General features: G+C 37.0%; 2 pseudogenes; one reads left to right on the top strand and one right to left on the bottom strand.

Moving 5' to 3' along the window:
• Positions 1 to 150,015: 150,015 nt before the first annotated feature.
• LOC149196484 (uncharacterized) lies at positions 150,016 to 154,990 on the top strand (annotated as a pseudogene).
• A 124,901-nt stretch (positions 154,991 to 279,891) lies between these two features.
• Positions 279,892 to 288,358, bottom strand: part of LOC149196483 (kinesin-like protein KIN-14R) — a 133,604-nt pseudogene continuing 125,137 nt past the window's right edge.

The raw sequence follows: 288,358 nt of genomic DNA, 5'->3' as shown, positions 1-288,358 counted from the left end.
CTGAGGTAGGCATTCCCATACTCAGATTCAAAACTTTAACTAATGGACTAACTATTCTGATACAGGAATGATCTTGCAGTACATCATTTTAATAGACTTTTGTAGACACAGTATGGACGCAGCCATCTGTTTATGATTAGTCTACATAGATAATGAATACAAAACTCCTCACAGCCTGGATGGTAGAAACTAGATCCAGGGTCTTCACTTCTACTTCCCGAATTGGTACGATTCTAGCCATGTGATTAAATGATTTGATGTCGAACATGTTAGAAACCACTTGATTACCAGTCAATGATGTAAACTGTTAACAAGCGTGAGAGAAACCACCAGTAATGTCAATGGTTCTCAAAGTACCAAGCACAACCCGTGAAATGTGAATAGATGTTTTGATGTCGAACACTTCACGGAATCCTCTGATCGAAAGTCAATGATGTAAACTGACGTCAAAGGCGAGAAACCTGCCATTGATGCATGCAGACTTCAAGGTACTGTCGATTCATAAGTCATCTTTCTAGATAATGTGTCGATGTCGATAGAAAGTGACCCGTTGCAGGCAAGCCCGCAACACGAAATCATTGTTCAAGTTGAAGAAATGTTGCTGTAAGGACTGACTCAGGGATGGTCAAATGGATGACAAGTATTTTGCAGATGAAAGTTTTTGCTTGCAGACCTCTTGAACACATAACGACACAACAGATGGCTTGGTGACGTATAACTCAAAGTTAACCCCTGGAACCCGGTTAAAGACTTTCAAAGTGATTTGGTCAACTGTGAGGTAAAAGATTTCCCAACCCAGGTGAATGAAAAGTGTCGTGTTCAAGAGTGGTAATAAAGTTTCTTTTGAGACAAAAGGTGACAAACAGGTTCATTCTTCTCTCTTTTCCCCCACCATTTCTGGCAAGTACCTCTTTATTTTTAACAAGCTTGAGGAGGATAACATATGCTTGATTATAAGCTCATCCTTCGGACGAGTCCAACCTAGTTTAAATTCGAACCCTAGGAAGGAGTGGTTCGTTCCTGTTTGTAATTGAACAGGTCCTCTACTGTAAAAGTTTAACGAGCCCAGTATAGGAGAAACTCGGCGTTTTTCAATTTTAGAGAGTCTGAAAAAACTAAAGGAGACTCCACGTTGAACTTTTTCGTATATTTGTGTCCCTCAAGCCCGAAAAAGTATAAAATAATACCTGGGGGAACCGCTTGATCTTGCGACCAAGGAGTACTTTCATATTAGTGTCGTTAACCTGAAAAGTAAAAAGCGATCAAGGACACGTCGTTTTATTTCCTTATCGAGTTCGAAACGACAAAAACCCGGCAATCTTTTCCTGATTTTGCGGTCAGAAAAGAGCTAAAAGGGGACCGTCTTTTAATTCCGTTTTAACGAGTGAAAAAGAAACACTCGGCGATCTTTTCATGTTTTAGGAGTCAGAAAAGGGCTTAAAAGATGACTCTGATATTTTTGTTTGTGAAAAATTACAATTTCCCTCGAAATCCCTTTGTCCTGCACAAAAGCGACACATTACTCATACCTGTTTAAAATAGGCAAAAATACATTCAAAAACATCTTTTCATGGTAAAAAATGAACTAATTCATCCAAAAAACCTATAAAAAGACCTTTTACCATGTCATTTTTACCGTTTCACTGTTGAGGTTGAAAAAGGAGCTTTTGACAAGAAACTTCCCGTGGTCGCTGCGGAAAATCTGACCGTTGGAATCGAACGCCGTCTCATCCAGGTATTTTACACATCCTACTCTGCATTTCTATCCGTTTAGAATCAATTTTTAGGTTTTAGTTTCATTTTTTGGGGGGGTTTTGGTTTTGGAATGCGCCTCTCGGCGGACGCAGGTGCCCTTCGGGTGACCTGCGTCCCCCGACTTTTTCTCATACGGGAAAACGGTCGGAAGACGCAGCCCACCTTCAGGCCAGCTGCGTCCGGGCGCCCTGTGCTACAAAGCCGGGGTGCGTCCTCCGAGAAACGCGCATTTCAAAACCCCAACTCTCTCAAAAAACCACCAAAAATTCCCAAATTAATTTCTAATTGCTATTTTTGATATGCAGGGCATTAATCATGTTAGACTGGAGAGAAAGAGAGCATGTAGAGGAAGATGAAGCTGCAATAAATCATCAACCTTCCCTGGATGCCCTAAGAGCATGCGGATTATACAAATATTGGACCATACCGGGCATGAGGGGCCAGGTAAGATTCTTGGAATGGCTGGTTGAGCGATGGAACGTACAAGAACAATGCTTTTACATAGGAGGGCACCAGCTCGAGATAGAGCCCTCGGATGTATACTTTCTCACTGGCTTGCCAAACAGAGGTGAGCAACTCAGTCTTGCGGGGACTAGGCCGGGTGGCCAATCCCTTGATAGTCTCCGCGAGGATTGGTGCACACCTGGGGCTCACCATTCAAAAGGCATAGAGATAAAACACATCACTCTACCGGAACTCAAAGTCATAGCATTCACGGTTACCAGAATTTGCGGCGCGGCCGCTTTACACATTGCTTCCGGATCCCAAATGCGGATGGCAATTGACTGTTACCAAGGCACCATTTTCAACTGGTGTGAAGCTGTGTCGGCTCATATGAAGAGCCAACTGACCAAGGCAAAGAACGGACGACTAAAGACTTTTGGATATGGGCCTATAGTCGTGAGCTTTGCCTTGGAGAGAATTCCAATGCTGATCCCTCAGCAACTCACTGTTGATATCTTGGGTCCTCAGCAGCCAAAGCTGATACGATGGGTTGCGGTGATGGCCCGGCATCCTGACGAGGGCGCGACAGTAGTTCGATTCTCAGATAGTTATTTTGACTGGTTAGAGGGCCAGCTTTTTGTGATACAGGACTTTCCGTATGCCGGAATGGATTTCAGAGGTGATCCGGACATGGTTCTTCCACAGGGAGAACAATGGGACGACAGAGGTACTTTTTATTTTCACAAGTTTTCTAGTTATGTATTTTTTGTATTTTTTATATATATCGTCTCAAAACTAATAGTAAATCTTTCAAAATGCAGATGTTGGTCCACAGCGTCCAGCCAACCTCCGGCCTTATGATAGACTACATCCAGCTGCACCGGTACCGGCCCCACAGGACGCGACAGCAGAAGTACTAGCTGAGTTGGAGCATGATCTAGAGCGTCTCACGGCAGATATACCTGAGACTACTATGGACGACATTCCTATCAGGCTTCAGCGCTTCGTAGTCGCGGTCCCTGGACCGTTTAGGAGATTTTTGCGTAAGGTAGCCCGCGCAGTGGTGTCGTACAGAGAGCACCACCAGTGATTGACTAGTCACTTTTGTAGTCACATGTGACATTTTTGACTTTTTGTACTATCATTTTGCCGATCATAAGGTGTTTTAAACCTATGATCGAAGACGATGTATATATTTTTTGACACACTTCTATCTATATATATCACTATTACCGGCTTATCTTGTTTAACATATGTGATGAAATGTTTTTAAATTTACTTGCATGATTATCGTAAATGTCTGTCCAACATTCGAGAAGCAATTGCATCTGCTAATGTATTCAAAGACCTTGGAATATGTTGATATTCAATGTAATCAAATTCACGTTCCAAGAGACGCACTCTCAAAAACAACCTTAATAACACAGGATTTCTAATGGCATAAACTCTATTAAGCTGTAATACAACAAGTTCAGAATCTAACCTCACTATCAAACGTCGAATTCCAAATGAAATAGATTCGGATAATAATTCAACCACTGCACTGTATTCTGCAATGTTATTCGTTGTTTGACCGAGGCTTACCCCATGCATAGAAACTAACTCGTCAGAGGGCGAATAGATAACCCAAGCTGCGGAAGAGATATTCCGTGTATTACGACAAGCACCATCAGCAAATCCAATGTATGTTTGGAGAGGCGTCGACATCTACAATATCAAGAGTAAAACCAAGATAAGCCAGAATAATGACGAAAAACCACACTCGCTAAGCTAAGCACACTGACTAAACTAACACACTTGCTAGCTAGAAAGGAAATCTAACCTATCTAAAAATTTCTCCATACCCATCATTTTAAGCATAATACCTCTTTAGGTAAAGTCCATTTCTGGGTTTACCCAAAGAGTCCCCATCAAAATCAACTAACTCATAAGCCCCTTTTGCTAGCTTTCGCTTTACAATGTAGGGCCCATGCCACATGGGAACGAATTTTCCGGCACCTAGCTTATCGTTAGCTTGATCATATAATAGTACTAGGTCTCCTTCCGAAAAACTTCGAGGGGTTACATTTTTATCGTACTGAGCTTTCATTCGTTTCGCGTGAGTCTCGATAGCTAAAGTAGCGTCACGTCGAGTCTCATCTAATTTAGCCAAGTATAATAACCGTTTCTCCTCTTCGGAAGTAGCTGGAAGTAATTCGACAGCCATTTGAAGTGATGGGATTTCGCATTCAATAGGTAACACAGCTTCTAAGCCATAAACTAGCTGGAAAGGGGTGAAACCTGTTGAATTTTTCACTGAAGTTCGATATGCCCATAGCGCCGAAAATAACATGTTATGCCAATTCGTTCGATGGATACCAATGATCCGTCGAATCATGATGACTAGAACTTTGTTGATTGACTCAACCAAACCGTTGGCTTGCGGATAATAAGGAGTAGAGCTATCGTGGCGCAAACCAAGCTGGCTTGTAAGCTCAGTCATCATGACGTTTCGAAAATGGCTCCCATGGTCAGTAATGATTGCTTGTGGGACACCAAACCTAGTTATGATATGATTGAATACGAAAACTGCAGCTGTCTTGCCGCTTGCGTCGAATGTAGGCATCGCCTCGGCCCATTTTGTAAAATAATCAACCGCGAGGATGATATACGCATGCCCCCCGGCCGAGTGAGGGTTACAAGTAATAAAGTCAATGCCCCATTTGGCGAATGGACCAGCGGCAATTATAGGGTGGAGAGGAGCAGGTGGAGCGCGCATCTTTCGATCAAACACTTGACAGTTGTGGCATGTTCTGACAGCAAGGATACAATCTTTAAACATAGACGGCCAGAAATAGCCAGCGCGCAACACCTTCTGAGCTGTGGCATACCCAGACATATGACCGCCACATGCTCCAGAGTGACAATCATTCAAAACTCTCTCAGCCTCTTCGTGAGTTAAACAACGTCGAAAAACTAAGTCTGCCCCCCGGCGATAAAGTGTATCTCCAATAATTCTGTATTGCTGGGATCGAAACCGAATTTTTCGACGGTCTTCCTTGGAAGCTTCAGGCCGAAAGGTTTGGGTTTGGAGATAGATGATTATATCCCCATACCACGGATCTAAAGTGCTAATAAGAAACAAAGATTCGTCCACAATGGACTCCTCTGCCACAGTCTCTGTGTCAGCACTCGGGAAATCACACATCAATTCCGCAAAAACTAAAGATTTCTTAGACTTGGACTTCTCGAACTCCAAGTCGAACTCTTGCAGGATAACAATCCATTTAGAGTACTTGCCCCCTAGCAGTTGTTTTGTCAAAATATAAATCATAGGGTTGCAATCCGAAATAACCGTAGTTTTGCGAAGAAGAATGTAGTGACGAAAACGCTGGACAGCTTGAACGGCTGCCAGGGCCAATTTCTCCACATGCGAATATTTTAACTCAGTGGGATTTAAGGTTCTACTAAGATAATATATCACATGCTCTGCTTTGAATTCATCTTCTTGAACTAACACCATTCCAATGGTGGAATGCGAAGCTGCGAGGTATAAGAAGTAGTCCTGGTTGTAGTTGGGAGGATGCAATAACGGTGCATGGGTCAACGCGTGTTTTAATGCATCAAAAGATTGTTGGGCAATCTCGTCCCAAAAGAATTGTGCGTTCTGTTTCAACAACCGTGTAAAACCTTTAGTGACCTCGGCGTAGTTTGGGATGAATCGGCGTAAAAAGTTCGCTTTCCCTTGCAAACTTTGGAGTTGGCGCAAACTCGAAGGAGGAGGCAATTTGATGATAGCCTCGACTTTCGAGGGATCGACGCGAATGCCGGCTTTTGAAACAACAAATCCCAGCAATCGACCTGTTTCTATACAGAAAACACACTTGTGGGGATTCAACCGAATCCGATAATGCCTACACCTCATAAAGATTGCTCGTAGGTGGACAAGGTGATCAGCTCGACGTAAAGAATGAGCAGGCAAATCATCGAGATAGGGTTGCACAATGTGCTTGATGTCATGAAATGCATAAGACATCACCCGTTGAAAAGTAGCGCCGGCGTTCTTAAGCCCAAAAGGTAATTTGCAATAAGCAAATGTCCCCCATGGACAAATGAATGCCGTTTTTGGTTGATCGGCAGGTAGAATATTGATTTGATTATAGCCTGAGAAACCATCCATGAAGGAAAACATCTCACTTCCGGCACAATCATCAATGATTTGATCGATATAAGGCGTAGGATAGTTGTCTTTTGGACAAGCTCGATTGATATCCCTATAGTCGATACAGATTCTTATTGTTCCTTGTTTTTTATTGACGGAAACAATATTCGATACCCAATCCGTTAACGGGATCGGATAAATGAAACCTGCTTTCAACAGCTTTTCGACTTCTGCTTTAATCGCAGCCGCTTTTCGAGGGTGAATCTGACGCAACCGTTGCCGAATGGGTTTAGCATCCGGGTAGGTTTTGATTTCATGAACAACAATGGCAGGATCAATTCCCGGCATTTCCTCGTAAGACCAGGCAAACACGTCGCGGAATTCTTGGAATAGGGCCTTGTAAGTTTGGATTTCTGCTTCAGTACATGCGGCACCTATATGAATGTTCTCCTCGATTCCGGGCTTTACTGAAATATCAATGGGAATAGTACGAGAAATATTCCCTAAATTCAGCTCTGAATCAGAATGTTTCGTTGGATCCTGAGCGTCTTTGACATATTCAGCGGTAAAGATAGATGAAAAATCATTTTCAAATGCATCATCCTTAGGTAAAAACGAAGATCTGTGATGGAGATCTTCCCATGGTAGATCGTCTACACTTAGGATTTCGCGAAGTTGTTCGTCAGATGACACTTCTTCGGGAAACGTTATTCGTTCTAAGGGTGAGGTGAAAAGTGACTCTTCACTGACCACATTCATTTGGTCGGTTTCGGTTGAATGAAAGTCGGTAAAAGACATAAGAGCTTCATAAGCAATCTCATACGGACTCAACGGCATAACATCACCGAGTGAGTCTAGCTCAGAGTCAGAGGGAACATACCAAGGATCATCATAAATAATGTTTTCTGACGTGATCATATGAATCGTTGCAAACGAAGGGTCTGCATTGAGTGGAGGGAGAGGAAAAGTTCCCAGTAAACCGGAATCCTTAACTAAACCTACACCAATGTCCCTATAAGGGATTGTCGTTTTACCAACATGCTGGATAGTTTCTAAAGAGGTTGGGTCGGATGAAAAGTATGTCAGCTGATCAATAGTCACGATCTTACCGTTATGTGGAAACTTAATGACTCTGAAGACCAATGAAACGACCGCTGTCATAGCATATGACCAACTTCGACCCAAAAGAAGGTTGTAGTCTAGAGGGGCATCAACCACTTCCACATCCAGACTAACGGTTTTACCTTCGACCCCTATAGGCAATTCTTGTAGAATACCAAACGGACGGAACCCACGGCCATCAAAGGCCTTAAGGATGGTGGGGGATTGGTTCAACGAAGGAGAACCAAGCGATCTCCAACATTGAATCGACATAATACACGTAGAAGCTCCCTCATCAATCACAGTCCGATGAATAGGCCTGTTTTTGACTATCACTGGAATTTGGAAAGCCATTTGATGGGGGAGACGCGGTGTACTATTTTCTAGATCAAAGATCATTAGGTTCGGGTCCTAAACATCGACAGCTCCGATAGCCGACAAAAGCAATTTTCGTTGCGCTGGACATGATTGCAGCACTTCGAGTGCCGACATTGCTGAAGGTGAAACAGCTAAGTCTTCAACAATGTTGTAATTCTGGGCTGCTCTCGCATGTGGATTGAAAGCAGACCTTCGAAGTACACCCTTGGCGGGCGGCTTAATCACTAAGTCTAGGTTAGGTTTTTCGATCTGTAGTGGATCGGAACCAGGAGCTGAGGTTGATGGGTTAGAGTGAGAAGATTCTGCTTCGTTACCATCAACAGGAGCCTTACTACCATAATCTTGCGATCGAGTCGCAATCCTGACATGAGACATCATCAAAATGGGTTCTTCACTGGCATTCGAAGAAGAACCTATCATCTTATTCTCCTGCTCTGGAAATGGATTTTTTAACACAGCAGGAGTGGGAGAACCTTTGACTATTTTCACTACCTCGGCCCGATGAGGGCAGTCTCTCGTAAAATGATCTTCTTCACAAATAAGACAAGGATATCGAGGTTTGCGCTTTTCGTCATTGGTTTCCGACTTTTCCATTTTCTCCTTTGGAGCCTTATCTGCTTTAGCCTTCTTCTTTCCTTTCTTCTTTCCACCGTTTTTTGATTTGGCCGTAGATGACTCTACAGCGTGAATGTCGGCGGTAAGTTCAGGAGGAGAAGACTCTCCTGTCGGAGAATCAGGCAAAGTGATAATTGGAGTATTAGAGGCCTTGGAAGACTTCTTCTTACTCTTCGTAGTCACGATACCAATCATACCATCAGCGGCATGAGATCCCGAAGGAGCAGCAGCGATTTGGTTTGACTTTGGAAGATCCGGAATTTTCTCATGTAACGTACCCGACTGAGTGTAAACTAAGTCAAGGTATTGTGCCTGAGCAATGACTTGCTCCTCAGTAACTACTCCGGCCTTAGCTACATCTTCAGTAATTCTTGGTAATAATGATTTGACAAACCATTCAGCTAAGATTTGGTCCGGGATAAAAACTTTCACTAATCTTCTTCGACGTCTCCACTCATGGATGTGATCAGAAATGTACGTGGATGTCGATTATTTTAGCGAAGTTAATAACTCTGTACCATTATCGTATCTGACTGGTAACTGAAAATGAGTCGCCAATTTGTCACACGGAATCTGTCAAGGGTGCGGACACGACTGACCTTCCTAGAAGTCTAAGACGTTCTAATGACAAACAAGACAAAATGGAGTGATCTTTCTCTAAATACACCTTTTACAACATGAAAACTACAAGTGTTTAGGCTTACCTTATTCCAAAACGCTGTTGTTGAAGTCCGTTCTTGACGATCCGGATGAGCTCCTCCTTCAAGTCAATTCCTGCAACCACAAACAATCAAACAATTACCAAGCACTTGCATTTCATATAATAAAACATATATTCAACATGCAGACCAAGGAACACATGAAATAACTCATTAACACAAGCTATTGAGAAAAATAAACCAGTTTGTATTAATAACGAAACAAAGAAACTCTTACAACCTGGTCTTGGTGTTGTGCAAGTTCCTCCCAGGGTCCATCAAGGGTTTTCCTCTACTTTGACAAAGCTCACCCTCTCCCAAGTAGAATCAAGTGAAGACAATCTCTCCTCACAAAGGCTCTAATGGAAGACCTAAATCCTGCAGCATTTACCCAAAGAAAATGTATAGCTCCAACCTCTTCTCCTTCTGGCTCAATGCCTTTATTTATAGTGCTGTAAAGAGGTTATTCAGGTCCACTATCAATGGGATCATCCCCCTCTTTGGGTGGGATAGCTCCCTTATTGATGGGATAAGTTCCCCCTTAATAGAGATACATGAACCAACTGGAGGCGTATCCATTTCATCAAACCGACCTCTAGAATGTTCTAGAAGTAACCACAAGTAACTTTTTAAAGATAAAACTCGCGCATTTTGCCTTTTACAGAGGGACGCACCTGTCCCTTAACATACAGAGCGTCCATGGACGCAGATTTTGTAAACATGGTCAGCGTCCCCGCAGGTAAGGCTAGAGAGAACCTGCGACCCCAGAGATAAACATAGTTTTTACAAGGCTTTCTCTCTTCTTTGAGTTTGAGATGGATAACAGAGGCATGAGACTTGCCTAAGAGGGTAGCATGACTGTTGATTTGAGCCATACTAACTGTAAGTAGTCAAGGTGACATTTTTTAGTGTAACAAATTTATATCATTTTCCCAAGATATCATATGCACTCTTTAAAACTAAAAACGTATAGAGAAACTAACTATTATATTCTAAAAAGAACATTATTTGTATATGATGTTGAAAAATGTAACTAGGTTCGGTCTTCATAAATTCTATTTGTCAAAAGAATTTTCACTATATTGTTCACTAAAATAACCTTTGTTGGTACTATATTCTTCCAACCTTTTTAGTCAGGGCTCATCCAATTTTATTTCCTCTTGCCCCAACTTAGATACATATGTGTCAAGTTTTCTTGTGATATTTCAATTATGAGATGAAGTAATAAGCATAAATACTTTTGAAAGCTTGGCAATTTACTGCATTTTGAAACTTTTTACGTTGCAATTGTGATCGAACAATGTTGTGACCAAAATTTATATCATTTTCCCAATATATCATATGCACTATTGAAAACAAAAAATCTATAGAGAAACTAAGTATTGTATTCTAAAAAGCACTATATTCGTGTATGGTGTTAAAAAACGTAACTAGGTTCAGTCTTCATAAAATCTATTTGTCAAAATAGTTTTTATTATTGTTACAATGACTTATTAAAGCATGGGTTTCATGCTTGGGTCATCATTTTATTAGCCAAATTCCCCATTGCGGACTTATAGGATTAATAAAGAGTCATTGTATATTTTATGAGACCCTTCTTGGGCTTTCAAACAATGTAAAAGGAATGATTTTTGAGTCAAAAATAAATTATGTAACCTCCACACCATGTCAGCCTCAAGGAAGGGAATTCAACCTCATTGGAAGGATATATATACACAAGGAAGTTTGAATTCATCTGGAGCATCTCATCTCTCTCACATATATTAGTTTGATGTTAGGCCCCTATACTACTAGTGTAACCCCTTATTCTTATTAGTACAAGCCCCTTATTATATTGTTGTACCCATGTAGTCCCCATATTGTTATTATTGTGCCCCATAGAAGCCCACTATTATTATTATTGTGCCCTTACATTATTATTTTTATGTCGTCTCTAATTATATTATGACTCCTTAGACTCCTATATATAGAAAGGAGGTCTTATCATTTGTATCATCTAAGAATTGTTCATTTTTACAATGTAAAGGAGGTTGCCCCCTTGAAGAGGCTTATTTCTAAGGTGTTGATCTATCTTTTCTATCTTTTTGTGAGCTGGTTTCATAACATTTGGTATCAGAGCTTTGGATTATAGGGTTTTGCTGCTCCAAACAAGTCATAGTGGCATTTGCACTATAACTTTGTTTTTGCAATGTTTCAGATGCTAAAAACAAAACCCATTTGGGATGAAAGCGTTCTAAACCTTGGGTTTGAATTTCAGATCTTTTCATGCTATATTTGAGGAGATATGATATGAGCAAGTTGGACATTTTGCAGACTCCTAAATTACATTCCAAACAGGTAACTAAGGGAAAATCATCATAACTTTTGTTCTGAGCATCAGATTGAAATTTCATAGAAGTTGTAGAAATATGACGGACTGTAGTTTTCTTTTTATATTTTTCCGATCTCAAGGTCAAAACAGTGACACATGGCACTTCATACGCATTCACTCTTCTGAAAGGGTATATAATCATGTCATCTTAGGAGATTGTACATAACTCTTCCTTGAAGAATCCAAATTTGATCAGACTGGTGGTATTGGAAAAAGGACACTGAGGGTTACCGCAGGACACACTTTTAGATCTTTTCTCATTATATTTTTGTATATAGGAACTGAGGAAGTTAGGGTTTTCGCAGACTCCCGAATTACATATTAAACAGGTGACCTTGGGAAAATCATCATAACTTTCTCTCTGAGCATCAAATTGAAATTACGTAAGAAGTTACAAAAAGAGGATGCACTTTAGTTTTCTGTTATATTTTTTAGATTTGAAGGTCAAAACAGTGACACGTGGCACTTCATACAAGTTCAATTTTATGAAAAGGTATATAATCAAGTCATCTTGGTAGGTTGTGCATAACTCTTTCTTGGAGAATCCAATTTAGATCAGACTGGTGGCATTGGAAAGAGGACACAGGGAGTTATAACACGAAGAAATTTCAGAACTTGGAGATCTAAAATTACAGAGTTACAGACATTTCAAGATGGAGCTTCTGAAATCAGGAAAAAATGAGATGAGGAAGTTTGATGGCAAGGATATGGTAAATTGGTTACTACAGATGGAGAAATATTTTGGTCTACATCTTGTACCACTGTTACAAAAGGTATGTATTGCATCTTCATATTTAGAACAAGATCAATTTTTATGGTATGAAGGTCATTGTTCTTGTAAACCACTTGTTACATGGTCAATTTTCATGGAGGAAATTATAGCACATTATGAGGATACAAAGAAAAAAAACTTCTTTAGAGCAACACCACAATAGTTGGAAGAAAAAAGAGCAAAAGGGCTTTGTTACAAAGTGGAAAGAAAAATTATGGAAACAAGGAAGTCTACCCCTCACAACTATAAAGATGGAAGTGTTGTTTTTCGTAGCCTTCCACAACCTACAAGGGTTACACCACAACAATTGGAAGAAAAAAGAGAAAAAGGGCTTTGTTACAATTGTGATAAAAAATACATTAAAGGTCATAAGTGTGCTGAGAAGAAATTATTTTACATTTATTATGGAGAGGAGGAAGAAAAGGATCAAGAAACATCAAAAGAAGAGTATAGACACGAAGAACGAATCCCAGAGAAGGAAGAAATCAATCCAACCACATCTTGTAAACCAATGGAAATAATTACTATTCCTCAAACTCTTAAGATAGAAGGACATATCAAGAAGAAAAAGGTTCAGGAAGTGAAAGATCACATTGATCATCAAGAAATAAATCCGACCATATCTTGTAATGTATTGGAAGAAATTGTCACTCCTCAAACTGTAAAGATAGAAGGACGTATCAAGAAGAAAAATGTTCAAGAAGTGAAACATCAAATCAAGCATCAAGAAATGAATCCAGTGATATCTTGTAATGCATTGGAAGAAATTACCACTCCTCAAACTCTCAAGATAGAAGGACATATCAAGAAGAAAAAGGTAATAGTGTTGATTGATTCGGGTAGTACCCATACTTTTATTAATTCTAAGATAATCAAGGAATTGAATTGCTTCGTATATCCAACACCAAAGTGTCAAGTGACGGTTGTAAGTGGAGGAACCATAAATTGCTCTACAAAGTTCCATAATATCAAACTATCCATGGGAGAATATGTATTGAATAGCCCAATGCTTTCCGTTCCAATGGGTGGTACTAATGTTGTAATAGGAGTCTAATGGCTACAATCCTTGGGTACAATAGATTTTAATTTTCAAGAAATTTTTATGAAATTTTCTTTGGAAGGAAAGGAAGTTGAATTAAAAGGTATCATAGGTAAATTAGGAAAGATAATTAGCTTTGACGGAATGACAAAGATTCTAAAGAAAGAAAAATGAGATGGAATTGCACAATTATGTTCACTAATGGTTCCCACATCGAAATCATGTATTTCTCAAGATCTCCAAAGAGCCTTGGACAATAATTCCAAGGTATTTGACACTCCCAAAGGTATCCCATGTATTCGTGATCATGATCATGCTATTCATTTTATTCTAGGAAGTGTTCCTCCAAATGTCACGCCTTATAGATATCCATATGCTCAAAGGAGTGAAATTGAACATATGGTTGTAGAAATGGTAGAGGTTTGTATAATTATCCAACCAAATTTGATAAAAAAATCAAGGGATGAATGGAAGAATGGAGAAGCAGGATGGGAACTCATTCAAAATTTTCCGAAGATCCAAGTTCCAGCAATATGGCCAGAACTTGACAAGGAAGCAAAAATCGTATTCGAACCTAAAGCATTCACAGAACCGAGAAGTTGATAGCTACGAAATCGATCAATTTCAAAGAATCTGATCAAGTGGAAGAACTCACCCGCTAAAGATTCCAAATGGAAGGATGAGAATTTTATACAGAAGCATCAATAACTACTCAAGCATTGAGGACAACACTTTTTGAAGGAGAGGGGCATGTTAGGCCCCTATACTACTAGTGTAACCCCTTATTATTATTAGCACAAACCCCTTATTATATTGTTGTACCCATGTAGTCCCCATATTATTATTATTGTGCCCCATAGAATACCACTATTGTTATTATAGTGCCCTTACATTATTATTGTTATCTCGGCTCTGATTATATTATGACCCCTTAGACTCCTATATATAGAAAGGAGGTCTTCTCATTTGTATCATCTAAGAATTGTTCATTTTTGTAATGTAAAGGAGGTTTCCCCCTCAAAGAGGCTTATTTCTAAGGCGTTGATCTATATTTTCTAACTTTTTGTGAGCTGGTTTCATAACATTTGATATCTGAAGCTAGAAGCTAGAAGTTGGGAGCTGGGAAAAGTGTGAAGGTGAAGAAGGAGGCTAAATGGAGTGTGAGTTTGGTTAAGGAGGAAGGGAAGAACATAATAAAAATTTTGTTCTCTCTCTCTCTCTCGTGTGGGCTATTTTAGGAGATCAAAGTCTCCTCGTCAAAGTCAAAGTTGTTGTTGTTTTTCGAAGCTGTAGAGTCGAAGTTGATAGGGTCGAAGTGTTGTTGTTGCTAGGTTGAAGTTTGGATTTAAGAAGGACAGGTTAGCTTGGTGTGGAGGAAGTATGTGTCTATGTTTAAGAGTCTCAAGAATAACTATTGAAGGAAGATATTTTTTACTAGGTTTTCCCCTAACAGAGTGCCTACATTTTGTGAGTTGTGTTTTTTTCATATTCATGAACACATAATTTTGTAATTGATCGATGAAAGATAACATAAAAAATAAGTAAAATAAGCCAACATAACTCACAAGTAATTATCAAGAAAGATAAATCTAACCCTAATCCTACTAGCATTGATTTCTCAACATGGTTTCAGAGCTAAGGTTGAAGAAGATTATATATCAATTCATTGGATTAAAGGAAATGATTACTCCCTCTATGATAAGAATGGGATTAAATTATACATGAATATGGATCAGGAAGATTGTCTACTACTTATTCAACAAGGGAAAAAGTCAAGGGTTCTCAGCTGCACTTACAGGGTCACTGAATGATGATAATGCATGGATCATTGGTAGTGGAGCATCGAGTCATATGATAGAAGAAAGAGAAAAACCATAAAATATATAAAAGGAAACATCTTCTCATGTAGTGGAATTGGGAGATAACAAAATATATGTTGTTAGAGGCCTAGGATCAACATATTTGAAGCTGGAGAATGGAGAAAAACTACATCTCAACAACATACTATATGTTCCAGGTTTGAAAAATAATTTTCTTTCAATTTATTACGTAGAAGATAAAGGGGATAGAGTTTCGTTTATCAATGGAAATGTCTTAGTTTGGGGAATAGATTCAAGTATATATAAATATAGGGTTATTGGAGTTCATGAAGGAAGTTTGTATAGAGTCATTACACCACCTCCGCAAGCTCTAGTGCATATGGAAATATTTGCTATTGAGCTATGGCATAGAAGATATGGTCATATTCACTACAAGGTCATTCGCACTCTTAAACATATAGTTTATGTCATCCTCAATATAAAATAAGATTGTGAAGGAGTTTTCAAGGGATGCTCTTTGGAAAAATTTACAAGAAAACCATTTTTCAAATAGTGAAACAAGGTCTAAAGAAAAAGGATGAAGTATTTGAGAAATTCAAGGAGTTTAGATGTGTGGAAACCCTAATTGAAAGAAAGAAAAAAACTTTGAGATTTGATAGTGGTGGGGAATACACTTCTAAATAATTGATTGCATATTATAAAGAAGCAGTAATAAAGAGGGAGCTTATTGTTCCCTACTATCTCGAAAAAAATGGAATGGTCGAAAGAAATAATATGACAATTGAAGAAGGTGTACGAACAATGCTACTTGATCAATACTTGCCAAAGTTTCTATGGGGAGAAGAAACGGTGACAGTCATATATATTCAAAATAGAATTCCTCATAGAATTCTCGATAATATGACACCCAAGGAAGTATTCACAAGAAAGAATCCAAGTGTGGACCATCTCTGAATCTTTGGGAGTCTTGCCTATATCTATGTTCCAAAGGACAAATGAAAGAATCTATATTCTACAAGCATAAAAGGTATCTTCGTTGGCTATAGTCTCTCCTCAAAGGCATATAGAAACTATATCAAGGAAGGAGGACACATTGAAGTAATCAATGACGTTATATTGATGAAAATCAAGCCTACAAAAGATCTAAGAATATTCCTATTCATTCTGATGATGAAGATCTACCCATATTTGAAGAAGAATAAGTACAACCTGAAAACCCTTCTACAATTTAGGAGGAGGAAGAAGGACCAAATGATCCTATTCAACTTGTGATCATACAAAGCACAAGGAAAAGGCCAAATTAGTTAAAATTCACTCTTGAAGGTGTTGGAGGGCATGGAGCTATGAAGGGAACCTTTAGGGAAAGCAAAAGGCTGAAGATATATTCTGGATATGTTACATATATGACAAGATTAATTGAAGCATAACCGTCTACATTTGAAGCAGTTGTTCATCAAGAATTATGGAAGAAATCTATGTAGGAAGAATCTCAATCCATCATGAACAATGGGTTTGGGAAATTGTTCCTAAACCTAGCAACAAATTGGTTTTCACCTCAAAATGGATCTACAAAGATCAAACACGTTGTTGATGGAAGCATAGATAAATACAAGGGTAGATTTGTTGCAAGGGGTTTTTCTCAAAAGGAAATCATAGATTATGAAGAAACCTTTGCACTCACTGAAAGGTATAATACCATTAGATCTTTGGTTTCATTGGTTGCTACAATGGGATGGAACATCAATGAAATGGACATGAAGACACCATTTCTAAATGGGACCATTGATGAGGAAGTATACTTCGAGAAACCCAAAGGATTTGAGGTAAATTGTAGGGATACTCATGTTTGTAGACTCAAGAAGGGCCTACATAGTTCTAAGCAAGCTCCTAGGGAATTTTATGCAAGAATGGATTCATAGCTTCTAATATTTGCATTCGTGAAGAGTTTCATTGATCCTACTCTCTAGATGAAGGTTGTGAATAATGAGACAAACATTATTCTATTATATGTGGATAATCTATTCATGACAAGTGTGGAGAGAAGAATACAAGAATGCAAGAAAATGCTGACAGATGAATTTGAGATTAAGGATCTAGGACTGATGCACTATTACATAGGTTTAGAAGTATGCAAACATCCCGGGGAGATATACTTGAGCCAAGGAAAGTGCATCATCAAGTTGCTGCAGAAAATTAGGATGATGGATTCCAAGCCCATGACTACTCCTATGATCACCAATCTGAAGAAGTCAAGGATCTCTAGCTCAAGTCTCATGGATCCTACCTTCTATCATTAGTTGGTAGGTTCTCTGATGTATCTGGTAAATACAAGGTCATATATGCATTGATATGAACATCCTTATTTAGTTTCATTTGGATCCTTGCCATGATCACTAGATAACTGCCAAGCATATATTGAGATATCTTCATGGTACGATACATCACTGCCTAAAGTACAATAGCAAGGAAGTTAAGTTGATTGGCTTCACAGATTCTGATTGGGGTGACAGTGAGGCCAGTGGAAGAAGCACTATTGGAGGATGCTTTTGATTGAGATCTCCCATGATCTCATGGATGAGTAGAAAGTAAGATCCTTTTTCTTTGAGTAGTGTGGAAGCAGAGTACGTGGTTGCATGTGAAGTAGGAAAGGAGGTTGTATGTTTGAGGAAGCTTCTGACATATTTGTTCGAGAATCCTCTACATCCTATTGTCACTAATTATGATAATCAAAGTTTTATCAAGATGTTTAGAGATATTAGAAATATTTTCAGAAGAAATCACATCAGAAGATTTAGGATCATAGAAGCTTAAATTCAAATATCTCTGGAGATCTCATGTTTCATGCTAGGATGAAGCATATCAACAATAAGTTCCACTAAATTAGGAACATGGTGTAGGATGGGATCGTGAAGCTACAGTATGTGTCAATAGGCGATCAGCTAGTTAATATACTAACAAAGTCTCTTCCTAATAAGAAGTTTGAATATCTTAGAAGCATTTTTGTTTTAGTTGACATTGCTGATTTTGTTGATGATGATAAAATTTTGGAAGAAATTTTATGAGGCCTTATATGTGAGACACATTTCCTGGGAGAACATCTTACTGACACTAAGTGTTGATGTCTGGTTCCTAAAGTAGGGAGGGTGGAATTGGTCATGGAGCTCTGACCTCAGACATGCACCTAGATCCCTGGGTTGATGGTTAACAAGTAAGCTTGATGCAACCTAGAGAGAGTAAAAGATTTAGTCCATATTAGTCCCACTTGGATAGATTTCCCTAGTCAAGAATGTAGTCCATAGCATTGCGGTGCCTAAACTGTTGAGGGACCTTCGATAGATTGCCTTTTTCAAGAATCTAGTCAGTGGAATTATAGTTTTTAAACTCTTCATAGTTCATATAGTTTGAAATATTACGTATGATATAGTTTGAACATCTTTATGCTCATTGTAAAACTCCCTACTTGCATAATTAAATGTCCATACCCAAACTTGATTAAGTAAGAGAGTATGACTGTGAAATAAAAGATTGGTTCACATGAAAGTATATGAAAGAAGGGTTTGGCCTCTTCTCCTCTAGCACGAAGCCTGAATCCTGCTTGTCTGAGTCCATGTCCATTTCCTTCGCATACGATTCCTTTTCTTTGGGACTCTCAAAAGCTTGGGTCCAGGCTTCCTGTTATCCAGAGTCTTTCCTGTAACCCAATTCCATAAAGAATTGAATGGATCTCCCAAAAGATTGAGCTGTGTTTATACAATGCTTCATGTATTTTGAGTAAAACACTAAGATCCATATGGAAAAGGTATTTGTTATATGTTTCTTATGAATGCATAGATAAGGTTGGTGTATTTCATATATTCTCATTACAATACTGAATGTTGAATCTAGCTCTTCAATGATCCATGGATTGAGTTTTAACTTGTTGAGATCTCTGTTTGTATGGAATTGAGCTCAATAGAAGTATAACAATTCTAAGTTCTATTATTCATCATGTTCTGTACCTATGAAATTGTAATTGGTTTAAGTAGCTACATAACAACTTTAAGTTCTCTTCCAAGTGTCGGTACTTTCCTTTGATTTCTAGCACATAGGAAAGCCTTGAAAGTGTGAGAATATGCAAGAATAATCTCATGGGAGAAATAACCATTTCACTCGACGGCCTCTACGTGTCAACAAAAATTTCTTTCATAAGTGGAGTACTCTCCCATGACAACCCAAAACATTGGTGGAGAGAAGAAACAAAATGAACTAGATGAATTAGGAACTTCCAGGTTTGGTGTCAAAACTAAATCCATTCCATATCCCTACTAGAGTAGGCTATTTCGTAAGATATAAGATGGGTTGAATGTGTGCCATATATAAAGGGATGGATAAAGACACATGATCAAGAAATTCCATGGTGTTACCTTAGTTGGCTGATGTACCAACCAAAATCCGGCAGACTGTCCAGTTAAATACCATAATGAAGTACCTATTTCAATGTAATTGATATGTGGAGTAGGGGTCTATGTGTCTTTACTGATATTTTTTGTTTATTTTAAAAAATGGAGGCCATGAACTTAACCTAATTTATTGGTAGGTGAATACTTTTAAAACATTTTCCTTAAAAATTGTTAACATGATGAGTTTTGTTAGAATTTGCCTTATGAGGAAATAAATTGTGTGAATTTCATGACCAATGTTTTGGCTGAGAGAGCTCCTACGAGAAAAATATTAATGAGACAACAACACTTAAGGAAAGATTAGTGGACTAGTTACTAGAACAACAACAATATGCTAATCAAAATCAGTATTGTGAGAGCTTACTTGGATATATTTGACATTAATATTAATTAATAGGAAATTGTGAAAGGAGGTGACGTGGTGATTGCACACATGTTGAATTTACTGTAGTAAAAAGTCAATGATACTCATTGAAAAGATAAAACTTCATAGATTTTTCATAGTATAAATTTATTGAAGACAAACATGAGAATTATTCTACAAGATTCAGAGTGATCTCAGGTGAATTGTACAGGTTCTGTAGATGTGCTTGATGGAAACATCTCATGCCTGAATGTGCAATCACCATACTTGATTTTAGTTCACCTATACATTTTCCATTCATCTTACACTCCCAATACAAAGTTGAGTGCATGCTAGACAAAGGCAACTTTGACAAAGGTCCACTTGTTCAACATATTTCTTAGCAAACCATTTTCAATAAAACATATCACATAATTTCAAGGTTGGTTTGTGACTACAAAAAATAAGATACCCTGGACACTTCAAAATGAAAGTGGAAACACAAAGACAGGAAGCAAAAAGAAAGGAATAGGGATTTATATGTTGTAGACGACTTTTAAATCCTTAGATTTTTTGTGTAGAGAACCATACAAAATTAGACATGGGACCTATAGTATGTAAGAAATTTCTAGGTTAACATGTCTACAACACTTATCATATTGTGGTGTGATCAATGCTCTCGCTTTTACAAGCAATCCTGCTAAGGTACAACAAACAGGAACAATAACTTGGATGGAAGCTTTTCAAAAATATAAAATCTCTATTATGTTCCGGATACATAACACTTTATCAAATTTTCCATGAACATAGTGGGTTACTCTACAATGTATGATACCAAACCTCTAAATCTATATGTTCTTGGTGGAGTACTTGGAATTTGGAAATGACCATAATAGACTATAGATATTTTAGAAAATACAAAAGAAATGTCATTTCACTACACAAAACTACAAAATCTTAAATCCAATATAGAAACTTTTTTAAAATATTGCCACTGAACCAAAACATTTTTTCTTGATGCCAAGCATCAAACATAATGATTGCATTTAACAAACAATCAAAGAAAAATCATATAGCGACCACTTCTTTTTAGCAACTATAGTTTTGTTTGTTGTAACTGATGCGATGTGAGCATGTTTTTGTAAGGTATCAATAATTATGAATAATTATATGTTCCTTTATATGTTATTGGAATCATTGAGGAATTTCATAAAGTTGTTTTTTTTCAAAACTTTGTTGGGGCTTTGCATGATGTGGATTTCCTTAGATATTTTTTGTACTTATATTTCTATTTCATGTACTATTATCTTATGTACTTATTTTTCTATTTCAAGTTGGGTGAAATAGCATGGGATCCCTATAAATATCACAAAAGTCTCTCAAGTTCTTTCTTTACATCTATTGGAGGAGCCTAGCCAATTGGGTTTTACATTGAAGAAAACACCTTCCTTCATAGAGCTTATTTATATGAATATTTCTCAAAGGGATTTGATACTTCCATTAGTTGTAGATAATTCAAGCCCAAAGGTGGGCATAACAAAAGATTAAAAATGTGTGGTAGGACCATCTATTGTTGACAAGCACAGAGCCTCTAATTTCCTAGCCTCATTTTTTATAACTGGTTCTTGGGAGGTAATGTACAAGAATTAACTATCAAGTTGCATATAAATTCATCAATTTTTTATACCCACATATGGAAATTGTAAAATTGTATGAAGTAAATCATATTTAATGAATTTTCATTAAGTAAAATGACTACGATGCTAGCACATTTCAAGATACAAATATGATTTGGTGAAAAAATGCTATTATGCAAAACATAAGCTTGTTTGGGAAGTATTCAAGAATGGTTTGAAGAGAAAGATAGAGGTTCAATGGTAAGATATAACCTCTTTGAGGGCCAATTTTCCAAGCAATGAACCTGACACCTTAGAGATTGAAGTAAGTATCCGGGTTGTTTGTTTTTTGTGTCTAAAGTGATGAGGTGCTAAAGCGTAGGTATATCTGAAGCAGTATATTTTCTTCTATCTCATCCAGGTATCCAGGCCTTCACTTTTATTTAGGCATACATATCCTCAGCTAAGAAAGAATATTGTTTGGAAGGTTTCTTTTGGCATTATAGGAGGCCACACATGTATATGCAGGTCATCAACTCATTTCATAATATATGTTGATTCAATAAGGTACTCATTTCCTAAGGATTAAACATTGTAGACATTTATTTGAATGGAATTTTCATCATGTTCTGATAATGTAAATTAATAATTCCATATCTTTAGCCAATGAGAAGAGAAGTTTCTTACTTGGATTGAAATGATAGGAGTTCCACCTTTTCAGCGACCCCAATGAGGAAATGCAACTAGAATTGAAAGCTCTTTGTTTAATGAGCTTCTCGCATTTAAAAATGTTCTATATTTAAAATATCAACACAAAGTTTGCTAATGGTAGACTTTACAAGTATTATGCCAATAGCAAGTTGTGGCCATAATTTAATGTTGTTGAGAATTTAATGTTACACAACCTCTGAAATTAGGAAATTAGTCAAATCATTATTCAATTCTTGGAATGTAATCCCATTTGCATAAAATGTGAATCCACCACGATAGGAGTTGAATATCCTCATGCAGGTCTATTGAAATTGAACATTAGACATATGTAACTTCTTTTACACGTTTCAATCTAGTATCTCAGCTTCCACTTAACTATCTCTATAGGCTATGGCTTATGACGATGTGTCAATCCTTAACTAGCTAAGGGACATGAGGTATTTTCCAATTTGATAGTATGCCTTATCCTATAACATATGTACAAAGAAAATTATGCATTTATTAGTATTAATTTTACTCCATGTAATTACTTTGTGTGGCGCTGAATATGTTAGAGATGTTGTAACGTAATGTAATGTCCCATAAATATAAATATAAATAGAAATAGAAATTAAAAAAAATATTAATGTGATGGAATGTAAACATTTTAACTCAGTCAAAATAAAATAAAATTTATAAAAATAAAAATAATGAAAATAAACCTACAAAAATAAAATAATAATAAAAACAAAAATGACCCACAGTATTGCGATCCCATGGTTTTGATGTGGAATATAGTCTATTTAAAGGGGGAAATCAAATTATCCTAGTTCCATCTTAACTCTGGATCTACCAAGCACCAAGAGGGATCAAATCTCTTGAGATGAAAACTTCTTTTAGACTAAAAATAGATTTGATCCCTCTCGGTGCTTGCTAGATTTGGAGTTAAGATGGATAGATGAAAACTTCTTTTTAGACTGAAAAGAGATTTGATCCCTCTTGGTGCTTGCTAGATTTGGAATTAAGATAGATCTAGGTTGGTTATAGATTAATTATGGATTAAAACTGTATGACATGAAACCCTAGGTGTTTCATCATAGGATACATATCTCTCACATGTTGCATACATATGTAATAGGAGTCTTCCCAACATTTTTGGTCATGACTGTTATTTTTTTGTATGATTTTTACAACTAGAGGAGAGTGAATTGTCATAACCTCTACACAATTTTGTTGGATGAGATTTGATTTTGTAGGTTCCATTTTATTTAAAGCCAAAAAAAATTGCATTTGTATGTTTTGGAGAATACATTTGTTGCAGTTTTCTTAAGGAATACTTGATAGGAATTATGAAAAATTTCTACAATGTTATCATCGATTAAACCTTCTAAGTAATGAAGGCATCATGGGTCAAAATTCCCCATATTTTGATTCTAGTGGCACACTATTTCAAGAACATAATGAACATACTTGTTATGGTGCAACACATAAGCATAAATCTTATTTGCTTCCACATTTTGATCATTCGAAAGATAACTATATGCTTCCTTTCTCAAATATTTCATATACAAGAACAGTTAGAGTTTCAGCACTGGTCAAAGAAATGAACCTCTTGAGTTTGATGGCCATGTTTTAGACTATGTACCGCAAGGCACACCTTCTCCCTCCTTGGGTGTAAAGATAATTTTTTGTTTTCCATTTGCATTTCATTTATGGGCTTGTTAAGTTTTCTTTCAAATTTCAACTACCCTAAAGTTTTCAAAAGTTTTTGTAGAAGTATGTTATGACTTTTTGAGTGTGAATATGCATTACATCTATTATATATCCAGAGTACCCAAAGTGTTTTACTCACAACGATGCTCATGGAAGTGAAAAATATTACTATAGGTACCCGCCAGAGGAGGGGTAACTAGTCCCATAAGCATTCATGATCTTTCTATAGACTTCAGCAGGAACCACAAACATTAAAACTACGAAACCTTTTTGACATCCTTTACACTCTCCACTTCTTTGTTTCTACCACTAAAAGTGTATTGGTTTACTGTGTGTTGATCGTCCTGAAACTATGTTAGAAAGAATGTGCATGAATCAGTTGATTTGATTTTCAAGAGCATGCTAATGAGCTTAAAATTTAAATAAATGTGTATAATTTAAATTTTGAAGCAACAAACAATTTTACCCTAGAATGTTGCTGGTTATAAAATTTTATTTTATGTTTATTTATGGAATTGACCTAAAATATTATTTCTTACGATTGTTTGAATAATGATTTTCTAGAAAATAAAATTGAATAAGCATTTTCAAAGGTTTATGCTTAAATTTTCATCCCTTATTTCTTGTCATAATGTTGACTATTATGCTTACAGAGGAAGCTGGGTTGTTTCCTTAATTTGATATCTTGGATATATACCCAAAGTTGCATCCAAACTGTACATTGTATTAAGTTCTGGTAAGCTTAGTTATATAACATTACTTATAAAAATGTACATGTACACATGGTGTTCCCTTGGAAGTAAATTGCAAACGTTGAAGTTGGTTTAATAGATCTTGTTTTTCTCGTTGCATTATAGACATCATAACCTATGGAATGTATCTTAACAAGTGGTTGTTAAGACACCAGGAGACATAGGATATATGTAATAGACCATGACAAATTGCGTGGAAACCTAAAGTACTTAAAAAGGTGATTTTTAGGGTGTAAATTGGAATACAACACAAGTACACAAACCAGGGTTTCTAAGAATGGAAAATAATGACATAAGTTGGCATCCACTGTTGGCAGGAAAACCCTTCAAACTGTTATAACTTATGTTGTCTCTAGGAACAATATCTCAAAGACAACCATAGGATGCAAATTTCATGTAGATATATTGAATCCCATATAACTATATGTAAGAGTCCAAGTCATATATTGATAGCTTTAAGTAGGTTATTCCTTAGAACTAAAAGAAATCTTTGCATCCCTAAATTTTGTGAAGATTTTCTACTGACATTGTTGGTTGAAAAATAAATTGCTCCTAATGATTCACCTATGTTTTCATTGAGATCAAGATATTATTATTTGAAAGACCCACAAGGCTTGCTACCTAATTTTCATTGGAATTAGCCAATATTTCCCATTTGACATAATTTACATAAATAGATTATGTTGACAATTAGGTGATGCCTATGGTATTGATACATATATTTTCCAAGTGGGCTTTAATTGATCTTGTGGCAAGTTGATCCTACCATACTCCATCATGGTATATTTAGGGTGAGGGTCCATGATTCCATGCATATGTTGTTTCACAAAACGTGATTCCAATGAAGTCCACATTCAACTTGTGACTAGTTTGCCAATACATGTGACCATGTTTCTCAACCTTGCCAAGTTCCTTGCACCAACTTGTTGCCATCATGATAGTTAATTTAATGATTTGTTGAATCCCAACAATATCATCAATTCATTGGATTATAAAGGTTAATTGAATGAGCATCCAACCTTGTTATTTGACTGGGAATTCTAGTGAGTACTTCATTATTCACTAAGAGTCAACTTTCCCTCAAATAATTACTGTAATTGTGTGGAAACTTGAGAACATTTTCATTGGTTACAGTCATCCACATTGGGATATAACTCATTGTTTTGTTTCTTGGTGTAATTCCGTCACACTTCCAGTGTTTCATCCATTAGTGGTATGCTGGTTATGGTATATTGATCCAAGTAATTTCTGTAAACTATATTACGACACTAAAATCATTTGGATGGTTTGTTGACTACTACAAACATCATTTTAGTGATCTTCTACTTATAAATTTGCTTAAATGTTAAATGTACAACTCATACATATTCTTGTGGGATTTACTATTGTGGGAAAATATCATACATATTCCCAAGCTAATAATCAGTTGTGGGAAAATCTTGTGCTCTGTTTCCCAAGATAATAATCAGTTGTGGGAAAAGCTTGTGCTCTATTTCCCAAGCTAATAATCAGTTTACTATGTTTCCCAAGCTAATAATCAGTGCACCATTGTGTACTTTTGGCATCAAATACCAAGGCATGTGCATGGGAACTCATGAACAACCATTCATATTTGAATCTATGGAGCTAAATTCGTAAATTGTCATGGTTCTTTGTGTTGTCACAATAGATTTTGGGAGCTACAAATTCGTAAACAGAGGCCTATTTATCTAGTTGGGATTGTAAGCACTCAAATCTTGAACCCAAATTGGAAGGTAGATTTCTAATGAAATTGTCATATGGAGTTAGAGTGCATTGGTGTTGGTTGTTAGCATTGGTCTTGGCTTTCCACAGTAAGGAAAAAAACCTTGAAAACAATAGCAGAACATTCAAAAGAATCATAAAAACTTAAGCTATGATGTTGAGATTTATGATTCTTTGGCATAAGTTTTAGTTGTGGTGTTTACTTTTCTTACAAAACTTTGTTAGTTCTTTTTTAATTGGGAAATTATGTTCAAACCTTATGATGCTTCTTAGTTGTGTGTTTGGGAAAAATAATCTGCACTAGAAGTATATCCTTTCCACATTTAAGTTGATACAATGATAGGTGCTTTGCCATATGAGTTGTCTCATACTTGGTGTTTCTGTTTTTTTTCAGGCCATTACATGGGACTCAGTTTTGATAAGATCTGAGAAGGCCAAGCATGATTTGGATCATAGTTTGAGGTGTTTTGAGTCCATAGTGCCACAAATATTAGGGAAACAGGTGGGTAGTTGACATGCCACCTTTTAAAAAAAAATTGTTTTTAACTTTATACATGCCTCTAGGAAATTTGTCACTATGAAATTGAGTATTCAAGAGAATGGAGAAGTCATATAATTTTTCCTTGTTTTTTGTGTGTGAGGAAGTGAGGATCTATTATATTTAAATAAAAAAATGTATGTTTCAGCTCTATTTGACTTAAGATTATCCAACAGAATTGAACCAAGGGGGGCCTAATTTTAGCTTGATTGGTTTGTTATGGCATGACTAGAAGTGAGCCCTTGAGGCATGACCTTATATTTGAAATGGTTGATATTGTTGTGTTTCACTTGCAATTATCTGTACAAATATTCTACCATAATGGACCTGGTTTGAGTTTTCGAGCCCAATTTGAACCTTGTCAATGGCCTGACCAATATTCTAGTTGTGAAAACTATCATGTGATAGTAGGGCATATATTTATGACAACATGAAATCAAATTTAGTGATAGAGGGATCTTACTCATGCTACACTATTGCTAAAAGGAGTTTATTCCTTTTCCTACCATATTGTAGCATGTGCAAAATGAGGGTGCTACTTGAAATTAGTGATCCATTGAAAACACCTTAAAACTTCATCAATACAATGCTTTCTTCCCTTATGCTTAGTTATTAGGCAAAATAAGGAAGCATCAAAATTCCAACATTCATAGGCTATGTTTTCTATCACTAATGGGACGAACAAGAATTTTGGTATCTCCAAATTAGTAGTACCTTCGAAGTTCAAACACATGTAGGTGTTGACATATGCTAGTGAGAGGATTTGTCCATGCAATATTGAATAGGATTGTAATAATTGTTGCCCATTAACTTTGAAAATTGTCCTTTCTACCACTTGGGAGCACATAATGCCGTTATTTTTTGTCCCTCATGAATCATTGGATCCACTATGTATTCATTGTTTTTACAGAGCTAGAAGCTTCTTGAAAACAATTCTCACGAATACCATCTTTTCTAAGTAACAACTACATACCAGGACTATTACTTCTAGTAGATAGTTCTATCCTTGCCTTCAAGAATTTATAACCAATTTCCTTCACGTTGAGGACATTACTCCAATATAAGTCTATTTTAAGCATATATATTTCACTAGCCAAGATCATGAAAAGGGCATCCAATATGTAAATAGTGGATATTTGAAACTTCCAAACTGTCATTTCACTAGGATACTGACATTGTTTTAGATTGTATGAAAAATAAATTCCTTGAATGCCACAGAATTGGTAGCACCTGCCTCTTGCAATCATCAAGACAAAAAATCAACATGGAATCGAACCTTATGATCTTTTCCATACACAGATTCTTAGGATTAAGGTTGAGAAAAGGCTTAATGACTAATGAACTTTCAAATGTTTATCCCACTATTTCAGAGAAATGATCAGAAATAGATGCTAGTATCACTTGTACTAGTTCTATATTAAACTAAACATCTAGGTCTATAGTGCCATCATTTTTATCTTTTATAGATGCAGAGACAAACAACCATTTCAATTTTTTATTCAAAGGATGTCATGCCTACAACATATTGTTAGTGTCAATTGAGCAAGGTCTCATGTGCATATGTTGAGGTCATGTTGCTTGCAAAAGGAGGTGAATTAGATGCATTAGTTACAAGCTTGTCATGAACCATATATTGATTCCTAGAGGCCAGGAGTATTATGGATATAGTATATCATATAGGATGTATATAAAACATTCTAAAAGTTTGCTATATCATTCTACCTCGCTCTACTGCGTTGAATATTATAATATTTTCTTTATTTAACTATCAAGGCCAATTATTATTGTTTACATTATTTGTCTTTTATCCATAAAATTTTATGAGAATTTGAGATCCATTATTCAGAGTTACTTCTTATGAGAACAATTTATTTATGTTATTTTTCTCAATAAATAATTAGGATCTGGCATTTTTCTAATTATTGAGGGATTGTTCGTCTCACTCCTTAAGGAGTCAATTCCCATGTCTAGAAATCAAATTGTTATTTCTCATGACATAGCCACTATTATATTTGTATATGAATTGGAATTGAAGTATCATCTTAACAGTGATATCAGATAACCTCAATGTTGTATTACTAGGCACTAGAATTTGGCCCATGGAGGGTTTGACCATGTTTAGTTACCTTTGTACTAAGGATGCCTAGTGATCCGAAACCCTATAGAGGGAAATTATTTATTTTATATGGAACTAGACATAAAATAATAATGGTGGCTTATTGTAATTCCATTGAGACATGTAATAGAAATGACTCATTATAAATATGCCTTGGTGATTACTTGTATAGGTACTATTTCTATGGTCGAAGTTCCCAAGTAAGTAATCTATACCCTCTTCAAGGATTGCATAGATATTACAAGACTCTGTTATCACTGGTATCTATTTCTTTCATTATTCAACAAAAGTTTTGTAGGTAGACTATGACTACCAAGTACTCAAGCTAATTATCTACAACCAGGAGAACATAGTTGCAAGACTACAAGTGGCAAGAAATCCCAAGTATGGTTTGTACAACCTAGGGTAAATATTGTATAAATACTTACTGTTCATGAGAAATATTTTAACCTTGACCCATGCTTCTAGTCAAGGAGAAATAATAATCTTTCTAAATGCCATTTTACTTCTATCCCATGTTATGCTCTTCATTTTGGATTGAACGAAGATATGAGATGCCATTTTACTTCTTTCCCATGTTATGCTCTTCATTTTGGATTGAACGAAGAGATGAGGATCGAGCTCAGAGATCCCAAAACCAATATGTTTCAAAATTCAAACCCACTTACCAATTGATATTGCTGCTTTATAGTTTCAGTCTTCAATTTGTGTTTTTCACTGCAAAATAAAAGTAAAATCAGCGCACAGTTTTAGTCAATAAGAAACATCCAATGCAAAATAACTAATGGAAAGAGATATTGTAGTAGTTTTCACTTGAAATTGATTGCTTGATATGATCGAAATTCATATATTGTATTTTTTTTAGGAGTCAAACACTTAATATTCAGATTACAGTAGAGAGGGTTGTAGAAAAGACAAACAATGTTCCATTGTTATACTGTTTGCAATATATATATATATATATATATAGAGATATAGATATATATATTGTTTGCAGCCATGTTTTTTAAATGCATAATGCAAACAAGTTGTAACATTGCATTCTATTAGTTGCAAGTCAGGATCCTAATGATGAGAACCAGACTCTGGAATGCCTTCAAAATATGCGAGAACTCTCAGATAGATTGTAGTTGTACTACAGATGAATACAAGCTGAGAAATGATCCATATTGTGACATTAAGGCATAGATGGAGGGCATTGTACATTTCATCCTCTCCCCATAAAGAGTCGCTTGGGACTATGCTAGTGATAACTCACCAGAGCATTGGATCTATACTAGTTGTATTATCAAAAGACAGGACAAGAAACAATAAACATAAGCCTTTTACACTCCCAAATGTAATAACAGGTTCCAAGCATGTGCAACATTGCCTCTAGGTTCTCTAATATAAGCCTAATTAAGAGAACAATAGAGTGTTATTTCACCCTTGCTTTTGTTGATAAAACTCTTCTTTAAGTATTGATATAAACGATGATAATATCATTTTTTCCATATACAACTTCCTTGGGGAAACCCTCCAACAGTTTCTTCACATTTTGTGAATGGTGCTCTATTGTTGGTAGACATGTGCCAACCCTCAAGTGACTCAAGCGGATTATATCTTGGGATATTTTTGGTTATTATGACTTTGGCATGGCATGAAAAATCACTTGAACTAACTATTGGGGCTACAAAATAATGTTATCTATCTACCTACCTACCTATCCACTTATATAGATATATATACACATATTTGCTTTGTTTAAACCTCATGAGTATTTTTTTCTTAGGAGAACACCTTGTGGAAAATCTTTGAAGTACTTTTCCAAGATCCATGGATGGTAAATTCGATAAAGTAGTGGCCCTAATTCGTGTACTTAACTTCTAGGGGATCATGAGAGCTGAATCAGTAACCTCCATAGCTTTGGGTGAGAGCTCTCACATTTGGCTCATGACAGAATTTCATACATGGCTTACATATTAGTGAGCTAATTAAAAACAAAAAATGGTTGTTGAATTAAAAGGACATATATTAGACCTTTCAAAAGCAGGCTCTGGAAGCTGTGGATTATCACAGAACTTGTGAGCTATATCAACAATAGAAAACAAACTTTTCATGGCTTGAAAAAACAAAAATACATCAGTGTAGAATTCAAAGTATCTGTCTGTAGAGAATTTTATAGCTAATTTTCATGAATGAAATCATTTGTATGCCCATCCTGAGAAACTGAAATGGTTCAAACACCCTACTCTAGCCCCAATTCCTTTTTGAAAGGCCATTAACTATGTTGTTCCTATGCCTATATATGTGAGACAAAGAAGTGTGTGGTAAGGTTGTCATTTACCATTGTATAGAACCATGCAATGGCTATAAAATGAAATTTCTGAGTGTTGATTCCTTTTTCTCGAAAGGGATGCCCCATTTTGATCTTTACAACCTTTTTGAATCTTAGGGGAAACAGAGAAGGCACTTCTATTTATACATAATGCTTGCTAGAGTTGTTGTTTCATGGAATAAAACAACAGTGGGATGCAAGCTGAATGGTCATGGAAAGGAAGCCCTGAAACTATTTGGTCAGATGCAGCTTTTCATATAAAGTCTAGACATTGTAGAGTGTGAATAGGTGTTCCGTTTGGGGATTTTTGTAGTATGTATTTTCTTCATTTTATATCCTATTTACACTTCTTTTTAATCAATCTCTTCACTCTTAGAAGATTTTTGTCATCTTTTACTTAAAACTAGTTTATTTTAAGGCTTTTGGGAATAGTTAGGATTTAGAAAAATTTCCATAATGTGACTTTTTGACATGTATTATTGAAGTATATTATGGTATGTTTCCTTTTGGGTTTCGGGTTTGAGATAATTCTGAAGTTGGGTTCCAGAAATATTCCCAAACTTGAAGTAGGTTGTTATTTTGTAGGCTCTTGCTTAACGTTGACTGATTATTAGCTGCATATTGTTATGCTGGGATGTGCATGGTGATGCATGCATACAATGTTATTTTTATAAGTATGACTTGCCACACTTAATTTCATGCTTCATAGTATCAATATTTCAATTATTGAAGAGATTGCTTCAAGTTATCAACATTTGAATCATTGTTGACATTTCTTTAAGGTTTTTCAACTAAATACTAACGTGCGAAGAAATGAAACAATAATAGAATTTAGCTCTTTGGCTCTTTGGGGTGAGGGTTATGCTGATTGTTGGGACCGGATTATTTTGTTGTTTATATCTTACCAAAAATTGTCTACAATATATTGTTTTCATATACATCAAAGTGGATATATTTTTTTTACAATTCATTTACTTTTCGTCATCTGTGTTTTATTAGTCCTGTTTGTAGCATCTATATATCATTGTTGAACTGATAAATTACAAACTTTCTTAGGTATTTACTTGGGGTTCTGTAAATTTCAAAGCCAAAATTTGTTTCTCCATATTGCATGCAATAATAGCTTTTTGACACATACCATGTATCTGGATGATAATAAAAAAATGCAACAACAGGTCGGGCCTATGACAATAGAACCGAAGCATAATTTAAAAGGGTATCCTACTGAAGCTGAAGGTATGTTTTACTGGGAAAAAATAACATCAACCTTGGTAATGGTAAAATTAATAAATTGCTTCTGCTCTATGATAGATAACAAGTTATCCGGGATTTTGATCAGAGTGTCAAAGGCACCATAGCCATTGGGTGATCATATGCAGAGTCTAGATTTATGAATATAGGTATGTTTAGTGAAGCTTCTGTTGTGTGTCAGATGTTCTAGCTAGAATAAAAAATTCTATTGTTGAACATTAATTGAAAGTATGATTCCTTCAAAGTACAGGCTATGAAGGTGTCTGACCATATGGAGCTTGCACAATCAAGGAATACTGAAACAGATTGTACTGACATTTCTTTGAAGGGATGCTTAATTGGGGAAGAGCTGGATGAATTAATGGAAAGATATATTGCTAGTTCAAATTTAGTAGGAGATCAAGCATAACATTGTAACGAGGATGGTGTACCAATAGAGACTAGTATGAAGTAAGAAAGCACTCATGCTTAAATTATAATTGAGTTTGCTGGAGATTTTGTAGCTTCCTGTTACATCATCATCAATTATTATTGTTCTATATTTTAATGTAAATGTAAGTCTTTGGTATTTTTTCCCACTGATTCATGGAGAACAAGAGATTGCTTCAGAGACACTGAAATTTCTATCACCAAAATGCAGATGTGGCAAGGAGGCACCCAAGTTCCTTGTGCATCCCTACATACAGAGGAGATATTGAAACTTCAAAAGGGTTTGGTCCTTTCAAAAGGAGACCAAAGAACGCACTGCACTGGTAGAGTGTGCATTTCTTTCTCCTGCTATTTCATTTTTTTTGAACAATATCATGTTTTACATGTTTTCTTACTGAATTTTTCTATCTCAACTTTTTTGGAGCAGAACAACCAGGAGATGGAGTAACCAAAGAAAATTGCATTTGTGGAATACCAGATGCCAAGCAAGAAACTGTTTCTTCTATCTTGTCCAATACTGAAATGATGTCAAAAAATTCTCAATGGAAGCAGCTTTTTGAGGCGGGGAATACAAAAGTTTTAGATATGGCACCAGAAGATGAATTAGAAGGAGAAATTCTATTCTTGCAAAACAACCTACTTGAAAATGCAAGGGAAAATCACTCTCATTCTAGTTGGACCCTTCACATCCATTCTTTTCTAGATCAATGAATATCTTGATTTAATATCTCTTTCCCTGTCTGTTTTGATAATAATATTTCCATGAATATCTTTGTAGAGAATTTAATTCTCAGGGTGATAATGAATTTGTCTAAAGAGAAACAGGAATTGTGGAAGCAAAGATGTGATGCATTGATGATGAGGAAAGAGAAGCTAAGAAGCGGGGTAAGAAAGAGAGAAGACATAAGGAGGCACAAGATATCTTGGCTACAGCCATGGAAATAGCTGCAGCTTCTCCTAGGATTAGTTCATCCAAGAAGGATGGAATTGGAGATGCAATTGACGAGCATAGTCTATGTCAAGTTAGCTTTTGTAGCAATTGTTCACACTTGGATGATTGGAACAATGTGAAATGTTATTTTTCTGGAATATTTTCTACATCACAGCTAATGAAAGTATCAACGTAGAAACATCTAAAAGGGAACATTACTACTGGATGCCCAAGCTCTTCTTCTCAAAGAATGTTGTGGGCTAAAGAGACAATGTCCTGCCTCGTTGTTGCAAAATTTCCATTGGAAAGGCATTTTTATTATTACCAGGTGTCATCTAGCTCACCAAGAGAAGAATCTCTTTTGTACGATATTTGTAGATTACCAGAATCTACTCACCAAAAGAAGATCTGTTTTTGTAATTACTTTAGGGTAGTCTAGCTATTCCTTTCTCTATTTTATTTTTATTTTGTCTATTTACTGCAGTATTGTTACAGTGGATTATACTGGGTATCTTAAAATTTTCATGTCAACATTATATTGCAGATAGCATTTCAGCAAGATTTCTATGGTATTTTAAGGAATTCTTTTGGAGGATGGTACTGTCAGCCATGTGAAGCTTTAAAATGGTAATACCAACTTCAAGGCATGAGGCATCCAACTATAGCTAGCCGTGGTATGCCTGGTTGTGGTATGAGATGTGCTCTATGTGGTGGTTTGAATGTTGCTTTAAAGAGGATTACTGATGGCCAGTGGTATCATGTGTTTTGTGCTGAGGTAAAAATATCAGATTCTATGTTGTTCACTTCAGAAGAATGCAAGAAGTTAATTATCAAAAATCTTATTGTGGATTTTATCTTATGTGTTAATGATTTGGTGGGGATAAATATATTTTCTCCCTTACAATATCTTCATTTCCTTTGGGAAGCTTTAGTGGCTATTGGAGAATAGGTTCAAAAGGGGTCAAATGGAGCTTGTTGAAGGGATGGTATGTTTAAATTGAGATGCTTATTCACTACCAGTAATGTATATAAGTTTGAGCATGCTGAACTCTTTTATTTTATTTGTTCTCTGCATGATTGTTACATCTAGATTCTATCTAGTGGGATGTTGTTAGAGGCCTCTATTAGCTTCTCACTGAATGGTTTGGTCATTAATATATTGATGAAGGTGGATCTGTGCAATGTTAAAATTAATGATTGGTATGTTATAAAATTCAGGAAATACGTTTTAGAGAATGATATATGTTTCCATGCAGTGTTTGTCATTTAATGTTTGAAGGTTAGGATTCAGTGTATATGAAAGTTTGAAACTTGTAATAACACTTGTTGGATTAGTAGATTGTTCTATCCTTGGTAATTCTCACATAATCTATAATTTTTTTTGTCCTAACTGACATAAATATTTTGTGGTTTCACAGTGCAATTTTGGCCACTGCCAAAGTACTTTTCATCCCTTATGTGCAAGAGACTCTATGTTTTACATGACTGTGAGTACTCATGGTGGAAGAGTTCAACATAAAGGTACGCAGAGCAAAAGATAAAGGTACATGTAACATCATATATATTCCAATGAATTTCCATAGTGTTAATTCGATATAATAATTTTCTTTCTTCACTTGTCTCTATTGAGTGAAAGATACATGCTGAAGCATGACGATGCAGAGGAATTGGGGAGTTGAAGAAAATAAAACAAATGCGGGTGAGCATATGTAGCAATTTTGTGCAAGACTTTTTGCATTCTAAAATGGTTCGTAGAAATCAGATGGAATTTTATTGCATACAATCCCAGAGACTTTATGTAGTCACATGTTAGCTCCCGCATTTAAAGGATGCAATCCAAAATTATGACTTTCACATGGATTCATTTATGACCTTCTTGCCTATCCTCATCATCATTCATTTTCAGATGGATTCGTTCATGAGCTTCTTAGTTATCCTTGTTATTGCTTGGATTGTGCTTATGCCTAGACCCACTCTCATTTCCCCTCATTCCACACCATTCGTACAAGTGAATTTCATTCTAGGCCCCCCTCCAGGTTGACTTGTTGTGTGTGGGTTCTATTTTATCAATCTTTTGATGATTTTGAACATTATAGGGTGTTCTATGTTACTAGCATTAATTCACTACTCCATCACGTCATCAGACATTTGATATTGTACCATCTATTTTTCTCGACTGTCAACATCACAACACAGACAACTAAAGTTTGCTTCAGTCAGATTATCCAACACACAATCTTAGGTCATTGTTACCATACCTTATAGCCATGTCGCAGGAAACATGCGACATTAGGAAGACGGTGAAATTTAATGATGCTGAAGTTTTAATAAATAAAATGTTGTTTGAACCAAATGGTTTGGTATGGTAGACCTTGTTGTCTTCCTCTAGAATCCATGGAAATGTGGATTTAGGGAAACAAGAAACAAAACATGTTCTCAAGTTGGAACCACAAGATTCTCCAGCATATGTGATTTTGTTCAATCTATATGTTGCAGCTAGCAGGTGGGATTGTCTCGCAAATGTGAGGAAAAATATGACAGAGAAAGGATTGAAAAAAGTAACCAAGAGTCTGCTGGATTGAGGCCAAAGGGAGGGTGCATAGTTTCACTGTCAAAGAAAGAAGAATCTACAAATAAAAGTGATCTATGAGAATTTGGAGGAATTAACCAAGTTGATGAATTAGGGAAGGTATGTGCCCAATACAAACTTTGTTTTGCACAATGTAGAGGATGAGTGGAAAGAATAATTTTTATCCTATCACAGTGAGAAAATGATGATTTTGTTTGGGCTTATTAGTATCTGTGGGATAATACCTATTCGAATCATCAAGAATCTTTGCATTTTTGGTGATTGTCATACTGCTTCCGAACTCATTTCTAAAATTGGAGGGGGAGAACTTATTGTGAGGGATGCTAGTAGGTATCAAAATTTCAAGGATGGAATGTGTTCTTGTGAGGATTTCTGGCAATACTAAAACAAGAGACAATTATATGTATGTGATTCCTCTTACAAGGAAAATTGATTGATTCCTAATCTCTACCCTCTTTCATTGACAATGTATACTCCAAGCATTGGAATATGATCAACACTAAATTAGCAAAAAGTTTATCCTTGACCTTGCAAGATTTAGGATCAAATCCCAACCAGTCTTTCTAAGAAGACACGGGTAGCGTAAAATTGTATTTTGTTGGTAGCTCTAGCCTTGTTTTTGGCAAGCACTATTGTGATCTAGTTTCATGCCCCAATGTTCTCTTTTATTTCTAGTATCTTGTTACCTGGAGCTGGAGGACATAATTACCATTACAGAAGATAGTTTTTCCCAAATTTTGTTTCTTTGCTTCTGTTTGTCGAACACAAAAGAAAAGAGAAACAAGATTTGTTGTATCTAGATACAATCTTAGGGAAGGTATTTAGCTTTTGCAAGATTGGATACCTGCTTGAAGAAAGATCACAAAATGGTGCTATATGTTGATGGGATGCAGGGAATGGATTGAGTGTTAGGTGAAGCCTTTCACACCCTTGTAAGATCACCAGGCTAGTCCAAGAATTTGTCCACTAGAAAGAGCTCCTAAAAGCTGGCCACTTTTACTATGTACAAAACATGCATTGATATATAGACCATTTCAGTGGTTGGAATGAGTGATGAACCCCAATTTAAAGGTAACTTGCAATATCCACCTCATTATTTGAATATTAGATATTCTTTGGAAAAAATATGGAAGTATTATTACCTGTAGGTTTTAACCCCGTACAGAAATTACCTGCATACGAATTCTAAAACACAGAAAATAAACAATCCGAGAGCATAACACATAAAGAACATATACACAGAGATTTCCCCTGGATCCCAAAATTGGGGCTACTAGCTTGATTTTTCATTATTATCCTTTCAATGTTATAATACATATTTATACATGCTGAAGCATCCAATACCATGGACCGAAAACCATTGTATCCAAAAAAACATGTGTGAAAATCATGCACAAAGCCATAGGTGGGTCTAGCCAACCTAACATAGGGTCCAAAACCAAAATTTTCTGGGGCGCTGCCCCAGACCCCATAAAGTGGGGTTATGGGTACACCTCAAACCCCCTGTGAACCCCCCCCCGCTACAGAGTCGGCGCAACGAAGGGGGGCTCTGCCACCCCTCTAATCCCCCAGTTAACTACATGGGCTAGTCGTGGAAAGAATATAACACAACCCAACATTCTCCCACTTGTTGTTTTCTTTCCACTAGGGGCCACAAGAGAGCTTAGTCATTTTTCCAGCCCTGAAATGCCAATTGTCTATCTACACGAAGAGAACTTCTCAGAGCTCACAGACTTTGTCAATGCATCTGTAGTATTCTTCAAATTGTCTGCCTTTACCAGCAACACCTTTTTGTCTTCTATCATATCCCTCACAAAGTGATACTGAACATCAATGTGATTTGTCTTTGAATGATATGCGGGGTTCCTTGCCAAGAAAATTGTACTTTGGATGTCACAGTCTATCCTTAAAGTTCCCTGTACTAACCCCATACTTGAACACAATCTTTGCAACCAAACTGCTTCCTTGCTTGCATGAGTGGTTGCCATGTATTCTACCTCCATAGTTGATAGTGCCACTATAGGTTGTTTCTTACTCATCCAACTGACAACACCTCCAAATAGGTTAAACACATACCCACTTGTAGATCTTCTCTGATCCAAATCTCCAGCCCAGTCTACATCAACAAAGACATGAATATCCAACATTCTATCCAATCCTAATCTTCCTTGGTAGCACAAACCATAATCACCACGCAAATACCTGAAAACCCGCTTCACTGTTGTCCAATGCTCCTTCACTGTTTTTGACATAAAGCTACTCAATATTCCCACTGCATGTGCAATGTCTGGTCTACAGTACAAACCATTGCATACAATAGGCTACTAACTACACTTGCATATGGAACATGGGACATGTACTCTTCCTCTTCTTGTGTCTTGGGAGACTATTCAGCAGATAACCTCACACCTACAGGACTATGAACCTTCACCGGTTTACTATCCTGCATATTAAACCTCTTTAGTATTGTTTCAACATACCTCCCATGGTTTAACCAGAGCTTCCTATTTGCCTGATCTCTTTTAATTTCCATGCCCAAAATATAGTTCGCAGCACCAAGATCTTTGATGTCGAATTTGGAGGACAATTGGGTCCTCAAATCCTGGATAATTTCTTTGTCATTTCCAACTAGCAACATATCATCCACATACAAGACCAAATATATAACATGGTCACCAATTAATTTAAAATACACATAGTGATCTGCTTTGCTTCTGGTGAAGCCAAGTCCCTGTATATATGTATCAAATTTTTTATGCCACATCCTTGGTAACTATTTTAACCTATACAAAGACTTCTTTAACTTGCATACCAGTTCTTTCTTACCCTTCACCGAAAACACTTCAGGTTTCTTCATGTACATTTCCTCTTCCAAATCCCTGTGAGGAAATGATATCTTCACATCCATCTGTTTTACCTCAAAATAAAAAGCAACAGAAACCGATAAAAGTAATCTAATAGAAGTTACCTTGGCAACAGAAGAAAAAATATCACCAAAATCAATTCCCGACACCTAGGAATAACCTTTTGCTACCAACCAAGCTTTGTAATTTTCCACTTTTCCTTTTGCATTTGTCTTCTTTCTGAACACCCATTTGCTACCAATGGGTTTCCTTCCATCCGACAACTCCACCAGATCCCAAGCCTCATTTTTGTGCAAAGATGCCATTTCATCAACCATGGCCTCTTTCCATAGTTTTCCATCCTATGAATCCACTACTTCCTTCACAGTTCTGGGATCATCATCAGTAATAGACAAAGCAAAATTTGAACAAAAAGCATATGGACTATACCTTTCTAGCTGCCTTCTTTCTCGAACTGATCTTCTCACACCTCGAGTTTGTGGCTCTTCATCTTCTGATTCCTCCTCTACTATAGAGTCTGATTCTTCCTACTTTAGCTCAAACTCTATCTTCTCAAGTTCCTTTGGTTGGACTTCATGTTTAATAAAATCTTTCACCTCTCTGAACACCACATCTCGGTTGTACACAACCTTCCTTGTTACTGGGTTCCAAAGCATATAACCCTTTAAACCATTCTTATACCCAATAAAGATGCACTTTTCACATTTACTATCCAACTTGGTTTTTTAATCCTTTGGAACATGTACATATGCATCACATCCAAATACCCTCAAATGTGAAAGAGAGGGTTTCTTACCAGTCCATACCTCTTGTGGAGCCTTATCCTCCAATGTTGATGAAGGTGATCTATTGATCAGGTAACATGTTGTCTCCACCGCCTCTACCCAAAATTCCTGTCCTAACCCAACACCACTGAGCATGCTCCTTGCCCTTTCCATCAATGTCTTGTTCATTCTTTTTACAACTCCATTTTGTTGAGGTGTATATGGAATAGTCCTCTACCATGCTATACCACATTTCTTACAGAATTCCTCAAATTACTTACTGCAAAACTCTCCACTGTTATCTATCCTCAGCACCTTTATCTTCTTCTCTCTCTGGTTATCCACCAAAGCCTTGAATTCTTTAAACCTATCAAAGACTTCATATTTCTTCTTAAGGAAATATATCCATGTATTCCTTGAGAAGTCATCTATAAATGATACATAGTACATAGACTTACCTAGTGATGGAACCTTCACAAGTCCAAACACATCACTGTGCACAAGCTCTAATATCTGTTTTGCCCTCTTACTACCAGAGGGGAAACTCACCCAATTCTGCTTCCCATATACACAATTTTCATAGAAATCAAAATCCAGAGAGCTATTACTCATACCTTCTACCATACCTACACCATGAAGTATTAAAAGGCCCTTCTCTCCAATATGTCCAAGCCTTTGATGCCATAGCATGGTCTTTTCTCCAGAGACCATTAGATTTTATGCTCCACTTTCAGGAACCACAGAACTGTTGCACCCATCAATAACAGTGCTACCTTGTATCTTTTGCAGAGTTCCAATCCAAACTCCCCGCATCAATACCAGTGCTCCCCAAACCATCTTGCAAGTATCCTTCTCGAACACTGTTCTTACACCTGCATCATCTAGCTTGCTTATAGAAATCAGATTTCTGGCCAATGCAGGAATATGTAGAACACTTGGAAGTGTTCTAACCCTTCCACCTTTCAACTTCAACTTTAATTTTCCACGACCAACGATTCTAGCCTTCCTTTCATCCTCCAAGAAGACATCACCACCATCATATTTCTCATACTCGCAGAACCACTCTCTATGCGGAATGAAGTGAAAGGATGCACCTGAGTCAATCAACCATGGCTCATGATCTACATGTGTACTTGAAGAAGCCAAGTACACATCCCCACCTTCATTTGAGGTGGCTTTCCCCTCTGTAGAAGGAGAACCATCAAATCCCTTTCCTTTATTAGGAGCTTTAGATTTACAATCCCTTTTGTAGTGCTCTTTATTTCCATATTTCCAGCACAGCACATTTACACCCTTTCTTGGAGATTTAGATCTCCCTCTAGATTTAGATCTGCCACTCGATGACTTATTTTTTTTATGTTCTGGGACTGTCCTCGTACATACAAGGCATCACCATTCTGGATCTCCATATTTTTTTCGTCTCATCTCCTCCGTCAGCAAGAATGAGACTATTTCATCAAACTACAAGGCAGTTGCATTGCTACTTATTGTAATAACTAGAATATCCCACGAATCTGGTAGAGAACACAACAAATTGATGCACTTATTTTCATCTGAAATTTTAATATCAACAGATGCTAACTGAATTACCATAGTATTAAATGCGTTTAGATGCTCTATCACCGAGTCCCCATCTTTCATCCTTAGGTTATACAACTCTTTTCGCAGGAACAGTTTATTCACCAGAGACTTAGATTCGTACAAAGTCCCTAACTTGTCCCACAAAGCCTTCGCCGTAACTTCCCTTGATACATTCAACAATACTGAATATGGGACACACAATCATATTGTGCTCTTTGCCTTCCAATCCAATTGCTTCCATTCTTCATCAGACACTCTCGTTGGTTTAGTACCCGAATCTACTACGATCCACTAATCTTTATCTACCAACAGATCCTCCATCTTGAGTTTCCAAAACTCAAAACTCTGACCATTAAATTTATCGATCTCTATCTTTCCATTACTTGCCATCTTCTTTCACCAACAGAATCGATCTCGCAGATCTCCCATTGAGTAGGGTCTACCAGAGGCCTGAGCGAAAACCCTCAGCAACAAAGGCATCCCCTTGAAGCCAAAACAACTCTGATAACAAATGTAGGTTTTAACCCCGTACAGAAATTACCTGCATACAAATTCTAAAACACAGAAAATAAAAAAATGCGAGAGCGTAACACATAAAGCACATATACACAGAGATTTCCCCTGGATCCTAAAACCGGGACTACCAGCTTGATTTTTCATTATGTTCCTTTCAATGTTATAATAAATATTTATACATGTCGAAGCATCCAATACCATGGACCGAAAACCATCGCGTCCAATACCATGGACCAAAAACCATCGCCTCCAAAAAAAACATGTGCAAAAATCATGTGAAAACCATAGGTGGGTCCATCCAACCTAACATAGGGTCCAAAACCAAACTTTTCTGAGCCACTGCCCCAGACCCTATAAAGTGGGGTTACGAGTATGCCTCAAACCCCCTATGAACCGCCCCCGCTACACAATCGACGCAACGAAGGGGGGCTCTGCCCCCCCTCTAATCCCCTCGTTAACTACGTGGGCTAGTCGTGGAAAGAATATAACGCAACCAAACATTACCTCTAATAAACGTGTTGAAGAATTGACATTCAACCATGGAAAATTCACTTGTAAAATATTTTCATTATTTCTCTTATGTTAGTTATCCATATAATATCAAATTTCAGGATATGTAATGTAATATATCCAAATTTCTACTTTGCAGATGGCTCAAATTTAACACATTCGTTGATTCAATAGTTTATGCAGGGTACTAATTTTTTATCGAACATTTTTGAAAAAGGCGTAAGAGTAGTTGTTAGAAAGGAAAAAACAGGGTTTCGTTTTGGCGAAGATGAATCCCCTACTTCGATGAATCATAAATGAAAGCTTATGAATCTTGGGGAGACTATTTCTTATTTGGGTAGGTCCTTTGGTAAAGAGTTTTTTAGTTATTGATTATTGGAGATGGATAATAGCCTAGATTTAAAAAAAGAAAGTTCAATATTGGAGTAATATTGACCCCCTGCCTTCCAACGAGATTGCATTTGTTGATAAATTTGTAGTAGCAGGTCACGTTGGTTTTTGTGTCTTTTTTTTCTTCTCAAGTGGCCTATAAGATGCTAGAACAAGTACTCAAGAACTTTTATTGGGCAAGCAAGGTGGCTTAAAATGATTGATATGGTGTATTTGAGTTTTTTGTAATTAAAATTTCCATATGTTTCACTTTCTTATTGGCTTCCACATTCCCACTTCTATCGACGTTCCTTTGCACCTCTCGGTGCAATTGCTAGTTTTAAAATCAATTCCTATATATGCAACTTCAAGGACTACCATAATTCTCACATAATTCTTTAAAGGGTGCTAGCTCAATGGTAGAGAACCTACTTTATAAACATGAGGTTGGTGGTTCAATTCCACTATGTCCTAATTGAATTAATCAATGATATTGTAGTTTATTTTTATTTAAATACTTTTAATATTGGTTTATTTCAATGGTGAGATATTTTTCTAGATTCATTATTTTATATTCTCTAAAGAGACAAAAGTATTTGAATGTAATTTTTATTGTTTCTCAAGAGGCAATAGTTAGGATCAAATATATTTTCTCTTTAAAGAAAATGTGTCTTTAATCCTAACTATTGTCTCTAGATATACATAAATGAAATTTTCTCTCCAGAGACAAAAATGAAACTGTCTCTAGAAAGACAAAAATGGAATTGTCTCTTGAGAGACAAAAATTCTTGTGTTATATGTTGTCGTGATAGAGACAATATTTTAAGACAATTTAATTTGAGACACCTTCTTAAAGAAAATATTTAAGACAATACATAAGTTTTCTTTTGTCTCAAGTTAAGACAATTTACCTGAAAATTGTCTTAAATGTTGTTTTAAAGCCCCCCTTTGTGTTGTAGTGATAATAGAAATCCTAGTATGTGGTGTCTATGTGGGTTGTTTGTTTATCAACAACAACTATCCAAAATCATAATGTTTTGTTATGCAATGTAAATGAATAGGTGGTCAAGGAAGAGGACACTTAGTTGTAGGACATCCTGGTAACATTAGTAGGAATTCCATGTTGAGAGGAATGAAGTTGAAAGCATAGCCATAAAAAATTTCATGTTTTCTTCAATCTCTTACAATTCAATCTTATCAAAAATCCAACACTGAGACACATACCTACATTGCTACTAAGGCTTTCTCCATTAGTGATTTTTATAGCAAGGTTGAAGTTGTTTGGTCTTCTGTATCTACTTTATACATGATGTTAGTCAACATGTATCCATTCATAGATTAAGATGACCATAAATACTTTAATAAGTTCATATAGGTGGGTATCAAGAACACACTTTCATTCTTAATTTTCTAGTGTCCATTTTCTTCTCCATGAATGCTATCGTGCCACTTCAAAGTTCCCTTAGTAGAAACATGCACACATCCATAAGAGCATGCATGCACTACTATGTTTTTTTTTAAAGGCCTTAATTGGTCAATTTCTTTGATAGATGATATCACATGCTTCTGTCAACATTAGGAAACTTCAAAGTGAATTAGGGGTGAATTGAGAGACATAATCTAGGATGGGTTGACCAACTTTTCCCTGTTTTGATTCTAGGAAGGAATCTTAGTTCATTTTATTTCTTTTGATTTAATAATTATTTAAAAATGTTAAAGGTTAACATAAATTTAATTTTACTTAGTAAATTGCAACGTAGATAATTAATACAGAGCCTAGACAAAACCAAAACCAAACATTTTCAACAAATGACACTCCAAACAATCGACAAGCAAGAGACATTAACATGGGGTCGATCTTAGTTTGAGATTTATTAAAAGCATTGTATAATAATTATGAAATAGCAAAGATACTATAGGTCTCACTAACGACTTCCACAAACATAACTGTATCATCCATTCCAAATTCCTATGGCCATCATCAATCACCAAAGGCATGCATTTATATGGATTGATTCACCTACCAACCATTCATAGACCATTCGATTAATATTTGGTTTGCAGTGTTTGAAAAACCACATTAAAATAATGGGTAGTTGCCTCTATATTTTGTTAGAAAATTATAGGCAAATATTATGTTGAGGAAACATACTAACTATATTGACATAAGTGAATTACAAGGGGTGGGTGGCGCGTCCATATAAGAGAGATAAAATGACCCATTGTTAATTCCTCATCCTCCTAGGTGATGGCTCTTAGGATACTGGTTTTATCCCTTAGGTTGATTTCATCCCTTGTGTAACTCATTAATGCTTATTGTCACCCCACCCCCACCACCTTTGCTCATATATTTTAGTAACAAACAAATAATGCATGCAAATATATATGAAGCAAAGAAAATAGGGATTTCATACTCAGGAAACCCCAAAATATCCGCTTTGATAATAGTAAGTGACTATAATAACTATATCATAATTTGTATATTTAGTTCAACCATATTCATTATTATTTCCTTAAATATTTATTTGAAACTTTAAACTAATCATCATCCTTATCTTCTTTCTTCTTTTCTCACTTTTTTGTTCTTTTATAGACTTCTACATTTGGTTTATATTATTATAATTTCATAATATGATTTAGACATTATCATTTATTCATAATTAGGATATAATTCTTCATAGTCCCCCTTAATAAGTGTTTTCATGTAACACCCTCCTCTCACATCTACCCAAGTAACCATGCCAACTAGGTAAACATGTGACGAGAGGCTACTATGATTGGATTCAACCTCCTATGTGAGATAATAGGGACAGAAATATCATAAACATATCAGCCATAGAATCCACATATACATTGGTACATTTACACTTGAAAATAAAGGGAATGAATTTCTTATTAATGAATGCAATAAACCAACTCGAGATGGGACTACCATGTTCCACTTGACCATAGATTGGATGAGCTCAGTCTCTCTTCAGCCAATCATGCCCATGCCATATTCCAAGAATGAATGTGGAACACATAGAACACACCAAAAAAAAACACCAAAAAGCATGGATGCCATTGAAGATCTCTGCCTACACCATGAGGAATTTGAGTGCCTCCTAGTCTCTTAGTCTTTACCGCAATCCATAGTCTGATCCAGGGATCACTAGGCCCTACACCAAGACACACTCTAGGCTTTACCGTACATCCCATCTTGGGACTACTAGGGCCAACTGAGAGAAATCCAACTCTTGTATTTACCGTATATTTTGTCATTCACTGACAAGGATTCCTAGGTACATCGAGGCAAACAATCTGGCTTTATGATCCAGGTGGATATTGGTGGCCACTCACCTATTTGTAGCACAATTTACTATTTTTGGTAGTTTTTCGAGTCCTAAACTTCTGAAGCCGTTTTGAGGCCCTAAATGATTTTTTTTGGGAAAACCAAGAGCAACATGGGTCATAAGAATATCTTTCTCACTCAAAAGTCGTATTCCTCAGATAGATCTTTCTAACGAGGTATTATGTGTGTCAAAAGGAGATTGTGTGCCAAAGTTACGACCCCGGGAAGTTAATGTACCAATTTACCCAAACGGGGCCGATAGTTTGCTGCTTCATCTCCTAGGGTTAGGTTTCTGGATGTTTATGGTTTTCCATTATTTCTCAACAATAAATAGGCCATTGAGCCTCATTGTAATAGAATTCAAAGGAATTTAGCCACCACATCTCTTCTCAGAGGTAAGCTACCATCGCCCTAGCTAGTCTTATTTCCACTCTGTTTGTAATGATATTTCAGTATTTGATATTAATGAAATGAAGTGTTATTTCTACTGCATATTTCTATTCATGGTTATATCTATAATTTGTTGCATTCATGTTTAAATCTAGATCAGTGATATCAGAGCGATCTGCTCTTTCTCTTTTCTTCTTTGCATGTCCCAAACGAGGTTGGTATATAAGGAGTTAGGGCTTGAACTGATCGAACTGTTGCAAGACCAGCCTCACAAATCCTGACGGCCTCCCATGGTGGATGAAAAGAAAGATGAAGGGGTTGGAGATCCTACCAAAATCTTGCTCGAAGAAGCCCTCGAGCGACAAAGGAACATGATGATGGACAACTTTCCCTATATCCTTCAGCAGCTACCAAAGGGCACTGGATCTACTTACGGCAGCTATTCTGGAAGTACACACCCTTTAAGGTACAAGTTAAATTTGACATTCCCATATTTGAGGGTCAAATAGATGTAGACATTGTAGATAAATGGTTAAATTTGCTAGAAGGATATTTTTCCATTCATGATTTTTCCAACCAGGAAAACATCACTTTTGCACTTCTCAAGGTAGCCCCCCACATCAAGGACTGGTGGGAAACCTACTGTGAGCAAAATGATGAAATTACAAACTCACTGTTTTTAGCCACACCCACTCGTAACTCGTTCTGGGATTCCATCAAGGAGCAGTATTACCCTGTCAGGAGCTATGAGGATAAATACATAACGTGGACAATGCTGCGTCAGGTAAGGGACCAAGATGTGCCAGAGTTTACCAATGTTTTTCATTCACATGAATTTTGGTATCATGGATTCTGAGAAGCATTTGGTTCTCAAGTACTATGGCTACCTACATAGGTACATCCAAGAAGAGATGGATTTCCTAGACATCCCCTCACTTGGCATCGCATATTGTTATGCTATCAATATTGAGCAAATGTTTAAATAGAAGAAGAGAGACTTTGGATTTGTGCATACGAAGAAAGGGAACGGTGACCCCAAACCTCAGAAAAGAGGACAAATCCAAGGCAGGCTAGCTCAGGACAACACACCATAGCCGCAAGCAAAGAACAATACCATGAAGCCAATAAAGGACATGGGAAAGTGGTGTGAGTTCCATAAGAGCTCCACTCACGACACAAGTGAGTTTCGGGCCAAGGAGACACTAGTGGCCAAGCTAAAGGCTTTAGAATCAGATGCATGTTATTACTCTGAGTTAGAACCCAACAAGGGGAATGACAAAGGGAAGCAAATAATCAATGTGGAGCCCAATGCCAATGTTGCCACCATGAAGATCTAGAAGGAGGAACCCAAATATCTAGAGAAGGAGGAGCACCTCTTCCACTCCCAAATGTGGGTAAAGGGTTCCCCACTACAGTTCATTGTCAACAGTGGGAGACAAAAGAACCTTATTTCGGTAGAAGTCATGAAGCGGTTGGGCTTACCGACGATAGCACATCCACAACCACACACCGTCAGCTGGCTTCACCAAGGACAAGACCTTGGCATGACCCAGTAGCGCTGCTTTCCATACAACATCAAGCCCTTCATGGATGAGGTATTATGTGACGTTGCTCCCCTTGATGTTTGTGATGTATTATTAAGCCAACCATACTTATGGAAGTGACATGTTGTGTATGAGTAAAGGCCTTGTGCTATTAATGTTACATTGGGAAATACGTTGTATAGGATATCAGAGGTAGCACCGCCTACTGCCATCTCTTTGGTTACGCAAAACAATGCAGTCAGCTCATTTCCAAAACCGAGAAATTTGTTTTCCAAATGATATGCCCTCAGGGAGAGAAGAAGGCGTTGGCCAAGACCTCCAGACAAGGTCCCTCCGCACAACAACAACAGATGGACAAGGTCACGGAGGAGTACAAGGACATCTTCACGTCCTCTGCAGGGGTGCCTCTATACTGTTAGGTCAAGCACTCCATCAATTTGACCCTAGGTGCGCCATTGCCCAATTGATCCAGATTTAAACAGGAACACAACAAATTATAGAAATAACCATAAATACAAAGTGTTGGAGATAATACTAAGCGGGGGGTGAATCAGTATTATTAGATCTATAATTTTATTTCCCAAATATATTCATATATGCTACTTCAGTGAAGTGAACTAGCATGTACACGTGACTGTACTTAAAGTAACCAGTGTGTATGAAGAGAACTTTTGATTTAGATAATTTATCTTATATTGAGCTTAAACCAGTATATAAGAGATCTATTAAACAGTGTAATAAAAGCAGAATAAAGCATCACACATAAGAAACACACATGAACACCAAGATATAAGGTGGAAACCCAATGTGGGTAAAAACCACCTGATGTTGTCTTCTTTATATTCTTTTAATAATAAAAAAACTGTTTTCAATCTTGTACTAGTGCAAACTCATACCAATATGCAAGCACCCCCGTACAGAAGGCTACAACCTTCTCTCCTTCTCCATCTACTACTGGAAGGGAGCTACAACCCCCTAGCTCTTGTGCTAGTCAATATGTTTACTAGTACGTAGGTGCCAGCCTACAGAAAACTCCACTCTTCTACCAGGGACCACGTTTCATGAATTTTCAGACTGGATACTCCTAGAACACAACACCACAATCTGAAAACCACGTTTCATCCAATTTTCATACTAGACCCATCAACAACATTTAAACTCATAAAATCATAACTGCAATACAACCATCAAATACATCTGCATCAACTAATCATTGAAACTCAATCATCACTTTCTAAATCAACCACAACTGAATCAATTAATCACTGACAACCCATCATCACTGAAGCAAATCACAACCAATCAATTTGATCATTCATAACACTGTCACAGGAATACAGTCACCAAAACAAAAAGCAGAACCCAGAACTCTACAACAGCAAGTAGAAATAACTGAAACTTTAAACATCATACTTCATAAGGTATACACTACTTCCATGTGTCGAACTAGCATGTATACACACTTTTACCAAAGGGAACTAGCGTACAGATCTACAAATTCTAATTTATGATGTATATGCTACTTTGATATGTTGAACCAGTGTGTATATGCTCTTTTACTAAAGCAAACCTCCGTACAGATCTGTAAATGCTAACTTAAAACATCACAACTATTCTAGACTTCAGTCATACCCAGATCATCACATTTACAGAATAAAACATGCACCAATATTCAGATCTATATTGTTGAAGATTAAACCACATAATGATAATACTTTCAAGCCTTTGTGATCCCGGTGCATCAACCTTCATCAGCCATATAGGTGCACCCTTCAATCAGATCAAGAAAACCATCAAAAGATCATTAATTTGCATATATGATCCAATAGTTCATAAGATATTCAAATCCCTTGCACACCCTAGCCTAATAATCTTCTCCTCCTTATATAGTTTTATTATATCATTGACCAAAACTACTTAGGATCAATACCTTGGACCAAATACCTTGGACCAATTACCTTGGGTCAAATAACTTAGACCAAGAAATACCTTGGACCAAAAACTTTGGTTTTCCAAGATATACACGCTTTTCCTTTTGTGAAAGTGCGTGTGTACGTCTACGCTCCTTTTGTTTAATAAACCTACGTGTATATGCAACTTGGACAAGGTGAAACTGAATATACCTCTCTTTCTTCATTCTTTGGAGTCTGATTTGTAATTCTTTGTTGTTGACCTACTACACTATGATCTTTCATCTGAGAGAGTTTCCATCAAGGACAACGCCTGTATCATAATGCCAACAATCTCCCCCTTTGGAATTGATGGAAACAATAACACCAAGTCACTCTCCCCCTTTGACATCAAGGGCAAAGGGTGGACAAAGATATTCTCCTCTTTTGATATACGTTATGCTGTTCATGCTCCCCCTAAGCATATACAGAGTCTGCAAAAATATTTTTCAAAAGAATAACATGACTCTATAAATCAACTAAGTGAGTATGACCTTCCTATCACGAATGACTCATGCATACATCAATCTCCCAACCACGTGGGGATATACAAAATTTGACTCATCCCCCCAACCAAGTGGGGATATACCAGTTGTTTATACATGACATAAATATAATTACATTGTCCTTCCCATGCAAAGTGGGGATACAAACTACATCATTTGTCCAATAGGACTCATTCAAATATATGAGAAGAAATATCACACCCTATATTTTTTTAATGGCATAAGCAACAAAAATGTATAAGTATCTGTACCCATAGCTAGATTCAGCAACCATAATGCCAACAATGCAGAATGCAAGTGAAGGCTAATTCTCCCCCTGAACCTGTGCTACTTGTGCATTGCTAATAAGTCAATGACCAAGGCATCTTTTTCATTCAAATAAAAATTAATGAACAGGGCATATCGATAGGTTGTAATCATCAACATTAGATAGAGCACCCATATCAAATCTTGTCCCACTATTTTTCTTGTCTGAAAAATATATATTCTTCTCGACCCACAGAAACCCATGTGTGTACGCAACTATACTTCATGAAACATACGTATAATAACCTTTCTCTAAAGAATTGGATTTAACAATAGGATGATGCAGCAATTACTCCCAGCTTTTGTCTGAGATATTCAAATGTGTCTCTCGGCAGTGGTTTAGTGAATATATTAGCAACCTGTTCATTGGAGGGAACATACTCCAATTTCACCTTTTGTTCAAGCACTTGTTCACGTAAAAAATGGTAATTGATGGGTATGTGCTTGGTCTTGGAGTGCATGATTGGATTCTTTGAAATACTAATGGCACTTGTATTATCACATAGAATGGAGCTAGGTGGAGTACATGTGATCTAAATGTCTTGCAAGGTTTGCATCATCCAAAGTAGTTGTGTGCAGCAAGATGCAACAACCACATATTCTACTTCAGCTGTAGATAAAGAAATTGAACTTTGTTTCTTGCTAAACCAAGACACTAACGTAGAACCCATATAGAATGCACCACCACTAGTGCTTTTTCTGTCATCAACACTTCTTGCCCAATCTGCATCTGTACATGCATGAAGAGTAAGATCTATATCTCTAGGATACCATAAACCAAAGTCCTGAGTTCCTTCAAGATATTTTAAAATTCTTTTGACTACCTGAAGGTGTGATTCCTTTGGATTTGGTTAGAATCTTCCAACTATTCCTACTGCATGCATGATGTCAGGTCGGGTACTTGTTAGATAAAGCAGATTGCCAATCATGGATCTATAAGTTGGTTGATGTACTATTGCTGATCCATCATTTGAGCTGAGACTGCATCCTATTACCATTGGAGTACATACAGGTTTAGAATCTTCCATTCTGTACCTTTTCAAGATCTGTTTGAGATATTTGGTTTGTGAAAGAAAAATACCATGTTTATTTTGTTGAACTTGTAGACCAAGAAAATAGGTAAGTTCACCAAGTAGGGACATTTCAAATTCTTGCTGCATTACTGAAGAAAAATTCTGACTCATGGATTCTTCATTGCTACCAAAAATGATATCATCAACATAAACAACAATAATTAGCAATTTATAAGTTTCAATCTTTGTATATAGATTGTTATCTGCTGAACCTTTTGTAAAACCTTGTTGGTGTAGATATTTGTCAAGGTGGTAATACCAAGCCCTTGGAGCTTGTTTCAGACCATAGAGAGCCTTTTCAAGTCTGCATACAAGTTTTGCATCATTTACAAGAATGAATCATTCTGGCTGTTCAATATAAAATTCTTCTTCTAAATCTCCATTAAGGAAAGCAGATTTTACATGCATTTGGTATACTTTGAATTTCTGAATGCTAGAAAGAGCAAAAAACATCCTTATGGCTTCACATCTAGCAACAGGTGCAAAAGTTTCTTCAAAATCTATACCTTCTTGTTGAGCATACCCTTTACAAACAAGTCTGGCCTTGTTTCTAATGACTTCTCCATTTTCATTCAGCTTGTTTTTGAATATACATTTAGTCCCTATAATATTTTTATCATGAGATCTAGGAACTAATTCCCAAGTATTATTCTTTTCAATTTGCTTAAGTTCTTCATTCATGGCCTTCACCCAACATTCATATTTGCATGCTTCATTTACATTTTGAGGTTCAATGGAGGATAGTAATCCTATATAGATTGAGGTCTCTGTAATAGTTCTTCTTGTCTGTACACATGCCTCTTTTTCCCCTAAAATTTGAGTTTCTGGATGATTTTTTTGAACATACCTGGACGAAGTCTTTTCTTCTACTATTATCTCTTCTTTTGGTGCTTCATTGGTTTCTTCTTCAATACCATTTTGATTTGATGTGGGAAAATAATCCCCATCTTATTCATTGTTATAATCTTTTGTTTTTATTTGTTTTGGACTTCTGCATGCTTCATCGAATACAACATCAATACTTTTAAAAAAAATTCTGAGTCTTTTATTATAACATTTATATCCTTTACTTCTAGAGGAATAACCAAGAAGAATACCTTCATCTACTCTGGGCTCAAACTTACCAAGTTTTTCATCAGTCCTTTTGATATAACATTTGCTTCCAAAAACTTTAAAGTATTTTATAGTAGGAGTATTACCATACCAAAGTTCATGTGGAATTTGAGTGCTATTTACTCGAACATTTTCTTGGTTTAGAATAGTTACAACAGCGAATGCAACTTCACCCCAGAAGGTTGCAAGAGTTTCAGATTCATCTAGCATATCTCGAGCCATTTGTTGAATAGTTCTGTTCATTCTTTCTACAACTCCATTTTGCTGGGGAGTCCTTGCAGTGGAGAATTTCCTTTTTATTCCATGTTGTTCACAAAAGTCAAAGAATTCATTCGAGGGAAATTCCCCTCCTCAATCAGATCTGAGGCATTTGATTTTTCGATCTGATTCATTTTCAACCAAAGCTTTTAAGGCTTGGAACATTTCAAATGCTTCATGTTTATGCTTTAGAAGACCTATCCAACACATTCTAGAAAAATCATCAATGAGCAAAATAAAGTATTCTTTTCCATGACGTGAACTTTTCCTTGATGGTCCACATAAATCAGTATGGACAAGTTTGAGAGGATTACTAGCTGACCCTTCTTTTTCATTGAAGTGAGCTCTAGTTTTCTTACCGATTTGACATGGTTTGCATATTGTATTTTCAGGGATGTTGATATCTAGAAGATCACAAACAACCTTGAATATGCATGTTTCTCTTATTTGAGAAAAGCTTAGATGTCCCAATCTTCTATGTCACAACCAGTTTTCATCATTTTTGCTTAGATAGCACTGTTGTTGTCCTCCCTTGACTATGTATAAGTTGTTTGAAGTTTTGTACCTTTGATCACTGTCTCTCCTATATCAAGTTCACGAACAACACATCTGTTTGATCGAAACACCAATTCATTTCCTTGATCACACATTTGACTGACACTCAAGAGCTTATGCTTTAAACTGTCTACATACATAACATTTACAGCTTTAACCTTTTCTTTGAAGAAAACAGAACCTTTACCTTTTATGACAGCAGGAGTGTCATTTTCAAATGAGACATTATTTTCCCTTTTCTAAGGCATTATATGAGTGAAGTTTTTCTTTGTCACCTGTCATGTGTTTGGAGCATCCACTGTCGATGTACCATTGGTTTTCTTGTCCTTCTGCACACAAGGCTACATAACACATCCTTCTGTTTGAGATTCTTTCCGTCTCCATATCTTTGGATTTAATTGTGTTTTCTTCTTTTGAGATGTTTGCCGTATTTTTCTCCTACATTCAGATTCTTCGTGACCAAAGTTGTTACAGATTGAGCATTCCATTACATTTTCTAGAGGATAAAAGTTATTATAGGAACTTCTCTTGATCTCTATTACATTCCTGTGATTTCATGCTTCTCTAGTCATGATGGTTTTGTAAGCAACGCATTGAGCAACTTTGTGCCCAAAATTATGACATGAAAAACATTTCCCATTAAAGAAGTTCCTGCGACTATCGAATATATTAACCTGGTGATTGTAGTTTCTATTGATATTCATATTTGGAGAAAATTGAGTATGGTTTTCCTGCGGTTGGTTGTGGCTTCTATTCATCCTTGGAGTGAAGTGAGTATGATTTACCTGGTGATCAAATTTATGCCTTTGCTGACGATTGTCATGCTGTTCACTGGTCTTTGCTGCATCAAGATATCCTTAAGTGGAGGTTGACGACATCTGTGATTGAGATGCTTCTTTAGTATATCCAAGAACTGTCTTTATCAGAGGATAACACTGCACTTTGATAATTTCATTTAAAGTTTCTAATCCTTTAGCAAATTTAAGATTGAGATATTTCGTTTTCTCAAGATCCTTTCTTAGACCCACAATTTCATATTCTAGTTTTTCATTGTGTTTTTATTTTTCAGCAAGTTGGCATGTGAAGGTATCTATAATCATATTCTTTTCTTCTAAACAGATTTTGGGTTTAGAGATTTATTCATGAAGGTCATCCTCTTCTAAAGCATCCCAAAAATTATCATCGTCATAAGCCATTAGAAGTCTATAATCATTACTATTTTCATCTTCATCACTATTTGATAAACCATCGCTATCTTCATGAGTATAGTAATTCCTTTTATTTACAACGTGTTTTCTATTCCATTTTGCATATCCGTTTCCTTTTTCATATTTACCTTTATGAGGACATTTGGCAACGTAATGACCAACTCTGCCACAAGCAAAGCATTTGAAGGGTAGCTTACCTCTAAATCTTCCAGAACCCCGTTAAAGCTTCTTGATAAAGTTTACCTCATCTTCTTCTTCTGAAATATGTCCTGATTCATTGTGTTCTTCCTTTCCTTTTACTGAAGCTTTAAATGCAGCGTGTCTCATATCTAATGGTCCTCCTTTTCTCATATCAAAGGAAATTAAGATTCCATGAAGCTGTTTCATAGTGATAGTCTGCAGATCCTATTTTTCTTCTATTGCAGACACTTTTGATTCAAATTTAGAAAACAAGGATCTCAAAACTTTGTCAACTAAGGTAACTTCCTTTATTTCTTCACCTAGCTTCTTCATACAATTAACAACCTCATCTATACGTAAGAAGTAACTAGCTATACTTTCATCACTATCCATCTTCAGACTTTCATACTGAATTCTGAGAGTTTGAAGCTTGGCATTTTTTAGCTGAGAGTCTCCTTCGTAGCTCAGAATGATTTTCTCCCATATTTCTTTGGCCGATTTGAGCTACATGATTTTGACAAACTCTGATTGTGACAGACTTCCCAATAATGTATTAACAACTTTGGCATTGGTTTCATATTTCTTTTTACCTGTCGTATCTATAGGAATTGTTGTTGGAAATGTATATCCTCCTTCCACAATTTCCCAAACATATGTTCCAAGTGATTGTAGATAGGCTGTGGTTATTATTTTCCAATAAACAAAGTTGCTCCCATCAAAGGTTGGTGATCTAATGGATCCCACGTTTTCTTGATTATTCATGTTGATGGATCTCCCTTCAAGCAATCAAGCTTCTTCTAAAGGGCCTTCTTTGATACCAATTGTTGGAAATAATACTGAGAGGGGGTTGAATCAGTGTTATTAGATCTATAATTTTATTTCCCAAACAGATTTATATATGCTAATTTAGGGAAGTGAACTAGCTTGTACACGCCACTGTAATTAAAGAAACTGGCATATATGAAGAGAACTTTTGATTTAGACAATTTATCCTGTATTGAGCTTAAACTGGTATATCTGAGATTTATTAGATAGTGCTGTAAAAGTAGAATAAAGCATCACACATAAGCAACACAAATGAACACCAAGATATAAGGTGGAAAACCAATGTGGGTAAAAACCACCTGCTGCTGTCGTCTCTTTCTTCTTTTAATAATAAGAAAATCTATTTACAATCTTGTACTAGTGCAGATTCATACTAGTACACAGGAACCCACTTGCAGAAGGCTACAACCTTCTCTCATTCTCCAGCTACTACTGGAAGGCAGCTACAAACCCCTATCTCTTGTACTAGCCGATATGTTTACTAGTACGTAGGTGTCAACCTACAGAAAACTCCACTCTTCTACCAGGGACCACATTTCATGAATTTTCAGACTGGATGCTCCTAGAACACAACACCACAATATGAAGGCCACGTTTCATCCAATTTTCATACTGGACCCATCAACAACATTGAAACTCAAAAAATAATAACTACAATATAGCCATCAAATACATCTACATCATCTAATCACTAAAACTCAATCATCACTTTCTGAATCAACCACAACTGAATTAATCAATCACTGACAACCCATCATCACTGAAGCAAATCACAATCAATCAATCTAATCATTCAGAACACTATCAACAAAATATAGTCAATAGAACACAAATTAGAACCTAGAACTCTGCAATAGAAAACAGAAACAATTGAAACTTTAAACATCATACTTCATAAGTGATACACTACTTCCATGTGTTGAACCAATGTGTATATGCACTTTTATCAAAGGGAACCAATGTACAGATCTGCAAATTCCAATTTATGATGTATACGCTACTTTGATATGCTGAACCAGCATGTATACGCTCTTTTACTAAAGCGAACCTATGTACAAATCTATAAATGCTAACTTAAAACATCACAACTATTCTAGACTTCAGTCATACCCAAATCATTACATTTATAGAATAAAACATGCACCAGTATTAATATCTAGATTGTTCAAGATCAAACCACATAATGATAATACTTTTAAGCCTTTGTGATCTCGGTCCATCAACCTTCATCCTTCGATCAAATCAAGAATGCCATCAAAACATCATTAACCTTCATATATGATTCAACACTTCATAAGATATTCAAATCCCTTGCACACCCTGGCCTAATGATCTTCTCCTCCTTATATAGTTTTAGGCATTTCTCAATAACATGGATAAAAACTATTTAGGATCAATACCTTGGACCAAAAGCTTTGGTTTTCCAAGATATACAATCTTTTCCTTTTGTGAAAGTGTGTGCGTACATATACGCTCCTTTTGTTTAGTAAACCTGCATATACCTCTCTTTCTTCATTCTTTGGAGTCTGATCTGTAATTCTTTGTTGTTGACCTATTGCACTGTGATCTTTCATATGAGTGAGTTACCATCAAGGACAACACCTATATCATAATTCCAACACAAATATGTGGCAGAAATAATACTTCATTTCATTAATGTAAAATATTGAAATATTCTTACAAACATAAATGGAAATAAACTAGCTAAGGCGATGGTAGCTTATCTATGAGAAGATATGTGGCAGCTACATGCATCTAAATTGTCTTACAATGAGGCTCGAAGGCATATTTATTGTTGATAAACAATGGAAGGCCCTAAAAATCTGAAAGCCTAATCCTAGGAGATGAAGCGCCAAACTATGGGCCCCATTTTCAGTAAATTGGTACATCAACTTCCCATGGTCATAACTTTGGCATATGATCTCAGTTTAACATGCACAATACTTTGTTAGAAATTTCTATTCGAGGCATACACCTTAGGGATGAGCAACATCGATCCACAGACCCATTTTTCTCCCATTTTTCCCAAAAAACATTGTTTAGGGCCTCAAAACGACTCTGGAAGTTCGGGACCTGAAAAATTGGCAAAAATAGTAAATTGTGGTACAAATAAAGAAACTGAAAAACTAAAAGAGATAGTTATGGGGGTCCAATTGGGATAGGCGGGTGGCCACCAACATCCACTTGGATCATTCCTTTCCCCTTAGGAAGTAATGGTCCCCATTGCGTTGAGTTCCTCCATGAGATGAGGAAACTTCTACTGAACTTGGTCCCTAGTGAGTTGTTCTGCAACATTTGATGTGTCTAGTAATGGTGTGAAGCATGGTCCAAGGCGGTCCACATTGAACACTCAGTGCAAGCGAAGGAATGGGGGAATCCCATGCTCCAAAGCATTGTTTCCCACAACCTTGGTAATGGTGTAAGGACCATATTAGAGTGTTCTGAGCTTTTGATGGGCTCATGTAAGGTGTTCTTTTTATAGTTCCAACTAGACTTTGTCACCCACCTAAAACTTGTGTGGTACCTGATGTTGATCATGTCCATTCTTGTACTTGGTATTTTCTAGAATGTAGTGGCGATATATCGACCCTTCGGTAAAGGTTATCTAAGAGTCAGATCAAATGAATGCTTGACTTGAGAGTGCAACGATACCCCTGTGGGGCGACGAGAAGAGGCTCGTATATTCTTTCATGACCATATCCATATTATGTTGTTGCTGCGTGGAGGAACCCAGCGTGTGGGTCATGGATGTGGCAACAATATTCCCCTTACTTTAGGAGTGAACCAGATAGAAAATGAATTTCCTAGTCTGGGATATGCTCTTCCTGCATTTCTTAGCAGAGATCAAAGAGGTGGCGGTAGGTGGGGATACCTCCAGTGTCTTGTATAATGTATTACACAAAGAAATAATAAAAATGTGAGTCCTTGACTCATACACAACATGTCGCCTCCACAAGTATGGTTGCCCTAATAATACATCACAAACATAAAGAGGTGCAACATCACACAATACCTCATTTGTGAAGGGCTTGATGTTGTAGGGAGGGTGACACTATTGGCAGACTCGGAGATCTCATCCTTGGTGAAGCCACCCGATGCTGTGCAGTTGTGCATGTGGTGTGGTCAGTAGGCCCAGCCGCTTCACGACCTCTACTGAAATGAGGGTCTTTTGGCACCCACTTTCAACAATGAATTGCAGTGGCAAACCCTACACCCACATCTGTGAGTGGAAATGACGCTCCCCCTCCTCTGGATCTTCAGGCTCATTCTTTAGGACCTTGAGAGTGGCAATAGTGGCACTAGGCTCCACATCAATGATTTGCTTCCATTTTTCATTCCCCTTGTTGGGTTCTAAATCAAGGTTGGAACATGTATATGATTCTGAAGCCTTCAACTCTGCTACCCACGACTACTTGGTCTGACACCCACTTGTGTTTTGAGTGGTGATCTTATGGAACTCACCACTTTCCTATGTAATTATTTGGCTTCGTGGTTTTGTTATTTTCTTGCAGCTTTGACTAGTTGTCTTGGGCCACCCCGCCTTAGCTTCATTCTTTGTTCTTCGGATTCACAGATCCAAAGTCTCACTTCTTTTATTTAAACTTCTGCTAAATCTTGATAGTGTATTGGTATACCATGCCGAGCGAGGAGATGTTCAGGAACTCCATCTCACCCTGGATGTACCTATGTAGGCAACCATGGTATTTGAGTACCAAATTTTGCTCAAAATCTTTGATACCTAACTTTGTGTGAAGGGTATGAAAAATATTGGTGAACTCTGGCACATCTTGGTCCCTTCCCTATTGCAGCATGGTCCACTTTACGTATTTATCCTCATAGATTTGGATAGGGTAGTACTTCTCCTTTATGGCATCCTCGAACAAGTTCCAAGTGGGTGTGGCTGTAAATAGTGAGTTTTTACTTTCATCCTTCTGCTCACAATAGGTTTCCCACTAGTCCTTGACGTGGGGGGCTGCTTTGAGAAGTGGAAAAGCTATCTTTTCCTGGCTGGAAAAATCATGAACAAAAAAATAACCATCTAGCTATTTTAACCATTTATCTATGACATCTGCGTCTACCTGGTACTCGAGTATGGGGATTTCAAAGTTAACTTTTACCTTAAAGGGTGTGGCATTTCCAGCGTAGCTGTTGGAAGCAGATGTGTCACCCCTAGGCATCCACTAAAGGATCTGGGAAAATTTTTCCATCATCGAGTTTCTTTGTCACTCGAAGGCCTCGTCAAGAAAGATTTTGATAGGATCTTCTTCCCCCTCATCTTTCTTTTCATCCTCTATGGGAGGCCATCAGGATTTGCGAGGCTGGTCTTGCAAAGGTTCGACTAGTTTAAGCCCTAACTCCTTATATCCCAACCTCATTGGGACATGCAAAGAAAAACGTAGAAAGAGCAGGCTGCTATGATACCACTGATCTAGATTTGAACATGAACACAACAAATTATATAAATAACCATAAATATAGAGATGCGGTAGAAATAATACTTCATTTCATTAATGTAAAATACTGAAATATGCTTACAAACAGAATTGAAATAAACCAGCTAGGTAACTTATCTCTGAGAAGATATGTGGCAGCTACATGCCTCTGAATTGTCTTACAATGCGGCTCAAAGGCCTATTTATTATTGAGAAACAACAGAAAACCCTAAACATCCAAAAACCTAACCCTAAGAGATGAAGTGCCAAACTATGGGCCCCATTTGGGTAAATTGGTACATCAACTTCCCGAGGTCGTAACTTTGGCATATGATCTCCGTTTGACGCACATGGTACCTCGTTAGAAAGATATATCTGAGGAATAAACATTTGGGATGACCAACATCATCCATGTACCCATGTTGCTCCCAGGTTTCCCATAAAACTTTGTTTAGGTCCTCAAAACAGTTCCGAAAGTTCACGACCTGAAAAACTGCTAAAAATAGTAAATTGTGCTACAAATAAGGAAACTGAAAATATGAAAGAGACAGTTGTGGGGGTCCAAGTGGGATAGGATGGATGCCACCAAAATCCACTTGGATCACCAATGGACCAATCTATTGGCGCTCTATTCCGGAGAACGAAGAAAATTAAGAGGCTTATTCAGGAGCTGCTGTAGAAAGGTCACATCCGTCCAAGTTCATTGCCCTATGGGTGCTCGATCATGTTGGTACAGAAGAAGGATGGGACTTGCAGACTCTGTATTGAGTAGTGGGTGCTAAATAATATCACTGTCTAGCATAGGTACCCGATCCCACAGATTGATGACCTTCTGGACCAACTCAAAGGGGAAAAATATTTTAGCAAGATTGACTTGAAGTCTGGCTATCACCAGGTACCAATTGAACCATCTAATGTGTGGAAGACTACCTTCATAGACAAGGAGGGCCTTTTCGAATGGTTGGTTATGCCTTTTGGGTTGAAAAATGCTCATGCAACCTTCATGATGCTAATGGATGACATCTTGCAGCCATTCACCAACTCATTTGTAGTGGTATACTTGGATTACATCCTAATCTTCAACCAAAGTTTGGAAGAGCACCTCCACCACATCCGACGGGTTCTCCAAACACTAAGGCAACACAAGCTATGTGCCAATTTGGATAAATGCACTTTTGTCATGACTTAGGTTCAGTATCTAGGATACATTATTGATGAAAGAGGGGTGCATGTGGATCCATCCAAGATCCAAGTCATTTAGGATTGGCCAGCCCCATCGACTTTGACAAAGCTTTGTAGCTTTCTGGGTCTTGGCAATTTCTACAGTAGGTTTGTGTTCGGATTCTCTCAAATCACTTGGTCCTTGAGTCAAGTCACCACGGGAGGAGAGAAAGTAAAAATCTTTTGGTATGAATGTTAATGGAAGGCACTCGTAGAGTTGAAACATTGCCTCTGCTCTGCGGCAGTGCTCACTTTACCAGACTTGCAACAACCATTTTAGATCGAGACAGATGCCTCAAAGTATGCTACTGAGGCAATCCTTACTCAACAGGGAAATCTAGTAGCATATCATAGAGAGACACTTTCAGACACAGTCCAAAAGTATCCCACTTATGACAAAGAGATGTATTCCCTTATACAAGCCTGCCGACAATGGAAGAATTAAATTTTAGGGAAGGAAACGGTCATCCACACAGACCACCAACCGCTGCAGTTCATACAGATGCAAGGGAAGTTGCAGAATGATCGCCATCAGAAGTGATCCACATACCTGCAGAGGTTCCATTTGAATATCAACTATAATAAGGGTAGCACCAATAATGTTGTAGACTGCCTCAGCTGACCACCGATCACAACGTTAACCACCATGCTCAACTCTTATGGGCACCAAACTTCTGATTGGACACTTCTCTACAAAAGTGACCTAGAATTCGGCCACACATACCAGATGCTCTTGGAGGGTCAACAAGTTCCAGATTTTTAGCTCGAGGATGCCTTCCTATGCCACCTAGGACACCTTCATGTTCCTTCAAGCGAGTGAGTGAACATGATTTGGGAAGTGCACTACAGTTGGGCCACAAGGCATTTTGAGGTTGAGAAAATAGTGGGAGTACTGAAGAAGTATTTCTATTGGCCGAATCTTTGACAAGATGTCAGAAAACACATCAGATTTTGCTCTGCCTGTGCCATTGCCAAACTGATCATCAAGAAGCAATGCCTCTATACTCTGCTACCTACCCCTAGTCAACCTTGGGAATCCATCTCCATGCATTACATGTCAGGACTTCCTTATACTAAGCATGGAAACGAATTTGTTTTTGTGGTCATGGATAAGTTCTCAAAGGTGGCCATTATGGCAGCCTACAAGAAGAATATCACAACAAAAGCCACTACTAAACTCTTCTTTGAACAAGCGTGGGTACACTTTGGGATCCCATAGTCTATCATCTCAAATCAAGGCAGCAAGTTCCTTAGTACATTTTGGTCCAGTATTTGGTCGATGCTGGACAACAAGCTCTCTAAGTCAACAACTTTGCATCCCCAAACTGATGGTTAGACAAAGGTCGTCAACTGGGTGATCGTACACATTATGCGCATGTAAAACTAAAAGCATCCACGCACATGGGATGAGAGCCTCCCCTATGTTCAACACAACTATAACCAGGCTCTGCAAAGCTAGACTGGCCATATCCCTTTCTAGGTGGGCTTGGGATTCCAGCCACTATGTCCCATTGATGTGGTCATACCATTTACAACTACTCACGAAGATTCGACTCATGTACAGTCATAAGCATATATGACAAATGACTTCATTGATAACATCCAAGATATCCGCAAACAGTTCCATGACATTCTAGAGAAAGCAAATGCCAAGTACAAGTAGCGACATGATCAACATCGGGTGCCACACAAGTTTTAGGTGCGCAACAAAGTCTGGTTGCATTTGCAAAAGGAACGCCTTATAGGATCCTATCAAAAACTCATAACACTCTGATGTGGTCCTTACACCATTACCAAGGTTGTAGGAGACAATGCATTTGAGCTCAACATTCCCCCATTTCTTGGCCTACACCTAGTGTTCAATGTGGACTGCCTTCAACCATAATTCCAACTGTTGCTAGACACATCAAACATTGTAGAACAACTCACACCTAGAGAGTTAAATCAAGATTGCATGGAACAACCCACAACTGATCGGATCATGGACATGTAGATCAAGAACACTTGACAACAAAGGATCCAACTCTATCGAGTTTTCAAAGGAGGCCAACTCCTTCACCAGGGCAAGTGGCTGACCAGGGACCAAGTTTAGCAGAAGTTTCCTCATCTCATGGAGGATCTCAATGCAATGGGGACCATTGCTTCCTAAGGGGGGAGGAATGATCTAGGTAGATATTGGTGGCCACCCACCTATTCTACTTGGACCCCCACCATTTTTTTTTAGTTTCCTTATTTGTAGCACAATTTACTATTTTTGGAAGTTTTTTCAGTGCTGAACTTCCAAAGCCATTTTGAGTCCCTAAACGAATTTTTTTGGGAAGATGGAGAGTAACATGGCTCATCTAATGATGTTGCTCACTCAAACATTGTAGTCCTTGGATATATCTTTCTAACGAGGTATTGTACATGTGAAACGAAGATTGTATGCCAAAGTTACGACCCTAGGAAGTTGATGTACCAATTTACCCAAACAGTGCCCATAGTTTGGCGCTTCATCTCCTAGGGTTAGGTTTTTGGATGTTTAGGGTTTTCCATTGTTTCTCAACAACAAATATTCCTTTGAGCCTAATTTTAATAGATTTCAAAGGCATGTAGCCATCACATATCTTCGTAGAGATAAGCTACCATTGCTTGAGCTAGTCTTATTTCCATTATGTTTGTAAAGATATTTCAGTATTTGATATTAATGAAATGAAGTGTTATTTCAATTGTATCTTTGTATTTATGGTTATATTTGCAAATTTTTGCATTCCTGTTTAAATCCGGATCACTTTACCTTAACCCATAGTCTAGCTCAGGGTTTACTAGGCCAGTGGCTTTATCGTGACCCACAGTCTGGTTCAGGGACCAATAGGCCATGCTTTTATCATTTCAGAGATCCACCCCACTCATATTTGAATCCATTGGACCATTCCATATTAACAAAGTATGGGAAACCCATCTCATCAAAGCTATCAGGAAATGTAAAGGCTAGGTTGAAGAACATTGTCATGACTAGAAAACCCCATGCCATGATAGAAAAGAACCACATGCAATCCCATGCATGCCAAATCTAGCGAGGAAAATACACATGCAAGTTGATACCTAGAATGAAGCTTGTTGTAGCTGGTCGATTATGCCTTTCCCTGCATGATATTTGCTTCCTCTTGCCTTCTTTTCCTTTCTTGCTCCAATGCCAAAGTGCTCCAAGAAACTCTAAGTTTCCAAGAGTGTGAGAGAGAGAGAGAACAATGAAAGATCTCCAAAGCTAAATTTAAAAAGTATTACCAACTAATCCTCATAAACCTTTTTATGAATGAGGCCTCTATTTTCTTCATTTTCCATTATTTTCATAAATAAATGTCCCAAAAATACCATTTTCCCTTTCCAAAGCCTTAGCCATTTCCTTTGCCAATTTCCTTAGCCATAAACAACCAAGTGAATACCCCCTAGGATGTCCTGCCGAAAATTCAACTTGGAATAAGTGTCCCATCAACCGTGGTTATTGTTTTTAACTTTTATTACATGGAATCTTTACGAGGGTTGTTACAGAACCCTCCCCCTTGGGGGACACAATCCTCGATGTTCAAATGTACATATAACTCAACAACTTGTTGAAATAAGACATATTGGTCATGGAGGTTAATAACATAGCTCGATGGGTTATTTACAATGAAGGATCTGCTAAAAGAAAAACATCAAGACAACATACCACATACTGAAACTCTATAACATAGCTCATTACGATATTTACAGTGATCATCCTGTTGAGTGCCAACCCACATGACACTGTAACACCATGATAGCACAGTAACATGAAAACATAATCATAATGACATGACACCCATACCACTTAGTTGAGCTTTATAACATGGCTCGTGGTAGTATTTACATCCATATACATATGTACATATACCAATATCACCAAAACATATACCAAGAATATGTACCAAAACATATGATAGAACATCATATTAAAACATATACCAAAACTCCATATCAAAGCATATACCAAAACACCATATAAAAGCATATGCCAAAACAACATATGAAATCATATACCAAAACACCATATCAAAGAAGCTTTGCCTCAACTGGAAAACAAGGAAGGATACATAGCCCACATCTGATCCACCATCTCCCATGTAGCTTCATCAGGCCCAAAGTGCTTCCATTTCACTTTAACTTGCTTGCTTTCTTGGTTCTAGAGCATGAGCACCGTTTTCTGCAATATACACCGAGGCTCCAACTGGAATTCTCCATCTAGTTCCACCTAAAATATAGACTAGTCAATCACATGATCAACATCTTTAATATACTTCTTAAGCATTGACACTTGGGAAACATGATCGAAATTCATTATTGGAGGTATTGCAAGTCAATAGGCTACTAGCCCAATCCTCTCAATGATACTGAAGGGTCCACAAAACCGTGGTGCGAACTTGCCAAAGATCCAATCTGCAAGAAGATCTTCTTCAGTTTGATGCGCAAGTACACATGTTCCCGGACCTAGAACTCCTTGAACACCATGTCCCTTTTCTGCCTATATTGTGCTTTCTTTAGATTCTTGTTGATCACCTACATTTCCTGTTCCATGTATGCCAACGCATCTAGTCCAATAAATACCCTACTAACCAAATCACTCCAACTGATAGTAGTGTTACAACTCTGCCCATACAATGCCTCAAAAGGACTCATCCTCAACGAATCCCAATAATCGTTGTTGTATGCAAACTCTACTAAAGGAAGGTACTTTTCCCACTTTCACTATTGATGCATCACATACATCCTCAACATGTCCTCCAATATCCTATTGACCCTATCTGTCTATCCATCTATCTAAGGATGAAAAGTTGTATTGAAGGTCAAATTTATGTCCAAACGTACAAATAACTCCTTCTAGAACTTGGAAGTGCACTTCACATCCATGTCTAACAAAGTATTATTTGGAATGCGATGCAACCTAACCACATCTGTGATGAATACCTGTGCTACATCACTAGCTAAGAATGTAGACTTCACTGGAATGAAATGTGCAACCTTTGTCAACCTATCCACAACAGCTATGATGGAATCACGATGTCTCACTGTCTTCAACAACTTTGTGATGGAATCCATGGAAATAACCTCCCATTTCCATTTTGGAATTTTGATCAGTTGTAGCATTCCACTTGGATTTTTACACTATGCTTTCACTCATTGATAGTCGAAACACCTTCCCACAAACTCGACTACATCCCTCTTCAAATTCAGCCAATAATAAAATCTCTTCATTATTTTCAATGTCTTCTGATAACATGGGTGACTTGAATAAGACTTTGCATGAAACTATGTCAATATCACCTTCTTGAGCTTGTTTCTATCTAAAACATATGTCCCCTCTCAGAACCTGACCAATCCATCCATTGTAAGACAATAATCGATACCATGTGCAACTGCACCTATACCTCTACTTTTACCTGTGCCTATAACTGCACTACCACTAGTACTTGTACCACTATCTATACTTGTACCTTCACCTATACCTATACCTATATCAACACCTTGCTACAATTTTTGCACAATATCAATGTAGTTAACATCTTACTAACCTGCCAACAAAATCTTATCTTACACATTTATCCCATAGGAACTCATAGTTGCCAAGTGAGTAACCTATACCCATCTGATGAGAGCATCTGCCACCCTATTCTCTTTACCTCTGATGTAACTAATCTCAAAATAAAACTCGCTAATCATGGCCAACCATCTAGCCCACTTTGCGTTCAAATTCGGCTAGTCAAACAAACACCTCAAGTGATTGTGGACACTCATAAGTACAAACCTCCTGCCAAGAAGATAGTGCCTCAACATCTTCAATGCATGTATAATCACTGCTAACTCAAGGTCATGTGTCGGGTAGTTCTGGTCATGCTTGTTTAGTTTCTGGGATTCATAGAATACCACCTATCCATCTTACATAAGGACTCCATCAAGCCATCTCTTGCAACCATCTGTGCATACCACAAACTCATTATCTGGATCTGTAATCTATAACACTGGTTCATGTGTGAACAACTGCTTAAGTTTCTCAAAGCTAGCTTCACACTCCTCTTTCCATTCAAACTTCTTACATTTCCTTTGGAATGATGTGATAGGATAAGAAATCTGCGAGAAGTTCTTGATGAACCTATTGTAATAGCCTCCCAAGCCCATGAAATATCTCACCCCATCCACACTTTTAGGAGATGCCCAATACATGATGGCTCTTATCTTCTTTGGATCTACCACAATTCCCTCCTTGGAGACAACATGTCCCAAGTAGTGTACCTCACTCTAAAGGAAACTACAATTGTTTATCGTAGGATACAATTGACGCTCCCTCAACAACCTCAACACTAATGCTAAATTCTCAGCATGTTGTTCCACAATTTTAGAATATACCAGTATATCATCAATGAAAAAAATAACAAAATTATCCAAATATGGATGTAACACACTATTCATCAAAGACATAAATGTAGCGAGAGCATTAGTCAAGCCAAATGGAACAATAGCAAACTCATAATGCCCATACCTAGTCCAGAACGCAGTCCTCTAAATTTCCTCTTATTTGATGCATTCCTAATGGTATCCATATCTTAGATTAATTTTTGAGAACATTGTTGCTCCCTTCATCTAATCGAACAATTCATCAATCCTTAGCAAAGGATACATGTTCTTGATGGTAACTTTGTTCAACTAGCTGTAATCAATGCATAGTCTAAGAGTACCATCTTTCTTCTTCATGAACAATATCGGCACACCCCAAGGTGATATACTTGCCCTAATGTATATCTTGTCCAAAATTTCCTTCAACTGCAACTTTAACTCAACCAACTGAGGTGTGCTCATCCTGTAAGGTGCTTTTGATGATGGAGCTACCGCTGGCACTAACTCAATAAAAAAGTATACCTCTCTATTAGGTGGAAAATTTGTACTATCCTCGGGAAATGCACCCTGAAACTACTACAAAACTGAGTACATGCTCAACACATCTAAATCCTTAACCTCCTTATCCTTATCACTAGAAATGTGCACTACAAATAACATACACCCTTTCCTACGACTACGCTTAGCTTGCATAGCTATCACCATCCTAACTAATGTGGCTTTCTTCTTACCCTACAAGACCCTTGGTTCCCCATTGTCATCAACACATTCAATGGCTTTGCCATAACAATCTACCTTGCTTTTATGAAGATACAACCAATCCATGCCAAACAACATACTGTATAATCCCAGTGGTAGTATATTTTGATGTGCTATTGTAGGCATACCATTCAAATCAAATGCAAAAGCTATTACCCAATGATGAACTCACTTATTTGTACTTGTAGAAAACTACATTAACTAGGACTTTGCATGCAATTCCTTACTAAAACCACACTAATCCACCAAGCCAGGACTAACATATCTATAATTAGATCTAGGGTTAATCAAAATAGAAATAACTTGGTCACAAAGCTTACCATCCATATCAATGATAGAATCCTTGTGTTCTCCTTGTCTGTTGTCCACTGCTACAGAAATACGAGGAATACTCTAGCCAACATCCACAATAGCCTACGCCTCCTGTGCATTCTATATCTTAGGCCTATCACCTTGATGTTATGGACAATATGTCCGAAGGTGTTCCTCATCACATGTCCAACACTCCAACCGACCAGTGACCTCACCTCTATGTTGTTGTTGCTGTGACTTGTGTCCCTTTCTAGCTACATTAAAATTCTTTTGCGGTGCCATATCTTCTTTCCTATTTGCATTCTGAGGCCTTGTTCTCTTGAGCTTCCATTTACCTCTACATTTGTCCTTCTCTTTCCATCCTTGCTAAGATTCATTCTTACGCTTTTATTATTCATAAAAATGCTTCAATTTCCCAATGACTTCCTAAAATAACTGAGGCTCATCATACTCAATCCGATATCTAAATTATAATGGAAAACAACATAGAAATTCTCACTGCAGATCACCTGTTAATGCAATATACTAAAGAAAAATACTTGATCTACTTCTACAAAAAAACTTGCGGAAGCTTAATTGATCTTGAGCAAGATCAGATAGAACACATATAACAGAGAATAAGAAATCAATTCCACATGAATAGAGAAGAATACTCTGGGGAAAGCCTCATCTAAAAACCCCTCTATCTGTATTATCATACAAGTGGAAATATCTCAGTATTACAAAAATCTTTAGCTCACAAGCTTTCCAGCGCTTAGTGCAATCCCTCACTGTTTCTCATAGTCATAATAGACAACACATATGTCTTCCTTTTGTCCTCCAAACCTCTTATTTCCTTGCGTAGTTTCTCCTGAGTCCTCTGGCTACCACCCATGTGAATTCTCCTCTCACACATAGCATTGTCCTCAGACTAAACTGCCCAATCCTCAAGGACTAAATTCCTTTTGCATGCAAGAGATATCCTCATGGGAATATTCTTGCAACTGATAGTACATGGTCCCTTCCTCTGTTCTCAACTGGGTCTCTAACTAAATTGACATGCATGAGTCATTTATGAGAGAATATATAGTTATCTGAAGTACACTAGTTGCATGCATGCATGCATTAATTAACTAAACTCATAATCAGTTCCACAAATTGTTGGAACTAATCTAACTGAACTTAAATCAGTTAACTGAGCTAACTAATTACAACTCAGAGTAGAAGTCATCCTGATCTCCTTAATTAAGGGATAACTTCCTCAATCAAAGGGATAATTGTTGCATGTCTTCACATAGAATTCATGTTTGATTTTATACAACTAATTAACTCAAGATGAATTAATTAACTAATTTTCAAATAGCTACTAAGATAAAATTCGAATTTTAATTCTCAATTTTATTTCAAGGACTAACTAAAATTGGAATGTATCCTTAAATGCTATTTATAGCAATTCTATTTTTATCATTTCTATATTTAGCATTTATTATTTCTATTTTCAACACTCCCTCTCAACAATAAAGGGATTATATGTCACCCTGATCCTGTCTCTATGGAACTCGAATATTCATTTTGATAATGCCTTAGTCAAAATGTCTGCATCCTTCTCCTTGGTCGAAACATACTGCAACAAGATGATCCTCTTCACCAACAGTCTCAAAGATGATGATATTGGATATCGATGTGCTTGGACCTTTCATGAAATACTGGATTCTCAGATAGTTTGATATAACTCTGATTATCACAATAGATCATAGTTGGATCCATCCTCTGATCAAACAATCCAACTACAATTTTCCGCATCCAAATGGCCTCACATGCTGCCTGACTGGCAGCCATGTTTTCAATCTCAGCTGAGATAATTGCAACTGACCTCTGTTTCCTACTGCACCAAGAAACTAAAGGTGAACCAAGGTTGAAAATTCATCCTAAAGTGCTCTTCCGATCTCATGGAATCCTTGCCTAATCTGCATTTGTGAAGCCCTGAAGCTTCACTCCCTCTGCCAATCTATACCATAATCCATACTGAGATGTGCCTCTAAGGTATCTCAGCACATGCTTTGCTACCTTCCAAAATAGCTTGGTAGGCTGAACCATAGCTTGACTCAGTTGGTTCACCGTAAAGCACAAATCTCGTCGCATGTTCACTAAATACATCAATGAACCCACAAGCTGTCGATACACAGTAGCAGCTACTACCTCCCCTAAAGTAGCATCCTCCTTCCTCTAGTTACATGATAGAGTGTCTACACGTGCTTGCACTCCTCCATGTGGAATCTCCTGAGTATCTCATTGGCATACTTTCCTTGAGACACAAATACTTCCCCATCCTTCTACCACACTTCCATGCCTAGAAAGTAGTGCATGAGCCCCATGTCTTTCATCTCGAACTCTCTTGCAAGGTCCTCCTTGCAAGACTTCATCAACTGATCATCACCTGTCAATATCAGATCATCAACATATAGAACAATGATCAATGGCTTACCTTCTACCATGATGTGGTATAGGTTCGCATCTGCTTCACTCTTTGTGAAGCCCAACCCGGTGAAATAGCTATTGATCCTGGTGTACCAAGCACAAGGTGCTTGCCTCAACCCATACAAAGCTCTCTTGAGTTGACACACATGTGACTCATGATCGAAGGTCTCAAATCCTTCCGGCTGCTCTATGTACACCCCTTCCTCAATCTTGCCATTGAGGAATGCGGTTTTCACATCCATTCGATGGATCTTCCAACCCATCTGTTCTGATAGTGCCAACATCAATCTGATAGATGAGTACCTTTCTACAGGAGCAAAAGTCTCATCATAGTCGATCCCCTTGACTTGTGAGAAACCACGGGATACAAACCTTGCCTTCTGTTTCTCCACACTACCATCAGCTACTTGCTTTACCTTGTAAAGCCATCATGAACTCACCACTGACTTGTTCTCTGGTCTTGGAACAACATCCCAAACATTGTTCCAAACTATGGAATCATACTCCTCTGTCATAGCATCAACCTAAATTGGATGTTGCACTAATTCCTCAAAGGAAGATGGTTCAGTCTCTATACATTCCCCACCCAAGGCCATGTAACCAGTGTACCGCTCAGGTGACCTCCTCTGTCTGCGTTGAGAAGATGACTGTCCCACATTATCTCTCACATCCATCAATAATATATTAGCTTCCCTTGAGTGTTTCCGACCATCTCTGGAAGACTCTACATGAAGTGATGTCTCCACTCCTGGATCCTTTGCATGCAGATGCTTCGCATCAGTCTGAGGCTCCTCCTCCTTAGGAAGCAAAAGTTCCTCCTCTGCATGAAAATTGAGCTCCCTCTCAAGGAAAACTCCCATGGCCTTCTACTCATCGAACTTCAGATCTCTGTGTACCACTATCCTTTGACTCGTAGGCAAGAACACCCAATAGTTGTGGGGTGTATCAGTGTACCCCACAAGTATCCCCAACTCAGATCCTGGCTCTAACTTCTTTCGAGCATCTTTGGTAACATGGCAAAATACCAATGAGCCAAAGATCCTGAAGTGACTCACATCTAGTCTCTTCTCAGAGAATGCCTCCTCTGGTGTCTTCTTCCCCAGTATATGATGTGGGCTTATATTTTGCAAGTATACTGTTGTATTGCATGCCTCAACTGACAAATGAAGTGGTAGGCCTTGGTCATGCAACATCGCCCGAGCTACTCCCATAATCGTTCTATTCTTCCTTTAGGCCACCCCATTCTATTGTGGATTATGGGGTGCCATCAACTCCCGTTTAATTCATTTTGCTACACAGAAGTCCTTATACTGTTGAGAGACATACTCTCCACCATTATACCTTCGCAAGGCCCTTATCTTCTTTCGTGATTCTTTCTCAACCAAGGCTTTGAACTCATAAAACCTTGAGAATGTTTGATCCTTCTTTTGTATGAAATAGATCTAGAATCTACGAGAAAAGTCATCAATAAAAATAACATAGCACCTTTGTTTAGCGGTGGAGGCTGTTGGGAATGGTACACACACATCTGTATGAACTCGCTCTAGGATTGCTCCAGCTCGACTGTCTCAATCCTTAAGGGAAGATTTTGCATACTTACCCAAGGTACAACTTTTGCATGTATCCACTTGCTCCAGTTTACCCTTGGGAGGTCCAGTAGAAATCTGTTGCATGATCTTTAAGGCCCTATGGTGCAAGTGGCCCAATCTTCTATGCCATAGCTCGCCAATATCTTGGCTTTGCACCAACTCTGCTTTGGAAGTCAATGCAGAACAATCATCTAAGTCCAGCATGTGGAGATTCTTAGCTCAAATCCCAATCCTCTTGGTCTGTCCCATGCCGATGTGTCTCACGAATGCCTTTCCTTTACTAAATACTGCATCATAGCCTTTATCTTCCAACATAGTGATGGATACCAGGTTCTTCTTCAGTCCAGGCACATATTTTATATCAGTGAAGGTGAGAGGAGCTCCATGCTCCCTCTGAAACACAACCGTGCCTTCACCTGAAACATGGTACTTTCCATCATCACCCTTCTCTATGTGCATCTGCAGGTCCTTCTCCTCCAAGGTACTAAATAAACTCTTGTCGTTGGACATGTGGAATAAGGCTCCACTGTCCAGGTACCAAACACAACCCACCATCGATGAAACCATGCATGCAATGAGGGTGAAATCCAATTTGAACTGTGAGGCCAGTGCCTCACCATTTAATCCTTTCGAGGATCCATTCTTGGATTTCTTCTATGGATAATTTGTTGCATAATGGCCCACCTCATGAAAATTAAAGCATCGCACTTTAGATTTGTCAATCTTCTTCCCACCATGGGAAGAACTCAATTTGGAAGGGGAAGCCTTCCCTTTCCTTTTCCTCACCTTACTCGCTAAGGCTAGATTTTCTTCATCATCATGCTTTGATGAAGAACTATCTTTGGTGCTTCTCCTGTTGTCCTCTTGCATCAGACCCGACCACAATAATTCCCAATCTAGTAGTTTCTCTCTTCCATTTACTGAGTCTTGGTAGCTATGCCAGCTCTTAGGAAGATCTAGGAGAGTAAGACTCACCATGTCAACATCAACTGTCATGATTCCTACATTTCCAAGCTCATCCCTGCAGGTGGTGAGCTTGTTTAGATATGTAGAGTTCATGTCACCCTTTTCACACTTAATTTTCTGAAGCTTATCTTTTAGTGCCAGCTTCTTTTGATCACTATTGTTCTGATATAGATCCTTCAAAGTTTTCCACACTGAAAACTATGTCTCCTTCCCATGGAGACTCAAGACAATGTGGTCCCAAACTCCCTCCAGAAGAATCCCCCTAGCTCTAGCCAAACATTTCTTCCATTCCGCCAATTCTTAGGCATTAGCAGTTGGTTACTTGGGACTTCTTGATCAATGAAGTCCTTCAAACCATTGTCCTCTAATACCGCTTCCATTAGATCCTTCCAGGCTATATAATTCAAGCTACCATCCAGGGCATACTCGAGTCTCAAACCATTGAACAACATTGGTGAAATTTGAGATGTGATAAGAATTCAATTTCTATAATCAATAACTTCAACCTTCGAACTTATCACTTCTTTGTGTACTATTCTCTGCTTTGATCACCTTTTCTTTGATACCATGTAGAAATTCTCACTGTAGATCTCCTGATAATGCAATATACTAAAGAAAAGTACTTGATCTACTTCTACAAACAAACTTGCGGAAGCTTAATCAATTTTCAGCAAGATCAAATAGAACACGTATAACAGAGAATAAGAAATGAATCACACATGAACACAGAAGAATACTCTGGGGAAAGCCTCAGATAAAAACCCCGCTACCTGTATTATCATACAAGTGGAAATGTCTCAAGATTACACAAAGCTTTAGCTCACAAGCTGTCCAACTCTTAGTACAATCCCTCACTGCTGCTCATAGACAGAATAGACAACCCATATGCCTTCCTTTAGTCCTCCAAGCCTCCTATTTCATTGTGCAGTTTCTCCTGGGTCCTCTAGCTACCACCTGTGTGAATTCTCCTTTCACACACAACACTATCCTCAGACTAAATTGTTCAATCCACAAGGAATGAATTCGTTCTGCATGCAAGAGTTATCCTCATGGGAATATTCTTGCAACTGATAGTACATGGTCCCTTCCTCTGTTCTCAACTGGGTCTCTAACAAAACTGACATGCATGAGATATTTATGAGAGAATATTCAATTATCTAAATTACACTAGTTGCATGCATGCATGCATTGACTAACTGAACTCACAATCAGTTCCACAAACTGTTGGAACTAGTCTAACTAGACTTAACTCAGTTAAGTGAGCTAACTAATTACAACTCAAAGTACATCTCATCCTGATCTCCTTAATGAAGGGATAACTTCCTCAATCAAAGGGATAACTGTTGCATGTCTTCACATAGAATTCATGTTTGATTTTTTCTAACTAATAAACTCAAGATGAATTAATTAATTATTTTTCAAACAGCTGCTAAGATCAAATTTGAATTTTAATTCTAAATTTTGGTTCAAGGACTAACTAAAATTTTAATGTATCCTGAAATGCTATTTTATAAATGCTATTTATAGCAATGCTATTTTTGGCATTTCTATATTTAGAATTTATTGTTGTTGTTTTCAACAAACCACTGACAAATCTTTGAACTTTAGCCTTGTCATCAGTAAGATACGGTACATACCTCAATACCTCCAAAAAATTGGTTGTGTACTCCTCATCTATAACTGATCCCATCTTTACCTTATAGAATTCTTTGGCATTACTCTCGTAGTACCTCTCTAACAAGGATTTTTTCTCGGAAAGCCTCTTGAACTGTTGCCAACTCAAGTCATCTATCATGATGTCTCTGACCCACTAAAAATCTTCCCACCAGATGTCTAATTTACTATTCAAGATGAAGATAGATATTCTGGTCTTCATGTTATCTGTGTACTCATGCAACTCAAAAAATTTGTTCATCCCAAGTATCCAAACCTCTTAAGCTTCTATATTCTTCACGTGTCCATCAAAAGTAGGTGGTTTTTATTTCTTGAATTCATCCAACAAGTATTCCCTATCATTCCTCCTGTAAGGATGATAGCGATGAAAATCACGATGTATATCTAAATAAAAACTAGAATAGTACCTATACTCATTTCCCCTCCTATCTAGATTATCTAACAACCTATCATCTCTCATTGTATCAGATTAATCCGACCTATGTCTACTAGGAGACCTAATGCCATATGCCCCATTAGTTCTATCCTCCTATCCATGGCTGATCCAAAGTTTCCCTTGTCACTGCATGTCTAACAAAATCTGAAGAAGTATTGCATTAACCTCTGCATGCTTCTCTTGTGCCTATATGATCCAGTCATTATCTACGTTACAACTCCTTATCTCTTCCTTCAAGCTCCTCAATGTATCTTGCAAATCAGAAGTGTGCCCCACACCATGCTGCTCATTTGATGTATTAGGAGATTCTTTGTAGTCTACCACCTTGCTATCCATTTAATCTCTTTCCTGTAACGCATAATATGTCAGATAAGCCAAATCACAATAAATCCACGTACCTTTGCATAATTCATGGAGGATACGTCATCTTCTAGATCAACAAAGAAACATGATACATGTATAACATAAACATAACAACACATAGACATACACAAGTAAATGTATCAACACATGAACATCGTTCTAGTTAGGGTCCAGTCATCAATGCAAGGCCATATCAACAATGCATGTTATGACCTCATGCATGAAAAAAAAATTACTCCATTGTACACATTGCCACGTGAAACCAACAAAATGCATAAGTAATGCCTATCAACTACACCTATGCATAAACCCATGCAGTCAAACATAAGTGATCAATTCTTGTAATCAACCTATAAGACTGATACATATAATCAAATCCACAAGAATGTTGCCTAACATACAAGGAGCTAAGTAGGCAACAAAAAATAAACATGTATGTGACATATAACAATATGTAACCAATCATATAATCATGACAAATTCATTTTGCAAAATCAACATAAAATTCAACATGGAAACTTTACTATAACCATAATCAATCATCAAGCAAATGCAACAAGCAAATGGAATGCAAGTGTAAAATACACACATGCAACTGACATGCATGAATTACCAACACACATTTCCCATCCAGTTCGAGGGGTGAACCATGCTCTGATACCACTCTGTAAAACCCTTCTCCCACATCTTCCCAAGTAACCATGCCAACGGCGTAAACATGCGTTGAGAGGATACTATGATTGGATTCAACCTCCTATATGACATTAAGGAAGTGGAATAGAAGGAACACATCAACCAACCTATCCACATCAGCAACAAAACCTCCATGAGACATGTCAACCAATCAGACATCATGTCCCTAGGTCCCACTACTGTTCTAGACGTCTTAGGCCTTAGTCACTCCTATGCTATAGCCAAAAGAGCGTCCAGAAACCCAAATTTTCTCTCACATGCTTTCCTTCTAGCGAACCTGGGATTTAAGCCACTTTTTCACGTCCAGAGCCTAGGTCACTGCCCATAATGGAGTGGTAAATTAAGATCAGTACGATAACAAGAAAACAATGATGCTAAAGAAATAAGTTGAACAAGACCTTAACCAGACCCCTACTATCCATGAAAGGAATTTCTTCAAACATATCATCAACATGTAACCTATAAGTGTAAACAATAGAATTAAGTGTAGGGATCTCATACTTATCTGAGAATCGCTATGAACCATTGTTCCCTCATGTCAATTCTTGCATTATCGTCTATTAGGCCATAGATACATTATCCGTTCATTTACAAATAAAAACATGTTGAGAGCCATACACATTTGTTGTCATAAAGAATACACATAACCAACATAATAGGGACACAAATATCATAAACTTATCAGTCATAGAATCCGCATATGCATCAATATATTTACACATGAAAATCAAGGGAATGAAGTTCTCATTAATGAATGAAATAAACCAACTAGAGATGGGACTACCATGTTCCAAGTCTCTCTTCAACCAATCACACCCGTGCCATATTTCAAGCATGAATGGGGGACTCATAGAACACAGCAAACGAAAACACCAACAAGCATGGATGCCACAAGAGTTCTCTGCCTACACCATGAGGAATTTGAGTGTCTCCTAGTCTCTTAGGCTTTACTGTAATCCACAGTCTGATCCAGGGATCACTAGGCCCTAAACCAAGACACACTCTCTAGGCTTTACCATACATTCCATCCCTGGACTACTAGTGTTAAGGGATAAAGTCCCCTTGGGCTTTGGGTCAGAACCCTAGCAGAGCAAGAGTAATCTACAGCAAGAAACAAGCAAATAACTCAGGAAAAATGCTTAAACGAGCAAACTATGTGAGGATGTACATACTCGGGGTCCTTCGTTTAGGTAGTTCCAACCAAGGTTCAAACCCTCTGCAACTCCTCATGATCTTTGAACCTACAAAACAACCAATTCAAAGACGCACAAAAACATATAGATAAAGTATTATAGTGAAATTAATTTTATAACATATAAGTAGATGGTTAGTTATACATTGAAATAGTCATTCATACATAAACCATAACAATAACATCACATGCAGGAACAAAGTTGATACCAGGAACAAGACAGTGTTTCTTTTATTACAGATAACTATAATCAAAACATAGAAAGAGTTCACCTGATTCTTCCCCTTTCGGCTCCAAGCGGAACTGTCCTACACTTCTGTATAGTCTCGGTCTTGAAAAATCTCCTTCCATAACCAACACAAGGATATCTCCAACAACTGAAAGGATATCGACTCTCAAGCCTGAACTTGGGGAAGTGCTTGAAGCATAGGGATCTTCAAACCTGATCAGGGGATAATCTCAGTAGTGTAATTCTTTATTTTCTCTCCTCCCTAAGGCCTTCCCATTGAAGTCTTTTTATACTTCCCCCAAAGTAGTTTTTTAGTTGGGAAATAGTTGGGAACAGTTGGGCCACGGGCACTAATAGGTAATCAATAGGTAAAACCTATGATCTCCGCCGATAATTAAGGAAATTTAAATTTTTTAAGTGTTTTAAGACATATACGTGGGTTGGGTATAGACTGACCTGCGTGTACACACGTTCAATACATGGCAAAGTCATGTATAGGGAGTAAAACACTGTTTTTTTGAATATTTGGACAAGGTCTGGAAGGAGGGGTTTCCCTAGGCCATAAACCAAGCATCAAAAATACATAAGGTGATATTTGGAGCTATAACAACTAGGCCCAATAGAGAGAGATCCACCTCTTGGCTTTACCGTATATCTTGCCATTCACCAGCAAGGATTCCTATGCCCACTAAGGCATAGAATATGGCTTTACTGAAACCTACAGTTCTACTCAAGGGTTACTAGGCTAGTGGATTTACCATGATCCACAACCTGGTTCAGGGACCACAAGGCCATGTGTTTTTCACTTTGGAGATCCACCCCACTCAATTTTGAATCCATCCGGCCATCCCATATTAACTGAGTATGAGAAACCCAGATCATGAAAGCACCATGAAATGGCAAGGATATCCTAAAGAATGCTATCACACTTGACAGAACCCATGCCATCATATAAAAGAACCACATGCAATCCCATGCATGCCAAATATAGCAATGAAAATACACATGCAAGTTGATACCTGCAATAAAGACTGTTGTAGCTTCTTGATCCTGCCTTTCCCTGCTTGATCTTTACTTCCTCTTGCTTTATTTTCCTTTCTTGCTCCAATGCCAAAGTACTCCAAGAAACTATAAGTGTCCAAGAGTGAGAGAGAGAGAAAGAGAATAATGAGAGAGCTCCAAATCTAAACTGAAAAAAGGTTACCAACTCATCCTCAGAAGCCTTTTTATGAATGAGGCCTCTATTTTCTTCATTTTCCATTATTTTCCTTCAATTTCCTCCTCACATGAAACTTGTGACCTTTCACCTCCCTTTTCACCTAATTTCCATTATTTTCATAAATAAATGTGCCAAAAATGCCATTTTACCTTTCCAAAGCCTTAGCCATTGCCTTTGCCAATTTCCTTAGGCATAAACAACCAAGTGAACACCCCGTAGGATGTCTTGTGAAAAATTCATCTTGGAATAAGTGTCCCATCAACCGTCGCTATTGTTTTTAACATTTATTACATGGAATTTTCACTAGTGTTGTTACATTTCGATCCAATTAATTATCTTTATCTTTTCAGCTACTCCCATTTTCATTTTCATCTTCATCGATTCCTTTATTAGATTCTCTTTCCCTCCATATACTATCATTTGTGATATTTGGTCTTCTTATTCCCCATCCTAAATTATCTTAAATTTTCATGATATAGCTACAAAACATAAGCATTTTTCGTGTTGAAGTCTATATCAAAAATGTTACTGTCTATCAAAATACATGGGCTGTTAGCCATTGTATCCATTGTTTGTCTAGGAATCTTCGTCTTATACATGGTTAAGTAAAAATTCATCAATCACAAACATTTTCACTCCCGCTAAATCATCCTTAATCATCATCTTGAGTTTTATTTGGATTACCTATAACCATAATTGGAGATTTCATGGATTTCTCTGAACCATCACAACTTCAAGTGGTTTCAGCTTACCATGAACCACATATTCTAGAAATATCTCAAGATATGCAACTACTAATGAATTCAGATTCAAAATAATTGACACAAATTTCTTCTACTCAATTTGTAGAAAGGAAAACGTATAATAGAAACACATGCAATAACATGCAACCTTTCAAACACAATGAACACAATACAGTTACTCGGGAACCCAACTGGGAAAAACCCTATATTAAATTATATGAGAATATGGATTTATTACTATGATAACTTCAATCATTGAAGCTACACCTACACTGCAATATTGATCTTCTAATCTTTGCCTTCTCTCACCAACACTTAGCCAAAATAGGCTGCCAACTTCCTCTTATTTCGTTGCACAATTCCTGAGGAAATTGCTCACCTCATCTAATAAAAAACTTGTACACCAAATATTATACATTGATAACTAAAATGATTCCTTTTTCCTCGACTCAACTCAGCAGTTCGAATTGCATGCATGACGAGGGGTATTTTTAGTAAATTGACTACTTAACTTAGGGATCAACAAGTTAAAAACAATTACAACTACTCTACTGAACTCGTACTGACTCTATTAATGATTAGAGTTCAGATAATTGAGCTTCACTAATTAAAACTCTAGTATATTTCTATATCTTACCAATCAACTCATGCGCAACTCTACTTCTATCCCACACACTCGAATTGACTGATTTAACTAGGTGACTTGGACATTTCACTCATGTTAACTACAGCTCAAGTCATCATGTTGATGTGGAAATTTGCATTTCTCCGTTTGAGTAAGGCACAAGTCAAATGAAGCCTTTTCTTGCTACAATTTAACACTCCCTCTTAGAAATAAAATGGTTCTGCGCAACCCCATTCCTACTCATGCTAAGGATGTATTGTAGCACATCTAACACTCCCTCTCACTATTGTTGCTACTGCAACAACTGCAATTGAAAAGCATCCAAAATCTCAAACCAACTATGTCTCTGAGCTGCAACTATCTCCTCAGCATTTGACTACTACTAACCTGGAACTTTCTGTCAATATATAATTGCATCAACTGGCACTAATACTTGTACTACTAAATATTGTGATCCCCTTTAGCAAGGGTAATGATCCATGAGAAGAGTTTATTACAATTGTTGTTTCTTTCCTATGGACCGTTCCCAAATCTTTGCAACTACGAGACTAAGGCTCTACATTGCTCCACCTCACTCCTAAAGGCACAACTGCATGCATGGTAAAATATACCTCTAGATTGTAGATATTTTTAACTCAAACACCAAATTATTCTACTTGTCTAGTAGAAACATGCTTCGAATATGCCTTCCCTCAAATGAATACCACATCGTATCCTATGTCTTCAAGCACAACTAAAAAAAATAGATTTTTGTTTAGGCCAAGCACATACATTACATTCTCTAGGTGAAGATGAGAGCCTGACTCCCTCTTAAAGGTGACAGTGTTAATCTCGTTCTTACTATATCTCCCATCATCTCCAAGCTCTATGGGTAATTGTAGGTCCTTCTCCTCTAGGCTGTTGAAGAAATAATTATTTCCTGTCATATGATATGAAGCACTGAAGTCTAGGTACCACTCACTTCTTCTTACTATGCTTGTTATGGAAGTAATGAGGGTGATATCCAACTCGAATTATGATGTGAGAGAATCTCCACTTACTGTTGTTACAGGTTCCTTACTATATTTCTTGGGTGGACACTTGGTTGCATAGTGTCCATAGTCATGGTAGTGAAACCATTTAATTTTATTAAGGTATTTCTTCTTGCCATGGTTATCACTAAATTCTTCTTCTCCTTGGGCCTTCTTGCCTTCGGCATTCTTTCCTTCTCCAACTAGAGAATTTTTTTTTTTCCTCATTAGATCTGGATGAGACTCCATCTGTAGTGTTTCTTCTAATCTTGTCCTACACCAAGTCATACCAAAATCTCTCCCAATTTGGGAGCTTCCCCCTTCCATTAACTGAATCCTTATAAATGTTTCAGGCCTTTAGAAGACCGAGTGATAATCTCAGAAGATCAAATGGTGACATGATCTATCATACTCCTCTGAGTTCATCTCTGACATGAGTGAATAGTTGTTGAAAAATGGTTTCATTTTTCTACATTCGAATGTCCGTGAGCTTGTCTTTTAATGTCAATTTCCTAGCATCACTATTCCTTTCGAATAACCCTATGAGGGTTTTCCACATTCCATAAATAATATTTCTTCTATGAGAACTTGAAACCAAATGGTCTTTGAATCTCTCTTGGATAATCCTCCTCGCCTTTATTGTATCTTTCTTCCACTGAGCCAACTGTTGTGCAATTGATACTGCTAGGTTTGGAATATCAATTTGTGTGTACTCTAATACTCGATTGTAATCTAGCACAACTTCAATTTTGTCTTTATAAGCTATGAAATTCGAAGTTCCCTTCAATGCATACTCAAGCCTCAATCCATTGAAAGACATTGTTCCTACACCGAAGAAAATTGCACCAAAAACTTTGCAATTAGAAATTTCTCTAAGATGTGGAACCTCATTTCTATGTTGTCTTCAATAGCTTTGATACAATATAGAAATAACTCGAAATTTGCAACTGCTAATGATTTTAGTCTATAAACAATAGACACAAATTTTTTCTACTGAATCTGTTGAAAGGAAAACATACAATCGAAACACATGCAACTATTCAAATGCAATGACCCCAAAATTTTTACTAGGGAGCCAAACTGGGAAAAACCCCTCCTCTGTTTTGCATTAAATTAGATGAGAATATAGATCTGTTAAAATGATAGTTGCAATCCTTGAAGCTACACTCGCACTGCAGTATTGATCTTCTTCGCTCTACCTGTCATGACCAATACTTAGCCAAAATAGGCCTCGAGATTCCTCCTATTTTCTTGTGCAATTCCTCAGGAAATTTCTCACATGATCCAATGCAGAACATGTACACTCAACAATATATATTGATAATTATAATGATGACTTTTTCCTCCACTCAACTAGGAAACTCAAATTGCATGCATGACTAGGGCTATTTTAAATAAATTGACTAGTTAATTGAGAGATCAATGAGTTAACAACATTTACAACTACTCAACTGAACTCCTACTAACTCTATTCATTACTAAAGCTCAGATAACTGAGTTTCACTAACTATAACTCCACTAGATTGCTACATTTTAGAAATCAACTCATGCACAACTCTCTTCTAGCCCACAACCTCGAATTGACTTATTTAACTAAGTGGCTTGGTCATGTCACTCTTGCTAACTGCAATTCAAGTAATCTTGTCGATGTGAAAATTCAAAATTCTCCATTTGACTAAAAAACAAGTCAAATGAAAAATTTTGTTGCTACATATTAAAGCAGATTATATTAATTAATTTTGAATAACCACAACCAATACATTAATAATTATAGTTGAACATAAACAATATAATATTTAAATTATAGTGGTACAATAATATAAAGGCTCATCTACCGACGGAGATAGTGAACATTTGATGAATCAAATATAAATTTGATTGTTGTCTTTCAGTTAATTCGTTTGAAAGTTTAGGTCAAGCGAACAAAATTGGTAGGCGTCAATCGATCCATGGAACATATCAAATCTTTCACATATAAGTTCATTATGAGATGAGCCCACTCATCTCACAATGATATAAAATCATTTCAGACAGATCTATTGCCGAGTAGAGATCTATTTGTAATGGGGCAGAAAGCAGCTTCTTTTGGGTCGTTGTCCACATAATTTCTGGACAAGGGGTAATAGTTTCTTTCTTTCGTCCCAACCCAACAGACTTCTTTATTCTATTGTTTGTTCCAGAACGCATTCCATGAAATATGTGTATTCTATAAAATAGTGGGGTAGATTAAAGCAAATGTTGGTCCAGATGTAGATCTAATATGCATAGCCGGTAGATTGCATTTTTGTGATATGTTACCAGAACGAAACTAGAGGCAAGGAAGAGTGTTTGTCCCAATATGAAAATTTTGGGTCTCAAAAACCATGTGATGATCTTAGGTGGAGAAAGAGAACGAACCAAAAGAATTTCTCTGCCCAGGTATTCAGAATATCTGTCGTACTTACCACTTCTATGGTGCAAAAATAGGCTCGATTTACCGCACATAACTTATTGTAGAGAATCCTAGTTGATCAAGATCTTCGCCCCGATATTTAGCAAAGGGATAGATACATCCGGGATTTTCGATTGAACGGAAATTTTGTTCAACCCCAACAGAATGCGTTGCATTTGGATGGAGCTAAAAGTCACATGTTTCATTGATACTTTGACTGCTCTATGGATTGCTTGGAACATATGATATTCGAGAGAACTCTCGAATTTTTCGAAGAACTAGTGATAAAAATAAAAATAAAAATAGTTTATAGGTTTGATCATCTGGTATCGGATCAATCTCGATCGATCTAAAATACTAATATGCCTGCTCTGGTCCAACGTTCCCATCCATCGATCTCGATAAGGACATGAGATTGATATGATCTGAAATACTTTTCAAGGCCAAGTCATAGGGACGGACTATGAAGGGATATATATAAATAGTACCACTTAGTGGAATGTATAGGGCTATATGGGCTCGAACCGTAGACCTTCTCGGTAGAACAGATCAAAGTTCTTATTAAGGAATTTAGACTTCTGTGATCCATAACATTGTTTAGATAATCTTCGGCAAAATCACATAACGAATCTTTTGTCGACGCGTTTCGAACCAACCAGTGTGGTTCATCGTCAGGACAAGTTGAAGAACCAATCCGGCTTAGCTTGATTAAATAGAGTGTGCAGAGACTCCAACAACTATAATGCTAACGGCTAATTTGACCTAATGCTCCTGGTCAAACCACTAAATTAGTTAATTAATATTTCTAGAAAAAGCTAAGATAGGTAAAAAAAGGAATTCATTTGTTAATTAAAAATAAATAGATATATTATTAATATTATCTCAAATATTAAGAGAATTAATATTTTAATTATAATGGTCAATATATCTCATAATATATATTAAATAAACTATATTTATTATTATTCCAATATTATTTAAATACAAGAGAATGGTAATAAATCACTATTATTTTTATAATTTAGTTACACTAGGTAAATGCGTAATAATTATTTAATGGTCCAATGGTAAGTTAGGTCTTCACTATTTAGTTCTTTAAAATATATCATATTTATTATTTAAAAATATTGGTCCAATAAAATAATAAGATATATAAAATAATATAAGTTTATTAAATAATCTATATCTACTTAATAATTTATAATTTCAAACAAATTGTTAAAACATTATTATTCCTGGAATTTAGTTATATTAGGTAAATACCATAATTTATAACTAATATTATCATAATTCAACCTTAAAACCTAATGGTCAAATAATCAATATTCGTTCAATATTTTTTATTCCAATAAAAATATTAAAGGTAACTAAGTCCTTAGGTAAATATATTATTACCTATAGGGTTGATAAAGACCATGTTTATTACTAATAGAATAACTAATATTATTGGTATATCATAATTTATCATTTAAACCTAATGGTCAAATTTCTATTAATAATCAATATTCAAAATAATTTGAAATGTTCCAAGAACCCAACATGCATTTTCTCGCATTGGTCTCTTTCATTAACTGATGGAAAGATCGGTTAGTCTGCCATTCTCCTCTTTCTGGTAAGATACTAATCTGGCTCCATGTGCTCCAAATTCTTACCCTTCAGAAGCAATCCCAAAGTTATTCAAAAGGTTTCTTTGACGTAGGTCTGCCTTGCTCGAGCATAGATTGACTCAAATAGCGTCTCTTATATCGCTCCAAAAGTAAAATATGACACTTCATACACCTAAAAGTTCATAGAGCAAAAAGAATCTATTTTGAGGTCCCCGTATTGTACTCATTATCCTTGGCATTGAACAGAGCTGGGATTGACCATATCAATTAGATCCATAATTCAAATCAGAACGAACTTAATCTTTGTCATGCTATTGTTCCCAGAGAAAAAAATTTATAGAGTAAGACTATTTCACATAGAATCTATTTCGTGGATTGGACGAATCAATAAACTCTCCCGAAAACCATTGGCGCACGTGTAAACGAGGTGATCTACCTTGCTGAGTTATAGCCCTTCCTTGCCAGTCTTGGTGATACACTACTATACTAACCAGATGGATCACTTTATGTCAAGGTAGATATTTCATGATCCAATACTATGATCCAATACGTTCCAATAAGTTCGATCTGTGCCAGGGACACATACATTGTCTATACATTTAATTCAATTTCGATTTAGAATCATTTATAAATCCAACTCTACCTATGAGAATAAATGACCCACTTAACTCAGTGGTTATAGCATCGCTTTCATATGCAAGAGTCATTGGTTCAAATCCAATAGTAGGTAAACTTATTAGATGCCATCGAGTTTTCAATGGTATCTAATAAGTTTTACTCCACGTGTTTGGATCGAGCCAGAACATTGAATCCAATTTTCAGATCATTATAGAAAATGTTAATTAGAGATGGGGGGGCTAGCATTGATAGCCTCTAATTGTGTTCTAGCCCTTTTCAGAGCTAAATCAGCCTCAATTGCTTGTCTTTTGCCTTCAGCTCGAGCTAAGTCAGCTTTAGCTATTCGAAAATTTTCTTGGGCTTCTTGGGGATCGATGTCAACATCTCTCTCTGCATTATTTACCAATATAGTGATTCTATCACTATCTATCTTGGCGAAACCGCCCATCATAGCCATACTGGACCACTGCCCATTGAGACGTATTTTCATAACTCCTATATCCACAGCTGCCACAACTGAAGCATGATTGGGTAATATGCCAATTTGACCACTATTAGTAGATAGAATTATTTCTTTAACTTCTGAATCCCAAATGACTCGATTAGGAGACAGTACACGAAGATTTAGAGTCATTTTCACAATTAACTTTCCATGTTGGAGTTTATAGCCTTCGCGGTAGCTTCATCAATATTACCCACCAAATAAAAAGTCTGTTCGATAAGACCATCTAATTCTCCAGAAAGGATCATTTGAAAACCTCTAATTGTTTCCATGAGACCCACATATTTGCTCGGGGAACCTGTGAATACCTCTACTACGAAAAAGGGTTGTGATAGGAAATGTTCAATTTTTCTTGCTCTTGCCACGATTAAACGATCTTCCTCCGATAATTCATCCAGTCCAGGAATAGCTATAATGTCTTGAAGTTCCTTATAACGTTGTAAAGTTTTCTTAACCCCTTGTGCAGTTTCGTAATGTTCTTCGCCCACGATCCAAGGTTGGAGCATAGTCGATGTTGAATCTAAAGGATCCACTGCTGGATAGATACCCTTCGCAGCTAATCCTCTCGATAGTATGGTAGTAGCATCTGAATGTGCAAATGTCGTAGTAGGAGCAGGGTCGGTCAAGTCCTCAGCAGGTACATAAACTGCTTGAATCGAGGTTATGGATCCCTTTTTTGTGGAAGTAATTCTCTCTTGCAAAGAACCCATTTCCGTGCGAAGAGTTGGTTGATAACCCACGGCAGAAGGCATTCTGCCTAATAGGGCGGATACCTCTGATCCCGCTTGGACAAAACGGAAGATGTTATCAATAAATAATAGTACGTCTTGCTCATTGACATCTCAGAAATATTCGACCATGGTTAGAGAAGTTAAATCGACTCTCATGCGAGCTCTCGGTGGTTCATTCATCTGACCATAGACCAGAGCCACTTTTGATTATGATATTTTTTGTTCATCAATTACTCTCGATTCTTTCATTTCCATGTAAAGATCATTCCCTTCACAGGTACGTTCTCCTACTCCTCCAAATACAGAAACCCCTCCATGAGCCTTAGCAATGTTGTTGATCAACTCCATAATGAGTATTGTTTTACCCACTCCAGCTCCTCCAAATAAACCAATTTTTCCCCCATGGCGGTAAGGAGCCAAAAGATCTACTACTTTAATGCCTGTTTCGAAGATGGATAATTTTGTATCCAACTCTGTAAAGGCGGGAGTAGGTCTATGAATAGGAGATGTTATGCAAGCATCTACAGGACCAAATTATCGACAGGTTCTCCAAGAACATTGAAAATTCATCCGAGAGTAGCTCCACCAACTGGAACACTTAGAGGAGCTCCCGTGTCAATCACTGTCATTCCTCTCGTCAAACCATCTGTAGCACTCATAGCTACAGCTCTGACCTAATGATTTCCTAATAATTGTTGTACCTCACAAGTAACCTAAATTTCTTGACCGGCTGTCAAGAAACCTATCTCATTATACAAAATGCAACTTTGAATTTTCATTTTAAGTTAACCTATCTCTTATACAAAATATCATTCAGAAAGAAAATTGTCCAACTATATCATCTTTTACACATATGTACTTCTTTTGCATCTCACCCTCTCAACATATAATGATTAAAAAAAATAGTTTAACCAAAAAACAATGGACTTCCCAATTACATAGTTTTGTTATACCATAATTTAGTCTCGATTCGGGTTTTAAATTATCCATGGCTTATCATTTTATTTATGTCTATTATTTTTAAGTTAATCCCATTAAAACCTGTGACCTGAAAAGCCGAAAACTCCCTAAATAAGAATATAGAAAGAAAGAAAAATTTCATTTATGTAGAGTGAAAAGAATAAGCGGGATCTACAATGAAGAGTGTAGACTTAAAAAGGTGGTTTGTTCATCCATGATTGGGAATGAGAAAAAATATATTATTTATCTCTCTGAGGACCACAGTAATATACTGGAGTTATCTATGTAAAATTTAATACTATTTTTCTATTTTTATTAACTTAATTTGAAAGGGGTAATCAGTGATTTTGGAAGACTATTCTCGCTGAGACATAGGATAAAGTCATTATCATTATTATTCACTTCGATATCAAATTATCAAATTTCTCTGTTACCCTGTATTATAGGAATTAAGGAATATAAAATTTATTATTAAAAATTACAAAATTCATAAATACCTTTTATTTTATTTTATTTTTTATATCCTAATATAATAAATAATAAAATAATAATAATTTAATTTAGGTAAAATTTAAAATATAGTTAAATTTAAAATAAAGAAATTCACAAATAAAGTTAATTACACATTCTATGTTGTGAAACAATAATAAAGTAGTGATATACTTCATGCAAATTAACAATATATTTATTTTTCTTATCTTAAGAATTTATTGTTAAAATATATTTATTTTTTTGTCTTAAAATTCCAAACATAAATTTAAGTTTTTTTTATTTTCTTAAATGGTTCATATTATCATGTTCATGGAATATTTGTACAAGATATATACATTTAAATGACAAGTATAGAGCTTGACTTTTATAATGTCAAGGAAATTTAATATGTGATTTCTCCATAGCAAAGGTGTTTCAACTATAGCCTCAATGCTGTGTAAATCTAAATTATCATCAATAACAAAAATGCTTTAACTATACCCTCAACACTGTGTAAATCTAAAGTATCATCAATAACAAAAATGCTTTAACAATAAGGACTATGATAAACAATATGTGTACCTAAAAATAAATATGAATATAAATTTTGAAGTAATGTATTTTAATTTATATTTAGAGATGAATCTGTGTGTATCTAAAAATAAATATAGATATAAGTTTTGAAGTATTGAATTTTAATTTATATGTAGAGATTTTTAAAAATATAAAGAAAATAAAAAATTGATCAAATTGTCTAATGTAAGTGCTATTTGAAATAGGAAAATTGAATCTAATCTAGTTTTTTAGTTTTGTTTGAAACCGACCAAGAACATTTGTATTTAAAAAAAGAAGGAATCAACGAACAACATGATAAAGATGTAATTAAATATGTCGAAAATTGATAATTTAGAGAAAATGGTTTTATTATAAAAACATATATTCAGAAAGGATAGAACTAGCCAGAAATATCATTGAACTTAGACACTAGGCAACTATTTTTCAAAAAGATATGAAGCATGGTGTAGATGCCAAGGGAAACTTCTTGAAATTTGGTGTAGCTATTTGTAGTTATGAGTAGTTGCTTTTCAGCCATCTACAAGATGGGGTATTTGCTTGAACTTTTGTCTTATAAACATCAATGAGATAAAATCTCTTGTTATGCAAAGGTTCCACAAACGTACCTGGGATAAGGAGCTAGGAAGAAAGAAAAATTACTATATTGAAGTGTTTAATCCCACTCATAGTCATTAACCCAAAGCACACATAGAGGCCAATATCTCTTGGAGAGCCAAACAAAAAATTACTATATTGAAGTGTTTAATCCCACTCATAGTCATTAACCCAAAACACACATAGAGGCCAATATCTCTTGGAGAGCCAAAATTTGTATTGCTCAGTGAAGGACTAATTCTCATCAACTCAGTTGTGAACGAGAGCACTCGAAAAGGCCAAAAAAAGTGTGGGATGAAAGATTATGTATCTTTTGTTCTTCGGGGAAAGTGCACACAGAAAACATTTCATTTTACAATGTGAGGCTTTTAAAGACACAACTAGCTCTTGGGATAACCTATTGAGCAAAGTGTTTATAAAAAACATTTATTTTGAAGATTCACATTAAAAAAATGTCAAATATATCAAGCATATAAAAAAACAATTTATTTTATAAACCATCTTTAAAATCTTAAACATTCAAATAAATTTATTTTTTTTCTTTTTGCTTATCAACACAAATAATAAAAAATAATACATGAGTGGACAAAACTAAAAAGCAACTGAGTCACGGAATTGCTTCTGAAAGCATCTCTTTTTCAAAGACTTTCTTGCTTTTCATGGATCACAGAATCTTGGCCAAATAGCCATTATTTTGTTGCCGCATAAACTGTGCGTGGCGTGAGAGAATCTTTTGAGCTGGGAGATTTAATAAGAAACTATGATCAAATCTGACAATTTAGTGACTTTTTATTCTTCATTTAATTTATTTCAGATGGTTTCCAGCTGTCATTCACTTATTTAATTTATTTGACATGGTTTTGTCTTAAACAATAGCATGAACTGCGACGACGGAGAATCTTGTGACCAGAGAGATTTGACAATGAAACTTGTATTATTAAATGGGAGGGTTTAGTTCTTTTTCGCTGTCTTTTTTAATTTATTTTGATACGAGCTAAACAAGATAACAAACATATAAGATTAAATATTGGTAAATGCTATAAACATCAATCATTTATTAAAAAAAATAAAAAATAAAAATAATAATTATTAAAATAAAGAAATTACAAAATTTAAATAAATTATAAATTTATTTTAAATTAGTGTTATTGTTAATTATGGAAAGATGGTTTTGAGGTAATTTGTAAATAATTTTTACAATATTATAGATTAATATCATTATTTATCAATATCACAAGTCTAAATTTTCAAATAAATTTTTACAAAAAAAAACAGAATTATTTGGAGATAATTTTGAACTTTTGATTAGTGAATACTACTAAAAATAATATAGAATATTCTAAATTTAAGTCTCTATCATTATTAAGCATAAACATTCACCTCCACTTTATTTTGATATTCTTAATTTGTAAATAATTTTTTTTTTTACGATATCATAGGCTAATACCATGTTAACAAATGCCAAAAAACCAAAAGCCATTTCATATGGTGCTTGTCCATATAACTTTTTAAAAAAATAATGACTTTAATTAAAAAAAAATAATGACTTTAATTAAAAAAGTAAAAAAGACATAACTATTTTGGAAATAAATCTCAATCTTTGATTTGTGTATACCATTAAGAATATTTTTAAATATTCTATGGAGGTTAAATCCTTACCATCCACTTAATAATTCTTAATAATTAAATTAAAATTGTAAAATTCCTATTCTAAAAAAGACACCCCTAACCCTAATTATCTATAATTAAAATAAAACTTAAAGCCCTATTGCAAAATAAATTAAGATTTGAAACCCTACTCCAAAATAGATATTCCTACTGGCACAATAAATTGGTCATCCAACTTTTAATATAATTGTTCATGAAATAATTTTTTGAATCACAATTTTGAAAAAAATTCATATAATTAATTTATATGTAAGATATTTAATGTGTATAAATTTAATAAGTGGAATATACCCTCTCAAAAATTTTCTAATTAAATTTCAGAGAAAATTTATTTAATAATATATTTTGAAAAATTCATGAAATCTTTAAATAAAAATAATATTTTCATAAATTGAATGTTATATTTTAATTATAATATTCGGATGTTAAAATAATGATAAACACACATTGAATTATATATATATATATATATGGAGTATGCCCTAAGATTACTTTGGGTGGATTAACATCTTGTTTTGGTGACATGAGTGAATCACTGGTCTCTCATAGACCACCAACTAGTAATTCTAAGCAGCGTGGTTTTCTTCGAATAATAGTGTTGAGTCATCCTGCATTCATGGATAATAGTCAACTATCCTTATGCCCACTACTGATTTAAAAATTCACTGATGATAAGTTTTTCCACATTTAAAAAATGACAAGGTTAAATCTACATTGGCTAACCAATTTATTAGATAAAAAAAATTAAACCATATTTTATAATTAATTTAACTATATATATAAAAAAACAAAATTGAACAAAAATAATTAATTATGATACATTAGAATTTATTTGGCTGTGTTATCCCAATCTTCAATATTTTTATGAAATCGTCTTACCATTAAAAAACACATAATAATTTTATATTTAAATTTTGGTGGGAAAAAATAAAAAAATTACCTAAACCATTATTCACTTAAAACTTGTTTCATTCTCTTATTGATTATAATTCTCTATCTCCATTCTAGAATGCACAAGAAACCTTGCGACCTTCAACTCTAAATCATAAATTGTAAGAATTCCAAAGTCAATTGCAAACATAAAGCTCGTATATATTTCAATACAAAACCTTCGGACTCCATAGTAACATAAAATATAGGCGGTACATAATTGGCCAAGGAGATAGAAAGCTATTTTTGAAATTGTATCCACCTCCGAGCACATCAAGTTTGCTAACAATGGTTTGACGGTGTTTGTTATTCTGTTGTACATAACTATATTCTCATTGCTATTTTTTGATAATAAAATTAATAATGATTTTGATGAACAACCCAAGTGAAGGTGCGTTATTTGAACAACGCTCTACATAGACATTTTTATGGGGAAAATTGCAGCTTCCCTCTGCCCCCATATAGAGTAGATAAAATTCTCCAAATCTTTAAAAATTATAACTAAACCTCACACAAATAATGAAAAGCTCGATGAGCCATGGAGCTTCGAGACTTTGAAAAGTTAAATAAAAGAAAGTTGTGTGGAAAATATATGAAATTTAACTAATTGATCAAATAAATAAAAGAAAGTTGTGTGGAAAATATATGAAATTTAACTAATTGATCAAATAAACAATAGATAAGTACTTTGATAAACACACCTATTGATCAAATAAACTAGCTTGATAAACAACTATGCATATATGATATAATTTAATCAGTGAATTTAAACTACACTCCTTATTAGATGGAAAGTGAGATGAAAAACGATAGAGCCTGCCTTTGCAATACATCATAATTGAAGAAATAGTATGGGCAGTTAGTGACATCTAGAGAGCGTGGGCTTTGCAATACTCCATAATTGAAGAAATATTATGGGTAGTTAGTGATATCCAGAGGTCAATGCTAGAGAATAAAGCTGGAGACAATCAAGAAAGAGGAGAAAAAACTCAATTCCTTCAGCATTAGTTTTTTATTAATTTCAATATATATAGGTATGTGGAGCAATGTGTATTTATTTCTTCTATATGAGTTTATATGGTTTCCAATGGTGTTGATAATTGTATATGGGTTTATATGGTTTCCAATGGTCTTGATAATTATCACTGCAACACTTATCTATTTTTGATCTATTTCTTTAATAACATTTTTGACATGAAGGGTTGATATTGGCTTTTAAGAACAAATTATGATGAAGAGTAACACTCATGTGTGTTGGAATTGAACGCCATGCATTTTTTTTTAATAGTTACTTATTTTTTGGGTTGTAGACATTGAGATTTCCATGCAAGCCATCGTAAATTATAATTATCAAATGTAGATTTATATAATTTACTGGGCTTATCGAATATATGCAATGGGTGACTTCAAACTTAACATCAAGGGTTAATAAGTCTACCAAGTTTCAAATGTTGGCAATAGTTGGTTCACGGAAAGTAGTTGAAGGGTGAGCGACCACAATTTAAAGGTGTAAATGTGTATGTAAATAAGGCTACGATGGTAAATAGTAGTACAGATGGACCTTATGCATGACAATTATTTCTTTGGACAGTCTCCTCGCATTGCACAATACAAAATCGAGACACTTTTCGCAAGTGGAGGTTTTGTCTATGTAAGCGAATTTTTAAGCAATTGTAACCAAATATTCATTATCTCTAGGGCTCTTTTGTTGTAAAGGCAAAGAGGAGAAACATAAATTCACACAAAAAATACACTTCTATTCATAAAAATTCTCGCATACAACCATTCATTGAACTAATGATCTTTGCTCTTTTGGCCTCATGTTTTTCCTCAAAGTACAATGACCTAACCACATGTATGTAAGGACCTAATTATCTAAATATGGAATCATGTTATTTCTAACTAGACTTGACTCAACTGTGTCTAACTTATTCATGCAAAGTCACTCTAAATTAGAATTTCCCAAAAATAGAGTGATCTTGAAGTAACTCATGCTGACTCTCCATGAATTGCATGCATATGAGAGTAATTTACTATTTTCAACACTCCCCCTTAATTACGACCGTATGACTCATCATGACTCAACTATGCCTACTACACTTATAATATAAGTTTACTCAATCATCAGTGAGACATGTCTGCTGGCCTAAGTCTCGGCTAGGCTTACAATGATTCAAATCTTTTACAATGTTGGATTTTCTTTTTTGTTCTTTCCAGATTTTATACCCTCGAAATCATTTTAGCTTCACCTTTATTTTCAACTTTTCTTTGTTTCTAAAAGCTCGTTCTTGTTTACCATTTGTCGTTATAGTTTCTTCTTGTATTTGCTTGTAAATGTTCTGAAAAATTCCTTAGGCTTCTTAAGCGTGTTCTAACCCATTTCTTCTTCAATAATCTACTTACTTATGAACAACTACCATTTATGCTCACTATCATCAAACTTATAACCAAAATTCAACTGGTCATTTCCATACACTTGTGATGGCATAACATTAGCGCATAGTAAAATGTAATTTCTTTAAAACTATAAAATTGAAGGATGTCTTCAACATTTTCTTCTTCTTCCTTGCAAATTTTCATGTCTTTCTCTTCACTTTCATCATGAGATACAACTACTTTTTTCCTGTAATCTAGACACTCAAGATCCCCATTAGTCTTACATGTAAAACCATAATACTCTTGTTTTTCTCATTCACCATTTCATTTAATTATTTTATTCCAACTATTGATTTAAGCCTATCATCAATTTGTTCAATTTACTTCTCAATCCATTCTTCAATGAGCTTCAAATATGTATCAAATTCATCACTAACTTTTCTTTCAACTTCAACTCCCATTCTAGTTTGAACACTTGCATATTAAAAAATAATGTTAAAAACATCTTCATTATGCTCTATAGTGAGAGCTTCCTCCTCTCCCTTTTCCTTTTCTACCTCTTCAACTATATTGAGACTGTCTTCCACTATTATGTAGTCGGTGGATATTCTCTTCAAAAAATCATAAATCGCTTTATCCTCTTCTTAACCATCAGTTGCTGCTAGATCACACACTACTTGATAAGTAGTTCAAACTGCTTCATAATTTGATGCTATAGTGGTATCCTCAACCTTAATTTCTTCATCAGACATGACACCTTCCATGTTTCCCTGAGTAGTCCCTATTTCAAAAAACCGATTATAACTATCATTAACAAAAATTTCATCCACTCTATGGTGGCATATCCAAGCATGCATGTTCTCGTTGATATCTTGACCAAGTTCATTAGTTGCGGTTGGATTCACCAATTCACATATCACTTTGAAATCATTGTTCACATGTGTCTCATCATAGTGGGATTCACCATCATCTTCACCATCCATGAAAATATGCTCTTGCTCTACTTGATAGACAAAGGCTTCAACTTCTCTCTCTAAAATATTTGCTGCAAATTCTTCATCCATATGCATGTCTACATAATGGGTTTCTCTTTTACAATATTCATGGTGATCATCCACATTTGAGAGGAATTTTCCAAGCTCTGTCGTCCTCCCAATGTCTTGCTGATATACTCTCAAATATGTGGTTGACTTCTTTATTGATTCTTCAATAGATTGTGACACAACTTGCTATTACATGACACTTTTATTTCAAATAAATTTTGCTTCCAGGATCTTCCATGCTTCCTTGGAAGATTTAGATTTTTCTATGTTACACATAAAATTGTCACTTAATTCTTGTTTTATAAAATCCAACACTAAAGCATCATTGATCTAGATCTTCTTACTTCATTTATGCATACAAAATTGCAATTAAAAGAGCATGTAACCAGAAGTGCATACACATAAAAAAAATAGGGAAATAAAAGGAAAAGCTAAAGAGAAAGAGGAAACAAAAATTTATAATGGAGTTCACCCGATGCGGGCTACATGTCTATGCTCCGCTCAAAGTGGGAAGCCCTTTTCATTCATTAGTAACACAATCAAATGAATACATGGAAAAAATATGCCTAATACCTGCACTTCTAGGGATGGCCTAAAAGTGAACAACTCCGGTGAAGAAACGGACTCGCCAAGAAAATCTCAGTTTGACTTTGTCTTGTTAAAAATAGAGAAAATTCAAATTTCCATTTCAACAAAAAAACTTGGAGTTAGTTAAATGAGGTGACATGGCACTTGTCACTTCGCTAATTCATGTTGGGGAAGCTTGATTTCAGTTTAGTATGATTGATTTATAATTTGTTGAAATCTATTTTAGTGAAGTTGAGCTACGCTCAGTTAAAATAGTTATAACTATTGGATGAATTAGTGGAAGGTAAAGTTGTGGAAGTGTAACTTCAACCACTCTGAGTGATCAACTAGTTAACTAATAAATCATCCCAAAATAATTGATGCATACAGAGAATTTGAGTTACCTAGGTGAGATGGAGATTCCAAGGTAGTGTACTATCAGTTGTAGGCTATTCCAAAGTGTATAGTTGTTGTATGAAGTCAAAAGATGATCCCAGAGTAATTTCACAACCAAATTGAGGGAATTTCCTAAATAATAGGGGCTAATTTCCTCAAGGAACAATGCAAGGAAATATGAGCTTGGAGTGCTTGAAAATTGGCTAAGTGTTTGCTAGAGTTAGTCAGTTAGGCAGAGAGATAGACTATACACCTATAGGTTGTTCTCAGGCTTGAGAAAGCATATGTATTCATTTCTATTGTTTGATTAATGCAATACATATAGGAAGGGGTTTTAAACAGTTGTTTTCCCCTAGATAAATCTTTGTGCATGTGTGACGTTTTGACTTGCATGCCTATGATTTATGGTGTAGATCGTTAATTGAATTCCTTAGAGAGGTAGACTAGCTTCAAGTCTTGTCATTTAGTAAATTTTAATAGAATTTCCAAATCTATAGCCTAAATTTTACATGGTACCAGAGCAGGATTCAGAGTAGAGAATACATTTCGAAATTGTTATTGCAGGAGGATTAGATTTGCAGGATAAATTCTTCAGACATATAAGGAAGGATTTTTATAGACTAAGACTTGAGTATTCCCTTGAGGGAAGCTCAAATTATGTTTCTTAGAAGGACAACATGGAGGTAGTTCTGGAAGATAATGGATTGAAATAATTTATCAATAATGACATCTTGAAACTAGCAACAGTAGATACTCAGGATCTAGCAGAATGGAATGCGTGTGTATCTAAGGTGAGGAGAATCATATTGGAGGGAGTAGGAGACCACATTGCCTGAAATATCCATGGGAAAGAGACTCCATATGTAATGTGGAAATCAATGACAAATTTCTTCTAGAATAGTAGTGACCATAGGATGCTGGCGCTTAGGGATAAACTCTGAAATATCAAGATGCAAAAGAATGAAACTATTCTGTAGTGCCTAAGCAGGTTCACATAATTTCGTGATGAACTTGGTCAAGCTCTTCCCCAGAGCTGGCACAACTACCAAGGCTTAGAGAATGGAGGAAAAAACTACCAAATCAGGAATGCTTATGGTCTGGTTTGGTACAGGAGGAAATAAGGTAGAATATCATAGATGAGACTTCATCCAAGGGAGAGGATAAAGAAAATTGTGCCTTGGATAGCAAGGAAAAGAAGGGAAAAGGGAAGAAATCCCAATCCAAACTAGAATCTAGTCAAAGGGGGAAGAATAAATACTTGTCTGCGATCAAATTCTTTTACTGTCATGAATTTAGGCACTATGCAATGAAGTGTCAAAACAAGAGGATAAGAAAGAAGACCTCAGGAGGCGTAGTAGGTGAAGCTTTGGAATCACGGCTTCAGCTTGAGTCCACTCTCAATGCATTCATGGCAAGCACAATGATGAGGAGTGTGTGGTACTTGGAAGATGATGCCTCATTCCGCATGACGTAGAATAGAGAAACATTCAGTGATTTGGCCAAGAAAGATCTCCAGATGCACATAGAGATGGGAAATGATCGAAGTTACAACAAGACTGAGATTAGTAGAGTCACCTTTCATAGGGGGTCAAGATCCTGTCTAAAACTCAAGGATGTGATGCTTTTTCTAGGCCTAAAGAAAAATCTCATCTCCATTGCAGTTTTCGAAGACTATGGTTATGATGTGATATTCAGTAAAGGGAGACGATTCACAAGACACATAGCGACGGGATAGTTGAAGCAGATCAAGGTTTGTGTTAATAACCTGTACAAGCTAGATGTGGAGGATTGTGTTGTATTTAGCACAAAGGCACAAAAGTTGCAAAACTGTGATGTCAGTGAAATTTGGCTTAGAAGACATGGCCAATTAGATCATTAAACTTTGAAGATTATGCAACAGATAACTACATGCCTCCACTAAGGAGCACTAAAGCAACATGATACATACAAATGGTGTATCTTATGGAAGTACATAAATTCCACTTTCCACGATTGGGACAAAAAAACACATGGAGTCCTTGAAATGATCCACTCTAATGTATATGGACCTTTCTTGAAAACCTCCATTCCCAAGCACATTTTTTTTCATTTTTATTGATGACTTCTCACGAAAGTGTTATATATTCTTCATCTCGAATAATGATGAGACATTATCCAAGTTCGTATAATTCAAGGCACTGGTTGAGAAATAAACGTGAAATAAGTTGAGGGCTCTCATGAGATAATGGAGGTGAGTATGTGTTGAATGAATTAAAAAAATTATGTGAAAAAGAAGGCATTCAACAAGAGCTGACAACACCCCACAACCCAGAACAAAATGGGGAGGCTGAGATGATGAACTGTATCATTGTTGGAGCAATGAGGGAGATGTTGCATGGTCAAGGCCTACCTTTGCATTGGTGGGATGAGGCATGAAACACAATAGTATATTTGTAGGATCGAAGTCATCATCAGATTCTGGGCATGATTACATCAGTGGAGTCTTTGTTGAGGAGAAAGTCAGATGTGTCGAACTTTAGGATTTTTGGAGCCTCTGTCTACTACCATCTCTCCAAAGAATCAAGGAAGAAGTGAGTGCTCACAACTGAGTTGGGGGTATTTGTGGGTTACAAGGAAACTCCCCAAAACTATTGTGTGTGCTTCTCATCCATCAGAATGAAAATTATGTGAAGGGAGTTAAAATTTGATGAAGACAAAGCCATGTCATGCTCTCTTGAGAAGGAACTTTAGATCCCACCAGAAAAGTATATTTTAGCTCCAATGGAGAAACCTCAAAATGTTGTGAAGTAGCCACAAATTTAGGAGCAGAGAGTGGAGACAACCACCAAAGAAGAGTCATCCAGAGAAGGTGGGAAAAGGAATTTGGAAGTGAGAGAGTTAAGCACGATGTGTGGGAGAATGTGGATGCTCCTTCAAATTAGCACAGGTAGAGAGGGTCATCCAATTGGTACATTGGATACATGGATCTAATGATTGGGCTTGTAGAGGCTGAGTCATCCTCCTTCAAGAATGAAGTAGATAAATCTGTATGGGTTGATGCAATGGTGGAGGAATATGAATCTATTGTAAACAAAAGTGTTTGGGAATTGGTCCCAAGACCAATAGAAAAATCAGTTGTGTGTTCGAGATGGATCTTGAAGGTAAATAATGCAGTAGACAGAAGCATAGAAATGTACAAGTACAAATTTGTGGCCAAGGGTACTCTCAAGTTGAGGGGATTTACTATGAGGATACCTTTGCTCGTGTAGCAAGGTAATCATCCATCAGATCAATTCTTCCTCTCATTGTGTAGATGGGATGGAAAATCCATTAGATGGATGTAAGAGCAACATTCCTAAATGGGGTTATTGAGGAGGAGGTGTATATTGAGCAACCAGAAGGATTTTCATGTGTGCAAACTCAAGTGAGCATTGTGCGATCTCAAGAAAGGAACTTGTGCTTTGCATGGCAGTATTGATAACTATCTAATTGGATTGGGCTTCACCAAGAGTGAAGCAGATGCAAACCTCTATCATATTTCACTAAAATGTAAATTAATTATTATTTTCTTATATTTTGATGACTTGATTTTAACTAGTGATGATTAGTTGGTTAGATCTTGGAATTAGGACCTTGTAAGAGAGTTTGAAATGAAGGACATGGGTCTCATGTACTACTTCCTCAGATTGGAAGAATGGCAAGCTGATGGGGAATTGTTTGTCTCCGATGGAAAGTATGCCGATGAGATACTTTAGAAGTTCCACATCGATAGTTGCAAACCCATGGAGACACCTCTAGAGACCAACTAGAGGAACGAGGATGCCACTTCAGGTGAGGAAATTGATACTACTATTTACTAGCAGTTGGTGGCTTCACTATTGTATGTTGTAAACACATGACCATAAATGTGTTATGCACTCAACCAGCTAATCAAAGATATGGTTAGGCCAACCAGATTATTTTTGAGGGTAGTAGAGCATGTTCTACGGTACCTTAGAGGCATTATCCAGTTTGGACTTTGGTATAGACGGGAAGAGGGAGCAAAGCTATGTGGCTTCACAGATGCAGATTGGGCAGGGAGTCCATGAGTCTGAAAGAGTACTTTAGGTGGAATGTGTAGTGTTAGGTCTGCATTTGTTCCTTAGTACAATAGGAAGCAAAGATCTGTGGCACTCATCTCAGTAGAAGCATAGTACATGGTTGCAAGTCAAGAAACATGTGAGGTGATCTGGATTTGAAAATCCTTGTTGGATTGTTTAGTTAGATGATGGATCCAACTGTGATCTACTGTGATGATCAGAGTTTCATCAAGCTCTATGAAAATCATGTTTTCCATGATCAATCCAAGCATATAGATATCTGGTATCAACATCTATGGGATTGTGTGTAGAGACGAGTAATGTCATTGTGGTACATTCTGACAGAGGAACAAGATATTGACATTTTGAAAAAGACCTTGTCAAGAGGGAAGTTCGAGTTCTATAGGTGCAGGATAGATGTGGTCGATAATCCCTTTCTTACTAAGAAGGAGTGTTGAAAATGTAGCACGAAAATATCAATTTGACTTTCCCTTGGTCAAAGTAGAGAAATTTCAATTTTCATTTCATCAAAAATCTTGGAGGTAGTTAGCTAAGGTGACATGGAACTTGTCACTCAATTATTTCATTTAATTTGAGTCGGGGAATATTGAGTTTAGTTCAGTATGATTGATTGTTAATTCATAGCAATCTATTTTAGTTAAATTTAGTTATGGCCAGTTAAACTAGTTCTAACTCTTGCAGGAACTAGTGGAAGGATAAGTTGTGGAAGTGTAACTTCAACCACACTCACTGTCAACCAGTTAACCAATCATTCAACCCAGAATTGTTAGAAAATTATATATTACAGAGAAATGTATCTCATAAAATATTGCTGAAATATAAACACAGAAAACACATAAAACAAGATAGACACAGATATACGTGGTTCACCCAATTTGGGATATGTCCATGGAGAAACAACCAGCCCTTCCTTTTATATTATCCAACAAACTGCAGAGATACAACCTACAACAGATCCGTTGTAATTCACTCTTCTCTCTTGCTCAATCTCCTCTCTCTTCTCGCTCAGAATACAGATCTACATGGATGCAATACAATTCCCTCATATATAGCGAGGGGTTTCCTTCTAAGGCAAAAAAACCTAAATCAAACATAACTTCTACCGTTAGTTCTCCGCCTAATGAATGACCTAGATTGACTATGAAATTACAACATTTTACAAGGCAATTTTACATCTATTTACAAGGCAGTTGCCCCCCCAATGTGGAAATTACAACATTTTACAAGGCAGATGCTCACTTGGACCCCCCTGTAGCTTATATTTTATGGGTGGCATTGCTGCCACATTACGAACTGGGGTCCAATGTGGTGACACCTCTAAATATAGAAGATAATCAGGCTCCACACCCAACAAAAATAACTAATACATGTAGATAATTTGAGTTACCAAGTTGAGATGGATATTCCAAGGTAGTGTGCTATCAATTGTAGTCTATTCTGCAGTGTACACGTGGTGCATGTAGCCAGAGGATGATCCTAGAGGAATTGCAAAGTAAAATTGATGGAATTTCATAAACAAGAGGGGCTAATTTCCTCAAGGAATAACACAAGGAAATAGGAGCTTGGAGTGATTCAAAATTGGCTAAGTGTTGGCGACGGTTATTTAGCCAGGCAGAGAGATATACTATACACTTGCAAGTTGTGCTCAGGCCTCAACAAGCATATGTATTCATCTATATTCTTTGATTAATTCAATATATATAGGAACTAGTTTTGAGTAGTTTCTTTCCCCTGGATAAATCTTTGTGCATGTGTGATGTTTCCTTTTTCATGTCTATGATTTATGTTCTAGACCATGAATTGAATTCTACATAGCAATAGAGTAGCTTCCAGTCTTGTGATTTAGTAACTTTTATGAACAGTTTCCAATCTACAACCTATTTTATACAAACTTTGACTATAAATTTGACCTGCTGCTATCATTGTGACTCTGGAGCCTCTAAGGAATATAAATATTCCCTGTAATATTCTCTGTAGAATATTCATCAAAAGTTCCCTTAGAATGTGTGTTGAACAATGTGCCTAGCATGTGGGTTTCACTAGTCACGCGTTGTTCCATCTTTTCCCTCACCCCCGATGACATTGCATTTTAAATAGTGGTGGTTGGGAGGGCCTATCAAAACCCTCCAACTGTGGTGTTTTGGTAGTGGCCCATATTAGGTCCTGCCAGACCTAGGTTCAAACCCACAACATGTACGATTTGGCATTGTTGGTTGTTAGTTTGTCATCATTTTATGAAATGTGGCCACTGTATTTTGTGGAATCATAGGAAAACCAACCAACAAATCCTTCTGGTGGGTTCAACACCAACCATTATAGTCATATATATGTCTGTGTTTGTGTGTGTGTGTGTTTTTGTGGCAGGGACGGTTTTGCGGGGTTTGACTACCCATCAACTAGTATTTTTTTATATTTTTTTGAATTTAAATTTATAATATCGCTAAAAGTTGTTGCTGAATTTTTTGGGGTCATTGGGAAAATTAGGTAGGCGAAAATTTGGTCACTTCCATCAGCACAAAGGTCCAAAACATCACTCTGTTAAGAAAATCCACTTGTTACCAACTGGGTAGCGCATGATGCATTATGATTCGTTTCCATTATTGTTTGGGATTTTGACATCATCTACCACATGTCATCCCCTTATTGGATGCCTACTGACTATGCTTCCACCTCATCATGTTGATGTCAACAGCCGTATAGATTATGTTAGTATCTACACTAGCTGGCACAAGCTTCCACATGGAATCCTATGGGTCCCACCTACAAAAGTTTTCGTTGTTTTACAAAAAATTCCGCAGGTCATACTTTCACATATGGTGATAGATTGAGGTCTTGTTCACACCATTGTATGCAGAGCGAAGAGCTCTTAAATTTGAGATAGATCTCATTGAGTTCTTAGGGCTTTGAAATATTGTCCTTTTATGATCCTCCAGGATAATTCCTCCCCACTAAGGAGCTTTTGGCCCTACAAAAACTTGAACACAATTTGTGATCTTCTGTACTACCTCATCCGCACAACAAGTGCCATAACATGCCACACTTCCTTCTCCTTCACCTTTATACTTCAGAGTGATAAGTGATGAACTGATGCCTATATTGTATGTATAGTTGTAGTACAACCTACAAAATACATGTTCTTTTACAAGATCAAACATGACCTAAGTAAATCCCATACTCCAAGATTTTATAAAACACTCACTGGTGAATTTTACATCATATCATAACATAAATCAATACCACAACCATTAATTAAAAATTCCAAAATCATCATCATGTTGCATTCATAACTGATGGAAAACACTTCATCACTTTTGAAATCATTTCACAACATGTGATTTACAAAATTGTGGCCATGTTCAACTACTTCAAAATTCTACCTATTTCTTAGCCAATCGAGCGAAAGTGATCTCTCCCTATAAACGGATTTCTTTTTTATTAACTTCCTTTATTAGTACTTCTTCCTTCACATGAACTTTCTGGTCCTCCCTCAATCACTGGTCTGGATGGAGATCCCAAAATGTGGCTCTCTGATACCCCCCTTTGTGGAAATGGCTACAAAATTTCTTTCTCCTATAAACTTTTTGGACCTTCCTTGAACAATTTTTCCTGGTGTTTCCCCGATGAGGAGAACCTCTTGTGGAATCCTCACTATCACTAGAATGTTTTGATGTGCTCTCATCATCCATTGTTGATTTGTCACTGGTTTTCTTGGATAATTCTCCAACCTCCTTTCTAGCATAACCAAGTCCTGCATAGTGAGGAATTCCTCCACTTTGATGGGATTGGCAATTCCTTGGTCATTAATGTTGAGGCCCTTATCTTATACCCCATTTTATTCATCAACGTTGAATTAATTATTGTAGTATGTTTCTCAAAAGTAATGAAAACATCATCATAAAGAAGAAATGAAACTGAAGAGTCACTTTTTACCTTAGTTGTTGGTGATGATGGCTTGTCACATTGCAACCTTTCCAAGGCCTCCTCTTTGTCTTGTAGTTGATGTTGCACATTTTTTTCTCATCTCTTGCTTCTTGTAGGAGTCTCCCTATCTCATCATTATCCTCTTGAATTCTTTTTTTGAACTCCTGAAGTTCCCTGAGCCATGTAGTTTTTGGTTCTCTCTTCATCTTTGACACAACATCTACTATAATTTTCATCTCATCACATAAATCAAAACCAATGTTAATAGTTCCATCAATTTCCATCCCAAGAGTTATAATCTTCATCTCATCACCTAAGTCAAATCCAAGGTCAATTGGTCCAACACCTGCAAATATCACAACCATGATCTTCTCCTCCTTATTTGATTCAAATTCTTAGTCTTCTTGTGTAGTAACGACTATATTCTACATTTCTTTTCTACCATTCCTATTTGAACTCAATTCCACATGTAGTTTCCAACAATGCTCCTCGTCATACCCTTATTTCTCACAATGAGTACAAGAGGTCTTTGCGTCCTCTTTCTTTGTTGTCACTGCCTTATTTTCATAATTTCCCTGTTTATACTTTCACCTCTTTTCAAGGTGAATGTCTTTCGAAATAGAAACATCAATAGTAGTAGGCTCAAACAACAATAAATAATGTATGATATAATATTTAAAAGAACCAATATACTTCATTAGAGTATTAGGTGGGTAAAGAGGAATTCCCAATGTTAAAGCTTGTTTTCTAAACTATTATATCAAACTTTGCACATATTTTCCTTTCCCTCATTTCAAATGTTACGATTCTATCATGGCCCTTTGCCAATATTCTAATGGATAAAACTATCCTTCAAAGAAAAAACAAACTCAAACTAGGAAGAGAGGAGTTTACCCACATTCTTATTGTCTTTTTCAATTTATCTCTCCCACCATACAAAGGTGGTGCCTCCTAGTCGAAGAGATAATAATTGAAACTTGGCCTCATTTTCTTCTATCTATTGAATGTGGAAATACAACTCCATCTATATGATCTAGTTATTCAAGTTCTCAACATTTGACTCTATATTAAATACATGAAAATCAAACTTGATATACATATTTAAATTATGATTTTTATGATCTTTCCTAATTTCAGAAATATGAGAGGATGAGAAAAGAAGTGGAAAATTCAAAAGAATATGGAGACAGGGGTTTCATGAGGCTCTTATTCTCCTCCTCCTTGATTTACTGAGGCATGATTATCTAGTTCTTTGTTCTCCTTCTTCTCCATTTCCTTCTCATACTCCACAAACATTTTGTTAACTTTGTTGACCATGTTGTAAAAGGCCTTGTGAAAATTTAGCTCTTCCTCCAACTAAGCATCTTCATCTTTAAGTTTCCTTCATCATGCTACACACCCTACTTCTTGATCAAAGGATTTAAGTTTACCTTCATCCTTTTGGAGTTTTTCCCTAGTTATCATACACTTGAAATTCACATCAGAAGAAGACCAGCTTGATACCAAACTTGATCTAAATCTTTTTACTTCATTGATGCATACAAAATTCCAATTAAAAGAACATGTAACCAAACGTGCATACACATAAAAAAAGAGGGAAATAAAAGACAACCATAAAGAGAAAGAGACACAAAAACTTGATAACAATGTTCACCCGATGTGGGCTACATCTCCAGCACTTGCTCAAAGTAGGGAGGCATTTTCATTCATCAAAAGTAAAATAAAAATGAATACATGAAAAACATACACCTTATACCCCCAATTCTGGGGACGGCCTGAAAATGCAAAACTCTGTTGAGAAGAAGGATAGAAAAGTTGGATTCCTGGAGAAATTTTGTGAAATTTGACTATAAAGTCAACCTAGTTTTGTTCCTATTACTCTATACCCTGCAGGGATTCTAAAGATTCACTTTAAGATTCTTTACAAAATATTCCTTGCAGATTCCCCTTGAATTTATCTTGAAAAACGCACCCATCCAGGTGCAGTTTTGACATGGTTTAGGTTCCACAAGCTTGTGGGTTTTGATGTCCATATGTTGTTCTGCCTTTTCCCTCACCTTGACAATATTAAATTTAGAGTAGTGGTGTTAGAAGTGGCCTAGAATAGGTCGTCGAAGACTTGGGTTCAATCTTGCAACTTGTATTATTTGGCATTGTTTGTTGTTAATTCATCGTCATTCTATGAAATTTGGTCATCAGTTCTTATGGTACATTTGGCAGGCTGTTCGATTAATCAACTCAATGGGTTAAAAAACCTGCTAGTACTATCATTTATATGTGTGTGTGTGTGTGTGGCAGGGTCGGGTTGGCGACGTTTCATTACCCATCAACCGTTTTTTTTATCTTTTTTGAATTTAAATTTATAATACTGAAAAAACAGTCACCATATTTTTAGTTGTCATTGGGAAAATTAAGTAGGCGATAATTTAGTTGCTTTTGTGACCACAAAGGTCCAAAATGTTGCCCCCTTAAGAAAACTAACTGTCTTCCAACTAGGACCCATGTGGTGCATTTTGATGTAGTGTCCATGTAGTGTCCCTGTAGTGTCCCTTGATTGACTACCTACTCACTATACTACCACATCATCATGTTGACATCAACAACTATATAAATGACATCAACATCCGTACTTCTGACATAAGCTGCCACGTGGCAGCCTGTGGAATCGGCCTGCAAAAAATTTAGTTGTTTCACGAGAACCTCAACGGGCCATTACTTTCACATACAATGTTGAATTGAGGTTTTGTTCATGTCATTGGATTCATAATGATGAGATATTTGGTTTGAAATAGATTTCGTTGTGTTTTGAGCACTTCAAAAATTTATCCTTTTAGGATCCTCCTGGATCAATCACATACTTCATCATATGGGCTTATTAGATTTCAAATCCACATGGTCACAATTTCAGCATCCAAACCTTCGTAGAAAAATGTTATAGAGAAAATTCAAAGATGACCTATTTGTAGCAAAAAAACCCTAGAATCTAAAGCTCTATTACCAAATGTTATGCAACTAGCTAATGAAGCAAAAGAAAAGATAGATAAATGACTTAAAAATTATCCTCTTCGAGGGGGAAACTTCCTTTACAATACATAAATGAATGATTCTTAGATGATACAAATGATAAGACCACCTTGGTGTATATCAGAGTCTAAGGGGTCACAATATAATCAGAGCCTACATAAAAATAACAATGTAAGGGCACAACAATAATGCTAGTGAGATTCTATGGGGCACAACAATAACAACACGTGGGATATGTGGGCACAACAATAACAATCGGGCGATACACTATATTATAGGGACCTAACACAATTTATTTGTAAGGTCAATCTTTTGAACATATTTTCTTTAAGAGGATATAATTAAGCCTTGCTAAGTAGCTTCTCAACTACCAAACACATCAGCATGTTATAAAGGCTTTTGCTTATAACTTATTTTCAAGTATTTGTCTCAAGACGATATGTATAACTTAATTTTAGTTTACAATGCAGTTCCTTTTACAAGTTTTTAAAAAAATTTCCACAAATAATGTATCTCTCTCTCAAATGATACTTTTACGAAACTTCACATTTTTATTGAAAATGAATAAAATTAGTAGTATTTTTTTTTCTCAATGAGATATTTTTGAAAAATTGTTAAGTTTAAATAGCTTTGATTTTTTATTTATTTGCGGTTTTAAACCGTGAAGGAAAACCATAGATTTTTAATATTGTTTTCTCATACAAATAAAGGAGTACCCAAATTAGTGTTTCATCCGCTAGATTTCATCAATTAACAAATCATATGAAAATTAATAAACTTATTACCCACTTTACTAATACTAAACCATTCATAACTTTCATTAGCCTACATTTCATTTTTCTCTATCCCAAAGTGGTCACCCAAACCTCCATTATGTAGCTCCTATATGTGTTAGTTAATTGTGATTTGTAAAATAGAAGACTCAGTTTCATGAGTCAGTTTAGTTAAATTACTTCTCAAACTGATTGAGAGAACTAATAGTGAGCTAACAGTAAGTGGTGACACTAATGAACTCCACAAGTGCTACTCTAATTTATTGAATATTTACTCATTAGAAACTCATGCATGTCGATTCTGAGAAAGACCCATTTGAGACTAGAGTGTAGGGGAAGTGTATTATTTTTTTTATATTTTGATGAGTTGCACTGATAGTGCATGCACTTAGGAACTGATCCTTAAGGAATTGCGCAATTTTTACAGGCTTTGTTTCCCTTTAAATACAAGATATCCTTCATAAGAATTACACAATTGAATAGAGACTTGGAGAGCTCATGAAGAGGCTAATATTTGGCCTTGAACTTGATTATGAGTTGGAGATTGAATTTTTTGAGTGTTGGGATTGGTCTAGAGAGAACAAGCATTGTAAGTTGATCTTGATTTTTTGGATTAATACAAAATAGATAGTAGGGTTTTGAGCTGTGGCTTTCCCCGGATATTTATTTGGTTATGTTCCTTTGATTCTCTTCCTCTATTGATCATTTTTTGCTCGATATTTATGGGCTTCCACTCTAAAGAGTAGAAGTACATTCTTGTCTCTTACTTTAGTAAATTGCATTAGCTTGTGAATCTACAAGATTTTCTAGAGGTAATAGAGTGATAAATTAATATCAACAGAAGAACAGGAAAAAAATAATGCCAAAGAAATAAATTGAATAAGACCTTAACCAGGCCCCTACTAGCCATGACAGACATTTCGTCAAACATATCATTAACATGTAACCTATAGGTGTAAACAACATAATTAAGTGTAGGGATCTCATGCTTATTTGAGAGCCATACATAGCTATAGTCATAGAACATAGACATAACCAACATAATAGGGACATAAATATAATAAACATATCATCCATAGAATCCACATATACATCAATACCTTTACACATGGAAATCAAGGGAATGAAGTTCTCATTAATGAATGCAATAAACCAATCAGAGATGGGACTACCATGTTCCACCAGACCATAGGTTGGCTGAGCCAAGTCTCTCTTTAGCCAATCATCCCTGTGCCATATTCCAACCATGAATGTGGGAGTCATATAACACACCAAAAAAACACCAACAACCATGGATGCCACCGAAGTTCTCCACCTACATCGTGAGGAATTTGATTGCCTCCTAGTCTATTAAGCTTTACGTAATCCACAGTATGATCTAGGGATCACGAGGACCTACACTGAGACATACTCTTCAGGATTTACCATACATTCCATACTGGGACTACTAGGCACAACGGAGAGAAATCCACCTCTTGGCTTTACCGTATATCTTGTCATTCACCAACAAGGATTCCCAGGAACACCAAGGAAAATAATCTAGCTTTACTACAACCCACAGTTCGACTCAGGGGTTATTAGGCTAGTGGATTTATGTGATCCACAGTATGGTTCAAGGACCACTAGGCCATCTATTTGTCAGTTCAAAGATCCACCCCACTTAGCTTCGAATACATTCCTACATCCCATATTAACTGAGTATGAGAAACCCATCTCATCAAAGCTATCAAGAAATTACAAGGATAGACTAAAGAACGTTATCACACTTGGCAAAACCCATAAAATGATAGAAAAGAACCACATGAAATCCAATGCATGCCAAATGTAGAAAGAAAAGTACACATGCAAGTTGATACCTGGAATGAAGCTTGATGTAGCTGCTTGATCCTGCCTTTCCCTGCTTGATATTTGCTTCCTCTTGTCTTCTTTACCTTTCTTGCTCCAATGCCAAAGTGCTCCAAGAAATTCTAAGTGTCAAAGAGTGAGAGAGAGAGAGAATAATGAGAGAGCTCCAAAGCTAAACTAACGAAAGGTTACCAATCAATCCTCATAAGCCTTTTTATGAATGATGTCTCTATTTTCTTCATTTTCCATTATGTTCCTTCAATTTTATCCTCACATTAAACCTGTGACATTTCACCTCCCTTTTCTCCTAATTTCCATTATTTTCATAAATAAATGTCCCAAAAAATCCATTTTTCCTCTCCAAATCCTTATCATTGCCTTTGCCAATTTCCTTAGCCATACACAACCAAGTGAACACCCCCTAGGATGTCTTGCCCAAAATTCAACTTGGAATAAGTTTCCCATCAACCATGGTTATTTTTTTAACATTTATTACATGGAATTTTTACTTGGGCTGTTACAAAACCCTCCCCCTTGGGGGACACCATCCTTGATGTTCAATCACACATATACCTCAAAAACCCACTGAAAGAAGACATACTTCTCATGTATATTTATAACATAGATTGATGAAGTATTTACAATGGAGGACCTGCTTAAAAGCAAAACATCATGACAACATACTGGAGCTCTATAAACATAGTTCATTACAATATTTACAATGATCATCCTACTGAGTGCCAACCCACATGACATCATAACACCATGTAACATAACCACATGATAGCATAGTAACATGAAAACATAATCATCATAACATGAAACCCATACCACTTAGTGGAGATTTATAACATACCTCATGGTAGTATTTACATCCATATACATATGTACATATAGCAATATCACCAAAACATATACCAAGATCATGTACCAAAACATATACCAGAACATCATGTCAAATCCTATACCAAAACTCCATAACAAAGCATATACCAAAACACCATATCAAATCGTATACCAAAAAACCATATCAAAGCTGCTTTTCCTTAACTGGCAAACAAGGAATGATACATAGCCCGCATTGGATCCACCATCTTCAATGTACCTTCCTCGGGCCCAAAGTGCTTCCATTGCACTTTAACTTTCTCTCTTTCTCGGTTCCAGAGCATGAGAGCCTTTCTTTGCAATATACATTGAGGCTCCGGCTGGAATTCTCCATCTGGTTCCACCTGCAATAAAGACTATTCAATCAAATGATCAACATCTTTAATATACTTCTTAAGAAATGACACATGGAAAAAATCATGGAATTTCACTGTCGAAGGTATTGCAATTCGGTAGGATACGGCACAATCGTCTCAATGATACTAAAGGGTCCAACAAACCATGATGTCAGATTCACAGAAGACCCAATCTGCAAGGAGCTCTTCTTCGATTTGATGCACAAGTAGACCTGTTCCTTGACCTAGAACTCTTTGAAAAACCTGTTCCTATCTGCATAAATCTTCTTCCTATCCTGTGCTTCCTTTAGATTATTCTTGATCATCTGCATTTCCTATTCCATGTCTGCCAACATATTTGGTCTGATCAATACCCTGCTAACCAAATTACTCCAACTGATAGGAGTGTTACAACTCCACCCATACATTGCCTCAAAAGGACTGATCCTCAATGAATCCTGAGAATCATTTTTTTATGCAAACTCCACCAAAGGAAGATACTCTTCCCACTTTCACTGCTAATGCATCACATACATCCTCAACATGTCCTCCAATATCACGTTGACCTTCTCTGTTTGTACATCTATCGGCGAATGATAATATGTATTGAAGGTCAACTCTATGCACAAACCTGCAAATAAATCCTTCGAGAACTTGGAAGTGGACTTCAAATCCTTGTCAGATACAATCTTCTTTGGAACATCGTCCGACCTGACCACATCTCTAATGAATACCTATGCTACATCACTAGCTGAGAATGTAGATTTCACTCGAATGAAATGTGCAAAATTTGTCAACCTATCCACAAAGACTATGATGGAATCATGTTGTCTCACTTTCTTCGGCAACCCTATGATGAAGTCCATGAAAATAACCTCCCATTTCCATTCTCGAATTGCAACAGTTGTAGAAGTCCACTTGGATGTTTACACTCTTCTTTCACTCACTCACAATCGAAACACCTCGCCAAAAAATCGGCTACATCCCTCTTCAAATTCGGCCAATAATAAAATCTCTTCATAGTTGTTAGTGTCTTCTGATAACCTAGGTGACCTGAATAAGGTTTCACATGAAACTCTCTGAATATCACATTCTTGAGCTTGTTGCTATCCGACACATATGTCCTGTCTCAGAACTTGACCAATGCATCTGTTGTAAGAAAATAATCCATACACTGTGCACAATAACAGGTCACAACCTGTGCTATCATGCATAAAAGTCTCATCCAATGACTCAGAACACCAATGGTGTGGTGCTACAGTTGCATAGGCAACTCCTCGATCTGAACATCTAGAATGCCTAGGGTCAAACCCTCTATGTGGTCCTGTAGTTTAGCGAGTGTCTTGGCTAAATCTAAGTCTCGAAGAAATGCTCTCCCAATAGGTCTCTATGCTGGCCCACTTGCCTCTTGTTGGTGCCCCATAGGTCGAACAGGTCCAACGTCTGCATACATAAAAAATGATTTTGTTTAGTCTTGGAGATAATAAAAAAACACAAAAAAAGTAGAAACTTTAAAATAAAAAAAACACTTTGGTCAAACAATTTACCTATAGCACCCCATTGTGCTCCAACTGGTAACATCAAGTTTGGATCTCGATGGAAATCCATCCCTGAATATGGATACTCTGCGTTGGAAATATCCTATCAATCAATCCACTCAAAGAATGAAGGGGTAAATGTAATCAATGACTAACTAGCATGCCTAGCCATAAGGTCTACCCATCTCTGCATCCGAGGATTGCTAGGTCCAGATACACCCATTGAAACAAGTTGTGGTTGCATAAGTGGAATTCTCTCCAAGGAGAAAGAAATTAGGATCAACCCATAGCCAAAGTTCTTTGTCTTTCCACTTTTCACCTTGGTCAGTTGTTCTTTCAAAGATGAAAGTACTGCCTCACACCAGTTGAAAACTTTTGGCTCTAAATACTCTAATGCACTACATGTATGATTTGTTTGCCAGATGTAGTGTCACGCTACCAGCCAATTTAGCAATGGTAAAGAGGATCGTCCTCAATGGTAAATCACTAACATCCCTAATGTTAATCTTTCTGTCCCTGCTAGGTTGTGCACCTGGCTGACAGAACTATTGTATGTAATCTCTCACTGATTCACCCCCTTTGGCAAATCCAGAAAGTGATATGGGGGCACCTAGCCTCAACACTCCAGTAAGAAAGTACATGTCATCGATGGTAATTGAGACCACTTTCTATCTAATGTGAAATTCCTAATCGGTAGGACCCCATGAATGAACAAGGAACTGCAAAAGCTCAATTTGTTGCCTCATACCAGATAATTGGAAATATTTGAGTAACCCACAATTCCTTAGGGCCTCAACTGTGCCTTGGTTATTTATGGCAATCATATCTTGTTCTTTGTGCTCTCGTTCTCTCCATGTAATCATCATTCTGATCCAATGAATACATGAAAATACAACCATAAGGCAAATTAGCATCCATTTCTTGCAAAAAACAGAACAATTTTACGGTGAAAAAAACTAAATGAAATTGGGTTTTGTGCCTAGCCTTAGGGACAGTGTGCTGTAATACAAGCAGCCTTTTAGGTGAGTGCACTGCAGCGCACCTTTTGATGATGAAACGGTGGACTGATCCCAAGTTTGAAAATTGAAACTCCGGGGGTCCCAAAACTCAAATTTTTTTCCTAAAACTGAAAATGAATGATATGAAACGAAAGAGAACAAAGATAGATCCTACCTGGTCTGGATGGCACAAGGAATGGTCCATTGAATATTCCGGAATAAGATGGTGAACTTCGAGGTAAAAACTGCTCCAAAGCACCAAAATCAGAGGGTAAAGGTGAAATGGTAAAAATGAATGGCAAAAGTTGTTTTTATGTTTATTTCTTCCACATTAATCGACTGAACATTAGTTTTTATTCATTTTATCCATGAAACAGGTATTTTTAATCTATTTTGATGGTGTTTTGAGTAGGTTTTACAATTGACAAGCAGAATTTGACGTGCTCAAATGTAAATTGAAAATCTTTGACCACAAAGAAAATTTTTATGTCTTTTTTCGAGCTTCGTTAAAAACGAAAAAGGAACCCCCTTGGAGTCCTATTTAAGCTCTTTTTAGACTCTCTAAACATGAAAAGATTGTCAAGCACTTGTCATTTCAAGTTTTTTGACGCATTGGAATTAATATATACTCACTATAAATTTAACCCTTTTTTGGGCTGAGATAGATTAACTATGAAAAAAGAATACATTCATCGAACATGGTCAATAGGTTCTCTCTCATATTGTTTTATAGTTTTTTTGACTTGAGAGACAAATCTACGAAAAAAACTTTTGGAGTTTCCTTTTCGTCACTTTTCAAACTCTCTAAACATGAAAATGACCAAGTTATCTTTGTCGTTAAACTCGTTAAAAGCATCAAATAGCGACAAACTTGTACATCTAGACGACACCAAGTTTCACCTTCGCTAGACTCGTTAAAGCATCAAATAGCAATGGATTCAGCTGAAGGGTGGAATTATACAACAATAATATGTTATCCTCCTCAAGCTTGATAAAAATAAAGAGGTACCAGTCAGCAATGACTAGGGAAAATGGGAAAAAGGGGAGAACACTTTATGGTAGCAAGTCATTGTTGAACATGACACTTTCACCTCATCACCATGGTTATGTGGGTTGGGTCATTCAACTTGATGGTTATCACACCATTGGTCTATCATACCATCCATTACTTTGTTTTGGGTCAATGCTACCAATTCTTTTTAGTATCGCTAGCATGTTCAACAAAAGTAATTCAGTTCAAACTTCATCCTTTGCAATACCATAAACCTTCATTTTCATGACTGCCATTCTTGAACCTTTTGTTGTCAGTCGATTTTTTCATCTCCAAAATAATTTACCTCGTTTCGTGTCATTGATGTGGGATACATCAAGGCCCTCCTGCGATGAGTCACTTCTTGTCAACATCAGCACATTATCCAATAAGTTGACTAAGAAACACCCCTTCAGTACCTTGAGGTTTGCATACATCAATGGCAGGTTTCTAGATTTTGGCAATAGGTTGACATCATTGGCCTTTGACCGAAAGACTTTGTATGGGGTTTGACATCAAATCATTTATTCACACCATGCAAAATGTACTATAGTACCCTGAGGGTCATTATCATTATCAGTGATTCCTCTCGCATATGTTAACAACTTAAATCATTGGCTGGTAATCAAATGATGTCTTCACATGTTCAACTTTAGATCATCTATTCACATGGTTAGACTTGTAGTTGAGAAAAAGATTGAATGAGATTGAATAACCCGCTCTAGTTTCATCCATCCGGGCTGCGATATTTTCAGGAGTATTAAATCAAATTTACAATGGCCTTACATTCATGGTCATCCATTCATGGGTCTATATCTATAGACAACTATATTTGTACATGTAATGAAAGTTTATAATCTGAGCATGGGTATGCCTTCCCTCAGCAAGTTCATGAGAAAAAAATCAAATTATCATGATATATGTATTGTAATTAATGGAGTTCACCTTCCACTTCGAAACCTCCTCTCCACATAGTAAAGTATTTCACTCGACATACATATTTACAACTTCATGCTTTAGGGGGGAACTATTATAGATCCATTTGGGCACATCAACCCCGACTTACAGATCAGTACTACTAGGTCCCATCAAACCCTAATTCAGTTGTTACTTGCCCTAATGAAGTCAACCATTAGAATGCCTCCTTCCCAAGAGATTCCATGACTAAAATCATCCAAAAACTGCCTCTAAGAGAATCAGTGCAGGCAAGCCTTTTTCAGGGTGCACTACAGTGCAACCCAGTACACTTCCAGGGTGCATTGCAGTGCACTTGAGCCCTCTTTGGCCTGCACTGGGTGAATTTGAGTGAAATATGCATTGGGTTTTGGAATATTCTTATTCGTAGGATGCCTCTAGAAGTTTCCCAAGGCTATCCACTCCTTTGGGCTCGAAATTGGATGAGGGAGGAAGTTAAGGAACATCAATCCCTTTATCCCTTCCTCCATGGAACTAAATCCTAAGTTTGGGAGGGCATTCATCGTCACCATTTATGGAATGACTTCCTTCATTCACCTATAAAAAGACCACTCATCTAAGTGATCAGGGGCTGGAAATCATTGAATTATAGGGAGATGCTGTTAGTATGAGAATTGAGTTGGTTTCAAGTATTGTACTGATGTCAAAATGTCTTGCTTGTTTTGAGGAGAGGATGGGATTGAACTGGAGGAGTGACACTGAATCAAGAAAATTGGGTTGTAACTCTTCCTTTTACTAATAAAGTGTTCAAATCTTTTTCCATATGTTTGTATTTTTTATTGATGCTTTCATATGAGTATTATGCACTTGATTCCATTTTATGTTTAATCAATAGATCATTATCATATGCTTTGATCGGTTTCTGTCTTCTGTTTGTGTGCAAGTACTTTTCAAGTAGACTGAGTATGGAAAGGAGTGAAATAATTGCTCAAGGGAGATAAGGAGTAAGTGAAAGCTTCAGGTAGGCTTCTTTACTGTCTTATTTAATCTATTGGTTATAGAAAAAGTAGAGAATGCTTTGCACTGTTATTCTAGACTTAGCTACCAGTCTAGGGGTTTAGGTGTTTATCCAAAGACACTAAAACTTCCCGAAACATGCCATTCACCTATTGTGGGAATGATTCTCCATTCAATTTTACCAACTAAACTTCTCCACCATCAATAATCTTCTGTATGACATCATCCTAAATTTCCCTACAAATTTATCAAACTTGCTATCATATAAAAATACCATATCATTTACCTTGAAGGTGTGCAGTTTGATGTGCCAATCATGCCAGGCCTTTTTGCGCTCATTTTGAACCTATTGATAAAATCCAGCTAGAAACCAATCTTCTTCAAGCTTTGTTAGTTGCACGAGCCTCTCCTCTAGGGCTCCCCGATCCACCATTCCCATGAATTATGCTATGCACAAACTAGGTACAATGTACTCGATCGGCATCGCAACTTCCACGCCATAAACCAGTCTAAATGATGTTTGTCTAGTCAACTTCTTGCAAGTCATTCTATAAGCGCATAGCACTGGGGTATGCGCACATCCCAGTCGTTTCTTTGAGCATCGAAAACCTTCATGAATGAACTTTCTAATACTTTATTAAACAGTTCCACCATCCCATTAGCCTGCAGATGACAGGGTGTGCTCTTCTGATGGTACACATGACACTCCTCTGACATCGTGTTGATCGTCTCATTGAGAAAGTGTGTACCACAATAACTCATTAGAATTTTTGGACAACCAAACCTTGTCAGTACATACTAAGAGATAAATTTTGCGGCTATCATGTTTGTACAGTCTTTCATAGGCCGTACCTCTACCCATATGGTTAAATATTTAGTTGCGGTGATGATGTACCATGCACCCATCTTCTTTCCTAGTGGCTGAATTGGTCCTACAAAGTCAATCACCCACTTCTCGAAGGGTTGTAGTGATACCTCTGGATTTAACAGTAGCTCATCCTTGTGCGATGGTCTGCCCATCATTTGTAAAGCATTGCATGCGCTACAATGTGATTTTGAATACTTATGCAAGGTCAGCCACCATAGCCCAGCGCGTAGCATCTTCTGCATTGTTGCTTTTCCTGCATAATGACCCCCCACAGATTCGTCATGAGCCTCAACGAGGATGTTTTTTCTTTCAAAATCTGGCACATAACATCGCAATATTCTGACCCCATTTTGTACAAGTTCCCTGCAATGACATAAAAGTTTGTCGCTCACACCAGCAATTCCTTCTTTTGTTGGCTTGTATATCCTTCCAGAGTTGTACCTATCATTAGGGAGTGTATAATGTCTTCAAAGTGACTGTCTATGATCTGCACTGTAAAGAGATGCATGTCAGGTAGCCCCTCCTCCCAATTAGTAGGTTCCTCTCCTGTTTTGATGTGCAATAGATGATCCAGTCCAACATTCAAACATCCTGGTTTCACAATAACTTCAAAATCATACTCCTGGAACAACAACAACCACCTGAATTACTTTCCCCCCAACACTGGCTTGTTGACCAGGTATTTCAATATAGAATGGTCTGTATACATCTTAAAGTGTCCACCCAACAAATAGTTCCTGAACCTTTGGAGCACATATAGCATAGCTAAGCCTTCGCGTTTTGTTGTGAAATAATTTTCTCCACTTTGGATAGCTTCCTACTTGCAAACGCTATAGGATGATCCAAGTCCCCTACACTGGCTTATGTCAGTACCACTACCAGTGCAATACATGACACATCCACATGCACATGAAATTCCTTCTTCCAATCCACGAAGACTATGATCGACGCAGTGACCATCTTCTCCTTCACCACATCCAAGCTCTTCTAGCATTCTTCATTCCAATAGAATGTAGCATCCTTTCCTAACAATTTTTCCATCAACGTGGTAATTTGGGTATAGCTCTTGATGAATTTCCTATAGTATCTCGTATGCCCCAGTGTTGTGCATAGCGCTTTCACACTCCTGGGCACCTCCAAGTTGATTATGACTGCGATCCTAGCTAGTTCTACCATCAAGCCATGTCTGCATACCACATGGCCTAGAAAGATCCCAAAAGGGATGCAAAACAAACGTTTCTTCAGATTGAGCGCGATCTGGTATCTCCGGCATGTATCTAGCATCAAGCGCAGACTTTCCACATGGCGCTTAACCAGTCCGAACACTGTCCAATCATCGAATTACACTTCCATAAATTTAAGAATAAAATCCTTGAACAACATGACAACTACACATGAAAAGATTGTCGGCGCGTTCTTGAGCACAAAATCCATCACCATATACTCAAAGCATCCATGTTCAAACAGGAAGGTCGTCTTACTTCTATCCTCCCACACGATCTTCATTTGATGGTACCCAGAGAACCCATCAATGAACGAATACACTTCTCGGCTGCCAACATTATCCAAGGCCTCATCAATGAACAGGGTTAGGAAGGAATCATGCATGCAGGCATCATTCAACTTCCTGACGTCTACGCATATCCTTATTTCTTTCTTTTGCTTATTTTCCTGCACCACTATAGGGCTTACCCAATCAGATTCTTTCACCGATTTAATAATACATGTCGTGATCATATTATCTAACTCTATGCAAACCCTTTCCTTAGACTTCAGATTGAGGCGGTAAGGGCTTTGTTTAACAGGTTTTGCATCTAGTTTTAGGGTGATGTTCATGACACCCAGCTCTTCTATTATCCCTTTCACATCGGAAAACTTTGTGGGGAACAAGTCCTGATATTCGCGGAGTAGTTCGGCGACCTTATCTACTGTCGCGTCATCCCAATAGTCCCCAATCTTTACAAACTTCGGTTCTGCCTCCATGCCGATGTTCACCTGCCTAGTCTTGAGCAGCTCAATTATGTCTTGGTTCTCTAACTATGGTCCTTCAACTCTATGGTGACCTTCAATCTCCATGATATTAAACTTTCGCAGGTCTTTGTCTTCTTCTTCTGCTATTACATTGTAACACTCTAGCGCATGGCTCACCTGGGTAATCTAATCAGGTTGAATCAGGTCTAGACGATCTTGCGGTATCCTAAAGATGGCTGTCTTCACCTCCTACAACACTTGTTCAATAGATTCAAATCCCATTCTTCAGTTCCATGACGGAGCTCTATCTCCAAATACCAATTCATTGGTATAACATCCAAGGTATGACAAAAAATATGGACCCACTCCTACTGTGGCTTTGCTCCATATACTTCAATCCATTTGGCCAAATGATCGCGTCGATCATTCCTCCTGTCATACTTCTCTGTTAGTCGTACGTTTGGGTGGCCAAAGTGTATCCTCATTATCCTCCTATATTTGTGCCAATCCTCAAAACTATCCTTGTGTGTACCCCACCATCTTGCAGATGTAGCGCATAGCACCCAATGTAATGCCTGGAAGTGATGCTTCTCGAGCACTTCACTTTCAAATGCATCCAAAAAGTGATCAATGTTAGTTAACATGTCACAGTGAGGAATATTTCTTACCTCTGATGATATGCAACATAACAACTTGGTTATCATATTACAGCGCAACGTAGATACTTCATGCAGCTGGTTCTGCTAGTGCTCTAGTTCTTCGTCTGAATCTAATGTGCAGGAGCTCTCGCAGTCCCATGCAATACATCGGTATGCTATCGGATTCATCCAATCCTGGTCTCACACCGTTATTTGTAAATCTGGTCCAAATCATCATCACTTTCATAATCGCGGACCAGTTTTGTATGGTGCGGTCCTTCTTGCAGGATCTAGTGGCACCACTACGCAGAGCGATTTGTTCTCAAATATCATCTTTTGCTTCTTTAGATTAATTACCCCATTCATGTAACTGTCCCAATCAATCCCAAAGAGCATGGGGTAGGGATTGTTATCATCCACAATCTTTATTACTTCAAAATCCACCAGTGCGATCGAGCCTTCGATGTCAACTGATACCCCTTGCAACCTTCCCATTTGGATGATTTTCTCTTGATTTTCCATCCTCTGCTAGATCAAAGACCACTAGATCGTAGGTCTCCCCATTCTTTCCCATGTTTGTTTAGGCAAAACATTTGTGTCGAATGCTAGATCCAAGATAACCTAGTCCACTTTGTAATCCCCTGTCTGTACAGTGAGTCTCATCTCACATCTAGTCCTTGCCTTATAGTTACCAAGCTTTCTAACTATGCGCAGTTTTCTAGTAGCACTGTCCTTGCTAGTGCACTGATTAATCAGTTGCTATAGTCCCTTCACAACCTTACTATTGTGGATTAGTTTCATGTAGGTCTCCAAGAATGTGGTAATCATGGATGGGTCTATTTCTTCAACCGGTTTCTCCTGACTTCCTGAGGTAGAGGCCTTAGTGAAATGTTTCTTTGCTTCCATAAATGTTTCTTTTGTGTGTTCTAGATCAAACCTAGTCTCCTCTTCCAGTGCTTTCCAGACCCACTCACCCTCTGTAGGTTGCACACCCTTATCCTCACCAGTCGTCGTTCCACTCCGTAGCATAATTTTTACCTTAGGGTCTTCCTCGCGAGGCTCAACCCTCATCATCTATATATTCTGAGTCGGTTGTGGAGGTCACACTACATTTTCGTAATCTTAGCCAATAATATAGGGCAATCCTCAGTCGCATGGTCGATCTACATACAACAACAGCATGACAGTCGCATCAGATTCGTGCGGTCTCTCACATAGTGTCTTGGTCCTCCATAATTGTAACAGATAAGCTGCCCTTGGCCTCTACTAGGCCCTCGTCCACCTCAACCTCAGTCGTGCCCTTGATACTCACCTCGCACTCCCCTAGCACCTTGGTCTGGAGGCTGTGTTTCTGCCTGCACCCTATACACAGGTGTCCCATCCATCATTGATTTGTAACTATGAAAATTGCAATCGTCATGATCTACTGATTGTCAAAAGTTGCAGAAAAGTTGTTGTGGTGTCTATACGAATTTCTGCAGTGAATGGAAATTGTTGGTCGCATGTTTCCCAGCTACCTAGCATATAGCACACCATAGCGTGGGCCCTGTACTTTGCCTTGCTGCAGCCTCTGAACTTAGAGGAATTAGTCCCCCTACTGCAACTTAATCCTCAAAGACTAGACATTGATCCTTGTCATGCCCGTAACCTTTACATTTCAGGGACCAAACTCCTTCACGTGCCTCTGGCCAAGCTACTTTGTCTTTCTTCAGGTTTTTCATTTCGAGGCAAAGGTTTTTCAAATGCGTGTGAATCTACTAAATCCCCAAATTAGCATCCTGCATTGGTGTCTCATGTAGTCTCATTGTGATTTCCAAATCTTCCGCCTTGGTCCCAATCTTCTGTTGTGATAACACAACCCGTAGGTGAGGAAGGAGTGAGGCCACAAACCATTCGTAGTGCTATCCATCAATTAGCTTCATGTTGGCTTCATAGATCGTACACTTCAATATTTCATCCAAATCCTAGGGTGTCTCCCCAGGCTTCATCATGATCTCCTTGAATCCCATAATGGATTGTGCTTGAGACTCAGGTCTACTGAATCCCATATTCAAAGCAATCTGGATATCTTCCAACAGGGACATTGGGTTATCAGTATTGTACTTAATGTACGACGTTAGAGCGAGGCCCTCTAAAGTACTAACCAATGTTTCTTTCTTCATTTGATCATATGTGATACCTTGAGCTTCCCATATAGCCTTCGTGATAAACCAAAACTGGTTTCGATCTTCATTTCCTACGCCCTTGAATACAGGTAGCTTTACAAAGTTTGCCACGTTGAACAGTGGTGGAGGTGGCAGTGGTGTGGGCGATGGGGTAAGTGGTGGAGGTGAGGATCGAGGCAGTGTAGGTATTCGTGGGAAGCCTTATCTTATCAATTGAATAGCACTCAGTGGAGAAGCTTGCATTGCTCTTTCGTCGTCACTCAAAGGAGGCTCAATTAGTGGGCTATACTTAGGGCCTTTTCTTCCTCCATCCCTGAAAGACCTTCCACTTCGTCTAGCTCCAAACATCAAGGTAACTGCATGACCCACTTTTCACACAAGAGCATCTTAATCCAAGTATTTAGTGATTTCAAATACTTACCTCGTGACCCCTTAAAGAAGTGACGCTTTGCTTTGTTGTAGGCGATTGAAGTATCAACTGCGAACTCTATCACAAACCCTGCTTTGATACAATTGAGCCAATGATTGACAGCATGCGCGATATTATCTTCAAAGGCTTCCAATTTCCTTACTAACTATGGGGTCTAGACAATTGGACCGTTAAGCCTCCCCCATCCCTAGCCGTTTACCAACTTCACAATCCACTCGTATAATTCAACCAAGAAAAAACATAAGAAGATTTCATGAATTTCTATGTACATATATCTATCCAACCATTGTTCCTTTGTCAATCACAGATTCATGTTTTCTTGTGCCATGAATTCATGGATCTTTCTATCCAACTAGTATTCAATCTCCTTCTTAGTTGGATTACAATGATGCGACATCACACATCTCGTTATGCAGATCTCGACCGTGGCAATGGAACCATTTGTTGGCTTGATGGGCCCTGACCCAGGTTCAATGTTTAGTCAACCAAGAAAATTCCTACACTATTAGCCCTTTTGGCATTAATTCACGGAGTGCAGACTGAAGTCTCACCCAGAGCAGCATGGGGGAATGCAGGAACCAAGTTTTTGCACCCTAAGATGGTTGTGATGTCGGTTTTATACCTTAACTCTACCTTTGCACAGATCGATAAGACTTTAGGGCTTATCGATGTACTTCTCTATTAGTATTTCGGAACCTTTATGAAGGTATGTGATCATCCTTCACATAACTATAACAAGTGGTCTCAGTACTTACATGCCTCTATAACTACTTTGTTGTATAGTTCTCTGAATTATCTTATGTGGTCACAAAATTCTATCATGCAATTTAGATTATGTTTGCATAAACATATATCTCTACTTACGTTCATATAACAAAGGAAAGCATATAGATTTGTGCATCAATTTAGCAATAAAACATAAACCTAATGCTTAACATAACATAATCGCATGTAATTTACTGAAGTATAATACAAAACAATTTCAGAATACCCTTCTTTATTGATGATCAAGATGTTGAGTACAGACTCCGACTACATTGTGCACACAGCTGCAGGGGTCTATGCACTTAGTTGTGGACTTCTACCCTAGGCCTCTGGGCACTTAGCTGCATAGCCTTCTTCCTATGCTAAGACTCTCGCTCTTAACTCCTTTATAGACTCATCAATGACTCCACTTAACTGAATTGAACCCCTTAGACTCCTCTAAGACCTCCTTTTTATACAATCCCATGGTCCGCGGACCAAGGGAGGATGTCATCAAGCTGACACAACCTATCTAGACTAAGGGTAAAAACCATTTTTGACTTTGATATCTTTGTGCTTCGTGACCACAAAATGCGGAGACTTTACATTTCTTTATACAAAATCTGGACCTTTTGCCCCAAAATATGGGTTTTAACCCGAACATTGACTCGAGGGGACCCATTCCCAACATGACAACCGAACCATTTGTTGAATTGATGGGCCCTGGCCCAGGTTTAAAGTTTACTCAGCCAAGCAAATCCCTACACTACTCGCCCTTTCGACATCAATCCACGAAGCGTGGACTGAAGTCTCACACGAAGCAGTATGCGGGGATGCAGGAATCAAGTTTCCGCACCCTGAGATGGTTGTGATGTAGGTTTTATACCTTAACTCTAGCTTCACGCAGATGGATAAACCTTTAGGGCTTATCGATTTATTTCTCTATTAGTCTTTCAGAACCTCCGTGAAGGTATGCCATCATCCTTCGCGTAACCCTAACAAGGAGTCTCGGTACTTATGTGCCTCTATAACTACTTTGTTGTATAGTTCTCTGAATTATCTTAAGTGTTCACCAATTCTATCATGCAATTTAGATTATCTTTGCGTCAACATATATCTCTACTTGAGTTCATATAATAGAGGGAAACGTATAGATTCACGCATCAATTTAGTAATAAAACATAAACCCAGTGCTTAACATAACATAATCGCATGCAATTGACATAACTAAAATACACAATAATTTCATAATACTCTTCTTTATTGATGATTCAGATGTTCAAGACAGGCTCTGACTACCCTATGCGCACAACTACAAGGGTCCGTGCACTCAACTATGGACTTCTACCCTAGGCCTCTACGCACTCAGCTATAGAGCCTTCTTCCTATGGTAAGACTTTCACTCTTAACTCTTTTACAAACTCATCAATGACTCCACTTAACTGAACTGACCCCCTTAGATTCCTCTATGACCTCATTTTTATACAATGCCATGGTCTGTGGACCAAGGGCGGATCTCATCAAGCCGACACAACCTATCTAGGCTAAGGGGGGAAACCCTTGTTTACTCTTGATATCTTCGTGCTCCACAACAACAAAATGCAGAGACTTTACATTTCTTTATATAAAATTCAGGCCCTTTTCCCCAAAACTAATTTCTAATTTAATTAAAATCTAATAATACATATAGTTACGTATATAATTTTAATTTCTATAATAAAATGAATATTAAGTTATATTTAGTTTATATATATAGAGAGAGAGACAGAGAATATTTTTATTTATAATTGTATGTTTGTTAATTAGTTTTATTTAATTTTTATTTGTTTATTAATTATAGGTTCTAAAATATCATAATTATGAATCTAACTTATTATTCCCTTATAGAGGTGCCTTTAATGTTCTACATGAGGATCATTTAGAATTATGGGTATGCGAGAGAAAATAGTGGTGAAGGGGAAGGTGCCTACGGGGATCTGTGCCCATGTCAACACTTGTCTAATTTAATGCCACCAAAGTGTGGTGGTTATATCATCTACATGCTCAACCACACCTTATTTTTTCAAATCACTTTAAATGTAGGAAGGTGGTGGGAGAAGGGCATTCGTCTGACATTCTCCTGGTTCATAGTCATTGGCTTCTGAAATTGATCATAGATTCATTACAAATGATTTTGGTGTTTAATGTGGGTAATAACATCTGTGCTAGCACACATACTTGTCCCTTCTTCGCTCTTGATTGTTCGAGTGGTCTCTTAAACCCTTTTGATACCCATGTCATAAGTTCTCCCTATAAAGACGGGAAGCTCGCCCTAGGGTGGCAGATTTTCTATGACAAGGAGATTTTCCCGGGTGGGGCAGATTTCTACAATGTCATCAAGTTTGTAGTCATCTTCACACCTGTACTCCATTATGGCTCCCCACTTTTGGCACTCTGTGAACTTGGTGAAGGTTTGTTGTTATATTTTCATCCTTTCTGCTTCAGTGTTCATAGTCATTTCGATGTTTCCTATATATCATTTTGGTTTAGTAGTATCGCTAATTTTTACACGTGCCCATGTTTTTCGTCCTAATTTTACATAACGCAATGACATGCCCTTCATTCAAGCTGGTCAGTTTCATTCAATTGTTCAATCATTTTATGTGGTGTCTGGTACTGAGGCACATTTTCCATTTAGTTCTAAAAAATTATGGGTCTAATCTTCTAAACAATATTTTGCACAATCTCTATATGTGCTGGGTATGGAAACAGGAGGGCATGCAAGGATTCTGGATTGTGAGTCATTGGATTGTTCTATCGATTGTGAGCTTCAACGTTCCTCAGCTACAGACTAATTAACTCACACCGGACTACGTTCCTCGGCTACGGACTAATTAACTCACCTTGACTAATTAACTCACCGGACTAATTGGGTGGAGTACGTCTAGCGGTGACCTAGTTATTCTACAATACTTTGACTCGATGCTTAGAGCGCAGCAGTGGCATGCATTGAATCCGAAAATGTTGAAAAGCGAAAACCGTGAGATACAAGTAATGAGCAATGAAAATTCTAAAATATGATTCATATGCGCCAATTGACAAATATTAAAGGTATTGTTGGTTATTTTCGAAGTTATTATTGTCGTACTTTACTAGCTATTTTTATGATATGAATATAAGTATAGAGTAGGTAATATCTTTAACATATGTTAATCAAGTCAAGTCTATAAGAATAGAGTAGCTAGTATTTTAGAATGCAAATTTAAACATTATGTACTAAGTTTGTTTGTTTATATTTTGTTTATGTGATAACCATAAAGGGATATTTAATGGGTTGAATATTAAGTTAATTATTAATTTAGTGTATGGTGTTAAATATTTATATTTAAAATTGTTTTTATAAAAATAAATGTTAATAAAAATCATTTCTCATAAGTATGAGAATAAAATAATATTCAATAATTTTAAAGTTTATTTTCCTAACCTATAAGCATGGTGTGATATTCATAATGATTGAAAGAGTATGATAAGCATGGTGTGATATTCATAATGATTGAAAGAGTATGACACTTAATTATTAATTTAGTGTATGGTGTTAAATATTTATATTTGAAAGTGTTTTTATAAAATAAAAATAAATGTTAATAAAAATAATTTATGATAAGTATGAGAATAAAATAATATTCAACAGTTTTAAAGTTTATTTTCCTAACATATAAGCATGGTGTGATATTCATAATGATTGAAAGAGTATGATAAGCATGTTGTGATATTCATAATGATTAAAAGAGTATGATAAGCATGGTGTGATATTCATAATGCTTGAAAGAGTATGATAGGTAAAATAACTATAAAAATGATTTATTGGAAAATTTATTTTATCTTTTTTGTTTTTTTTAACAGAATTATATTGTTAAAGAAATATTCATTTTAGTATTTATATAAAGAAGTATTATGTACAAATAAATTTGGTTGTTTTTGGTGTAAGTTAGGTATGATTTTATATTACTTTCAAAAAATAATAATATTTTTATAATTATTGGGATATCATTCACAAAATTTATGTTATAGATGAATTTTTTTTTGTCTAAATTATCATTTCATCTTTTAAGACAGATTCATATAATATATGGTACTTAGATGTACTTGAAATCACTTAATTAACTTAGAAATAGAGTTCTTAACTAGATTAGCTTGCCTAATCAGATACATGAAATCCAAAACAAACATCTTGATTAATTAGGTTATAAGAGAGTCCACTAGAATTGTTATAAGGTCACCTCCCTCTTTATCACTACCAAGGAAGTCCATGTCTACAAATTTCTTAGCAAGAATATATATGTTATTGTCTAGTTCTCTGAGTTACAACATGAAGGCATCTTTACTAAGTAGAATTTCAACTCATGCCTCACTTCTAGGGCCTTTCCCATGATGGTTTTAATTTTCCAATAGAGATTGATTGGTTGCATACGTTTGATCTACCTCGCGCTAGTGTTTCTCAGATGTCATATCACATGATTAATATTCTCCTCTATCTCTACATCATATTGGAAATGTCATTCCATCGAAGCTTGTTTCCTTCGAAGTCGATTTCCAACCTTATAACACAAGAGGTATTTTCTTGTTATGAAGTAGCAAAGGATTCAACATTCACATGAACCCTTGAATAATGATGCTTCCTTCTCCCAATATGTCTATGGTGACCTTTAGAAGTATTGTGATGCAACATGATAAATTGTAGACCAAAGACAAGAAGTATGAGGAGAAAACTTCTAAGGGGAGTTAGTATTTGAATGATGAAACCCAATGGTGACCACCATCCAAGAGAAATAATAGAAAATATATGGGAGGGTTGGGCCAAGAAGTAATAAAAAAGGCAATGGTATAGGAAGCAAGGAAGTGATTTGGGAGGTGAATTTAGGTTGATAGAGTGGCAGGTTTTCCTGTATCTGTTAAACAAAATTGAATACCTTTAAGAATGGGAAATGGAAATAAAAAACAAGTAAATTCGTACAATTAAAAAAAAAACAAACAAGCTTAGCCAAACAACATTTAGAGTTGGGTGTCCCCCAAAAACACATAATATTTAAGTTAGCTACCCATAAATTATAAAATAATTTCCATCATGGGTGAGGAATGCACTGGGGTTGAGTTCCAATAATCATTAAATGTAGGAGTGAACATCCATGAGTGCAAACTAAGTTTGAGGTGATATCCTTTAATATCATTTGCATTTATTTGAACACATAGATTATCTTAACAATCCGTTTACCACATGCCCGTGATTTCACATGGTGGCATTTACATGGGGAGGGGCATCATGTGTCTAAATATTACATATGTGTTATAGATTAAAAAATCCATAAAAAATTGGGATATATATATATATATATATATATAAAGCATAAAGAAAATTTTGGAGCACTAATGACTATAGATCGTTTGCTTTCATATGAGAGAAAAAAAATAGCCCCATGTCCCTTTCTATTGCTCTATATTGTCATCTCTACAAAAATCTAGTGACATTAATTACTAAAGTATTGAACTTTAGTCCATACTGAAAACAAATATTTGAAGATTTGGTTGAGAGTGCCTTATCTCGCTCTCCAAGAGAATCTAACTTACATTTAAGTGGTTCAGAAGACAAGGGTGAAACTGACCCTTGTGGTTGTTCGACTACCCTCATGACTATTTGACTTCAATGAATTTTCAACTTTACTCTTCGTACAACAAATGGGTCTCTTGGACTTCCACATTAAATTACATTGATTTCCAGTATGGCCCACAATAGAGATGTGGACAACATGACTCGACATGACCATGTTGGTACATTCATGCTATTGCTGGTGTGCATGTCGAGTTGCAATGTTGTTCGGTGATGGATATCCTCATGGTGTGTCACAACCTCACCTCCACATGGCAAAGTGCATGGAGTCTCCAATGGTCACTGGTTCGCTTGATTTTGCATTCACACATTGCTCCTTGCTTGTATGTTGGTAAGATTGATAGGTTCGTTCATTCGCGAAAGGTGCATGTTCGTCCGTTTGTCCCTTCGTGAGCACACCTTGCATGTTTGTTCGTTCGTTCGTCCGTGAACAAATATTTTCATGATCATTAGTTTGCAAGCACATCTCTTTGCATGCATCGTCTCTTCGTCCGTTGGTGAACTTGTCCTTCTACATGTACTCCCTTTGTTCATCCCATCATCGTATCGTGTTTGTTTGTGTACCTATATCTGCAGTCACTCATGACGAGATGCCATCAAATCCACAAACCTCCTAGCCTACCATGATACATGATCATTTCAGATGCAGATGATCGGGAAACGTGAAAAGGTTGTAAGGCGGGATGGAGGCTCCGAGTACTGCTGATGAAAACTGAGTAGGAGTCACTAGGTGATGAAGATGGGTAATCTGGATTGACAGTGACTATCCGCGGTTTCTGGCTCAACTGGAGGACAAAACTGCACAGTCTTTGAGAGGAATAGTCAAGGGTGTAGAAAGGTTGGGCAAGCAAAATCTGTGCAATTTCCGGAACGAGCAGGTAGTGGGAGCTTGGTAGCAAAAACTGAGCAATTTCTGAGGGGAACTAACAGTTAGCTGTCGGGTCATTTGCAGCAAAAACTATGCAATTCCTGAGGGGAATTGGTAGTTAGCTGTCGGGTCAATGGTAGCAAAAATTGCACAATTCCTAAGGGGAACTGGTAGTCAGCTGCTGGGATCTTGGCAGCAAAAACTGCACAATTCCTAAGGAGAATTAGAAGTTTGTTTTCGTAAAAACCTGGCAATTCCTGGAAGGAACTAGCAGTCAGCTGCTGTAGCTTGATAAATAAAACTGTGTAATTCCTGGAGGGATCTGTGAGTCGACTACGAGGAGCTGCTGGTAGGAAAAACTGCGTTGGTGCTAGGAGGCTAGCCTTCTGGTCACCTGTGTGCAGTTTTTGAGTTGATCGGACTGCTAGGCAGTAGAGGACTTTCTCATGAAAATTGTGCAATTTTTTCAGTGACCAGCGCGTCGATTATTGGGAGAGATGGCTGGAAAAATTGCGCAATTTTAATTGTGAGCAACCTGTTGACTATCAAGAGAGATGGTTGGAAAAACTACAACATTTTCTGAGGGAGACAGGGATGGGCACTAAGCATCTATTCAGCCTGTCTACACAATTTTCTCAGTCAGCAGAGCAGGTAAGGTCTGCAGCCTCTATGCAATTTTTGAGGGGACTCAGTCTTGGGGTGGCTGCTGGGTCAAACTCTCTGGTTGACCAACATGAAGGTTGATTAATTTTCTTGTATACAATGTAACTTGAAATTTCTTGCTTGGTGCTTCTACGTTGTTGTGGGTGATTGTCGATCAAGTCGATGGAGAGGTGATGGTCTAGCTGTTAGAGGGGAATTCGGTTGTCAAAACTTCAACAAAGTAACTAAGTGTGTGAATGAGTGAAATATGCATATGAGATCTTGCAAACACATACTTACATGACTTGACAACGAGATGACTCAAATCATCTCAACAAACACGCTCAACATGATTAATCGATGGTATAAGCGACAAATGCAACACTTATGATTGATCGTTGGTTGATTATGACGATGCTTTCACGACATTGAATGTGAATCCATGTTTGAGTGCAACAGATGTTTTCATAGCGAACACAATAAGTATACATGAAGCGAAGACTTATGGTATAACCAAAATAGGGTCGTAAGCATGACTTTGACATCAACATGTAAGAACTTCGGTGAAATGATCAAGCAAGGTGGGTGTGAATACTCAAATGACCTCACGAATTGATCCCGAGTTTGTGCAGTCATCAAGTGAAACTCTTTAGGGAGGCTCCAAAATTGGGTGCATGCCAAAATTTTCGAGGGTAGTAGTAGGTGCTACAACACTTGGCAACACACTGGTAGAACTCCAGCTTCTTTGTGTTGGTTCATTGGTAGCACATGGCCATGGTCTTTTTGGGAGTATTGAATCACTGTGCGGGTTACTTCGGCTTCCACACTTACCTCATGGACATACATGGTTCACCTTTTTCCAGCTCAGTCAAACACAATCAAAAGTTCATCTTGATCACAATGTTTTGAATTCGGGAAGGGTAGTTTAGCTCGCGAGTTGAAGATTTTCAAAGTATAAGTTTTCATCTCTGGTGTTGCTCCATTTCCAGCAGGTCTAGACATTACCTCGGAGGAGTCACGCAGGAACACACACATTGCTCCACTATCAGCGAGCCTAGTCAGTACCCGGTGGAGTTGCATGCTTCACCTCTATGTGGAGGAACCCTTTCTCTTATTTCACCTTTATATTTTTCAATCCCAACATATTGAGAGAAGAAGAGGTTGCTCCTTCAGAGGAGCATGTAAGACCTATGATATAGGTTTTCTCATATAGATTTTCCCCTTCTCCATTTCTACTAGTTCGATGAGCTTGAACACACAGAGTAGAAGGATGAGTGTAGGCATGGGACTTCCTAGTGTGGACAAAGGTTCATGGTTGGACCAAAACTTCCCTCGTAGATGACTCGTATTTTCTGTAAATATTTCATTGGCTAAAGGTTATAACCAAGCATAGAGAAGATGGACACAAGATTGGCCAAGTGTTGCACTGTCATAAGTTTCTTCAAATCTCATCCACATACTCTATTCAAAATCTATAACGCAGTAGTTGGAAGCACTTATTTCTAGAAACAAAAATAGTAAGGTATCAAGAAAACAAAACAAACATAAACAAAAATAGTAAGCAGAACAAATGAGATAAGAACAAAGATAGTAATTAAGGCAAACAAAATGAAAACAACAAGAAGTAAGCAAACTATGTGCATGGCATGGGATGCAGCCTGGCCTATTGTAAATAATGCTTGAGATCTTGGCCATTGATAGGAAGGTTGGCAAACCTCTCGTCAAGTGATTAAAGTCGATACGTGTTTGGGCCAAGCTTCTCCTGGACTGTGTACATATTAAATATCGATGTATCATGGATTGAACGCAAGAAGTTCTTACAAAAGAGACAGGATGACAGATAACCTAGTATTGATAGAAGTACAAGTCCTCATGTACTTCACCTAGCTTGTTTTAAGAGTCCCACACAGTCCATGTGAAACTAACCTACGGACACAAACAAGTAAACAAACCAAAAAGAAAAGCAAGAAGTAGAAGCAAATGCATATGCAAAGCGAGTTGGCAAACAAATACGCAAGCAGGAAAACACACAAAGAAAGAAGAAATCACACATGCAAGAAAACAACTCAAAGTAAATACTACTTCTACTCCTAAGCTAACAGTGCATGGGTTGTATCATGTGAAGTGATACTTCCAATGCAGCCAACAACACATTGGTTAACCCATGTTGGTCAAGGCATGGTTTATGATAATCGTAGTTATGTAAACCAGCAAGCATGAGAGATATAATGATGAATATGTATAAACTTCGATCTTACAAGTGTCCACAGAACAAAAATGAGTGAAAGGGCATGTCATGCAATCTTTGGACTTGCCATGGTGTTGTGCTACACTGTGTACATATGTTGAGTGTATTCATTCTCTTGATTGTGACATGCAAGAAAACGTGAGAAAGGTAGACCACTTATGTTGTGAAAGTGTGCTTTCTATGCAATATTCCTCTAATGCATGAGTGATGGGATCGTGTAGTTCAAGTGGAGGAAGTGAAATCTAAGTGTTAGATTGATTTTGAATGGAAATCGGAGAGTGATGAGGAGCCTTGAGTGTTTCAACAATTTCCTAATCAAAAGCGAAACCAACCTTAGGACAACAAGGACGTGACATAACCATCAACTCTAGCTGAAGTGCCTTGATAGTCTGCAGGGTTTTGAATTCATCGATAGATAGATCATCGTAGACCAATGTCTTAGATAGATTAACAATGATTAAATCAACCTTGTGATCAGATGAAGAAGCAAAGAGATCATGACAACCAAGATCAGAAAATTCAGGATGTTTGTCGACATCCTCATGATTTGATGAATTAGGTAGATGGGTAGATGAGAAGCAAGGATGTTCACCCTCTGTGTTTTCATAAATCATAGATGAAAAATTGGATAGATTTTTGAAGGAAGATGTGTCCTCTATGCAATATAATGACAGACTGATATCCGATGTGTCCTATGATTGATCAGAAGTGGGAACATCTGGGAATAAGTTTTCACAAGGGAAACCAACAGTGGTAGAATCATAAGGGATGCCAGGATAGAGCGAGTGATACATGGATGGAAGGGATTCATCCTTCACTACAGGTTCTTCTTTATATTCCCTGACACACTCATCATGAATGATGGCGAAGCTTGGCTTCATATTAACACCAACTCCATCATCAACTTGATCCTCATTCATAATTGGTGAGGAGTTTGGAATGGAAGAGAATAAGACAATACAATCCAGAGGATCAATAGAATGTGAGGATAGAGTTTGAGGGAATGAATCAACGTGACAACGAACATGCTTGCAAGCCAAATCTGTGTAGATATCAAGAGAAGGTGGGGTGGGAGGATGTGGCAGTTTAACAGATGTGTATGCATGTTCTCCCACATCACTCTACGATGGTAGAGCTATTAGATGAAGTGAAGGCGGACAATCACTTGTGAAAACAGTTGTGCCTGCCTGTGATTACACAAATCCATCACTGAGGTATGTTGAGAAGGTTTCAAATGATTTCAAGAATTGTAGATTTTTGGATATGTAAAGAAGATACTCAAATATTACATTGAGAAATTCCCAATGAATTTCATCTTCGGGAAATTGGCATGCAAGATTACAAAAGTGTGTGTGAAACTATTCAATGGATTCACCGAGTGCTTTTTGTAATTCCAGAATTTCTTTGTCGAGTGCTTTATGATTAAAGTGATTGAAAGCATGGTCTATCTCTGCGACTAGATGAGAAAGAGAATGAATATATTTCTTAGGTAGCGTGCCAAACCAGTGCATGGGGTACCCTCGAAGCGTGTAGATGAACAATGCGCAGGTCATGTATTCTTCAAAGAGTCCATGTCTTTCACATGAGCCTACAAAATCCATCGTGTGCCTAACCAAGGCTATGTAACCTTCACCATCATATGTTTTATGTGACAGGTTATCTGAGAGCTTCTCTGAGACAATGAAGTCATTTCCATAAGACATACACTCTAGAAGAGAAACTTTGTAGTTAGTCATGATAGATATGTAGAGATTCAAAACATATGTGAGGACTCAGCTTGTCATCTGGCCCTCCTTCTAGTGCCAGAAATGTTGACAATGCTAGACCCAACAACATTCAGGGGATCTCTTCGATATGAAGTCCCAACTAGGTCTCACACCATTTGGTGTGGGAGTCCCATCTGGTTCAATGGCTTGACTTCCATTATATCAAATATTTTCCTCAACTCTTGCTTGTCATCATATGAGACTGGTCTTCTTTGTCTTGGGAGAAGTGATTTTTGCATGTCTAGTGATTGTAAGTGTCTCTTGTGTTAATGGTTATTTCACCGTAGAGGGAGAGGGTGGGAGTGAGTCCCATGTTGGTTGGGAGTAGTTCCAACTCTGCTATGAATGCATAACACAATAGGACGCCCACAACATCCAGTGAAACAATCCACATGGATGCGGCAGTCACAACACATAAGGGAATATAACACATATAACACTCAGCGGATTAGTCCGCGTGAGAACAACAGTTTTTATAGCATGTTCTATGTGAAAGGTCTGTCTGAAGTCTGGGAGAGTACTCTACATGGGTGAGACAAAGCTAACAACATATACAACACATTTATATTAACATATATGTATTACAAAAAGTGAATTAGTTCAAGTGCTAAATGTAGGTTAAAGAAACATGAATTACAAGTGTTAAAGATTAGTCTTCGATGGTCATTGGTTCACTTGATGTTTCATTCAAACATTTCTCCTTTCTTTTATGTTGGTAAGCTTGAAAGGTTTGTCCATTCGCGAAAGGTTCATTTTCATTCGTCCGTTTGTTCGTGAACACATCTTGCATGTTTTCTCGTCCGTCCATCTGTGGACACATATTTGCATGATCATCTATTCACAAGTACATCTCTTTGCATGCATCATATGTTTGTTCGTTGGTGAACATGTCCTTATGTATGTGCTCCCTTTGTTTATCCAATCCATCCTCTCGCCATGTTTATTTGTGTACCTGTGTCTACAGTCACTCATGATAAGATGACATCAAATCCATAAACCTCCTAGTCTACCATGATGCATGGTAATTTCATATTTAGGTGACCGGGAGAGGTGACAAGGTTGTGAGGTGGGATGGAGGCTCCAAGTACTGCTTGTGGACAAAACTACGTAGTTTTTGAGAGGAACAATCTGGGCTGTGGAAAGGCTGGGCAAGTCAAATTTGGACAATTTATGGAACAAGCGGGCAGCTCGAGCTTGGCGGAAAAAATTTTGCAGTTCCTGAGGGGAACAGGCAGTTAGCTCCTGGGTCATTGGAAGAAAAACCTGCACAATTCTTGAGGGAAACTGGTAGTCAGCTTCTTGGTCACTGGCTGCAAAAACTGTACAATTCCTTAGGGGAACTAGGATTCAACTGCTAGGAGCTTAGTAGCAAAAATGGTGCAATTATTGAGTGGAACTGGCAATCATCTGCTAGGAGCTTTTCATAAAAAGCTGCACAGTTCTTGGAGGGAACTGGTTGTCAACTACTAGAGCTTGGCAGCCAAAACTACGCAATTCATGGAGGGAACTGTCAGTTGGCTGTCGAGAGCTACTGGTGGGAAAAAATAAATTAATGCTGGGAGTTTGGGATGCTGGTCACCTCTGCACAATTTCTAAGCTAATCATATTGCTCGGTGGTAGAGAGCTTGCTCATGAAAACTACATAATTTTTTTGGGTGAGCAGCCGGTCCACTATCGAGAGAGCTGGCTAGAAAAACTGCACAATTTTCTAGGTGCAGGAGGTTGATTGTTGGGATAGTTGGATGGAAAAACTGCGCAATTTTTTTAGGGATATAGGGATGGGAATTGGGTGTCTATCTTCCCTGTTTGCGCAATTTTCTAAATCAGCGAAGTGGGCAAACCCCTGTGCAATTTTTTAGGGGAGTTACTCCTAGGGTGGCTGTCGAGTCAAACTCTCTGGTTGACTTGCATGAAGGTTGATTGATTTCCCTGTGGATAGCGCAGCTTGAAATGGCTTTCTTGGTGCTTTTGCGCTGTTTTGGGTGACCGTCAATCAAGTCGATGGTGGGGTGATGGTTAGACTATTAGAGGGGAATCTGGTCGTTAGAACTTCAACAAAGTGACTAAGTGTGTGAATGAGTGAAAGATGCATACGTGATCTTGCAAACACATACTTACATGACTTGACGACAAGATGACTCAAACCATCATGACACACATGCTCAACATGATTGATTGACAGTGTAAGCAATAAGCAATGTGACACTTGTGATTGATCATTGGCAGACTACGAGGATGCCCCTACGACAGTGAATGTGACTTCGTGTGTGAGTGCGACATATGTTTTCATAGCGAACACATCAAGTATACACGAAGCGAAGAATTTGAGTATAACCAGAACATGATCAGAAGCATAACTTTGACATCAACATGCAAGAAGTTTGGTGAAATGATCAAGCAAGGTGGGTGCGAAGACTCACACGAGCGCACAGAGTGATCCCGAGTGTGTGCAATCATCAAGTGAAACTCTCAATGGAGGCTCCAAAATTGGGTGTAGGACAAAATTTTGGAGGATGGTTGTAGTCGCTACAACACACTACTAAACAAACGGTACTTTCAAGACATCTTTTTAAGGAAAAAGAATTTTTTCGTCTTAAAAAGTAACTTTTTATTTAATTATTTTACATTAAAATTTAATATTAACTTAATTGTCTTAAATATAAATTTTAAGATAAAAACAATTTGAGAGAAAAATATTCTAGGACAAAACTTTATATTTAAGACAAAAACAGTTTGAGACAAATATTTTAAGACAAAATTTTATATTTAAGATGAAAACAATTTGAGGCAAAACTATTTGAATACAAAATCTATATTTAAGACAAAAACAGTTTAAGAAAAAAATATTTTAAGACAAAACTTTATATTTAAGACAATGGTCATTTAAGACGATGACAATTAAAATGAAATCCATTTAAGACAATTAACAATTAAGACAAAACCATATCAATTTAAGACAATATTATTTAACACTTGCAAAATTGACTTTGACAGTGCACCCTAAGTCTACCACCTTGTAAACTACTACTCTCTTGCACCTATATTGAGGCTATTATTTCACTTAGCATTCACATTATCTTATATAAAGACAACAATTTGTTGGGCTCTTCGTTTTGTGGCAGTAGCTGAATCTGAAGAATGCAAAAACTTTTCCTAGCAAGATTTCCCAGACATCAATTCCTCTCTTGTCCCTTCGATCTGTGTTGATACCATTAAATACAACTTGTACGTCATTGCATTTTGGGAAGTTTGCACAAAGATTCTATAAATGGATAGGGGATAATTATTTTTTTTATTTTTTAATAGTTGTTCAAACCACATGAAATTAATTATAACAATTTCTAATTTCTTTTATGTTATCTTTGCTTTTTCATTAATTATTCTTAATCAAATATAAAATTAGACTATGCTAACCCCAAGGGATATCTTAGTTGGTCGAGTTCTTGTTACTAAGTGCCTCGCCTATCGAGAGGTCATGGAGCCATATCTGCTCGATGGCCTTGGGGTTAGGCCTTGCTAGTTTGGCCAGTGAGTAGATCCCTTTGGGTTGATCTACCTAGATTTTCCCATGGATGTAGTGGCCACTCAGTGTCCGTGAACCACCTTGAAAAAAAAATAAGACTATGCTAATTATATTAATTTTTTAATTAATTATAAAATTAAAATATAACATTTAGAAAAGTTAAAATATTTTTTGAGTAATTTTTAAGTATTTAATTTAATGTACATTTATTTGAAAATTAATATTAAAAATTATGTGAAAATAATAAATTAAAGTTAATTTGATTTCAAAACAATTACAATTTACATAACCTATTCTAAAAATATAATAAATCAATAGATAAAAATTATTATAATTTGGTTGTCCTAACTCATGGGAATTTGAACTTTGAATCTCACGCTTTTATATAATACTTCATAACAGAGTGATTGTCAATTGAGTTACACTCCATGAGCTTTTTTTTTTTAAATATGTGAAAATTTTTAAATTGCTTCAACTAAAACTTTGATATTAATTTATTGTTAGGTATTAATATTTTGGTAAATATTTTCATCTAGTAATTAAAAACCATGAATTCATTATTAAGAAACCAATACTAGTCATTGATATCATTTCAAACTAGGGAATAATGCCTATGTGATATATCTTTCTCACTTAATAGAGATATATATAAATAAATTTTGAAGGAGGTTGAAAGAGTACGTTTAGAATAAACTTTAATTTAACCTAAAAATCCATTATCATGCCCCTATAGTCACCCACATTGAAGGCTGAATTAGTGCACAGAAATGACCCATCACTATAGGTTTTTGGTGCATTGTGACTCATTTCATCTCATCGATTTTCCCAATTTGAAACTTTTTGATTCCATACTACACCTCACTTTTTATATTTCACAATTATTAAAATGTAGAAGTTTAACACCTATTGAAGTATGTAGATAATCATTCCATACAATTATGCCTTAACATAACCAATATTAAAATGATATGAATAAAAGTAATATTATAGAATCAACAACCCAACTCACCTAACAATTGTCAAATATTCAAATGTGTTACAACCAAGCGAACTCTAGTCTCATATAACAATTTAAAAGTTATAAGAGCATACAATTCATACAAAACTCTCCCCATGTTTCCTTTTTTATTTAGTACCATCAATCACAACTTTGTCATAGATAATAAAAAATTAAAAAATAAAATAAAATAAAATAAAAAAACATTTCACTTGATAGGAATAGTAAGTACTCTTGTATGCATGCAATGTTTGAAGAGTTAAGTTATGTGAAGGAATGCAAGTTCAATATAATTTTAGAAGTTAGGTAAGTCAAGGTAAAAAGTTAATTCCTTGTCAAAAAAAGTTAAGGAAAAGAAAAATGTTGATTTATAAGCCTCATGTCATAATTTGCATGAGGAAAAGAAAGTTAGAGCTTGTATGATTCCATATTCAGAAAGTTTAGTGCTTAAATACTCATGGTTGATTCATTGTAATATGAAGTAAGAAGAGACAATAGTAGAAACTCAGTGGATGTATATGAGAGAATAATTGATTAATGTATATTCAAGCAGAATCTTGTGTACTTTTTTGTCTTGTGTTTACATTTGGCTCTAAATAACAAGTGGTATTAGAGCAAGGTTTAGTAAGGTTTCAAAGAACCAAATGAGTTGAGAAGACCATGAGCTACTTCCACTAACAGCCTTGGCTATTGTGAGTAGCCCGCAAATTGAAGTTTGCATCCATTTGTCCATAAGTAGAAACTAGAGCTCATTGAGAGTTTCTAAACCCAACTACTAAAATAATAGGGTGAGTAGCCTACAAAACCACCACCATATCAAGAGGAAAGATCCACCACCATTGACCAAAGAAGGAGTCTTCACCGTACACTGTAGCCATGAGCCTCTATAAGAATTTGTGTAGAAGAGCTTAGCAAAGTTGCTACTAGTTATTGGGATCCACTGTTAAAGTGAAGGTTAAAATGTTTAGTTTTAAAGATAATCAAGTGCATGTGGCATTCATTTCTATAAGGCCGGAACAATAAGGAAAGAAGACAAAGGACAAAATAAAGACGATAGTCATGGGTCATAAAGCGATACACAAACCAAGAAACGAAATTGAAAGGAAGAGCCAATTTATTTTGAAGAGATCATAAAGGTTCTCACCACAATCGGGGATTCTAAAAGATAAGTAGATGAAGTAGAATAATTTGAGGATGAATGGATCAGGATAGATCTCATAATACTTCCAAAATTTACTAGTAAATTTTTTTATTTTTGGGAACTTTCAAAATGAAAACGTTCTTCAATGTAAAGACTTGATTGAATATTTCTCTAATAACCCATATGATGAAGTATGTGATTCCTTAGTATTGGATCTTATAAAACATGCATTGGATGATAAACCCTTGTGTAAGGTAGTAAAATCTACATCTTTGTAAGAAGCATGGAAGACCCTAGAAGTAGAATTTCGTATAAATGAAAGTAACATAAAGCAGCAATTCTATTACAGTCTACTGACGAATCAATAGAAAGTAAACTATAGGTATGAGAGTAAATGAGCAAGAATCTAGGACGAAAAAAAGCTTGGAGAATCCCACTCAAATGTGGATGATGGTCATAAAGACTATAAAGGTGAAACCCATCATGAAGGCATACATATGGATGAAGAAGACACATAAAATATTGCAGAGTGAGAAGTTGAAGCCTCTAAGTGTGAAGTAGAGAAAGAACATATAGATGCTCGAGAACCCCACTGTAACATGGATGGTAAATATGATGATGAATTCCAGTTTGATGAGACACATGTGGATGGTGACTAGAAAGTGATTTGTGAATGATGTTGGTATTGGTGCTATATTGTTCACTAGAATAACCTTTATTGGTACTATAATGTTCCAATTTTTTTAGTCTTGTCTAATCCAATTTCTTTATTTCCTCTTTCCCCAAGTTAGATACATATGTGTCAAGTTTTCTTATGAGATTTCAATTATGAGATGAAGTAATAAGCATAAATATTTGTGAAAGTTGGGCAATTTATTGCATTTTGAAACTTTTTTAGGTTGCAATTGTGATCGAACAATGTTATGATCAAAATTTATATCATTTTCCCAAGATATCATATGCACTCTTTAAAACTAAAAACGTATAGAGAAACTAACTATTATATTCTAAAAAGAACATTATTTGTATATGATGTTGAAAAATGTAACTAGGTTCGGTCTTCATAAAATCTATTTGTCAAAAGAATTTCCTCTATATTGTTCACTAAAATAACCTTTGTTGGTACTATATTCTTCCAACCTTTTTAGTCAAGGCTCATCCAATTTCTTTATTTCCTCTTGCCCCAACTTAGATACATATGTGTCAAGTTTTCTTGTGATATTTCAATTATGAGATGAAGTAATAAGCATAAATACTTTTGAAAGCTTGGCAATTTACTGCATTTTTAAACTTTTTTATGTTGCAATTGTGATCGAACAATGTTGTGACCAAAATTTATATCATTTTCCCAATATATCATATGCACTATTGAAAACAAAAAATGTATAGAGAAACTAAGTATTGTATTCTAAAAAGCACTATATTCGTGTATGGTGTTAAAAAATGTAACTAGGTTCAGTCTTCATAAAATCTATTTGGCAAAATAATTTTTATTATTGTTACAATGACTTATTAAAGCATGGGTTTCATGCTTGGGTCATCATTTTATTAGCCAAATTCTGCATTGTGGACTTATAGGATTAATAAAGAGGCATCGTATATTTTATGAGACCCTTCTTGGGCTTTCGAACAATGTAAAAGGAATGATTTTTGAGTCAAAAATAAATTATGTAACCTCCACACCATGTCAGCCTCAATAATATTGAGTCAGCCTCAAGGAAGGGAATTCGACCTCATTGGAAGGATATATACACAAGGAAGTTCGAATTCATCTGGAGCATCTCATCACTCTCACATATATTAGTTTGATGTTAGGCCCCTATACTACTAGTGTAACCCCTTATTCTTATTAGTACAACCCCCTTATTATATTGTTGTACCCATGTAGTCCCAATATTGTTATTATTGTGCCCTTACATTATTATTGTTATGTCATCTCTAATTATATTATGACTCCTTAGACTCCTATATATAGAAAGGAGGTCTTGTCATTTGTATCATCTAAGAATTGTTCATTTTTACAATGTAAAGGAGGTTGCCCCCTTGAAGAGTCTTATTTCTAAGGCATTGATCTATCTTTTCTATATTTTTGTGAGCTGGTTTCATAACATTTAGTATCAGAGCTTTGGATTATAGGGTTTCGCTGCTCCAAACAAGTCATCGTGTAATTTGCGCTATAACTTTGTTTCTGCAATGTTTCAGATGCTTAAAACAAAACCCATTTGGGATGAAATCGTTATAAACCTTGGGTCTGAATTTCAGATCTTTTCACGCTATATTTGAGGATATATGATCTAAGCAAGTTGGACATTTTGCAGACTCCTGAATTGCATTCCAAACAGGTGACTGAGGGAAAATCATCATAACTTTTGTTCTGAGCATGATATTGAAATTTCATAGAAGTTGTAGAAATAGGACGGACTGTAGTTTTCTTTTTATATTTTTCCGATCTCAAGGTCAAAACAGCAACACGTGGCACTTCATACACGTTCGCTCTTCTGAAAAGGTATATAATCAGGTCATCTTTGGAGATTGTACATAACTCTTCCTTGAAGAATCGAAATTCGATCAGACTGGTGGTATTGGAAAGAGGACACTAAGGGCTACCGTAGGACACAATTTTAGATCTTTTCTCTTTATATTTTTGTATATAGGAACTGAGGAAGTTAGGGTTTTCGCAGACTCCCGAATTACATGTTAAACATGTGACCTTGGGAAAATCATCATAACTTTCTCTCTGAGCATCAAATTGAAATTACGTAAGAAGTTATAAAAAGAGGATGCACTATAGTTTTCTCTTTATAGTTTTTAGATTTGAAGGTCAAAACAGTGACACGTGGCACTTCATACAAGTTCACTTTTCTAAAAAGGTATATAATCAGGTCATCTTGGTAGGTTGTGCATAAGTTTTTCTTGGAGAATCCAATTTAGATCAAACTGGTGGCATTGGAAAGAGGACACAGAGAGTTACAACAGGAAGAAATTTTAGAAATTGGAGATCTAAAATTACAGAGTTACAGACATTTCAAGATGGAGCTTCTAAAATCAAGAAAAAATGAGATGAGGAAGTTTGATGGCAAGGATTTGGTAAATTGGTTACTACATATGGAGAAATATTTTGATCTACATGGTGTACCACTGTTACAAAAGGTGTGTATTGCATCTTCATATTTAGAACAAGATCAATTTTTATGGTATAAAGGTCATTGTTCTTGTAAACCACTTGTTACATGGTCAATTTTCATGGAGGAAATAATAGCACATTATGAGGATACAAAGAAAAACACCTTATTTAGAGCAACACCGCAATAGTTGGAAGAAAAAAGAGCAAAAGGGCTTTGTTACAAAGTCGAAAGAAAAATTATGGAAACAAGGAAGTCTACCCCTCACAACTATAAAGATGGAAGTGTTGTTTTTCCTAGCCTTCCACAACCTACAAGGGTTACACCACAACAATTGGAAGAAAAAAGAGAGAAAGGGCTTTGTTACAATTGTGATAAAAAATACATTAAAGGTCATAACTGTGCTAAGAAGAAATTATTTGACATTTATTGTGGAGAGGAGGAAGAAAAGGATCAAGAAACATCAAAAGAAGAGTATATACACAAAGAACCAATCCCAGAGAAGGAAGAAATCAATCCGACCACATCTTGTAAAGCATTGGAAATAATTACTATTCCTCAAACTCTTAAGATAGAAGGACATATCAAGAAGAAAAATGTTCACGAAGTGAAAGATCACATTGATCATCAAGAAATAAATCCGACCATATCTTATAATTCATTGTAAGAAATTGTCACTCCTCAAACTCTAAAGATAGAAGGACATATCAAGAAGAAAAATGTTCAAGAAGTGAAACATCAAATAAAGCATCAAGAAATGAATCCAGTGATATCTTGTAATGCATTGGAAGAAATTACCACTCCTCAAACTCTCAAGATAGAAGGACATATCAAGAAGAAAAAGGTAATAGTGCTGATTGATTCGGGTAGTACCCATACTTTTATTAATTCTAAGATAACCAAGGAATTGAATTGCTTTGTATATCCAACACCAAAGTGTCAAGTGATGGTTGTAAGTGGAGGAACCATAAATTGATCTGCAAAGTTCCATAATATCAAACTATCCATGGGAGAATATGTATTGAATAGCCCAATTCTTTCCGTTCCAATGGGTGGTACTAATGTTGTACTAGGAGTCCAATGGCTACAATCCTTGGGTACAATAGATTTTAATTTTCAAGAAATTTTTATGAAATTTTCTTTGGAAGGAAAGGAAGTTGAATTAAAGGGTATTATAGGGAAATTAGGAAAGATAATTAGCTTTGACGGAATGAAAAAGATTCTAAAGAAAGAACAATGATATGGAATTGCACAATTATGTTCGCTAATGGTTCCCACATCGAAATCATGTATTTCTCAAGATCTCCAAAAAGCCTTGGACAATCATTCCAAGGTATTTGAGACTCCCAAAGGTATCCCATGTATTCATGATAACGATCATGCTATTCATTTTATTCTAGGAAGTGTTCCTCCAAATGTCAAGCCTTATAGATATCCATATGCCCAAAGGAGTGAAATTGAACATATGGTTGTAGAAATGGTAGAGGTTTGTATAATTATCCAACCAAATTTGATAAACAAATCAAGGGATGAATGGAAGAATGGCGAAGCAGGATGGGAACTCATTCAAAAGTTTCCGAAGATCCAAGTTCCAGCAATATGGCCAGAACTTGAGAAGGAAGGAAAAATCGTATTCGAACCTGAAGCATTCACAGAACCGAGAAGTTGACAGCTACAAAATCGATCAATTTCAAAGAATCTGATCAAGTGGAAGAACTCACCCGCTAAAGATTCCAAATGGAAGGATGAGAATTTTATACAGAAGCATCAATAACTACTCAAGCATTGAGGACAACACTTTTTGAAAGAGATGGGCATGTTAGGCCCCTATACTACTAGTGTAACCCCTTATTGTTATTAGCACAAACCCCTTATTATATTGTTGTACCCATGTAGTCCCCATATTATTATTATTGTGCCCCATAGAATACCACTATTGTTATTATTGTGCCCTTACATTATTATTGTTATCTCGACTCTGATTATATTATGACCCCTTAGACTCCTATATATAGAAATGAGGTCTTGTCATTTGTATCATCTAATAATTGTTCATTTTTGTAATGTAAAGGAGGTTTCCCCCTCAAAGAGGCTTATTTATAAGGCGTTGATCTATATTTTCTATCTTTTTGTGAGCTGGTTTCATAACATTTGATATCTAAAGCTAGAATCTAGAAGTTGGGAGCTGGGAAAGGTGTGAAGGTGAAGAAAGAGGCTAAATGGAGTGTGAGTTTGGTTAAGGTGGAAGGGAAGAACATAATAAAAATTTTGTTCTCTCTCTCTCTCTCTCTCTCTCTCTCTCTCTCTCTCTCTCTCTCTTGTGTGGGATATTTTATGAGATCAAAGTCTCCTCGTCAAAGTCAAAGTTGTTGTTGTTTTTCGAAGCTGTGGAGTCGAAGTTGATAGGGTCGAAGTGTTGTTGTTGCTAGGTTGAAGTTTGGATTAAATAAGGAGAGGTTGGCTTAGTGTGGAGGAAGGATGTGTCTATGTTTAAGAGTCTCAAGAATAACTATTGAAGGAAGATATTTTTTACTAGGTTTTCCCCTAGATAGGGGTTTTTCCCTAACAGAGTGCCTACATCTTGTGAGTTGTGTTTTTGTCATATTCATGAACATATAATTTTGTAATTGATCGATGAAAGATAACATAAAAAATAAGTAAAATAATCCAACATAACTCACAAGTAATTATCAAGAAAGAGAAATCTAACCCTAATCCTACTAGTATTGATTTCTCAATAGGGTTTCAGAGCTAAGGTCGAAGAAGATTCAATATCAATTCATTGGATTAAAGGAAATGATTACTCCCTCTATGATAAGAATGGGATTAAATTATACATGAATATGGATCAAGAAGATTGTCTACTACTTATTCAACAAGGGAAAAAGTCAAGGGTTCCTAGCTGCACTTATAGGGTCACTAAATGATGATAATGCATGGATCATTGGTAGTGGAGCATTGAGTCATATGATAGGAGAAAGAAAAAAACTATAAAATATATATAAGGAAACATCTTCCCATGTAGTGGAATTTGGAGATAACAAAAGATATGTTGTTAGAGGCCTAGGATCAACATATTTGAAGCTGGAGAATGGAGAAAAACTACATCTCAACAACATACTATATGTTCTAGGTTTGGAAAATAATTTTCTTTCAATTTATTACGTAGAATATAAAGGGGATAGAGTTTCTTTTATCGATGGAAATGTCTTAGTTTGGGGAATAGATTCAAGTATATATAAATCTACGGTTATTGGAGTTCATGAAGGAAGTTTGTATAGAGTCATTACACCACCTCCGCAAGCTCTAGTGCATATGGAAATCTCTCCTATTGAGCTATGGCATAGAAGATATGGTCATATTCACTACAAGGTCATTCCCACTCTTAAACATATAGTTTATGTCATCCTCGATATAAAATAAGATTGTGAAGGAGTTTTCAAGGGACGCTCTTTGGAAAAATTTACAAGAAAACCATTTTTCAAATAGTGAAACAAGGTCTAAAGAAAAAGGATGAAGTATTTGAGAAATTCAAGGAGTTTAGATGTGTGGAAACCCTAATTGAAATAAAGAAAAAAACTTTGAGATTTGATAATGGTGGGGAATACACTTCTAAATAATTGATTGCATATTGTAAAGAAGCAGTAATAAAGAGGTAGCTTATTGTTCTCTACTATCTCGAAAAAAATGGAATGGTCGAAAGAAATAATATGACAATTGAAGAAGGTGTACGAACAATGCTACTTGATCAAGACTTGCCAAAGTTTCTATGGGGAGAAGAAACAATGATAGTCATATATATTCAAAATAAAATTCCTCATAGAATTCTCGATAATATGACACCCAAGGAAGTATCCACAGGAAAGGAGCCAAGTGTGGACCATCTCTGAATCTTTGGGAGTCTTGCCTATATCTATGTTCCAAAGGACAAATGAAAGAATCTATATTCTACAAGCATAAGAGGTATCTTCATTGGCTATAGTCTCTCCTCAAAGGCATATAGAAACTATATCAAGGAAGGAGGACACATTGAAGTAATCAAGGACGTTATATTGATGAAAATCAAGCCTACAAAAGATTTAAGAATATTCCTATTGATTCTGATGATGAAGATCTACCCATATTTGAAGAAGAATAAGTACAACTTGAAAACCCTTCTACAATTTAGGAGGAGGAAGAAGGACCAAATGATCCTATTCAACTTGTGATCATACAAAGCACAAGGAAAAGGCCAAATTAGTTAAAATCCACTCTTGAAGATGTTGGAGGGCATGGAGCTATGAAAGGATCCTTTAGGGAAAGAAAAAGGCCGAAGATATATTCTGGATATGTTACATATATGACAAGATTAATTGAAGCATAACCGTCTACATTTGAAGAAGTTGTTCGTCAAGAATTATGGAAGAAAGCTATGCAGGAAGAATCTCAATCCATCATGAAAAATGGGTTTGGGAAATTGTTCCTAAACCTAGCAACAAATTGGTTTTCACCTCAAAATGGATCTACAAAGATCAAACATGTTGTTGATGGAAGCATAGATAAATACAAGGGTAGATTTGTTGCAAGGGGTTTTTCTCAGAAGGAAATCATAGATTATGAAGAAACCTTTGCACTCACTGAAAGGTATACTATCATTAGATCTTTGGTTTCATTGGTTGCTACAATGGGATGGAACATCAATGAAATGGACATGAAGACACCATTTCTAAATGGGACCATTGATGAGGAAGTATACTTTGAGAAACCCAAAGGATTTGAGGTAAATGGTAGGGATACTCATGTTTGTAGACTCAAGAAGGGCCTACATAGTTCTAAGCAAGCTCCTAGGGAATGTTATGAAAGAATGGATGCATAGCTTCTAATATTTGCATTCGTGAAGAGTTTCGTTGATCCTACTCTCTACATGAAGGTTGTGAATAATGAGACAAACATTATTCTATTATATGTGGATAATCTATTCATGACAAGTGTGGAGAGAAGAATACAAGAATGCAAGAAAATGTTGACAGATGAATTTGAGATGAAGGATCTAGGACTGATGCACTATTACCTAGGTCTAGAAGTATGCAAACATCCTGGGGAGATATACTTGAGGTAAGGAAAGTACATCATCAAGTTGTTGCAGAAAATTAGGATGATGGATTCCAAGCCCATGACTCCTCCTATGATCACCAATCTCAAGAAGTCAAGGATCTCTAGCTCAAGTCTCATGGATCCTACCTTCTATCATTAGTTGGTAGGTTCTCTGATGTATCTGGTAAATACAAGGTCATATATTCATTGATATGAACATCCTCAGTTATTTTTATTTGGAGCCTTGCCATGATCATTGGATAACTGCCAAAGCATATATTGAGATATCTTCATGGTACGATACATCACTGCCTAAAGTACAATAGCAAAGAAGTTAAGTTGATTGGCTTCACAGATTCTGATTGGGGTGACAATGAGACCAATGGAAGAAGCACTATTGGAGGATGCTTTAGATTGAGATCTCCCATGATCTCATGGATGAGTAGAAGGTAAGATCCTATTTCTTTGAGTAGTGTTGAAGCAGAGTATCTGGTTGCATGTGAAGTAGGAAAGGAGGTTGTATGTTTGAGGAAGCTTCTGACATATTTGTTCGAGAATCCTCTACATCCTATTGTCACTAATTATGATAATCAAAGTTTTATCAAGATGTTTAGAGATATTAGAAATATTTTCAGAAGAAATCACATCATAAGGTTTAGGATCACAGAAGCTTAAATTCAAATATGTCTGGAGATCTCATGTTTCATGCTAGGATGAAGCATATCAACAATAAGTTCCACTATATTAGGAACATGGTGTAGGATGGGATCGTGAAGCTACAGTATGTGTCAACAGACGATCAACTAGTTAATATACTAACAAAGTCTCTTCCTAATAAGAAGTTTGAATATCTTAGAAGCATTTTTGGTTTAGTTCACATTGCTGATTTTGTTGATGATGATAAAATTTTGGAAGAAATTTTTTGAGGCCTTATGTGTGAGACACATTTCCTGGGAGAACATCTTACTGACACTAAGTGTTGATGTCTAGTTCCCAAAGTAGGGAGGGTGGAATTGGTCATGGAGCTCTGACCTCAGACATGCACCTAGATCCCTTGGTTGATGGTTAACAAGTAAGCTTGATGCTACCTAGAGAGAGTAAAAGCTTTAGTCCATATTAGTCCCACTTGGATAGATTTCCCTGGTCAAGAATCTATTCCATGGCATTGCGGTGCCTAAACTGTTGAGGGACCTTCAATAGATTGCCTTGTTCAAGAATCTAGTCAATGGAATTGTAGTTTTTAAACTCTTCATAGTTCATATAGTTTGAAATATTACGTATGATATAGTTTGAACATCTTTATGCTCATTGTGACACTCCCTACTTGCCTAATTAAATGTCCTTACCCAAACTTGATTAAGTAAGAGAGTATGACTATGAACTAAAAGATTGGTTCACATGAAAGTATATGAAAGAAGGGTTTGGCCTCTTCTCCTCTAGCACGAAGCCTGAATCCTGCTTGTCTGAGTCCATCTCCATTTCCTTCACATATGATTCCTTTTCTTTGGGACTCTAAAAATCTTGGGTCCAGGCTTCCTGTTATCCAGAGTCTTTCCTATAACCCAGTTCTGTAAAGAATTGAATGGATCTCCCGAAAGATTGAGCTGTGTGTATAGAATGCTTCATGAATTTTGAGTAAAACACTAAGATCCATATGGAAAAGGTATTTGTTATATTTTTCTTATGAATGCATAGATAAGGTTGGTGTATTTCATATAATCTCATTACAATACTAAATGTTGAATCTAGCTCTTCAATGATCCATGGATTGAGTTTTAACTTGTTGAGATCTCTGTTTGTATGGAATTGAGCTCAATAGAAGTATAAAAATTGTGAGTTCTATTATTCATCATGTTCTGTACCTATGCAATTGTAATTGGTTTAAGTAGCTACATAAAAAATTTCAGTTCTCTTCCAAGTGTCGGTACTTGCCTTTGATTTCTAGCACATAGGAAAGCCTTGAAAGTGTGAGAATATGCAAGAATAATCTCATGGGAGAAATAACCATTTCACTCTACAGCCTCTACATGTCAACAAAAATGGCTTTCATAAGTGGAGTACTCTCCCATGACAACCCAAAACATTGGTGGAGAGAAGAAACCAAATGAACTAGATGAATTAGAAACTTCTAGGTTTGGTGTCAAAACTAAATCCATTCCATATCCCTGCTAGAGTAGGCTATTTCTTAAGATATAAGATGGGTTGAATATGTGCCATAAATAAGAGTATGGATAACGACACATGATCAATAAATTCCATGATGTTACCTTAGTTGGCTGATGTACCAACCAAAATCCAGCAGACTGTCCAGTTAAATACCATAATGAAGTACCTATTTCAATGTAATTGATATGTGGAGTAGGGGTCTATGTGTCTTTATTGATGTTTTTTGTTTCTTTTACAAAATAGAGGACATGATCTTAACCTCATTTATTGGTAGGTGAATACTTTTAAAGCATTTTCCTTAAAAATTGTTAACATGATGAGTTTTGTTAGAATTTGCCTTATGAGGAAATAAATGGTGTGAATTTCATGACCAATGTTTTGGCTGAGAGAGCTCCTATGAGAAAAATATTAATGAGACAACAACACTTAAGGAAAGATTAGTGGATTAGTTAACAGAACAACAACAATATGCTAATCAAAATCAACACTGTGAGAGATTACTTGGATATATTTGACATTAATATTAATTAATAGGAAATTGTGAAAGGAGGTGACGTGGTGATTTCACACATGTTGACTTTACTGTAGTAAAAAGTCAATGATACTCATTGAAAAGATGAACCTTCATAGATTTTTCATAGTATAAATTTATTGAAGATAAACATGAGAATTATTCTACAATATTTAGAGTGATCTCAGGTGAATTTACAGGTTCTGTAGATGTTCTTGATGGAAACATCTCATGCCTGAATGTGCAATCACCATACTTGATTTTAGTTCACCTATACATTTTCCATTCATATTACACTCCCAATACAAAGTTGAGTGCATGCTAGACAAAGGCAATTTTGACAAAGGTCCACTTGTTCAACATATTTCTTAGCAAACCATTTTCAATAAAACATATCACATAATTTCAAGGTTGGTTTGTGACTACAAAAAATAAGATACCCTGGACACTTCAAAATGAAAGTGGAAACACAAAGACAAGAAGCAAAAAGAAAGGAATAGGGATTTATATGTTGTAGACGACTTTTAAATCCTTAGATTTTTTGTGTAGAGAACCATACAAAATTAGACATGGGACCTATAGTATGTAAGAAATTTCTAGCTTAACATGTCTACAACACTTATCATATTGTGGTGTGATCAATGCTCTCTCTTTTACAATCAGTCGTGCTAAGCTACAACAAACAGGAACAATAACTTGGATGGAAGCTTATCAAAAATATAAAATCTCTATTATGTTATGGATACATAACACTTTATCAAATTTTCCATGAACATAGTGGGTTACTCTACAATGTATGATACCAAACCTCTAAATCTATATGTTCTTGGTGGAGTACTTGGAATTTGGAAATGACCATAATAGACTATAGATCTTTTTAGAACATACAAAAGAAATGTCATTTCACTACACAAAACTACAAAATCTTAAATCCAATATAGGATCTTTATTAAAATATTGCCACTGAACCAAAACATTTTTTCTTGATGCCAAGCATCAAACATAATGATTGCATTTAACAAACAATCAAAAAAAAATCATATAGCGACCACTTAGTTTTAGCAGCTATAGTTTTGTTTGTTGTAACTGATGCGATGTGAGCATGTTTTTGTAAGGTATCAATAATTATGAATAATTATATGTTCCTTTATATGTTATTGGAATTGTTGAGGAATTTTATAAGTTGTGTTTTTTCAAAACTTTGTTGGGGCTTTGCATGATGTGGATTTCCTTAGAGATGTTTTATACTTATGTTTCTATTTCATGTACTATTATCTTATGTACTTATTTTTCTATTTCATGTTGGGTGAAATAGCATGGGATCCCTATAAATATCACAAAAATCTCTCAATTTCTTTCTTTACATCTATTGGAGGAGCCTATCCAATTGGGTTTTACATTGAAGAAAACACCTTCCTTCATAGAACTTATTTATATGAATATTTCTCAAAGGGATTTGATACTTCCAGTATTTTTAGATAATTCAAGCCCAAAGGTGGGCATAACGAAACATTAAAAATGTGTGACAGGACCATCTATTGTTGACAAGCATAGAGCCTCTAATTTTCTAGCCTCATTTTTTATAACTGGTTCTTGGGAGGTAATGTACAAGAATTAACTATCAAGTTACATATAAATTCATCAATTTTTTATACCCACATATGGAAATTGTAAAATTGTATGAAGTAAATCATATTTAATGATTTTTCATTAAGTAAAATGACTACGATGCTAGCACATTTCAAGATACAAATATGATTTGGTGAAAAAATGCTATTATGCAAAACGTAAACTTGTTTGGGAAGTATTCAAGAATGGTTGGAAGAGAAAGATAGAGGTTCAATGGTAAGATATAACCTCTTTGAGGGCCAATTTTCCAAACAATTAACTTGACACCTTAGAGATTGAAGTAAGTATCCGGGTTGTTTGTTTTTTGTGTCTAAAGTAATGAGGTGCTAAAGCGTAGGTATATCTGAAGAAGTATATTTTCTTCTATCTCATCTAGGTATCCAGGCCTTCACTTTTATTTAGGCATACATATCCTCAGCTAAGAAAGATTATTGTTTGGAAGGTTTATTTTGGCATTATAGGAGGCCACACATGTATATGCAGGTCATCAACTCATTTCATAAGATATGTTGATTCGATAAGGTATTCATTTCCTAAGGATTAAACATTGTAGACATTTATTTGAATGGAATTTTCATCATGTTCTGATAATGTAAATTAAAAATTCCATATCTTTAGCCAATGATAAGATAAGTTTCTTACTTGGATTGAAATGATAGGAGTTCCACCTTTTTAGCGACCCCAATGAGGAAATGCAACTAGAATTGAAAGCTCTTTGTTTAATGAGCTTCTCGCATTTAAAAATGTTCTATATTTAAAATCTCAACACAAAGTTTGCTAATGGTAGATGTTACAAGTATTATACCAATAGCAAGTTGTGGCCATAATTTAACGTTGTTGAGAATTTAATGTTACACAACCTCTAAAATTAGGAAATTAGTCAAATCATTATTCAATTATTGGAATGTAATCCCATTTGCATAAAATGTGAATCCACCATGATAGGAGTTGAATATCCTCATGCAGGTCTATTGAAATTGAACATTAGACATATGTAACTTCTTTTACACGTTACAATCTAGTATCTCAACGTCCACTTAACTATCTCTATAGGCTATGGCTTATGATGATGTGTCAATCCTTAACTAGCTAAGGGACATGAGGTATTTTCCAATTTGATAGTATGCCTTATCCTATAACATATGTACAAAGAAAATTATGCATTTATTAGTATTAATTCTACTCCATGTAATTACTTTGTGTGGTGCTTAGTATGTTAGATATGTTGTAACGTAATGTAATGTCCCATAAATATAAATAGAAATAGAAATAGAAATTAAAAAAATATTAATGTGATGGAATGTAAACATTTTAACTCAGTCAAAATAAAATAAAATTTATAAAAATAAAAATAATGAAAATAAACCTACACAAATAAAATAATAATAAAAACAAAAACGACCCATAGTATTGAGATCCCATGGTTTTGATGTGGAATATAGTCTATTTAAAGGGGGAAATCAAATTATCCTAGTTCCATCTTAACTCTGGATCTACCAAGCACCAAGAGGGATCAAATATTGAGGTGAAAACTTCTTTTAGACTAAAAATAGATTTGATCCCTCTCGGTGCTTGCTAGATTTGGAGTTAAGATGGATAGATGAAAGCTTCTTTTTAGACTGAGAAGAGATTAGATCCCTCTTGGTGCTTGCTACATTTGGAATTAAGATGGATCTAGGTTGGTTATAGATTAATTATGGATTAAACTTGTATGACATGAAACCCTAGGTGTTTCATCATAGGATACATATCTCTCACATGTTGCATACATATGTAATAGGAGTCTTCTCAACATTTTTGGTCATGACTATTATTTTTTTGTATGATTTTTACAACTAGAGGAGAGTGAATTGTCATAACCTCTACACAATTTTGTTGGATGAGATTTGATTTTGTAGGTTCCATTTTATTTAAAGCCAAACAAAATTGCATTTGTATGTTTTGGAGAATAATTTTTTTGCCGTTTTCTTAAGGAATACTTGACAGGAATTATGAAAAATTTCTACAATGTTATCATCGATTAAACCTTCTAAGTAATGAAGGCATCATGGGTCAAAATTTCCCATATTTTGATTCTATTAGCACACTATTTCAAGAACATAATGAACATACTTGTTACGGTGCAACACATAAGAATAAATCTTATTTGTTTCCACATTTTGATCATTCGAAAGATAACTATATGCTTCCTTTCTCAAATATTTCAGATACAAGAATAGTTAGGGTTTCACCACTAGTCAAAGAAATGAACCTCTTGAGTTTGATGGTCGTGTTTTAGACTGTGTACCGCAAGACACACCTTCTCCCTCCTCGGGTGTAAAGACAATTTTTTGTTTTCCATTTGCCTTTCATTTATGGGCTTGTTAAGTTTTCTTTCAAATTTCAATTACCCTAAAATTTTCAAAAGTTTTTGTAGATGTTATGACTTTTTGAGTGTGCATATGCATTACATCTATTATATATATCCAGAGTACCCAGAGTGTTTTACTCACAATGATGCTCATGGAAGTGAAAAATATTAATATAGGTACCCGCCAGAGGAGGGGTAACTAGTCCCATAAGCATTCATGATCTTTCTATAGACTTCAGCAGGAACCACAAACATTAAAACTATGAAACCTTTTTGACATCCTTTACACTCTCCACTTCTTTGTTCCTACCACTAAAAGTGTATTGGTTTACTGTGTGTGGATCGTCCTGAAACTATGTTAGAAAGAATGTGCATGAATCAGTTGATTTGATTTTCAGGAGCATGCTAATGAGCTTAAAATTTAAATAAATGTGTATAATTTAAATTTTGAAGCAACGAACAATTTTACCCTAGAATGTTGCTGGTTATAAAATTTTATTTTATGTTTATTTATGGAATTTACCTAAAATATTTTTTCTTACGATTGCTTGAATAATGATTTTGTAGAAAATAAAATTGAATAAGCATTTTCAAAGGTTTATGCTTAAATTTTCATCCCTTATTTCTCATCATAATGTTGACTATTATGTTTACAGAGGAAGCTGGGTTGTTTCCTTCATTTGATACCTTGGCTCTATACCCAAAGTTGCATCCAAACTGTACATTCTATTAAGTTCTGGTAAGCTTAGTTATATAACATTACTTATAAAAATGTACATGTACACATGGTGTTCCCTTGGAAGTAAATTGCAAACATTGAAGTTGATTTAACAGATCTTGTTTCTCTCGTTGCATTATAGACATCATAACCTATGGAATGTATCTTAACTAGTGGTTGTTAACACACCAAGTGACACAGGATATATGTAATAGACCATGACAAATTGTGTGGAAACCTAAAGTACTTAAAAAAGTGATTTTTAAGGTGTAAATCGGAATACAACACAAGTACACAAACCAAGGTTTCTAAGAATGGAAAATAATGACATAAGTTGGCATCCACTGTTGGCATGAAAAACCTTCAAACTGTTATAACTTATGTTGTCTCTAGGAACAATATCTCAAAGACAACCATAGGATGCAAATTTCATGTAGATATATTGAATCCCATATAACTATATGTAAGAGTCCAAGTCATATACTGATAGCTTTAAGTAGGTTATTGCTTAGAACTAAAAGAAATCCTGCATCCCCAAATTTTGTGAAGATTTTCTACTGACATTGTTGGTTGAAAAATAAATTGTTCCTAATGATTCACCTATGTTTTCATTGAGATCAAGATATTATTATTTGAAAGACCCACAAGGCTTGCTACCTAATTTTCATTGGAATTAGCCAATATTTCCCATTTGACATAATTTACATAAATAGATTATGCTGACAATTAGGTGATGCCTGTGGTATTGATACATATATTTTCCAAGTGGGCTTTAGTTGCTCTTGTGACAACTTGATCCTACCATACTCCATCATGGTATATTTAGGGTGAGGGTCCATGATTCCATGCATATGTTGTTTCAAAAAACATGATTCCAATGAAGTCCACATTCACCTTGTGACTAGTTTGCCAATACATGTGACCATGTTTCTCAACCTTGCCAAGTTCCTTGCACCAACTTGTTGCCATCATGATAGTTAATTCAATGATTTGTTGAAACCCAACAATATCATCAATTCATTGGATTATCAAGGTTAATTGAATGCGCATCCAACCTTGTTATTTGACTGGGAATTCTAGTGAGTACTTCATTATTCGCTAAGAGTCAACTTTCCCTCAAATAATTAGTGTAATTGTGTGGAAACTTAAGAACATTTTCATTGGTGACAGTCATCCACATTGGGATTGTCATGCAGAAAGAGTCAATTTTGTGGACAAAACCGACCTCCCTAGAAGCTAAGGCTTTGTAGTGACAAACAAGACAATTAAGCCCTATCTTTCCCTAAACATGCATTTAAAATACAAGCAACCAGGTGTCTAAAGCATACATTTGGTCCAACGCTGTTTGTAGCAGTACAGCCTCGCCGATCCAGATGAGCTCCTCCTTCTCTTTGAAACCTGCATTCACTAACAAGCAAACGATTACATAGCACCTGAATAACTCATAAAATAAAACATATTCATCATAAAGACCAAGGAGTATATGAAACAAATTATATATAACAACTTGTTGAGAAAAATGAACTTAATTGTATTAAGTGGAAACAAAAGAAACCATTACAACCAGTGCCTTGGTGTTGTGCAGGTCCCTCCCAGGGTCCAGCAAGAGTTCTCCTTTACTTTGATCACCTCACCCACTTCCAAATGATGCTAAGAAAGGATGGGAATCTCTCCTCTCAAGCTCTATAAGGGAGTCCTAATTTCAGCAGCATCTACCCTTAGGAATGTTCAGCTTTCAACCTCCCCTCCCTCTGGCCCAATGCCTATATTTATAATGCTTTGGAGGAAGTTAATCAGGTCCACCATCAATGGGATAAGCCCCTCTTTCAATGGGATAGCTCCCCTCTTGATGTGATAAGTTCCTCTTTCTTTGGGATACATGAAACATCTGGAGGCGCTCAATACACGTCGAACCAACTTCTAGAATGCTCTAGAATCGACCACAAGTAACGTTTTTGAAGTAAAACTCGCGCCTTTTGACCTTTACAAGAGTACGCACCCACCCCTTTACAGACAAAGCGTACAAGTACGCAGGTATTGTGAACTTGGGGTGCGTACACGCAGGTAAGGTTAAGAGAAACTGCGTAACCAGAGTTATTTGACTTTTTAAGGACTTTCTTTCTTTCTTGGAGTTTGACATGAGGAGCAGAGGTATAAGACTTGCCAAGGAGGATAGTATGACTGTTGATGGAGCCATACTAACTGCAAATAGTCATGGTGACAAATTTTAGTGTAACAGATTGCCCCCTAAAGTGCGAAGCCTGTAGTAGATTAGGGTTTCATATCATCTAGGAAGGTTGAAGTACTTTATCATTTCAAGGATTATCTTGTGGAGAGCCCAGTCGGAAACTGCAAATATTCAACACAAAATACATATGTAAGATCATATCATCATTGAGGTAGGCATTCCCATACTCAAATTGAAAACTTTAACTAACAAACTAACTATTGCTCTGATATAGGAATGATTTCGCAGTACATCATAATCATAGACTCATGTAGACACAGTATGGACGCAGCCATTTCTTTATGATTAGTCTACTATATAATGAATACAAAACTCCTCGCAGCCTGGATGGTGAAAACTAGATCCAGGGTCTTCATTTCTACTTCCCGAAATAGTACAATTCTATCCATGTGAATAAATGAGTTGATGTCGAGCATGGTAGAAACCACTTGATTACCAGTCAATGATGTAAATTGTTAACAAGTGTGAGAGAGACCACCAGTGATGTCAATGGTTATCAAAGTACCCAATACAATCCATGAGATGTGCATGAATGTGTTGATGTCGAACATATCACGGAATCCTTTGATCGAAAGTCAATGATGTAAACCGTCGTCAAAGGCGAGAAACCTGCCATTGATGGATGCAGATTTCAAGGTACTGACGATTTCTAGGTCATCTTTCTAGATAATGTGCTGATGTCGATAGAAAGCGACCCGTTGCGGGCAAGTCCATAACACGAAATCATAGATCAAGTTGAAGAAATGTAGTTGTAAGGACTGACTCAGGGATGGTCGAGATGGATGAAAAGTATTTTGCAGATGAATGGTTTATTTGCAGTGACCTCTTGAACAGATAACGACACGACAGATGGCTTGGTGACAATTGACCCAAAGTTAATACCCAGAACTGGTTGAAGATTTTCAATGTGGTTTGATCAACTGTTAGGCAAAGGATTTCCCAACCCAGGTGAATGAAAAAGTGTCGTGTTCAAGAGTGGTGGTAAGGTTTTTCTAAGACAAAGGATAACAAATAGGCTCATTTTTCTCTCTTTTCCCCCACCATTTCTGGCAAGTACCTCTTTATTTTTTACAAGCTTGAGGAGGATAACATATGCTTGATTATAAGCTCATCCTTCGGATGAGTCCAACTTAGTTTAGATTCGAACCCTAAGAAGGAGTGGTCCATTCCTGTTTGTAATCGAAGGAACCCATGTACCCATGCTCTGTTCCTAAAGGTGGGGTGCGTACTCCACGCAAAGGATTTACAAACCCCAAATTCTCCAAATTGGACCAATAAATTTTGATTTTATGGATTCTAATGGATGTTTTCTAGTGTGTAGATTGCCCACCATGCTTGATTGGCGTGAGAGAGAGCACGAATATGTTGATTTGGCCGCCATTAATCATCAACCGTCCATTGATGCTTTGAAGGCATGCGGCCTTTACAAATACTGGGCCACACCTGGCATGAGGGCCCAGGTGCGCTTTCTAGAGTGGCTGGTAGAGAGATGGAACCTCCAGGACCAGTGCTTTTACATTGGAGGGCACCAGCTCGAGATAGAGCCCTCAGATATCTACTTCCTCACTCGTTTTCCCAAGAGAGGTGAACACTTGACTCTGTTCGGGACTAGGCCGGGTGGCCAGTCCATCGCTAGTCTCTGACAAGAGTGGTGTAACACTCAGTCTCAGGAGAAGGGGATAGAGATGAAAACTATATCCCGACCTGAACTTATGGTGATTTCTTTTACAGTTACCAGACTTTGCAGGGTTGCCGCTTTACACATTGCCACTGGATCCCAGATGCGGATGGCAATTGATTGCTATCGGGGCACCATTTTCAACTGGTGTGATGCTGTGTTGGCCAATTTAAAGGGCCAACTGACTAAGACTAAAAACGGACAGCTAAAGACTTTTGGTTATGGGCCCTTAGTTGTGAGTTTTGCCCTAGAGAGGGTTCCGATGCTGATCCCACAGCAGCTCACTATTGAGGTTGGGCCTCCCTGAGAGCCTAAATTGATGCGATGGGTTGCGGTTATGGCCCGTCATCCTGACGAGGGCACGGAGGTTGTCCGATTTACTCTGGAGTATTTTCACTGGTTGGAGGACCAGATCTTTTCTATACAGGATTTTCCTTATGCCGGAGTTGATTTTCGTGGAGATCTGGACATGGTTCTTCCACCCGGAGAACAATGGGATGACATAGGTACTTCATTTTTCACAAGTTTTTAAATTATTTACTTTTTTTTGTTTTTTATATCGTCTCAAAACTGACAGTAACAATTTTCAAAATGCATATGTAGGCCCATGTCGTCCAGCCAATCTCCGGCCTTTCGAGAGGAGACTACGAGTTGCAGCGGCACCGGCCGCATGGGACGAGGCCACAGAGACCCTAGCTGAGTTGGAACAAGACCTAGAGTGTCTTACGACAGACATACCAGAGACTACTATAGATGATATTCCTATCAGGCTTCAGCGCTATGTAGTCGCAGTCCCAGGACCTCTTAGGAGGTTCTTGTGTAGGGTGGCTCGTGCAGTGGTGTCGTATAGAGAGCATCACCAGTGATTGGATGGTCGTTTTTGTAGACACATGTGACATTTTGGTTTTTTGTACTTATCATTTTTGCCGATCATAAGGTGTTTTTCAACCTATGATCGAAGACGATGTATTTTTTGACACACTCCTATCTATATATATCATTATTACCGGCTTATCTTGTTAAACATGTGTGATGAAATGTTTTTAAATTTACATATATGATTATTGCAAATGTCTGTCTAACATTCAAGAAGCAATTGCATCTGCTAATGTATTTAAAGACCTTGGAATATGCTGATATTCAATGTAATCAAATTCACGTTCCAAGAGACGCACTCTCAAAAAAAACCTTAATAACACTGGATTTCTAATGGCATACACTTTATTAAACTGTAATACAACGAGTTCAGAATCTAACCTCACTATCAAACTCCGAATCCCAAATGAGATAGATTCAGGCAATAACTCAATCACTGCACTGTATTCTGCAATGTTGTTTGTTGTCGGACCGAGGCTTACCCCATGCAGAGAAACTAACTCGCGAGAGGGCGAATAGATAACCCAAGCTGCGGAAGAGATATTCCATGTACTACGACAGGCACCATCAGCAAATCCAATGTATGTTTGGAGAGGCATCGACATCTGCAAACATCAAGCGTAAAACCAAGATAAGCAGAATAACGACGAAAAACACACTTTCTAAGCTAAGCACACTGTCTAAACTAACAAACACACCAGCTAGAAAGAAAAAACCTAAACAAACTAAAATCTCCATACCCATCATTTAAGCATAATACCTCTTTAGGTAAAGTCCATTTCTGGGTTTACCCAAAGAGTCCCCGTCAAAATCTACCAGCTCATAGGCCCCTTTTGCTAGCTTTCGCTTGACAATATAGGGCCCATGCCACATAGGAACGAATTTTCCAGCACCTAATTTATCGTTAGCTTGATCATATAATAGCACTAGGTCTCCTTCCGAAAAATTTCGAGGGGTCACATTTTGATCATACTGAGCTTTCATACATTTTGCATGAGTCTCGATCGCTAATGCAGCATCATGTCGAGTCTCATCTAATTGAGCTAAGTATAATAAATGCTTCTCCTCTTCGGAAGTAGCTGGAAGTAATTCGACGACCATTTGAAGTGATGGGATTTCACATTCAATGGGGAGCACAGCTTCCAAACCATAAACTAGTTGGAAAGGAGTGAAACCTGTTGATGTTTTCACTGAGGTTCGATACGCCCAAAGTGCGGAAAATAACATGTTGTGCCAATTCGACCGATGAATACCAATGATTCGTCGGATCATGATAACTAAAACTTTGTTGATGGACTCAACTAGACCATTTGCTTGTGGATAATAAGGAGTTGAGCTATCGTGACGTAAACCAAGCTGGCCTGTAAGTTCTGTCATCATAACGTTTCGAAAATGGCGCCCATGGTCAGTGATTATCGCTTGTGGGACACCAAACCTAGCAATAATGTGATTGAATACGAAAATTACAGCTGTCTTGCCGTCTGCCTTGAATGTAGGCATCGCCTCGGCCCACTTAGTAAAATAATCGACCGCAAGGATGATATACGCATGCCCCCCGGCCGAGTGAGAGTTACATGTAATAAAATCGATACCCCAATTGGCAAAAGGACCAACGGCAATTATAGGGTGGAGAGGAGCAGGTGGAGCGCGCATCTTACGATCAAACACTTGACAGTTGTGGCATTTCCGGACCGCAGTAATACAGTCTTTAAACAAAGACAGCCAGAAGTAGCCAGCGCGCAATATCTTTTGGGCTGTGGCATACCCAGACATATGACCGCCACACGCTCTAGAGTGACAGTCATTCAAAACCCTTTCAGCTTCCTCGTGAGTTAAACAACGTCGAAAAACCAAGTCCGCCCCACGGCGATAAAGAGTATCTCCAATAATTTTGTACTGTTGGGACTGGAATCGAATTTTCCGACGTTCCGACTTTGAAACTTTGGGCCGAAAGGATTGGGTCTGGAGATAGATGATGATATCCCCATACCACGGATCTAAAGTGCTGATGAGAAACAAAGATTCGTCCCCAATGGGCTCCTCTGCCACAGTTTCTGTGTTAGCACACGGGAAGTCACACATTAACTCGGCAAAAACTAAAGATTTCTTAGACTTAGATTTTTCAAACTCCAAGTTGAACTCTTGCAGGATAACGATCCATTTAGAGTACTTGCCCCCTAGCAATTGTTTAGTCAAAATGTAGATCATAGGGTTGCAATCCGAAATGACTGTAGTTTTACAGAGTAGAATGTAGTGATGAAAACGTTGGACAGCTTGAACGGCTGCCAATGCCAATTTCTCCACATGTGAATATTTGAGCTCAGTTCGGTTTAAAGTCTGACTAAGGTAATATATCACATGTTCCGTTCCAAATTCGTCTTCCTGAACTAAGACCATTCCAATGGTGGAATGAGCGGCGGCGTGGTACAAAAAGTAATCCCGATTGTAGTTGGGAGGATGCAGCAACGGTGCGTGGCTCAACGCGTGCTTGAGTGCATCAAAATATTTCTTAGCTATCTCATCCCAAGAGAATTGAGCGTTTTGTTTCAACAACCGGGTAAAACCCTTTGTAATCTCGGTGTAGTTAGGAATGAATCGTCATAAAAAGTTTGCTTTCCCTTGCAAACTTTGGAGTTGGCAAAGACTCGAAGGAGGAGGCAATTTAATGATAGCTTCTACCTTCGAGGGATCGACGCGAATGCCAGCTTTCGAAACTACAAATCCCAACAATCATTCCACTTCTATACAGAAGACACATTTGTGTGGGTTCAATCGAATACGATAATGCCTACACCTCATGAAGATTGCTCGTAAATGGACAAGGTGATCAGCTCGATGTAATGAATGAACAGGCAAATCATCGAGATACGGTTGCACAATGTCTTTGATGTCATGAAACGCATAAGACATCGCCCTTTGAAAAGTGGCTCCGGCATTCTTAAGCCCAAAAGGTAATTTGCAATAAGAAAATGTCCCCCATGGACAAATGAAAGACGTTTTTGGTTGATCGGCAGGTAGAATATTGATTTGGTTGTAACCGGAAAAACCGTCCATAAAGGAAAATATTTCACTGCCGGCACAATCATTAATTATTTGATCGATATAGGGTGTTGGGTAGTTGTCCTTGGGACAAGCTCAATTAATATCCCTATAGTCGATGCATATTCTTATTGTTCCCTGTTTTTTGTTAACGAGAACAATATTCGATACCCAATCCGTTAACGGGATCGGATAAATGAAACCTGCTTTCAACAGCTTCTCAACTTCTGCTTTAATTGCAGCCGCTTTTCGTGGGTGAATCTGACGCAGACGTTGCCAGACGGGTTTAGCATCCGGGTAAGTCTTGATCTCATGGACAACAATCGCGGGATCAATTCCTGGCATTTCCTCATAGGACCAGGCAAACAGGTCTCAGAATTCTTGAAATACGGCCTTGTATGTCTGAATTTCGTCATCTGAACATGAGGCACCTATATGAATGTGCTCAAGAATTCCGGGCTTGACTGAAATGTCAATGGGAATAGTGCGAGAGATGTTTCCCAAATTCAGCTCTGAATCAGGATGTTTCATTGGATGTTGAGCTTCTTTGACATATTCAGCTGTAAATATTGATGAGAAATTGTTTTCAAAACGATCATCCTCAGGTAAAAACGAAGATTTGTGATGGAGATCTTCCCATGGTAAAGCGTCTACACACAGGACTTCACGAAGTTTCTCGTCAGATGACACAACTTCGGGAAACGCTATTAACTCCGAGGTTGACGCGAAAAGTGATTCCTCACGGACCATATTCATTTGGTCGATTTTGGTTGAACTCGGGTCAATAAAAGACTGCACGGCTTCATAGGCAATTTCATATGGACTCAAAGGCATAGCATCCCCAAACGAGTCTATCTCAGATTCAGAAGGAACGATCCAAGGATCGTCATAAACAATGGTATCTGATGTAATCATATGAATGGATGCAAACGAAGACAAGGCGTTGATTGGAGGAAAAGGAAAAGTTCCCAGTAAACCGACATCTTTAACTAATCCTACTCCAACATACTTATAAGGGATAGTCGTTTTACCGACATGCTGGATACTCTCTGAAGAGGCTGGGTCAAATGAAAAGTAAGCCAACTGGTCTATGGTTACGATCTTGCCATTATATGGAAACTTTATTACTCTGAGGACCGATGAAATGACCGCTGTCATAGCGTCAGACCAACTTCGACCCAAGAGAAGGTTGTAGTCTAGAGGGGCATCAACCACCTCCACATCTAGACTAACAATTTTTCCTTCGACGCCTATAGGCAAATCCTGTAGAATGCCAAACAGACGGAACCCACGGCCATCAAAGGCCTTAAGAATTGTCGGGGATTGATTTAGTGAAGGAAAACCAAGCGATCTCCAGCACTGTATCGACATAATACACGTGGAAGCCCCCTCATCAATTACAGTCCGATGAATAGGCCTGTTTTTGACTATCACTGGGATCTAGAAAGCCATTTGATGAGGTAAACGAGGTGTACTATTTTCTAGATCAAAGATTATTAGGTTCGGGTCCTGAACATCAACAGCTCCTATATCCGACAAAAGTAATTTGCGTTGTGCTGGGCATGATTGCAGCACTTCCAAAGCCGACATTGCTGAGGGTGAAATAGCTAAATCCTCAACAATGTTGTAATTCTGGGCCGCTCTCGCATGTGGATTGAAAGCAGACCTTCGAAGTACACCCTTGGCGGGCGGTTTGATTACTAAGTCCGGGTTAGGTTTCTCGATCTGTAGTGGATCGGAACTGGGAGCTGAGGTTGATGGATTAGAATGAGAAGATTCTGCTTCTTTGCCATCAACAAGACTTTTACTACCATAATCTTGCGATCGAGTCGCAATCCTTACATGAGACATCATCAATATGGGTTCTTCACTGGCACTCGAGGAAGAAACTATCATCTTACTCTCCTACATTGGAAATGGATCTTTCAAAACAGCAGGAGTTGGTGAACAGTTGACGATTTTCACAACCTCAGCCCGATGAGGGCAATCTCTTGTAAAATGATCCTCTTCACAAATAAGACAAGGATATCGAGGTTTGCGCTTTTCGTCATTGGTTTCTGACTTTTCAGTTTTCTCCTTTGGAGTTTTGTCTGCTTTACTCTTCTTCTTACCTTTCTTTTTCCCACCGGATTTTGATTTCGCCGTAGATGACTCTACAGCGTGAATATCAGCGGAAACTTCAGCAAAAGATTCTCCTGTCGGGGAGTCTGGTAAGGTTATAATAGGCGAAGAATTCTTTGAGGATTTCTTCTTGCTTTTAGTATTCATTGTACTAATCATGCCATCAGCAGCATGAGACCCCGAAGGAGCAGCATCGATTTGATTTGACTTAGGAAGATCTGGGATCTTTTCGTGTAACGTACCTGACTGAGTGTAAACTAAGTCAAGGTACTGCGCTTGAGCAATCACTTGCTCCTCAGTAACTACTCCGGCCTTAGCTACGTCTTCAGTAATCTTCGGTAACAATGATTTAACAAACCATTCCGCTAAGATTTGGTCCGAGATAAAAACTTTCACTAACCGTCTTCGACGTCTCCATTCATGAATATGATAGGAAATATAAGTGGACGTCGATTGTTTTAATGAAGTTAGTAACTCCGTGGCATTATTATATCTGACCGGCAACTGAAAATGAGTTAAGAACGAGGTAGCTAACTGGCTAAAATTATAAAAAGAGGCCTGTAGCAACTCAATGTACCACTTGGCCGCGAGACCACATTTGAGAGTACGCTGGAAAAGACGTAAGCGGATCGAATCATCCGAGATGGAATTAGAGGCACACCAGAGGTGGTAAGTCATCACATGATTCGACGGGTCCTCTCCAGACTTACCTTCGAACTTGGGTATGTCACTGGGCAACTTATTTGGCATTGGCGGCCAAAATGGAAGATAATTTATTGGATCGTTCGTTAGGCGCGACAAGTCTGGTAAATCCAAAGTTGTGATAAATGGTAACTGCCGATTAGGATCCCTAAAACTCTGGGTCACAAGACCAGTCCCAGGAGGAGGATATCCAGGATAACTTGGAATAGGAATCGCGTTCGGGATATTGTATCCTCCCGGAAAACTAGGATTAACTGGACCGTACTGGGGTTGTTGTGGTTGTTGATAAGTGTACCCAGGATACGGTTGATACTGGTAAACTGGCTGCTGGATAGCAGGCCCGTATTGGTACTGTCCCTGGTATGGTTGATAAGCGAATTGTGGTTGACTGGTGACAACCGTACTTAAACCAGGTTGTCCTACAGGCATCTGAACCGTAGTTTGAATCGTGGATCCAGACAATGGTAAAGATGTCTGAGGAGTAGTTACAGAGACAGTAGAAACCGGAGCTATTGATACTCCAGAAGAAAGTGGGGTAGATTGAACAGATGTTGCGGTAGTTGCAGCAGTCGTTTGAGATGGAGTACTAGGTGCAATAGGCCCAGACTGAGAAACTACCGAAGGTACAAAAGTTTGAACATTAGACTGGATTGGTTGCTGGGATGAACCAGAAACTAAGGGTTGTCCAGCTTGAGATGACAACTGTACACTTGGCTGCAATACCTGTTGAACTTGTGATGGATCCCACACTATGTTCATTCCGGGGTATTGACCCATAACAGGTTGAGGATATTGAGATCCATAACCGGATTGAGGGTAGGATTGATAATTGAAAGGTACATTTCCCATACCTTGAACATAAGATTGACCTTGAGGTGGTTGATAACCTTGACTCGAGTACTGACCTTGAGGTAGATACCCTTGAGGTAAGTACTGATACTGGGGTTGACCTTGAGGTATAAATTGATACTGAGGTTGACCTTGAGGTACATATTGAGGCTGGGGTTGACCTTGAGGAATGTATTGCACCACGGGTACATACTGTCCTTGAGGTTGCCCCCCAGACGCAATTTGTGTACCTTGAGGTTGCCCCCCAGGTGTTAATTGAGGCTGCCCCCTAGGCAGTAACTGGCCACCTTGAGGTTGAGAACTGGGAATTGAACCTGACATCATGTAAACGTCTCCTATGCCCAACGGTTTATTACCATTGTTTCCAGTTAATAACCCATGTTCAATGGGTTGAGGAGATGCTCCCGCAAAAGTACCAGAAAGTGACTGATACCCAGACGGAACAGAAGGACCGTCGTGCAATAAAGATTCAGGCGATTGAGTAAACATGGATGACTGATCTGACATATTTACAGGAGTATAAATACGTCCAGGTGGATAAGGAGTACGAGGTGGAGAAAAACTTGACCCTGAGTTGTCCAAATAATTAGTTAACGAAAGATACCAAGTAGTACTTCTAGGTGGACTATAAAAAATGGATTTGCGCTCCCTTAGATCAATAGTAGGTTGATCTTCGGGGATAGGGATGCCTATTTCTTCTTCTGGAGCAAGTTCTTCAATAGCTATCAAACCAGAAGGAAGATTTTCGGTGATGACTCTTTCTACCCTAGGCGAATCAGGAGCACTAGAAGTTGGAGTAACAGGTTCAGATATCTCAGGTTCTTCGCCTATATCACTAGTAGATGAAAAACTACCAGCAAGCTCGAAAACTGCAACAACTTCGGGATTATAACATGTTTCTAGACATTGGTAATCAGGATGAACTACCAACGAAGACTCTCCTTCTTCAGGTGAACCTACTTTACTGCCACTAGGAGTTACAAGGACTTTCAAACGTTCGTAATGTCCCAGGACATCTTCAGGAGGTTGGCCCTGAAGTCTACGGGACTTCCTCAACAAATCAGCCATGGTTACAATCTCAGGAGACTGGCCCCGAAGTCTACGGGACTGTCTCGGTAATTCAGCCACAGTTAAAAACTTTTAACTACTGCACACGCAAACAAAGTAAAATCTCAAAGCAAACCACCTAAAGTCTCTAAAGAACCAAACAAATTCGAATCACATGCCTAAATAATATAGGGCGTCAAACCATACACAAACAGTAGCCTTCCGGACTGAAAACACTAGTTGGTGATGAAGCCCAACATCGCCGAATTCAATACAGAAGTGGCGGGTGGAACAGTTACCCCGGCAACCTGCTTAATGAATAGACCGGCACAAGTTCCTCCACTTTAACCGTCTCGAGTGAAGTGAACCCCCCGGAAAATCCAAGTGAGTCTAACCGACGTCTGCTCTAGGTACAGTGGGATCTTCCCTCCACCGTCACCTTGGGTAGAACCCTAAAGATAATGGTCACTAAGGTCACCAACAGCGACAAATACACCTGGGGGAACAGTTTACGATCCGATAGAACGTAAGGGCAGAGTATCAAGCTCAATCCCCTTACCGGCTCCTTGACAATAATCCAAGGTTTACCGACAAGTGACCCCAGGCTCCTTGACAATAATCCGGGGTTTACCATTTGTAGTACATGCGTATCTGGCGTCGTTCCCAATGAAGGAGGATTGATCCCCTCACTGGTTCGGACATGATCTCGTGCTTCTCCTTTAAGAGGAGCTTTCCCAGAGCATAAATGTAACAGTTGGATTTATTCTATCACAAGATGAGCTACTTGTTTGGTTTTGTTGTCTTGAAGAGTTAATTACTCTCCTACTCCAAGACACTAGCCTGATCTATATTGGTGTTTCAGAGCCCTAGTAAATAAAAAGTTACTAAGTTAATTTTACTTTAAGCGTTAATTTTATGGCTTTTCTTTAGGACAAAAGGTAGTGGAGATGAAACTGATGTTGTGTAGACTCGACTCAAATCCACTAAAAAGATGCACCTAGGATGATTTAAACTATTTTTCTTTTTTAATGAATTCCCTAGCTAAGAGAGTTGGAGAATGCAAAATTGATATAAAGACAACTTTCTTGGCAACGAAAGTCAAAGAAGCAATCTCTTTATCTTTTCCAAAGCATACAACACATGACCACTAATTGTTTCACGAAAATTCCTTTCTCTTTTCAAAGACTTCAAATGCTACTAAAACAAACTTTTCTTCAAAAGAGATTGTTGTATTTTTTCCTATATTAACAAAGCATGTAAAATTACTTAACAAAAATCAAATTTAAAAAATCTATGACAATCAAATCAATTTGACCTAAAAGCAAATCTAAGAGAAATTCACCTAAAAGCAAATCTAATGAGGCAAAAGCCTACAAAATATAATTCCAGGATGTTTTACTCAGTTACAATTCAACCAAGGACTAGTTCATGCAGAATCATAAACCAGTCAAAAACAAAAATCAAAATCTTTTGTTCTTTTTCTTAAGAATGAAATTCACAGCTTAACCAACAAGCTTTCTCGAAATTCCGCAAAGAGACAACACAAAGGTAGGTTTCTCACAAAGGTAGATTTTATGAAAGGTCCGACTCCTAAGAAGACTGAAAAGACTAGGGATATCCGAGGTGTTACAACTTCTAAAGCCAAAGTCACTACAGGACCAATGCAAAAATCAAACCCTAGGGCTAGAACTTCTATGAATTTCACTAAAACCCTTGATACTAATGAAACAAGCTTAGATGGAGACTTTTGACAGGTAACCAGTGGATCTAGGCAACAAAAACAAATTATAAACAAAATCTAAGAGGCAAAAAGGAAAAAAAATTGAAATTTTCTCAACTTTTGACAGGGTACGCAGGCAGCCTGTTTGCACAGGTGCGTGTACGCTCTGTGTACAAAGCTGCAGTGCGTACAAGTACGCACTGTGCTTAACACAGAGGGTGCGTACTGCTAGCAAAACTAAGAAAAATAAAATCTAACTTAACCCTAAGCTATTCCACCCAAATTCACAGTCAATCAGCCAAAAACCAGAAAGAAATCGACTTTTCTCAATTCAAAGTATCAATCAAAAGAGAAATCAATCAAATCCATGGAATCCCTAGCGGAGTCGCCATTTTGTCATGCAGAAAGAGTCAATTTTGTGGACAAAACCGACCTCCCTAGAAGCTAAGGCTTTCTAGTGACAAACAAGACAATTAAGCCCTATCTTTCCCTAAACATGGATTTAAAATACAAGCAACTAGGTGTTTAAAGCATACCTTTGGTCCAACGCTGTTTGTAGCAGTCCAGCCTCGCCGATCCAGATGAGCTCATCCTTCTCTTTGAAACCTACATTCACTAACAAGCAAACGATTACATAGCACCTGAATAACTCATAAAATAAAACATATTCATCATAAAGACCAAGGAGTATATGAAACAAATTATATATAACAACTTGTTGAGAAAAATGAACTTAATTGTATTAAGTGGAAACAAAAGAAACCATTACAACCAGTGCCTTGGTGTTGTGCAGGTTCCTCCCAGGGTCTAGCAAGAGTTCTCCTTTACTTTGATCAACTCACCCACTTCCAAATGAAGCTAAGAAAGGATGGGAATCTCTCCTCTCAAGCTCTATAAGGGAGTCCTAATTTCAGCAGCATCTACCCTTAGGAATGTTCAGCTTTCAACCTCCCCTCCCTCTGGCCCAATGCCTGTATTTATAATGCTTTGGAGGAAGTTAATCAGGTCCACCATCAATGGGATAAGCCCCTCTTTCAATGAGATAGCTGCCCTCTTGATGGGATAAGTTCCTCTTTCTTTGGGATACATGAAACATCTGGAGGCGCTCAATACACGTCGAACCAACTTCTAGAATGCTCTAGAATCGACCACAAGTAAATTTTTTGAAGTAAAACTCGTGCCTTTTGACCTTTACAGGAGTACGCACCCACCCCTTTACAGACAGAGCGTACAAGTACGCAGGTATTGTGAACTTGGGGTGTGTACACGCAGGTAAGGTTAAGAGAAACTGCTTAACCAGAGTTATTTGACTTTTTAAGGACTTTCTCTCTTTCTTGGAGTTTGACATGAGGAGCAGAGGTATAAGACTTGCCAAGGAGGATAGTATGACTGTTGATGGAGCCATACTAACTGCAAATAGTCATGGTGACAAATTTTAGTGTAACAGGGATATAACTCATTGTTTTGTTTCTTGGTGTAATTCTGTCACACTTCCAGTGTTTCATCCATTAGTGGTATGCTGGTTATGGTATATTGATCCAAGTAATTTCTGTAAACTATATTACGACACTAAAATCATTTGGATGGTTTGTTGACTACTACAAACATCAATTTAGTGATCTTCTAATTATAAATTTGCTTAAATGTTAAATGTACAACTCATACATATTATTGTGTGATTTACTATTGTTCGAAAATATCATACATATTCCCAAGCTAATAATCAATTGTGGGAAAATCTTGTGCTATGTTTCCCAAGATAATAATCAGTTGTGGGAAAAGCTTGTGCTCTATTTCCCAAGCTAATAATCAGTTTACTATGTAACCCAAGCTAATAATCAGTGCACCATTGTGTACCTTTGGCATCAAATATCAATGCATGTGCATGGGAACTCATGAACAACCATTCATATTTGAATCTAACCATCCATATTTGAATCTATGGAGCTAAATTCGTAAATTGTCATGGTCCTTTGTATTGTCACAATAGAATTTGGGAGCTAAAAATTCGTAAACATAAGCCTATTTATCTAGTTGGGATTGTAAGAACTCAAATCTTGAACCCAAATTGGAAGGTAGATTTCTAATGAAATTGTCATATGGAGTTAGAGTGCATTGGTGTTGGTGGTTAGCATTGGTCTTGGCTTTCCACAGTAAGAAAAAAAACCTTGAAAACAATAGCAGAACATTCAAAAGAATCATAAAAACTTAAGCTATGATGTTGAGATTTATGATTCTTTGGCATAAGTTTTAGTTGTGGTGTTTACTTTTCTTACAAAACTTTGTTAGTTCTTTTTTAATTGGGAAATTATGTTCAAACCTTATGATGCTTCTTAGTTGTGTTTTTGGGAAAACTAATATGCACTAGAAGTATATCCTTTCCACATTTTAGTTGATAGAATGATAGGTGCTTTGCCATATGATTTGTCTCATACTTGGTGTTTTTGTTTTTTTTCGTGCCATTACATGGGACTCAGTTTTGATAATATCTGAGAAGACCAAGCATGATTTGGATCATAATTTGAGGTGTGTTGAGTCCATAGTGCCACAAATATTAGGAAAACAGGTGGGTAGTTGACATGACACCTTTTTAAAATAAACTGTTTTTAACTTTATACATGCCTCTAGGAAATTTGTCACTATGAAATTGAGTATTCAAGAGAATGGAGAAGTCATATAGTTTTTCCTTGCTTTTTGTGTCTGAGGAAGTGAGCATCTATTATATTTAAATAAAAAAATGTATGTTTCAGCTCTGTTTGACTTAATATTATCCAACAGAATTGAACCAAGGGGGCCTAATTTTAGCTTGATTGGTTTGTTATGGCATGACTAGATGTGAGCCCTTGAGGCATGACCTTATATTTGAAATGGTTGATATTGTTGTGTTTCACTTGCAATTATCTGTACAAATATTCTACTATAGTGGACCTGGTTTGAGTTTTCGAGCCCAATTTGAACCTTGTCAAAGGCCTGACCAATAGTCTAGTTGTGAAAACTATCATGTGATAGTAAGGCATATATTTATGACAACATGAAATCAAATTTAGTGATAGAGGGATCTTACTCATGCTACACTATTGCTCAAAGGAGTTTATTCCTTTTCCTACCATATTGTAGCATGTGCAAAATGAGGGTGCTACCTGAAATCAGTGATCCACTGCAAACACCTTAAAACTTCATCAATACAATGCTTTCTTCCCTTATGCTTAGTTATCATGCAAAATAAGGAAGCATCAAAATTCCAACATTCATAGGCTATGTTTTCTATCACTAATGGGATGAACAAGAATTTTGGTATCTCCAAATTAGTAGTACCTTCAAAGTTCAAACACATGTCAGTGTTGACATAAGCTAGTGAGAGGATTTGTCCATGCAATATTGAATAGGATTGTAATAATTATTGCCCATTAACTTTCAAAAATGTCCTTTCTACCACTTGGGAGCACATAATGTTGTTATTTTTTGTCCCTCATGGATCATTGGATCCACGAGATAGTATAGCATGCCATTTTGGTAGGTCTATGTCAGGGAATGTGAGTAATAGAAACATATCAACCAAATAGGGATTAGATAATGTTGTCTCGGGCGCCTAATTTATTTTGAAAATTTGCATCCATGCTTCTATCGATCCATGATATGTCATTATCTATTGCATTAATTATATAAAGTCCCTTTGAAAATATCCAACCTAATGTTTGTTGAGACTATGTATTGATTGTTTTTACAGAGCTAGAAGCTTCTTGAAAAAAATTGTCAGGAATTCCATCTTTTCTAAGTAACAACTACATACCAAGACTATTGCTTCTAGTAAATAGTTCTATCCTTGCCTTCAAGAATTTATAACCAATTTCCTTCACGTTGAGGACATTACTCCAATATAAGTCTATTTTAAGCATATATATTTCACTAGCCAAGATCATGAAAAGGGCATCCAATATGTAAATAGTGGATATTTGAAACTTCCAAACTGTCATTTCACTAGGATACTGACATTGTTTTAGATTGTATAAAAAATAAATTCCTTAAATGCCACTGAACTGGTAGCACCTACCTCTTGCAATCATCAAGGCAAAAAATCAACATGGAATCGAACCTTATGATCTTTTCCATACACAGATTCTTAGGATTAAGGTTGAGAAGAGGCTTAATGACTAATGAACTTTCAAATGTTTATCCCACTATTTCATAGAAATGTGTTGGGTCCCTATAATACTAGTGATTACCCCATTACTATTGTAGTTATACCCCTTATTTATATTGTTGTGCCCCCATTGCCCCCATATTTTTATTAATGTGCCCATAGAATCCCTCTATTGTTATTTTTGTGGCTTTATATTATTATTGTTAGGTCGGCTGGATTATATTGTGACTCCTTAGACTCCTATATATAGAAAGGAGGTTTTGTCATTTGTATCATCCAAGAATTGTTCATTTATGTAATGTAAAGGAGGTTTCCCCCTCGAAGAGGCTGAATTCTAAGGCGTTGATCTATCATTTCTATCTTTTCTTGAGCTGGTTTCATAACATTTGGTATCAGAACTTTGGATTCTCGGGTTTCGCTGCTCCAAACAGGTCATCGTGGCATTTTCGCTATAATTTTTTTCTGTGACGTTTCAGAAGTCACAAAAAAAACCCATTTGAGAAGAACTCTCGCTGAACCTTGGGTCCGAATTTCAGAGCTTTTTGCGCGATATTTTCGGAGATATGATCTGAGGAAGTTGGTCTTTTTGCAAACTCCTGAATTACACTCAAAACAGGTGACCTGGGGAAAATCATCATAACATTCTTTCTGAGCATCGAATTGAAATTTTGTAAGAAGGTACAAAAATAGGACGGACTGTAGTTTTCTTTTATATATTTTTCAGAGTCAAAGGTTGAAACAGGGACACATGGCACTTAATACAAGTTCGCTCTACTGAACTAGTCTATAATCAAGTCACTGCGGGAGATTGTGCATAACTCTTTCTTGGAGAATCCAATTTGGATCACACTAGTGCCATTGGAAAGAGGACATAGAAGGCTACTACAAGTCACAATTTCAGAACTGGATGATTCGAAATTATAGAGATACATCAGATTCAATATCAGGCTTCTACAAAGTAGAAAAAGGTGTGTAGTTTTTAATTTTTGCATAAGCTTGGTTTGAAGGAATTCAAAGGGCATAGTAAAGCATTATTATCGGTAACTGATGCCCCGAGAAAAGAAAATGCAAACACCTAGTAAGGAACCTGAAAGCTCTAGCATGACTCATGAAGAAGAGGAAGAAATGCTACATGATATATCAAAATTACAAGAACAAGTGCAACAAATGTCACGCTCACAAAAGCTAACAGATGCTAAGATAAATGGCGTGGAATCTAAGATAAAGGGCATGGAAGCTAAGATGGATGATCTGAAGACAAATTTGAGGACAGATTTGAAGACAGACATGGCAGATTTGAAGACAGATTTGACAAATTTTCTACAAGAAATACTTACTAATGGTGAAAAGGTTGTAAAGGAAACTCATGATGTGAACAAAAGAAATGTTAATCATGATTCCATAGACTCTAATGTTGGATTGAAGACCCACCATATTCCAAAAATCGATATGAGGAAGTTTGATGGCAAGGATCCCGCCACATGGATATTACAGATGGAGCAGTTCTTCGATCTCAATAATGTGCAAAACACACAAAAGGTACGTATGGCAACTTTATATTTGGAACCAAATCAGTTTGTATGGTATCAATGGCTTTGCTCTCGTAAACAATTTATCACTTGGGCAATTTTTACGGAAGAATTGATAGCACATTATGAGGATACAAAAAGCAACACTTTTTTTAGCCAATTGATAAGTCTCAAACAAAAGGGTTCAATAATGGAGCACATTGAGGAGTTCCAAAAATTGAACATAAGGGTAAAAGATATTCCAGAGGAGCATAGGATTGATGTGTTCATAGGGTCTTTAAAAGATAATATCCAACATGATGTTCAACTTTGGGAACCTGATTCATTAGAGAAGGCATTCAGGTTAGCAAGAAAAATGGAAAGCAAAATTATGGCAACTAGGAAGCATACCACTCACAACTATAAAGAAGGAAGTGCAGTTGCCCCTAGTCTTCCACAACCTATAAGGTTGACACCACAACAATTGGAAGAAAAAAGAGCAAAAGGGCTTTGTTATAGTTGTGATAGCAAATACACTAAAGGTCATAAGTGTGCTGAGAAGAAATTATTCTACATAGATTGTGAAGAGGAAGAAGAAAAGGAGCAAGAAAGGTCAAAAGAACAGGATATGCTCCAGCAACAAAGCCTAGATGAAGAACAAATAAATCCGACCATATCTTGTAATGCATTGGCATGAATTACCACTCCTCAAACCATCAAGATAGAAGGACAAATCAAGAAGAAAAAGGTGATAGTGTTGATTGATTCAGGAAGCACCCACAATTTTATTCATTGTAGGGTAGCAAAAGAATTGAATTGCTTCCTATATCCAGCACCAGAGTGTCAAGTGATGATTGCAAATGGAGGAACAATAAATTGCTCTGGAAAGTGCCATAATATCAAGCTATCCATGGGAGAATATGTATTGACTAGCCCAATGCTTTCCATTCCAATGGGAGGTGCTGATGTTGTACTAGGAGTCCAATGGCTACAATCCTTGGGTACAATAGCTTTTAATTTTCAAGAACTTTTCATAAAATTTTCTACGGAAGGAAAGGAAGTTGAATTAAGGGGTATTGCAGGGAAAACAGGAAAGATAATCAGCTCTAATGGTATGACAAAGCTTCTAAAAAAGGAGCAAAGGGGTGTAATTGCACAATTATGTTCGCTAGATGTTTCCACATTAGAATCATCTATTTCTCCAGATCTCCAAAAAGTCCTGGACAATCATTCCAAGGTATTTGAGACTCCCAAAGGTCTCCCACCTATGCGTGATCATGATCATGCTATTCATCTGATTCCAGGAAGTGTTCCTCCAAACATCAGGCCGTACAGATATCCCTATGTCCAAAAAAGTGAAATTGAACGTATGGTTGCAGAAATGCTAGAGGCTGGTATAATTCAACCGAGTCAAAGTTCTTTCTCTGCTCCAGTAGTATTGGTGCACAAGAAGGATGGATCATGGCGCATGTGTCCGGATTATAGGGAGCTCAACAAGCTCACTATTAAAGATAAGTTCCCCATTCCTGTCATTGATGAATTACTGGATGAATTGCATGGATCAATTTACTTCACCAAGTTGGATCTTCGTTCAGGATATCATCAAATCAGAATGAAGATTGAAGACATTCCAAAAACAACATTTAGAACTCATGAGGGTCATTATGAATTTTTGGTCATGCCTTTTGGCCTTACCAATGCACCTTCAACATTTCAAGGTTTGATGAATTCAATTTTCAAACCATTCCTTAGAAAATTTTTGTTAGTATTTTTTGATGATATACTTATCTACAGCAAGTCTTGGAAGGATCATGTTGAACATGTTGACAGGGTGCTACAACTATTGGAGGAGAAACAATTATATGCCAAAAGATCCAAATGTTTCTTTGGAGTCCAGGAGGTGGAATATTTGGGTCATATTGTATCTCATGAAGGAGTTAAGGTAGACCCTACAAAATTAAAGCCATTAAGGAATGGAAAATCCCCACATCCATAAAGCATTTGCGCGGATTTCTTGGGTTGACAGGGTATTATCGCAAGTTTGTTAAGAATTATGGGAGAATAGCAGCACCTCTAACGACATTATTGAAGAAAGATGCATTTTCATGGACTCCGGAAGCAACAAAGGCCTTTGAACATCTTAAAGAGGCAATGTGCCAAGCACCGGTCTTAGCTACACCGGACTTCACAAAAACCTTTATTGTGGAATGTGATGCTTCAGGAAATGGAATTGGTGCTGTTCTAATGCAAGATGAAAGACCCATTGCTTTTGAAAGTCGTCCAATCAAGGGAAAGTTTTTAAGCAAAGCTATTTATGAGAAGGAAATGTTGGCAATACTCCATGCACTTAAGAAATGGCGACCCTACCTAATGGGAAGACACTTCAAGGTAAAAATGGATCATGATAGCCTTAAATACTTTTTAGAACAAAGATTATCCTCTGAAGAGCAACAAAAGTGGGTCACAAAGATGTTGGGTTATGACTTTGAAATCATCTACAAAAAAGGGAAGCAAAATGTGGTGGCAGATGCACTCTCAAGGAAGGATGAGGATGTGGAAGCATTGTTGTGCGCTATTTCTATCATCCAACCAGATTGGATAAATGAAGCAAGGGAGGAATGGAAGAATGACGAAGAAGTGTGGGCACTTATTCGAAAGCTACAACAAGATTCCAGTACGTCTGATACATTTAGCTGGAAAAATGATTCGTTATGGTACAAAGATCGCTTATACCTCTGTAAGAATTCCCAGCTAAAACAAAAGATTCTTATGGAATTGCACACTTCTCCCTTAGGAGGGCACTTAGGATTTTTAAAAACTACCACAGGGTTAAGAAGGAATTTTTTTGGGATGGCCTTAAATCAGATATTCAAAAGTTTGTGGCGGAATGTTTGGTTTGCCAACAAAATAAAGTTGAAACAATTAAGACACCGGGTCTATTACAACCTTTATCCATTCCAAGCCAACGTTGGGAGGAGGTATCAATGGATTTTATCACAGGTTTACCCAAGTCTGAGGGAAAGAGTGTCATCATGGTGGTAGTTGACAGACTTACCAAGTATGCACACTTTTGTGCATTATCACATCCAATTAAAGCCAGTACAGTTTCTACTGCATTTATGGAAACAATTCAAAAGCTACATGGAAACCCAAAGATTATTGTAAGTGACAGAGATCCCATTTTCACTGGAAATTTTTGGACAGAATTATTTTCTTGTCTTGGTACTCAGTTAGCTCATAGCTCATATTATCATCCTCAATCTGATGGGCAAACTGAGATAGTAAACAAATGTTTGGAAGGATATCTTCGTTGCTTTGTATCTGATAAACAGACACAATGGGTCAAATGGTTGCCTCTGGCTGAATGGTGGTATAACACTTCCTTTCATACAGCAACAAAAATGACCCCATTTATGGCACTTTATGGGTATCAACCACCATCCATCACATCATATTTAAGAGAAAATTCTAAGGTTCAGGCAGTGGAACATCACATCGAACATCAACAACAAGTCCTCCAACTCTTAAAGGATAACCTCGTGTTGGCACATAATAGAATGAAACAACAGGCAGATCAACATCGCAGTGAAAGAAGTTTTGATGTAGGTGATTGGGTATTCCTACGGCTACAACCATATAAGCAAATGTCCCTCAAGCAAGCTAAGAAGGATAATAAATTATCACCAAAGTATTATGGTCCGTACAAGGTGTTGCAAAAGATTGGTACTATGGCATACAAATTGGAGCTTCCTGCAGCTTCTCGATTGCACCCAGTTTTCCATGTTTCATGCTTAAAGAAGGTTATAGGTGACAAGCTCCCAGTTCAAACAATATTGCCAGAACTTGACGAGGAAGGAAAAATTATATTGGAACCGGAAGCAGTTATAGAAACAAGAACTCGACAGCTACGAAATCGATCAATTTCAGAGTACCTTATCAAGTGGAAGAACTTATCCGCTGAAGATTCCACATGGGAGGATGAGAATTTTATGCAGAAGTATCCAGAACTACTCAAGCGTTGAGGACAACACTTTTTTGAAGGAGAGGGGCATGTTGGGTCCCTATAATACTAGTGATTACCCCATTACTATTGTAGTTATACCCCTTATTTATATTGTTGTGCCCCCATTGCCCCCATATTGTTATTAATGTGCCCATAGAATCCCTCTATTGTTATTTTTGTGGCTTTATATTATTATTGTTAGGTCGGCTGGATTATATTGTGACTCCTTAGACTCCTATATATAGAAAGGAGGTTTTGTCATTTGTATCATCCAAGAATTGTTCATTTATGTAATGTAAAGGAGGTTGCCCCCTCGAAGAGGCTGAATTCTAAGGCGTTGATCTATCATTTCTATCTTTTCTTGAGCTGGTTTCATAACAAAATGATTAGAAATAGATGCTAGTATCACTTGTACTAGTTCTATATTAAACCAAACGTCTAGGTCTATAGTGCCATCATTTTTATCTTTTATAGATGCAGAGACAAACAACCATTTCAATTTTTTATTCAAAGGATGTCATGCCTCCAACATATTGTTAGCGTCAATTGAGCAAGGTCTCATGTGCATATGTTGAGGTCATGTTGCTTGCAAAAGGAGGTGAATTAGATGCATTAGTTACAAGATTGGCATGAACCATATATTGATTCCTAGAGGCCAGGAGTATTATGGATATAGTATATCATAAAGGATGTATATAAAACATTCTAAAAGTTTGCTATATCATTCTACCTCGTTCTACTGCGTTGAATATTATAATATTTTCTTTATTTAACTATCGAGGCCAATTATTATTGTTTACATTATTTGTCTCTTATCCATAAAATTTTATGAGAATTTGAGATCCATTATTCAAAGTTACTTCTTATGAGAACAATTTATTTATGTTATTGTTCTCAATAAATAATTAGGATCTGGCATTTTTCTAATTATTGAGGGATTGTTCATCTCACTCCTTAAGGAGTCAATTCCCATGTCTAGAAATCAAATTGTTATTTCTCATGACATAGCCACTATTATATTTGTATATGAATTGGAATTGAAGTATCACCTTAATAGTGATATCAGATAACCTCAATGTTGTATTACTAGGCACTAGAATTTGGCCCATGGAGGGTCTGACCATGTCTAGTTACCTTTGTACTAAGGATGCCTAGTGATCCGAAACCCTATAGAGGGAAATTATTTATTTTATATGCAACTAGACATAAAATAATAATGGTGGCTTATTGTAATTCCATTGAGACATGTGATAGAAATGACTCATTATAAATATGCCTTGGTGATTACTTGTATAGGTGCTATTTCTATGGTCGAAGCTCCCAAGTAAGTAATCTATACCCTCTTCAAGGACTGCATAGATATTACAAGACTCTGTTATCACTGGTATCTATTTCTTTAATTGTTCAACAAAATTTTTGTATGTAGACTATGACTACCAAGTACTCAAGCTAATTATCTACAGCCAGGAGAAGATAGTTGCAAGACTACAAGTGGCAATCAATCCCAAGTATGGTTTGTACAACCTAGGGTAAATATTGTATAAATACTTACTGTTCATGAGAAATATTTTAACCTTGACCCATGCTTCTAGTCAAGGAGAAATAATAATCCTTCTAAATGCCATTTTTCTTCTGTCCCATGCCATGCTCTTCATTTTGGATTGAACGAAGAGATGAGGATTGATCTTAGAGATCCCAAAACCAATGTGTTTTAAAATTCAAACCCACTTACGAATTGATATTGCTGATTTATAGTTTCAGTCAATAAGAAACATCCGATGCAAAATAACTAATGGAAGGAGATATTGTAGTAGTTTTCACTTGAAATTGATTGCTTGATATGATCGAAATTCATATATTGTATTTCTTTTAGGAGTCAAACACTTAATATTCAGATTACAGTAGAGAGTGCTATAGAGAAAATAAACAATGTTCCATTGTTATACTGTTTGGAATATATATATATATTGTTTGCAGCCATGCTTTTTAAATGCATAATGGAAACAGGTTGTAATATTGCATTCTATTAGTTGCAAGTGAGGATCCTAATGATGAGAACCAGACTCTGGAATGCCTTCAAAATATGCAATAACACTCAGATAGATTGTAGTTGTACTATAGATGAATACAACTTGAGAAATGATCCATATTGTGACATTAAGGCATAGATGGAGGGCATTGTACATTTCATCCTCTCCCCGTAAACAGTCGATTGGGACTATCCTAGTGATAACTCACCAGAGCATTGGATCTATACTAGTTGTATTATCAAAATATAGGACAAGCAACAATAAACATAAGCCTTTTACACTCCCAAATGTAATAACAGGTTCCAAGCATGTGCAACATTTCCTCTAGGTTCTCTAATATAAGCCTAATTAAGAGAGAAATAGTGTGTTATTGCATCCTTGCTTTTGTTGATAAAACTCTTCTTTAAGTATTGATATAAACAATGATAATATCATTTTTTCCATATACAACTTCCTTGGGGAAACCCTCCAACAGTTTCTTCACATTCTGTGAATGGTGCTCTATTGTTGGTAGACATGTGCCAACCCTCAAGGGACCCAAGTGGATTATACCTTGTGATATTTTTGGTCATTATGGCTTTGGCATGGCATGAAAAATCACTTGAACTAACCATTGGGGCTACAAAATAATGTTATCTATCTACCTACCTACCTATCCACCTATCTAGATATATATACACATATTTTTTTTCTTTAAACCTCATGAGTATTTTTTTCTTAGGAGAACACCTTGTGGAAAACCCTTGAAGTACTTTTCCATGATCCATGGATGGTAAATTCGATAAAGCAGTGGCACTAATTAGTGTACTTAACTTCTAGGGGATCAAGAGAGTTGAATCAATAACCTCCATAGCTTTGGGTGAGAGCTCTCACATTTGGGTCATGATAGAATTTCATATATGGCTTACACATTAGTGAGCTAATTAAAAACAACAAATGTTTCTTGAATTAAAAGGACATATATTATACCTTTCAAAAGCAGGCTCTGAAAGCTGTTGACTATCACAGAACTTGTGAGCTATATCAACAATAGAAAACAAACTTTTCATGGCTTTAAAAAACAAAAATACATCAGTGTAGAATTTAGAGTATCTGTCTTTAGAGAATTTTATAGCTAATTTTCATGAATGAAATCATTTGTATGCCCATCCTGAGAAACTGAAATGGTTGAAACACCCTGCTCTAGCCCCAATTCCTTTTTGAAAGGCCATTAACTACGTTGTTCCTATCCCTATATATGTGAGACAAAGAAGTGTGTGGGAAGGTTGTCATTTACCATTGTATAGAACCATGCAGTGGCTATAAAATGAAATTTCTGAGTGTTGATTCCATTTTCTCGAAAGGGATGCCCCATTTTGATCTTTACAACCTTTTTGAATCTTAGGGGAAAAAGAGAAGGCACTTCTATTTGCACATAATGCTTGCTAGAGTTGTTGTTTCATGGAATAAAACAAGAGTGGGATGCAAGATGAATGGTCATGGAAAGGAAGCCCTGAAACTATTTGTTTAGATGCAACTTTTCATATAAAGTCTGGATGTTGCAGAGTGTGAATAGGTGTTCCATTTGGGGATTTTTGTGCTATGTAGTTTATTCATTTTATATCCTATTTACACTTCTTTTTAATCAATATCTTCACTCTTAGAAGATGTGTGTCATCTTTTACTTAAAACTAGTTTATTTTAAGGCTTCTGGGAATAGTTAGGATTTAGAAAAATTGCCATAATGTGACTTTTTGACATGTATTATTGAAGTATATTGTGGTATGTTTCCTTTTGGGTTTCGGGTTTGAGATTATTTTGAAGTTGGGTTCCAGAAATATTCCCAAACTTGATGTAGGTTGTTATTTTGTAAGCTCTTGCTAATGTTGACTGATTATTAGCTGCATATTGTTATGTTGGGATGTGCATTGTGATGCATGCATACAATGTTATTTTTATAAGTAGGACTTGCCACACTTAATTTCATGGTTCATAGTATCAATATTTGAATTATTGAAGACATTGCTTCAAGTTATCAACATTTGAATCATTGTTGACATTTCTTTAAGCTTTTTTAACTAAATACTAACGTACGAAGAAACGAAACAATAATAGAATTTAGCTCTTTGGCTCCTCGGGGTGGGGTTTATGCTGATTGTTGGGACCAGATTATTTTGTTGCTTATATCTTGCCAAAACTTGTCTACAATATATTGTTTTCATATACATCAAAGAGGATATATTTTGTTTTACATTTCATTTACTTTCCATCATCTGTGTTTTATTGTTCCTGTTTGTAGCATCTATATATCATTGTTGAACTGATAAATTACAAACTTTCTTAGGTATTTACTTGGGGTTCTATAAATTTTAAAGCCAAAATTTGTGTCTCCATATTGCATGCAATAATAGCTTTTTTACACATACAATGTATCTGGATGATAATCAAAAAATGCAACAATAGGTCGGGCCTCTGATAATAGAACTGAAGCATAATTTAAAATGGTATCATACTAAAGCTGAAGGTATGTTTTACTGTGAAAAAATAACATCAACCTTGGTAATGGTAAATTTAATAAATTTCTTCTACTCTATGATAGATAACAAGTGATCCCGGATTTTGATCAGAGTGTGAAAAGCACCATAGCCATTGGGTGACCATATTCAGAGTCTAGATTTATGAATATAGGTATATTTAGTGAAGCTTCTTTTGTGTGTCATTTGTTCTAGCTAGAATAAAAAATTCTATTGTTGAACATTAATTGAAAGCATGATTCCTTCAAAGTACAGGCTATGAAGGTGTCTGACCATATGGAGCTTGCACAATCAGGGAATACTAAAACAGATTGTACTGACATTTCTTTGAAGGGATGCTTAATTGGGGAAGAGCTAGATGAATTAATGGAAATATATATTGCTAGTTCAAATTTAGTAGGAGATCAAGCAGAACATTGTAACGAGGATGGTGTACCAATAGAGACTAGTATGAAGTAAGCAATCACTCATGCTTAAATTATAATTGAGTTTGCTGGAGATTTTGTAGCTTCCTGTTACATCATCATCAATTATTATTGTTCTATATTTTAATGTAAATGTAAGTCTTTGGTATTTTTTCCCACTGATTCATGGATAATAAGAGATTGCTTTAGAGACACTAGAATTTCTATCACCAAAATGGAGATGTGAAAAGGAGGCACCCAAGTTCCTTGTGAATCCCTACATACAAAGGATATATTGAGACTACAAAATGGTTTGGAACTTTCAGAAGGAGACCAAAGAATGCACTGCACTAGGAGAGTGTGCATTTCTTTCTCTTTCTATTTCATTTTTTTTGAAGAATATCATGTTTTTCTTACCGAATTTTACTATCTCAGCTTATTTGGAGTAGAACAACTAGGAGATGGAGTAAACAAAGAAAATTGCCTTTGTGGAATACCAGATGTCAAGCAAGAAACTTTTTCTTCTATCTGGTCCAATACGGAAGTGTTGTCAAAAAATTATCAATGGAAGCATCCTTTTGAGGCGGGGAATACAAAAGTTTTAGGTATGGCACTAGAAGATGAATTAGAAGGAGAAGTTCTATTCTTGGACCCTTCACATCCATTATTTTATAGATCAATGAATATCTTGATTTAACATCTCTTTACATGTCTGTTTTGATAATAATATTTCCATGAATATCTTTGTAGAGAATTTAATTCTCAGGGTGATAATGAATTTGTCTAAAGAGAAACAGTAATTGTGGAAGCAAAGATGTGATGCATTGATGATGAGGAAAGAGAAGCTAAGAAGCAGGGTAGGAAAGAGAGGAGACATAAGGAGGCACAAGCTATCTTGGCTGCAGCCATGGAAATAGCTGCAGCTTCTCCTAGGATTAGTTCATCCAAGAAGGATGGAATTGGAGATGCAATTGACGAGCATAGTCTATGTCAAGTTAGCTTTCCTAGCAAGTGTTCACACTTGGATGATTGGAATAATGTGAAACGTTATTTTTCTGGAATATTTTCTACATCACAGCTAATGAAAGTATCACCGTAGAAACATCTGAAAGGGAACATTACTACTGGACACCCAAGCTATTGTTCTCAAAGAATGTTGTGGGCTAAAGAGGCAATGTCCTGCCTCATTGTTGCAAATTTCTATTGGGAAGGAATTTTTATTATTACCAGGTTTCATATAGCTCAAAAAGAGAAGAATATCTTTTGTACGATATTTGTAGATTACCAGAATCTACTCGCCAAAAGAAGATCTACTTTTGTAATTACTTTAGGGTAGTCTAGCTATTCCTTTCTCTATTTTATTTTTATTTGTCTATTTACTGCAGTATTTTTACAGTGGATTATACTGGGTATCTTAAAATTTTCATGTCAACATTATATTGCAGATAGCATTTCAACAAGATTTCTATGGTATTTTAAGGAATTCTTTTCGAGGATGGTACTGTCAGCCATGTGAAGCTTTAAAATGGCAATACCAACTCCAAGGCACGAGGCATCCAACTGTAGCTAGCCATGGTATGCCTGGTTGTGGTATGAGATGTTCTCTATGTGGTGGTTTGAATGTTGCTTTAAAGAGGATTACTGATGGCCAGCGGTATCATGTGTTTTGTGCTGAGGTAAAAATATCAAATTCTATGTTGTTCACTTCAGAAGAATGCAAGAAGTTAATTATCAAAAATCTTATTGTGGATTTTATCTTATGTGTTAATGATTTGGTGAGGATAAATATATTTTCTCCCTTACAGTATCTTCATTTCCTTTGGGAACCTTTAGTGGCTATTGGAGAATAGGTTCAGAAGGGGTGAAATGGAGCTTGTTGAAGGGATGGTATGTTTAAATTGAGATGCTTATTCACTACCAGTAATGCATATAAGTTTGAGCATGATGAACGCTTTTGTTTTATTTTTTCTCTGCATGATTGTTACATCTAGATTCTGTCTAGTGGGATGTTGTTAGAGGCCTCTATTAGCTTCTCACTGAATGGTTTAGTCATTAATATATTGATGAAGGTGGATCTGTGCAATGTTAAAATTAATGACTGGTATGTTATGAAATTCAGGAAATACGTTTTAGAGAATGATATATGTTTCCATGCAGTGTTTGTCATTGAATGTTTGAAGGTTAGGATTCAGTGTATATGAAAGTTTGAAACTTGTAATAACACTTGTTAGATTAGTAGATTTTTCTATCCTTGGTAATTCTCACATAATCTATAATTTTTTTGGTCCTAACTAACACAAATATTTTGTAGTTTCACAGTGAAAGTTTGGCCACTCCAAAGTTCTTTTCATCCCTTATATGCAAGAGACTCTATGTTTTACGTGACTATGAGTACTCATGGTGGAAGAGTTCAACATAAAGGTACGCAGATCAAAAGATAAAGGTACATGTGTACAGCTATAACTAGGGTCTCTCACACCGCTAATTATTCCACATTAATAAGTCAATCCGGGAACGTTTTGTTATTGCAAGGAGTAGCTCAATCCGAGGCTATTTGTCCGAGTAATGCTTAGTAGTACAGTGTTCAGAAGATTCAAAGGAAAACAGATGCTAAGCTGTAACTAAACTAACCCAAAAGATGGAATCACACAAAACAGTTGATCAGTCAAGGGTACTAAAGCAATAACCCATCCCTCTAGAAACTGATTAAAGAAGGGAAATTAGAGCATGGACTTATAGGTCTGGGAGCTAAGCAGCGTCTTGCTGAGGCTCACTACAGCCTTAGGCCTTCTCTCACACCAAAACAACAAAGGCAGGTAAATAAATCAGCGGAAAGTAAAATGGAACAGCAAAACGGAAATGGAACAACAGTAAATGGAACAACAGTAAAATGGAACAGCAATAATCAAATGAAACAGCAATCCTTAATGATTTATAGAACAACAACCATCACCTATATGTACATGTTCTACACTAATATAGCAATCTGAGAATATTGGATGATATAACTATGTTTCTAAACAGAATGACGCTACTCTCAAATCCCACAAATATTGTTTCACATAAATCCAATGACAGTAACATTCATACCAGCACTCTGTTACAGAAATGGCTGAATAAAGATACAATTCGACCCTGTGTGAATCCAATTATACAGTGCAGAGTCCTTACATGGAAAAATCATTCATTCATTGAGCATAACAGAGCATAGCGTATCATATAAAGAATTTATCAGATTGCTAAGTAATAAAGATAAACAAACCACACACAAATCACCGTATAATGATACAAAAGCAAGTGTCCTTCGGAGCCGGGCCCTTAGCTGCCAATGGTACACCACCTTAGATTACTCCAGACGCAGAGACGGAATAAACACCAAGTCTTTTATATTAATCGCATCCACAAAAGTATAACAAAATCAGGTCTCAATGAGACTCAATGATTAAAGTTTGTTCTGGAACTGTAAAATTACAAAATCAGTCGTCCTCTTGCTTAATGATGCTGTGCCATTATATAAAAGAAATGACGGAGATATCTAGATAATCATAGATAAGTAAAGCAGCGATCCCTCAGGATCGAAGATCCTGAGGGATTCGCTAATCGTTCAATATTTCTTGCGTTCGCCGAGCCGGTACCCCGCATTCTTTTCATGGACTATTCAATTCCGATTTTGCTTGATCGTGTCCGCATCCGGTTCCCCACTGGAGGAACAGCAGTTATTTTTCCTCTGCTTCTCGTTTTTGGACGAGAACTCCTTGCTCGCACGTCTTCCTGCATAGAAAACGTCAATTATTAGCACTTGAGCTTCCTTTGTCTATTTTTGCACATTTTATCAAAATCCTTTATCTTCTTTGAATTCCTAATGCAGAAAAGGTTACAATTATTATTGAAAAACCACTAGATTGCTTGTCAAAAGCATAACTTCCAAGTGCTCCACACACCCCCCTACTTACCTTGTTTCATGGCCTCATGAAAACATTATAGTTGACATGCAAGGCGGTGAGAGAATAGGCCGGAGAAGGGATCTCATGAGGAGGCCGACAACCGTGATGAGAAACTAGATTATCAAAGAACTGATCTATTTGATCTGCAGGCATCTCATACAAGGCCTGATATCCGGGTGCAGGGTGCCAAATAATTGGACTGCGAAATCGATACCCCAACCAGGATGGCCCTGCTTGCAGAATCCGTTCCCCATAAAGGTTCAATCGGCTGGCAGCCAGCTCAAAATTCTCATATTTGAATGGTTCCCTGAGCTGGATGATTGGACTAGAGGTCCGGTATCGAAATTTTGCAGCATCGATGGCAGGATCTTTAATAGTCAGGAAATATTCCAGACCATTTCGGATCAAGTCTTCATGCATGGGTCCTAATATCTCGCTGACACCTGGGATCCTCATAAGACTCCTATGCTCTCTCCATAGCGTCACTGGGTTTCTAGGTTCAGCTCGAATCCACAAGTCTAGGCTATTTTCTTGTCTATGAAAGGTGTTATAAGCTCTGAGCCATTTCAGCTGATTAACCCCAAATGAGATGAAGGCTTGGAATTGTATATCTCCAACAAAAGGGCCAAGATTTAAATCAGTTTCCTGGTCTAGCAGAAGGTTGTGCAAGTAAAACTCGCACAATAACCTTTGAACCTTAACCCCATAGTGCTTGCAACAGTCTATAAAATCATTAACAGTGTTGATGTGGATAGGTGCTCCTGCCCTAACGGCTTTTATTTTCAATCTCAAATATCTTTCAAGCAAAAATAAAGCATAATTTTTAGCAGGGGCCCTACAAGTCAAAACGTCATTATATAAGGAACACACAGTGTCCATCTGCTTAACAACACTATCTAATCGACGAGTTACCTTAGCAACCTTTTCTTGTTCCTTCTGCCATCCCTCAAAGGCTTGGCTTTCGGATTGACTAATACTCCGAAGTTGCTGTTGTAACTCTTCGTATTTCTCCCGGGGGATTGCTTTCTCTCTTAGTTGTTCAGCTTCTTGTTGGGCTTGCTTCATCATCCTGTGCAAGGTTCTCATTTTTGGATCCTTTTTCCATTGAGCCGTAGAGGCCGGGAATTTTGCCTGAAACTTTTTATTGCGCTGCTTAGAGTTCAGAACCCGAATAACCCCTGAGGGTGGTGCCTCTGTTTGGATCCCCTTATTCTCTTTCTCTTTCTTGACACGAATGAAAGGCTGCTGAGGTCCCCCTGCCATTGGAACATCTTGCTGTTCTTCTCCCTTAATTGGAATGTCAGTTTGTTCTCCAGGGTCAGATGGAACAACAGTCTGTTCCTCTATGTTATTTGGAACAACACCCTGTTCCTCATTATCATTTGGAACAGCAGACTGTTCCTCGGCAGTAGGTCTCCTGATGGGGTTTCGACCAACAAAACGGGTTCTTGTCCTCGGGGTTTTTGCTGTAGTGGCCCTCCTCCTTTTCCTTGTGGTCCTTTGTATTCTCAAATTGGCTTTCAAAATTCGAATTTGCTGTCGGAGCCTGGCTATAGTGCCCAACAGCCTCTGCTATTTCTTTCTTAATTTCTTAATTTCCTTTGCCTCGGCAGAGGGTTTGGCCCTTAAGCCCGCTCCTTCTTCATCTGGGATATCTTCCGGCGTCCTGGGGACAGACTGTCCCTGATTGTTGTCTTCAATTTCATTATCATAACCAGGCAGGTTTTCTTCTCCCGCCTTTTCTGCATGTACTTCCTCGGGTAGTTCTTCCTCTGCGGGACTGTCAGGGATGCCTGCTGTGCTGGAGGGCTGGCCATATTCCCCCATATTGGCCAGAACTGCTGCCAATTCCTCCTCACCTACAGGGTCCTGCGACGGGCTACCCCCTGGCTGTGCTATTTCTTCTTCTTGATTGCCCTGTTCGGTAACCCTCTCTTCCTCAGAGTGCTCATCTTCTTGGTTGCTCTGTTCGGTGGCCATTTCTTCCTCAGGGTGCTCATCTTCTTGGTTGCTCTGTTCGGTAACCATTTCTTCCTCTTCCGGCTGGCCAGTCCCGGGCCCTGATTGCTCAGCATTTCCTTCGGAGGGTCCTCCCTCTGGTTCTGCAGGTTCGTCCACAATTTCAATTGGCTGGGCCATTGTTCCCTGAATTCTTTCCAACCTTCCTCGTATCCGGGCCAGCTGAGCTGACTTCCTTGGTCTCTCAGGTTGGTCGAGTGTGCCAGCAGGTTCTCTGGGTTCCTCTGGTCGTTCTGGCATATCGGAAGGTTGTTTCCGTTTTGAAGCGGCATGTCTTTCTGCTGCTGACTCCTTGCATTTCTCTACTCGTTCCGGTGTGCTAGAGGACTGTTCAGGTTTTGGGGGTGGTGCAGCCATTCCTCCTTCGACTATTGCGATCAGTTCCTCCCAAGTGCTTTGCTGTTGAGTGAGACTGTGGCTCACTATCAACCGAATCAGCCCATGGTGGCTAACGACTGCATCTATGTGCTGGGCCTTCCTCAGGCTTCAGGCCACGTCATGTAGTAGCAAATTTAAAAGTGCAGGGAGATTTACAGAACATTTTCCTTTTAAAACAGCTAAAAGTTTCAGGTGACGAGGTCTTACCACGTCTTTTCTCCCTTCGCAGGTGATATAACTTTGTACTGTCTTCACTAGCTCGGTCCAGGGTTCCCCTCGTGTTGCCAGCAGAACTCCTTTCCCTTTGATTGTCAAGCTTTGGCCTTCGTCCTGGAAAAGTTCCATAGCTTTTTGTAATCTTTCCTTCTTCAGCGTCCATATGGGTCCAGTAGCTGGTAATCCTGAGACTTCTGCGATGATATCCTCTGTAACCGCTATCCGCTTTCCTCCTACTATGGAGTAATTTTCCTGCAAATTCTGCAGGAATTCCAACGCCACGGCTTCATTTGATTCTTGCAGGCGGCTGAAATAATTCAACCATCCTACGTTTTCCAGGATTTTGCGAGCAGCAGCGGAAACTGTCAGCTTGTGAGGTTCACTTCGGACCGTCTTTCCGCCCATGATTCTACTCAGAAATGGAACAGCAACTGCTTGCGGTGTTTGCGACGCAGAGAGGATGATCATTGCCAAATTTTGGAACAGATCACCGAGCATGCAACGAAAAAGAGATCGTGGATGGCAGTTTCCGTGGAATGGAATCATCATACCGTTAAATCATGTCATTCCTTCGTACATTATCTCGCCCGAATGGTGTGCAGCCACGTAATCATGGAGTAATGAGATTACCTCCCCCCCCGCGATCTGATAGGCTGTCGCCAGCCGTCAAAGAGAGGAGCAGAAGCCAGTCGGAGGTCCAATCATAAAGTACAGCATATGAAATTATGCCATGTTCTAGAAAAACAACGAAATGCCGAAACCGAGGCAAAAAGGTAGATCGCATTTTATATAAGAGCCTGCGTGATATAATGAGGAGCTAGGGGATGGGATGTCTGTCAAGCGTACGAAGTCTCCAGTGGTCACCGTCAGTTCCGTTGCCATGATTGGTGGTAATGAATATTCATGCGATATATACATCGGGTGTGACATATGATCTTTGCAAAGGATAAGAGACAGAAAAATTTAATATCATACCTATTGGTGTAATTATTACGACTTCTATGCCATTAACAGAGCTCTGCTGCCAACAGGTGTTCATAACCTTGGTAGAGTTGTTTATTTCACCCTCCGGAACCATGATCCTTTGTGTATATTCTAAAGAGTGCTTTGTCAAAATGCAGGCCATTATGCTGGCTTGGTAACCAGATAGCCATAATGCCATTCACAAGGTAGGCGCGAAACGTGGTCAGGCCGGCTCGCGATGAGACCCCCTGTTCCAAGGTTTGCTTGTTAATTTACCTTCGGACCATATCCCTGGTGTGGTGGCCGTTATGGGAATTCCACTTCGCTTCCATCCTTATGATCATGGTAGGCCGGCTCTTAATGAGACCCCCTATCCTGCATTTGACAATTTTCATATTTTGTTTTTGTTTTCTTTTGCAGAGCACCTCTCTTGTTTATTTTCACATAAGGGTGGTTCCGCACTCCTTAAGAGTGGGGAATGGTGGAAGAAGTCTTATGATCCCAACAGATAGATATAAATCGTTCGTTCTTACTCCTAAGTAATGATCAAGAAAGATTTTTAGGGGAATCGTCATGATAAAGATCACCAATGACAATGGTACCGGTAAATGACAATGACAGCGAAGATGAAAAGTTAACGCCCGTCCTCTTGTCCTCTTATACATACTGGCTTCATAGTGATAGCGATTTATGATGTGCTGATTTCGGTATATCATGGTTTATGTTCACCGCATAAGTTCATTGCTGTATCTAAAAGATTGAGGAGAACATGGGGGCAAAGCATCCTTCATAAGGGCAAAAACATGTCGATGGCATTCCTGAGAGAAGAATTCATTCGTAGGATACCATTTCTTTGAGAGGAACAACGGAAAATTGCAAATGCTGTTCCTTTTGAGAAAGGAACAACAAAGATACTCAAATGTTGTTCCTTTTGAAAAGGAACAGCAGAATCACACAGGTGCTGTTCCTTTTCGCAAAGGAATAGCAAAAACACATAAGTGTTGTTCCTTTTCGCAAAGGAACAGCAAAAACACACAAGTGTTGTTCCTTTTCGCAAAGGAACAACAAAAACACACAAGTGTTGTTCCTTTTCGCAAAGGAACAGCAAAAACACGCAAAGGCTGTTCCTTTTGAAAAGGAACAGCAAAATCACACAAGTGTTGTTCCTTTTCGCAAAGGAACAGCAAAAAGCACAAGTGTTGTTCCTTTTCGCAAAGGAACAGCAAAAAGCACAAGAGTGCTGTTCCTTTTTGCAAAGGAACAGCAGAAACACGCAAAGGCTATTCCTTTTGAAAAGGAACAACAAAATCACATAAGTGCTGTTCCTTTTCGCAAAGGAACAACAAAAACACACAAGTGCTATTCCTTTTCGCAAAGGAACACCAAAAACACACTAGTGCTGTTCCTTTTCGCAAAGGAACAGTAAAATCTCACAAGTGCTGTTCCTTTTCACTAGTGCTGCTCCTTTTGCAAAGGAACAACAAAAACACTTGGAATACAAGCAAAAAATCAAGAAAACATATATACAAGATGTTATGTACACATTATAAAAATGAATTTCTTTAAATTATAGGTGAGGAAGATTTCACTTCCTCTCCTAAGATTTCCATATCAGTATCTTGTCGTAGCTGCTGACAGAAGGATTCCCGAGTGAGTGGCTTTCGATAAAGGCGAACTCGGTGGCCATTTACTTTGAATGCATATCCAGAACCGTCAATTGTGATCAGGGTAAGGGTCCCATTGTCATGTACCTTCTGGATTTCATATGGTCCTAACCATCGAGTCTGGAGTTTCCCCGGGAAATCCTGAAACCGAGAGTCGTATAACAGAGCCCAGTCTCCTTCATGAAAGACTTTATTCTTGATAAGTGCATCATGCCATTTAGCTCGCTGCTGTTGAATCAATGCTGTATTTTGTAATGCAGAGAGCCTGATTTCGTCCAATTCATTAATCTGCTGTAATCGATTAATTTGTGCCTCACTCAGATCTAGGCCGACTTCCTGTGCAGTTCGTAGCGTTTGGATTTCGAATTCTATGGGGAAAATTGGCTGCTTTCCAAACACTAATTGATAAGGTGAATAGCCTGTAGTACTTCTCCATGTGGTTCTGTAGGCCCACAGTGCCTCGGGTAGTCGAGTAGCCCAATCACGCCTATGCGATGCAATGGTCTTTGTTAAAATTGATTCTATTACCTTATTACTACTTTCTACTTGCCCATTTGCCTGCGGATGGTATGGGGTAGTGATCTTATGTTGGACATGATAATTGTTAAGCGTTGCAGCTAATTTATTTCGAACAAATTGTGGTCCACCATCGGTGATTAGTTCTCTCAGAAGTCCATAACGTACAAACAAATGGAACAAGAATTGTATCACAGAGTCTTCTGTAGCCTTAGGTAATGATTCGGCCTCGACCCATTTAGTAACATAGTCTGTCGCGACCAGAATGTATGTCCTCTGATTTGATGATGGATTAATGGGCCCAACGAAGTCCAGAGCCCATCGTTCAAATGGCTCAATGACCAATTGTGGTGTCAGAGGCATTTCATCGGCTTGGCCAGGTCTTCCTGCTCGCTGGCAACTGTCACAGGCTTGTGCAAATTTTTTCGCATCCTTGAAAATTGTAGGCCAATAGTATCCCGTCTGCAATACTTTATGTGCTGTTCTCTTTTTAGCGAAATGTCCCCCGCATGGTCCATCATGGCAATCTTTTAGAATGTCGAAGATTTCGTCTTCTCGAATACACCTTCTGATTTGCATGTCTGCCCCTATATGGAACAAATGGCCTCCAATCCACGAAAACAGAGTGCTCTTCTGAACAATCTGCTTACGTTCCTGAGGGGTTAAGTGTTTTGGTAGCTTACCGACTGCGAGGTAATTGGCGACATCAGCATACCAGGGTGTTCGAACAGCAACAACAAACAGGTGCTCGTCAGGAAATTGATCTTCCACTGCTGCTGTTTCAATTGCTTTCGGTATTCGTGAGAGGAAATCAGCTACAGGGTTCTCCTTGCCAGGTCGATCCTTGATTGTGATGTCGAACTCCTGCAATAAGATCAACCACCTGGTTATTCTAGCATTCGTAACAGGTTTATTTGCCAAATATTTGATAGCAGAATGATCTGTATATAACACAACGGGATAGCCTGTGATATAATGTCTAAATTTATTAACAGCATGTATTACAGCCAGGAATTCCTTTTCAGTAACAGTATAATTGAGTTCGGCAGAGGATAAATTTTTGCTGATATAGTAGATAGCATATGGTCTCTTATCCTCTTCTTGCCCTAGGACTGCACCAATTGCTGTATCCGAGGCATCAGATGAGATTTGGAATGGCAAATTCCAGTTTGGTCCTCGAAGGACTGGGGCTGTTGATACAAGCTTCTTCAATTCCTTAAAAGCCTGGTCGCATTTTTCTGTCCACAAGAAATCAACATTGCCAGTTAAAGCATATAGAGGTGCAGCAATACGTGAGTAATGTTCTATAAATCGTCTGTAATACCCAGAAAATCCAAGAAAACTGCGTACCTCCGTTTGAGTAGTGGGGGTAGGAATAAGCAAAAGAATCTGGATTTTAGCCGGGTCTACCTGGATGCCAGCTGCTGAGATATAGTGCCCTGGAATGAGCCCTTCTGTCATCATCATGTAACATTTTTTGTAGCTCAGACAAAGTCTGGTAGCGATACAACGTTGTAGGACTTTTTCCAGGGTATCTAGAGCTGGGTCAAAATCATCTCCATATGGTGTAAAGTCATCCATATATACTTCAAGTCCGTCATTTATTAGATCTGCGAAGATACTAAGGACAGCCCTTTCGAATGTAGCAGGGGCATTACATAGGCCGAAGGGAAAAACTCGATAGGAAAACGTTCCCCAAGGGCAAGTAAAGGTAGTTTTATCCTGGTCTTCAGGGGCGATTTGGATTTGGTTATATCCGCTGAAGCCGTCTAGGAAAGAAAAGAATTTCTTTCCTGCCAAAGTGTCCAATACTTGATCTATAAATGAGAGAGGGAAGTGATCCTTCTGTGTGGCTTTATTTAACTCCCTGTAATCTACGCAAATCCTCCATTTCCCATTTTTCTTGGGTACCACCACCAGGGGAGAGACCCATTTACTGTCGGAGATGGGATAGATAAAATTAACATCTAAAAGTTTCTGAAGTTCGGCTTTTACTACCTCTTTTAGATGGGGGTTAAGTCTTCTTTGTGGCTGACGAACAGGTCTTGCATCTTTTTCTATATAGATGTGGTGGGTGCATAATTGGGGATCGATCCCTTTCATGTCAGGGTAATCCCACGCAAATGCTCCTTGATATTTTCGTAACAGATTTACAAGCTTTGCTTCTTGGTCTGGTGTAAGGTTGGCGTTGATATTTAGGGCCTTACCAGGTTCAATTTCCACGACTTTACTATTGGCAACAACAGTCACTGGTATTGTTTGGTCATGTGCGTCTTTCAAAGGGTCTTCCTCTAGCTCACTATCAAATGCTGCCTCTATCATAAAACACTGTGTGTGAGATCTAGATTCAGTTTGACTAATGAAGTTATTGATGGCATCATCTTCTATTTGATCTTTAAAATCTAAAGCCTTCTGTACAGTCAATGGGGATCTGATATTGTTAGTAAAGTATGACATAGGATACTGATTGGTTTTGATCATTGGCAGGCTTGGCTGTGCTGGAGGATATAGAACTAGATTTTTTACATCTGGTCCTTTAGTTATGGTCATGTTTCCCTGCCGGCAACCAATGTAGGCATCGGCAGTAGCAAGCCAAGGTCTTCCTAGTATTAGTGGATGTCCATCCAGTCGGGTTTTTGGATTAATTATCAGGAAATCAGTTGGATATTCCCAGGAGTCTACAGAAACCATGACATCGTATAGAGTGCCTTCTGGTCGAACTACAGATCGATCTGCCAATTCTAGCAAAGTAGAAGTAGGTTCTACTGATGTGATGCAAAGCTTTTGGTAGGTAGAGGTTGTCAAAATATTGATTGCAGCTCCTAGATCAACTAAAGCGTTAGTCAGGGTTTGGCCATAGATTTAGACAGTTACAATTGGATTTCCGGGATCTTCGTATTTGATAGGTGTCTCTTTTCCCGATAATAAGTCAGATAAGGTGCCGACTACTTGGACTCTTGGGTTAGTGGTTACATTCCTCCTTGATTTTTTTATGCACAGTTCTTTTATAGTTTTTGCGTATATAGGAATATCTTGAATGGCTTGGAGGAATGGAATTTTTATGTACAGGTTTTGTAACTCTCCCAAAATGTCAAAGTCTGGATGTTGTACTGGTCATGGTATGACTAATCGTTCCGGGAAAGGAGGAGAGTATGTATTTGCTTGTTGATGGGTCTGTTCTTTATTTACACCCTCTTGTTGTGGTGGTTGTTCTATTAGTAAGTGATCTTCAATGTGAACTGTTTTGTCTCCCTCTGTTTCTATGATACGTCCAGATCGTAACTGAAGGTCATTGCACTCCCTTAGGTCAGGTCCAGTTTCTGATGTTTCTATAATTTGGAGGGATTGGACTGGTCTATTATTAGGATTGGGATTGGGTTGGGCTGGGAGTTGCGGCCTTAGATTAGACTGGGGGTTTTGTTGTAAGGCTGGCAGAGTCGGTTGAGGGAGTGGAATAGTTCCTGTTGACTGATATGTCGATCTTGGCCAATTTGTCTGCCAGGGTGAACCTTGTGAAGTGGGGGGAATCCATTGTGGAGGGTATGAATTATTCTGCCAATATGGTGGGGTGTAAGGAAAATTTGGCCAGCCGAATTGGCTTGTCTGATTCATCCATGGATTCAGAGAAGGAAACGGCTGTGATGACCAATTCGAGACTGGGGGTGTAGATTGGTTTTGCCACATACCATATTGTTGAGTATTATACTGCGGAGGCTGGAAAGAAGAAGTTGGGTCCGAAAACATACCAGATTGCCTAGGTTGCCATTGGCGACGTTGGTTAACAAAGTATGCTGGTTCTGATTCTTCTTCTGCTTCCTTGTATACTGCCTTCAATCTAGGAAGTGAGGGGCAGCCCTCAGTAAGGTGGTCTTTCGTACAGATAGCACATGTTTGAACTGTATCTAGCGGACATTCCTTGTGGCTGTGTTTTCTTTTGCATCGGGGGCAGAAAATTGCCAGATTTTGCTCCGCCTCCATTTGCTTTTGTTTACCCTGCACAATATCAAGTTGTGTAGTTAATGTCCCCAGAATATCAGTTTTAAAATTTTCTAATAAATTCCCTAGTTCTACACGTGTTACTCCTTCTGTTGATATTTTGTTATCTCTAACAAACCTATCATATTCTGTTGATTTTACCCTTGTGCTGCCTCTTGAACTCCTGATGCATAAATTAATGATATCAGCAAAATTCTCTTGGTAAATATCCCCTTTTCCCATGATATTCAATGTTTCAATCCACTGTTCTTTCATTCCTCTAATCAATGCAGCTTTCAACACGTTATCAGGCAGAGGTAGTGATGCATAGGGGGATCTCTGTAAATTATACTGGAAACGTTCTACGTATTCTTCTAAAGTTTCATTTGGTTTGGCCGTCATTTGGAAAATTTCATCTTTTAGCTCTCTCGACCTACAATAATCCTGATATTTTTTGAGAAAGGATTCTTTCATTTGCTCCCAGTTGTTTATGACTCCACCACCTAAACCCATGAACCATCTCAGAGCTGCTCCTTTTGAAGTGGAGGGGAACAGCTTTAATTTCTAGGGGTCAGTGGTGTAATCGTACCCTCTGCATAGCACATCGAATTCAAATAAAAATGCATCGGGGTCTTCTGATGTAAGTCCATGAAACGTCGGGATGTGTTGAAGAGGTATTGCTTTCATGGGTGCATTTGCAGCAGAATCTACTATAGGATATTGCAATGTAGAAGTTTGAGTATTTGGCTGATTCTGCGCCATTGGATCAAATATGTGCCAATACCCTTCCAGAATTTCTAGGAGGGTGTTCCTAGGTTGAGAAGGGACGGCCTTGGCAGGAACAGTTTTAATGACACTTCCCTTATCTGGGATTTCTGTCTGAGGGAATGGGGTGCCTTCAATGTTAACTTTGGCCGCGCTCCCCCTATCTGGGCTATTTAACAATTGGATTATCCTAGAAGGAGACCTTGGTTCCTCTATTTCCCCTATTTCCCCTTCTCCTTCACAAAGATTGCTTAAATTCCCTTCTTGCAGTCGTTCTGACACAGAATTTTCAATTTCTTGGAAGTCCTGTTCATCAGTCTTACTATGCACCTCAGCGTAGGCTCCAGATGGTGATGCTGTAGCCTGAAGGGAACTAGTAGGATGCTTAGAATGAATCTTTCTGAGACCTACTGACGGCTGAGATTCAGTTTTCTTATAGATTTCGTCTATGAAGGTTGTTCAGCCAAGGGTCACCGGTCCTTTGGCTTTTTCAGGTTTGACTGGAGGTTTGATATTCTTTTCTAGCTTTTTCTGCTTAGTCATGCACTCTTTAAACTACTAAATCCTATTCAACCAGCAATTCTGCTAAGAGAGCGGATGGTGGAGCAGGGCTTTTACATGCTCCGTACACAGGTTCTTACCTTCCGTTTTTAAAATCCAACTCCCCCCTAGCAGATTTGCGCACTACTTTGTAAAGGGCAAATGGCTATACTCCTCCCCGGCAACGGCGGCAAAATGTAGAGCTATAACTAGGGTCTCTCACACCGCTAATTATTCCACATTAATAAGTCAATCCGGGAACATTTTGTTATTGCAAGGAGTAGCTCAATCCGAGGCTATTTGTCCGAGTAATGCTTAGTAGTACAGTGTTCAGAAGATTCAAAGGAAAACAGATGCTAAGCTGTAACTAAACTAACCCAAAAGATGGAATCACACAAAACAGTTGATCAGTCAAGGGTACGGAAGCAATAACCCATCCCTCTAGAAACTGATTAAAGAAGGGAAATTAGAGCATGGACTTATAGGTCTGGGAGCTAAGCAGCGTCTTGCTGAGGCTCACTACAGCCTTAGGCCTTCTCTCACACCAAAACAACAAAGGCAGGTAAATAAATCAGTGGAAAGTAAAATGGAACAGCAAAACGGAAATGGAACAGCAGTAAATGGAACAGCAGTAAAATGGAACAGCAATAATCAAATGGAACAACAATCCTTAATGATTTATAGAACAACAACCATCACCTGTATGTACATGTTCTACACTAATATAGCAATCTGAGAATATTGGATGATATAACTATGTTTCTAAACAGAATGACGCTACTCTCAAATCCCACAAATATTGTTTCACATAAATCCAATGACAGTAACATTCATACCAGCACTCTGTTACAGAAATGGTTGAATAAAGATACAATTCGACCCTGTGTGAATCCAATTATACAGTGCAGAGTCCTTACATGGAAAAATCATTCATTCATTGAGCATAACAGAGCATAGCGTATCATATAAATAATTTATCAGATTGCTAAGTAATAAAGATAAACAAACCACACGCAAATCACCGTATAATGATACAAAAGCAAGTGTCCTTCGGAGCCGGGCCCTTAGCTGCCAATGGTACACCGCCTTAGATTACTCCAGACGCAGAGACGGAATAAACACCAAGTCTTTTATATTAATCGCATCCACAAAAGTATAACAAAATCAGGTCTCAGTGAGACTCAATGATTAAAGTTTGTTCTGGAACTGTAAAATTACAAAATCAGTCGTCCTCTTGCTTAATGATGCTGTGCCATTATATAAAAGAAATGACGGAGATATCTAGATAATCATAGATAAGTAAAGCAGCGATCCCTCAGGATCGAAGATCCTGAGGGATTCGCTAATCGTTCAATCTTTCTTGCATTCGCCGAGCCGGTACCCCGCATTCTTTTCCTGGACTATTCAATTCCGATTTTGCTTGATCGTGTCCGCATCCAGTTCCCCACTGGAGGAACAACAGTTATTTTTCCTCTGCTTCTCGTTTTTGGATGGGAACTCCTTGCTCGCACGTCTTCCTGCATAGAAAACGTCAATTATTAGCACTTGAGCTTCCTTTGTCTATTTTTGCACATTTTATCAAAATCCTTTATCTTCTTTGAATTCCTAATGCAGAAAAGGTTACAATTATTATTGAAAAACCACTAGATTGCTTGTCAAAAGCATACCTTCCAAGTGCTCCACAACATGTAACATCATATATATTCCAGTGAATTTCCATAGTGTTAATTCGATATAATAATTTTCTTTCTTCACTTGTCTCTATTGAGTGAAAGATACATGTTGAAGCATGATGATGCAGAGGAATTGGGGAGTTGAAGAAAATAAAAAAAATGCAGGTGAGCATATGTAGCAATTTTGTGCAAGACTTTTTGCATTCTAAAATGGTTCGTAGAAATCAGAGGGAATTTTATTGCATACAATCCCAGAGGCTTTATGTAGTCATGTGTTAGCTCCCGCATTTAAAGGATGCAATCCAAAATTATGATTTTCACAAGGATTCATTTATGACCTTCTTGCCTATCCTCATCATCATTCATTTTCAGATGGATTCATTCATGATTTTCTTAGTTATCCTTGTTATTGCTTGGATTGTGCTTATTCCTAGACCCACTCTCATTTCCCCTCATTCCACACCATCCGTACAAGTGAATTTCATTCTAGGCCCCCCTCCAGGTTGACTTGTTGTGTGTGGGTTCCATTTTATCAATCTTTTGATGATTTTGAACATTATAGGGTGTTCTATGTTATTAGCATTAATTCACTACTCCATCACGTCATCAGACATTTGATATTGTACCATCTATTTTTCTCGACTGTCAACATCACAACATAGACAACTAAAGTTTGCTTCAGTTAGATTATCCAACACACAATCTTAGGTCATTGTTACCATACCTTATAGCCATGTCACAGGCAACATGCGACATTAGGAAGACGGTGAAATTTAATGATGCTGAAGTTTTAATAAATAAAATGTTTGAATCAAATGGTTTGGTATGGTAGACCTTGTTGTCTTCTTCTAGAATCCATGAAAATGTGGATTTAGGGAAACAAGCAACAAAACATGTTCTCAATTTGGAACCACAAGATGCTCCATCATATGTGATTTTGTTTAATATATATGTTGCATCTGGCAGGTGGGATTGTCTCACAAATGTGAGGAAAAATATGACAGAGAAAGGATTGAAAAATTTAACCAAGACTCTGTTGGATTGAGGCCAAAGGGAGGGTGCATAGTTTCACTGTCAAAGAAAGAAGGAATCTACAGATAAAAGTGATCTATGAGAATATGGAGGAATTAACCAAGTTGATGAATTAGGGAAGGTATGTTCCCAATACAAACTTTGTTTTGCACAATGTAGAGGATGAGCAGAAAGAATAACTTTTATCCTATCACAGTGAGAAAATGGTGATTGTGTTTGGGCTTATTAGTACCTATGGGATAATTCCTATTCGAATCATCAAGAATCTTTGCATTTTTTGTGATTTTCATACTACTTCCAAACTCATTTCTAAAACTGGAGGGCGAGAACTTCTTGTGAGGGATGCTAGTGGGTATCAAAATTTCAAGGATGGAATGTGTTCTTGTGGGGTTTTTTGGCAATACTAAAACAAGAGACAATTATATGTATGTGATTCCTCTTACAAGGAAAATTGATTGATTCCTAATCTATACCCTCTTTCATTGACAATGTATACTCCAAGCATTGGAAGATGATCAACACTAAATTAGTAAAAAGTTGATCCTTGACCTTGCAAGATTTAGGATCAAATCCCAACCTGTCTTTCTAAGAAGACATGGGTAGCGTAAAATTGTATTTTGTTGGTAGCTCTAGCCTTGTTTTTGGCAAGCACTATTGTAATCTAGTTTCATGCCCCAATGTTCTCTTTTATTTCTAGTATCTTGTTACTTGGAGCTGGAGGACACAATTACCATTACAGAAGATAGTTTCTCCCAAGTTTTCTTTCTTTTCTTCTGTTTGTCGAACACAAAAGAAAAGAGCAACAAGATGTGTTGTATCTCGATACAATCTTAGGGAACGTATTTAGATTTTTCAATATTGGATACCTGCTTGATGAAAGATCACAAAATGGTTCTATATGTTGATGGGATGGAGGTAATGGATTGAGTGTTTGGTGAACCCTTTCAAACCCTTGTAAGATCACCAGGCTAGTCAAAGAATTTGTCCACTAGAAAGAGCTCCTAAAGCTGGCCACTTTTACTATGTACAAAACATGCATTGATATGTAGACCATTTCAATGGTTGGAATGAGTGATGAACCCCAATTTAAAGGTAAATTGCAATATCCACCTCATTATTGGAATATTAGATATTCTTTGGAAAAAATATGGAAGTATTATTACCTGTAGGTTTTAACCCCGTACAGAAATTACCTGCATACGAATTCTAAAACATAGAAAATAAACAATGCAAGAGCATAACACATAAAGCACATATACACAGAGATTTCCCCTGGATCCCAAAACCGGGTCTACTAGCTTGATTTTTCATTATTATCCTTTCAATGTTATAATACATATTTATACATGTTGAAGCATCCAATACCATGGACCGAAAACCATCGTATCCAAAAAACATGTGCGAAAATCATGCACAAAACCATAGTTGGGTCCAGCCAACCTAACATAGGGTCCAAAACCAAAATTTTCTGGGGCGCTACCCAAGACCACATAAAGTGGGGTTATGGGTACACCTCAAACCCCCTGTGACCCCCCCCCCCAGCTACACAGTTGGTGCAACTAAGGGGCGTTCTGCCACCCTTCTAACCCCCCAGTTAACTACGTGGGCTAGTCATGGAAAGAATATAACACAACACAACATTCTCCCACTTGTTGTTTTCTTTCCACTGGGGGCCACAAGAGAGCTTAGTCATTTTTCCAGCCTTGAAATGCCAATTGTCTATCTACACCAAGAGAACTTCTCAGAGCTCACAGATTTTGTCAATGCATCTGCAGTATTCTTCAAAGTGTCCACCTTTACCAGCAACGCCTTTTTGTCTTCTATCATATCCCTCACAAAGTGATACTGAACATCAATATGCTTTGTCTTTGAATGATATGCGGGGTTATTTGCCAAGAAAATTGCACTTTGGCTGTCACAGTCTATCCTTATAGTTCCCTGTACTAACCCCATACTTGAACACAGTCTTTGCAACCAAACTGCTTCCTTGCTAGCATGAGTGGTTGCCATGTATTCTACCTCCATAGTTGATAGTGCCACTATAGATTGTTTCTTACTCATCCAACTGACAACACCTCCAAATAGGTTAAACACATACCCACTTATAGATCTTCTCTGATCCAAATCTCCAGCCCAGTCTACATCAACAAAGACATGAACATCCAACATTCTATCCAATCCTAATCTTCCTTGGTAGCACAAACCATAATCAATAGTGCCACGCAAATACCTGAAAACCCGCTTCACTGTTGTCCAATGCTCCTTCCCTGGTTTTGACATAAACCTACTCAATACTCCCACTACATGTGCAATGTCTGGTCTACAGTACAAACCATTGCATACAATAGGCTACTGATTGCACTTGCATATGGAACATGGGATATGTACTCTTCCTCTTCTTGTGTCTTGGGACACTATTCAGCAGATAACCTCACACCTACAGGAGTAGAAACCTTCACCAGTTTACTATCCTGCATATTAACTCTTCAGTATTGTCTCGACATACCTCCTATGGTTTAACCAGAGCTTCCTCTTTGCCTGATCTCTTTTAATTTCCATGCCCAAAATATAGTTTGCAGCACCAAGATCTTTCATGTCGAATTTGGAGGACAATTGGGTCCTCAAATCTTGGATAATTTCTTTGTCATTTCCAACTAGCAACATATCGTCCACATACAAGACCAGATATATAACATGGTCACCAATTAATTTAGAATACACATAGCGATCTGCTTTGCTTCTGGTGAAGCCAGATCCCCATATATATGTATCAAATTTTTGATGCCACATCCTTGGTAACTATTTTAACCCATACAAAGACTTCTTTAACTTGCATACCAGTTCTTTCTTACCCTTCACTACAAAGACTTCAGGTTTCTTCATGTACATTTCCTCTTCCAGATCCCTGTGAAGAAATGATGTCTTCACATCCATCTGTTCTACCTCAAAATCAAAATCAGAAGAAACCGATAAAAGTAATCTAATAGAAGTTACCTTGGCAACAAAAGAAAAAATATCACCAAAATCAACTCCCGACACCTGGGAATAACCTTTTGATACCAACCAAGCTTTGTATTTATCCACTTTTCCTTCTGCATTTGTCTTCTTTCTGAACACCCATTTGCTGCCAATGGGTTTCCTTCCATCCGGCAACTCCACTAGATCCCAAGCCTCATTTTTGTGAAAAGATGCCATTTCATCAACCATGGCCTCTTTCCATAGTTTTCCATCCTCTGAATGAACTGTTTCCTTCACAGTTCTGGGATCATCATCAGTAATAGACAAAGCAAAATTTGAATAGAAATCAAATGGACTATACATTTCTAGTTGCCTTCTTTCTCGAACTGATCTTCTCACACCTCGAGTTTGTGGCTCTTCATCTTCTGATTCCTCCTCTACTGTAGAGTCTGATTCTTCCTACTTTAGCTCAAACTCTATCTTCTCAAGTTCCTTTGGTTGGACTTCATGTTTAATAAAATCTTTCACCTCTCTGAACACCACATCTCGGTTGTACACAACCTTCCTTGTTACTGGGTTCCAAAGCTTATAACCCTTTAAACCATTCTTATACCTAATAAAGATGCACTTTCCAGATTTACTATCCAACTTGGTTTTTTAATCCTTTGGAACATGTACATATGCATCACATCCAAATAACCTCAGATGTGAAAGAGACGGTTTCTTATTAGTCCATACCTCTTGTGGAGCCTTATCCTCCAACGTCGATGAAGGTGATCTATTGAATAGGTAACATGTTGTCTCCACCGCCTCTACCCAAAATTCCTGTCCTAACCCGGAACCACTGAGCATGCTCCTTGCCCTTTCCATCAACATCTTGTTCATTCTTTTTGCAACTCCATTTTGTTGAGGTGTATACGGAATAGTCCTCTACCGTGCTATACCACATTTCTTACAGAATTCCTCAAATTCCTTACTGCAAAACTCTCCAGTGTTATCTATCCTCAGCACCTTTATCTTCTTCTCTATTTGGTTTTCCACCAAAGCCTTGAATTTTTTAAACCTATCAAAGACTTCAGATTTCTTCTTAAGGAAATATATCCATGTATTCCTTGAGAAGTCATCTATAAATGATACATAGTACATAGACTTACCTAGTGATGGAAGCTTCACAACTCCAAACACATCACTGTGCACAAGCTCTAATATATGTTTTTCCCTCTTACTACCAGAGGGGAAACTCACACAATTCTGCTTCCTGTATACACAATTTTCATAGAAATCAAAATCTAGAGAGCTATTACTCATACCTTCTACCATACCTTTACCATGAAGTATTAAAAGGTCGTTCTCTCCAATATGTCCAAGCCTTTGATGCCATAGCATGGTCATTTCTCCAGAGACCATTAGATTTTATGCTCCACTTTCAGGAACCACAGAACTGTTGCACCCACCAATAACAGTGCAACCTTGTAGCTTGTACAGAGTTCTAATCCGAACTCCCCGCATCAATACCAGTGCTCCACAAACCATCTTGCAGGTATCCTTCTCGAACACTGTTTTTACACCTGGATTATCTAACTTGCTTATAGAAATCAGATTTCTGGCCAATGCAAGAATATGTAGAACACTCGGAAGTGTTCTAACCCTTCCACCTTGCAACTTCAACTTTAATTTTCCGCAACCAATGATCCTAGCCTTCCTGTCATCCTCCATAAAGACATCACCACCATCATATTTCTCATACTCGCAGAACCACTCTCTATGGGGAATGAAGTGAAAGGATGCACCTCAGTCAATCAACCATGGCTCATGATCTACATGTGTAGTTGAAGAAGCCAAGTACACATCCCCACCTTCATTTGTGGTGGTTTTCCCATCTGTAGAAGGAGAATCATCAAATCCCTTTGCTTTATTAGGAGCTTTATATTTACAATCCCTTTTATAGTTCCCTTCCTTTCCACATTTCCAGCACACCACATTTACAGGCTTTCTTGGAGATTTAGATCTCCCTGTAGATTTAGATATCCCACTCGATGACTTATTTTTTTTATGTTCAGGGACCGTCCTCGTACATACAAGGCATCACCATTTTGGCTCTCCATATTTTTTCGTCTCATCTCCTCCGTCAGCAAGAATGAGACTATTTCATGAAATTGCAAGGCAGTTGCATTGCTACTTATTGTAATAACTAGACTATCCCACGAATCTGGTAGAGAACACAACAAACTGATGCACTTATTTTCATCTGAAATTTTAATATCAACAGATGCTAACTGAATTACCACACTATTAAATGCGTTTAGATTCTCTGTCACCGAGTCTCCATCTTTCATCCTTAGGTTATACAACTCTTTCCGCAGGAATAGTTTATTCACCAGAGACTTAGATTCGTACAAAGTCCCTAACTTGTCCCACAAAGCCTTCGCCGTAACTTCCCCTGATACATTCAACAATACTACATATGAGACACACAATCATATTGTTCTCTTTGCCTTCCAATCCAATTGCTTCCATTTTTCATCGGACACTCTCGTTGGTTTAGTACCTGAATCTACTGTGATCCACTGATCTTTATCCACCAACAGATCCTCCATCTTGAGTTTCAACAACTCAAAACTCTAAACATTAAATTTCTCGATCTTTATCTTTCCACTGCTCGCCATCTTCTTTCACCAACAGAATCGATCTCACAGGTCTCCCACTGAACAAGGCCTACCAAAGGCCTGAGCGAAAACCCTCAGCAACAAAGGCGTCCCCTTGAATCCAAAACAACTCTGATAACAAATGTAGGTTTTAACCCCGTACAGAAATTACCTGCATACGAATTCTAAAACACAAAAAATAAGCAATGCGAGAGCATAACACATAAAGCACATATACATAGAGATTTCCCCTGGATCCCAAAACCAGGACTACTAGCTTTATTTTTCATTATGTTCCTTTCAATGTTATAATAAATATTTATACATGTCGAAGCATCCAATACCATGGACCGAAAACCATCGCGTCCAATACCATGGACCAAAAACCATTGCCTCCAAAAAAAACATGTGTGAAAATCATGCGAAAACCATAGGTGGGTCCATCCAACCTAACATAGGGTCCAAAACCAAAATTGTCTGAGCCACTGCCCCAAACCATATAAAGTGGGGTTACGGATATGCCTCAAACCCCTTGTGAACCTCCCCGCTGCTACACAATCGGTGCAACGAAGGGGGCCTCTACCCCCCCTCTAATCCCCTGGTTAACTACGTGGGCTAGTCATGGAAAGAATATAACACAACCCAAAATTACCTCTAATAAAGGTGTTGAAGAATTGACATTCAACCATGGAAAATTCAGTTGTAAAATATTTTCATTATTTCTCTTATGTAAGTTATCCATATAATATCAAATTTCAGGATATGTAATGTAATATATCCAAATTTCTACTTTGCAGATGGCTCAAATTTAACACATTCGTTGATTCAATAGTTTATGCAAGGTACTAATTTTTTATCGAACATTTTTGAAAAAGGAGTGAGAGAAGTTGTTAGAAAGGAAAAAACAAGGTTTCGTTTTGGCGAAGATGAATCCCCTACTTGGATGAATCATAAATGAAAGCTTATGAATCTTGGGGAGAGTGTTTCTTATTTGGGTAGGTCCTTTGGTAAAGAGTTTTTTAGCTATTGATTATTGGAGATGGATAATAGCCTAGATTTAAAAAAAGAAAGTTCAATATTGGAGTAATATTGACTTCCTACCTTCCAACGAGATTACATTTGTTGATAAATTTGTAGTAGTAGGTCACATTGGTTTTTGTGTCTTTTTTTCTTCTCAAGTGGCCTATAAGATGCTGGAACAAGTACTGAAGAACTTTTATTGGGCAAGCAAGGTGGCTTAAAAATGATTGATATGGTGTATTTGAGTTTTTTGTAATTAAAATTTCCATATATTTCACCTTCTTATTGGCTTCCACATTCCCACTTGTATCGACGTTCCTTTGTACCTCTCGGTGCAATTGCTAGTTTTAAAATCAATGCCTATATATGCAACTTCAAGGACTACCATAATTCTCACATAATTCTTTAAAGGGTGCTAGCTCAATGGTAGAGAACCTACTTTATAAACATGAGGTTGGTGGTTCAATTCCACTATGTCCTAATATGAATTAATCAATGATATTGTAGTTTATTTTTATTTAAATACTTTTAATATTGGTTTATTTCAATGGTGAGATATTTTTCTAGATTCATTATTTTATATTGTCTCTACAGAGACAAAAGTATTTGAATGTAATTTTTATTGTTTCTCGAGAGACAATAGTTAGGATCAAATAAATTTTCTCTTTAAAGACAATGTGTCTTTAATCCTAACTATTGTCTCTAGATAGACATAAATGAAATTTTCTCTGGAGAGACAAAAATGAAACTGTCTCTAGAAAGACAAAAATGGAATTGTCTCTCTTAGAGACAAAAATGCCTGTGTTATATGTTGTCTTGATAGAGACAATATTTTAAGACAATTTAATTTGAGACACCTTCTTAAAGAAAATATTTAAGACAATACATAAGTTTTCTTTTGTCTCAAGTTAAGACAGTTTACCTGAAAATTGTCTTAAATGTTGTCTTAAAGCCCCCCTTTGTGTTGTAGTGATAATAGAAATCCTAGTATGTGGTGTCTAGGTGGGTTGTTTTTTTATCAACAACAACTATCCAAAATCATAATGATTTTTTATTCAATGTAAATGATTAGGTGGTCAAGGAAGAGGACAGTTAGTTGTAGGACATCCTGGTAACATTAGTAGGAATTCCATGTTAAGGGGAATGAAGTTGAAAGCATAGCCATAAAAAAATTCATGTTTTCCTCAATCTCTTACAATTCAATCTTATCACAAATCCAACACTGAGACACATACCTACATTATTCCTAAGGCTTTCTCCATTAGTGATTTTTGTAGCAAGGTTGAAGTTGTCTGGTCTTTTGTATCTACTTTATACATGATGTTAGTCAAAATGTATCCATTCATAGATTGAGATGACCATAAATACTTTAATAATTTCATATAGGTGGGTATCAAGAACACACTTTCGTTCTTAATTTTCTAGTGTCCATATGTTTTTCTTCTTCGTGAATGCTATCGTGCCACTTCAAAGTTCCCTTAGTAGAAACATGCACACATCCATAAGAGCATGCATGCACTACTATGTTTTTTTTTTAAGGCCTTAATTGGTCAATTTCTTTGATAGATGATATCACATGCTTCTGTCAACATTAGGAAACTTCAAAGTGAATTATAGGTGAATTGAGAGAAATAATCTAGGATGGGTTGACCAACTTTTCCCTGTTTTGATTCTAGGAAGGAATCTTAGTTTATTTTATTTCTTTTGATTTCACAATTATTTAAAAATGTTAAAGGTTAACATAAATTTAATTTTACTTAGTAAATTGCAACATAGATAATTAATACAGAGCCTAGACAAAACCAGAACCAAACATTTTCAACAAATGACACTCCAAACAATTGACAAGCAGGAGACATTAACATGGGGTCGATCTTAGTTTGAGATTTATTAAAAGCATTGTATAATAATTATGAAATAACAAAGATACTATAGGTCTCACTAAGGACTTCCACAGACATAACTGTATCATCCATTCCGAATTCCTATGGCCATCATCAGTCACCAAAGGCATGCATTTATATGGATTGATTCACCTACCAACCATTCATAGACCATTCGATTAATATTTGGTTTGCAGTGTTTGAAAAACCACATTAAAATAATGGGTAGCTGCCTCTATATTTTGTTAGAAAATTATAGGCAAATATTATGTTGAGGAAACATACTAGATATATTGACATAATTGAATTCCAAGGGGTGGGTGGCGCATCCATATAAGAGAGATAAAATGACCCATTGTTAATACCTCATCCTCCTAGGTGATGGCTCTTAGGATATTGGTTTTATCCCTTAGGTTGATTTCATCCCTTGTGTAACTCATTAATGCTTATCGTCACGCCACCCCCACCACCTTTGCTCATAGACTTTAGTAACAAACAAATAATGCATGCAAATATATATGAAGCAAAGAAAATAGGGATTTCATACTCAAGAAACCCCCAAATATCCGCTTTGATAATAGTAAGTGACTATAATAACTATATCATAATTTGTATATTTAGTTCAACCATATTCATTATTATTTCCGTAAATATTTCTTTGAAACTTTAAACTAATCATCATCCTTATCTTCTTTCTTCTTTTCTCACTTTTTTGTTCTTTTATAGACTTCTACATTTGGTTTATATTATTATAATTTCATAATATGATTTAGACATTATCATTTATTCATAATTAGGATATAATTCTTCATAGTCCCCATTAGTAAGTGTTTTCATGTAACACCCTCCTCTCACATCTACCAAAGTAACCATGCCAACTAGGTAAACATGTGATGAGAGGCTTCTATGATTGGATTCAACCTCTTCTGTGACATAATAGGGACAGAAATATCATAAACATATCAGCCAAAGAATCCACATATACATCAATACATTTACACATTAAAATAAAGGGAATGAATTTCTTATTAATGAATGCAATAAACCAATTCGAGATGGGACTACCATGTTCCACTTGACCATAGATCGGATGAGCTCAGTCTCTCTTCAGCCAATCATGCCCATGCCATATTCCAAGAATGAATGTGGAACACATAGAACACACCCAAAAAAAACACCAACAAGCATGGATGCCATCGAAGATCTCTGCCTACACCATGAGGAATTTGAGGTCCTCCTAGTCTCTTAGTCTTTACCGCAATCCATAGTCTGATCCAGGGATCACTAGGCCCTACACCGAGACACACTCTAGGCTTTACCGTACATCCCATCTTGGGACTACTAGGGCCAACTGAGAGAAATCCAACTCTTGGATTTACCATATATTTTGTCATTCACTGACAAGGATTCCTGGGTACACCGAGGCAAACAATCTGGCTTTATGATCCAGGTGGATATTGGTGGCCACTCACGTATTTGTAGCACAATTTACTATTTTTGGTAGTTTTTCGAGTCTTGAACTTCTAAAGCCGTTTTGAGGCCATAAATGACTTTTTTTGGGAAAACCGAGAGCAACATGGGTCGTAAGAAGATCTTTCTCACTCAAAAGTTGTATTCCTCAGATAGATCTTTCTAATGAGGTATTGTGTGTGTCAAATGGAGATTGTATGCCAAAGTTATGACCCCAGGAAGTTGATGTACCAATTTACCCAAACGGGGCCGATAGTTTGTTGCTTCATCTCCTGGGGTTAGGTTTTTGGATGTTTATGGTTTTCCATTGTTTCTCAACAATAAATAGGCCTTTGAGCCTCATTGTAATAGAATTCAAAGGAATTCTTCATCTCCTGGGGTTAGGTTTTTGGATGTTTATGGTTTTCCATTGTTTCTCAACAATAAATAGGCCTTTGAGCCTCATTGTAATAGAATTCAAAGGAATTTAGCTACCACATCTCTTCTCAGAGGTAAGCTACCATCGCCCTAGCTAGTCTGATTTCCATTATGTTTGTAAGGATATTTCAGTATTTGATATTAACGAAATGAAGTGTTATTTCTACTACATATTTCTATTTATGGTTATATCTATAATTTGTTGAATTCATGTTTAAATCTAGATCAGTGATATCAGAGCGATCTGCTCTTTCTCTTTTTTTCTTTGCATGTCCCAAACGAGGTTGGCATATAAGGAGTTAGGGCTTGAACTGGTCGAACCGTTGCAAGACCAGCCTCACAAATCCTGATGGCCTCCCATGGTGGATGAAAAGAAAGACGAAGGGGTAGGAGATCCTACCAAAATCTTGCTCGAAGAAGCCCTCGAGCGGCAAAGGAACATGATGATGGACAACTTTCCCTATATCCTTCAGCGGCTACCAAAGGGCAGTGGATCTACTTATGGCAGCTATTCTGGAAGCGCACACCCTTTAAGGTACAAGTTAAATTTGACATTCCCATATTTGAGGGTCAAATAGATGTAGACATTGTAGATAAATGGTTAAATTTTCTAGAAGGATATTTTTTCATTCATGATTTTTTCAGCCAGGAAAACATCACTTTTGCACTTCTCAAAGTAGCCCCCCACATCAAGGACTGGTGGGAAACCTACTGTGAGCAAAATGATGAAAGTACAAACTCACTGTTTTCAGCCACACCCACTCGTAACTCGTTCTGGGATTCCATCAAGGAGCAGTACTACCCTGTCGGGAGCTATGAGGATAAATACGTAAAGTGGACAATGCTGTGTCAGGTAAGGGACGAAGATGTGCCAGATTTTACCAATGTTTTTCATTCACACGAATTTGGGTATCATGGATTCTGAGAAGCATTTGGTTCTCAAGTACTATGGCTACCTGCATAGGTACATCCAAGACGAGATGGATTTCCTAGACATCCCCTCAATTGGCATCACATATCGTTATGCTATCAATATGGAGAAAATGTTTAAACAGAAGAAGAGAGACTTTGGATTTGTGCATCCAAAGCAAGGGAACGATGACCCCAAACCTCAGAACAAAGGACAAATCCAAGGCAGGCTAGCTCAAGACAATCCACCATAGCCGCAAGCAAAGAACAATACCATGAAGCCAAAAAAGGACATGGGAAAGTGGTGTGAGTTCCATAAGAGCTCCACTCACAACACAAGTGAGTGTCGGGCCAAGTAGACACTAGTGGCCAAGCCAAAGGCTTTAGAATCAGATGCATGTTATTACTCTGAGTTAGAACCCAACAAGGGGAATGACAAAGGGAAGAAAATTATCAACGCGGAGCCCAATGCCAACATTTCCACCATGAAGATCTAGAAGGAGGAACCCAAATATCCAGAGGCGGAGGAGCGCCTCTTCCACTCCCAAATGTGGGTAAAGGGTTCCCCACTACAGTTCATTGTCAACAGTGGGAGACAAAAGAACCTTATTTCGGTGGAAGTCATGAAGCGGTTGGGCTTACTGACCATAGCACATCCACAATCGTATACTGTCAGCTGGCTTCACCAAGGACAAGACCTTGGCATGGGCCAGTAGTGCCACTTTCCATACAACATCAAGCCCTTCAAGGATGAGGTATTATGTGACGTTTCTCCTCTTGATGTTTGTGATGTATTATTAGGCTAACCATACTTATGGAAGTGAAATGTTGTGTATGAGTAAAGGCCTTGTGCTGTTACTGTTACTTTTGGAAATACGTTGTATAGCATATCAGAGGTAGCACCGCCTACCGCCATCTCTTTGGTTACGCAAAACAATGCAGTCAGCTCATTTCCAAAACCGAGAAATTTGTTTTCCAAATGATATGCCCTCAGGGAGAGAAGAAGACCTTGGCCAAGACCTCCAGACAGGGCCCCTCCGCACAACAACAACAAATGGACAAGGTCATGGAGGAGTACAAGGACATCTTCACCTTCTCTCCAGGGGTGCCTCTATATTGTTAGGTCAAGCACTCCATCGATTTGACCCTAGGTGCGCCATTGCCCAATTGATACAGATTTAAATAGGAACACAACAAATTATAGAAATAACCATAAATACAAATTGTTGGAGATAATACTGAGTGGGGGGTGAATCAGTATTATTAGATCTATAATTTTATTTCCCAAATAGATTTATATATGCTACTTCAGTGAAGTGAATTAGCATGTACATGTGACTGTACTTAAAGCAACCAGTGTATATGAAGAGAACTTTTGATTTAGATAATTTATCTTGTATTGAGCTTAAACCAGTATATAAGAGATCTATTAGATAGTGTAATAAAATCAGAATAAAGCATCACACATAAGAAAAACACATGAACACCAAGATATAAGGTGGAAACCCAATGTGGGTAAAAACCACCTGGTGTTGTTGTCTTTATATTCTTTTAATAATAAACAAATCTATTTTCAATCTTGTACTTATGCAGACTCATACGAATATGCAAGCACCCCCCTACAGAATGCTACAATATTCTCTCCTTCTCCAGCTACTACTGGAAGGGAGCTACAATCCCCTAGCTCTTGTACTAATCAATATGTTTACTAGTACGTAGGTGCCAACCTACAGAAAACTCCACTCTTCTACCAGGGACCACGTTTCATGAATTTTCAGACTGGATACTCGTAGAACACAACACCACAATATGAAAGCCACGTTTCATCCAATTTTCATACTAGACCCATCAACAACATTGAAACTCATAAAATCATAACTGCAATACAACCATCAAATACATCTGCATCAACCAATCATTGAAACTCAATCATCACTTTCTGAATCAACCACAACTGAATCAATCAATCACTGACAACCCATCATCACTGAAGCAAATCACAACCAATCAATTTGATCATTCAGAACACTGTCATAGGAATAAAATCACCAAAACAAAAGGCAGAACCCAGAACTCTACAACAATAAGTAGAAACAACTGAAACTTTAAACATCATACTTCATAAGGTATACACTGCTTCCATGTGTCGAACTAGCATGTATACACACTTTTACGAAAGGGAACTAGCGTACAGATCTACAAATTCTAATTTATGTTGTATATGCTACTTTGATATGTTGAACCAGTGTGTATATGCTCCTTTACTAAAGCGAACCTGCGTATAGATCTGTAAATGATAAAGCTCAAACCACATAATGATAATACTTTTAAGCCATTGTGATCTCCGTCCATCAACCTTCATCAGCCATATAGGTGCACCCTTCAATCAGATCAATAAAACCATCAAAAGCTCATTAATCTGCATATATGAGCCAACAGTTCATAAGATATTCAAATCCCTTGCACACCCTAGCCTAATAATCTTCTCCTCCTTATATAGTTTTATTCCTTTCTCAATGCCATCAACCAAAACTACTTAGGATCAATACCTTGGACCAAATACCTTGGACCAATTACCTTGGTTCAAATACCTTAGACTAAGAAATACCTTGGACCAAAAACTTTGGTTTTCCAAGATATACACGCTTTTCCTTTTGTGAAAGTGCGTGTGTACGTCTACGCTCCTTTTGTTTAATAAACCTACGTGTATATGCAGCTTAGACAAGGTGAAACTGAATATACCTCCCTTTCTTCATTCTTTGGAGTTTGATTTGTAATTCTTTGTTGTTGACCTACTGCACTATGATCTTTCATCTGAGTGAGTTTCCATCAAGAACAACACCTGTATCATAATGCCAACAATCTCCCCCTTTGGACTTGATGGAAACAATAACACCAAGTCACTCTCCCCCTTAGACATCAAGGCCAAAGGGTGGACAAAGATATTCTCCTCTTTTGATATACATTATGTTGTTCATGCTCCCCCTAAGCATATACAGAGTCTGCAAAAATATTTTTCAAAAGAATAAAATGACTCTATAAATCAACTAAGTGAGTATGACCTTCCTATCACGAATTACTCATGCATACATCAATCTCCCAACCACGTGGGGATATATGAAATTTGACTCATCCCCCCAACCAAGTGGGGATATACCGGTTGTTTATACATGACATAAATATAGTTACATTGTCCTTCCCATGCAAACTGGCGATACAAATTACATCATTTGTCCAATAGGACTCATTCAAATATATGAGAAGACATATCACACCCTAGATTTTTTTAATGAAATAAGCAACAAAAATGTATAAGTATCTGTACCCATAGCTTGATTCAGCAACCATAATGCCAACAATGCATAATGCAAGTGAAGGCTAATTCTCCCCTTGAACCTGTGCTACCTGTGAATTGTTAATAAGTCAATGACCAAGGCATCTTTTTCAGTCAGATAAAAAATAATGAACAGGGCATATCAATAGGCTGTAATCATCAACATCAGATAGAGCACCCATATCAAAGCCTGTCCCACTATTTTTCTTGTTTGAAAAATAAATATTCTTCTCGACCCACAAAAACCCATGTGTGTACGCAACTATACTTCATGAAACATGCGTATAATAACCTTTCTCTAAAGAATTGGATTTAACAATAGGATGATGCAGCAAGTACTACCAGTTTTTGTCTGAGATATTCAAATGTGTCTCTCGGCAGTGGTTTAGTGAATATATTAGCAACCTGTTCATTGGAGGGAACATACTCCAATTTCACCTTTTGTTCAAGCACTTGTTCACGTAGAAAATGGTATTTGATGGGTATGTGCTTGGTCTTGGAGTGCATGATTGGATTCTTTGAAATACTAATGGTACTTGTATTATCACATAGAATGGAGCTAGGTGGAGTACATGTGATCTAAATGTCTTGCAAGGTTTGCATCATCCAAAGTAGTTGTGTGTAGCAAGATGCAAAAACCACATATTCTGCTTCAGTTGTAGATAAAGAAATTGAACTTTGTTTCTTGCTGAACCAAGACACTAACCTGGAACCCATATAGAATGCACCGCTAGTGCTTTTTCTGTCATCAACACTTCTTGCCCAATCTGCATCTATATATGCATGAAGAGTAAGATCTATATCTCTAGGATACCATAAACCAAAGTCCTGAGTTCCTTCAAGATATTTTAAAATTCTTTTGACTACCTGAAGGAGTGATTCCTTTGGATTTGGTTAGAATCTTCCAATTATTCCTACTGCATGCATGATGTCAGGTCGGGTACCTGTTAGATAAAGCAGATTGCCAATCATGGATCTATAAGTTGGTTGATGTACTATTGCTGATCCATAATTTGAGCTGAGACTGCATCCTATTACCATTGGAGTACATACAAGTTTAGAATCTTCCATTCCGTACCTTTTCAATATCTGTTTGAGATATTTGATTTGTGAAAGAAAAATACCATGTTTATTTTGTTGAACTTGTAGACCAGGAAAATAGGTAAGTTCACCAAGCAAGGACATTTCAAATTCTTGCTGCATAACTGAAGCAAAATTCTGACTCGTGGATTCTTCATTGCTACCAAAAATGATATCATCAACATAAACAACAATAATTAACAATTTATCAGTTTCAATCTCTGTATATAGATTGCTATCTGCTGAACCTTTTGTAAAACCTTGTTGGTGTAGATATTTGTCAAGGTGGTAATACCAGGCTCTTGGAGCGTGTTTCAAACCATAGAGATCCTTTTTAAGTCTGCATACAAGTTTTGCATCATTTACAAGAATGAATCATTCTGGTTGTTCAATATAAAATTCTTCTTCTAAATCTCCATTAAGGAAAGTCGATTTTACATCCATTTGGTATACTTTGAATTTCTGAAAGCTAGAAAGAGAAAAAAACATCCTTATGGCTTCACGTCTAGCAATAGGTGCAAAAGTTTCTTCAAAATCTATACCTTCTTGTTGAGAATACCCTTTACAATCAAGTCTGGCCTTGTTTCTAATGACTTCTCCATTTTCATTCAGCTTGTTTTGAATATACATTTAGTTCCTATAATATTTTATCATGAGGTCTAGGAACTAATTCCCAAGTATTATTCTTTTCAATTTGCTTAAGTTCTTCATTCATGGCCTTCACCGAACGTTCATATTTGAATGCTTCATTTACATTTTGAGGTCCAGTGGAGGATAGTAATGCTATATAGATTGAGGTCTCTGTAATAGTTCTTCTTGTCTGTACACCTACCTCTTTTTCCCCTAAAATTTGAGTTTCTGGATGATTTTTTTGAACATACCTGGACGAATTCTCTTCTTCTGGAGCTTCATTGGTTTCTTCTTCAATACCATTTTGATTTGATGTGGGAAAATAATCCCCATCTTATTCATTGTTATAGTCTTTTGTTTTTATCTGTTCTGGACTTTTGCATGCTTCATTGACTACAACATCAATACTTTCAAAAAAATTCCGAGTCTTTTATTATAACATTTATATCCTTTACTTCTAGAAAAATAACCAAGAAGAATACCTTCATCTACTCTGGGCTCAAACTTACCAAATTTTTCATCAGTCCTTTTGATATAACATTTTCTTCCAAAAACTTTAAAGTATTTTATAGTAGGAGTATTACCATACCAAAGTTCATGTGGAGTTTGAGTGATATTTACTCGAACATTTTCTTGGTTTAGAATAGTTACAACCGTGAATGCAACTTCACCCCAGAAGGTTGCACGAGTTTCAGATTCATCTAGCATATCTCGAGCCATTTGTTGAATAGTTCCATTCATTCTTTCTACAACTCCATTTTGCTGAGGAGTCCTTGCAGTGGAGAATTTCCTTTTTATTCCATGTTGCTCACAAAAGTCAAAGAATTCATCCGAGGGAAATTCCCATCCTCTATCAGATCTGAGGCATTTGATTTTTCGATCTGATTCATTTTCAACCAAAGCTTTGAAGGCTTGGAACATTTCAAATGCTTCATGTTTATGCTTTATAAGACCTATCCAACACATTCTATAAAAATCATCAATGAACAAAATAAAATATTCTTTTCCATGAGGTGACCTTTTCCTTGATGGTCCACATAAATCAATATGGACAAGTTCAAGTGGCTTACTAGCTGACCCTTCTTTTTCATTGAAGTGAGCTCTAGTTTTCTTACCGATTTGACATGGTTTGCATATTGTATTTTTAGGGATGTTGATATCTGGAAGATCACGAACAACCTTGAATCTGCATGTTTCTCTTATTTGAGAAAAGCTTAGATGTCCCAATCTTCTATGTCACAACTAGTTTTCATCATTTTTTCTTAGATAGCACTGCTATTGTCCTCCCTTGAGTATGTATAAGTTGTTTGAAGTTCTTGTACCTTTTATCACGGTCTCTCCTATATCAAGTTCACGAACAACACATACGTTTGATCAAAACACCAATTCATTTCGTTGATCACACATTTGACTCACACTCAACAGGTTATGCTTTAAACTGTCTACATACATAACATTTCCAAATTTAACCTTTTCTTTCAAGAAAACAGAACCTTTACGTTTTATGACAGCAAGAGTGTCATTTTCAAATGAGACATTCTTTTCCCTTTTCTAAGGCATTATATGAGTGAAGTTTTTCTTTGTCACCTGTCATGTGTTTGGAGCATCCACTGTCGATGTACCATTGGTTTTCTTGTCCTTCTACACAAGGCTATATAACACATCCTTCTATTTGAGATTCTTTCTGTCTCCATATCTTTGGATTTAATTGTGTTTTCTTCTTTTGAGATGTTTTTCGTATTTTTCTCCTGCATTCAGATTCTTCGTGACCAAAGTTGTTACAAATTGAGCATTCTATTACATTTTCTAGAGGATAAAAGTTATTATAGGAACTTCTCTTGATCCCTATTACATTCTTGTGATTTCATGCTTCTCTAGTCATGATGGTTTTGTAAGCAACACATTGAGCAACTTTGTGCCCAAAATTATGACATGAAAAAAATTTCCCATTAAAGAAGTTCCTGCGACTATCGAATATATTAACCTGGTGATTGTAGTTTCTATTGATATTCATATTTGGAGAAAATTGAGTATGGTTTTCCTGCGGTTTGTTGTGGCTTCTATTCATCCTTGGAGTAAAGTGAGTATGGTTTACTTGGTGATCAAATGTATGCCTTTGCTGACGATTGTCATGTTGTTCACTGGTCTTTACTGCATCAAGATATCCTTAAGTGGAGGTTGACAGCTTCTGTGATTAAGATGCTTCTTTAGTATATCCAAGGACTATCTTTATCAGAGGATAACACTGAACTTTGATAATTTCATTTAAAGTTTCTAATCCTTTAGCAAATCTAAGATTGAGAGATTTCGTTTTCTCAAGATCCTTTCTTAGACCCACAATTTCATATTCTAGTTTTTCATTGTGCTTTTCTTTTTCAGCCAGTTGATATGTGAAGGTATCTATAATCATATTCTTTTCTTCTGAACGGATTTTGGGTTTAGAGATTTATTCATGAGGGTCATCCTCTTCTAAAGCATCACAAAAATTATCATCATCATAAGCCATTAGAAGTCTATAATCATTACTATTTTCATCTTCATCACTATTTGATAAATGATCGATATCTTCATGAGTATAGTAACTCCTTTTATTTACAACGTGTTTTCTATTCCATTTTGCATATTCCTTTCCTTTTTCATATTTATCTTTATGAGGACATTTGGCAACGTAATGACCAACTCTACCACAAGCAAAGAATTTGAAGGGTAACTTACCTCTAAATCTTCCAGAACCCCGTTGAAGCTTCTTGATAAAGTTTACCTCATCTTCTTCTTCTAAAATATGTCCTAATTCATTGTGTTCTTCCTTTCCTTTTACTGAAGCTTTAAATGCAGCTTCTCTCATATCTAATGGTCCTCCTTTTCTCATATCAAAGGAAATTAAGATTACATGAAGCTATGTCATAGTGATAGTCTGCAGATCCTATTTTTCTTCTATGGCAGACACTTTTCATTCAAATTTAGCAAACAAGGATCTCAAAACTTTGTCAACTAAGGTAACTTCCTTTATTTCTTCACCTAGATTCTTCATACAATTAACAACCTCATCTATACATAAGAAGTAACTAGCTATACTTTCATCACTGTCAATCTTAAGACTTTCATACTGAATTTTGAGAGTTTGAAGCTTGGCATTTTTTACCTGAGAGTCTCCTTCATAGCTCAGAATGATTTTGTCCCATATTTCTTTGGCCGATTTGAGCTACATGAATTTTACAAACTCTGATTGTGACAGACTTCCCAATAAAGTATTGACAACTTTAGCATTGGTTTCATATTTCTTTTTACCTATTGTATCTATAGGAATTGTTGTTGGAAATGTATATCCTCCTTCCACAATTTCCCAAACATATGTTCCAAGTGATTGTAGATAGGCTGTGGTTCTTATTTTCCAATAAACAAAGTTGCTCCCATCAAAGGTTGGCGATCTAATGGATCCCATGTTTTCTTGAATATTCATGTTGATGGATCTCCCTTCAAGCAATCAAGCTTCTTCTCAAGGGTCTGCTTTGATACCAATTGTTGGAAATAATACTGAGAAGGGGTTGAATCAGTATTATTAGAGTTATAGTTTTATTTCCCAAACAGATTTATATATGCTAATTCAAGGAAGTGAACTAGCGTGTACATGCCACTATAATTAAAGAAACTAGCATATATGAAGAGAACTTTTTATTTAGACAATTTATCCTATATTGAGCTTAAACCGGTATATTTGAGATTTATTAGATAGTGCAGTAAAAGAAAAATAAAGCATCACACATAAGCAACACAAATGAACACCAAGATATAAGGTGGAAAACCAATGTGGGTAAAAATCACTTGCTGTTGTCATCTTTGTCTTCTTTTAATAATAAGAAAATCTATTTACAATCTTGTACTGGTGCAAATTCATACTAGTACACAAGCACCCACTTGCAGAAGGCTACAACCTTCTCTCATTCTCCAGCTACTACTGGAAGGGAGCTACAAACCCCTATCTATTGTACTAGCCAATATGTTTACTAGTACGTAGGTGCCAGCCTACAGAAAACTCCACTCTTCTACTAGGGAGCACGTTTCATGAATTTTCAGACTGGATACTCCTAGAACACAACACCACAATATGAAGGCCATGTTTCATCCAATTTTCATACTGGACCAATCAACAACATTGAAACTCAAAAAATAATAACTACAATACAACCATCAAATACATCTACATCATCCAATCACTGAAACTCAATCATCACTTTCTGAATCAACCACAACTGAATCAATCAATCACTGACAACCCATCATCACTAAAGCAAATCACAATCAATCAATCTAATCATTCAGAACACTATCACCAAAATACAGTCAATAGAATACAAATTAGAACCCAGAACTCTGCAACAACAAATAGAAACAATCGAAACTTTAAACATCATACTTCATAAGGGATACAATACTTCCATGTGTTGACCCAATGTGTATATGCACTTTTACCAAAGGGAACCAACGTACAGATCAGAATATTCCAATTTATGATGTATACGCTACTTTGATATGCTGAACCAGCATGTATACACTCTTTTACTAAAGAGAACCTACGTACAAATCTATAAATGCTAACTTAAAACATCACAACTATTCTAGACTTTAGTCATAGCCAAATCATCACATTTATAGAATAAAACCTGCACCAGTATTCAGATCTAGATTGTTCGAGATCAAACCACATAATGATAATACTTTTAAGCCTTTGTGATCTTGGTCCATCAACCTTCACCAACCATATAGGGGCATCCTTCGATCAGATCAAGAAAATCGTCAAAACCTCATTAACCTTCATATATGATCCAACAATCCGTAAGATATTCAAATCCCTTGCACAACCCGACCTAATGATCTTCTCCTCCTTATATAGTTTTAGGCATTTCTCAATACCATGGACCAAAACTATTTAGGATCAATACCTTGGACCAAATAAGTTGGACCAAAAGCTTTGGTTTTCCAAGATATACGAGCTTTTCCTTTTGTGAAAGTGTGTGCATACATATATGCTCCTTTTGTTTAGTAAACCTGTGTATACCTCTCTTTCTTCATTCTTTGGAGTCTGATCTGTAATTCTTTGTTGTTGACCTATTGCACTGTGATCTTTCATCTGAGTGAGTTACCATCAAGGACAACACCTATATCATAATGCCAACACAAAGATGCAGCAGAAATAATACTTCATTTCATTAAAGTAAAATATTGAAATATTCTTACAAACATAAATGGAAATAAACTAGCTAAGGCGATGGTAGCTTATCTATGAGAAGATATGTCGCAGCTACATGCATCTAAATTGTCTTACAATGAGGCTTGAAGGCATATTCATTGTTGATAAACAATGGAAAACCCTAAAAATGTGAAAGCCTAACCCTAGGAGATGAAGCGCCAAACTATGGGCCCCATTTTCAGTAAATTGGTACATCAACTTCCCAGGGTCATAACTTTGCATATGATCTGAGTTTCACATGCACAATACTTTGTTAAAAATTTCTATTCGAGGCATACACCTTAGGGATGAGCAACATCAATCCACAGACCAATTTTGCTCCCATTTTTCCCAAAAAACATTGTTTAGGGCCTCAAAACGACTCTGGAAGTTTGGGACCTAAAAAACTAGCAAAAATAGTAAATTGTGGTACAAATAACAAAACTAAAAAACTAAAAGAGATAGTTATGGGGGTCCAATTGGGATAGGCGGGTGGCCACCAACATCCACTTGGATCATTCCTTTCCCCTTAGGAAATAATGGTCCCCATTGCGTTGAGTTCCTCCATGAGATGAGGAAACTTCTACTGAACTTGGTCGCTAGTGAGTTGTTCTGCAACATTTGATGTGTCCAGTAATGGTGTGAAGCATGGTCCAGGGCGGTCCACATTGAACACTCAGTGCAAGCGAAGGAATGGGGGAATCTTGTGCTCCAAAGAATTGTTTCCCACAACCTTGGTAATGGTGTAAGGACCATATCAGAGTGGTCTGAGCTTCTAATGGGCTCATGTAAGGTGTTCTTTTTATAGGTCCAACTAGACTTTGTCACCCACCTAAAACTTGTGTGGTACATGATGTTGATCATGTCAGTTCTTGTACTTGGTATTTTCTGGAATGTAGCGGTGATATATCGACCCTTTGCTAAAGGTTCTCTAAGAGTCAGATCGAATGAATGCTTGAATTGAGAGTGCAACGATACCCCTGTGGGTGAGGAGAAGAGGTTCATATATTCTTTCATGACCATATCCATATTATGTTGTTGCTGCGTGGAGGAACCCATCATGGGGGTTATGGATGTGGCAATGGTATTCCCCTTACTTTAGGAGTGAACCAGATAGAAAATGAATTTCCTAATCTAGAAGATGCTCTTGCTGCATTTCTTAGCAGAGATCAAAGAGGTGGCGGTAGGTGGGGCTACCTCCAGTATCTTGTATAATGTATTACACAAAAAAATAATAACAATGTGAGTCCTTGACTCATACACAACATGCCGCCTCCACAAGTATGGTTGCCCTCATAATACATCACAAACATAAAGAGGTGCAACATCAGACAATACCTCATTTGTGAAGGGCTTGATGTTGTAGGGAGGGTGACACTATTGGCAGACTCGGAGATCTCATCCTTGGTGAAGCCACTGGATGTTGTACAGTTGTGGGTGTGGTGTGTTTGGTAGGCCCAGCTGCTTTACGACCTCTACTGAAATGAGGGTCTTTTTGCACCCACTTTCAACAATGAATTTCAGTGGCAAACCCTACACCCACATCTGTGAGTTGAAAAGACACTTCCCCTCCCCTGGATCTTCAGGCTCATTCTTTAGGACCTTGATAGTGGCAATAGTGGCACTAGGCTCCACATCAATGATTTGCTTCCATTTTTCATTCCCCTTGTCGGGTTCTAAATCAAGGTTGGAACATGCATATGATTCTGAAGCCTTCAAGTCTGCTACCAATGACTACTTGGTCTGGCACTCACTTGTGTTTTGAGTGGGGCTCTTATGGAACTCACACCACTTTCCTATGTCATTATTTGGCTTCGTGGTTTTTTTATTTTCTTGCAGCTTTGACTAGTTGTCTTGGGCCACCCCGCCTTAGCTTCATTCTTTGTTCTTCGGTTTCACAGATCCAAAGTCTCACTTATTTTATTTAAACTTCTGCTTAATCTTGACAGTGTATCGGTATACCATGCCGAGCGAGGAGATGTTCAGGAACTCCATCTCATCCTGGATGTACCTATGTAGGCAGCCATGGTATTTGAGTACCAAATGCTGCTCAAAATCTTTGATACCCAACTTTGTGTGAACGGTATGAAAAATATTGGTGAACTCTAGCACATCTTGGTCCCTTCCCTATTTCAGCGTGGTCCACTTTACGTATTTATCCTCATAGATTTGGATAGGGTAGTACTTCTCCTTAATGGCATCCTCGAATGAGTTCCAAGTGGGTGTGGCTGTAAATAGTGAGTTTTTACTTTCATCCTTCTGCTCACAATAGGTTTCCCACTAGTCCTTGACGTGGGGGGCTGCTTTGAGAAGTGGAAAGGCTATCTTTTCCTGGCTGGAAAAATCATGAACAAAAAAATAACCATCTAGCTATTTTAACCATTTATTTATGACATTTGCATCTATCTGGCACTCGAGTATGGAGATTTCAAAGTTAACTTTTACCTTAAAGGGTGTGGCATTTCCAGCGTAGCTGTTGGAAGCAGATGTGTCACCCCTAGGCATCCACTAAAGGATCTAGGAAAATTTGTCCATCATCATGTTCCTTTGTCACTCGAGGGCCTCGTCGAGCAAGATTTTGATAGGATCTTCTACCCCCTCATCTTTCTTTTCATCCTATATGGGAGGCCATCAGGATTTGCGAGGCTGGTCTTGCAAAGGTTCAACTTATTTAAGTCCTAAATCCTTATATCCCAACCTCATTGGGACATGCAAAGAAAAATGTAGAAAGAGCAGGCTACTATGATACCACTGATCTAGATTTGAACATGAACACAACAAATTATATAAATAACCATAAATACAGAGATGTGGTAGAAATAATACTTCATTTCATTAATGTAAAATACTGAAATATGCTTGCAAACAGAATGGAAATAAACGAGCTAGGTAACTTATCTCTGAGAAGAAATGTGGTGGCTACATGCCTCTGAATTGTCTTACAATGAGGCTCAAAGGCCTATTTATTATTGAGAAACAACAGAAAACCCTAAACATCCAAAAACCTAACCCTAAGAGATGAAGTGCCAAACTATGGGCCCCATTTTGGGTAAATTGGTACATCAACTTCCCGAGGTCATAAGTTTGGCATATGATCTCCATTTGACGCACATGGTACCTCGTTAGAAATATATATCTGAGGAATACAAATTTTGGATGACCAACATCATCCATGTACCCATGTTGCTCCCAGGTTTCCCAAAAAACTTCGTTTAGGTCCTCAAAATAGTTCCGAAAGTTCACGACCTGAAAAACTGCTAAAAGTAGTAAATTGTGCTACAAATAAGGAAACTGAAAATATGAAAGAGACAGTTGTGGGGGTCCAAGTGGGATAGGATGGATGCCACCAACATCCACTTGAATTACCAATGGACCAATCTATTGGTGCTCTATTCCGGAGAATGAAGAAATTAAGAGGCTGATTCAGGAGCTGCTGTAGAAAGCTCACATCCGTCCAAGTTCATTGCCCTATGGGTGCTTGATCATGTTGCTATAGAAGAAGGATGGGACTTGCAGACTCTGTATTGAGTATTGGTTGTTGAACAATATCACTGTCTAGAATAGGTACCGGATCCCACAGATTGATGACCTTCTGGACCAACTCAAGGGGGGAAAATATTTCAGCAAGATTGACTTGAAGTCTGGCTATCACCAGGTACCAATTGAACCATCTAATGTGTGGAAGACTGCCTTCAAAGACAAGGAGGGCCTTTTTGAATGGTTGGTTATGACTTTTGGGTTGACAAATGCTCATGCAAGCATCATGATGCTAATGGATGACATCTTGCAGCCATTCACCAACTCATTTGTAGTGGTATACTTGGATTACATCCTAATCTTCAACCAAAGTTGGGAAGAGCACCTCCACCACATCCGATGGGTTCTCCAAACACTACGACAACACAAGCTATGTGCCAATTCAGATAAATGAACTTTTGGCATGACCTAGATTCAGTATCTAGGATACATTATTGATGAAAGAGGGGTGCATGTGGATCCAGCCAAGATCCAAGTCATTCAAGATTGGCTAGCCCCATCGACTTTGACAAAGCTTTGTAGCTTTCTGGGTCTTGGCAATTTCTACAGTAGGTTTGTGTTGGGATTCCCTCAAATCACTTGGTCCTTGAGTCAAGTCACCAAGGGAGGAGAGAAAGTAAAAATCTTTTGGTATGAATGTCAATGGAAGGCACTCATAGAGTTGAAACATTGCCTCTGCTCTACGGCAATGCTCACTTTACCAAACTTGCAACAACCATTTTAGATCGAGACAGATGCCTCAGAGTATGCTATTGAGGAAATCCTTACTCAACAGGGGAATCTAGCAGCATATCATAGTGAGACACTTTCAGACACAGTCTAGAAGTATCCCACTTATGACAAAGAGATGTATTCCCTTATACAAGCCTGCTGACAATGGAAGAATTACATTTTAGGGAAGGAAACGGTCATCCACACAGACCACCAACCCCTGCAGTTCATACAGATGCAAGGGAAGTTGCAGAATGATCACCATCAGAAGTGATCCACATACCTACAGAGGTTCCATTTGAATATCAACTATAATAAGGGTAGCACCAATAATGTTGTAGACTGCCTCAGTGGAGCACCGATCACAACGTTAACCACCATGCTCAATGCTTATGGGCACCAAACTTCTGATTGGACACTTCGAAACAAAAGCGACCTAGAATTCGGCCACACATACCAGATGCTCTTGGAGGGTCAACAAGTTCCATATTTTCACCTCCAGGATGCCTTCCTATGCCACCTAGGACACCTTCGTGTTCCTTCAAGCGAGTGAGTGAAGATGATTTGGGAAGTGCACTACAGTCAGGCCGCAAGGCACTTTGAGGTTGAGAAAATAGTGGGAGTACTGAAGAAGTATTTCTATTGGCCGAATCTTTGACAAGATGTCAGAAAACACATCAGATTCTGCTCTGCCTGTGCCATTGCCAAACTGATCATCAAGAGGCAATGCCTTTATACTCCGCTACCTACCCCTAGTCGACCTTGGGAATCCATCTCCATGGATTACATGTTAGTCCTTCCTTCTACTACGCATGGAAATGACTGTGTTTTTGTGGTCATTGATAGGTTCTCAAAGGTGGCCATTATGGCAGCCTACAAGAAGAATATCACAGCAAAAGCCACTACTAAACTCTTCTTTGAACAAGTGTGGGTACACTTTGGGATCCCATAGTCTATCATCTCAGATCAAGGCAGTAGGTTCGTCAGTACATTTTGGTCCAGTATTTGGTCGATGCTGGACAACAAGCTCTCTAAGTCAACAACTTTGCATCCCCAAACTGATGGTTAGACAAAGGTCGTCAACTGGATGATCGTACACATTATGCGCATGTAAAACTAAAAGCATACACGCACATGGGATGAGAGCCTCCCCTATGTTCAACACAACTATAACCGGGCTCTTCAAAGCTAAACTGGCCATATCCCTTTTTAGGTGGGCTTGGGATTCCAGCCACTAAGTCCCATTGATGTGGTCATACCATTTACAACTACTCACGAAGATTCGACTCAGGTACAGTCATAAGCATATATGACAAACAACTTCATTGATAACATCTAACATATCCGCCAACAGTTCCATGACATTCTAGAGAAAGAAAATGCCAAGTAAAAGTAGCGACATGATCAACGTCGGGTGCCACAGAAGTTTTATGTGCGCGACAAAGTCTGGTTGCATTTGCAGAAGGAACGCCTTATAGGAACCTATCAGAAACTCATACCACTCTAATATGGTCCTTACACCATTACCAAGGTTGTAAGAGACAATGCATTTGAGCTCAACATTCTCCCATTTCTTGGCCTGCACCTAGTGTTCAATGTGGACCGCCTTCGACCATAATTCCCACTGTTGCTAGACACATCAGACATTGTAGAACAACTCACACCTAGAGAGTTAAATCAAGATTGCGTGGAACAACCCACAACTGATCAGATCATGGAAATGCAGATCAAGAACACTCAACAACAAAGGATCCAACTATATCGAGTTTTCAGAGGAGGCCAACTCCTTCACCAGGGCAAGTGGCTGACCAGGGACCAAGTTTAGCAGAAGTTTCCTCATCTCATGGAGGATCTCAACGCAATGGGGAGCATTGCTTCCTAAGGGGGTAGGAATGATCCAGGTAGATATTGGTGGCCACCCGCCTATTCTACTTGGACCCCCACCATTGTTTTTTTCAGTTTCCTTATTTGTAGCACAATTTACTATTTTTGGAAGTTTTTTGGGTGCTGAACTTCCAAAGCCATTTTGAGTCCCTAAACGAAGTTTTTTGGGAATATTGAGAAAAAAATGGCTCATCTAATGATGTTGCTCACTCAAACATTGTAGTCCTTGGATATATCTTTATAACGAGGTATTGTACGTGTGAAACGAAGATTGTATGCCAAAGTTACGACCCTAGGAAGTTGATGTACCAATTTACCCAAACAGGGCCCATAGTTTGGCGCTTCATCTCCTAGGGTTAGGTTTTTGGATGTTTTGGGTTTTCCATTGTTTCTCAACAACAAATATTCCTTTGAGCCTGATTTTAATAGATTTCAAAGGCATGTAGCCATCACATATCTTCTTAGAGATAAGCTACCATTGCTCGAGCCAGTCTTATTTCCATTATGTTTGTAAAGATATTTCAGTATTTGATATTAATGAAATTAAGTGTTGTTTCAACTGTATCTTTGTATTTATGGTTATATCTACAAATTTTTGCATTCCTGTTTAAATTCGGATCACTTTACCTTAACCCATAGTCTAGCTCATGGTTTACTAGGCCAGTGGCTTTACCGTGATCCACAGTCTGGTTCAGGGACCAATAAGCCATGTTTTTATCGCTTCAGAGATCCACCCCACTCATATTCGAATCCATTGGACCATCCGATATTAATTAAGTATTGGAAACCCATCTCATCAAAGCTATTAGGAAATGTAAAGGCTAGGTTGAAGAACATTGTCATGCCTAGAAAACCCCATGCCATGATAGAAAAGAACCACATGGAATCCCATGCATGCCAAATCTATCGAGGAAAATACACATGCAAGTTGATACCTACAATGAAGCTTGTTGTAGTTGGTCAATTCTGCCTTTCCCTGCATGATATTTGCTTCCTCTTGCCTTTTTTGCCTTTCTTGTTCCAATGCCAAAGTGCTCCAAGAAACTCTAAGTGTCCAAGAGTGTGTGACAGAGAGAGAATAATGAAAGATCTCTGTTACCAACTAATCCTCATAAACCTTTTATGAATGAGGCCTCTATTTTCTTCATTTTTCCATTATTTTCATAAATAAATGTCCCAAAAATACCATTTTCCCTTTCCAAAGCCTTAGCCATTTCCTTTGCCAATTTCCTTAGCCATAAACAACCAAGTGAATACCCCCTAGGATGTCTTGCCCAACATTCAACTTGGAATAAGTGTCCCATCAATCGTAGTTATTGTTTTTAACTTTTATTACATGGAATCTTTACGGGGGTTGTTACAGAACCCTCCCCCTTGGGGGACACTATCCTTGATGTTCAAATGCACATATAACTCGACAACTTGTTGAAATAAGACATACTGGTCATGGAGGTTTATAACACAGCTCGATCGATTATTTTCAATGAAGGATCTGCTAAAAGAAAAACATCAAGACAACATACCACATACTGAAACTCTATAACATAGCTCATTACGATATTTACAATGATCATCCCGTTGAGTGCCAACCCACATGACATTGTAACACCATGATAGCATAGTAACATGAAAACATAATCATAATGATATGACACCCATACCACTTAGTTGAGCTTTATAACATAGCTCATGGCAGTATTTACATCCATATACATATGTACATTTACCAATATCACCAAAACATATACCAAGAATATGTACCAAAACATATGATAGAACATCATATTAAAACATATACCAAAACACCATATCAAAGCATATACCAAAACACCATATCAAAGCATATGCCAAAACAACATATGAAAGCATATACCAAAACACCATATCAAAGAAGCTTTGCCTCAATTGGAAAACAAGGAAGGATACATAGCCCACATCTGATCCACCATCTCCCATGTAGCTTCATCAGGCCCAAAGTGCTTCCATTTCACTTTAACTTGCTTGCTTTCTTGGTTCTGGAGCATGAGCACCATTTCCTGCAATATACACCGAGGCTCCAACTAGAATTCTCCATCTAGTTCCACCTAAAATATAGACTAGTCAATCACATGATCAACATCTTTAATATACTTCTTAAGCATTGACACATGGAAAACATGATGGACATTCATTGTTGGAGATATTGCAAGTCAATAGGCTACTAACCCAATCCTCTTAATGATACTGAAGGGTCCATAAAACCGTGGTGCGAACTTTCCAAAAGATCCAATCTGCAAGAAGATCTTCTTTAGTTTGATGTGCAAGTACACATGTTCCCCGACCTAGAACTCCTTGAACACCATGTTCCTCTTCTGCCTATATTTTGCTTTCTTTAGATTCTTCTTGATCACCTACATTTCCTGTTCCATGTATGCCAACACATCTGGTCCAATAAATACCCTTCTAACCAAATCACTCCAACTGATAGTAGTGTTACAACTCTGCCCATACAATGCCTCAAAAGGACTCATCCTCAATGAATCCAGATAATCGTTGTTGTATGCGAACTCTACTAAAGGAAGGTACTTTTCCCACTTTCGCTATTGATGCATCACATACATCCTCAACATGTCCTCCAATATCCTATTGACCCTATCTGTATGTCCATCTATCTAAGGATGATAAGTTGTATTGAAGGTCAAATTTGTGTCCAAACCTACAAATGACTCCTTCTAGAACTTGGAAGTGCACTTCACATCCATGTCTAACAAAATATTATTTGGAATGCGATGCAACCTGACCACATCTGTGATGAATACCTGTGCTACATCACTAGCTGAGAATGTAGACTTCACTGGAATGAAATGTGAAACCTTCGTCAACCTATCCACAACAACAATGATGGAATCACAATGTCTCACTGTCTTCGACAACTTTGTGATGAAATCCATGGAAATAACCTCCCATTTCCATTTTGGAATTTTGATCAGTTGTAGCATTCCACTTGGATTTTTACACTATGCTTTCACTCGTTGATAGTCGAAACACCTTGCCACAAACTCGACTACATCCCTCTTCAAATTCAGCCAATAATAAAATCTCTTCATTATTTTCAATGTCTTCTGATAACATGGGTGACCTGAATAAGACTTTGCATGAAACTATGTCAATATCACCTTCTTGAGCTTGTTTCTATCTGAAACATATGTCCTCTCTCAGAACTTGACCAATCCATCCATTGTAAGATAATAATTGATACCATGTGCAACTGCACCTATACCTCTACCTGTACCTGTGCCTATAACTGCACTACCACCAGTACTTGTACCACTAGCTATACTTGTACCTTCACCTATACCTATACCTATATCAACACCTTGCTACAATTTTTGCACAATATCAATGTAGCTAACATCTTACTAACCTCCCAGCAAGATCTTATCTTACACATTTGTCCCATAGGAACTCATAGCTTCCAAGTGAGTAACCTATACCCATCTGATGAGAGCATCTACCACTGTATTCTCTTTACCTCCGATGTAACTGATCTCAAAATAAAACTCACTGATCATGGCCAACCATCTAGCCCACTTTACGTTCAAATTCGGCTGGTCAAACAAACACCTCAAGTGATTATTGACACTCATAAGTACAAACCTCCTTCCAAGAAGATAGTGCATCAACATCTTCAATGCATGTATAATCACTGCTAACTCAAGGTCATGTGTCGGGTAGTTTTGCTCATGCTTGTTTAGTTTCTAGGATTCATAGAATACCACCTATCCATCCTACCTACGGACTCCATCAAGCCATCTCTTGCAACCATCTTTGCATACCACAAACTCATTGTCCGGATCTGTAATCTATAGCACTGGTTCATGTGTGAACAACTGCTTAAGTTTCTCAAATCTAGCTTCACACTCCTCTTTCCATTCAAACTTCTTACGTTTCCTTTGGAATGATGTGATAGGATAAGAAATCTGTGAGAAGTTCTTGATGAACCTATTGTAATAGCCTCCCAGGCCCATGAAATATCTCACCCCATCCACACTTTTAGGAGCTACCCAATACATGACGGCTCTTATCTTCTCTGGATCTACTACAATTCCCTCCTTGGAGACAACATGTCCCAAGTAGTGTACCTCACTCTGAAGGAAACTACACTTGTTTATCGTAGGATACAATTGATGCTCCCTCAACAACCTCAACGCTAATGCTAAATTCTCGACATGTTGTTCCACAATTTTAGAAAATACCAGTATATCATCAATGAAAACAATAACAAAATTATCCAAATATGGATGTAACACACTATTCATCAAAGACATAAATGTAGCTAGTCAAGCCAAATGGAACAATAGCAAACTCGTAATGCCCATACCTAGTCCAGAACACAGTCCTCTAAATGTCCTCTTCTTTGATGCATACCTAATGGTATCCAGATCTTAGATTAGTTTTTGAGAACATTGTTGCTCCCTTCATCTGATCGAACAATTCATCAATCCTCAGCAAAGGATACATGTTCTTGATGGTAACTTTGTTCAACTAGCTGTAATCAATGCATAGTCTAAGAGTACCATCTTTCTTCTTCATGAACAATACCGGCACACCCCAAGGTGATATACTTGCCCTAATGTATATCTTGTCCAAAATTTCCTTCAACTGCAACTTTAACTCAACCAACTCAGGTGTGCTCATCCTGTAAGGTGCTTTTGATGATGGAGCTACCGCTGGCACTAACTCAATAAAAAGGTATACCTCTTTATTAGGTGGAAAATTTGTACTATCCTCGGGAAATGCACCCTGAAACTACTACAAAAATGAGTACATGCTCAACACATCTAAATCCTTAACCTCCTTATCCATATCACTAGAAATGTGCACTACAAATAACAGACACCCTTTCCTGCGACTACGCTTAGCTTGCATAGCTATCACCATCCTAACTAATGTGGCTTTCTTCTTACCCTGCAAGACCCTTGGTTCCCCATTGTCATCAGCACATTCAATGGTTTTGCCATAACAATCTACCTTGCTTCTATGGAGGTACAACCAATCCATGCCAAACAACATACTGTATAATCCCAGTGGTAGTATATTTTGATGTGCTGCAGTAGGCATACCATTCAAATCAAATGCAAAAGCTATTACCCAATGATGAACTCACTTATTTGTACTTGTAGAAAACTACACTAACCAGGACTTTGCATGCAATTCCTTACTAAAACCACACTAATCCACCAAGCCAGGACTAACATAGCTATAATTAGATCTAGGGTTAATCAAAATAGAAATAACTTGGTCACAAAGCTTACCATCCATATCAATGATAGAATCCTTGTGTTCTCCTTGTCTGTTGTCCACTGCTGCAGAAATACGAGGAATACTCTAGCCAACATCCACAATAGCCTACGCCTCCTGTGCATTCTATATCTTAGGCCTATCACCTTGATGTTGTGGACAATATGTCTAAAGGTGTTCCTCACCACATGTCCAACACTCCAACCGACTAGTGACCTCACCTCTATGTTGTTGTTCTTGTGACTTGCGTCCCTGTCTAGCTGCATTAAACTTCTTTTGCGGTGCCATATCTTCTTTCCTATTTGCATTTTGAGGCCTTGTTCTCTTAAGCTTCCATTTACCTTTACATTTGTCCTTCTCTTTCCATCCTTGCTAAGATTCATTCTTACGCTTTTATTGTTCATAAAAATACTTCAATTTCCCAATGACTTCCTAAAATAACTGAGGCTCATCATACTCAATCCGATCTCTAAATTATAATGGAAAACGACATAGCAATTGTCACTGCAGATCACCTTATAATGCAATATACTAAAGAAAAATACTTGATCTACTTCTACAAACAAACTTGCGGAAGCTTAATTGATCTTGAGAAAGATCAGATAGAACACATATAACAGAGAATAAGAAATCAATCACACATGAATATAGAAGAATACTCTGGGGAAAGCCTCATCTAAAAGCCCCTCTATCTTTTTTATCATACAAGTGGAAATATCTCAGTATTACAAAAAGCTTTAGCTCACAAGCTTTCCAGTGCTCAGTGCAATCCCTCACTGCTTCTCATAGTCATAATAGACAACACATATGTCTTCCTTTCATCCTCCAAGCCTCTTATTTCCTTACGCAGTTTCTCCTGGGTCCTCTGGCTACCACCCATGTGAATTCTCCTCTCACACATAGCATTTTCCTCAGACTAAATTGCACAATCCTCAAGGAATAAATTCCTTCTGCATGCAAGAGATATCCTCATGGGAATATTCTTGCAACTGATAGTACATGGTCCCTTCCTCTGTTCTCAACTCGGTCACTAACTGAACTGACATGCATGAGTTATTTATGAGAGAATATATAGTTATCTGAAGTACACTAGTTGCATGCATGCATGCATTAACTAACTAAACTCATAATCAGTTTCACAAATTGTTGGAAGTAATCTAACTAGACTTAAATAAGTTAACTGAGCTAACTAATTACAACTCAAAGTAGAAGTCATCCTGATCTCCTTAATTAAGGGATAACTTCCTCAATCAAAGGGATAACTGTTGCATGTCTTCACATAGAATTCATGTTTGATTTTATACAACTAATTAACTCAAGATGAATTAATTAACTAATTTTCAAATATCTACTAAGATCAAATTCGAATTTTAATTCTCAATTTTAGTTCAGGGACTAACTAAAATTGGAATGTATCCCTAAATGCTATTTATAGCAATTCTATTTTTATCATTTCTATATTTAGCATTTCTTATTGCTATTTTGAACACTCCCTCTCAAAAATAAAGGGATTATCTATCACCTTGATCCTGTCTCTATGGATCTCGAATTTTCATTTTGATAATACCTTAGTCAAAATGTCTGCATCCTGCTCCTCGGTCGAAACATACTACAACAACATGATCCTCTTCACCACACAGTCTCGAAGATGATGATATTGGATATCGATGTGCTTGGACCTTTCATGAAATACTGGATTCTCAGATAGTTTGATATAACTCTGATGATCACAATAGATCATAGTTGGATCCATCCTCTGATCAAACAATCCAACTACAATTTTCCGCATCCAAATGGCCTCACATGTTGCCTGACTGGCAGCCATGTTTTCAACCTCAGCTGAGATAATTGAAACTAACCTCTGTTTCCTACTGTACCAAGAAACTAAAGCTGAACCAAGGTTGAAAATTCCTCCTAAAGTGCTCTTCCGATCTCATGGAATCCTTGCCTAATCTGCATTTGTGAAGCCCTGAAGCTTCACTCCCTCTGCCCATCTATACCATAATCCATACTGAGATGTGCCTCTGAGGTATCTCAGCACATGCTTCGCTATCTTCCAAAATAGCTTGGTAGTCTGAACCATAGCTTGACTCAGTTGGTTCACCGCAAAGCACAAATCTAGTCATGTTTTCACTAAATACATCAATGAACCCACAAGTTGTCGATACACAGTAGCAGCTACTACCTCACCTAAAGTAGCATCCTCCTTCCTCTAGTTACATGATAGAGTAGTCTACATGTTCTTTCACTCCTCCATGTGGAATCTCCTGAGCATCTCATTGGCATACTTGCCTTGAGACACAAATACTTCCCCGTCCTTCTACCACACTTCCATGCCTAGAAAGTAGTGCATGAGCCCCATGTCTTTCATCTCAAACTCTCTTGCAAAGTCCTCCTTGTAAGACTTAATCAACTAATCATCACCTGTCAATATCAGATCATCAACATATAGAAAAATGATCAATGGCTTACCTTCTACCATGATGTGGTATAGGTTCGCATCTGCTTCACTCTTTGTGAAGCCCAACACGGTGAAATAGTTGTTGATCCTAGTGTACCAAGCACAACGTGCTTGCTTCAGCCCATACAAATCTCTCTTGAGTCGACACACATGTGACTCATGATCGAAGGTCTCAAATCCTTCTGGCTGCTCTATGTACACCCCTTCCTCAATCTTGCCATTGAGGAATGTGGTTTTCACATCCATTCGATGGATCTTCCAACCCATCTGTGCTGATAGTGCCAACATCAATCTGATAGATGAGTACCTTGCTACAAGAGAAAAAGTCTCATCATAGTCGATCCCCTAGACTTGTGAGAAACCATGGGAAACAAACATTGCCTTCTGTTTCTCCACACTACCATCAGCTACTTGCTTTACCTTGTAAAGCCATCATGAACTCACCACTGACTTGTTCTCTGGTCATGGAACAACATCCCAAACACTGTTCCAAACTATGGAATCATACTCCTCTGCCATAGCGTCAACCTAGATTGGATGTTGCACTGATTCCTCAAAGGAAGATGGTTCAGTCTCTATACATTCCCCACCCAAGGCCATGCAACCAGTGTACCGCTCAGGTGACCTCCTCTGTTTGCGTTGAGAAAATGGCTATCCCACATTCTCTCTCACATCCATCAATAATATATCATCTTCCCTTGAGTGTTTCTAACCATCTCTGGAAGACTCTGCATGAGTGGATGTCTCCACTCCTAGATCCTCTACATGCGGTTGCTTCGCATTAGTCTGAGGCTCCTCCTCCTTAGGAACCAAAATTTCCTCCTCTGCATGAAAATTGAGCTCCCTCTCAAGGAAAACTCGCATGGCCTTCTACTCATCGAACTTCAGATCTCTGTGTACCACTGTCCTCTGACTCGTAGGCAAGAACACCCAATAGTTGTGGGGTGTATCAGTGCACCCCACAAGTATCCCCAACTCAGCTACTCGCTCTAACTTCTTCCGAGCATCTTTGGTAACATGGAAAAATATCGATGAGCCAAAGATCCTAAAGTCACTCACATCTTGTCTCTTCTCGGAGAATGCCTCCTTTGGTGTCTTCTTCCCCAGTATATGATGTGGGATTATATTCTACAAGTATATTTCTATATTGCATGCCTCAACCGACAAATGAAGTGGTAGGCCTTGGTCATGCAACATCGCCCGAGCTACTCCCATAATCATTCTATTCTTCCTTTCGGCCACCCCATTTTGTTGTGGGTTATGGGGTGCCATCAACTCCCGTTTAATTCCTTTTGCTACACATAAGTCCTTATACTGTTGAGAGACATACTCTCCACCATTATAGCTTTGCAAGGCCCTTATCTTCTTTCCTGATTCTTTCTCAACCAAGGCTTTGAACTCATAAAACCTTGAGAATGTTTGATCCTTATTTTGTATTAAATAGATCCAGCATCTACGAGAAAAGTCATCAATGAAAATAACATAGCACCTTTGTTTAGCGGTGGAGGCTGTCGAGAATGGTACACACACATCGAATGAACTCGCTCCATGATTGCTCCAACTCGACTGTCTCAATCCTGAAGGGAAGATTTTGCATACTTACCCAAGGTACAACTTTTGCATGTATCCAATTGCTCCAGTTTACCCTTGGGAAGTCCATTAGAAATCTGTTGCATGATCTTTAAGGCCCTATGGTGCAAGTGGCCCAATGTTCTGTGCCATAGGTCACCAATATCTTGGCTTTGCACCAACTCTTCTTTGGAAGTCAATGCAGAACAATCATCTACCTCCAGCTTGTAGAGATTCTTAGCTCAAATCCCAATCATCTTGGTCTGTCCCATGCCGATGTGTCTCACGAATGCCTTTCCTTTACTAAAGACTACATCATAGCCTTTGTCTTCCAACATAGTGATGGATACCAAGTTCTTCTTCTATCCAGGCACATATTTTACATTAGTCAAGGTGAGAGGAGCTCCATGCTCCCTATGAAACACAACCATGCCTTCACCTGAAACATGGTACTTTCCATCATCACCCATCTCTATGTGCATCTGGAGGTCCTTCTTCTCCAAGGCACTAAATAAACTCTTGTCGCTGGTCATGTGGAATGAGGCTCCACTGTCCAGGTACCAAACACAACCCACCATTGATGAAACCATGCATGCAATGAGGGTGAAATCCAATTTGAACTCTGAGGCCAGTGCCTCACCATTTAGTCCTTTCGAGGATCCATTCTTGGATTTCTTCTGTGGATAATTTGTTGCATAATGGCCCACCTCATGAAAATTAAAGCATCGCACTTTAGATTTGTCAATCTTCTTCCCACCATGGGAAGAACTCAATTTTGAAGGGGAAGCCTTCCCTTTCCCTTTCCTCACCTTACTCGCTAAGGCTATATTTTCTTCATCATCATGCTTTGATGAAGAACTATCTCTGGTGCTTCTCCTGCTATCCTCCTGCATCAGACTCGACCACGATCATTCCAAATCTAGCAGTTTCTCTCTTCCATTTACTGAGTATTGGTAGTTATGCTAGCTCTTAGGAAGATCGAGGAGAGTAAGACTCACCATGTCATCATTAGCTATCATGATTCCTACATTTCCAAGCTCATCCCTGTAGGTGGTGAGCTTGTTTAGATATGTAGAGTTCATGTCACCCTTTTCACACTTAATTTTCTGAAGCTTGTCTTTTAGTGCCAGCTTCTTTTGATCGCTGTTGTTCTGATATAGATCCTTCAATGTTTTCCACATTGAAAACTATGTCTCCTTCCCATTGAGACTTAAGACAATGTGGTCTCAAACTCCCTCCAGAAGAATTCCCCTAGCTCTAGCCAAACATTTCTTCCATTCTGCCAATTCTTGGGCATTAGCAGTTGCTTTCTTGGGACTTCTTGATCAATGAAGTCCTTCAAACCATTGTCCTCTAATATCGCTTCCATTCGATCCTTCTAGGCTATATAATTCAAGCTGCCATCTAAGGCATACTCGAGTCTCAAACCATTGAACACCATTGGTAAAATTTGAGATGTGATAAGAATTCAATTTCCATAATCAAGAACTTCAACCTTCGAACTTCTCCCTTCTTTGTATACTATTCTCTGCTTTGATCACCTTTTCTTTGATACCATGTAGAAATTCTCACTGTAGATCACCTGATAATGCAATATACTAAAGCAAAGTACTTGATCTACTTCTACAAACAAGCTTGCGGAAGCTTAATCGATTTTCAGCAAGATCAAATAGAAGATGTATAACAGAGAATAAGAAATGAATTGCACATGAAAACAGAAGAATAATCAGGGGAAATCCTCAGCTAAAAACCCCGCTATCTGTATTATCATACAAGTGGAAATGTCTCAGGATTACACAAAGCTTTAGCTCACAAGCCATCCAAATCTCAGTACAATCCCTCACTACTGCTCAGAGACAGAATAGACGACACATATGCCTTCCTTCAGTCCTCCAAGCCTCCTATTTCGTTGCGCAGTTTCTCCTGGGTCCTCTAGATGCCACCCGTGTGAATTATCCTTTCACACACAACACTATCCTCGGACTAAATTGCACAATCCTCAAGGAATGAATTCCTTCTGCATGTAAGAGATATCCTCATGGGAATATTCTTGCAACTGATAGTACATGGTCCCTTCCTCTGTTCTCAACTGGGTCTTTGACTGAACTGACATGCATGAGATATTTATGAGAGAATATTCAATTATCTGAATTACAGTAGTTGTATGCATGCATGCATTAACTAACTGAACTCACAATCAGTTCCACAAACTGTTGGAACTAGTCTAACTAGACTTACCTGAGTTAAGTGAGCTAACTAATTACAACTCAAAGTACAACTCATCCTGATCTCCTTAATTAAGGGATAACTTCCTCAATCAAAGGGATACCTGTTGCATGTCTTCACATAGAATTCATGTTTGATTTTTTCTAACTAATTAACTCAAGATGAATTAATTAATTATTTTTGAAACAACTGCTAAGATCAAATTCGAATTTTAATTCTAAATTTTAGTTCAGGGACTAACTAAAATTTGAATGTATCCCGAAATGCTATTTTATAAATGCTATTTATAGCAATGCTATTTTTAGCATTTATATATTTAGAATTTATTGTTGTTGTTTTCAAAAAACCACTGAAAAATCTTTGAACTTTAGCCTTGTCATCAGTAAGATACAGTACATACCTCAATACCTCCAAAAAATTGGTTTTGTACTCTTCATCTATAACTGATCCCATCTTTACCTCATAGAATTTTTTGGCATTACTCTCGTAGTACCTCTCTAACAAAGATCTTTTCCTAGAAAGCCTCTTGAACTCCTGCCAACTCAAGTCATCTATCCTGATGTCTCTGACCCACTAAAAATCTTCCCACCAGATGTCTAATTTACCATTCAAGATGAAGATAGATATTCTGGTCTTCATGTTATCTATGTACTCATGCAACTCAAAAAGTTTGTTCATCCCAAGTATCCAAACCTCTTAATCTTCTATATTCTTCATGTCTCCATCAATAGTAGGTGGTTTTTATTTCTTGAATTCATTCAACAAGTATCCCGTATCATTCCTCCTGTAAGGATGATAGTGATGAAAATCATGATGTATATCTAAATAAAAACTAGAATAGTACCTGTACTCATTGCCCCTCCTATCTAGAGCATCTCACAACCTATCATCTCTCATTGTATCATATCAATCCGACCTGTGTCTACTAGGAGACCTAATGCCATATGCCCCATTAGTTCTATCCTCATATCCATGGCTGATTCAAATTTTCCCTTGTCACTGCATGTCTAACAAAATCTGAAGAAGTATTGCATTAACCTCTGCATGCTTCTCTTGTGCCTATATGATCCAGTCATTATCTACGTTACAACTCCTTATCTCTTCCTTCAAGCTCCTCAATGTATCTTCCAAATCAGAAGTGTGCCCCACACCATGCTGCTCATTTGATATATCAAGAGATTCTATGTAGTCTACCACCTTGCTATCCATTTAATCTCTTTCCTGTAACGCATAATATGTCAGATAAGCCAAATCACAATAAATCTACGTACCTTTGCATAATTCAGGGAGGATACGTCATCTTCTAGATCAACAAAGAAACGTGATACATGTATAACATAAACATAATAACACATAGACATACACAAGTAAATGTATCAACACATGAACATTGTTCTAGTTAGGGTCTAGTCATCAATTCAAGACCATAACAACAATGCATGTTATGACCTCATGCATGAAAAAAAACATTACTCCATTGTACACATTGCCACATGAAACCAACAAAATGCATAAGTAATGCATATCAACTACACCTATGCATAAACACATGCAGTCAAACATAAGTGATCAATTCTTGTAATCAACCTATAAGACTGATACATATAATCAAATCCACAAGAATGTTGCCTAACATACAAGGAGCTAAGTAGGCAACAAAAAATAAACATTTATGTGACATATAACAATATGTAACCAATCATATAATCGTGACAAATTCATTCCGCAAAATCAACATAAAATTCAACATGGAAACTTTACTATAACCATAATCAATCATCAAGCAAATGCAACAAGAAAATGGAATGCAAGTGTGAAAGACAGACATGCAACTGACATGCATGAATTACCAACACACATTTCCCATCTAGTCCGAGGGGTGAACCATGCTCTGATACCACTCTGTAAAACCCTTCTCCCACATCTTCCCAAGTAACCATGCCAACGGGGTAAACATGTGTTGAGAGGATACTATGATTGGATTCAACCTCCTATATGACATTAAGGAAGTGGAATAGAAGGAACACATCAACAAACCTATCCACATCAGCAACAAAACCTCCATGAGACATGTCAACCAATCAAACATCATGTCGCTAGGTCCCACTATTGTCTAGACATATTAGGCCTTAGTCACTCCCATGCTATAGCCAAGAGAGCGTCCAGAAACCCAAATTTTCTCTCACATGTTTGCCTTCTAGTGAACTTGGGATTTAAGCCACTTTTTCACGTCTAGAGCCTAGGTCACTGCCCATAATGGAGTGATAAATTAAGATCAATACAACAACGAGAAAAAAATGATGCTAAGGCAATAAGTTGAACAAGACCTTAACCAGACCCTTACTTTCCATGAAAGGAATTTCTTCAAACATATCATCAACATGTAACCTATAGGTGTAAACAACAGAATTAAGTGTAGGGAACTCATAGTTATCTGAGAATCGCTATGAACCATTGTTCCCTCATGTCAATTCTTGCATTATCGTCTATTAGGCCATAGATACATTATTCGTTCATTTACAAATAAAAACATGCTGAGAGCCATACATATTTGTTGTCATAAAGAATACACATAACCAACATAATAGGGACATAAATATCATAAACTTATCAGTCATAGAATCCGCATATGCATCAATATATTTACACATGAAAATCAAGGGAATGAAGTTCTCATTAATGAATGCAATAAACCAACGGAGATGGGACTACCATGTTCCTCTTGACCATAGATTGGCTGATCCAAGTCTCTCTTCAACCAATCATGCCCGTGCCATATTCCAAGCATGAATGTGGGACTCATAGAACACAACAAACGAAAACACCAACAAGCATGGATGCCACAAGAGTTCTCTACCTACACCATGAGGAATTTGAGTGTCTCCTACTCTCTTAGGTTTTACTGTAATCCACAGTCTGATCCAGGGATCACTAGGCCCTAAACCAAGACACACTCTCTAGGCTTTACCATATAAAGTCCCCTTGGGCTTTGGGTCAGAACCCTAGCAGAGTAAGAGTAATATATAGCAAGAAACAAGCAAATAACTCAGGAAAAATGCTTAAACGAGCAAACTATGTGAGGTTGTACATACTCAGGGTCCTTCGTTCAGGTAGTTCCAGCCAAGGTTCAAACCCTCTACAACTCCTCACGATCTTTGAACCTACAAAACAACCAATTCAAAGACGCACAACAACATATAGATAAAGCATTATAGTGAAATTAACTTTATAGCATATAAGTAGATGGTTAGTTATACATTGAAATAGTCATTCATACATAAACCATAACAATAACATCAGATGCAGGAACAAAGTTGATACCAGGAACAAGACAATGTTTCTTTTATTATAGATAACTATAATCAAAACATAGAAAGAGTTCACCTGAGTCTTCCTCTTTCGGCTCCAAGCGGAACTGTCCTCCAGTTCTGTATAGTCTCGGTCTTCAAAAAGCTCCTTCCAAAACCAACGCAAGGATATCTCCAACAACTGAAATGATATCAACTCTCAAGCCTGAACTTGAGGAAGTGCTTGAAGCACAGGGATCTTCAAACCTGATCAGGGGATAATCTCAGCAGTGTAATTCTTTATTTTCACTCCTCCCTAAGGCCTTCCCATTGAAGTCTTTTTATACTTCCCCCAAAGTAGTTTTTTAGTTTCGAAACAGTTGGGAACAGTTGGGCCACAGGCACTAATTGGTAATCAATAGGTAAAACCTATGATCTTCGCCGATAATTAAGGAATTTTAAATTTTTTAAGTGTTTTAAGACATATACGTGGGTTGGGTATAGACTGACCTACGTGTACACACGTTTAATACAAGACAAAGACATGTATAGGGAGTAAAACACAATTTTTTTGAATATTTGGACCAATTCTGGAAGGAGGGGTTGCCCTAGGCCATAAACTAAGCATCACAAATACATAAGGTGATATTTGGAGCTATAACAACTAGACCCAATAGAGAGAGATCTAGCTCTTGGCTTTACCGTATATCTTGCCATTCACCAGCAAGGATTCCTAGGCCCACTAAGGCATAGAATATGGCTTTACTGAAACCTACAGTTCTACTCAAGGGTTACTAGGCTAGTGGATTTACCATGATCCACAGCTCGGTTCAGGTACCACAAGGCAATGTGTTTTTCACTTTGGAGATCCACCCCACTCAGTTTTGAATCCATCCGGCTATCCCATATTAACTGAGTATGAGAAACCCAGATCATTAAAGCATCATGAAATGGCAAGGCTATCCTAAAGAATGCTATCAACTTGACAGAACCCATGCCATCATATAAAAGAACCACATGCAATCCCATGCATGCCAAATATAGCAAGGAAAATACACATGCAAGTTGATACCTGCAATGAATACTGTTGTAGCTGCCTGATCCTGCCTTCCCTGCTTGATCTTTACTTCCTCTTGCTTTATTTTCCTTTCTTGCTCCAATGCCAAAGTACTCCAAGAAACTCTAAGTGTCCAAGAGTGAGAGAGAGAGAAAGAGAATAATGAGGGAGCACGAAATCTAAACTGAAAAAAGGTTACCAACTCATCCTCAGAAGCCTTTTTATGAGTGAGGCCTCTATTTTCTTCATTTTCCATTATTTTCCTTCAATTTCCTCCTCACATGAAACTTGTGACCTTTCACCTCCCTTTTCACCTAATTTCCATTATTTTCATAAATAAATTTGCCAAAAATGCCATTTTACCTTTCCAAAGCCTTAGCCATTTCCTTTGCCAATTTCCTTAGGCATAAATAACCAAGTGAGCACCCCCTAGGATGTCTTGTGAAACATTCATCTTGGAATAAGTGTCCCATCAACCATGGCTATTGTTTTTAACTTTTATTACATGGAATTTTCACTAGTGTTGTTACATTTCGATCCAATTAATTATCTTTATTTTTTCAGCTACTCCCATTTTCATTTTCATCTTCATCGATTCCTTTATTAGATTCTCTTTCTCTCCATATACTATCATTTGTGATATTTGGTCTTCTTATTCCCCATCCTCAATTATCTTAAATTTTCATGATATAGCTACAAAACATAAGCATTTTCCTTGTTGAAGTCTATATCAAAAATGTTACTGTCTATCAAAATACATGGGCTGTTAGCCATTGTATCCATTGTTTCTCTAGGAATCTTCGTCTTATACATGGTTAAGTAAAAATTCATCAATCACAAACATTTTCACTCCCGCTAAATCATCCTTAATCATCATCTTGGGTTTTATTTGGATTACCTATAACCATACTTGGAGATTTCATGGATTTCCCTGAACCATCACAACTTCAAGTGGTTTCAGCTTACCATGAACCACATATTGTAGAAATATCTTAAGATATGAAACTACTAATGAATTCAGATTGAAAATAATTGACACAAATTTCTTCTACTCAATTTGTAGAAAGGAAAACGTATAATAGAAACACATGCAATAACATGCAACCTTTCAAACACAATGAACACAATACGTTTACTGGGGAACCCAACTGGGAAAAACCCTATATTAAATTATATGAGAATATGGATTTATTACTATGATAACTTCAATCATTGAAGCTACACCTACACTGCAATATTGATCTCCTACTCTTTGCCTTCTCTCACCAACACTCAGCCAAAATAGGCTGCCAACTTCCTCTTATTTTGTTGCACAATTGCTGAGGAAATTGCTCACCTCATCTAATAAAAAAATTGTACACCAAATATTATACATTGATAACTAAAATGATTCCTTTTTCCTCCACTCAACTAAGCAATTCAAATTGCATGCATGACAAGGGGTATTTTTAGTAAATTGACTACTTAACTTAGGGATCAACGAGTTAACAACAATTAAAACTACTCTACTAAATTTGTACTGACTCTATTAATGATTAGAGTTCAGATAATTGAGCTTCACTAATTAAAACTCTAGTATATTTCTATATCTTACCAATCAACTCATGCACAACTCTACTTCTATCCCAGACACTCGAATTAACTGATTTAACTAGGTGACTTGGAAATTTCACTCTTGTTAACTACAACTCAAGTCATCATGTTGATGTGGAAATTTTCATTTCTGCATTTGAGTAAGTCACAAGTCAAATGAAGCCTTTTCTTGCTACAATTTAACACTACCTCTTAGCAATAAAATGGTTTTGTGCAACCCCAATCCTACTCATGGTAAGGAATGTATTGGAGCACAACTAACACTCCCTCTCACTGTTGTTGCTACTACAACAACTGCAATTGACAAGCATCCAAAATCCCGAACCAACTATGTCTTTGAGCTACAACTATCTCCTAAGCATTTGACTACTAGTAGTCCAGAACATTCTGTCAAGATCTAATTGCATCAACTGGCACACATACTTGTACTACTAAATATTGTGAGCCCCTTTATCAAGGGTAATGATCCAAGAGAAGAGTATACTACAATTGTTGTTTCTTTCCTATGGACTCTTCGCAAATCTTTGCAACTACGAGACTAAGGCTCTACGTTGCTCCACCTCACTCCTAAAGGTACAACTACATGCATGGTGAAATATACCTCTAAAATGTAGATATTTTTAACTCAAACACCAAGTTGTTCTACTTGTCTAGTAGAAACATGCTTCAGATATGCCTTCCCTCAAATGAACACCACATCATATCCTATGTCTTCAAGTACAACTAAAAAAAAGTAGATTTTTGCTCAGGCCAAGCACATACATTACATTATCTAGGTGAAGATGAGAGCTTGACTCCCTCTTAAAGGTGACAGTGTCAATCTTGTTCGTACTATATCTCCCATCATCTCCAAGCTCTATGGGTAATTGTAGGTCCTTCTCCTCTAGGCAGTTGAAGAAATAATTATTTCATGTCATATGATATGAAGCACCGGAGTCTAGGTACCACTCACTCCCTCTTACTATGCTTGTTATGGAAGTAATGAGGGTGATATCCAACTCAAATTATGATGTGGTAGAATCTCCCCTTACTGTTGTTACAGGTTCCTTACTGGATTTCTTGTGTGGACACTTGGTTGCATAGTGCCCATAGTCATGGTAGTGAAATCAATTAATTTTATTGAGGTATTTCTTCTTTCCATGGTTCTCAATAGATTCTTCTTTGCCTTGGGTGTTCTTGCATTCGACATTCTTTCCTTTTCCAACTAGAGAAATTTTTTCTTCCTCATTAGATCTGGATGAGACTCCATCTCTAGTGTTTCTTCTAATCTCCTCCTACACCAAGTCATACCAAAATTTCTCCCAATCTGGGAACTTCTCCCTTTGATTAACTGAATCCTTATAAATGTGTCAGACCTTTAGAAGACCAAGTGATAATCTCACAAGATCAAATGGTGACATGATCTATCGTACTCCTCCAAGTTCATCTCTAACATGAGTGAATAGTTGTTGAACAATGGTTTCATTTTTCTACATCCGAATATCCATGAGCTTGTCTTTTAGTGTCAATTTCCTAGCATCACTGCTCCTTTCGAATAACTCTATGAGGGTTTTCCACATTCCATAAATAGTATTTCTTCTATGAGAACTTGAAAGCACATGGTATTTGACTCTCTCCTGGATAATCCTCCCCGCCTTTATTATATCTTTCTTCCACTGAGCCAAGTGCTGTGCATCTGATACTGCTAGGTTTGGAATATCAGTTTGTGTGTACTCTAATACTTGATTGTGATCTAGCACAACTTCCATTTTGTCTTTATAAGCTATGAAATTTGATGTTCCCTTAAATGCATACTTGAGCCTCAATCCATTGAAAGACATTGTTCCTACACCGAAGAAAATTTGCACCAAAAACTCTGCAATTACAAATTTCTCTAAGAGAAGACGTGGAACCTCATTTCGTTGTAGTCTTCAATAGCTTTGATACAATGTAGAAATAACTTGAAATTTGGAACTGTTAATGATTTCAGTCTATAAATAATAGACACAATTTTTTTCTATTGAATCTGTTGAAAGGAAAACACACAATAGAAACACATGCAATAACATGCAACCATTCAAACACAATGAACCCAAATTTTTTACTAGGGAGCCAAACTGGGAAAAACCCCTCCTCTGTTTTGCATTAAATTAGATGAGAATATAGATCTATTACAATGATAGTTGCAATCCTTGAAGCTACACTTGCACTGCAATATTGATCTTCTTCTCTCTACCTGTCATGACCAACACTTAGCCAAAATAGGCCTCAAGCTTCCTCCTATTTTCTTGCGCAATTCCTGAGGAAATTTCTCACATGCTCCAATGGAAAACATGTACACTCAACAATATATATTGATAATTACAATGATGACTTTTTCCTCCACTCAACTAGGAGATTCGAATTGCATGCATGACTAGGGTTATTTTCAATAAATTGACTAGTTAATTGAGAGATCCATGAGTTAACAGCATTTACAACTACTCAACTGAACTCCTACTAACTCTATTCATTACTAAAGCTCAGATAACTGAGTTTCACTAACTATAACTCCACTAGATTGCTACATTTTAGAAATCAACTCATGCACAACTCCCTTCTAGCCCACAACCTCAAATTGACTGATTTAACTAAGTGGCTTGGTCATGTCACTCTTGCTAACTGCAATTCAAGTAATCTTGTTGATGTGAAAATTCAAATTTCTCCATTTGACTAAAAGACAAGTCAAATGAAAAATTTTGTTGTTACATTTTAACACAGATTATATTAAATAATTTTGAATAACCACAACCAATACATTAATAATTTTAGTTGAACATAAATAATATAATATTTAAATTATAGTGGTACAATAATATCAACATTTAATTCAAATAAATGCAACTTTCAATTTTCATTTTAGGTTAACCTATCTCTTATACAAAATATCATTCAAAAGGAAAATTGTCCAACTATGTCATCTTTTACACAGATGTACTTCTTTTGCATCTCACCCTCTGAACATATAATGAGAAAAAAAATAGTTTAACGAAAAAACAATGGACTTCCCAATGACATAGTGTTGTTATACCATAATTTAGTCTCGATTCGGGTTTTATTTATGTCTACTATTTTTAGGTTAACCTCATTAAAACCTGTGACCTGAAAAACCGAAAACTCCATAAATAACAATATAGAAAAAAAAATGAGTGAAAAGAATAAAAACGTGATTTGTTCATCCATGATTGGGAATGAGAAAAAATATATTATTTATCTCTCTGAGGACCACAGTAATATACTGGAGTTATCTATGTAAAATTTAATACTATTTTTCTATTTTTATTAACTTAAGTTGTAATGGGTAATGGGTAATTCTATTCTAGCCGAGACATAGGATAAAATCATTATAGTTATTATTCACTTGGATATCAAATTATTCAGATTTCTCTGTTACTCCTGCATTATAGGAATTAAGGAATATAAAATTTATTATTAAAAATAAACAAATTCATAAATATTTTTTTTTATATCATAATATAATAAATAATAAAATAATAATAATTTAATTCAGTTAAAATTTAAAATATAATTGAATCTAAAATAAAGAAATTCACAAATAAAGTTAATTATACGATCTTTATTATGAAACAATAATAAAGTAGTGATATACTTCATGCAAATTAACAATATATTTATTTTTCTCATCTTAAGAATTTCTTATTAAAATATATTTATTTTTTTGTCTTAAAATTCCAAATATAAATTTAAGTTTTTTTTATTTCTTTAAGTAGTTCATATTATCACGTTCATGCAATATTTGTACAAGACATATACATTTAAAGGACAAGTATAGAGCTTGACTTTTATAATGTCAAGAAAATTTAATATGTGATTTCTCCATAGCAAAGGTGTTTCAACTATACCCTCAATGCTCTGTAAATCTAAATTACCATCAATAACAAAAATGCTTTAACTATACCCTCAAGACTGTGTAAATCTAAATTATCATCAATAATAAAAATGCTTTAACAATAGGGACTATGGTAAACAATATGTGTATCTAAAAACAAATATAAATATAAATTTTGAAGTAATGTATTTTAATTTATATTTAGAGATGAATCTCTGTGTATCTAAAAATAAATATAGATATAAGTTTTGAAGTATTGAATTTTAATTTATTTGTAGAGCTTTTAAAAAATATAAAGAAAATAAAAAATTGATCAAATTGTCTAATGTAAGTGTTATTTGAAATTGGAAAATTGAATCTAATCTAGTTTTTTAGTTTTGCTTGAAACCGACCAAGAACATTTGTATTTGAAAAAGGAATGGACGAACAACATGATAAAGATGTAATTAAATATGTCGAAAATTGATAATTTAGAGAAAATTGTTTTATTATAAAACATGTATTTGGAAAGGATAGAACTAGCCAGAAATATCATTGAACTTGTTGGAGTTAATGCTTACATTCCATATTTAAGAAGTTGGTTTGTGATGGTTGAGAAATTCTCTCAACCTTTCTATCTAATTTAGGAATAAGTTGGATCTCAGAAACTCTATTTAATAGAGTAATCTGAATGTAAATCTGTGTGTGTGAGTGTGTTTACACATGCACCATTTGTGCATAATATATGATTGAGTTTCTGTAATTGTGTATTTTAGCTGTTTTTATCATGGTATCAGAGCTAGATCTGAACCTGTGTTGTTTCAAATTAACCTGAGCCATGTTCTGCTCATAGAAATTCTTAATTCAGTCTGTGGTGTTTCTCTGTTATGGGGTTACCTTAGTGTCAAGAAAGTCTGCCCAGAATCTTGCAAGGGCTCGATCATATGGGTGTGACGGCATGAAGGAATTGGTGTTCGGCCAAATCTCGTCTATGTATTAGAGACTGATGAGAGATTCACAGACAGGTTTATCGTTGTGGATGAGGACGGGTACTTTCTTATGAATCAGATTCATTTGCAGCAGCAGCTCAGACTTAGAGGTGAAATTCTCTTCCTGGCATTCATATCTCACATTTTAGAATCAACTTGCAATATATGCTTGGATGAGTATTTGCATGGATCAAGTAGCAGTAAGGCTCAATATGGATGGTTGTCCAGATAGTATGGCAGTTGCGGATCTAGGGAAGGATCCCTCATTAGTGGTAGATGTGGAAGTGGTTTCCTAATGAGGTTATGCGACAGATTGGGATGTTGTCCAGTAATTGACTTCGGGAGGTCCTTGATTCGGGAGTTGAGGAAGGGAACTTGGGAATCCAACTTGCCAACTACACCTTTCCGAGGGTTATGAGGCAACTTGATGGAGCATCTACTGATAAGCTTGATTATTTTGTTATTTTCGTGTAATGTAATCATTAAGGGGGGATGTTGGAGTTAATGCTTACATTCCATATTTAAGAAGTTGGTTTGTGATGGTTGAGAAATTCTCTCAACCTTTCTATCTAATTTAGGAATAAGTTGGATCTCAGAAACTCTATTTAATAGAGTAATTTGAATGTAAATCTGTGTGTGTGAGTGTGTTTACACATGCACCATTTGTGCATAATATATGATTGAGTTTCTGTAATTGTGTATTTTAGCTGTTTTTATCAGAACTTAGACACAAGACAACCATTTTTAAAAAAGATATGAAGCATGATGTAGATGCCAAGGGAAACTTCCTGAAATTTGGTGTAGCTATTTGTAGTTATGAGTAGTTGCTTTTCGGCCATCTACAAGATGGGGTATTTGTTTGAACTTTTGTCTTATAAACATCAATGAGATAAAATCTCTTGTTATGCAAAGGTTCCACAAGCGTATCTAGGATAAGGAACTAGGAAGAAAGAAAAATTACTATATTGAAGTGTTTAATCCCACTCATAGTCATTAACCCAAAACACACATAGAGGCCAATATCTCTTGGAGGGCCAAAATTTGTATTGCTCAATTAAGGACTAATTCTCATCAATTCAGTGGTGAACCAGAGCAAAAGGCCAAAAGAAGTGTGGGAAGAAAGATTATGTATCTTTTGTTCTTCGGGAAAGTGAAAATAGAAAAACATTTCATTTTACAATGTGAGACTTTCAAAGACACAACTAGCTCTTGGGATAATCTATTGAATGAAATGTTTATAAGAAACATTTATTTTGAAGGTTCATATAAAAAATATCAAATATATCAATCTATTTCATAAACTATTTTTGAAATCTTAAACATTAAAATATTTTTTTTTTTCCTTTTTCTTATCCATACAAATAATAAAAAATAATATATGAGTTGACAAAACTAAAAAGCAACTGAGTCACGGAATTGCCTTTGAAAGCATCTCTTTTTCAAAGACTTTCTTGCTTTTCATGGATCACACAATCTTGGCCAAATAGCCATTATTTTGTTTCCGAATAAACTGTGCGTGGCGTGAGAGAATCTTTTGAGCAGGGAGATTTAATAAGAAACGATGATCAAATCTGACAATTTAATTTATTTCAGATGGTTTCCAGCTGTCATTCACTTATTTAATTTATTTGACATGGTTTTGTCTTAAACAATAGCATGAACTGCGACGACGGAGAATCTTGTGACCAGAGAGATTTGACAAGGAAACTTGTATTAAATGGGAGGGTTTAGTTTTTTTTCGCTGTCTTTTTTTAATTTATTTTGATACGAGCTAAACAAGAGAACAAACATATAAAATTAAATATTGGTTAAATGCTATAAACATGAATCATTTATATAAAAAAAAAAATTAATTATTAAAATATTATTAAAATAAAGAAATTACAAAATTTAAATAAATTATAAAATTATTTTAAATTAGTGTTATTGTTAATTATAGAAAGACGGTTTTGAGGTAATTTGTAAATAATTTTTACAATATTGTGGGTTAGTATCATTATTTATCAATATCACAAGTCTAAATTTTCATATAAATTAAAAAAAAAAATAGAATTATTTAGATATAATTTTGAACTTTTGATTAGTGAATACTACTAAAAATAATATAGAATATCCTAAATTTAAGTCTCTATCATTATTAAGCATAAACATTCACCTCCACTTTATTTTGATATTCTTAATTTGTAAATAAACTTTTTTTTACGATATCATAGGCTAATACCATGCTAACAAATGCCAAAAAAACCAAAAGTCATTTCATATGGTGCTTGTACATATAACTTTTTAAAAAATTAATGACTTTAATTAAAAAAGTAAAAAAGACATAACTATTTTGGAAATAAATCGCAATCTTTGATTTGCGTATACCATTAAGAATATTTTTAAATATTCTATGGAGGTTAAATCCTTACCATCCACTTAATAATTATTAATAATTAAATTAAAATTGTAAAATTCCTATTCTAAAAAGGACACCCTACCCCTAATTATCTATAATTAAAATAAAACTTAAAGCCCTATTGCAAAATAAATTAAGATTTGAAACCTACTCCAAAATAGATATTCCTACTGGTACAATAAATTGGTCATCCAACTTTTAATATAATTGTTCATGAAATAATTTTTTGAATCACAATTTTGAAAAAAAATCATACAATTAATTTATATGTAGGATATTTAATGTGTATAAATTTAATAAGTGGAATATACCCTATCAAAAAATTTCTAATTAAATTTCAGACAAAATTTATTTAATAATATATTTTGAAAAATACATGAAATCTTGGAATAAAACTAATATTTTCATAAATTGAAATCAATCTATTATATTTTAATGATAATATTGAGATGTTAAAATAATGATAAACACACATTGAATATTATATATAGATATATATATATATATATATATATATATATGGAGTATGCCCTAAGACTGCTTTGGGTGGATTAATATCTTGTTTTCGTGACATGAGTGAATGACTGCTCTCTTATACATCACCAACTAGTAATTCTAGGTAGCAGTGAGCTTGCATTCATGGATAATAGTCAACAATCTTTATGCCACTACTGATTTAAAAATTCAATAATGATAAGTTTTCCCACATTTAAAAAATGACAAGGTAAAGTATTGGGGCTAGCCAATTTGTTAGATAAAAGAAAAATAAAACCATATATTATAATAAATTTAATTACATATATAAAAAAATAAAAAACAAAATTAAACAAAAGTAATTAATTATGATACATTAAAATTTATTTGACTGTGTTATCGCAATCTTCAATAGTTTTATGAAATCATGTCACCATTAAGAAACACATAATTTTATATTTAATTTTTGCTGGGAAAAAAATAAAAAAAATGTCGAAACTATTATTCACTTAAAACTTGTTGCATTCTATTATTGATTATAACTCTCTATCTCCATTCTAGCACGCACAAGAAACCTTGCTACCTTCAACTCTAAATTGTAAGAATACCAAAGTCAATTGAAAACATAAAGCTGGTATATATTTAAATATAAAACCTTCGGACTCCATAGTAACACAAAATATGGGCGGTACATAATTGGCCAAGGAGATAGAAAGCTATTTTTGAAATTGTATCCACCTCCGAGCACATCAAGTTTGCTGACAATGGTTTGACGGTGTTTGTTATTCTGTTGTACATAACTATATTCTCATTGCTATTTTCCGATAATAAAATTAGTAATGATTTTGATGTGCAACCCAAGTGAAGGTGCGTTATTTGAGCAACGCTCTACAGAGACATTTCTATGGAGAAAATTGCAGCTTGCCTCTGCCCCCATATAGAGTAGATAAAATCCCCCAAATCTTTAAAAATTATAACTAAACCTCACACAAATAATGAAAAGTTCGATGAGCCATGGAGCTTCGAGACTTTGAAAAGTTAAATAAAAGAAAGTTGTGTGGAAAATATATGAAATTTAACTAATTGATCAAATAAACAATAGATAAGTACTTTGATAAACACACCTATTGATCAATTAAACTAGCTTGATAAACAACTATGCATATATGATATAATTTAATCAGTGAATTTAAACTACGCTCCTTATTAGATGGAAAGTGAGATGACAAAATGATGAGCGTGGCTTTGCAATACTCCATAATTGAAGAAATAGTATGGGCAGTTAGTGACATCCAGAGAGCGTGGGCTTTGCCATACTCCATAATTGAAGAAATAATATGGGTAGTTAGTGACATCCAGTGACATCTAGTGGTCAATGCTAGATAACAAAGCTGGAGACAATCAAGAAAGAGGAGAAAAAACTCAATTCCTTTCGCACTAGTTTTTTATTAATATATATATATATATATATATATATGTATATATATATGGAGCAATGTGTATTTATTTATTGTATATGAGTTTCTATGGTTTCCAATGGTGTCGATAATTATCGCTGCAACACTTATCTATTTTTGATCTATTTATTTAATAACATTTTTGACACGAAGGGTTGATATTGGCTTTTAAGAACAAATTATGATGAAGAGTAACACTCATCTGTGTTGGAATTGAAAGCCATGCATTTTTTTTAATAGTTACTTATTTTTTGGGTTGTAGGCTTTGAGATTTCCATGCAAGCCATTGTAAAATATAATTATCATATGTAGATTTATAGATTTTACTGGGCTTATCGAATATATGCAATGGTTGACTTCAAACTTAACATCAAGGGTTAATAAGTCTACCAAGTTTCAAATGTTGCCAACAGTTGGTTCAATGAAAGTAGTTGAAGGCTGAGCGACCACAATTTAAAGGTGTGAATGTGTATGTAAATAAGGCTATGATGGTAAATAGTAGTACAGATGGACCTTATGCATGAAAATTATTTCTTTGGACAGTCTCCTCGCATTGCACAATACAAAATCGAGACACCTTTCGCATGGTCTTGACTGATCAAGTGGAATTTTTGGCTATGTAAGCGAATTTTTAAGCAATTGCAACCAAATATTCATTATCTCTAGGGCTCTTTTGTTGTAAAGGCAGAGAGGAGAAACATAAATTCACACAAAAAAATACACTTCTATTCATAAAAATTCTCGCATACAACCATCCATTGAACTGGCGATCTTTGCTCATTTGGCCTCATGTTTTTCCTCAAATTACAATGACCTAACCACTTGTATATAAGGACCTAGTTTACTAAATATGGAATCATGTTATTTCGAACAAGACTTGACTCAACTGTGTCTAACTTGTTCATGCAAACTCACTCTAAATTAGAATTTCCCAAATATAGAGTGATGTTGAACTAATTCATGCTGACTCTCCATGCATTGCATGCATATGAGAGTAATTTACTATTTTCAACACTCCCCCTTAATTACGACCATATGACTCAACATGACTCAACTATGCCTACTACACTTACAATATAAGTTTACTCAATCATCACTTAGACATGTCTGCTGGCCTAAGTCTCGGCTAAGCTTACAATGATTCAAATCTTTTACAATGTTGGATTTTCTTTTTTGTTCTTTCCAGATTTTATACCCTCGAAATTGTTTTAGCTTCACATTTATTTTTAGCTTTTCTTTCTTGCTAAAAGCTCATGCTTGTTCACCATTTGTTGCTATAGTTTCTTCTTGAATTTGCTTGTAACTGTTCTGAAAATTACCTTAGGCTTCTTAAGCATGTTCTGACCCCTTTCTTCTTCAATAATCTACTTACTTATGAACGACTACCATTTATGCTCACTATCATCAAACTTATAACCAAAATTCAATTGGTCATTATCATACACATGTGATGGCATAACATTAGCGCATAGTAAAATGTAATTTCTTTAAAACTCTAAAATTGAAAGATGTCTTCAACATTTTCTTCTCCTTCCTTGCAAATTTTCATGTCTCTCTTCACTTTCATCATGAGATACAACTACTTTTTTCCTGTGATCTCGACACTCAAGATCCCCATTAGTCTTACATGTAAAATCATAATCACTCTCGTTTTTCTTATTCACCATTTCATTTAATTATTTTATTCCAACTATTGATTTAAGACTATCATCAATTTGTTCAATTTACTTCTCAATCCATTCTTCAATGAGCTTCAAATACGTATCAAATTCATCACTAACTTTTCTTTCAACTTCAACTCCCATTCTAGTTTGAACACTTGCATATTAAAAAATAATGTTAAAAACATCTTCTTTATGCTCCATAGTGAGAGCTTTCTCCTCTCCCTTTTCATTTTCTACCTCTTCAACTATATTGAAACTATCTTCCACTATTATGTATTTGGTCGATATTCTCTTCAAAAAATCATAAATCACTTTATCCTTTTCTTAACCATCAGTTTCTGCTAGATCACACACTACTTGATAAGTAGTTCAAACTACTTCATAATTTGATGCTATAGTGGTATCCTCAACCTTAATTTCTTCATCAAACATGACACCTTCCATATTTCCCCTAGTAGTCCCTATTTCAAAAAATATATTATAACTATCATTAATGAAATTTTCATCCACTCTATGGTGGCATATCCAAGCATGCATGTTCTCATTGATATCTTGACCAAGTTCATTAGTTGCGGTTGGATTCACCAATTCACATATCACTTTGAAATCATCGTTCACATGTGTCTCGTTACAGTGGGATTCACCCTCATCTTCACCATCCATGAAAATATGCTCTTGCTCGACTTGATAGACAAAGGCTTCAACTTCTCTCTCTAAAATATTTGCTGCAAATTCTTCATCCATATGCATGCCTATATAATGGGTTTCTCTTTTACAATTTTCCTGGTGATCATCCACATTTGAGAGGAATTTTCCAAGCTCTATCATCCTCCCAATGTCTTGCTCTATACTCTCAAATATGTGGTTGACTTCTCTATTGATTTTTCAACAGATTGTGACACAACTTGCTACTACATGCCACTTTTCCTTGAAATAAATTTTGCTTCTAGGATCTTCCATGCTTCCTTGGAAGATTTAGATTTTTCTATGTTACACATAAAATTGTCATTTAATGCTTGTTTTATAAAATCCAACACTAAAGCTTCATTGATATAGATCGTTTTACTTCATTTATGCATACAAAATTGCAATTAAAAGAGCATGTAACCACAAGTGCATACACATAAAAAAAAATAGGGAAATAAAAGGAAAAGATAAAGAGAAAGAGGAAACAAAAATTGATAATGGAGTTCACCCGATGCGGGCTACGTGTCTACGCTCCGCTCCAAGTGGGAAGCCCTTTTCATTCATCAACAACAAAATCAAATGAATACATGGAAAAAATATGCATGATACCTCCACTTCTAGGGATGGCATAAAAGTCAACAACTCTGGTGAAGAAACGGACTGACCAAGAAAATCTCAGTTTGACTTTGTCTTGTTAAAAATAGAGAAAATTCAAATTTCCATTTCAACAAAAAGACTTGCAGTTAGTTAAATGAGGTGACATGGCACTTTTCACTTAGCTAATTCATGTTGGGGAAGCTTGATTTTAGTTTAGTATGATTGATTTATAATTTGATGAAATCTATTTTAGTCAAGTTGAGTTATGCTCAGTTAAAATAGTTCTAACTGTTGGATGAATTAGTGGAAGGTAAAGTTGTGGAAGTGTAACTTCAACCACACTCAATGATCAACTAGTTAACTAATAAATCATCCCAAAATAATTGATGCATATAGAGAATTTGAGTTACCTAGTTGAGATGGAGATTCCAAGGTAGTGTACTATCAGTTTTAGGCTATTCCAAAGTGTATAGTTGGTGCATGAAGTCAAAAGATGATCCCAAAGTAATTTCACAACCAAATTGAGGGAATTTCCTAAATAATAGGGGCTAATTTCCTCAAGGAGCAGTGCAAGGAAATATGAGCTTGGAGAACTTGAAAATTGGCTAAGTGTTTGCCAGAGATAGTCAGTTAGGTAGAGAGATAGGCTATACACCTATAGGTTGTTCTCAGGCTTGAGAAAGCATATGTATTCATTTCTATTCTTTGATTAATGCAATAAATATATGAATGGGTTTTGAGCAGTTGTTTTCCCCTAGATAAATCTTTGTGTGTGTGTGATGTTTCGTCTTGCGTGTCTATTATTTATGTTGTAGATTGTTAATCGAATTCCTTAAAGAGGTAGACTAGCTTCAAGTCTTGTGATTTAGTAAATTTTAAGACAATTTCAAAATCTAGAGCCTAAATCTTACATGGTAGGTCAGAGCAGAATTCAGAGTAGAGCATAAATTTCGAAGTTGCTATTGCAGGAGGATTAGACTTGTAGGATAAATTCTTCAGACATATAAGGAAGGATTTTTATAGACTAAGACTTGAGTATTCCCTTGAGGGAAGCTCAAATTATGTTTCTTGGAAGGACAACATGGAGGTAGTGCTGGAGGATAATGGATTGAAATAATTTATCGATAATGACATCCTGAAACTAGCAACAGTAGAGACTCAGGATCTAGCAGAATGGAATTTGTGTGTGTATCTAAGGCGAGGAGAATCATATTGGAGAGAGTAGGAGACCACATTGCCTCAAATATCCACCGGAAAGAGACTCCATATGTAATGTGGAAATCAATGACAAATTTCTTCTAGAATAGTAGTGACCATAGGAAGCTAGTGCTTAGGGATAAACTTTGAAATATCAAGATGCAAAAGAATGAAACTATTCTGCAATACCTAAGCAGGTTCACATAATGTCGTGATGAACTTGGTCAAGTTGGTGTTACTATTGTATAAGATTATTTGGTAAACCTAGCCTTCAAGCTCTTCCCTAGAGCTGGCACAACTACTAAGCCTGAGAGAATGGAGGGAGAAACTACCAAATCAGGAATGCTTATGGTCTGATTTGGTACAGGAGGAAATAAGGTAGAATATTAGAGATGAAACTTCATCCAAGGGATAGGATAAAGAAAATTGTGCCTTGGATAGCAAGGAAAAGAATGGAAAAGGGAAGAAATTCCAATCCAAACCAAAATCTAGTCAAGGGGGAGGAATAAATACTTGTCTGAAATCAAGTGCTTTTACTGTCATGAATTTACGAACTATGCAACGAAGTGTCAAAAAAGAAGACAAGAAAGAAGACCTTAGGAGGCGTAGTAGGTGAAGCTTTGGCGTCACGACTTGAGCTTGAGTTCACTCTCAGTGCATTCATGGCAAGCACAATGATGGGGAGTGTGTGGTACTTGGAACATGATGCCTCATTCTGCATGATGTAGAATAGAGAAACTTTTAGTGATTTGGCCAAGAAAGATGTCCAGATGCACATAGAGATGGGAGATGATCGAAGTTACAATAAGACTGAGATTAGTATAGTCACCTTTTAGAGAGGGTCATGATCCCGTCTAAAACTCAAGGATGTGATGCTTTTTCTAGGCCTAATGAAAAATCTCATCTCCATTGCAGTTTTTGAGGACTATGGTTATGATGTGATATTCAGCAAAGGGAGACCATTCAAAAGACACATAGCCATGAGATAGTTGAAGTAGATTAGGGTTTGTGTTAATAACCTGTACAACCTAGATGTGGAGGATTGTGTTATATTTAGCACAAAGGCTCAAAAGTTGCAAAACTATGATGTCGGTGAAATTTGGCATAGAAGACTTGGATAATTAGATCATGAAACTTTGAAGATTATGCAATAGATAACTACATGCCTTCACTAAGGAGCACTAAAGCAACATGATACATACAAAAGGTGTATCTTAGGGAAGTACACAAAAGCCACTTTCCACGAGTGGGACAAAAAAACACATGCAGTCCTTCAAATGACCCACTCTAATGTAGGTGGACCTTTCTTGAAAACATCCATTGCAAATAACATTGTTTTTTTCATTTTTATTGATGACTTCTCACTGAAGTGTTATATATTCTTCATCTTGAAGAATGAGGAGACATTATCCAAGTTTGTATAATTCAAGGCACTGGTTGAGAAAGAAACAGGAAAGAATTTGAAGGCTCTCGTAAGATAATGGAGGTGAGTACGTGTTGAATGAATTTAAAAATTTATGTGAAAAAGAAGGCATTCGATGAGAGCTGACAACACCCCACAACCTAGAACAAAATGGGAAGGCCGAGAGGATGAACTATATCATTGTTGGAGCAATGAGGGAGATGTTGCATGGTCAAGGTATGCCTCTTCATTTGTGGGACGAGGCGTGAAACAAAATAGTATATTTGTAGGATCGAAGTCATCATTAGATTCTAGGCATGATTACATCGGAGGAGTCTTTGTTGAGGAGAAAGTCAGTTGTGTCGAACTTTAGGATTTTTGGAGCCTTTGTCTACTGCCATGTCTCCAAAGAATCAAGGAAGAAGTGAGAGCTGACAACTAAGTTGGGGGTATTTGTGGGTTACAAAGAAACTCCCCAAAACTATTGTGTGTGCTTCTCATCCATCAAAATGACAATTATGTGAAGGGAGTTAAAATTTTATGAAGACAAAGCCATGTCATGCTCTCTTGAGAGGGAACTTTAGATCCCACCAGAAGAGTATATTTTAGCTCCAATGGAGGAACCTCAAGATGTTGTGAAGTAGCCACAAATTTAGGAGCAGAGAGTGGAGACAACCACCAAAGAAGAATCATCCAGAGAAGGTGGGAAAAGGAATTTGGAAGTGAGAGACTTGAGCACGATGCGTGGGAGAATGTGGGTGCTCCTTCAAATTAGCACAGGTAGAGAAGGTCACCCAATTGTTACATTGGATACATGGATCTAATGATTGGGCTTGTAGAGGCTAAGTCATCCTCCTTCAAGAAAGAAGTAGATAAACCTATCTGGGTTGATGCAATGGTGGAGGAATATGAATCTATTGTAAACAAAAGTGTTTGGGAATTGGTCCCAAGACCAATAGAAAAATCAGTTGTGTGTTCGAGATGGATCTTGAAGGTAAAGAATGTACTAGATGGAAGAATAGAAAAGTACAAGTACAAGACTTCTATGGTTAATATCTTCTTTAGTAACCAAAGAACCCACAGTAAAAACCATTTTGTTGTCAATGTTTCAAATCCCAACAAGGATCCATCATCAGGAATATTATTGAGTGTTGTCCAGATGATGGATCCCTACTGGGATTTGAAAGGTTGACAACAAAATGGTTTTCACTGTGGGTTCTCCGGTTACTAAAGAAGTACAAGTACAAATTTGTGGCGAAGGGGTACTCTCAAGTTGAGGGGATTGATTATGAGGATACCTTTGCTCTCGTAGCAAGGTAATCATCCATCAGATCAATTCTTCCTCTCATTGTGCAGATGGGATGGAAGATCCATTAGATGGATGTAAAAACGACATTCCTAAATGGGGTCATTGAAGAGGAGGTGTATATTGAGCAACCAGAAGGCTTTGAGACTTTTGGTTGGAATTTTCATGTGTGCAAACTCAAGCGAGCATTGTGCGATCTCAAGAAGGGAACTTGTGCTTTGCATGCCAGTATCGATAACTATCTAATTGGTTTGGGCTTCACCAAAAGTGAAGCCGATGCAAACCCTTATCATATTTCACTAGAAGGTGAATTAATTATTATTTTATTATATGTTGATGACTTGATTTTAGCTGGTGATGAGTAGTTGATTAGATATTGCAACTAGGACCTTGTAAGAGAGTTTGAAATGAAGGACACGGGTCTCATGTAGTAGTTCCTCAGATTGGAAGAATGGCAAGATGATGGGGAATTGTTTGTCTCCCAGAGAAAGTATGCCGATGAGATACTTTGGAAGTTCCACATCGATAGTTGAAAACCCATGGAGACACCTCTAGAGACCATCTAGAGGAACGAGGATGCCACTTCAGGTGAGGAAATTGATACTAGTATTTACCAACAATTGGTGGGTTCACTAATGTATGTTGTAAACACATGACCATAAATGTTCTATGCACTCAACCAGTTGATCCAAGCTATGGTTAGGCCAACCAGATTATGTTCGAGGGTGGTAGAGCATGTTATACGGTACCTCAAAGGCATTATCGAGTTTGCACTTTGGTACAGATGGGAAGAGGGATCGAAGCTATGTGGCTTCATAGATGCAGATTGGGCGGGGAGTCCATGAGTCTGAAAATTTAGTACATTAGGTGGAATGTGTAGTGTTTGGTTTGCATTTGTTTCTTAGTACAATAGGAAGAAAATATTTGGGGCACTCATCTCAGTAGAAGCATAGTACATGGTTGTGAGTCAAGCAACATGTGAGGTGATCTGGATGTGAAATTCTTGTTGGGTTGTTTGGTTAGAAGATGGATCCAACTATGATCTACTATGATGATCATAGTTTCATCAAGCTCTATGAAAATCATGTTTTTCATGATCGATCCAAACATATAGATATCTGGTATCAACATCTATGGGATTGTGTGCAGAGATGAGTAATGTTGTTGTGGTACATTCTGACAGAGGAACAAGATGTTGACATTTTGAAAAAGGCCTTGTCAAGAGGGAAGCTCGAGTTCTACAAGTGCAGGATAGATGTGGCTAATAATCCCTTTCTTACTGAGAAGGAGTGTTGAAAATTAAGCATGAAAATATCAGTTTGACTTTCCCTTGGTCAAACTAGAGAAATTTCAATTTTCATTTCATCAAAAATCTTGGAGGTAGTTAACTACGGTGACTTGGAACTTGTCACTCAGTTATTTCATTTAATTTGAGTTGGGGAATATTGAGTTTAGTTCAGTATGATTGATTGTTAATTCATAGCAATCTATTTTAGTTAAATTGAGTTATGGCCAATTAAACTAGTTCTAACTCTTGGAGGAACTAGCGGAAGGATAAGTTGTGGAAGCGTAACTTCAACCACACTCAGTGTCAACCAGTTAACTAATCAATCAACCCAAAATTGTTAGAAAATTATATATTATAGAGAAATGTATGTAATAATTGCTGAAATATAAACACAGAAAACACATAAAACAAGAGAGACACAGATATACATGGTCCACCCAATTTGGGCTACGTCCACGGAGAAACAACCAGCCCTTCCTTTTACATTATCCAACAAACTGAAGAGATACAACCTACAACAGATCCATTGTAATTCGCTCTTCTCTCTTGCCCAATCTCCTCTCTCTTCTTGCTTAAAATACAGATCTACATAGACGCAATACAATTCCCTCATATATGGTGAGGGGTTTCATTATAAGGCAAAAAAACATAAATCAAACATAACTTCTACCGTTGGATCTCCGCCTAATGAACGGCCTAGATCGACTACAAAATTACAACATTTTACAAGGCAGATGCCCCCTTGGACCCCCCTGCAGCATATATTTTATGGGTGGCGTTGCCACCACATTACGAATCGGGGTCCAATGTGGTGATACCTCTAAGTAAAGAAGATAATTAGGCTCCACACCCAAAAGAATAACTAGTACGTGTATATAATTTGAGTTACCAAGTTGATATGGATATTCCAAGGTAGTGTTGAACAATGTGCCTAGCTAGGCACAGTGCCTAGAAATTGGGTTTCACTAGTCACGCGTTGTTCCATCTTTTCCCTCACCCCCCATGACATTGCATTTTAAATAGTGGTGGTTGGGAGGACCTATCAAAGCCATCCAACTGTGGCATTTTGGTAGTGTCCCATATTAGGTCCTGCCAGACCTAGGTTGAAACCCACAACATGTACGATTTGGCATTGTTGGTTGTTAATTTGTCATCATTTTATGAAATGTGGCCACTGTTTTTTATGGCATTACAGGAAAACCAACCAACAAATCCTTCGGGTGGGTTCAACACCAACCATTACAGTCATATATATGTTTGTGTTTGTGTGTGTGTATGTTTTTGTGGTAGGGATGGTTCTACGGGGTTTGACTACCCATCTACCAGTCTTTTTTTATATTTTTTTGAATTTGAATTTATAATATCACCAAAAGTTGTCGCTGAATTATTAGGGGTCATTGGGAAAACTAGGTAGGTGACAATTTGGTCACTTCCATCATCACAAAGGTCCAAAACATCACTCTGTTAAGAAAATCCACTTGTTACCGACTGGGCATCGCATGATTCATTTTGATTCGTCTCCACTACTGATTGGGATTTTGACATCATCTACCACATGTCGTCCCCTTATTGGCTGCCTGATGACTATACTTCCACCTCATCATGTTGATGTCAACAGCCGTATAGATTACGTTAGTACCTATACTAGCTGGCGTAAGCTTCCACGTGGCATCCTATGGGTCCTGCCTACAAAAGTTTTCGTTGTTTTACGAAAAATTCAGTAGGTCATAACTTTCACATATGGTGTTAGATTGAGGTGTTGTTCACACCATTGTATTCAGAGTGAAGAGCTCTTAAATTTGAGATAGATCTCACTGAGTTCTTAGGGCTTTGAAATATTGTCCTTTTATGATCCTCCTGGATAATTCCTCCCCACTAAGGAGCTTTTGGCACTAGAAAAACTTGAACGCAATTTGTGATCTACTGTACTACCTCGTTTGCACAACAAGTGCCATAACATGCCACACTTCCTTCTCCTTCACCTTTGTACTTCAGAGTGATAAGTGATGAACTGATGCCTATATTGTATGTATAGTTGTAGTACAACCTGAAAAATACATGTTCTTTTACAAGATCAAACATGACCCAGGTAAATCCCATACTTTCCAAGATTTTATAACATAGTCACTTGTGAATTTTACATCATATCATAACATAAATCAATACCACAACTATTAATTAAAAATTCAAAAATCATCATCATGTTGCATTCATAAGTGATGGAAAACACTTCATCACTTTTAAAATCATTCACAACATGTGATTTACAAAATTGTGGCCATGTTCAACTACTTCAAAATGCTACCTATTTCTTAGCTAATCAGGTGAAAGGGATCTCTCCCTATAAATGGATTTCTTGTTTATTAACTTCCTTCATTGGTCCTTCTTCCTTCACATGAACTTTCTGGTCCTCCCTCGATCACTGCTCTGGATGGAGATCCCAAAATGTGGCTCTCTGATGCCCCCCTTTGTGGAAATGGCTACAAAAGTTCTTTCTCCCATAAACTTTTTGGACCATCCTTGAACAATTTGTCATGGTGTTTCCCCGATGAGGAGATCTTCTTATGGAATCCTCACTATCACTAGAATGTTGTGACGTGCTCTTATCATCCATTTTTTATTTGTCAATGGTTTTCTTGGATAATTCGCCAACCTCCTTTCTAGCATAACCAAGTCCTGCATAGCGAGGAATTCCTCCACTTTGATGGGATTAGCAATTCCTTGGTCATTAATGTCGAGGCCCTTATCTTATACCCCATTTTATTCATCAACATTGAATTAATTATTGTAGTATGTTTCTCAAAAGCAATGAAATCATCATCATAAAGAAGAAATGAAATTGAAGAGTCGCTTTTTACCTTAGTTGCTGGTGATGATGGCTTGTCACGTTGCAACATTTCCAAGGCCTCCTCCTTGTCTTGTAAGTGATGTTGCACATTTTTTTCTCATCTCTATAGGAGTCTCCTCATCTCATCATTCTCCTCTTGAATTATTTTTTTGAACTCCTTAAGTTCCCCGAGCCATGTATTTTTTGTTGCTCTCTTCATCTTCGGCACAACATCTGCTGTAATTTTCATCTCATCACATAAATCAAAACCAATGTTAATAGGTTCATCAATTTCCATCCCAACAGTTATAATCTTCATCTCATCACCTGAGTGAAATCCAAGGCCAATTGGTCCAACACCTGCAAATATCATAGTTGTGATATTCTCCTCATTATTTGATTCAAATTCTTAGTCTTCTTGTGTAGTAGCGACTATATTCTATGTTTCTTTTCTACCATTCCTATTTGGACTAAATTGCACATGTAGTTTCCACCAATGCTCCTTGTCATACCATTCTTTCTCACAATGAGTACAAGAGGTCTTTGCGTCCTCTTTCTTTGTTGTCACTGCCTTATTTTCATAATTTCCTTGTTTATACTTTCACCTCTTTTCAAGGTGAATGTCTTTTGAAATAGCCACATCAACAGTAGTAGGCTCAAACAACAGTAAGTAATGTATGATATAATATTTAAAAGAACCAATATACTTCATTAGAGTATCAGGTGGGTCTAGAGGAATTCCCAATGTTAAAGCTTGTTTTCTAAACTATTCTATCAAACTTTGCACATATTTTCCTTGTTTCAAATGTTACGATTCTATCATGGCCCTTTGCGAATATTCTAATGGATAAAACTATCCTTCAAAGAAAAAACAAATTCAAACTAGGAAGAGAGGAGTTTACCCACATTCTTATTATCTTTTTCAATTTATCTCTCCCACCATACAAAGGTGGTGCCTCCTAGTCAAAGAGATGATAATTGAACCTTGGCCTCATTTTCTTCTATCTATTGAATGTGGAAATACAACTCAATCTATCTGATCTAGTTATTCAACTTCTCGACATTGGACTCTCTATTAAATACAAGAAAATACAACTTAATATACATATTTTAATTATGATTTTTATGATCTTTCCTACTTTCAGAAAGATGAGAGGATGAGGAAGAAGTGGAAAAATCAAAAGAATATGGAGACAGGGGTTTCATGAGGCTCTTCTTCTCCTCCTCCTTGATTTACTGAGGCATGATTATCTAGTTCTTTGTTCTCCTTATTCTCCATTTCCTTCTCATACTCCGCAAACATTTTGTTAACTTTGTTGACCATGTTGTAAAAGGCCTTATGAAAATATTTCTCTTCCTCCAACTAAGCATATTCATCTTTAAGTTTCCTTCGTCATCCTACACACCCTGCTTCTTGATCAAAGGATTTAAATTTACCTTCATGCTTTTGGAGTTTTTCCCTAGTTATAATACACTTGAAATTCACATCAGAAGAAGACTCGCTTGATACCAAACTTGATTTGAATCTTTTTACTTCATTGGTTCATACAAAATTCCAATTAAAAGAACATTTAACCAAAAGTGCATACACATAAAAAAAGAGGGAAATAAAAGACAACCATAAAGAGAAAGAGACACCAAAACTTGATAACGATGTTCATCTGATGTGGACTACATCTCTAGCCCTTGCTCAAAGTAGGGAGGCATTTTCATTCATCAAAAGTAAAATAAAAATGAATACATGAAAAACATACACCTTATGCCCCCAATTCTGGGGACGGCCTGAAAATGAAAAACTCTGTTGAGAAGAAGGATAGAAAAGTTGGATTCCTGGAGAAATTTTGTGAAATTTGACTAAAAAGTCAACCTATTTTTGTTCCTATTACTCTAGACCCTGCAGGGATTCTCAAGATTCACTTCAAGATTATTTACAAAATATTCCTCGCAGATTCCCCTTGAATTTATCTTGAAAAACGCACTCATCCAAGTGCAGTTTTGACATGGTTGAGGTTCCACAAGCTTGTGGGTTTTGATGTCTGTATGTTGTTCTACCTTTTCCCTCACCTTGATGGTATTACATTTAGAGTAGTGGTGTTACCTCGGAGACTTGGATTCAATCCCGCAACTTGTATTATTTGGCATTGTTTGTTGTTAATTCGTAATCGTTGTATGAAATTTGGTCATCGATTCTTATGGTACATTTGGCAGGCTGTTTGATTAATCCACTCAATGGGTTCAAAACCCGCTAGTACTGTCATTTATATGTGTGTGTGTGTGTGTGGCAGGGTCGGGTCAGTGACATTTCATCGCCCATCAACTGTTTTTTTTATCTTTTTTGAATTTAAATTTATAATACTGAAAAAAACAGTGACCATATTTTTAGTTGTCATTGGGAAAATTAAGTAGGCAATAATTTAGTCGCTTTTGTGACCACAAAGGTCCAAAATGTTGCTCCGTTAAGAAAACTATTTGTCTTCCAACTAGGACCCATGTGGTGCATTTTGATTTTCTTTACTTTAGAATGGGCTACTGACATCATGTTGACATCATCTGCCATGTAGCGTCCCTCGATTGACTACCTACTGACTATACTACCACATCATCATGTTTACATCAACAACTATAGAAATGACATCAACATCTGTACTTCTGACATAAGCTGCCACGTGGTAGCCTGTGGAACCCGCCTGCAAAAAATTTTGTTGTTTCACGAAAAATTCAATGGTCCCTTACTTTCACATACAATGTCTAATTGAGGTTTTGTTCATGTCATTGGATTCATAATGATGAGATCTTCAATTTCAAATAGATTTCGTTTAGTTTTGAGCACTTCAAAAATTTATCCTTTTAGGATCCTCCTGGATCAATCACATACTTCATCATATGGACTTATTAGATTTCAACTCCACATGGTCACAATTTCAGCATCCAAACCTTCGTAGAAAAAATGCTATAGAGAAAACTCAAAGATGACCTATTTGTAGCAGAAAAACCCTAGAATCTAAAGCTCTATTACCGAATGTTATGCAACTAGCTCACGAAGCAAAAGAAAAGATAGATAAATGACTTAAAAATTATCCTCTTCGAGGGGGAAACTTCCTTTACAATACATAAATGAATGATTCTTAGATGATACGAATGATAATACCACCTTGGTGTATATAGGAGTCTAAGGGGTCACAATATAATCAGAGCCTACATAAAAATAACAATTTAAGGGCACAACAATAACAACATGGGGGATATGTGGGCACAACAATAACAATAGGGGGATGCAGTAACAATAACAATAATTTGGATACACTATATTATAGGGACCTAACACAATTTATTTGTATGGTCAATCTTTTGAACATATTTTCTTTAAGAGGATATAATCAAGCCTTGCTAAGTAGCTTCTCAACTACCAAACACATCAACGTTTTATAAAGGCTTTTGCTTATAACTTATTTTCAAGTACTTGTCTCAAGACGATATGTATAACTTAATTTTAGTGTACAATGTAGTTCCTTTTACAAGTTTTTTATAAAAAAATGTCCACAAATAATGTATCTCTCTCTCAAATGATACTTTTACGAAACTTCACATTTTTATTGAAAATGAATAAAATTAGTAATATTTTTTTTCTCAATGAGATATTTTTGAAAATTTGTTAAGTATAAATATCTTTGATTCGTTATTTATTTGTGTCTTTTGTAAACCATGAAGGAAATCCATAGCTTTTTAATATTTTTTTCTCATACAAATAAAGGAGTACCCAAATTAGTGTTTCATCCTCTAGATTTCATCAATTAACAAATCATACAAAAATTAAAAAATTTCTTACCCACTTTACTAATACTAAACCATTCATACCTTTCATTAGCCTACATTTCATTTTTCTCTATCCCAAAGTGGTCACCCAAACCTCCATTATGTAGCTCCTGTATGTGATTTTCTCTTAAACAACATTTGGTTATTGTCAAGTCCATACTTCGTTGTTTCTTACATGGCCAATGAGAAATCAATGTCATCTTCATATAAATTATTCACATTCTCCAAACCAATACTCAACCAACATAGTGTTGTTGAACCTCAAAATTACTCTCTCCTTGAAACTGTTTCTCACTTCTTTCCCTTGTTTTCCATAAAAAGACAGATCCCCGTCACTAATAAATGATAGATTTTGTCTCAAGGAGGACATTAAATGATTGACATGTTATACTTTTATGTTTTTTTCTATTTGAATACGTTTTTGCAAATTAGCAATGGAACAAACCTATTCTACAGCTAACTGTGTGTTTCGTACCTACTTCCATGGTTTAGCAGGTTATAGGTGTCAAACGAAGAAACAAGCCACATGGGCATCTCTAGAATCGTCTCAACATGGATCCTATCCTAGTCACCAAGCCCAGATCGATAAAAAAGCCAGCTCAAGACCACAGTCAAAGGTGGAGTCAAACATATGAAACCTAAAAGAAATAGGACTCTTTGTCCACCCTTTCGTGGTTAATTAATAAATCCAACAGTTATGTTGAAGCATTAACTCAGATCAGCCACCTGTGTCAATGGTTCTGTACAGCCACCTTGTTCGCATTCAAGTCACTTTTAGTTGATCAAACATTTACGCAGTCTAGTTGCGATACATGTAGACCACATGTGGCTAATTTTCCTCAAAAGACAGTTATGAATATTTTGTTTTAAGTACCAGTTGTACAGAACCTGAAAGGGTTCGAAGTTTTTGATGTATTAAGTTTATACTTATTAGCCCTGTAATTTTGGACTTTTATTCTTGTTTTATAATACAAAGCCATGTGTTGACTGATGATCATTTGAAGGAGCATTTTGAATTAAGTTAGTAGCTCAACCTAGTCAGTTGCAGAGGGCCCCTACACTGAAGGAGGTTTTCTTTTCATTTTCTTTGTTTGTTCAGTTTTAATTTCATCATTTGCTTTTAGCAGTGCTTGTAACTTAGGTTGATTTCTTGTTGTTTGATTTCTTTTAGTTCTAATCAGCAGCATAATGTTAGAATTCAATTGTGTAGTCTTATTTCTCCAATCCATTTCATAAAGGAAAAATATTTGTTTCTAAACAGAGTAAGATTGAAAGTAGTGAGGATGCATTGTTGATTAGTTTACTCACTATTTTTGTTATTTATTTCCTAGTTCAGGTTGTCAATGCACTATATTAGTGAATGTTTTTGGTCACCATTTCAAGCTGATATCCATCCTAAACTAAATGGTTAAACATTCACTTTACATAAGGGTTGAAACCAATCAGTTACCTTTTGCATGTTTTTATTTAGTTTTTTCTAGATCATGAAGTACAAAAGTTGCTTGAATTCCATCTCAAGGAGGTTATCTTTCAAAATTCAAGGTTAGAGTAACTAGAAGTACTTCAGTTAATTTCATTCCCTATATTTATTTCAACATGACTTGCAACTTTACCTTTTGGTTTTAATAATTAGATTCATCAATTAGGGTTAGATGACAAGATAGGACATATGCTTCAATTTTTTCCTTATTTTAACTCAGATTTTGACTAGTTTTAAGCTCTTGGGTTCACCTCTAGGAAGTTTAGATTCAGTTTCTCATAGTTCAAATTGTACATCATTAGGAATCAAAGAACAAAAATCCCAAAAAAAATATAAAATACAAAACAATGAAGTAAGAAGGGTTAATTAAGCACATACACTGCACTACACTTCATAAGCTTACGAACCTCGGTTGATAATTTATGCAAAGCAATTTAGGACACTAAATTGACTAAACAAGTGCTCAACAACATTATTCTTCTACTTAATGCAATAAATTCTTTATTTGACTTTTTCAATCTATATTTTAGTACTACATTTGTAATCAAGAACCTTTTACAATCATTCAGCATTTGAGGAAATATATATACTGCCTATTTCAAAAGGAGTTTATCCCATACACTAACACCAGGTTATTCAGTATATAAATATCTACAGACTATAGTAAAATGATATCTATATCTATATATATATATATATATATATATATATATATCATTTTAGATATATATATATACCCATGTCAAATTCTTTTGCCTCATTTTATTGTAGTTCCTAGCTGTTTATATACTAAACAACTTGATGTTATGGTATGGAACAAGTTTCTTTTGCAATAGGCAGTATCTCTATTTCTTCAAATCTTGAAAGATTGTAAAAGGTTCTTAATTACAATTGCAGTAGTTCTTCTTATATTTATTAATTTCCCACTAAAGAATGTCATGAGCTTACCTTGATGACATAAAACTGCTCCCTCATTGAATGACTTGAACCATGTTCAATTTGAAATAGTATATTGAAATTGGCAAGTGTTAATATTTGGTGTTTAATAACCTGCTTCTTTAAAATTTCAAAACTTTTCTTTATTGCTTTTGTCCACTCAAAAGTCCCTTTTCTCATGCATGCAATCAGTGGTGCACAAATTTCACTAATGTTCTAACAAGCTTCCTAGAGAAACCTAACATGCCATGAAAGATCATAACATGAAAAGTATACTTTAGTGTAGCTTGGGGGGGATTTTAAGGATGGAACTTTCCTTTAATGTGTATAAACCTTAATGAATGTTACTAGTCCTTAATATGCAAGCTAGAAAATGTTTAGTGATATTTTCCTAAAAATGTTCAATTTTCTAAGGTTTTTATATATTTTCTATAAAATTTTGGTGATTTTAAGGTAAAATAATTTTATACCAATGAAATTCCTCGATTGTTTTTTAGAATAAATGGAATTGTTGAGTCATATTTGAGAAAAATCCTAGTAAATAATTCTATGGGTGAAAATAATTCCTTAATTCTCTATAGTGTAGGTAATTAAACAAAAATTGTTACCCCATATGTATCTAGTTTTTAACCTTCTTATGAAACAGAAAAACGTAATATCACATTTCTTCTTGCAAAAACAAGACTTTATTAAATTTTATAAACAACTTCTCCTCTTGCAACCATGATAACACTTTACACAAAGAAAATTTTCTTCTCTAAATTTCCTAAAACCAAAATATCATTAAGATACAAAACATCAAACCTTACAAGAAAGGGATTCAAAAATTTATTCATTAATTCCATGAATTGAATCAGTGCCTTAGTTAAACGAATAAGGATATATGGTCACTCAAAAACCCTATCTTGATCATAAAGGTTATTTTCCATTGATCACTTTCCCTAATTATATTATGATAATATCCACTTTTGAAATCTATATTTGAATATATCAACTTTAGGTAGAGACATAGGATGGGGCTAAATACTTTATAGAAGGAAACAACTAGGGTTTCCTATGTATCATTGTTACTCCCCCTCGAGTTGATCATTTTCTATAAATCTGGGATTTCATTTGTAGTTGACTATAGATTTGTTCAATCTTCATGCACTACTATACATGAGGGTTGTTTAAGACAATATTTGAAAAAAAACAAACTTGTGTATTGTCTTAAATATTGTCTTTAAGTGGGTGTCTCAAATTGATTGTATTAAAAAGTTGTGTCTCAAATTAATTGTCTTAACAAGTTGTCTCTATAAAAACAATATATAATACAACCATTATTGGCTCTTGGGAGACAATTTCATTTTCTTCTCTCCAAAGACAATAGTTGGGATTAAAGACATTGTATTTATAGAGACAATAAGTGTTTAATCCTAGCTATTGTCTCTTTAGAGACAATAAAAAAATATATTTAAAAGAAATACAATATCACTTTTGTCTCTTAAGAGGCAATATAAAACAATGAATCTAGAAAATATCTCACCATTGAAATAAATCAATATACAAAATACCTAATTTAAAAATAAAACACAATATCATTGATCAATTCATGTTTGGGCATAGTGGAATTAAACCACCAACCTCCTGCTTATAGGGCAGGTGCTTTTCCATTTAGCTAGCACCCTTTAAAAAAGTATGTGATTTATAGTAGTCCTTGAAATTGCATATATAGGCATGATTTTTTTTTAAATGCTCAACATAGCACAATCTTTATTAAATCTATAATCACGCAACACCTATTTTGAACTTAATAAAAAATAACTCAATTTAGTTACCTAAATTTCACACCCTTATAGCATGACCCACACAAGAAGCTAATAATACACAATAATCTACAAACAATTTAATCTAGCCCTACAAAGAAAAGTAACTAGAATTAATAGTTGTTAATATCTTGCCACAACAATTAACTTTCATATTGTTTTCTGCATCAGATTTTGTCAATAAAGAAATACAAAAAGGGTCCCAAAAAGGCTTCAAATCTCTTCATTGACACCATTACCACTTGGTTTGATTGATTGCAGTGAAATGAATATTTCTTTTAACCCATTTGAACACTCGTGTCTATGAAAACCTCATTTAGAAAACTTATGAAAACCTCAGTTAGCAAAATAAATAGCTCCTTTAGCCCAACCTATGCTCCTCCCTACCATGTCTATATATGAAAACCTCTATTTTGCATATCTGTCAATTGATTTTAATATAAAAATGAAAACAATGAAAATTATCATACATGACCTGAGATCCAAAATAATTTAATTAAATGCTTGAGATGAAATATTAATTTCATCTTAATTAATTTTCTTAAACAACCCCTTGTGTAGTAGTGCGTAAATCTTGCATTGCTATCATTGGAACTATTGAGAAGTATGGGGATGGGTGCAGAAAAAATTGTGAGTTCTATGTATATCTATTAGCCGAAGCTCAAATCTAGTCCGCATCTTGAAAACTTCAGTATTTAAATGATCTAAAAATCTAATTTTGTCGCTCTTGGTGATGATCCTCTGGTGATGCGAGTATCCGGACATCACATCCCCCATGATAATTAAATAAACAATCATAATCCATGCATTGTTTACAATAATACAAATCTCTGATAAAACCCTGACAGAGAGACCACGAACAGATTCAACAGTGTCACCATAATTAGAAGCCTTTAGCTGAATAGAAAACTCGACCAGTGAATCAATGCTTATTTCCAAGAGAATACCCATCAGGATTATCACTACAAAGCATAATGGAAGACCCAAAAATTTCATTCTTGTGGGTAGTGAAATAATTCCTACACCAATTATAGTTGTTTCCAAATTGAAAACCGCACTAGGGATACCAGATCTAGACTCCTTTGAGGTAACCCCATTGACAGAATTTTTGATCTCTTCCTCATGGTCTAGCGATATGTCCTACATTTGTAGCTCGCTGAATGAGTGCTTTATTGAGCCCTACATTGTGTACCTAATTGAAATTTCCCTAGATATATTGAGAATTGTTTTCATTACATGATTTGTAGGAAAAATAGAAAATTTCCATTTTACCTCCTTTGTTTGATGAGATTTTCTATTGATTAGGAAAATAAATGATAAGATCTACTTCTGTTTAAAGTGTTAAGTCTTCTCCTTCTGGCGGAAGGAGGATGGAAAGAATGAACAGGGATGAAGCATTTGAATTGTCATCCAATTTGGATAAGTTAGGTATTTATCCAACATTTCACCTTCTCTAAATTCATATGTTGCAAGTTATGAAGCCCCCTAACTGATGGACTGGTGGTGGTTTCTCAAACACTATGTCTGGCAGTGATTGTTGCTCTTTCACTTTGGCCTCTAGCTATTCTTTGAGATCCTTTACTTGAATGACATGTAAAATTAGCCAAAGCCTTAAGACTGTACAACATGAAAATAAATATCCCTAGCCAATGAGACTGTAGTTCATTGAACTCAAAGGTAAAGTTAATCCAAAAAGAGAATATAAAGTTTCAACATTACCTTCTCTTGAATATTTCTACACATATGTTCTTTTCCTTTAAGTTTTTCCAGATATTGCAATCTCTCCTTCTCTGCTTTTTGTCTCTACTCTTTGAGCCTAATTTCAAGTTGTTCTTCTAGTTCTTTTTCTGTTTGTAATTGTTTCCCTTTCACTTTGGCCTCAAGTTGTGCTTCAAGATCCTTTACCTGCATGACTAGTAATATTAGGCAGAATCTTACTTTAATACACTGAACCAAACAACTAAAATCCTTAGCACTTAAAAAGAAAGTTAAATAAAATATGAAAATAAGCATTACCGTCTCTTAAAGATTTTATCCAGGGCTACTTACATTCTAAGAATATGCAATTTAAAAGAAATAAAAGGGACAAGCCTATGTCAGACCTTTTCTAAGAACATTTCAACCTTCATAACCTTTACTTCAATTATTTCAGCCTCTTTGATAATTTCTCGAGCATTATAATTTCAGCCCTTCAGTTTCACATCCAAGTTCTACATGTTCTCATCCATCTTCTACATCATGTCATCCTTTACCTTTCCTTCTTGTTTGGCCTCCTCAAACTACACAAAGGCATTCACAGTTTCAGGAATAGCCTAACCAACATAGCATACAGGGAATGTTTTGAATTGAATAACAATACTCATTGAAAATATGCATGCAAAATAATTCTAATTGTATGCTAACTAGCAATGTAAAATCAATTTATTTGAAAGTACCATTTGTTTATACTTCAAAATCTCACATGAATCAAATTGTTTCCATGCTAGACCTAGTTGTATTCCCCTCACTCTGGTGGAAAAGTTAAATGAAATTAAAGGAAAAATCACATGAAGAAAAGGTACTGGAATGGCACCTAATGAATCTTGGAGCAAATTTGTAAGTTTAGAATTCCTAAAATCACCAAAAACAATAGTCATGTCATTATTAAAAATGATTTCAAAAAGAGACGCAATATGCAAAAGGAAGTGACAAATGAATAATAGTGAAACTCTTTTGAACCCTTTAGATAGTTGCAATGCAACAAACCTATAGGGTATGTGGTTGTTTTTGGTTGCTAACGTAGATATAACATCACCAAGAACAGAAAGAGATTTGTTGATAGATTGAGCTTCCATAAGGCACTCCCATTGAACATCTGTTTTTTCTATTCTCTCATTTTTTCCAGATCAACGAGCCACAACTTGCTCCTGGTACATTCCCCGCTGATTAAGTTTTCTCCCTTTACCATCACACAAAGTACATTGTGCATGGTAACATTGAAATCACAAACTTTCAATAACTCGTTACTATAGCAAACAACACAAACAAATCAAAACTTCCTCACTGGTTGATATTGTCATATAAATCAAGTAATTCTCACATGCAAAAATAAAATATTGTAATTTTCTTTTAGTGGGTCTTAAACTATTCAAATAAGTACTTTCTCTCACATAAACTATAAGATAAATTTTGATAATTGCTTCAAGCAGGTTATCAACTATTTTACAAATTGGTATTGTTCGGCTCAATTTAGTCAATATTTTTTATTCAACAAAATTGCCCAATAAGTTGTAGCATAGGGCCAAGTTTATTATATGTTCTTCGCTGAATTTATCTTGATTTATCCATTTTATGTAGCAGTATGAAGTAAGCCATGATGAAAGAATGTGGACCAGTGAGAATGACTACTATTTTTATTAGAATTGGAAAACATACCTAACCTCATTGATAGCGTGCACTAGTACTTCAACAAGGCCTGGAACATGATGGACACCTTTTGCTACATTTTGTTACTTCAAGCCTAATGACAGACCACAAAGTCATTCTCTTATTTTTTGTCAAATAAGAGTGGAGACTTCAATTAACCGAAAACATGATTACATATAGTACACATCTTTACAAGTGTAAAGACTAGTAAAAGATAGACCCGTTGATGAAAACAAACAATAGGGTCAACAATACACTAGAAATCACACAACAAACAAATTTATCCTCTTTTACCAAAATACTAACTGCGAATAAATCCCCGTTATTGGTCTGGTTCTTGATCTAGCAGTTGACAAAACATCTCTTCAGAAACTTGCACACCTCTTAACTTCTTTCTGGACCCGATAATGCCAATAAACCTTTTCTCTATAAAAGATCGAGTCTGCTCTTAGCCTTAACCTCCCTCCACTTTGAAACCTGATAACCAATCAAACTACATCGTGCCAGAGACTTGTGCACCACTTAACCACAATTCGGACCCGATATCGTCAATGAATTTTTGGTCTATAAAATTTTGGGTCTGCTCTCAGCCTTAACCTCCCTCCTCTTGGAAACCTGATATCCAATGTAAAAGCATCGTGCCATAGACTTGCAGACCACTTAACCACAATCTGGACCCAAAAAGGAAAATGATCCTTTGGTCTGTAATTTTCAAGTCCACTGTTAGACATAACCTCCCTCCACTTAAAACCCAATATCCATTCAATGATCGAGGGTTCTTAAAACCTATGGTCTGTGCCTAATCCACTACCAGATAGGTTATAGGTAGCTGAACCCCCTTAAAGGCACATGGCATTAGTGCCACGTAATAAGATCGACGGCCAGGATTAAAAGCGTCACTTCAATCAGGTTCAAGGATGTCCATTAATCTTCCATGATCTAACAACTCCTGTGCATAATTACCCCACCTCTTCATCCTTCTCTTCACATCATGTTTATGCTGTTCCTTCATCTTACCTCTTCATTCTTCTCTTCACTTTGGGTTTGTGCCATTCCTTCATCTCCCACTGGTCTTCGTCCTGCTCATTCTTCATTTGTTTGGAGATTCACTATGTCTTTTTATGCCTGTCGTTGACAGTCATTGTGTAGTTTTCCAGAGGGTATAGACTTCCTGTCATACCAAATATAGCTTTCCTTACATAGCACCCCTTCATTTGCCAGAAAATCAGCTAACATATTGGCTTTCCTTCTCACATGAACAAAGCTAACTGTTCTCAGGGTTTGCAAGTGGGAATGAATACGTTAAAAGACCTACAAGAGCCTCCAATGTTTCAAAACTTTTCCATGTGCCGTTCCATTACACATTTTCTTGACCATATTAATGACCAGTTCAGAGTTAGCTTCAATGATGGTGTTGTGTAAATTTGCCTCCATCAGGATTTCCAAGCACTGCTCTAAGGCCATAAGCTCTGCCATGTTATTTGTGGCAGTCCCCAAATTACTATGAAAGATATTTTTTATGTGCCCCTGCTAATATCTTATGACACTGCCATAGCCAACCATCATTAGGTTGCCCGTAGAGGCCCCATCTATATTGATTTTGACAAAACGAGGAGGAGGAGGTTGCTATAGATCTTTGCCAACAGTTGTTTTGCTGACACCCTTGTCAGTGCCTTGGGGAACTAAAGAATGGAGACTCAACTGCATCAGTATGCAAACATCTTGGGGCAAAGGGAGTTCCTCAATAATTTTCCAAATAAGGGCTCCTACTGTATCCTTAAGCTGTCATAAAATTTAGACAATGATACTCTAGACTCGAGCATATTTTGTTCTTGAAAATCCCGCCATTGTGTTCTTTCCATACATCCTAGCAATAAAGCCTAGAACCAATGTCCAAGCCTTGTTAATGATTTCATTACCTAAGATGTGTTTCCTCCAATTCTTCAATGTGTTTGTGATGCTGAGTCTATCCCTATCTGTTTTCATGAAGACTGAGGCCGCCCAATCCCACATGATAGAGGTAAAGGGGTAGAGGTTTCATAAATGCTCCATCATCTCCTCCTATAAGCCACATAGATGGAATTTAGATGGGCCAACAAATCCCCTTTTCAGAAGATTCTCCCATGTGAGAATTATCTTTTGGTGAACTAACCACATAAACAATTTGATTTTCATCCATTGCGGGTTCTTCCAAAGTCCATTCCAAATCTGATCAGGGTTTGGATAATCAAAACCTAGGGCCATGGGTTTAGCTTCTTTGAAGTTAAGAGTGCCTTTGGTGTTTCAACCCCATCCTAGCTGGTTAGACGTGGAAGACACCAAAATATTCCTCTGCTCCAAGTCAAGAGTAAGGGAATCTACCTGGACCCTCAAAGGACTATCTTCACAGTAACCAATATTCTTCCACATTCTCCATTTATCATCGTCCCATACTTAATCCCAAAAGTCACTTACCATAAGTAAAACTTTGTTATCAGTGTCATTTTTGAGAGCAGTTAATTATTCTCTAAACAAATTTCGTTCCTGTTGCCAGTTATCCTCCCAAAACCGTGTAAGGTTCCCATCTAGGATCTCCTAGAAACTATGTTGTTGGACAATAGCTCTATTTTCCCAAGCAAGGTTACAACTGTGGGAGCCCTTGATAAGTCCTAAATTTCGGATATGATCCCTCTCCTCCTAGTTATTTACATATTTCTGCTTCCAAAGCTTAGCCCAAGGGGTAGTTGATTCCTTGAGCCACCTCCACTAGATTTTAGCTCCCAATAATCTATTGAGGATTTCAGGGTCGTGAAGCCCGAAACCGCCATGGGCCTTAGGTTTGCAGAGCTTGTCTCAAGCTACCAAAGCCCACTTCTTTTTCTCTTCCCCTTTGCCCCAAATAAAATCTCTTTGAATATTTTTGATCTGTTGCATAACTCCTTTAGTAGCAGGAAGAGTTGATAACATGAAAATGGGTGTGGCCTACAGGACAACCTCTGTAAGAAAAAGACACCCTACGAAATTCAAAGACCTGCAAGTCCATTTCCTGATCTTGTCCCAAATTTTGTTAATTACCAGCTCCCACACTCCCTTGCTCAGAGGTTTGTCCGTAAGAGGCATTCCAAGGTACTTAGAGGGTAACTGATCCCTTTGAAACCCTAGAATTCTAGTGTGGTTTCTTTGAATGGCAATGTCAGTGTTAAAAAAGAACAATTTTGATTTGTCAAGGCTTACATTTATTCCAACAGCCATAGCAAATTCATCGAATATTTTTTAAAATATTTGGCTTCGTTGATCACGAGAATGCCCTGCAGCATAGTATCATCCACAAATTGTTGGTGAGTTGAAGCAGCTCCATCTATGGTTAGTTTTAGTCCCTAGATTCTTCCTTCAGCACTTGTACTTTAAATCACTCTACCTATCCCTTCCATCATGAGCACAAAGAGGAAGGGAGAGAGTGGATCTCCTTCCCTGAGACCCCTGGAAGGCATAAAGGTTATTGAGGGTGAGCCATTAAACAAGATTGAAAAACTAGTCATGGATACCATGGCCATAACCCATCTAATCCAATTGTGGTCAAAACCATAAGCTCTCAGCACTTCCCTGACGTAAGACAACCTTAGATTGTCATAAACGTTTTCTAGGTCAAGCTATATGATCATGCCATCTTACTTATTTCTCTTCAGTGAGTGTACCACCTCATGAGCTTGTATGATGTTATTGAGAATCTGTCTTCCTTCCACATAACCAGTTTGCTCCTCTGAGATAAGAGCTGAAAGAAGGGACTTGAGTCTATTAGTGATCACTTTGGAAATAATCTTGTACAGCACATTACATAAAGCTACAGGTCTGAATTTGTTTGGTGTCATGGCTTTTTCCTGCTTTGGAATCAAAGATATGAAGGAGACATTAAGAGCCTTCAAAAACATTCTGGATCTTTTGGAGTCTTCCACTACATCAAGGATCTCTTGTTTGACTATTTTCCAGCATGCTTTGAAGAAGTCCACATTGAATCCATCCAGGCCAGGAGCTTTCCCATTTTGCATCTCATTGATAACCTCACTAACCTCATCTTCAGACACTAGTCTGTTAAGATTGTGATTGTCTTCCCTTGTTACGACCTTGGGAATATACTTTGTGAAACTGTTAATGAACTGTGACCTGTCTAAGAGAGGCTCCTTTGCAATGCTAAGGAATTGTTATACTAGGACATATTCCATTTCTTTGTGTGAGACAAGCTCTTTCCCTTGAAAATCTCTGAGTTTTGAAATTCTATTATGTACCCTATGATCCAAAGTTTATTTATGAAAAATCTTTGTGTTTTTCCCCTTCTCTAATCCACTGCACTCTTGATTTCTGCCTCTAGAATATCTCCTCTTGAATGCACCTATCTTCCCATTCCTTTTGAAGACACTCAACATGAGTTTTCCTTTCCTCGGTAAAACCATATGTGATTATGATTCAATATATCCCTCGAGTTTCTATTCAACTTCTCTTTTGGCTTTAAAAATATTTCCAAACTCTTTCTTGTTCCAATCTTTGAGTCTGCATTTGATGTGTTTAAGTCATTGTTACAACATAAACATTTTTGTGCCTTGAATTGGAAAATCTTTCGTCCACCATTTGTCAATATTGCTAGTGAAGTTAGGGTGAGAGAGCCAGACATTTTCAAACCTAGAAGGTCTGTTGCTCAGTGTACCCATAAAAGCAGCTTCAAGTTGGACATGACAGTGGTCTGAGCCTCCAAAGGGAAGGATTAGAGATGACATGTCAAGGCCTATGAGAAGGAGGTCCTATGAGATTATCAATCTATCTAGTTTAGAGGCAACTTGAGAAGTCCCTCCTCTCTTGCTATTCTAGGTGAAGGTGCCATTTATTCTTTCAACATCCACTAGTCTCATTTTGTTTAAGAATTTCTGGAAGGTAATGGAGTATCTGCCTAGTGTTCTGGTGCCACCTTTTTTCTCTGTAAGAGATTTAATCGTTTTGAAATCCCCTACCAGAATCGAGGGCATATAATGATATCTCTCTCTCAACTCCTCAAGGGAGGTGAGAAGCTTGAGTTTGTCTTCTAGTTTTTTAGGACCATAGACATTTGTAATCATGTAAGTCTCCCTATCACCCAAAGGTTGAATCACCAGTGACAAATAGTTCCTGGATGCTTACGCATCCAGGATTCCAAGTTTCTAGGTATTTGAAAGCGTAATAATTCCTCCTACCGAGTTATCTACCTTAAACTCTAGATACTCATACTTTCTTAACCATTTTCTATGTCTTCCTCTGATCTTGTCCATTGAACACATTGTTTCCTGAATAAAAACCATATTTGGTTTTTCTTCTCTTATTCTACTGCTCAGATTTCTTTGTTTCCTTTTACCTCCTAGGCCCCTAATGTTCCAGGTTGTAAGCTTCATTAAGAAAGGTTTGTGAAGGAGTAGCTGGTGAGATCTCTCATCTTACTTGAGTTAATCATGAGTTTTCCACATTCGGTCAGTTTCTCATTCTGTCTTTTTCTTCCTCTTTTCGTACCCAAATTCTTGGAAGAGTGTCTCGGTGTTTCCTACATTGTTTTCATCCCTCTATTCTGTTGGTTGTCGTGGTTTCTTTTGACTCCAGAGCCCTTCGATTGGGATCTCCAGAGGAAGAGCTATTGAACCCTATCAAACTCCACCTTTGGTAGGGATTCAACCCCTTTGGCAATACCCTACTCCATAAAATTTTCTAGATCTAATTTCTCCCTCTCAAGAATCTCCTGCAGCTCATTGTCGTCCATTCCGGCCTCACTTGGTGTCATCTCATGGTCCCTACTGACCTCCAAAATGTTCGATAGATCATTATTTTGCTGGTTGTTCTCTGGTATGTGATGAGCCTCATAAATGGGTAATTATATGGGCTCATTTTACCTCCTAACCTAGTCAAATCAACCATTCTCTTAGCTTATTACATGATTTTCTAATTATATTTATGCTTATAGAGTGAGTTGAGTTAGTTATGATGCCATGAGGTCTAATATGTGTTTAATGGAGATTATTGATGACTTTTGTGGTCAAAGTCAAGGATCCAGTGGACAAATAGCAACAATAACTTGAAATGGACAAAGGAGAGGACTTATAGGAGGGAATCCCCCTCATTTATTACTCCTCACTTTGAATTTCCCTTCATTCAGCTCAGAGTACAAATATCCTAGTCATGCAGTAGTAGGAAGCCAAGCAAAGTGGAGGATAACTGATGTTTATCTCGAGTTTTGGGAGCCAAGCCTCCTTGATTTTGAGGAAGCTCTTGGGAGATTCATTTGTATAAGTAGAGAGGCCTAGGGCCTCACTAGGGAGTTGGTCAATTTTTTGTTGAACTTTTGCTGCAGCATTGCTTATGTAAACTCTGCTCAACTTTGAGCTTATTATCTTGTGACAATTCATGTAATCTTATTATTGTTTTGAGAATAAAGATGGAATCCTTTTTGAGTTAGCATTGGGTCACCTTAGAGGGCTGAAGCTCTTGGGTTAGGGCCCAATCCAAGCAGCCAAGCTCCTCTTTCCTTTATTTTTATGTTTCATTTCAGTTTGTAGAGTAGGTTGTTGTTAGATACATTTCTTTTATGGTTAAGAATAGGTTGCTTTTGATGATTCGGTAGTTTGCTCCCATTTATGCTTTCTATAGTAGGTTAAGAAGTGATAAAGAAAAGATTCAAAAGGATAGCAATAGTCACTTGACCTCTCTTCCTCCCTTTGGGACAATGATTTGAGGCAAAGACCCTCTTGCTGCCCCAAAAACACAGATTTTCCTCCTTCATAGGACTTCTAGTGTTTGCAGCTTTCTAGTTGGTTCATAGTCTAGTTTGCCTTGCTTTAGAACTTCTTCATCATACTCATTTCCTTATTAGGAAAAGTCTTCTTTCATGATTTTCCTTCATGCAATGGTTATCAGCATTTCCATTCATAGATCATAGTTTATTTTGATTCAAAAACTATGTTTTTTAGATGTACTTATTTCGTTGCTTGCTTAATCCCATTGGTTGACTCTCAGTTGTTTACACAGCAGATCCTTTCTAGTAGTAGTCCAGCCTATCAGCTATTCCACCCTCCATCTGATCCATGCCCTATAGGTCTCCCAAGTCTTCCCTCAATTCTACCTTAGTTTCTTGCATTTCCTATAGACTTTCCTCTCTCTCCTTGAGCAAATCCAATCATATTTCTCTCTCCTAATGATTCTTGGTTGACCCTAGTTTCCCTAAAACTTCATTCCAACCTTCATCTACCTTCTCCACCT

The sequence above is a fragment of the Pinus tabuliformis genome, chromosome 2_2, assembly GCF_031772625.1.
Source record: "Pinus tabuliformis cultivar Carrire ecotype Pingquan chromosome 2_2, CPIR1, whole genome shotgun sequence".
NCBI classification, from domain to species: Eukaryota; Viridiplantae; Streptophyta; class Pinopsida; order Pinales; family Pinaceae; genus Pinus; species Pinus tabuliformis.
This window is presented reverse-complemented; position numbering and strand designations above follow the sequence as displayed.